We start from the raw sequence: 208,640 nt of genomic DNA on the forward strand, positions 1-208,640 counted from the left end.
TTATTGAAATTGGTACTATTAACGACTGAAAATAAACAATTGGTTCAAATTGTGTCAATCATGCAGAAAATATCTGTAGAAAGTTGCAGCATTCGTATATATAGAAAACAAGATTCACTGGGAAAAGGTATATTACACTTTCTCTACTTAGACAAATATTTCATGAACTTACAGGCGTACACGAAGTTACATCTACAAGGATTTCTACAAGACTGTGATATTAAGATTTATTCGGTTCACAAAATCTAGCCTCATCTATTTTTTCTATAGTTACATCGTCCACAATAGTCCTTAACGCTTCTTCACCATCTAAATCTTGAGTATCAGACGGTTGTATTGTAATACTGTTTTCATCATCATCATCATCTATTGGATCCACAGAAACAATTGTCAAGGTTTGTTCGGTACCATCTGCAGAAATAAGTTCTCCAAACTCTGGTGCTTCGACTTCAGTACTGGTATCTGTTGTTAAGAAGTGCCCATGTGACTGTAAAACCTACAAATAGGAAAATTAATTTATATCTGATCGGAAATTAGTAAAGAGGCTTAAAAATAAATAATATAAATAAAATTTTTAAAAAATATCCATTAACAGAGGCTCGAGATATACAGAAATAACATGCAGTACAACATTAGCCTCGCAAGTGGCAGATTACTATTCCATTTCTTGCAAGCTTTTAGGAATCTTGTGCTTTCCAAAATAACCAAAGTTCCTACAAACGGATAGGAGAAATAAATACAATATAACTTATCTGACGGAAGGCACAGTGGCTCAATATGAGATTTAGCGCTTACCTCTGGTGCGAGGAATCTCTTTTGGTCATGCGAGTTTGTAGTGAACAACACATTTTGTTTGTGGATTTTCTCAAAGTTCTCTCATTCTCTCCCATATTTTTGTTCCATCAATTCTTTCATTTGGCTTCTCTAGCCTACAAGCCATACCGTGACGCATAATTGGGCATAGGGACGTAAAACAAATTTCATTTCAACCTAGCTAATCAGAATATACTTTTGTTATAACCGCGGTTATATCAGATGACAGATTCGTATGAGTTCCTTAAATGGATTAATAATTATTTTCATATATTATCTTCTATCTTAAAACAACATTCCAACAACAAGTTACCTTCTTCCATCTTATATTGATTCACTCGAAACAAACACGTAAAAATTATAGAAAACATAGAAGTGTTTCAATAATACCTTCTGTCAATATACTGATACAAACTAAATGTCTTAGAAGTTATATATATGAACCTTCATTCCTTTTAATGGTATCATTTAAAATAAGCAGACAAAATGTATTACGTCACATCAACTTCAAAAGAGTTAGTGGAAAAAATAAACCACATCTCCAATGATTAGTATTTCTAAAAGTTATCTACAAAGGGATCTTACCGGAAGTAGATTTTCTTCGTTAAGAACTTTAATTTCATGCGTATCCTGGATGCAAACAACTTGATCAGGGGATGCTCGAAGAACTTTAAAAGTACCTTGTGTAGTATGAATTACCTGACAAGAAAATAGTGTAGAGTTAAATTTTCAGGAAATATTAACACTCAATAAAAGGTGCAAACTCATCAAGTTTAGGAAAACATTTAGTTTAACGTCCCACATTATTTCACTTAAGCTGGAAACTATGAATACGAGTGGTGTTCCATATTGATCTTCACTTTCTTCGTCCCAGGAATCTACGGTCCGCCATTTTTGGCATAACAGTCATTGAGAAGTAGTACATAGGTCTCTGTTGTCAGGCGTCAACACAGGGCGAAAGAGAATAATTTCTGAGGTCTATTTGTGCATTTCTCTAACGACTGCATTGCGTGAGCAGACAGTTTATTTAGCGATCAGCAGCAACAGAGAGCGACGATTTAGTTTTTTATTGAAGTAGGGTGTAAGAACTGCTACGATACAGAGGTGATTAGTGGAGTACGTGGGTAACATGCAGGGCCCTTAGAAACGTTCACAACTGAGTAGATAGTTAAAAACGAGCCCGTGATGAAAAAAAGGAAGCAGTTCCGGAAGGAAAGTGACACTGACAATTACAATTAATATCTTGCGAGTGAAGCAGCTTAAACAGAAAAGTGCGTTACGCTCTGGGAAGTACAGGAAGATCATCGTTCCTATTACCGTTCTAGTTACGATTTGGCCTTTGGATTACTATGTGTTCGGGGCTTTGAAGAAGTACTCTGATATTGAGAGAACATGACAAAACCAACTGTTAGTTTTGCATACTCATACCCTCTCTCCAACACACAGCGAAGACTAAAAACTAGAATGAATTGTTTTTATGGTGGCAAACACAATGACAGGATATGACAAGAATTTTTGTTTTAGCCGATATGTATTCAGTGCTGCAGTTGTGAAACTGAAACCCCAAAGCTGAGTACTGGCTCAATCTTATAGCATGAAGATGAAAGGAAAAATATTCAGGGTATATAAAAACGCGTCGAGCTGTGAAATGTTTTTTAAGTTTCATTTAACTTGACAAAAGAGGGAAGAAGAAGAAAAATGCATCCGTCAGAGAAGCAAGAAACCTTATTGCATTGTTATCAAATTTACTTGACTAACGATTATTACAAAACAAAACAGGATATCTGTAATTTCAATCAATTTCTTGAGTTAAATATTTAAAACATTTATTTTAAAGTTCAATACTACATTCAATAGTTCAAGCATTCAATCTAAGAAGGGGGGGGGGGGGGGGGAAGACTAAGACTGGTCTCAATGTTAGAGATGTCCTTAACTAGCCATCCAAGCGCTGTTCTACTCGCTTTGTGTTCGAATACCTACTAGCTTAAGTGAATTAACATTTCTTTCTAGGTAGAACACTGATTTTTTTCTCTCTATTTATGTATATCAAAATATTTGAAACATGTAACATATGTGAGGTGATAATACTGAGGATAAATGTGCAGTGTCTGTTCGTTGTTAGTGATGTGTTAGATAATCGCCATGCGGGGTAGAACGAAGGTATGGTGTTGAAGCGAGCACACGGTGTTGATGTAAAACGGAAGATTTCGTCGAGTTTCAAAGAGTGTACGGTTAATTGGTGCAAGCGTATGTATGCTGGCCAGTGTCTCAGATGTGTCGTGAGAAACAATGTCCAAAATGAATACGGCCAACTCAACTCATGATAAAATATCATTGACGAAAAGTAATTGACTGTGGAATTCAATCAATAGCATTTGTGGTCAGGCTACAATTTCCAAACCACTCATGACCGCTAATAATATTTTAAAGCGAAGAAAACAGTACAGAGAGCATGCAAAATGGACTGCCAATGATTGAAACAGCATAATAGAGTCCCTCTCTTATATTATTTCCAACAACACATCGTGTTCAGTATCGAGGATACCCAAAGAATTTCATGCTCCAAACTTTTTCCTTCCTAGTATTAAATATGGCGGAGCATGATGCTGTGGGTCGCAAATTTCTAGTATTCCGTGGATTTGTTATTAACTAAGACGACGCATTACTGCTAATGATTATGTGAATAACTTAGGTGACCACATACATCCTATGGTCCTGATGTTTTTCCGACCAATGACAACTTCTTAAGATAACAATGTGTCAATTCACGCTGCTGGAGCTGTTGAGGCGTAGTTTCATGAACATCAAGATGAACTAAATCTCCCCTGGCCCGCCCAATCGATAGAAGAATCACAGCTGTTCTTTCTTCTTCGCACTGTGCGTACAGTTAGAGCAAGGGATAGAATGCACATAATGCAGTGATATACTGTAAGGCATATGACCATATAAGAAAAACATAAGAAACTACTACAAAAATGCAACGATTCTATAATGCATATGAAAAAGATCTGCAGGATTTATTGATACCCTACACTGAAGTAAACTGCATAAATATTGATAACGTATTAGAATCATATACATTATTAAAACAAATGAAGAACACACATTAAATCAAAAAAGTGTTAACTCACCACTGAACAAGTAAAAATTTTGTTTGGTCTTACCGAAGTAATTTAATACAAAAGTAAAATTCGGAAATTGATTTTCAAAGTTCAAACTGATATTCAGAATACTTTTATATGTGAAACTAGGTATAATACTTGAGGAATATATGCTCATCAAATATTTAAAAAATATATATTTGGTCTAGGAATTAATTCGTGCGGTTGGTACGCACACATTGAAGCTGTAGTACAAACACAAAATACATAAATACCTTAAGAAAAATATTGTCCATCGCTAGCCACCACTTTTGCCCATCTGCCAGGCAATGTACGGATTCCGTGGCGAAAGAAGTCCTCATCCTTGGAAGCGATCCAGTCAGAGACCCATGTTTCGATATCTTCTGAAGAAGTAAACCGCTGTCCAATCAAATCGTTGTTCATGCAATCGAACAAGTAGCAGTCCGAAGGAGCAACGTCTGGTGAATACGGCGGGTGGGGTAAAACTTCCCATCCGACATTTTCTAAATAGGTTTTGACCGGTTTTGCGACATGTGGGCGAGCGTTATCATGTTGAACAATAAGTTTATCATGTCTGTTCTCCCATTCTGGTCGTGTTCTGGCCAGAGCTTGCTTCAAACGCATTAATTGTCGTCGATAACGTTCTCCATTCATAGTTTCACCCGGTTGCAGCAGCTCATAGTACACCACACCTTTCATATCCCACCATATGCACAGCATAACCTTTGCACAGTGAATATCTCGTTTTGGTTGTGATGGACCTGGTTCACCTGGTTTCACCCAGGCCTTTTTTCGTTTAGGGTTCTCGTAATGGATCCACTTCTCATCACCCGTAATAATTCGATGCAGAAACCCCTTTCTGCGCTGTCGTTGAAGCAGCAATTCGCAAATGGTTTTTCGTCTTTCAACGTCTCTGTCTTTCAATTAATGTGGAACCCAATGTGACATCTTTTGAATCATTCCTATGGCTTTCAAGCGTTTGGAGACTGTTGTTTGATCAACGCCTAATGCTGCTGCAAGTTGTTCCTGCGTTTGACACGAATCCTGCTCGAGCAATGCTGTCAATTCTTCGTCTTGAAATTTTTTTGGCTGTCCAGCTCGCTCTTGGTCTGCCAAGCCGAAATCACCACTTCTAAACCGTGCAAACCACTTCTGACACGTTCGCTCAGCTAGAGCATGGTCACCATACACTTCCACCAAAATACGATGACTTTCAGTCGCACTTTTCTGCATGTTAAAGTAATGCAGCAGGACACCCCGCAAAAACACTTTATCAGGCACAAATTGCGCCATGTTCACTTAACTACAAACTGGTGTTGTTGACGCTTTAATCCACTGCCCTATACTACGAACGATACGCGATGACAGGGGTTTGCAACACATGTGTGGATACACGGAACTGTGGGACGCTCCGTTCGTTGCGCCATCTCTTGTCCACCCGCACGAATTAATTCCTAGACCAAATATATCAAATGCAAACCCAACTAACTAGTTTAGTTATAAAAATACGAATACGAATAAATTATAAGTATGATTATAAATAGGAACTTTAAAAATACTTAAATATGTTCATTTTCAACAAAACTTATTAACCAACAAATGAAACATTTTATTAATGTCTATGAACCTTTCTTATTTTTGAAAAGTCTACTAATTTATCTACAAATTTTCAAGATCAGTTGGAGGGGGTTAAAATAAATAACGGAATACTCCTTTAAGCCTCTGTTTAATGAAAATTTGCAAACAGTTTCAATGGCTTTCTGCCTCCATCAACAGTGTCTTAGGAAATAACTTCTCTGATGAATTAATTACATTATAGGGCATCTTCCTACTAGTAGAAACAACATGACTGAGTACAAGGAACTAATTATCTTTCTTGGCCCCTCTTTGTAATGTACAAAACCTGTAACTTCATGTACCTTAAATCACTGGGAGACAAATTAATGAAACTATAATACGCATCTTCCCATTAAACGGAGACATATTATTCAATATTCTCCCTATGTATCACAAAGTGAGAGTTGAAATAATTTGGAAAGGGAAGTTTTATTTATCATATTATTATTATTTAGCTTTCTTTTACCTGAGCTTCTAAGGCAGCCATGGTTTCTTCTAGTAGTGAATCTGTTGTTCTCTTGTCAACAACGTGCACTGGATCTCCAGGGACTATCTCGCTTACACTAGTTGGTGGAGGCTGGGTCTCCGCTGACGATGACGTATGCTAGATGAATCAAAATCATAAAAAACTTATACATTAAATCGTGTTCTATATGCCTTATACATCTTATCAGAAAATAATGAAAATATTATCAAACACTAAATAAGGTACACTAAAAAACTTTCCGCTAAACGCTTCATCAGATAAGGAGAGTCCGGCCAGATTGAAATGGAAAGACTTGAGGAAGATAACACTAATATAGTGGACAGGCTGATGAAAGTACCGGAAGAAACAACCAGAACTGGAAAATATAAATTAATAAACAAGTTAGTTTCGTTTGACATTACAGAAATAGCAGACTTCTAGATTATGGAGATTCAATACTAAAACAGAAAGTGGAAGATCTATCACTTCCGGGTGCAACAGAAAAGACGATGAAACCACACGAACTACCAATGCCTCGCTGCATATTACCATTCTTGCTTCTGGCTTTTCTAGGAAGATGCCCGAGGAAGAAAAGCCTACTCTTGCAACAATAAATCCAGATCAAAAAATCACTCGCTTCTCGTTGTCTATTGTTGTTTTTGCTCTATGATGAACAGCATTGAAATCAGAAATCGAACAGCATAAATTTCTACAGTTCCGGTACGAATAGAGAGAAACGGGTGGAGATAAAATCTATTCTTGGAATGTTGAGTCAATTTAAAAAAAAAATAAAAAAAAGTTTCTCGTTATCTATTATCGCTTTGTTCTACAGAGATCAACGTTGAAACCGAAAATGGTTAATTTCAACCGCTTCCGGTTTGAATAAGAGGATACAGAAAGGGGTTTGTATCATTTTTTAAAAACCTGAATCCATATATCATTTCTTGCTCTAACTTGCCGTTTTTCCTCTGATACCTATCGACAGATAAACAGACTTTCCATACCTATAGATAGTATAATTCAAAGTCCAAAATGGAGTAAATTAACAAGAATAATAAAAAATTAATTACATAGGAATATTTAAAATGTAGTAACATTAATGAAGGAGAATAAAAAATAAATGTAGAAAACGTTATTAAAAAAAGAAAATGAAATAAAGTAAAGATAGGGGAGTGACTGCAGTAACCGCAAACGTTAAGACCTTGAGGGAGAGTGAAGGGAAGAGGGGTTGCAGATACGATAATGCTCAAGTGTCTTCCAATTTCTATCTAAGGATGATTTTTTGTAGGGATGGCCAATTCCGGAATTTTTACTTTCCGGAATCCGGAAAGTAAAATCGGAAAATTCCGGAATTCGGAAAAATTCCGGATTTCGGAAAAATTCCGGATTTCGGAAAAATTCCGGAATTTAGAAAAAATCCGGAATTCGGAAAAATTCCGGAATTTAGAAAAAATCCGGAATTCGGAAAAATTCCGGAATTTAGAAAAAATCCGGATTTCGGAAAAATTCCGGAATTCGGAAAAAATCCGGAAATCGGAAAAATTCCGGAATTCGGAAAAATTCCGGAATTTAGAAAAAATCCGGAATTCGGAAAAATTCCGGAATTCGGAAAAAATCCGGATTTCGGAAAAATTCCGGAATTCGGAAAAAATCCGGATTTCGGAAAAATTCCGGAATTCGGAAAAAAAATTTTTCTTTATGTAATCCTAAGAATTTTGTTCAAACGCAAACGAACAAATTTCCTTTTTGTAATCCTAAGAATGTATGATGCAAGTTAAGCTGAAACTTACATCCTAAAGTATACACTACTCAATCTTCCCATGGTTAATGAGATGTAGTCCAAAAGTACGATGTACTTCTAATATTTAATTTTTGTTTTACTGTGATATTGTCTAGAGGTAAGACATATATCACACTGAGATAAACAACTTGACATAATGAAGATGTTATACGTAGTTTTCCAGAAAATCGTGAGAAACTAATTTTTGTGAAGTTAAAATATCCGTCGCTTGTTGCCAGTGGGATGCAATTGATAACTTTTATGCTGGAATAGTATTATTATTATTATTATTATTATTATTATTATTATTATTATTATTAATCGTTTATGTACTGTAAAAGAAAAATGTGAACCGTTAAGTAGTAGATTTTATCTGTTGTTTTTTGATATCTTCTAACAGTAATAACAAACTGCTTGTAAATACGCAATGATTATCAAGTACAATGGCATATTAATGTAAGGACTACTCTGCAGACTAGCAATAAACAATAACAGATAAACAATAGTTGCAAAAAAAAAAAAGTAACTAACTTGGGCACGTCAGAATGTTCGCGAGAATATAGGGACGCATTGAGACTAGCAAAGAGCGTGCTATTATCATTACTCAAAGGGCCGTACGATGGAGGCATTAATGTTAATGGCACTAATGAGCACTTACTTGCTCTAACGGTTAACCTCATTTTTGAGATGATTCTTAGAAGTGGGCGTGTTGGCATGCAGTTAGAAGACCTATATCCATTATTTAAAAAGCACACGTTATCTGTGAAGTACTAACGATTTGCGTCACTATCGAACACTAACGTAGCACTAGCGACGTTTAAAGTCGAAATGGAGTCTGACATAAGTGGCTTGTCAACTTCACGGACATTATATTTTCCTTGAATGAGAGAATTTTGCGCCCAGGAAATTTGCGCCCTACCACAAAAATAGGAAAAAATGCGCTCGCAATATATTTGCACTGGGATGTTTGCGCCCTACCCCAAAAAGAGGGGAAAATGCGCCAGCTATATATTTGCACTGGGATGTTAGCGCCCTACAATTCAACTTATTTTTGTATTGTGTAAAGTAACTTCCACTCACACTTGAACTAGGCTTGCCTATCATCGTCTCAGTGAGTTACTCCATCCGTTATAATATTCCGAACAAATGAAAAAAATACAATTTTAGTTCACTAAAGGGCAATCCATACAAATACAATTTTTCATTATACTACAAAATTTACAAAAAAGTATAAATGACTGATATATAATTATTAATATAATCAAAGAGTATAATTTAATCTACAAAAGGCTGTTTGGCTCTACCCAGATATCTCTGTTCACAATCCTTGCGAGTTGTTTGGCTTTTCAGGACACAAAATATAGAAAAGAAAATGTAAAGTGAATGTAAAATCAGTTCAGTAATATTATCAAGAAAACTATGTACAGTGTGTTTACTTGCTGGAATTCAAACACACAATTGCGTTCAGTCATTCTTTCAGAAAAACATTTTCCGGGGGGCACACTTAGTATTCCGGAGGGGGGTCACTGCTGGTACTATTCTATTTATTATTATATTATAGACGTATTATTTTGGTCTCCTCCGAGGGGGCACTCTGAGAGCTCTGGGGAGGCCAGTGTTCCCCCAAAATCATCTCTGGAAGAAGCAGTGATTGCGTTGATTCGTTGTGTTCTTTTGGCTTATATTGAAGTTTATTCTCCCCTTATATAGCCACAATGAAAATAAATCACAAATGGCATGGTTGTGGGGGGAGGATTGTTTATGCTGTAATGTCAGCCCCTCCGAGCAAATGCGTAAGCTCCAATAGGTTCTTTTATTTCGCAGGGCTCAACTTCCCGGTGGAGGTACATCGCAGGCGCAATTTTCCCTGTTCTTGAGGTAGGGCGCAAATTTCCCAGACGCAAAATTCTCGACACCGTTCGAATGACCTCGGAAAACTATATCTTTTTCAATACTTTTTTTATATTCTTTTACTAGAGATTTCTTCATAGCTTCTTATTAAAATACTTACTAATATATCCTCATTTTATTGTCCTAACCAATCAATATGGGTATGTTGTCAGTAAAATATTTAGATTGATCGAGCCTCTGGTGTGTAACCACAGTATTTCATATCATCCCCCCATTAGAAATCTTGGCTAAACGAACCAATATATGTTGCCAATAGAATAGTTTAGAATGATTGAGCCCCTGGTAAATAACCACAGTATTTCGTGACAGACCCCCCCCCCCCTTCCTATTACCATATTCTAGCTACATGCCTGACTCAGCTAATTCTCTACATTCTTTACCAAGCACACATTTTCTAAAGTGGAAAATGCTCTCTAAATACCTAAGCTCATTATTTTCAGCACATGCACAAATTGGGTAACATTCTATCTACATGAATGTTATATATATGTCGATTACTGGAAACCGCTTCTCGCTATCTATTACCATATTTACTATATAATGATTAACGTTAAAACCGGAAATGGTTGATTTGTACCGCTTCCGGTTTGAATATTACATTTATCAGGGAACTCGATTCTTAACTATTGACTCTGTACATCATGGCCAAAATTGATTGGTAATCCATCAGATAGTTCTTGAGACTGTTTGCTTCACTGACGGACAGAATGAATATATGGCTATAGAGTTTTGATAAACTAAATTCGTTAATGAGTGATGATGGAACAAATATAAGAAAGGTAGGCCTTCCACCGGGAAAATTTTCGAACACAAAATTAGCCATCGAAAACCCACATGTCCTGGGTTAGAATACCATAGATGAAAACTCTACCACTGAGTCATCAATCACCCGCTTATTAGTTTTATTAATTATTATATTAATATAAATTAATGAATGCCTGCTTATGTTAATTATTGAACAATTACATTGTACACTTCGTAAAGTCAAAAATTATAAAAATGAAAAATGAAATCTTTGAGTTTTACGTCCCACGGTTATGCCGGTTAGGCTAAAGGAGACGGTGATTATGAGAGATGAGTGAAATGGTGGAATGAAGAAAGTGGGAGGAAACGGGAGAACCCCGAGAAAACCCACGAGCACGGTGTTTGTCCACCACAAAGTTCACTTGGCGGGGGCTGGGATCGAACCCGGGACCCCAAGCACCAGAGGTGAACGCTCTACCACTGAGCCACCGCGCCCCCCTCAAAAATTATAAATTTGTATTTACTGTACATACAGTGAGCGCAGAAAGTGTTCGTACACCTATGCTATTGAAACGAGAATGCCTGCGAAAAAGAAACAGAAAATTTAAGAAGTGTAATAACACACACAATATGAATAATGAAAACTAAGCTTTATGAATATATCAATAAAGAACCACAAAGACAAATTTAATGGTCAGAAAGTAAATAAATTCCGTAGAAAGTGTATAGAGTAGACGCAAAATGTGATCGTACACCTGACGTACGAATACGAAACAAAGATACCACAACTGGGGTTCACTAGTATTCACCTGGGTATACACCTCTGTATAGCATGACGAGTAACAGAATGAGTTTAGTTGTGAATAGAAGTGAAAAAACTGCACGGTGGGCTGTCAAAGTGGGAAGCAACCGAACAGAAACAAATGAGGAGACAAGAAAAGTAATTATTAAATTGCATAAGAAGGGTAAGTCTTTGAGAAAGATAGCAAACCTTGCAGACAGGCCTCGTTCAACAGTACAAACAATAATTGCGATGTATAATGTTTCTATCACTGTGTAAAAAAAAAAAAAAAAAAAAAAAAAAAAAAAAAAAAAAAAAAAAAAAAAAAAAAAAACTGGAAGACCAAGAGTGTTGAGTGAACAAGATAAACGTTACATTATTAGGGAAAGAAAAAAGGTTCCAAAAAATAGTGCTGTGCAATTGGCAACGGATCTGGAAACACGCGGTGTTAAAGTATCAGCCAGTACAGTGCGGAATATTTGCAAGGTATCATGGTCGGATAGCCAGGAAAATGTTCTGGGTGAACAAGACAAATCGTATAAAGAGACTAAAGTTTGAAAAAGAGTATAAAGATAAGGGATCAGGCTTCTTTCTGGAATAGGGTCATATTTTCGGACGAAAGTAAATTTAACTTTATCGAGTCCAATGGGAGGCGTATTGTATGGCGCAAGGTGAATACAGAGATGAATCCTCAAAATCTCGTCCCTAAAGTAAGACACGGAGGAGGGTCCGTGCTCGTCTGGGGTTGTATGAGTGCCTCAGGAGTGGGTCGTCTCCACCTTATCGATGGAGTGATGATCCACAAAGTGTATATCAACATATTAAAGGAAAATCTCCATACTAGTGCGCAGAAGATGGTTCTTGAAAACAATTTATTGTTCAGCAAGACAACGACTTCAAACATACAGCGGAAAATACTCGATTGTGGCTACTCTATAATACCTTGAAACAGCTTCGCACACCTTCCCAATCCCCAGATATGAACCCCATAGAACATCTATGGTCTGTTCTGGAGACAACAATCAGAAGGCACAGCTTCTCTACTCAGGGCCGGCGCTAGCAATTTTGCCGCCTTGGGCGGTGCTTTCACATGCCGCCCCTTTAATCCGCAAACCTTATTTTGACAGATAACGTTCAAGTGTCATTTAAAAACATGTATAAAATGGAAAAGTAAACAAACAAACAAACAAAAAAAAAAAAAAAAAAAGAACTACCTTTCTGGAATGTTCACGTAATATTTAAACGACTCTATACTGACACAATATTCAGTATGCTCGATTTCGCTGTATATCTGTAATATAGAGCAGCGCATACAGAAAATAAAATTTTAAAAATATACTTTAATCATGACTAAGAATTTTAATTTTTAGGCTTATTTTATATCAAAAGGCGTTTTCAACAAAGTATGGAGCAAGAAGATAATACAGTAAATCAGATAATTATGGTAAATGTAAGTGATTAGCTTAAGCCTTATAATGTACTAAAACACAATAGACATACATAAATTTAACATACCTTAATTGAAAGAAACTTTTCTTGCTTTGATATGAGCAAATTCCTTTATCACATCACGTAGTCCAATGTTTTAGCCAATTTGTGTTCTATTGATATCGTCGCTAGACCACTCAAGCGTGTTTCAGACATAGAAGAGTGTAGATAGTTTCTAATAAACTTAAGTTTCCAAAAACTTCTTTCTCCACTTGTCACTGTTACAGGCAAGATTAACAAAATTCTACGTGCAATACTAACATTGGGAGCAAAGTCATGTTCCTAAATTATTATTATTATTATTATTATTATTTGTGAACTTTCACAGGCTTAATTATAGTGGATAACACTTTCAGTTTGTCTTTCAAATCACTGGGGTTAATATCTTTCAATTCTTCGTGTGTTAAAATGATGGTAAGTTTAGTACACTTTTCAGACAAAAAGTTCAGGTGGTAGGCTATATCTTTACGATTACTTATATCGCAAAGAAAATTGAAATACTCGCTGTGATGTTTAAGTTGCTCAAATCTTTCTCTTAAAAGCTAACACAATCACTTCTAGAACTTTGTAATAAAAATCGATCTTGTATCTTGTTTGTGGATGTTTTCAGTAGCTTCATCCTCTGCCTCGTACTGAAACTGTCTTTTCTTTCGACTTCGAGCTTGCACTGTATTACGTATCAGTGGATCACCCGTATCTAATGCTGATGCCAAGTCCATCGTATCAACTAAGTAAGATTTAAACTTTGCATAATTTCTGCTCCTCTCAAAGTACCCAGATATATTTTCAAGAAATCCTACTGCATCCAACACATGATAATCAATGCTTTAAAGTCATATCAGACAACGAGTGAGTAAAGGAAAGAAAAGTAACTCAGCTGGTTTGCTATACACAGAGCATCGTGGACGACCATTCTATCGGTTCTATTGTCATTACTTATTTGAAGTAAGGCATCATAAACTTCCTATATTTGATAACTGCGTCAGAGCATCAATTCGGCTCTCCCACCTTGTGGTGGATTATGATTTTAAAGTGAGACTACTAATATGTTCCTTTAGTATGGCCTAACGTTGAACTGACGCAGAAAAAAAAGTCATAAACTTTTTTTAGCTATACAAAAAATGAGACATTTCTCAAGAAATAATACGCTGTACGATTTACTATATTCGGAATGAACAATTTGTAAATTGGTCAAAAACTCGCTATTAGAACCTAAATGTCTCTAGATGCTACCAGGGGCGGATCCAGGGGGGGCGATCGGGCGATTGCCCCCCCAGAAGAGGAAACTTTTTTATTTTATATATAAATAAATTATATAGTTTATTTTTTGAAGCTCTTAAAAGTAGCTCTAAGTAGCAGTATTACAACCCACCGCCCCCCCAGTAGTTCGTCCTGAATCCGCCCCTGGATGCTACAGGCTAGAACGGCCTGTCTCAAGTGGGAGTGTACCTTTTGCATACTTGGAGCGGAGCGTTAGAACATTATTGAATAGAAAAAAATATAAAAAGACACCGTGATAATCTTATGCACTCTAGCTCAAAATCCTATCTACACTGCTACAAGGGAAATATTGAACGAGATACCTGTGGCTAGTAGTTTGATAATTGAAAACGAGGAGGAATGCTCTGAATTTCCTGAGAGAGTATTTTCTTGAATGTGAGTAAAGTAAGTTCAATTACATTCTCAGGTTAACACAATCTTATTTTTCCATGTGAGCCTATTACGAAGCATTATATTTTGATAGTATTCTTTTCTTTTTCAAATTTTGCCGCCCATTAGACTTGCCGCTCTGGGCGGTGGCACGGCTCGACCCTCTCTCGCGCCGGCCCTGTCTCTACTAAAGAAGGCCTAAGAAAAGCTATTCAAGAAGAATGGGACATAATCAGTCCCGAAGCTACAGAACTACGAACTACTACAGGTGAAATCAATGCCACGAAGACTACAGACAATCATTAACGCACAGGGTAATCCCACAAAATATCAAATAACGTAATATACTTTATAAGCACTAATTCAAGCATAAGTGTACGGTGACATTTTGCGTTTACAAAAAAGGAAATCTCTCTTTTCTTCTGAACAAAACAGTGATTGTGTTTGTTTGGCCTTTCTCTTGTATATAGAAATAAAATGTATGAATGTGTAGTCTTAATTCTGGTTATATATATATTTTCCACCTCCCGTTCTCATGCTAGCTGTTTTCAATATAAAGTATGCACGGTGTACGAACACTTTCTGCGCTCACTGTAGGTATGTTGACAATAAGCGAATGTTATTAGAATATTTGTTGAGATTTCTTTTCCTCCACTGCCTTTCGTCTGGTTATAAAGTAGTTTGCAGTGCTTTGGAGCAGCTGCAGGTGGGAACGCGATAATGTTTGAGACATACCGGCGACTTTTTTGTGTGTGAAAATAAGCCCTTCCTTATAAAACAGTAAATAACTGCAGTAGCAATTGTCTACGTAAGTGATAAAGACATATCCAACTACAAGAAACTAATACAGTATATATATTCATTATTGTGTTTCTCTTTTAACAGCTACTAGCTAGGGATGGCCAATTCCAGAATTTTTACTTTCCGGAATCCAGAAAGTAAAATCGGAAAAATTCCGGATTTCGGAAAAATTCCGATTTTTTCTAAATTCCGATTTTTTCTAAATTCCGGATTTTTTCCGAATGTCGGAATTTTTCCGAAATCCGGAATTTTTCCGAATTCCGGATTTTTTCTGAATTCCGGAATTTTTCCGAATTCCGGAATTTTTCTGGATTCCGGAATTTTTCCGAATTCCGGAATTTTTCCGAAATCCGGAATTTTTCTGGATTCCGGAATTTTTCCGAAATCCGGATTTTTTCCGAAATCCGGAATTTTTCCGAATTCCGGATTTTTTCCGAAATCCGGAATTTTTCTGAATTCCGGAATTTTTCCGAATTCCGGAATTTTTCCGAAATCCGGAATTTTTCCGAATTCCGGAAAGTAAATTTTCCGATTCCGGAAAACAAAATTTCCGGAATCCGGATTCCGGAAAATTTTGGCCATCCCTAATTTTTTGTATAAATAAGTGTTGGGAATGATGCTGAACGAGGAAATTCGGGTCAGAAGATTTTTGTTTCCGATGGTGTTTTGCACGATTAAATTGCTTGATGTTAAGTTGATAATGATGGGACTGTACAGACAAGAGGATTAACATAGTTACTGAGAGATGATACTGTCCCCTGGAAGGCCAAGACATACAGTACACATCATAAGTAGAAAAAAAAATGCACACTGTTTGTACATTTGCTGTCTCAACATGTTCAAGTATGACCAAGCCCGTATTTAGGTAAGTACTATTCTGTGCCCAAGCACAGCGCTGCAGAATTTAGGGACGGCAAGAATTTTGGAATTCTTTTTTTTTAAGATTCACGTTAAAGTAATATTTAAAACTAACAACCCACAGAGTCCCGCGCAAGCGCGAGAAAATATGTTAACGTGTTTAATTCGCTCTAATTACCGTAGTTACTAAAATTAGCTAGCTTATCTGATTAATTTAAAAAGTCATTCTTTCCCACCCCAAGGGGGGGGGGGGGTGATGAACTTGATCATCATGGATACTGATACCATTAAACTCAGCGACCTCCAAAACTATGAATTCAACACTAATATCTGTCGTTTACGATTACTTTTAAATCTCGCCCCCTCCCTGGAGACTGAAGTATGACCTTGAAGCTGAATTTGGTTAAAACTGTCACTATTCATCTCAGCGACCCCAAAAACTATGAATTCAACTCTAATAATGGTCATGAATTCAACTTTAATGAGAAAAGAAAATGCATACAGGAGAAAAGTTCATTTGCACATACGTTGGAAAGAGTTTGTCTTATTCGTTCGAGTAACTTAAAAAACATATGAAAGAATCTACACTCATTATGTAAACTAGCATAATTTTTTACATATAAAGTTTTATGAAATGCTTTCTACTGAACTCACTATAATGGGTGATATCAATAAAACGGAGAAGTTACTCATTATTCCCAATTTTGTAGTAGTTACTCGCATTGGTATCAATAAAAAGAGAACTGAGCACTACTCGTCTCGGCTGACCTCGGAGAAGCCCCGCCCTTTTGAAATAACCACACCTCTATTCTCGAGTGAGTAACTACTCCGCGTTTGATATCAATAAAAACCAAAGACTCCTCTGTGATGCTAGTAACTTCTCCAAATTTGTGGAGCAAGCTAAATAGGTGACTCCGTGCGAAATATGGCAGAGTATATGATTGTTTTGCTACGCAGAAAACTTGTAAACTGCATAGAAATGTTGCAAATGAAGATTACAAAAAACATTATAGGTTCATGAAGGAAAATGTAGAATGATTAGCACAACATTTTTTTAGGAGAATCAACCGAAATTCGGGGTGGTGCACTACGTAATGAGGAAAAGATGTGGGTTTTCTTGCGTTACGTGAGTGATCCAGGATTCCAGGTCGGAATGTCAGGGGATTCTCGTGTGGCTCAAGGTACTCTTGTCTATGACTACTACAAGTGTAGTGGATGCGATTATTGCGAAATCTGAAAATCCAGAAGTGTGCGTAATATGCAAACAGCAAAGGCAGAGTGGCAAGAACAATATACATTTCCAGGTGCTATCGGAGCACTTGACTATACACACGTGGCAATAAAGAAACCTAGTATGTTGGAGACGAATACACTAATAGGAAGAGCTCATTCGTGGCTAAGCGGTTAGCGTACATGCCTTTGGCATGGGAGACCCGCGTTTGATTCCAAGCGGGAGTTCATGTGGTTCAAATTCCACGTTAATCAGTAGGTCCAGTCCCATATAGCCTCGCTACTGAAAAGGACGTTAAACTTAAAATCAACTCAACTCAACGTTGATAGGAAGGGTGTATACATGAGAATGTATTTTGTTTATGTCAAGGCGAAAGGAGACACGTGTGGTGTGGAAAACGCAATTAGATAGATGTGCTTTATGACGTGAGTGGCTTGACGTTTTTTTAAAAGGGGCCAAGTGTCTGATTTCGTTCTTAAAAGCCAAACAATCTACAAAGACCTTGAACAACACGTGATATGCACCTGTCATGTTAATCTTGATATTGCTGGATTCGATACATCAGCTCCAATTAATTTGTTCCCATGGTTTCAGTGTTACTTTCTTGTTTCCAGGTTTTTTTTTTTTTTTTTTTTTTTTTTAAATTCTTGCTCGAATATTAAAGATTCTCTTTTGAATTTGTGTCTCAGTCGTCGATGTATTTGATATTTCGTTGCATTTCACTGTAATTGCCTTCAAAGCTTTGGCTTTCCTTCGTTTACCTTCTGGTAACTGTGAGTTTGAAAGTACCACTGGAAACTCTTTTATAACATCCACAAATGCACTTTGATTGAAGCTGTTGTTGCTACTTGCCCGTTCCGTGGCGTTTAGGATACTACGCCATAGGTTAAAAACAGCGAAATGACCGCGCGACGGATGAGAGAAATGAGTAATCACTTCTTTGATTGATGCGACTCACTGCCACGCGCAGAGGAAACGCGAGTGACCGTTCATAAATCTGGAGCAGTCTAGACCTGAGTAGTGGGTTGTTTTATTGATATGAAATTGAGAGAGGAGATTACTCCAGGCGTAGTTACTCCGATTCTCGAGCAGGGCTTCTCAGGAGTAGTTACTTATTTTTATTGATATCACCCAATCTTTAATTATGTGATATGTTCGAAATAAAGTCAAAAACACTACCTAGTTTTTTTTTTTGTTTTTTTTAAATCCATGTTTCACTATTACAATGATAAGAGTAATATTTAAGAAATTCAATCATAATTCAAGTGAAATTATGAAATATAAAAATTACATAATGGTTGATTAAGAATTAACAGAATGCATTTTCTTCGGGTGGTAAATTAAAACCTACATGAATAAGCCAGTATTGAGAGAATGTGTCCCCAGTGAATGAGTGGTTAGCTCGTTGCCTTATAATCAAGGGGTCCCGGGTTCGATTCCCGGTGGAAACACAAGTGGTTTGGATCCCAAGTTTAGCTGTAGGTCTCGTCCTTAGTACATCATCATCATTCCATGGAAGGCAATGGCGAACTACCATGGGTTCACTTTGCCCAGGCACCTTCGGGCAGAACACCACATTATAATCATCACTGAGAGAATTAGGCAATTGATATTACGTTGTAACTTTTGTAACTTGTTATACCTAAACTTCTACCCAACAAGAGCTGGTATGTTTGCAAAATCACGGCTTGTTTCCTTGTTTGAGACACTGAGTTTGTGCGAGGGGGGAGGGAACTATTTAGAGTGCAGGGGCGCAAAATAAATATATAAATACGGGCCTGAGTATGACACTCACATCACGGAAGAAGTCATTATGGTTGGAGATGGGTTAATCGAATCTGACAGAACACTTGTTGTTTCGGACTCTTAGCACTGTAGAAACAGTTCCAGTGTTGTTTGGTTGCAGGCCCATAATTAGGAAAATATCGTCAACGAATCGTAGTCAGGAGATTGAAATAGTGATGACTGAAGGCGGTCATTCCAGGTGCACATCAGAGTTCCTTGGTCTGAAGGAGAGACACACGAAGCCTTGAAACAGTATTTTATTATAGAGATGAAAGTTTTTTTTTTTTTTCTCCCAGCATATATACGTACTTTTAAACATCATTACAACTCTCTATAATGTATACCTTACCATAAATCAATATAAAAAGACTAGCTGAAAACTCTGTTTCTTACACGAGAAAACAGATTTATGCAAAATATCTGAAAGGTATAATTGAATCCCTTTTCTCCTACTTAGGATACATATTTGAATTGAAATGAAATTACATATATATATATATATATATATATATATATATATATATATATATATATATATAAAAACAGCTTGGTTTAAATCTAACCACCTACTTTCCAAATTCACTTGAAACAGTTCAAACGCTTTACCGTAATAGTGAAGAGAGAGAACGTCGATATCGTTTTTATATATTGAGAAAAATATTATAGAAATCGCCTTCTTCGCTACCCCTTAGAAGCGGAATTTTTTGAAACGCTGGGTACGTCCATTTATTTAAGGGCTTCGTATTTCAAGTTTCAAATCTGTAACATGAAAGCTCGTGAGATACTCTATTTTGACGTACATTTTGATGCCCTTCCTTCCCCTTAGGATACCATTTTAATCGAAGTGACACGTCAAAAATCCCGGTTCTATGTATACCAAAGCCAAAAGCTTTTTAGCGTATCCTTATCAGTTCTACTCGTCACCAACCAATCGCATTACACGTAACTCCTAAAACCGTTCGACGCACCTTGTGAGTATTTAAAGTCCCGTCTCTTTAAAATACAAATAGACCAACGACTCCTTCATGCTTATTAGATCAATGGAGTAAATCTTAAGGAATTATTGTAAATGATCTAAAATAATAATAAGAAGAACCGCGATTCCTTTACATTGTCACGTTGGTAGCAGTAGACCATATCCTTCAAATAGCACAAAGGGAAAAATAATCGAATGGTGATAAATCAGGGTAACATGAAGACCATTCAACGACTCAGAAATGCGATGCTCTTCATTGAAAACAAGGAAATACTCTTTCAGTGTTTTCGAAATTTCGCTTCTAAGGAGGAAAGGGATACTGCTTGTCTAATATTCAAATTTCATTCCCTAAGTCGGAAGTGTGGAATTTGGCATTTAGGCTTTTAATTAAAAGTATGTTTCAGCATTTCAAACAGTTTCGCTCCTCAGGGAGTCATTTCTATATTCAAATTTCCCTTTATTTTCTTTATTTTCAAAGTACCGAATGTAAGGATTCGTTTAACATGGATATGCCAATTTTGGTAAATAAGTTTATAATTAAAAATTAAAGAAATATACGCTTCAATGTTAATAAAAAATTGTAAAGATTAACATTTCTATCATATCCAAATTTCTTTTTCTTTATTCAGAAAATAAGCAATCTAAAAATACTCCAGTTGGAGGTATAGAATTCGATATATAAACTCTTAATTAAAAGTAAGGGAATATTTTTCGGGAATTCCTCTGTAAGGAAGAAAACGGGGAGACATAAAATATCCAAATTGCTCTTCTTTTATTTTCTCTTTTATTTCTTTCTTTCTAGAAAGTGCTCAATATTGATGTTTACTTAAACTGGAGGTGTGCTCTGCGGTACACAATCTAACTAACTAACTAACTCTATGGTCTATGGAACCCAGAGGTTCAATGCCGCGTTCATAAAAGCTCTCCACTGACTTCTACCCTTAGCCAACTGGATCCAGTTACTACTTTGTATTCCTATTTCAGCGAGATACATCTTAATATTGTCTTCCCATCTGCGCCTAGGTCTTCCTAATGGTCTTTCTCCGATTGGTCTTCCAGTTAAGACTTTGAAAGTGTTCTTATTTCCGCAGAGTGCTATTTGTTACGAAACATAATTACTCATTGAGAAAAAAGCAGAAAGGCTATTACTCACCGCAAAAAATATGTAGCAGAATTTTCTTCTACATGCAACAGGTAGCGCTTTCGGAAGATGCAACTTTCCTCTTCAGCCTGTGGTAGACTTCAAAAAGGATTTAAAAAACATGAAGGAAGGTTAAGAAATGGTTAAAAGGTTAGAATATGTAAAAAAACAAATCTGTCAAACATTAAAACACACGGGAATAGAAACTTACTGACAGTGTACACTGCTGGAGTGGAAATGACTTTACTTAAACTAAAAGTGAACCCATACGAAATCCAATTAATCTCTTGACTAATACCCTTTTGTCTAAGAAACAATTTCTTCCAATTTGAAAACACCATTTTTCGACAGGACGATGGATTGGCTATGGGTCCCTTTCTCCAATACTTTCTAATTTGGTACTAGGCAAGTTTGAAACAAATATCCTTGTATTAGATATTTTCGATATGCTGATGATACTTTGATTTTGTACAAGGACCCTCAAGAACAAAATAACTGTTCGATGAGTTTAATCATATTCACCCAAGAATAAAATTTACGAAGGAATTTGAAGAAAATGGTGCTCTTAACTTTCTTGACAATACCATTAAAAGACATAACAATGAATTGTTACTTCGATATACCGCAAACCTTCTGCTGGTACAAAATATATTAACTTCAAATCATCACATTCATGGCTTCAGAAATTAAATATTTGGAAAAAGTTTTTTTAAGAAAGCTCTTTTACTTTCAGACCTCTCTGAGGATCTCAACAAGGAAATACAGTATTTATTACAAACTGGACACGAAAATGGTTTTCAAAAATCTTTATTGTTAAAATGGTACAAACGGGTACAACAGGAGATTGTCGGCACCCACCATTAACCAACAACAGACGCCGTAACTGACAGATGGATAGATGTCCCTTTGGTGCCACATTTTTCAGCAAAAATCAAGAAGATTCTCCAAAGACACATCAAAATTTCAGAAGTTTCTCCAAAATCTATAGATAAATACACAACAAATTTTAAAGCATTTTTTACTGACCCTTTACAAAGCAATAGCGTCTATCGGGTGAAATGTCAATGTGATAAAGTGTATATAGGTCAAACAAAAAGGAACATTTATACTAGAATAACTAAGCACGTTCGTATCTCGAAATCTCGTAATCCGCAACAGTTATCCGGTCTAGCAACGCATCTTAGAGATTATAACCATCATATCGTGGAATCATGTTTAAATGAAAAAGCAAAAACAGAACGGAACGAAACATTAAAGAATCATATAATATTCACAAAGAAAGACCATCACTTAACCTGGATACAGGAAAAATAAATATTATTTGGAGTAATCTTTTCACTACATACTTTCACCAATTAGAAAGCAAGAACAGAAAACAGTGAACACCAGTGTTCAATGTCAGTGAGTTTCTATTTCCGTGTGTTTTAATGTTTGACAGAAGATTTGTTTTTTACATATCCTAACCTTTCAACCATTTTTTAACCTCCCTTCATGCTTTTTATCCTTTTTGAAGTCTACCACAGGCTGAAGAAGGAAGTTGCATCTTCCGAAAGCGCTACCTGTTGCATGTACAAGAAAATTCTGCTACATATTTTTTTGCGGTGCGTAATAGCCTTTCTGCTTTTTTCTCATTGAATATAATCACCGCTCGCAATATTGTGATATAATTACTCATGTTTATATCTGACCAATCTATTACAAGTCTGAAGTAAATAACAAAGAACAAATTGTTTTTCTTACCTTTATACCTCCAAGTGGAAGCCCTTTCGCTTTTTTCCTGAAAGCTGTTCTACATTTAGAATCCATGTTCTGCTTTATTCTATACCAATCCTTTTCTGTAATATTAAATTTATGTAACAAATGACAGCGAATTCCATAAATCTGCGGAAGACAAAAAAGTTTCCGGTTAAGTACTTCAAAACTCGCTAAACACAAGTATATTCATAGTTCAATATATATCCTGTACATATCAATAATAATATTATGTTTCTTAAGAAATAAACGTGAGTGACAGTAGATATTACTGTTCTCCTCTTCAAAAGGTAGAAAAATGTAATTTCTTAAATATATATAATTCAATTTCCTTTTCTGTTTTCAATTCTGCTATGAGTATAAATACTGTATCAATATTGATATCCAGTATTGCAGATTGTGTGGTAAGTATAAAGCCATTTTAGCTCCCAATTTTTCCAAATTTCTATTTTAGAAAAAAATATTCATATTGAGTAAGTTCTATGAATCCTTTGTGGAAATTTCAAAAACGATTTCTAGCCACAAAGTATTATAACTTATTCTCGTGTTCGCAACAATTTGTAACTAACAAGTGTATAAATTGTATCCCTTATTAGTATCATGCGCTTGCAGCTATTAGTGAGTATTTGTTCTAAAGGGTGTCCAACAAGAACGCCGGATTTAATGTCCAAAAAGACGTCATACTTCTAGAAAACGGAAAATATTTTTACATGCTTACAACAGGTAGATATTCCAATTTAAGAATGTCGAGTTCGATTTGACCTGATAACACTTGAATTTTATCAATGTCAGTTCATTTTACAGCTTAGTCAACATCCAGCACAAAGGTACACCGAGTTTTGATTATGGAAACTTATTTCATGAATGGTGAGTGTTATGCACAGACTGTTAGAAAGCTTTGTGCGATCTTTGGACGTGAAAGTTCACCTAACGGAACAGTTCGCAGATTTGAGAACCCAGGCTCGGTAGCAGACATTAAATCACCACGTTCTCGATCCAGCCTGTCTGCTTTTAAATCATTATTGCCCGCAAGTCCCAAAAAATGTGCTCGGTGTCGTTCACAGCAGATAAACAGTTCAAAAGTTCACTACATCGTATTTTCACGGAGATCTGCACATGCATACGCATAAAATTCAGGTAGATCAAAAATTGAAATCAAATGTCATTTTTAGAGGAGAAACTTTGCCGAATAGGTTTAGGGGATGCAACAGGCGGATGAAGATACAAAGATAAATAATATTCAGTGACGAAGCAGTTTTATATGAACGGTGTTATCAACAAACAAAACTGTCACATTTGGGCGACAGAAAATCCTCGAGAAATCAGAGACACCCTGCATCCACGACGAGTTACTGAATCATGTGGATTTTGGATTGATGGAGTGATAGAGCCTTACTTCTTTCAAGACGAGGATGGAAATACCGTTACAGTTAGCGTGATCAAACATGGGCAGCAAAATGTCGCCCTAGCACGGTAGATTCAATCTGTCTTCACACGGAGTGGCTATTGAGCGGCCATGTGCCGCTTGGGCCGCGTTGACAAGCAGGTGCCACTTGTCGTTTACTGCTAAATTAACTATGACTTAGCACTGACGCTATTAATTTATCAAAGATGGAAAATAAAAAGACGAAGAAAACATTTCTAGATGCATCCAATTATCCCCGATTATATGATAAACATAGAGGTATATAAACTTCTAAACGTCGTATGAGACAAATTAACTAAAAGCACAAGAAGCAGCATATATATATATATATATATATATATATATATATATATATATATACAGGGTGATAACTAACTCCACCGAAAAAAATTGGGAGGTGGTTCATTATACGAGATGAAAGAAAAAAGTTTTAATAAACATGAGTCAAAAAAGTCTCCTTTTAGAGTTATGAACTACAGAAAATTCGAAATATCACGTTTTAAAACGCCCTGGCTTAGAAACTATAGGGCCTATCCCAAGCGGTTTAAGGAATTACACAGACACTGGTATACGCTCTATCTAAATATCCATGTTTCAGAATTTACCAGTACCAGCGAAACGAACGCACCAAAAGTACTTAAAGGAGCATCCCTATACTTCAACTTCCTTTCTACAGTTCCTTTCACCGATAACGGAGGATGGTAAAACATGGATATTTAACAAAAGAGGCACTGACCAAAGCTTAAAAACCACTTTATTTTAAATTATAATTTGTAACAGTTTCGGATATCTAGCATATCCTTCTTCAGACACTATCGAAATTAATGAAAATACAGACATATATATAAATGTTGTCAAAGTTTAAATTCTTTTCATTAATTTCGACAGTGTCTGAAGAAGGATATGCTAGATATCCGAAACAGTTACAAATTATAATTTAAAATAAAGTGGTTTTTAAGCTTTGGTCAGTGTCTCTTTTGTTAAAACAATCAATCCAAACCCATGAATAGTCTTACTATGGATGTTTGGATTGAGCACATATGAGTTTCTGTGTAATTCCTTAAACCACTTGGGATAGGTCCTACACTTTCTAAGTTAGGGAGTTTTTAAAAGTGATTTTTTGAATTTTCAATGGATCATAACTCTGAAAGGAGACTTTTCCGGCCCATGTTTATTATAACTTTTTTCTTTCATTTCATATAAGGAATCCTCTCCCAAGGTTTTTCGGTGGAGTTACCTACCACCCTGTGTATATATATTATATATATATGATTAAAAAATGATGGGAAATAAAACAGAATGAAAGTGTGTAGGAAAAATAATTATAAAAAAGGAAAAAAAATGAAAAGAAATGTATGGAAAACGGAGTGAGTTTAGTGTGGTATGATATTATAATCCGGTTCTCGGATAAGACTGTAAGTCTTCCCATCTGTTCTTGAGGATCTAGAAGTCTAGAATGAGAATTTTTTAAATTATGTGTAAATGTGGTCAGTTGTACTATTGTGAGGAGTTGTGTGTCCTGCATAAATGGAGAATTTGAGTGCGTGCTGCGGGTGAGGATTGCTGATTGTTCATGCAAATCGAAAGAGGCGTTAGAATTTCCTCAGTGTAGAAGGCTGGAACTAGATGCATTTAAGGATGTAAGAATTGCAACAACTATCATGATGTGATAGGGTGTTTGGAAGATTAAACTTTTATTAAAGATCGGGCAAGTTTAACATATTTGAGTTTCTGTTGGCCTTCAACATTGAAGAACTAAAAATAGTAGTCAAGTATCCACAGGAGCATTGATATATACATATTTGAATTGAGACAGTAATGATATTGAAGAGGATTGGTGTCAATTCCTTCCTTTTTTCATTCTGTGCAAGATGCATGTGTTCATCTTCATAATTTCATCTGTAAATGTGCATTATTTCATAATCTATGGTGGAACATTCCCATTGGTGTTTTCAAGGTATATGTTAGGTTGAATGTATTAAAAGAGAATTCCCATCAGTTACGTGCTAGAAGTTCACGTGATGGCGGAACTGCTTGTAGTATTCTTTGTCGTTTTCATCATCATCTCTGCTGCAGCTGGATATCGAAGGAATGGTTGGACGTAGATATTTGTTCTCTTACGGTATTGTAGTCTTTGTATTAGAAATATTTTCCCCCTTCATATGGAAACATGAAATATTAACTATCATATACGAGATACTAGAATTGTTTCACTGCATCCGTGGATACTTGCTCACATTATTGAGATAAAGGAAATTATGAAATAATACCTATCATAAGATACTAGATTTGTTTCATTATATTTGTGGGTACTTACTAGCCTAATTGAGATAAGCAAGATTTATACTTTGAATAAGATTCATTACAGATTAATATACAATGTGTTTAAATTAACCATTCACAGGTAAATACAGATTGTTTAAATACAAACTTCCTGACAAAAAAAAAAAAAAAAAAAAAAGTTTTGTTCAATTAATTGATGTAAAACTAAATAGTTTAAGTCAGAAGAACGGAAATTGAAATGACATTTTGTTCAAGTGTGTAGCTTCCAAGTAATTCGTTACGCATTATGCTGCGCAAAGATTCAGAAATTTATCTTATTTCCTTATTTGTTGACTATTTGACAAAGAAATAAGCAATAAACAAATAACTTAATCAGATGATAGTTTGCGTTAATTTATTAATTACTAATTTATTGAGTTCCATGAAGAGAACCCGTCGAACTCAAGAATCTGAATTTGGTACGTGGTTATGAAAACATAAATTAAGTTTATTTGCATTCTTTTGTTTTGGGTACACAATAGCTAATAAGTGAATTTATGTAAAAATAAATAAATAAAAAAAATCTACCTTTTTTTTCGTTAAAATTTGAACAGTTATTTTTTAAAATTAATTATAACATACACGCGGCGCGAGTAAAGTCAGATTGATGTTAAGCGCTGCGTGTTAACGTTACAACAGTGCCTTTGCTTCGAAGATATTGGTTATTTTCGAATGCGAAATTGTTAATGACAAGTTCAGTTATGAATTATATCGAGGGTTTTGAGGATCGGAGTATGTTTATAAATTCTACAAGGGCAGTGACACCATAGGTAATTGAGATATTAATGTGTAATTAAGTTGTATACGATGGTTAAGATGCTGTTAGGAGGTAGAAGTTCGGTAAGATGGAAGAGCCTGGGAAAAATCCACAAGAGATAGTAAATGAAATCTTTTAAGTTTTACGTCACACGATTATGCCGGTTAGGTAAAGGAGGCTGTGATGATGAGAAATGAGGAAATGATGGATTGAAGAAACGGGGAGAAAACGGGAGAACCCCGAGAAAACTCATGCAGACGGTGTTTCTCCACCACAAAGCTCACTTGGCGCGAGCTGGGATTGAACCAAGAACTCCATACACCAGAGGTGAACGCTCTACCACTGAACCACCGCGGCCTTTACCACAAGGGATAGTATATTCCTGGGGTTGAGTTTTTTTTGGGGGCGATTTTCTTCGTATTTTAAACATATAAATGTTTCATTAATAATCTGACAATGTGGCGTTGCTCATTTATCCTGAAAAATTTACAAGGTCAGGTTTCCCACTTATTTGGTGAGCACGAATTTTGTGTATTATCCACGATTTTGAAATTCCAAATATAGGTTTTCCAGGTGTATGTGGATTGCTTGGGTGCCAAGTGGTCCAACTCCAAAATTGAAAATTTCTAGGAGTGAAATTTGAAGTTCAAAATCTCATGAACAATTCATATTTCTGTTATGTTTGTTCTTGAAAGATTTTTTTCAAAATCAAATCAGTCGATTTCGATTATATTTCATTAGTAACCCTATATTGTTGCGTAAATTCCGTCACATGAAAATATTTACAACGGTAGCACACTTCCTTTTTTTTCATCTTCCTCAAATACAACTCATGCATTGTTCCATATAAAAAATATTTTACTAATAACCCTAATATAGGTATCTCATGAAAAATCCCACAAACATTAGTTTATTTTTAGGGTGGAGTTTTCTTTCAGCGAAGTTTCCTGGGAACGTAATTTTGTTCGAACTTAATAAAAATGCTTCAATAATAACTACAACATAATATCATTTACTTTAAGAAATGGGAGCGAAAAGGTTTAGTGCGCAGATCTGTATCTTTTATTTCCGAATAAATTGCTGATTTCTATTTCCCAAATACCCTCCACGCACACTATAATGTTACACTTGCGAAATGCAGGCAGTCTCGATTTTTGGTTGTAACTTGCAGATAAGTACTCCACCATAACGGTAATGGATTATTCGAACTACCGGTTCCAAGTTGTACATTAGTTATTAAATCACTTTTATTACAAAGCTCTGCAGAACTTAATCTGGTTTCCTCATTACAATCCAATTTCACTCAAGAACCTACCCCCACACCACCATCTTGCATGTTACTCCAATGACCAAAAAACTTCTGAAGTCTATCTTCATCCTAAAATCGACGAAGTAGACAACCTAGGAAAGAAAACTCATTGTTTACATTGGTGGTAGAACACCGAAAGAATTTCTGCTTTCCTTGACTCCAACTGTAGAAGAACGTCATCAAATTTTTTCCAACTCTACGCCCAGGCTCTTCCATCTTACCGAACTTCTACCTCCTAACACCATCTTAACCATCGTATACAACTTAATTACACATTAATATCTCAATTACCTATGGTGTCACTGCCCTTGTAGAATTTATAAACATACTCCGATCCTCAAAACCCTCGATATAATTCATAACTGAACTTGTCATTAACAATTTCGCATTCGAAAATAACCAATATCTTCGAAGCAACGGCACTGTTGTAACGTTAACACACAGTGCCTAACATCAATCTGACTTTACTCGCGCCGCGTGTATGTTATAATTAATTAAAAAAACTGTTCAAATTTTAACGAAAAAATAGGTAGATTTTTTTTATTTATTTATTTTTACATAAATTCACTTATTAGCTATTGTGTGCCCAAAACAAAAGAGAATGCAAATAAACTTAATTTATGTTTTCATAACCACGTACCAGATTCAGATTCTTGAGTTCGACGGCTTCTCTTCATGGAACTCAATAAATTAGTAATTAATAAATTAACGCAAACTATCATCTGATTAAGTTATTTGTTTATTGCTTATTTCTTTGTCAAATAGTCAACAAATAAGGAAATAAGATAAATTTCTGAATCTTTGTGCAGCATAATGCGTAACGAATTACTTGGAAGCTACACACTTGAACAAAATGTCATTTCAATTTCCATTCTTCTGACTTAAACTATTTAGTTTTACATCAATTAATTGCAATAGTTTTACATCAATTTTCTCCCCGTTTCTTCAATCCATCATTTCCTCATTTTTCATTATCACAGCCTCCTTTACCTAACCGGCATAAGCGTGGGACGTAAAACTTAAAAGATTTCATTTACTATCTCTTGTGGATTTTTCAGGACAAATAAGTCATGTCATATTGTCAGATTATTTATGAAATATGATTAAAATCACCTTAGTCGTTTTTGAGGAAGTACATGTTTTACATCAATTAACTGAACTTTTTTTTTTTTTTTTTTTTTTTTGTCAGGAAGTTTGTATTTAAACAATCTGTATTTACCTGTGAATGGTTAATTTAAACACATTGTATATTAATCTGTAATGAATCTTATTCAAAGTATAAATCTTGCTTATCTCAATTAGGCTAGTAAGTACCCACAAATATAATGAAACAAATCTAGTATCTTATGATAGCTATTATTTCATAATTTCCTTTATCTCAATAATGTGAGCAAGTATCCACGGATGCAGTGAAACAATTCTAGTATCTCGTATATGATAGTTAATATTTCATGTTTCCATATGAAGGGGGAAAATATTTCTAATACAAAGACTACAATACCGTAAGAGAACAAATATCTACGTCCAACCATTCCTTCGATATCCAGCTGCAGCAGAGATGATGATGAAAACGACAAAGAATACTACAAGCAGTTCCGCCATCACGTGAACTTCTAGCACGTAACTGATGGGAATTCTCTTTTAATACATTCAACCTAACATATACCTTGAAAACACCAATGGGAATGTTCCACCATAGATTATGAAATAATGCACATTTACAGATGAAATTATGAAGATGAACACATGCATCTTGCACAGAATGAAAAAAGGAAGGAATGGACACCAATCCTCTTCAATATCATTACTGTCTCAATTCAAATATGTATATATCAATGCTCCTGTGGATACTTGACTACTATTTTTAGTTCTTCATTTTTTTTTTTTTTTTTTTTTTTTAAACGAAATATTAATTTATTCTACATTTCACATATGTTGGTATTACACAAGAGAAACTATACTAGATATAAAGGGAAATTTGGCTACAGATATATAAAACCAGTTTTAACTTTATTTGTCACTGTTGATTTCCCGAATATTGCAAAACAACACTGACATATAGTTATTGATGCTGAGGCAATTTTCGTAACTGCTTGCTACATGGAACTTGAAATTTCTTCAATTAATAACACACAAACTTATTTATTTTGAACTAAGTATAATAACCTTTTGTGACGCGTATCGGATTTTTATTTATGCGAGAAAAGTGCATACTACTCTGGTCATTTTGCAGTTTGAATACTGCGATCATTGTTGATCAATAGATCGGGACGAAAGGCGGCACGAATTAATGATAAATACCATTAAATCATGAATTCTTACTAAATTACCGTAGATATGAAAACGAACTTCGAGAACAAATTTTAACTAAGTTTTGGAGCAACGAGAACACTACAACAGCATTTATGCTTCCTTCTACACACTGCAGGAAATGTTCTGATTATTTGTTACCTGGACGAACCAAAAGTTTTAGAGCAATCTGTGCTAATGACTCATGTTCCTTATGCTCCCACAAGCCAAAACTGAATGTTTTGACCACTAAATTTTATTTTCTGGTACATTTTCCAAAATTACAAGCACCACATTAATCTTCATTACTGCATTGTTTTGTTTTCTAAATAAGGCACGCTAAGCACGTTAATCCTAATCCGCTTAGGAACATAATTCGCGATAATTTTACATACCCGATGTTTCAATGGTCATTTTATGCAATAAGAAATTTAATATGGAACGTACCATTGTAGTAACGATTTACTTATATAGACAATGAAGTATAAAATCGCTAAAATTATATTTACAATTTTATAAAGCAGCACGCCACACACACTGTGTATCGTCCGCGTTTCCCCTTTTCTAACATCAACAACTTTTTCTTTCGTTGACAGAATCTACGAAACGTAGAGCTTGCCACACGGGTTTTAAAAAGCACGTACAGAATGAAAATAGCCACACTTATACAAAAAGTTAAGTAAACAAGTAACAGTAAAATTTTGAGGAATTCTTTTATAAATATTAAAGCATAGGGTATTTCTAAGGTTCTTGAAATTAATCATGAAATTGTAAAGTATACATAGGCGCAGATCAAGTAATTGTCCGCCGTTATGCAGTAGGTTAATTGTACATCGAAAACACAACGAAAACAGGAAAAGCAACAAAAACATACAGCAAAGTAACAAATTACAAATTCACAACATGTTTGTGCAGGTCTACTTTAATCACTTCAAATGAAAGGAGCTTCTACCACAAATATTATATCTAGATCCTTCCCCTTAGAATTATGCAATCTTTAATATAATTTATGAGGTCCGTTGCAAAGCAAATTATTCCGTTACACTGTCATGAGCATTGCGTAACTTTGCCTCATACTTCATTCTATTCATTGTGCACCTAGAACATCAAATTATCCACCCATTACCACTTAAAATTATTCTGGCTTCGATTCATAGACATTTTTCTAATATGGTCTCAAGCCCAAACAGTACGTGAATTATTCCTACAGTTTTCTAAATAGCAAGTGGATAGTCATCTTCCTTGATGTGGACGTCAGGCTGGAGAATGAATATTCTGAAACTGATGTACACATGAAACCTATCAACAATATTCAATACCTCTAATTCATGAGCTCCTACCGTCACAACAAACGCTCCCCACCCTATGCCTTAGCCATTTGGGGAAACTCATATCTGTTCCACCACACTCCCTCTCAACAACTACCTCAAGATCCATTTGTCAGTACTCAAATGGAATACCTCCTCAACCCTCCAGCAAACAATTCTGTCGTGCAAAAATCCTCACCAAAAAGAAAGGAAAAAAAAAAAAAAAAACCTGCAAACCATCCTATACTTCAACCTTCCTTAGACAATACAATCCTAGCCACTATTTCATACATAAACAAATGGATTTTGCTTACTGCATACTTACAATTCATCTGAAACCGTTAAGTTTTCCCGATCACCCTAAAATGGTTTACAAAAGAATCTCGAAACCTCCATGCCCAAGAAATGACAGAAACTCAAATATGTTAAACTTGCCCGATCTTTAATAAAAGTTTAATCTTCCAAACACCCTATCACATCATGATAGTTGTTGCAATTCTTACATCCTTAAATGCATCTAGTTCCAGCCTTCTACACTGAGGAAATTCTAACGCCTCTTTCGATTTGCATGAACAATCAGCAATCCTCACCCGCAGCACGCACTCAAATTCTCCATTTATGCAGGACACACAACTCCTCACAATAGTACAACTGACCACATTTACACATAATTTAAAAAATTCTCATCCTAGACTTCTAGATCCTCAAGAACAGATGGGAAGACTTACAGTCTTATCCGAGAACCGGATTATAATATCATACCACACTAAACTCACTCCGTTTTCCATACATTTCTTTTCATTTTTTTCCTTTTTATAATTATTTTTCCTACACACTTTCATTCTGTTTATTTCCCATCATTTTTTAATCATTATCATTCTTCATATTTAATATACCAATTTCTTTTGGGCAATTTCTTTATCCATTTATTTATTTTCATTATTTATCTTTCCTTATACACGTAAAGAAATTTTCTTCTTCACTTATTATTCCTTCTCCCTCCTCCATTTTTTCTAATCCACCCATCCCATTTAGACTGTACTTTCAACCTGGTAACATTATCACGCGACCCTGCATAACAAAGAATCCACCTGGACGCTTCACAGCTAGTTGCATGTTCTATAACCCTTCCTTCCTTTTCTACTTCTTGTCCCTATATGATAAAGCACTTAGTGAAAATACATATTATACGAGGTGTGATTGGAAAGTTTTAAGACTGGGCTTGTAATTTAAAAATAGCAGTACTTACAGGCTGTTGTCATGGATCTTCTTCAAAGTCCCCTACTGAATGAACACACCGATTCCAAGGGTGTTTCCACTTCTGGAAGCATTCCTGAAAATTATTTTCCGTGATGATGTGAAGCACTCTCTCCGTATTTGCTTGAATGTCCTCACTTAGTGAAATCTCTTCCCATTCAATGACAATTTTAATTTAGGTAAGAGGTCGAAGTCGGCCAGGGCCAAATCTGGGGAATGTTGAATTTGCCCTGGATCGAGAACGTACAATGCACTGGTGCATTGTCATGGTGAAGAATCTAATCTTTTTCTTTCCAGAGGCACATTTTCGCGCAGACGCTGAAGGACACTTTTGTAGTATTCCTGGTTGACTGTCTGCCTCTAGGGGCAAATTCATAATGCACGATAGCCTTTGAATCGAATAAAAACATCAACATTGTCTTCACATTCAACCGACTTTGTCGCGCTTTCTTTGGTCTTGGTGAATCTGAGCTCTTCCACTGAGAAGATTGTGCCTTTGTTTCTGGGTGATACACATAAATGCATGATTCATCACCTGTTATTATCCCTATTCAAGAAATCTGAGTCCATTTCTGCTCGATTAAAGAGTTCTTGGGATACTTCAAGTCTGTGTTGTTTTTGCTCGTGTGACAACACTTTTGGAATGAATTTCGCGGACATTCGACGCATGTTCAAATCATCAGTTAAAATTGACTGAACCACATAGAAACTTAAATTCAGGTCTTCAACCATTTCCCTAATTGTAAGTCTACGTTCGAGCGCATTAAATCGCCAACTTTCGCAATGTTTTCGTTAGTTATTGATGTTGAAGGCCGGCCAGACCGGGGGTCATCCTCTACTGACTCGCGGCCAGCTTTGAATCTGTGAAACCAGATCAACACGTTTGACCGGCTCCGACATTTGTCTCCAAAAGCTGCTTTTAAGAGTTCGTAAGTCTCCGAAGCAGATTTCCCACTTTTAAAACAAAATTTCACACAAACACGTTGTCCCAATTTTTCGTCCATTTTGCGCACTTAAAAAATCCGCCAAGACACACACACGCCCGCACTCAACTGATTGCTACGCCGTACTGAATAAAGATATCTCGGTGCATGTTTCAACATGTCTCTAGGACACACCAAGCCACCGCTTCCATGCTAACGGACGATTATATCTACTCCTCCTGAGCAGTGTTGCCAACTGTCTTAAAACTTTCCAATCACCACGTATATATATATATATATATATATATATATATATATATATCCGCTTCAGAATTCATTTAGCTACGCAACATGTAAATATGGATCGGTACAAAAATGAAAATGAAATCATCTTTCTGTTTTACTTTCCACAGTTATGCCCTGTAGGATAAAGGAGACGATAATGAAAAGAAGGACCGAAATAGTACAATGAAGAAAAGTCGGAGGTAACGGGAGAATCCCGAGAAAATCCACGCACATGGTGTTTGACCACAACAAAGTCCACTTGGTGCGAAATGGGATCGAATCATGGACTGCACGGCCAGAGGAGAATTCTCTACTATTCAGCCACTGCAGCCTCCTGGTAACAGTAAAATTACACATGTCGTACGAACCGGTGAACATATTTTTGTTCTGACTTATTTCGATCGATATTTAATCGAGTTAAATCATATTTCAAATCTGAATTTGATTTCAATCTAACATTCAATATTAGTAAATGCAATGCGCATGAAATCGTTTTCATTGTAAACATTTCATTGTTACTAACAGAAAATACCCAGGGAGCAGGCAGTATTTACGACAGTTTCTACAAAGTTAACTTTGAATTACATTTCCACCTTTTTTTTTTTTTTTTTTTTTTTTTTTTAAATACATTATCCTTCATGTCTACTAACTTCCGAATGTACCCAGAACTTTGTTGAGCTGATATGTAGTTGAAATCAACTCTTATTAAAATCTAAAGTGACAAAAAAGTTGCCATGAATTTCAGATGTACACCCTGCAACTATCCCTTATTAGTTATAAAAACTGAATTTAGTGAACTGAAAAAAATTGCCAAAAATATATTTTGAATTCATTCGGAAAAATTTCTGTAATGCTTACAAAATGACCTAAACATTATAATAATAATAATAAAATACGCATATATATAGTACGTTCAAACTAGAATGGTAACAACCACAAACTTACATCATGTACATTTTAGTAACACATAGCACCTTCAATGTAAATATTACGAAAAAATCCAGGGATTCACATATAAATGCGGTATAAAGTCCAGGAATAAGGATAGCATAGGCAGGTGAAAACTGCAAGGAAACAGAAAACAATGGTAGAAATATCTGAACGAAATAAATTTTAAAAAAATTAAATAAGAAATGAAATAAAGGTAAACTACTATGTAGTTAAATTATAACACAAACTAAGGATTAAGGGGTTCCGAATACTATAATCACACATAACGTCTGAAATATAGTCCAGACCAGCAGAATATATTTGAATGAAAACGCAAGACTGTGAGAAGAAAAAATATAAGAACATAAGACTGAGAAGAGAAAATATAATCGAGAACATAAGACTGTGAGAAAAGAAAATGTGAAAAGTCGAGATAAAGAAAATAAATTCAAGAAGGAAGAATCACAAGCATTATGGAATATAGAAACTAGAGCACAGAAGAGTTTATCTTATGAGTATTTTTCTCATTTCTTTGAATGTTTGACTTCTTTGAGGTTATCAGTCAAATATTATTTTGTCTACTAATACATATTAAAACATATTTCCTTTAACATGCATATAATACAATTAATGCATAATATTCGTAACATTAATGCCATTTACCATTAGAGGATCCAACTGTTTCTTTCCATGTCTTCCTTTTCCCGACAAGTTAGATACTGCAAGAACTTCACGTGGAAAAAGGTAGTCCAACAACGTCAAAGCCATTTTTTCAGGTGTGTGACAGAAAGTATTAATATGTAGAAGATCACTAGAAAATAAGATTTTTTAAAAGACAAACTTTTAACGAATATAAAACACTTTACATATATAACCATGTTAGTCAGTCTAAAAGGTAAGTGGCGCACATACATTTATTAAAGTGTGTAACACCATTTAAGATTTATTTACAAGTTAATATAATTAGTGAGGTCTTAAGAGTAACAGTTACACAAATTAATAAGGATAAGAGTTTAGAATTACGAGTGAAGAAGCCACTTTTCCTTTAACATATTGCATCTTCTAGTAGGCCAAGACAGTACACAATTATACAATTTTTTATGCGTAACAACAATTTCAATAGCCTGTATTTGTCGGCATATAAGACGCATCCTATTATCGTAATTCAATTTTAAGAAAATAAAATATTTTCACTACATTTGCATTTGTTTGAATAAAAAATGACATATTAGCAAGGAACATATGCGGAATCGTATGCGCATGTGCTTTCAGAGAAAAGCATACATACTAAGAAACGGTAAATACAGCAATCGTATCGAAACTACATTTACCGAGTCACTGAAATGTATGTAGCTGGAATGCTGTTATACTGTAAAGAAAACAAAGAAGACATCAAATAACACAGAACCGGGAATACATGTTGAATTGAAATAATTAAAATCTCCGAGTACGACGCATACTATTTTTGATCTTATTCTCTAAGGAAAGAAGTGTACTTTTTACATCGACAAATATAGTACTTGGATAAAATCTTTGTGACATACGAAGATAATAACATAATATAATAAAACATCTTAATAATTCTCAACGCGAAAGTATTTGACTTTCAAGTATATTATTTTCGTCCGTTTAGCTGCAGACATCTTCGGATAAGAAATATTTTAAGAATTGTACAAAATTAAATAACACTATGCAAGGAAAGCACGAACGAACAAAATAAATGTACTATCCGAGAAAAAAAAAAAAAAAAAAAAACACTAACATTTTGAAAATCTAGTTGCAGCATTCACTTCCTTTTCTTCCCGTTGTTTTCTAGAGTGAATCCTCCATTTCTTAAATGTCTTGAAGACAGAAAATTAATATCAATATTCTAACTTAATGGTGACTTTCTAGTTTTCAAACATCTATTTCTGCAGAATGTAAGGACTTTCTTCCTTCTCCGTTACCTTAAAAGAGTCTGTGATGATTACTTTGCCTCGATGACCGCGCCACCTCTTGTTTCAATATAATCTACACAATTGAGTGAGTTTAAGAAATCAACTTTGGAACAAACTGATTTCTTAATACGAATTTTTCTCAACAGTCAAACGATACTTTTCAAACAGAATAATAAAATGTAATAAACATTAGAAATAAAAATTATCAACATAAAATAAATCGTTGGATCAATTAAATAAAAAAGCTACATAAACAGAAATAAACTATTCACCAATCCCAAAATCTTGTAACTCTGTACTTCAGTCGCTTGAGTAGATAGTATGTTTAATATCAGATACGAAATTCGAAAGCAGATAATTTTATACAAAAAACTACAGAAAAATATTACAAACATTACTATTTGTATTCTAAAAATCATCATACTTACGATGGAGTTATAGGACATCTAACACGTAATTCAGGATTTAGCTCGTCTCCTAACCATGAACCATCTGGGTAATCTTGTTCATTATTCAGAGTGATTACTTGAAAGGATGAATCGAGACTTACTGAGGCTTCTACTTGTGGTGCTGGCTTATTTCGTATTATAAGAACACGTGATCTAAATAAGTCAGTAAGAGTTAAAAATATATAATTAGAATCAATAAATTAAGTTCTACTTATTTGAAACATAGTTCAGTAATATTAATTGTTTCTAATACTTCTCAATCATCGAATATGTATTTTCGATTACTGGATTATGCTATCCAACATCCATTTCAACTACAAAGTATTGCACTCTTCCATCTTTCTTTCTACTCAAAACAAACCTCTACTTACAACGGGGTGTGGAAACAACAATAACGTGAACAACTGTAAAATCAACATTAAAAAAAAGTTAAAAATCACTTATTTATGGTAGGCAGGCAAGATGAATTTGTATGATAAAATTCTGAATAGCTATAACTGCAAAATGGATCAACATACTAAACCCAAAGAGGGAAGCCATTCGTACCTCCAGTGAAAGTTGGAAAAGCGATTGATGAATTTTCTCTACTTCTTTCAGGAAATTGATTACGCAGTTTTCAGACGTCCTGTTTATATACATAAAAGTTTACACAGAAGTCAATCAATACAGGACAAAAAATATGTCAAGTAGAGTCAAACTTACTGAAAATACAAGACAAGTGACTGCACATTCTATAATTTAGGCCACCAATTCTCGAAAGTGTACACAGAATGACAGAAGCTGTCTACTTCACATTACAGGAAGTAAATAATATGGCAAGGAGCACAGAGATACCGACAAAATATATTCAGATTCCTGGATTTTCAAGTTTAGACCGCATAAAGTCTTATTTAAGCTGTTTCAAGCATCAAGAGCAGCGTGAGTTTCGTGCACGCTTTAGGAAAGACCCACACACAAGAATAACAGAAGTGGTACCGACAGTTCATGGAAACTAGATGCTTCTGTAATGGCAAGAGTTTTGGTCGACCTTGTGTCTGATGCAAACGTTGAAAGTGTGAGAGGTGATTCAGCGAAGTCCTCGCAGGTCACTTAGTAAAACAAGCAGGGAATTGGATATGCCAAAGAATACGATATGGAAGGTGTTGCGTAAGCGGCCATGTTTTAAACCGTACAAAGTGCGATTAGTGCAGGCCCTTACACCAGTAGACAAAGTGAAAAGGCGTGACTTTGTGAAGAGATGCAGTTGAAAATGGAGGAAAATGGTTTTGTAGAAAGACTCATCATCTGCGATGAAGCCCCTTTTCATTTAAGTGGAAAGGTGAATAAACATAATGTCCGTATCTGGGGAAGCGAGAAACGACACACATATAAGCATCAGCGTGACTCCAGAAGTGAACGTTTTCTGTGCGGTGTTCTTCACCACCACTGCATTAGACGTTCTGCAACAGAAGACTCGCCGTATTTAACACCATGTGATTTCTTACTTTGGGGGGTTGTTCAAGACGGAGTTTATGTACCGCCAATGCCCGTGCCCCTTAAGGAAGTTTGTGACCGGATAATGCATGTACTGCAGAACATCACGGCAGAGAGCCACATAGAGGATGGGAAGAATTTGATTACCGCGTAGATGTGTGTCGTGTTGATCATGTGTGCACATATTGAAAGATTGTGATTAATGCATCACAAATTTGGACAGTTGCCACTGTTTATGCTCTAAGGTTTGCCCATATAAAGTAATACATTTATTATTAATTTTTAAAACAGCACCATAACATTTATAAACACGGTGTACGTAGAATTACGCATGTCTAGAAGATTCTCAACCCATTACGATATTTCTACGCAACTCTGCGAAGCTCTAATTCAGTTCAAAATAAATCTAGGGATTGAGATGCAACCACTCGTTTTCAAGTTACAACTTTTGATATTTTGGATGTTATCTTTTCCTTCGCTTTCAAACAGATTTTGTTTATTAGGTTTAGCGTTTCTTTTCAGCACAAAGGCTATATAAGACATGGAAATACGGTTTGAGACAGAATCTGAACCACCGTAATGCATACAGCCCACAAAAACTAAATCAAAATCTATATTTTAAATACACCAAGTTGCGAACACTACTTAAAACTTTCTCACGCGAAGATCATGCATGAATAACTTTTTATCACACCTTCCTAAATAATTTTTTGATCTTATTTATAATCTGACTTTAAGTTGTTCTTTTATTTTCGTTTTTCATAACAATGTGATAAATATCACGTTTGATATAAAGAAAGTTTACATCTTCTTATACTCTTTTTCTTCTTCACAAATCTTGCTTTAATAAAAGTCAGCGCCTAATTAATTTTTTAAAAAGTTTTTATATGTTAGTTTGTCTAGTGTAACAATCCACGCATGCTCATCAAGATTTTAAGGGAATGGATATTCATAACGTACTGCGGATCAGAAAGTAGATAAAAATCTTTTTTTTTTTTTTTTAATCATCATCAAAGGTGAACATTGGTATATTACTTGATTTAAATTACCACTACTATTGACATAAGCTGCCACTATTGACTACTATTGACATGTCTTCTGTTTGCATTTTCCATCGTAGATTATTGTTATTAATTTCGTTGTGTATCAACAGAACATTGAGGTTAAATGTTTTCCATTAGCAACCCGTAACTTCGATACTCGATATCCAATATTGTGCTGAATTTATTTTCTCTATGCGAATGATGTGATAGTATATTCAAATTCATACTTACTAAACTTTTACTTTAAAATTTAAATAATAATAATAATAATAATAATAGAGTAATAATAATAATAAACAGGTCTAAAGTAAACGTCGCTCAAAATGGAAGTTTTTGATATGACATATAGTACCTTCAAAATCAAATCTCAAAATATTCTTGCTTCTCACCGTTTTTTTTTTTTTTTTTTTTAAACTGAATTTTTTACATTTATTATTCCTTTACATGTTATACCAATATGCGACATCATATATTACGAGGGTTATTTGGATTGACATGACAACACTGCTGTGATTCGATTATCGTTTGTCCGGGAGACAAATGACGAATGTAGTATATTTTGGGCAGTGTAGCGATGGTATCGACGTGTTTGTGTTCCCGTTTTATGGTGTGAATGGTCAGAAGACGCTGTTAAAGTGAGGTAGTGAGATGCGTGTAACATACTGGACTAACGTTTCAGATAGCACACGTCAGATCTAAAACGGATTACAGGGAGCGTGTTGTGCCAGCACTTTGATTATCGGGCGGTTGGAAGATGGGCTGAGACATTAGAGCGGGGCATAAGTTAATAGATCAAGAACATGGTTGAAGTCGTATTCGAACGTCTATGGATTAAAATCATGAGGAAGCATTGCGAACATTGATAGAAAATATTCGCGACGGACGTGGCTAATGAACTGAATATTTCATCTGCGTCAGTGTACAAACTACAAACAAGTAGATGTACACCTGTTTGTGAGTCTGGCATCCCTGCAGCAACTGGTGTGGAAAATATGAGAATTAAATCAGTCAAATCGGTAGTTTGGTGGGAGAGGCAATGAAAGTCTCAAACACACGCTTAAGAGGGACAGAAGTTGTAAATACAAATTATGCATAATATAGATAAGTGACAAGGCCATAAAAGAGAAACGAAAAATCTGTAGAACAAAGAAAAACGTCGCAAAAGATTAGAAACAGTGGCATAGATTGGAGATGCCTGTAAAGACATCAATGACAAAATCTTTGGGGCGAAGTGGTGATGGTCAATGGATAAGCCAACGGATAAAAACAAACTACCAATCCAGAGCAGCAGTTCGAATCTATAAAAGGAACTTTTTTATTTATAATTTTTGAAACGCTTAATACGCTTTGCCAAACTTAATATTTTACGCTAAAGTATAGACACAATATTGTCGTTGACGATAGACTTGTGTCGATGAAAATTACGTTTGTATGAGCACGAATACGGTAATGTTTAACTTAGTCTCTTCTCGTGTGGAAACTGTAATAACATTTTGAATCGATTGCTCCAAATTTTGGTATGATTGAATCTTTTTTTAATTTTATAATTTCTTTTCGTAAAGAGGCTATATAAAAACGGGACATATAGTTTAATGTGGATTCCGAACCATTCGGCCCCACCGAGAATCGAACTCGGGATCAGGGTATAACGGGCTTGGAAACAAGTCCCAAAATTGGATTCCCCTCCCCCCCCCCACAAATTTAAGGGGTCACTTTGTATAAACTATCTGGCAGATTGAAAAGTACTTTACGCACTTGAAAGTTCACACGGAATTGTGATAACTTCTCAAATTTCACATCGGTTGGGTATCATATTTCACAGAAAAATATATAGTTAGTTCAAAGTGAAATTCAAATTTCATGCAGACAAGGCAAATATACAATAGATTATTATCTGTTTCTCACTGATTCGCTCGGGTAATTTCCAGTTTTCCTGTATATTTTTAACCGATGCCCATAATACAACACCCATGAGGGTTATTTTAGCAAAAATACGAAAAGGTGTACACCTGAATCTTACGCATCCAAAACGTTAGTCTTTGTAGTGCGCTTAGCTGACACAAGAGGATATGTTCCGTGTATTTTAAGTGACTAAACTTCGGGACTTGTTCTCTGGTAACTGGCTGCATAGTGTACATATATAAGGCGTCATATATATTTAAATACTTCAGTTACATCACTTTCACATGATGGATCATTCTAAACCAAAATTCCACACCAGTTTCTCTCCTTATGACATTTTTTTCTTGAAACACAGAATGAAAACGGAAACAGTTACAATTTCTATTCACAACCAAGCAATGAACTATTCGTAAGAGCGCTCGTTTATCTGTCCTTGTAGATGTGGCAACGCAGCACAAAATCTGACTGAACAGGTTACTGCCTAAAACTACTGTAAACGGTTATTTGGATTAGGATGAAGAGGGAAATAGAAGTAAACTTCGGTTAAATTATATATAAGAAAAGGAAAGATAGCTTACAACAGAATCAAATGTTCAAGTTATAGGCCAATGTAGTAACCATTTACGCCACGAGACCGACAAGCTACTCCTTTCTAGTTGTGTTGGATTATACGTGATGAAAGAAATGTAATTGTTTTGATCTTCATTCCAAGAAAATCACTTTTACAAGGAGAAAATACGGTTTGAGAAATTTAGTTTTGAGCGAGTTGTAACTTTTCAATTATGGAAGAGAAACACACTTTGGTTAGATGCACGTGATAGCTAGTTACAAGCAAGCAAACGTCCAAGCTTCACAACATAAGACAAGAACATATATTATTAAATAATATATATATATATACACACATGCTTTAATTTACTATATCAAGAAACCGCGATTTTTTTTTTTTTTTTTTTTTGAAAAACGTTTACTGATAATTTTTTGTCAAGAAAACGCAGGTTCTTTACATTTACTTTTTTTTCCCGTGATGGGATTCAAACTCATGATTAAAAGAAAGAAAAGAAAAAGGAACGTATGAGTGTAAAGTTTCACACGCTCTCTATTATACCAGCTACAATTGCTTTTTGACTTGATGGTCTTCTAAAGGTCTGTACAATTTGCGTGCAATACTCAAGCTTTTAACTTTCACCTTTTTATATCATCCCTTATGTTTGTTTTCTACATGCCAATTATATTTTTGATATACAGGGAGTATCAAAAGTCCCGTGACATAGGGTAATTGTTATTATCAGAGTTACAACAAAATGTAAAAGGGGAAACAGTCTCCAAATATGACGTTTTCAATCTACAGTGAAGGATTTTTTTTAAATCGGACGAGCCGTTTGGGCTGTATTCTCTTTATGCGCCCAATGTTAAATGAAAATGCAACGTCATTTGCTTTGACCCACACCATAAGTAGATGAAGTTACTGTTTTTTACGCTAACATATCGATGGCCAGCCTCCATTTCAAGCAGTAACTTCACTCACTTATGTTGTAGGCCCAAGTAAATGGCAACGTTGCATTTTCATATAACATTGGGCGCATAAAGAGTATACAGCCCAAACGTCTCGTCTGATTTTAAAAAATCCTTCATTTTAGATTGAAAACATCACATCTGAAGGTGGTTTTTCCTCTTACATTTTGTTGAAACTTTGATAATACCAGAGTTACCCTATGTCAGGGGACTTTTGAGACGCCCTGTATGTAATATACATATTATTGTCGTTCATAAAAGAAAGTGAAGATACATTTCCTGTAGGGTGGCTTGAGGAAATTTGGAATGATACAAGCTCATTTCTGGGACTTATATTAGTCCCTAAAAACGTCTGCATCTCAGTGGCGGCCGGTGAATTGTAATTTCGGGTGTTGCAGTACGAATGATCAGACAGAAGATATAAACTGGACTCATTGACTAATCATCATAACTTTAGATGCAAATGCTATATGACATGTGAAATTAAATAAAATTCTGTTTTTAAAAAATAAAAAAATAATGCAGAACATTTTCTCCGATTAATCACCTTAGTTAATTAGTAAGTTCATTCTCCTTTCTTTGATTGGAACATATCTACTTAATACATGCTGGTTGAACTCTGGTTCTTATTGTCAGGTCTTTTTCGATGGAAAGCATAACCAGTGGTGATAACCTTTCTTGGGACATTCAATTCCTTGAAAATGTCAACTCTTTTCAATGTGGAAAAACGCTTTTCTCTTTTTGCTGACGTCATAGGTACAGATAATATTAGTTTTAGAAGCTTTGTAGATTCACTAAATATTTTTTCTATATTATTGCGAACAATTCATTCCAGCAAACCCAGTCCCTAACAGTGATCCAAATTCCTTTGCAGCGTATACTGAAGACAGTTCGTGGCAGAGATTAGTGATATGAAAAAGATATAAATTGAACACATTTTATTCATAGTTCATCTAGGAAAATTTAAACTTTAGAAATGTATCTAAGGCAAACAACATTGCTGCCATAAGATGTCCTGTGGATTTTGAACCGGATTTTTTTCGAACATTCTTCTGAATTTCCCTTTTCTTGTTGTCTAAGCCTTAATTGCAAGATTGTCCTCAATGGAGAGTTGGGCAAACTTTTTTTTTTTTTTTTTTTTTTTTTTTGTAAGTTATTTACAGAATTAGAGCACACACAATTCAAGTAAAACTAATAAATAAAAACCAAAACAGCTGATACAAAAGAGGTATATGAATCGCGAATGTCATATATACACCAATCCACACACGTGCGTAAAAGGAAAACTACATTCCAAATCATCCGTTTTGGTTGTAAGCAATGCACGGTGAACAGAAAATATACTTCCACACGAGGCGAATCAATGCTTATTAATGTTATACGTTCTGGAAAGCCAACTTTCAAACCCGCCAGATGCAGAAGCAGCATGTAACGGAAGCTATAAGTCAAAGAACGCCAAAACAAACAGCATTGCCAGTTCTACAACCATAAATGTTTGCTGGGAGGGTCCAAAGTATTTGACAGGGTTCAATATGTCCCTGTAATATCGAACCTGTCTTATTTTGCACCAGAAAAAATGATAATTCTTAATTACTGTCACCTATATTTTTAGAAGAAAATGATAGCACGATTATTTTTATAAAAAAAGAAAGAGTACATTTTGAGGTGTAAAATAAAATATTTAGCCTACATCAATCATTTCTGTTAAATAAGTATAGTTCGTTAAGAAAGTCTACAAATGTTAGTCGAGTTTCGAAATTTCGTGGCTGCGACCCTGAGCATTGCTAACTAGTCCCAAATGCAATGTGGCGTTTCCATCATACAGTTTTATGTGGAAAGTTATCAAGAGTATAAAATACATTTATTTTATAAAAGAAAATGTACATACTAAAATACTATCCACAGGAGGGGGATTCTATAGAGGTATTGACTTATTAATATTTGGTTCACAAATTATTGTACAAGAAGCCTTCATTACCTATATAGGCTAAGAATTAACTTGTAAATGTGTGTTTACCTTCATTTGTTTTCTACTCTATTACATATTTTCTTTCTTATTTTGTAATTTTGCGATCACTTTCTTTTTAATTGTCATTATATTGGTTTGTTTCAGTATAGTTCCGTAATTTAAAAATATGAATGTATAAATATAAATTCCATTTGTAATTGGTAGTGAAATAACATTCGGAAATCTTATTTAGCGCGAAAAACCTTCTCGTTCACTGGAAACTGTGCTGCGTTGTTGCAGAAACACTACAACGACCAAAGCTTTTAAGTTCTGAGATAGAGGAAAGGAAAGGAGACTTAACATTCGCTCCAATTGCCGCGCTTTAGAAATCTGGTCGTTGTATGTTCGCTGCAACACAATATAAATTAGACTCTATGATGGATTGTTTTTAGCTTTTTAAAACGGATTAATGGATTTTACAGTTATAGAAGTAAAAAAAAAAAAAAAAAAAAAAATTGTTATTTAAAGCATATATGGGAGTATTAGAAAGTACATTTTTCCTGTTCTTTACTACTAATGCTAATACTATTTTTTTTTTCTTGAAATATTTTGGTCGTTGCGCAACACTGCAACACTAACATTAGCCTCCACTGCTGCATCTAAGATGTCCTAAAGTGAACGTTTCAAATGAATATGAGTCAAATGACGCAAAGGACTGGTGGAGTCCACACAGAACAGAATCAAAAATAAATGATTCAGATATACTGATCTTTGGCTATTGGTAAAATATGAAACAAAATTTATCCTACAAAAGCTAATATAAGTTTCTGCCTGATCGTATTACGCAATACTTTAAATAATGAAACAATTAAAATGATACTGGTATGGTTACAAACCCTAGTTTAGAGGATTATGGTATTAAATTGATTAATATTCTGTTCATCATATTTTATGCGAATGAAGTGGTGAAATACAAAAATAATCGAAAACGACCGATATTAGTGTCCAATGCATAGATTTCAGGGTTGCACTCGATGCCTTTCCTTAGACTGATTTTTTTGTCAATAAGGATAGATTTATATATACACCTTTGTGACATACGCGTTAGAAAGGCTTATTATAAGTTAGTCATGATTGGTTAAATTCATATAATGTAGTGGGGAGGGGAGGGGAGGACTGAGGAACAGAACATATATCATTAGTATCTTAGAATTAAAAACAACAATAGTGTTTGTATTCTTTTTATGGGACGCATGTGTCCTGTTGGTAGTCTAAAGTCCAAATTCAGCCCCCATCAATATGGGGCGATAGGACATGGATGCAAAGAGGGTGATATCACGAATTGTTATCATATTTTCATTCTGATGCATATCATAAGAGGGCAAGGGATTCAAATACTTTATATATACGTACTCTTCCCGTTCCTAAAATCAGAATTGAAAAATCAGTCCAGTGAATTGCGCCATCCAGCATCTCCACGACTCAAAAAGGTCAAACAACAGCCAGCAAACATTAAGGTTATGATGCTAAGTTTTACGATCACAGGGCTCATAGTGGTCTGGTCTCTTCTAAATAGTTGAAAAGTGACCAAAAGCACATGAAAAAGTGACCAAAATCTCATCAAAAAGTAACTTTAAACCTCAATTATAAACTTGGGCATAAATTTAATTTTATATTTAAAAAAAAAAAAAAAAAAAAAAAAAGCCGGCTGGATCATAGCTGAAATACGTAATGTTTCAACAAGTTAAGATTAAAAATTATTTTACTTAAGTTTGTCAGTTAATAAAAATATTGGATTACTTGTGTTTAGAGGTTCATTATTAATTACATACTTTCCACGGTTTTGTATTTCAACCTTGATCTGGATGGGGTAAGGCCAAATTTCTATGTTTTCTAGATTACCATTAACTGGTAATAAAATTTTATCTTGTATAATTGGTTTCATACCCATAATTGGTAAACATTGGTATGGCTTCTACCAACATTCCGCACACAATGAAAGTAAACTGTAAACAGGTAATATAAGTCATTCTCCTTAACACAATAAGATCAAAGCAAATAATGTGGATTATGTTTATACCCTTATTATGAATTTTTAAAATAAATTACAAATGTTAACTGAAAATGCAGTTGTGTAGAAAATACTTACAGGGGCTCTCAAACCAACCTTGAGAGCTTAAGCATCTACCAACCATCCACTATGCTTCAGAAAAAACAAAGGCTGAAGTAAGAATAAAGCTGACTTGGTTCACATGTGGCAGCAAGTACCGAAGTTTTCAAAAGAGTAATAAGTAACAAGTTTCTGCCTTTTCCCATTTATTTTTATCATATTTTTTCTTAGAAAACGGCCATGCAAAACATAAATCACACGAAAAAATGACTTTACCAGCAAAAAAGTAAGTTTTCGTGAAAAATTTGAAAAAAAAATAGCTTTTAGTTGAAAAAAAGTGACTCGCTATGAGCTCTGAGATCACGAAGGCATTATCCACTCACATCTAATACCAGCGGGGGTTACCATTAATGCTGTATACTATGCCTCATACCTGAGTCACCATTTGCAGCCAGCATTGAGATGCGAACATCTCCTACAGTCTGGTTCAATTTTGTTTTACAACAACGCCAGATGTCATCCTCCACTCTCTTACGATGACAAGGTTAGGAGGTATTAAAACACCGGTCGTATGAGCCACTGTGATTTTGATTTGTTCCCGAAAATGAAAGAACCACTTCGGGGACAACATTTCCGCGATATTTCCACCATTGTCCGTACCTTAGGGCGCTCTCGAAACACCCTTACAAATGGAGGATCTCAACGGTATCCAACGTCTGCCAGATATCTGGAAATGTATTCACCAGACAGGTGGGAACTACATTGAAGGAATGTAATTATGTTCGCTTAAGTAACTTATTTCATTTTCATTTCCCAGATATGTCACCACTTTTTCTAAATTGCCCTCGTAATTGCAAAAAATTAGTTACTAATATTTACTAACGCACGCTATAGGATACATATAACATAAATAAGTGATAAACGAATCTCTGTATTCAGTGAATATTTTTTGTTATTGAATGATTTCGGTTCACTCTGGAACTTTCTTTTGTAACATTTCACTTTCCTTTAAAGTTTCCAGTAAAACAACTGTCGAAATTACATAAGGAAGTTAGTGAAACAAAGAAGAATGATGCAGAAGAAGCTTCTAGAGCGAAGAGAAATTATTCAATAACAAAAAATATTATTCATAGGATACAGAGGAGTTTATATAATTTATTTGATAGTAAATTGTTCATTTTCAACACATATAAACCAAACAATGTTAGAGTCTTTGTTTTTTATATTCTTTGTTGTTTATCAACAGTAATCAATGAGGTTAGGATTTACATGGTCGATGTAGTATATTTCTTTTGCTAAATTTGGAAATGGGTATCCATGTTATGAAAAACGTAGGAAAATTAAGAAACATTTTGTCAAAACATATTATACTAAATTTTAAAATCATATTCAGTTTATTTTTGCTATTTTACGTACTAAAGAACGTATACAGGACAGATTTTTAACTTGAGACAGCAAAATATCTGGAGAATTAAGAATCAGACGAAAAAAAAAAGTTCAAATAAAAAGTTATTACTTTGGAGGCAAAATTCAACTGTCATAAAATTAGCCTGCCTCCTTCGCCCCCTGAGAGCGTGTCAGGAGGCAACCTTGAAAATTTAAATTGGGACTTTCTTGTAGATTTGGACTCTACGGGAAAAAATAACTGAATTTTATTAGAAAATTTTCTTCGATTTGTGATAGGTGGGGCTGTGATCAGTGAAAAATAGTATTAGTAAGGCTTCTTTAATTGGGAGCTTCCACCTTTCACATCGGAATAAATCTGCGACAAAAAGTATCAATCTTTTGTCTTAAACGTTTTTTCGATTCGTATAAGGTGACGTGAAAGATGGTTCTGGATTCGGCGTGAATTCGGAAAATTCAAATGTGGCGGTGGAATTAGGTGCAACGTGCGGAGGTAACTGTAGTTGGGTACCAAGTATTTTATCGACAGCATCGTCCCGCAGTAATGCAAGTAGGGAAAATTACTTCAAAAATCAACAAATGAAGGAACTAAATAAATGTGGTAAAAAATATCCAATTGAATGTTATGTCTATAGTACTTAAAACGTGAAATTAAACACACTTCAAAAGTAATAGAAAGCGATTAATAAACGATTTTGAATTAATAGTTAGATCAACATCTTTCTCAATATTAAAGAAGTGAGCATCAAATAATAATTAAAAAATAAAAAGATAGACTTTAAGGTACCGTAAGCGTGGACTACGAAGAGATGCAGCTGATAAAATCCTTGATAGTCAATTACGATTACCTAGGCATGCTGCACTTAATTGCATTGCCACATTTAAATTACCTGAATTTAAACCGAGTGCAGAGTTATCTTTCACGCCGCCTATCACAAGTCGAGAAAGCATTTAGATAAAAGATTGCTATTGTTTATAGCAGATTTATTCTGGAATAAAATGTGCCGGCTCCTAATTGAAGAGATCTTTGAAACTAGTGTTTACTGATTACAGCGCCATCTATCACGAATCAAAAATCTAATAAAATTTACTATTTTTCCCGTAGAATCCAAATCTATAATAAACTGAGTGCTCACTGAATTGCGACTACCCCTCCGCACAAGAAAGTGTGGCAAGCAGCCGAGCTGATTACGTGACCACCTCGATTGGTAATATTGCAGAGAAAGAACACACTCGAGGCTACATGTTGACAGACAGCACACTGTTATAATCGGAGGTAGACAGGATTTATCCGCATTCCAATAGGGCATGATTGTGGATACCCGAGCAATAGGTGCGTCAATAACCCAGGCAGCGATACTTGTCAGATGCACACGTTCCTGGGACGAAAATAGGGTAACTGACTCGAAGAGACGGAATTGCAGGGGTGTCCGGAAGTTCAGAACGTGAGGCGGGTGTCGCGTCAAACAGCTCGTGACAGCCAAACGGACCATTAGTGTCTGGGAATTTCTTGACCAATACAATGGTGTATGCACAACACCCATACCACACAACTATACGGCGTACACGGGCACACATGAAGCTCCACAGCAGATGACCCACTCTTTACGACTCCATCGCGCTTGGGCACAGGAAGACACTAATTGGACCGTGGATGATTGAAAAAGGGTGTGTTAGTCCGATAAATCACGGTTTGTGCTACTCCTATCGGATGGATATGTGCATGTGTGGCGCCAACTGCACGAAGCTATGAACTTCTCGTGCATGGTGCGTATTGTACAGACAGGTGGGGCGGCTATATGGTTTGGGGATGCTTCTCTTGGTATGGAATGGGACTGTTGGTGTGCATAGATCACAGTGAGTCATCCATTGTGTACCTGCAGATATTACAGGATTACGTACACTCTACAATGCAACACTTCTATTCACATGAAGACGCATTTTCCAGAACGACAATGTACGGTGCCACCAAGCCAGGACTGTACTTGCTTGGCTTAGGAAACATTCCACGGAGCTGCAGCACATGAATTGGCCCTCTTAACTCACCGGATCTTAATTCTATAGAACATTTTGGGATATTGTGGAACGAGCTCTTCGCACCATGACTCCTGCATCGACATCTGTGGGCTCACTGTGGTATGCCATCAACAATATGTGGTGTCAGATTCCCGTGGAAACATATCAGTAACTACTAGAATCCATGCCACTCCGTATCCAGGCCGTCCTCTGAGTAAAAGGTTGACCAACAAAATATTAGGTAGGTGGACGCAATTCAGAAAGCACTCAGTGGAAAAAAAAGTATCAATTTAAGTTTTCGAAGTTGCTTCCACCCCGCTCTCAGGCTGCTATGAAGGCTATTTTTGTTGCATGTGAATATCCTCCTCCAAAATAATAACATTTTATATCGAACATTTTTTCATCCGATGTTTAATTGCTCCAGATATTTTGTAGTTTCAAATTTAAAAAAAAACCTATAGTTAAATATGCAGCCTGATAACAAGCAACTATTCTTATTTGGAACTTTGCATAAAATATTCATTATTCTTGCAATTCAGCATCCATTAACAAAACAAAAATATAAGAAACTATTTCAGGTTAAATCTTAAAAGACTGGCATTTGGAATAATTACAATAAATATTATAATACGTTTCACTTGCTTGTATTCATCATTCTTATATAAATAATTCACCATCAGAAAGTAGTTCGTCAATGACAAAAACACTGTTCTAGCATACTTTCTGTGATATAGCACATACTTTTTTTTTTTTTTTTTTTCATAAATCTTAGATCGTAGGTGCATTTTTCACTTTGTATATTTCAGTGATATTTTAGATAATGAAAATCTTCTAGGAATCAAACTTCTAATATATATTTATAAAGATCTTACCCATCGCTAGATGTAGAATCATCCTTTGGAATGCAATTATTGTTCATACTACTACCACTAACAACACTATTATTAATAAAATCCTCAACTTGTTGCATTTTATTCATCAGTTCTACACAGCAGGAATGCCGATGGGAATCACAATTATTTCTTTCTTTCGTTATTTCATCTATTATTTCTAATCGTTGTAAAAGAGTATTGCAACATTCACTTATTGCGGTCATTTTATCATCCAACGTTATAAGTTTCTGGGTAAAGAAGTCTTTTAAATCCTCTAACTGTCTGAAACAATGTTCCAAAGTATCGTAACTGCTGTCACTTCTCATCCTTTTCAATGCAGGCTCGTCCATACTTTTAAATTTATTGAAAATAATCTGAAAAAAAAAAAAAAAAAAAGATCAACGTACAATGAATTAGCTTTTACACATTAACATTATACGTAAAGAATAATAATAACAATCGAAACTATATCAGTACTTATTGTTGCTACGGGGTACAGTTCAATTTAAAAATCTACATCTACCTTGTACCCAATATCTCCTCGTTTCTTTATGGGATAACTCTCTTCGATGTTTCAACCCTCTCGGGGGCCTTGAACGCCAGCAATTCAAAGCTAGTCGAACTTAACTAATTTGGCATCTTGATTTTCTTCCTGTAGAAGAAAAAAACACCTAAAGTATTTAAAAAAAAAATACAGAGGATGAGTCATTTAAATTGAGAAAATCTGACTGGCAATTACAAAGGTTGTATTTAATCTGTAGGACATTTCTACTGACTATTGCCCGGCATCGGAGTGTCACCGGTTTCCGAAGCTCATTTATGATTTTTAATCAAAACAGAAAGAAAAAACAGTGCTTATTTCAAACTTATTAAACGAACCTCGTATATGAAAAGAAGTTCTCAGAACTGTTCTCTCACAAGTTTGGTATGCCTGCTTATGTGTTTGTGCGGTTAGCTCCAATCCTACGACCATATATGGTTAAAAAACAGGAAGGCTGTTTACGTGATGTCTACATTCTTTGTAACTGTCCTTTCAATCTGGACTCTTCGAGACTTTTACCTGCCACCCACGTTCTGTTATATGCTAAAGTGATTGGAGCAACGGAGTTAGTTGTGCGTTAGTTCATTTGGACGCTGCAACCTTGTCCATCGCCATAGGCCGCCCGTGAGCGTAGCTTGGGTCGCCGTTTAAGTTTTTGTGTGTCGTTATGCGAAGTGAGAGCCCCTACCTGGGTCGAGCATTAGAGGTCAAAGTATCATACGAAAAGATAAGTAACTACTCCCAAGTGTAAAAGGAACTCAGTATTCATGAGAGTACATTTTTCGTTTTGTTGACCGTATTGTGCTTAGCAGGGCACCACAGACAAGGCAAGGCAAGAACCTCTTGGGATTATTCGATTTGCGGCACTGAGACCACTACAACCTAAAAGAAAGTTGACCGGTCGAAGACTATAGTGAGTACTTTACACATATTTCAATCGATCCGCCAGCCACCTAATAATAATAATAATAATAATAATAATAATAATAATAATAATAATAATAATAATAATAATAATAATAATAGTTAAGTCTACAGAACGGCCGTATAAGTCACAAAACAGGAATTTCTCGTTTGTATAATTAATGTCATTTTGTTTGTAATTTGCTTGTGATTATTATTATACGTGTTATGCATTATGAAGTAAAATTTAATTTGTTTGCAAGGTTAGATTTTAGCTCACCATCCACACTTAATTAATCTGCACATTTATTAATACATCCTTCTTTTTATGGTCCCTATATTTTTGTCCGCCGTTGCCCACCTTCGGCTGTACAGAAATATGGGGATGGATAGTTTCATCTTCGTCGTGGCATAGCTGGGAAAGAGGGAGAGCGAACGAAAAAGAAAACATGAAGAGACACTAGAAAAGTAAATAGAATTTTTTTTTGCGTTTACAGGAAATTACGTCCACGACGAAAAGCCACGATCTTAGGAGCAGGGTTGGCTGGTTTAAACCAGCTGGTTTTCTCACAAAAACCTGGTTTAAATCAAAAAGAAAAAAGAATGAAAAATGCTTTAAATGGTGTGAACTTCATGGTGACGTTTCCACATATCAAACCATCTGTATTAGTTTTATCTCCTTTTCACCTTTTAATCAAAGTGTCTCATGTTCAATTCTCGGTCGAATCACAACCCTTCTCTCATGTGTAAACCAAATAGCGGTTTGGATGTCATTTTAAAGTGAGTCTTTTTAATAACCTCGGTATTACATAAAGATGTTAAGCGTAAACATACGAAACGAAGCCAAATTGTATATTTCTGCTTGCCTGAATGTCTGTTGCTTTACAAAGAGGCCAAGGTTGCTTAAATATATTGATAAGACATTGGCAAAATTTGTCGACAACCTACGTAGCTTCCAACATTAGTTTGGATTGGACTTAGTTTTAATTTTATTGAATGATATCTACATACTAAATTTGGAATTTAATACCTGTTTTAGCGTACTTATTATGATACGTTGACCTTAAAATTTTACATGCAAAGCAATAGCGGGATTTGTTTTGCATTTTAAGTAATAACAGGATTTTCTCAATGGCTAAAGGGGGAGTTTCCCGATTTATATTAATTCTGTATGATGGTTTCATTTGTGCAACTATTTATCTTTTTGTCCTGAAATGACTCTTGACATCTATATTACCAAGTATGTAAAGATCAGTACAACGTATTTTCATCAGGAGTCCTTCGTGAGTGAGTCGGCAGACCCATTGAATTTGTGGCCAATTAGTCCCGGTTTCGAGTCCAAATGTAGAACAATTTCTCTCGGATATAAGCCGGGAAGCCGTTTGGATTCCGCTTTAAGCTTATATGACCCCTTCCAGCATAACCTTGTTGTTGCATAATAACAGGAAGGCGAAAAAACTTACTTCTGTCTATATGTAGTATATATACATGGAGCAAATTATTTAAACAAAAACAACCAGTTTTTTTTTTCAATAAAAACATGGTTTTTGCCAACCCTGTTTAGGAGTTTCCATTGCAGGCCACTGCGTTGCAGCTGAACCATGGGTATTACATTCTATTCCTCTTTGAAGGCTCCCCACAGACCAGAGACGGCGTGGACTCGACGATGGGACAGGCAACGCTTGAGAAGCCTACTAATACAAGAAACGTTAACATCTGTTTCTGTTTCTTCGTCATTACTTTCCATCGTTTTGTGTATGCTGCAGTGATAATGGGGAGTAAGTAGAATGCTGTAGACTAGTCCTCCCGTATCGCTTTTATGAACCTATTATATATATATTTCATTTTTTCAAAATTATAGACCTATGTTGAGCTTACAAGTGTTGTTAAATATTGTTACCTGTTTTTAATGGTTTTATTTCAAGAAATGGCACTTACTGTGTTTTTACAGGCTGAAAACAACATATGTCAATGTGAGTGCAAAAACACAATAAGTGCAAAATTACTGAAATCTATATAATAACAGTTAAAAATCTGAATTTTTGACTGTATAACATACAATCGCAAACAGTATAATACCTGTCAAATCTGAAAACTCATTCCTAAGTCGTCAAACAGAAAATCACATTTCCTTTATTTAAAAAAAAACTTTTTTTGACTGTGCACGTCACGGGAGGTGTGCGAGGGCTTTGCCAGCATTGGCAGGGCTTAACTTTTGAATCAGTTTTACCTCTTTAATACGGTGACCATAATATGGTAATTGGTAAATCACAATAAGTTTATCAGGTTGAACAGTATTTGTCAGTTCCCAATCCCATATCAATGATAGCATTATGCGGAATTTACAGTGTTTATAGTGAAATACCTGGTTGTGCCAAACATCAGCTATGTCTAGTTTATTTTATCCAGAGTTTAAGATTGAATCAGCGATATTCAACACACACAAAAATATTTTTAATTTCCATGGTATTTAAGTCATAAAGTTAAGCATTTGAACTGGGAACAGTCTCCACAGGGTTTTGGCCTGGCTTGTTTAGTACGAGTTTTGTCTTTAGAAAAATACAATTAGGAATAATTTATGTTTGAAATACCAGTCAGCTGTTACTAATTGCCTTTGAAAATTGCCATACCATTTTCGCTATGCATTTTCGCGTTGTCACGGTGATCCTGAGAATTTGAAAGTACCATCACAAAAGGTTATTATACTGGTAGAAGGGGGAATGGAAACCAACATGGCTAAGTGAGTAATGTAATTTACAGATAAATAATGAAAGCTGCAAAATCCGATAGTGATAGTGGTACCAGTTGTTAAATTCATGTTCAGATTCGACACTGACGAACCTGTATGGCACATGTAGGGCAGTCGGGAGTACGCCTAGCACTGGTATACAACAGTTCAACCTTAACTAGACCGCCATATCAATCTCAATTTAAAATTATTAGTTATCTTAGTTTAGAATACAGATGCGAAGATTACTCATTTTGCTATATGTGAAGAACATAAAAGTTCATAATATCAGTCATTCCGGGTCCAAAACTCCTCTGAAAATAAATCCTTTAAATTCCGTTTATTTCATTGAGTTCATCCCAAAAACAAGAGCGATAATTTTGTGACAAACAAGAGCGATAATTTTGTGACAAACAAGAGCGATAATTTTGTGACATTAATACTCGATAAAGCTGGGGCTACATGCACTTTAAGCAGACGAAAATAACTTTTTATGTCACATATGAACATAAAGTAACTGCTAACAGATAATTTGCAATCCTGAGTATTTTGTCTGTCTGTGTGTGTGTGGGGGGGGGATGTGATTTTGGTGGATCCGAGACTTCTGCATTTTTTTTATTTTTTTATTTTTGCACATTTTTTTTTCTTTTTGCTGTAAGAAAACAGATAAACAGAATAAAACGTACTTTCAGAGATACATAACAAATGAAGTTTGCTATTAGTGCTCATTGTTAGAATTAATACTTAAGTAAAATTAAATATGTAATTAATTTTTTATTTAATTCTAACAATACCAGCCTATATAGTAAAATTGATTTGGTATACATGGATGAAGATAATTTTATTCTGTCCCCCTGTTTCCTTGGAAAAAAATACGTAACTTTGGCAAGAGCCTCGTAACATCACAAAAACACATTCTTTCGTAAATAATTCATAATTGCATATAATCTGTTAGCACTGACAGACAAACGCTTATTGTCTTAATATTGGATGTAAACTCAGTTTCTTCGCTAGCCCCAGCATTATTGAGTATTTACGTCGCAAAAATTGCGGTTCTATAATTTTTGGCACAACTTTACGCAGTGCAAATCGGGACTAGTAATTTAGAATACATTTCTCTTTCTAATTTAGGATACTGGCACTCAAAGGAGTCTTCTGTCCTGGCTCACAAAAGATGACAGACCCAAAAAAGAAAACAGAAGCTCCTCTGTTTCAAATGCCGTTGATGATGTTTCAACTAAACCTGAAGGTGCTAAAACAGGTCTACCAGCTACTGTTTCTAACCTTACGTTGTAGATGATGAAAGAGTGAAAAATGATGGATCTGTTGCTACTGCAGCAATCTTTCCATCAGTGCATAGTTCCCAGTCACCAAACTCTCAAAAACATAGTGAAAGTACCAGAATGTTTACAGAAATTCGGTGAAGGAAGAAAGCGAATTAGGTATATAGTCTGTATGGAGCATTTGCATAGTGTCAAGCGCTTTAGAACTAGCAAACAGATACCACCTATTTGTACAGAAACTGGAGCAGAATGCAGACAGGCAATCATCGACAATCATATGTCGTCTCAGCATCACGAAGAAGCTATCGATGACATTTGAAGAGAAATGTAAAGAACCCCAACTACTAAAGAAGTTTTCAGCTCAAAATGTAGAAAAAGCGAAGATTGGTGCATACATGAACACAGTGTTTAATGACGCTAAACGTGGAACATTAAGTGCATGGTCATGGCCTTCTAGACAGATGGCTTTCCTGAAAGGTCAGATGTACCAGATTAATGTAGCAGTGATGTTAATATACAACACACAGTGTTTGAACCCAAGTCCTCAGACTTCTTGTATCTTAATCCACCATCTCGCGCCGAACTGTTAGATTGCATTGTTGAGGCAAATATGGAAAATATACGAAAACCCCTAAAAACAAACTAGCTATATCACTGAGAAGCGATGGCAGTGTCGACAGAATGCAGTTGCACAATCATCACGTTATGGCCAATATTGATGACGAAAAGGGTAAGAACAAGTTATTGTTCCTGAGCTTTGAAGAACCAGAAGGAAGAGGCTCCGAAGCGCATGTTACAGCGTTACGAAAATCAGTAGAAAGAGTAATGCCATGGAAAGAACTGTTTCCCAGAGTGACTTCGATAGTTACTGATGGTGAAAACATGAATACAGGAGAACACAAAGAAAAAAATGAAATGAAGTTTTACGTCCCACGGATATGCCGGTTAGGCTAAAGCAGACGGTGATGATGAGATATAAATGAAAAGGTAGAATGAAGAAAGTGGTAGGAAACGGGAGAACCCCGTGAAAAACCACGAGCACGATGTTTGTCCACCACAAAGTCCACATGGCGCGAGCTGGGATCGAATCAGGGACCCCAAGCAGCGGAGGCGAACGCTCTACCACTGAGCCACCGTGCCCCCCGAGAACACAAAGGAATGTGGAAATTGTTAACTGATGAAAGAGTTGCTTCAGGTGAAACGTTGCCTCTGTTGAAAATTTGGTGTGCTGCCCATCGCCTTAATTTAGCATGAAAAGATATCACCAAGAATGTCCAATATGTTTCATCTCTCATACAAGCAGCATCTGGACTGTGTGCTTTCTATCACTCTTCAGGACAGCGAACGAAAGGTTTAACGATAGTAGCTTCAGAAAATAACTTAGAAGTTTTGCACTACCCAGAATATTTTGACGTCAGGTGGACAGAATTTTCATTCAGTATGCTCACTACTCTCCTAAAAAATTGGTATTCAAGCTGCCTTTACTTGCAAACGGAAAGCCATGGATGCAATGAAGCCAATGGTCATCTGCGTAAATGGATAGAAGTAGATCGCCTTCATCTTCTGTGTCTTGTGACAGACGCTCTATATGTTTTCAACAACTACCAGCAGGAGTATGAGAGTGATGAAATGTTTCTTTTGGACATAATAACATATAAAAATAGAACTGTAGCACAATTGGAGAGTATGAAAGAGAAACCTCTATTAGGCGGGTGGGAAGAAACGTTTTTAAACGAACGTGTGCAAGAGAACGTCAACGGAGAAATACAGTACTCATTACATGGTATTCAACTTCATCGTAACACACGTCACAATAAATCCCATAACAAATATGTCAGTGAGAAAAGAGATTTTACTGTAATACGCTACGAAGTCCTGGATTCCATAATTAACTTTGTTAGTCAGCGTTTGCGTATGAAGACAGTATTGTTGCTTTGGAGCCTTTGCGTGTTTTGCAAGAGGATGTAACTGATTACGCCCTAAGAGAATGCCACAAAGTTATTTGTCCTGATACAGATATTTTGTAGTCCTGATGCAGATGCAATATAGAGAGGCATCATCATACAGTATGTTGAAAGATCTGGACGCTAAAAGCCTCCTCATGAAAATCTATGGAAATCAGTCATTTCACACGTCTACCGCCGTGCTCTGTCAACACGTCTAGCCCGAGTTGTTGCTTCGAAACCATCTTCTTCCGATGTTGAAAGACTTATAAGTGGCTACAACATATTGAAAACAGATAACAAACTCTCTTTGGCTCCCACTACTGTGAAAAATTACCTTCACGTTAATATAAATACGGGTATGTAGGAAGATTTTAGCCAACCCCTGCTGTTATGAAATGGCTGGCCAGAAAGGAAAGGCGTTTTGAAGTTGGTAGGAAATCAAAGGAACAGCCCTGGTATGACGGTGTATTTGCCTCGGCAGAAAACGGTCTGAGACAGCGTGATTATCACGGGAAAATAACAGTGAAATTCTTAAGTAAGAAAAAGTGACTTTTTTTTTCTTCCAGTGTGACTATTTTTCTTATCGGTTTGTACCCTGTATTTTATTGTTTCATACAATACAATTAAATATGTATCCTAATGTGCCTTTAATTTTGTTTGTTCTGGATGCCAAAATTTTCCTACATAATAATAATAATAATATATATATATATATATATATATATATATATATTGGTCGCAGGTAAACATGATGTACTGGACAGAACACTGATTATATGTCAAAAGAAATGCTGACTAAACTAGTTTTTCTATACTATATAATTTTTTTTTACCAATGTGGAACTGTGATTTTACCTGGCAGCAATCCATGCTATTCAGTTCAAGAATATTCCATTGAAGTCCCAAGGATTACCGTAATGGCCTATACTGATGAATATTACATCGTGCATGATCATTGGTGGTGGGGTGTAGAATTTTAGCTAAGCAATAACTTGAACTTGTTCTCATGGAAACGTATCAGCTATGAACAGCCATTGTAAATTTGTGTAATTTTTATTGCTGAAATATCTTTGTCATTCCATATGAAAATTGCCCATGTGCACACTTAGTTCCTCTTTCTTAATCTTATTACATTTTTCTTTATCCTGCTGCCAATATGTCTTTTGGTTATACCAAAATAAGGATTTCATCTTACATATTATACTAAAGGAAATGAATTCTTTTAGTTTAACGTCCCATAATTATGCCTTTAAAGGAGACGGATGATTAAGTAAATGATAATGGAAGAATTGGTGGAATGAGAATGTGGGTAGAAAAAGTAGTTCACCGACAAAATCCACGGACATGACGTTGTCCACCACAAACTTATTTGGCCAGGGATCGAACCAGAGACCCCACATATCAGAGGTAAGCTACCGTGCCCTCATATACTAAATGAATCTATAAAACACAAGTTGAGAATTCGCGGATATTTTCAGTTTAACGTCTAACCCCAAGGCTAAGAAAGAAAACGATTATGTTAATGAATGAAAAAATGGGACGAAATGCGGGAACCTAAAAAAAACGGACTTCGTCAACCATAAATTACATTTGGTGTAAGCTGAGATGAAACCAGAGGCCCAATGCAACGCAACACAAGTGAGCGCTTTGCCACTAAGAATCGCGGCTCCGGTACTGCAATTACTTGTGTGTGTTCGGAACTAGCAACATTCCAGATGGGCGTATAGGCCGAACAAGATCTATATCAGATTCATGGATTTTTAAAATTCAAGGACACTGACACTGAGAATGAGATGTACGCGTGACAAAATCACTTTATGTCAAAACATACTTATTAATTATCAACTTGTAAGGTGCTATCCCAGTTTACAGAAATAAGTTTTTAATAATTACAGAAAAAATATCGAGTGTTATTTAACAGAAGAATATATAAGTACTCAAAATATGATCCTACCTACAACATTCCTAAGAATGTTAAAAAATGTAATGCAAAGCGTACGCTTGTAAGCACAACAGTCCATAAGGAAGGAGTTTATTTTGAGTTTAACGTCCCTTTGCAGCAGCGAGGCTATATGAGACGTGGACCTACTGATTAACGTGAAATCCCAAAATGAGCTCCCGCCGGGAATCGAACCCGGGCCTCCTACGTCAAAGGCGCGTACGCTAACCGCTTAGCCACGGAGGGCCATAAGGAAGGAATAACTAACTAAATTTGTATGTTAATGAAGTGTGTTATACTATAATGATATATGTATCAGAAAGCTTTTCGAAGATGCTGAAGAATACCTACCATCGCTGACGCGTGTATAGACGCATCGCAGCTCGGGCTCACTAGTTTTTACCTACCTATTAGTTGATTAGATACAATTCATGCCTTTCAGTGACCACATAGCTCAAGATGGTTGGAGTTTGTTAGGCCTATGTTTAGCAGAAGGGGTCCAGCTCTTTTCTCTAAAAAATGTTACAATTTTGGTTATTTCTGTTCACATTCTGTTAGTTTAGGGTAGGGTTGGTTTGTACTAAACATACCCCGTTTGTTATATTATCGTTTTTCTGACATGTAGCTATATCCAGATGTATTTACACCCAAACAATTTAAGTCCTCCTAAACTAAATCTGAACACAAGAATGCAACTCCACAAAAAAAAAAAAAAAAAAAAAAAAAAAAAAAAAAAAAAAAGAAAGAAAAGAAAAAGTAAGGTACCAGTAGTGCATTTTCTTAAGCATATATAACATACAGTCATGCTTGTTTTCGTAAAACCGGATAAAAAGACTTGTATACTTATCTCTACTGATGGTAATTAGTTTTTCCTACAATCGTTTTCGATATGCACTATTTATTTTAACCTTAGTACAGTCATTGTAAAAGTTTCACACTTGTAACAGGGAAGGTTCTAGAACACAGGCCTCCCCATATAGGTTAGTAGCTAACCAATATTGTTTCCTTTCTGCATTAAAGGAATAAATTTAATTCACATAATATTGCCGAGCGAGCGACAGCGAGTGTAGGCGGGTCAGAGCCCCGCAGGACACATTGTTTTCTGCCTTTATTACAGTTAAATTGAAAGGGGACCTGTGTTCTAGAACCTTGCCCTTGTAACATTACTTTTATGAACGTGAAATACTTTTTTTTTCCTATTTTGTGAAAAATTCCTCCGCCAGTGGAATATCCTACACAATTATCTTCTATATGCACTCGCTCATTTTAACCGTCAAATTACCATGTTTCTGACGGAGTAATAGAATTCTCGGTAATAGTATACATGAGAACCCCCTGTCTTCCGTGCGCGAGGATACTTTATATTATATATTTATACGTTACCAAATTAAATCACTGCGTTGTCTTCATTATATGTGCTTAACATTCTATTTTTACTTTCTAGAATAAATTTTGTTGATTTCGATTCGAAAAATGTTAAATATTTTTAAATTTATATCATGATGCAGACCAAAATCCTTGTTGCATATAATGTAATGCGCTATAGCATATAAAGTACAAGGGCAAATAGGTACGGTCTCTCTTATTTTCGTATCAGTGGATAAGTAAATGAAAGTGGGTTTGTTACCCCCTTTCTAAGTTCGTAGATACTCAATGAATAATCCCTAAAAGTATGAGCGTCCAGCTTCTTCTGGAACTCAGACGGTCTTACGTATACTATATCCGAATTCTCTAATTGCACTAATAGGATAGCTGGGTGCTCCTAGAGCAGATCAATTGGGTTAAATTCCAAAGTTGGGCGTCCGTTTCCAGCGAAATTTTTAAAATATACAGGAAATATATGGATAATTTGATCGTTTGTGTGCTTGATAATATATAAGAGTCTCGAAAAATATGTTTATTTGTTATATATAAGCGGTTATAAACATGGGACTATATGGCGAGCGGAGGGAACTACTTGGCGCAAGGTAACCGAACAGTTGCATTGTGGGAAAGAAACGAGCATTTATGTTACCAATATGGCGAATGTACAAGGGCAATGAACTAGCAGTTTTAACATTTGTGAAGGAATACATTGATAATGAGCAAAATCTTTTAAAAGTTTGTGAAGGGCACGGATTAATGAACCTAATAACAAATTTCAGAAAGTGTGGAAAGGAGATAACAGTGAAAAAACTTGACGAAAGCGGACGCCCAACTTCGGAATATATGCCGATCAATTTGCAGGCACAATATCAATCTGTACGCAATTATTGGGCATGTACCAGGGTAATAATAGTTTATAATGCCTTGGATAATCATTTAAAGCAAGTGAAGCGATGTTTTTTTTTTTTAATTTCACGGACTATTTTTAATCTGAGGTTTGCGGCGAAGTAATTGTTATTATAGTATTATCATATAATAAATATATTCGGTATTATTCTAAATAGACTAACAAAATTCCCATTTTTAGGCTCCCGTATTGTTAATGTGATCAAATATGGAAAATGTGAATTCTTACTCAGCACCAAAATTATCATTGATTTCTTTTTAAGAAAATACAGGGTATTTGCATAAGCTTAGAGGTCAATACGGTATGAAAATGGCTGTTTACGCAGATGCAAACACAAGCATTACAGTTTACTCCTATTGTAGCATAAACACATATACACAACATCTACGCACGATGTATGACTTACTAATATCACTGATCTCGGGGAAAAATCTTCAAATCACCCTCTTCTAACCTCGGTTCTCTATTTCACGTTATTTCACGTATTTGACGGTGCAAAATGGCGATTAGTGCTACAACTTACCACCCAACCAATAGGAAATGGCATTGCTTGAAACATGAGGACGCTGACAAATCATAGCATACGTCTCATTCGCAAACATTGTATCATAAGAAGAATTCGAAGGAGAAATGGCGACTGCGATTAAGGGAAGCGGGTGGCCGCGAAGAGCGTCACAAACAGCACCTTTTGTTGAAACAAAATATGTTCCAAATCAATCAATTACACTCAACAGGACCATAAATTTGTAAGTTTTTATAAACTTAGAATATAAGCTATTGTGTATATCGAGATGGTTAACTCAATGGAGTCGCCATATTTGCCGGTAAACATGCGCAGCTTTGCATTGTTTTGATTTAAAGTATCTCTGGAAGTAATCACAAAGATCGAAATATGAAGTTTAGTATGCAAATATTTTCTAATTAGTTATTGTTTTGTGGTTTAAAATGATGTAAGTCTTCCCGAAGAAAGCAAAATTACTGGAATTTTCTTTGTTCAACTAGTTGAAGATGTTTTTGTGAAATTGTGATCTGAATTATGCTGATTATTTGCGCATGTTTACAGTTGGGAAAACAATTTATTGTAGTGATTTTTCTCTAAGTACACAATTTCCTGTAATTCAAATCACTTAACGTATTTTTCCATGAAGATTAAGAACCGGGAATATTAGATAAAATATACGTGAACATCACCTTAATTGAAGGTATCCGAATGCGTTGTATACCCTTCCATCCCACCATTGTGTACCAAGATTTACAAAATGGGTGCAACTGATTTGTGAAAAAGGAATTTTTGCAACATGGGATATAATTGACAGCCTGCTACAGTAGATATTTTTGTACAGACATGAAAAATAGCACGATTTGGCTTTTATTCCGTTAATCCCCACCAGATTTTCAACATGGCAATAAGTACTTGAATAGGTTAGGTTATATTTAGGCTAGTTGTTTGGTTTCGTTCACTTAGTAAATAGGTTTGACACGGTAGGGCTTAACGGAACTACACATTGATCAACATGTTATCACAGGTGATACACGCGGTGTTTTCCGCTTACGCTTCGTGTATCATTTCTGATACACAGGGTGGTATATTTAACACATCTTATCTGTAGTCAGGGCGCTGGAAAGTCATATTGCAGCAGTAATTCTGGTGGTCCATGTTTCGTTAAGGGAGTCCAAATCTAACCTAATACAAGGTTATATTTTGTAATCAAACTAAAATCAATGGAAAGAAGTGCGAGAAATTTCAAATTTCGTGTGTACTGGACCCCCTTAACGGAACATTGACCATTCTTGCGACAGTTGAATACTTTAGGCAAGTACTCCACCTACGCTAAGTGTATCATCTCTGATACAGATAAACTTCACGCCAACAGTAAAATTAAAAAAAAAAATCTCTGGCGATCAATGTGCTAAACCACTTTTTCTTATCCTATTTTAGGCACACACTGAAACTAATTCCCTTCTTTCATCAGAAAATATAGCTACTTGCGAATACCATACTGCCTTAGAAAGGTTACATTCCTCAGTGCAGATTCACTTTAAGTGGGCTCTATCGTTTTACGTATAGATACAGCGTTTGGAGATTTGCGTAAAAACTAAGTAGCCTACAAATAAACCAGTTCTACTAACTGCATGAATACTATAGTAGCTGGGGAAACTGGAGGGCTTGCGCGAGGGTGCGTTCAAAAGGAGCATTCATGTCAGCTCTTTTGTTTGTTTTAGTGCCGCAGAATAGGTCCAGAATCTTCAAAATTTTGTTATCAGGAAATTCTTTGTAATTACCTGTAGCAAGTGTTCCTCTCTGCCGATTCAAGACTTCATTATTTTGCGTGTAAATGCTGGGTTCTGAAATATGTCATAAAAACTGCGTGTACAAATAAAGAACCAACATGTGTTAGGTGGTCACTAAAAAGTTGGAATGTTTGTCTAACCGAGTCAGAGGAGAAGCTTAGCAAGGGGTTCGATCCAGTGGCGAAGGGTTGCGTTGTAAAGGGGACAGGAGCGTCATAGGCGGTGCGTATGCGCGTAAATAAGTATGTGGCTCAAAACACTACTATATTGTAGGTAAGTTTAACGCTTTCACTGCGGTTACTTCACGATTTGTAACGTTCCGGCACTGTCTTCAGGAAACTATGTACTGACTCGTTTGTGGTAGAGGACTTGAATAAATACTCTGATAAAGAAAGTTTCCTGTGCTCATTTTCTTTTTCACGACTAACACTATGTTCACATTTGAATGTATAACTGGGTCGTTCGGGTCAACGGTGAATGTCGACAATATATTGGTTCAGGCTTAACATGTATTACTATGCAAAAGTAGGTGGATATTCCAGTGGGCTTCGGGGGTGCCTGATTTATTTATTTTTACCTATTTTTCAAATATGTGTCTCAAAAATGTAAAGAACGTTACTGATATCAGTTCACTTAAGACCGCAATTCTATACGCTTTATGGTTACCGAAATAATGGGGAAATAAAGATCAACCAAAGAGCGTTTCCAAAGAAAAATTAGTTGCTGACGCCTAACAACTTAAAAAAGTACTTTCAATCCAAAACACACATCACTCGTGAAGTTTGCGAATACCATGAAGCTCCAAAACTCATTTTTAAATATTTGCAAAATATGTCTTAAGAGGGTATTATTTAGTTTCTCCCCCAAATCATTTGGTAGTGATTCTGGCTCACTTGGTAGTCACTACGTTTCCTTCTTTGTGACTGTGATTTAGTCATGAGTATAAGTACAGTGTGGGCATATGACATAAAAACTACAGTGCATAAAACACTAATCAACTTGTGCTAGGTGGCGACTAAAGGCACTAGTGCCTAGTCAGAGCAGGAGCGCTACAGTGGGGTCCGAGCGATAGCAAGGGGATGCGCCCGCAGGGAGCAGGCGCGTCAGCGACGGTATGTGTAAACGTAGTTTACAACGCCTCACTATAAGTCACAGTACTGGCTCCGGAGCTGTCGATGGATTTGGGAGAGATACTAAAAGCCATCCTAAGAAGGTTTTGAAGAACGTTACAGGTATGTCTTTACTAAAGATCGCAGGTTAGTACGGTATGAAAGGAAAGCGTGTATTGGTATACTAGCTTTTCCGTCATATCTCTTCCGTCTGTTAATTTAAAACTTGGTACAGTCATTTCTTATCCCTATAGTATTTTTCAAGATACATTTGGATAGTGTGCTTTTATCCGGAGCCACTCCAGAAGGGCCCAAAGTTGATGGGAGGGTTTTCTGGAGCGAATTTTCCTAACATTCTCCCAATTTTCCCTGTTCAAGTACGTTATGGGCTCCAATACATAGCACTCCAGGAAAGCGTATTTCATGCTGAAGAGATTGAACTATCCAATGAACAGTGTACATGCAATAGCTATTTCACTGGGAGTCTACGATTTTCTTTATACTGACAGGGACTTACTGCGTTGTCCATGGCTCCTAATTTTTTGTACATGAACGTGTCTTTGTTATGTTTATGCATCGAATGCATTAGGTTTGATTCGGATGTCCGGATGACATGTTCATGTCCGTTCCTTTAAAAAACGGATCATAAATCACTACCAAACACTATAACCATCTGCTAGATATAGACGTGCTGTTAGTTTTCTACTAATACAAAAATCATCACACTTTTGCTATTATCAATTATGATCACTTTACTCTATGGGCTTTCCTACTACAAATATGACCACTATTTCAACCATGAATCTTGCCTTCCACCAGTTGATTTTCCTCATTTTACTGAGACTGGAAGTTGCTATTCATTATAAGATACTCAATTATCCGGTCGTGCAAAGACTTCCCTCATTCTCATGTTAAACCTACAACTATACCCTGGCCAGCGAACGATGATTTCTGACAGCTCAGCTCGCGAGGACGACTGAGGAGTGAGGTGTTGCCGTGTGCTTCTCGCGCAAGGAAAGAATCGTCTGCTTCCTCGTTGAGGGTGAGAGGAGATTAGTGAAAGTTTGGCAGTGTGTGGTGGTTATCATGGAGACGCGACAGGTTCTGAGCCTAAGGTTGGTTGACCTGCTGTCTTCTGCTCGCTCGCCAAAGCCTTGTACAAAGCTGTCAGAAATCGTTCATCGGCCAGGTTATAACGAGGTGCGTTCAACTCGTCAAAATAAATCGTAATCACCAACAATATGAGCTCTTCTGGTTCAGCGACGACACCGGAATGCACATCCTAGTCTCAAGAAGTTATCTTCAATTTGTTGTCTCTGTTGCAGAAAAAAAAAAAAAATGTAATTTTTATTTATTTATTTTTCTCGAGTAGCACACTCATGTCATAGTATCACATTTAAACTACCAAAGCATTTGTGGTTTATCATATAAAATTGGTAAGCATTTGTGGTTTATTGTATAAAATCGGTAACAAAGTAATAGTATAGTGGTCTAGCTATACCTAATTCTAAGAAGAGGAGGAGGATAATCTATAGACTCACGGTGTTAGAAATACAGCCTAATTACTCCTTTGGCCAGGTATCGTAAGCAATATACCTGAATGTAACGGATTTTTTTTTTTTAACAAAACAATTAAAATGCCAGAATGATGAAAAAAGTACAAGTCATGTCGACGATGGACTTGTGCAAAGAAAAATTGTTGTTGATGTTTGCAAAATAGCAATTTGTTTCTTAAGTGGCAATCTCGTGAAGTATATCAAGAGATAAATACAAATTTAAAAAATAACAGCTCCAAGATAAACATTAGGAGAACATAAAGAGAGAAATAAACATTCTAGCAATAGTGACCAAAATAACATCAATAATATGAGGTCTGAAAATTCCGAGAAAATTAAGCTAGTGGTTCGTAAACGCCGAGGTAGTTACATTATGCATAAATTAAATGTTTTGTGCATTTCTGATAGTGCAGATGAGTAATAATTGTGTAAATATTGTGCTAAATTGTTTTACGTACGACTTTTTTTACGTAATTTTACAATATAAAATGAAACAATTTTACTTCCAAATAAGTATCCCGTATAGGATCACCAACTTTATTCCAAAATAAAGCTATTTCAGACTAATTTGATTATTCACTGTTTCCTATCAGGAATATTTTTGTTTTAAAAAATGAAGAGATATGGGTACATCGTATATAGTGAACAAACAAATGAAGACAGCGAAGGAGAATCACAGTGCCAGTAACAAAAGTTTATTCCGAAGTTTTTCAGTGTTAAATTCTCAGCGTACGTCAGCATTAGCATAAGGAAAAAATAATTATGTAACATTCGTGAGTGTTATTCGTAAATGGCTACTTGTTTGTAAATAGGATTTTGTTTTATATTGAAAAAGAGTGATCAGACTTGTTTCGTAAATAAATGTACATATTTGACTTTTCGTTCTTGGTAGATATCCTCTCACTAATTACACGTTCGGAACCAAAGAACCACTGTTTGAAAAGGATCCTTCAGTTCCAGCAAGATTTCAGAGAATGCGAGAGGAATTTGAAAAAATCGGCATGCGACGAAGTGTCGAGGGTGTATTGCTTGTCCACGAACATGGTCTGCCTCATGTGCTTTTACTTCAGCTGGGAACCACTTTTTTCAAATTGTAAGTAGAACCAGTTTCAAAAGTAATTTTTGTAAGTGTTACTCGCGGATTGTAAAACTCCTATACATTTATTTTGCGTATTGGAAGTTGAGGTATTAAATTCTTAATTTATTTTTTTAATTAGTATTAAGTCTATATTTTGATCCGAGTATTTTGCATTGTTTTTTGGATGACATTTGAAAGTTTCATGTTCCGTAACAAACCATTTAGTGTCTCCATGTTATTTGTTAAATTCAGTATTTCTAATGCTACATACAGATACTCCTCTTAGGAGCAAACACAAGCTTAAGCATATAATTCACATGTACAATAAAGTCTTCACATGTTTAGTACAGTATTATCAACACAGTGGAACCATTCTTATAATTTCCACTATGTTGATACAATTGGAGATGTGAAGAGTTTATTGTGTGATATGACTGAAAAGTTTAGCTCACGCTTGGGCGCCTCCATTATGCTCCATGGTAGTTTCAAGATGAATTATTATAATAAGATTCTTCTTTTGTCGTAAAGATCCATTACCTTAGTCTATGAGTTTCTAAATGTTTGAAAACACTAATATTTTCATAATAATAATAATTAATTACTTCTAATTGTCCAACTTAACTCTTCTGTATTGAAGTTATTATTTCTATCGAAATGTTAAAAAAAGAAGACTGAGAGAAATCCTAGATGAAGAATGTGAAGAGAAATTTGGTATATTAATCCTCTGTTATACTTAATACTGGAAATCCCAGAAGAAAAAAAATATTGTTGCTCTCCCGAAAGGATTTGTAAGTTCTCTCTTCCGTTATATCCCGCCTCCATCACATGACGTCAGAGAAATCCTTACCCTCTCTCTTGACACATTGATAAACTACAAAAGAATTTTAACTACATGGTAAAACTGTTTCCAACATTTCTTTTAAAGGATGAGACACAATACACATAAACATCGCAAGCTTTATAGAACAGCAATGTCCGGCTATTATAGAAAAACTTTTTGTGGGATCGATTCAGCGTTCCAAGAACAGGTTCCATTCCCTCCGGCAACTCTATTATAATCGGAAGTGGTAGAATTCGACTATTTCGAGTTTCAACGTTTATTACCATAGAACAAAAAGGGTACCAAATAAGGACAAGCTGTTTTTTGCAGTCGTTTCAGCGTCACAAGTGAATGTATCGACACCACCAACAACACTCTTCCGAAACCAGAAGTGGTTGAAATTTGCTAGTGTTTCCGGTTTCAATACTGATTTTCATGGGACAAAGTCTAAAAGATACCGAGAAAAGGAATTGTTTGCAATTGATAGATCTGTGTTTATCGGCTTCTGAGAGTTTCTTACTATAAAACGCGATCGGTTGGATTTCCCCGTTGCTGTTTTCTTGTGAAATGCATCCCGCGATGCTCTTCCCAGACCCATCGATGTTAACAATAAAACGCTTATTCAAGTCTGGTATTTTCAAAACTACATTTTCAATAAGTGTATTTTTCAATTTCTCCAAAATACACTGATGTTCGGTTGTCCAAACAAATTTGTTATTTACAGATTTAAGAGAACTCAAGGGTCCCATAATCTCTTGCATCTCAGGAGCGAACTTCGAATAATAACTAAAAAGTCCTAGGATTTTCATCAGCCCTCTTCTATTTCTCGGAGGTGGAATATTACGAATAGCAGAAACCCTTGCAGGATCTATTTCCATTTGATCACCACTTATAACATATCCAAGGTAATTAATTTTGTTATAAAACAATAAGCATTTATCAGGAGATATCGTTATATTATATTTTCTAAATCTTTCAAAGACCTTTTCCAAGACCCTCCTATGTTCTTCAAGTGACCTTGAAGAAATTAGGACGTCATCAAAAAAAACTCTTACTCCTTCTGACTCTAGATCTCCCAATACTTTATTCATTGCCCTAGCCAGAATGTTACTACCAGTCTTTATTCCGACTGGAACTCGAGTATACTGGTAACACCCTTTGGGGGTAACGATGGTTGTTATTTCACGTGATTTTTCATCCAAATATATTTGGTTATAAGCTTTACGGAGGTCCAGTTTGCTGTGAATTGCTTTATCGGCAAGGCCTGCTAAACAAGATTCTAAATGTGGAGACGGATAACCATCATTCACAATTAACTCGTTGGCCCTTACATAATTCCCCACAATTCTAAACGTATTATTCTTTTTTTTTTACTAAAAAACAACTACTAGCATAATTGCTGTGGTCAACTTCCACCAATATGCCTTGTTGAATCAAAGTTTGAATTTGCTGATCAAATTCTTTTTCTTTATTTCGTGGGATGGGAAATGGTGTTTGCTTAAATGGCTTATTTTCACTTAAATATAGCCTACCTACAAAATCCTTAATACAGCCAATTCGATCCGATATTACATCGGAGTATTTCTCCTTTAACGAATCAATAAAAGCTAAGGTCTCCGAATCCCGACATCTCCAGGACTCATTAGGAATCACCGGTTTTTCCACCTGTGTGTTATCAAGGTTTTTCACCTGTATTGCCGATTTCAATTTTTTATTAAAACATGAGCTATCCGGAGGCAAATATTTCCTATTCTGGCTTATTAATTTTTTAAAGTTCTCTGACTGTTCCATATCCACATCTGATGCTTCTGAATCGGTAATCTGAAGTTTTCTATCCATTTCCCCTTTTGATGACAATACATGCATTTCAGCATCTGAAGAGTTTCCAACAGTCTTCATGGATCCATCTTTAACAGGAATTTCAACAGCTGGCTTGCAATTATCTTCATGTGTCATAGTTTCTACTCTGGAATCACTCTGTTTCTTCTTTCGCTTTCTTCTTCGTTGTCCTTTGGGAACACCAGGAAAACCAGAATCCGCTCGACACTCTTCCACCGATATTTCATTCTGCAAATAACCCGTTGCCACCAAAGAACTACTATTTCCTCCAACAGGACATTCCACATGACTTTCAGGAACTGCCATTTCATCCGAATTTAAAACAAAATTTTTAGTGTCAATTTTGTCTGTGATAAATGCCAAATCAACAGGAATCTTTCCAGAACCACTTTGTTCCCTATTTCTGTTTAAATTTTCTATCAAAGTCCAAGGTAGTTCTTGATGCGACGAAATATCTCCGAAACCAATATCCTTAAACCCAGTATCCACTGACCGAGGCAACAAATCAGGACCCTGAACACCTCTTCTACCAAGTTCACACTCAACCACTGTCCTCAAATTCAACAACTGAGAGGCTGAAGGATGATCAATTTTTAATAACTCAGTTTCTAGTTGTTCACATTCCAATTCACACTGTATTCCCTTGCTAGCAATTCCCAAATAATTTACATCCTCCTTAACAAATATCGAAGCCATACCGGAGTTTTGCCCAGAAAACCAGACTAAGTTCGAAGCACTATCGTTCCGAGTTTCGAACTGGTCACCTTGATCAACTGATCGCAACCACTTTCTTTTATCGTTTAACATACGCCGATAGTTCAAGCGAATTACCTTCTTTCCATTATTCAACATTATTCGATTGTTCACATAATCGATAACTGATTTGGTTTCACGCAGGAAAGGAGTGCCCAACAAACAGTCACATGGGAGTTGTTTCACTACACGAAAATTAACTCGCTCGAAATGACCGGACAGGTTGATATTAAGTAACACTTCCCTATTAGTTGAAAAAGTCAACCCAGACGGAGCATTCACCGTTCTTTCATCCGCTTCCTTCACAAAATGTTCAGCCCCACAACGACGCACAAGATCTTCAGTCACCAAATTGAAACTTGATCCGCCGTCTACGCAAATATCAGTCAATTGACTATTAACTTTCCCAACAACAAAGGATGCTATAGTGCCATTTAGTTCTGATGGAATATTTCCCCTGGGACTGGGTTTCTCTCCTGTGAAATAATTCGGCTTATTCGAATGAGTCTCTGAAGATATCGAATTTCGAGACCCGATCCCCATTTGATTCGATTTCGAATTATTTTTATTAGGATGTTCCTTAAAATTATCTTTCCCATTACCATACAATCGATTAGTTCTAGCATTACTACTAGAAAGAACAATATTTGATTTATTTTTGATATAACCCGATTGTTTATTATAATCAATTTGATTTTTATTAATCAGGACGAACTGGTCAGCTATTTCCAAAAGTTCTCTTCTATCAACAGGAATATACGCATTTAACATTCTATGTCTCTGATTCGGATTCATTCCGCTCAGGATTATATTAACTAATTCAATCTCAGGTGCCCTCATTCCTAACACATTCATAGCAACCATGACTGATCGAACATAATTATTCATTAATTCATTCAATTTCTGCCTCCTATAAACACGTTCAGATATTAGCGTATGAATACATACTGGTGTCACAAACTTTATCAACAAAGAATATCGTAACTCTACCCAACCAATGTTATCATGTAAGGCAGACAAAATTATTTTCAAAACTGTACCTTCACATCGCGAAATCAAAGCTGTCAGTATCATTCCCAAAGAATAACTAGTATCTAATAAGATTTCTTCGATGCTAACCATAACCTCAAACATCTGAATACTATCATTTCCATCTAATTTCTTAAAATTTCTAAATTTATTCTCTAAATATTCAGAGGTTTTACTAAAAGTATGTTTAATCATGAGCTTATTCTCTACCTGAGAAACAAAATTTGCTGATGCATTTCCTGAATTACGATTATAACATTCGGGGTAATTCAAATTAGCATAGTTGACATAAGGTTGTTGTTCATTCCTAGTATTAACTACCCTAGGGGTTGAGTTCCTGATCCTTGAAACTCTTTGATAGTATTGACCCAAATTCAAATACCTATTACTAGGTTCAGGATTCTGAGCCTCGATATTACTTTCTGGACACCCTATATGATTTCCTAAAGGTGGTCCATTCAAACTTTCCGAAAAGGTTACCTGCCGACAATCCCGTCCATCATTACTTAAACTGGGATTCACTTGCCTACTAAATCCAAAAGTCGAATCATTTGTACTAGGCATTCCCTCATTATTCTGAACTAGTGAAGGCCTATGACGAATATAAAAGCTTCCTTGAGTCGGAGGTGTAAAAGACATATTAGCATAACCAAGACTCGAATGCTGATCTAAATCTACCTGGCCAGTCCTATCCATGGTTACAAATCCTGAGATATCAATAGGCATATCAATACTAACGTATTCTCTTTCATAATTTCGATTATCCATCCTTGAGATACAATGCTGATAAGATAATATCAATACCAAAATAAACAAAATGATTTCACTTATAATTAACATACAACCAAGTTACCACTAAAATCTACAAGCTACCAGTGACCAAATGGAAACAACCCATACAAGAACTACTAATCCAATCGAAATTTCAAAATTTAATTCAAGAAACTTTTTTTTTTTTTAAATATAAATAATGATTAATACTGTTCAAATTTCCAATAATATTACTACAAAACACAACCATCAATTATTTAACCGGAGGTGGAGGTCACAAATATTTATGAAAACACAGTATATATATAATTAAGTGAAAATTTTCTAAATTTTAACGTAATCAGGAAAATAACAAATTAAAAATTATTTGGGATTTGCTGTTTTGTCATTGCAACGCCCCATTCCCCAGGAGTCAGAGGTTGAAAACTAAAAAAAAAAAAATCCTAAACCAACCCCGGACTCCACCGAAGAAGGGACTACGGCAGGTGGATTCGCGCTGCTCAAGCTCACCTGATTAACTTGTGGCTAGACTGTGATTATCCAGTATTCACTCTAGCATAAGGTTAAACAACAATAATAACAAAAAATAACCAACCAAAATTCAGTTTTCAAATAACAAATTTTATTTCAATAAGTATAGGTGAATATTTGCTCAAGCGTTTGAAGAACAGATATTCACCAACATGATTAAAAATATCCAAAAAAATTTAAACAATGTAATTAAATTCCGGAGCAATTAACCAATTTTTCTTTATACTAAAATCTAGAACCTTCAGATTGAACCCTGAATTTATAGATTTCTCTCAATATTTTTTAGCTAAGAGCAATTCGTATTACTAGCAAAGACTCTAGAAAAAAGAATATTCAATATTTCGCACCTGTTCAGAGAAAATATTTTTATTGAGCAAAATATCTTAATTGATCAATATTACTGATTAAAGAAATTCAAACCATTCAAAAGTTTTCAAATGCATGAAAATGCAAGAAAATATATTCAAAAAAAATATTTGTTCTTTACTGATTTTTTTTTTTCGGCAGTATTCGGAACTCTACCTCTTAATTTTTTTCCGCGAGACAATTTTTTTTTAAATACAATTTCTTATTGTGCAAAACGAGGTCCTTATCACAGATTATACTAATATAACCACAAATTAAAGAAATCAATTCCAGCTTAGTATGATTTAGGACCCAAAATTTCAATCCAATTCAATCAATCTGTCCCATTCAATTTCTTGAATTCAAATATACGAATTTACAATTTCAACCCTCTTAATAGCCTCTTCAATTCTGTCTATTCAAACTTTGCAAACAGCATTTCTGAAAACCCGTTTCATTATACCCAAAACAACTGTGACTCCGAGTCTAATAATGACGAGAGAATAATGACGTGAGAGAGAGTTTGCATTAAACGCTAAGCTCTGATCAAACAAATTAACATTAGAAAAGGTAATTCAATGAATACTGGACAATCATACCAAGAATTTCCACTCAAAACAGCATTTAAGCATTACTAGTGAGGTGAGTCTAAAAATTGGGGGGGGGGGAATTTTCAATTTTTCGCAAAAAATCTGAAAATATCACTCTTATTCTCTGGAAAATACCCGAATACATGTCAGCGATTGAATGCAAGTTATTTTAACCCATTTCCAGCTCATTAATGATACTACGTAACCAACTAAACCCATATGTAAACTACTAGTTAACTGCGAACTTACCAGGATTAAACGAAACGCAATTTAGCTCCAGCAATATTTTACCTTTGTAGATAATTTTACTTCCCTCTGGTTGGAACAGCTTATGTCCTATGGTCTAGTACTGACTTTCTGTTAACTTGGGCCCGAGACGAAGTGAGTATAATTGATTTTTTCTTTTTGAGAAAAAGGCGGAAAAATAGCTTTAAGAAATTACAACACATTGAAATCCAAACAATATAATCAAAAACTTGAGCAGATAGGAGTCACTTTAATGGGCACTTTTGTCTGACCACCAAGGCTCACTCAAGCACCGTCTCCTCGATGCCGGTTTAACTCCATTAAATTTCAAGAAAAATACTTTCCACAAGGGAACAAAATTCTCCGAGATCGCAATTACTAACAAAACACTCAGCTATGTTCACTGAAAGCATTTCAATACACTCACTTCACCTTTGGCCACTTTTTTCTTTTCACTTTTAACTCTGCATTCAACTACAACACGCGCCATGCAAGCTATGAGACAACACACGGTGAACAAGCATACGCGAGCCCAACTCCACCAGCGGAGGGCAAAACAGCAAATCAGCCTCAGGAGGCAGCTGCTTCGAAAGCAAGACTCGCCATACAGGATTGGAAATTCTCTCTCACGTTATTATCGCTCGTTACATTTTTTTTCTCTCTCTCATTTTTTTTAAAAAAAGAAACATTTTCTTTCAAAACGTCTGATACCACATAAACGTTAAATAGACGTTACTGTAGGCCCACATATAATACAAATACATCATAATTAGATATAATTATCTTAAATATCAATAATATTTGACTAGATATTATTAATACAATTTTTGCATTTAATCAGGATTTACATTTTTTTTTTATTTCAATCAATACAAATCTATTTTCATGTAGCTGGAATGCTACATTCAGCATCTCAAGAACAAGTTCCATCTCCTCCGCTAACCATCTACTCAAACTATAAGTAGTAGAAATGAACCCTTACCTATTTCAACATCGATTGTCGTAGAAAAAAACTAATACCTAGTCTTACCATAAGTACTGTCCCAGCTTTCGAGGGTGGCTATACTTCCGCCCGTTCAAGCGAGCGACGTCAAGAGCGGTATCTTGAAACGTGAGCCATTGCTGGATGAGCTGAAGAAGTGTAAAGGTGTCAGTTGTAAATTTCAAAATCCTCCAGAAGCTGCAAAGTAATGAAAAATTCATTTACCGCACTATTATTCAGCGCTTTGTTGAGACTGGAACTGTGAAAGGTCGCCCGCGGCAAGGAAGATTACGCACAGTACGAACACTCGAAGTTGTGAAAGCTGTGGCGGAATATGTCCAATGAAATCCAGTTAGAAAACAGTCAGTTATGGCTCATAAGCACGAGTTGTAAATGTATTATTTCAAGTTTGAGTACTAAATTCGCAAATTTTGGAAATCTGCTGTAGTTTCATACAGAAATGAAACGTATTATTACTAATGGGAGGACGAATATATTTCTTACATTCAAAATATGATTCTTTGATGAAGAAATCTCACACCGGAAATCAAACAAATAAATGTTCGAGCTGGAGTAGTGACATCATTAATCCATTATGAAATTCTACAGTGCAGAGCTAATATTTAGGTTGCTTCCGGGTCGCCAGCTCTGTCTGGGTCTAGATGACCCGGACAAAAATCGTGACCCAATTGACCTTTTCATCACTGATAACTTCGTGTTTTTCTCTTACATATACTCACCTCATGTAGTAATCCCATGAGAAGGTATACGTAAATTTGCTGTAGATTAACAGGTGTATTACTTGCTGTTTTCATCCTTTGTATGTACATGTTTATTTCAATCTAGAATCATAGTGCATATGCGAGGATAGTAGAAAGTTAGAGGAATAATTCGAGGTTCGATTACTAATAGGGATACTTAGTCGAGAAGACCATCACCATTCTTGCTGTGTGCTCGATTTAGTTCTTCTAATTTGATGTTCTCGGCGGCCACATAACATGAAAAATTTATAGGGACAAAAAGTGGCTTGGCTGTAGAAATTAATGCATCATTCTCCCATTTGCCTGTTATGACTAAGACAAAACATCAAGACAGGGTATCTGGTCTAAGAAGATTTAAGGTATGAAAATTATAAAAAGATCACATCGCCTTTTTTATTTCTTTCTTTTTCAGACACCTCCCTGTCACACCTAGCTAATGGCAGGATTTTACCTTGCTACAGAAGCACAAGACCTTTTCTTCCAATTTCTTTTAAACAAACAAAAAACTGTTCTCTTACAGTGGGTCTCCAACTGCGCAAATTACTTGTAAACAATGTGTTGCGTTTGAATTTATTTTTTAAATGGATACATTTCTTAAGAATCATTTAAATAGTAGTATAATAATAGGTGTGGCAATGCAGCAACAATTTGAGCGGTAGGTTTTACAGTTACGTAATTTGCATATTTGACCTTTCTGGCATCTATGGTCTAAGCCCGTCACGACTGAGGGATGATGTTCCACCATACCATTTCTTGTTCAATACCGCGTCTCAAATACGAGATAGATAACAATAGCCCTACGCAGGGCTATATGCAGACACCTAGTTCATTCCTTCGTTACATCATCTATTAATGTTGAGGCATGTTTTGGTCATAACTGGTAATGAAATATGTAAATAAATGAAGATTATAAATGCTCTAATATACTACGGTATGTATCTGGATCTTCTGTCGATGTGTCAGTTTCCATTTATCTCGAATGACAAAGATAAATTCTGACGAAAGTTGAAATAATACGCAATAATGTATATTTAGCTACTATCTAAAACTCGGAGAAAAATGTTATGAAGAACTTAAAAACGTGTATTTTACTGTAGGGGAGGCTCCAGAACTTCCTAAAGCAGAAACGGCAGGCCTGGAGATTAACCATTTCTGGTTTGAACCTTTAACGTTATAAAAAAAAAGAAAATGGTAATAGCAACAAGCAGTTTTCAGAATCAGTGCTCTAACTGATTCAAACTACTCGTTCAAACTACATTCAAATAGGGTTTAGGTTAAGCGTTAATCTGAAGAGGAACTATTGTACTTAAGAAAAACAACGTGAAAAAATTACAGTTTTTTATTTAAAAAAAAAAAAAAAAAAAGCTTCGTAGATTTTACAATGCTATGGGTGATGAAACTTTGATTTCTCAGGAACACAATAAGAGTTTTGTCAAACCATCGTTTCCTTAAATGATGTGCAGATTTTTAGGTTACAACCCTTAATCAATAATTGAATTCTATGTAATACATTAAACTCTTTACGTCATGTTGTGTGGTCTTCAGGTGTTTCAATAATCCTGACATGCTTCTGCTAACTTCATTGGAGTTTTCTATTGTACTCTTTGGTTCTGGGTCAGTGTTCCGTTTAATAATGCCTATGTAGGAATTGTAGCATTAGCATTTTATTTCACATATTCTATAATCCAAATTATTTTCCACAAAAAATTCCTGTAAGAAGAATATAAGGTCCTTTCTGTGGTAATAGTTGGTTCACAGTAAATTTTGGATTGTATTTGATAGTTATTTTTGATAGTCTGTATGAGTCATCATAGTAATGTTTTTTGTATTTTATTTTATTTATTTATTTATTTTATATTAGCATGAATAATTGTTCAGTTTGAATCCCATTTAAGCAGTAAATAACATGACTTCAATGCTGAAAAGGGTGTTACACAGTAATCAATCAATTCGCTTACACGTATTAATGTTTATGAGAAATACGAACACCTGTCCTGTATTTATTTTTAATTTTGCATATAAAGGAATGTTTATATTTTTATTTTAATATGAGACAATGAATAATTATTTTCTAATGTTGACACTGTAGAAAAAGACTACACCGTGTCTCAAAAGTCCGGTAACACTTTTCTTATTTTATTACACAAATACTACAAGTGATATAGCTGTCGTGTGTGTCATATAAAAGAGTATCTCAAATGTTTTTTAATATATGAGTTCACAATGCCTCGATATGGGAACCATGTGTAACATGGCATATGTCTAGACGCTTATCAAATTCTTGCCATACTGGTGGAAGTATATCCTGAGAGACAGTGATAACAACAGCTTCAATCCTGCGCTTGAGTGTTTCTACGTTTTCTGGTAACGGTGGCACATACACACTAGCTTTTATGTATCCCCTTAAGAAGAAATCATAGGGAGTTAGATCCGGGATCTTGGAGGTCACGTGTCGAAACTGATCATTTTTCCCTCCTCGTTCTATCCAGCGTTGAGGTAATTCATTGTTCAGGAATTCCCGAACGTCGTGATGGGGTGGGGCCCCGTCCTACTGGAACAGGAAATTGTCAGCATCATCTTGCATGTGTGGGAACAACTAATGCTGTAACATATCGAGGTACGTATGGCCAGTTACAGTGTGTTCTGCGAAGAAGAATGGTCCATAAAGTTTCTGCGACAACACTGCACAGAAAACCTTTACTTTGGGCGAATCACGCTCATTTTCGACGAATTCGCGAGGATTCTGGGTACCCCATATTCGACAATTATGTCTGTTCACTCTGCCATTTGTGTGGAAAGTTGTCTCATCACTAAAGATTATGCGATCCACGAAGTGCTCATCCTCTTCCATGAATCGTTGCACTCTGCTACAAAACTCGTAGCGCTGTTGTTTATCGTTTTGTTTTTTTAATTGGTGCAAGAGCTTCAATTTATAGGATTTCATACACAGTCCCTTACGTAGTGTTCTTCATACTACCGTCCGTGGTATTTGTAGCTCGCGGGATGCTCTACGAACAGACTTTTTCGGACTTCTTACAAAGGACTCTCTCAAACGGTCCGTCTCCTTTAGCCTAGCCGGCATAACCGTTATACGTAAAACTCAAATTTCTCTTACACGGTCAACGATCTCCTCACTCACTGTAGGACGGCCACTTCTGTTAGAACACATGTAACTAGTTGTCGCAAATTTATCACGCCAGGCATAAATAGACTTCCTGCTTGGTGCTTCTTTCGTGTACCTTGTCCTAAACCTCCGTTGCAAATCTGTAGCACTTTTGTTTTTATCGACCTCCAATACACAGAAAGCACGCTCTGCACCAGAAGTCGCCATGTTTACAACACGCCAACGCCAACTGCGGTGAATGTGGGAACTACGAGCATTGCCCGAATATATATATTTGACGGTGTCTACCGGTCACGAAATCAGAAAATGGTCATGAAAGTCACGAAATTTAGCTTTTGGGTCACGATTTTTTTAACTGTAGAAATGTAAGTACAGATTGGAAAATTTTGTTCTATAAAACGTCAAAGTTCACCACCAGAAATGTCTATGGTCGGATTTAGACGCTACCAAATCGCAAGCAAAGTAAGTTTCTATCACATGGATGAAAATTCGGCCTAATTCGCACCCAAATTCACTCTTCAAAATGTTAGACAATTATATGATTTGGTAAAGAAAAGGTCACGAAATTTCATTTTGGAATTTTTTTAGACACCCTGTTTGAGATCCTCTTCCATATGACATACACGACAGCTATATCACTTGTCATTTTTGTGTAATAAATTAAGAAAAGTGTTACCGAACTTTAGGACACGGCGTATATAGCTGCATACAGATGCTATTCCGCATATATGTGACCGAATTGTACTTACCAAATAGTTTAGAAATTCCATGGCGCCAGTTGCAGTGCTCAACTTGTTTCCTCTCATGCCAGACGATGGACCACCAACATAGTTTTTATTGCTGAAGGTTCCGTTGGAGAATTACGAGGGATCTTGTTACATTCCTCTGTCACAGCTTTTCAGAATCCAGTCCAGTTGTCACACGTCTCGTGCCCAAAGCTCTTTTATTATAGCAGTCCAAATCCACAAAATTCATTGGACTTGGGTCTGGAGACATCATATTATCTCGTGAAAAGATATGGCCTATATTTCAGTAGCCTTCTTCATTTCCTGGTACAATAGAAGGAACAATAGAGCTCTATATGTCTGGAGGTTTATGTGGAAGCTTTGTCTTGATGGATACAGACCATGTTTATCTCATTTTCACATGTATCTGGTAGTTGCGTTTGTAGATCGGCCTCAGAACCTCCTCCTGGTAGTACTGCGAGTTGAACGTTCGATGACAGTAGCTGGCAATCACTATATGAATCATTTCGAGAAAGCCGCTTTACATTTTCGGACATACTTGTAAAAAGCTTTTCCCTTTTGTTTCTGTACATGATGGCTCTTGGTTTACCGTAGCCGAAGAGTTACACCCACGCCTCATCCAATCTGGCGACATACCTCCACCTTTGCTTTGCTATTTGCCGCTCGTATAGCGTCTGAGCGTTATACTTTCGTTCCCGTCAGTAGGCATCGATAAGGTGATGACGGCTAACCTTGAACACCTTTTAGAGATTAAGGTGTTGGCACAAGATGCGGTTGACAGTTCCCGAAAACACACGTAGACGATTCACCATCCATCTTTGGGTCAGAGAATTCTTTTGCATGGCTGTTCTGCGAAGTTTCGTCTGCATGCTGGTGCTGGCTTATGTACACGACCGTGTTCTTCTCCCCTTTGTTGGAGAACCAAATGCTGGAGCCACGGAATCCTTATACTTGCCGATCACACCCTTTATTAAAGTCAAACTAATGTCACAACTCTTGCTCTTAAACACTGATTCCTGATCATTGAAACACCAAACATGCATCGTAAAAGGTACGAGATAACTCTCTCAAAAGCGATTCAGTTTTAGTGGCACTTTTGGCCCAGCAAGAAAACACGCATACACACAACTAGCCACTGACAAACACTCCTGACCAAGAAATTGCACGCGAGGGAAGGAATTGCGTTCGGTCTTCTTTGCACTCGATTCATGTATTTTCTTAGTACTATTAGTGAGAATATCCAGTTGATAACTTTTTGTTCTAACGAGTTATTCATTTTAGTTAGTATGGCTTGTACTGTTAAAAAACCGCATGGTCAGTGAGGTAACATGATGCGAGATGCTATAGGATACATTATTTAAATATAAGGTTTTACTTGTATCTTAAGTTAGGTGATTTACTTGTACAGGTTCAGTGTGCTCTGACACTTCCTTTAGGAGCTTCTTAAAATTGATAAAATTGACAGAGGGAGGAGGATTCCTAGTCTAGTTTAGCAATTTTAAGAAGCTACTGAAGAACGTAGCAGAGCACACTACTACAACTGTCCAAGTAAATCATTAAACTTGAGATAAAAGGTAAATTCGTAATGTAATGGGGTGCACTCAAGAATTCACTGTGAATCGGCTAAGCAGAGTAAGGAGAACTGAAAGTTTAAAAAGCGCAGTATAATAGGATTCTCCGTAAGAGATCTGAGTGCTGTTATCAGCAAGTAGGCATTAGGAACTCACTTCGGAAACAGCAGGGACCGGAGACTGCTGTATAAGTTGTTGCTCAAAAACGAGCTTTACGTGCTAATTGGAGGAATTTCACCAATATACGAGCTTCAAATAAGCCACTTCCTAGAAACGATAATTTGTTTCCCTGTCATGATCCATAAATGTAATCATAAAGAATACAGTACTGCTCTAGAGAACGTTATTAGCCATTGTAGCCATTGTGAAGCGTAGGGCTGCTGACAATTCGTACGTAATTGTTTTACCTGGTACGGTATGGCATCTGTCGATTGATTAATCTGAAATGTAGAATAAGCTGAAAAATGTATAGAGAGTCTAGGTAGCTTGGTACTTGCCACCTTCTGTGGCTACAGCAAATATTTCTGCCAGGACAATAATTTTATCATGTTTTCGAGGATCCATTCGAATAGGGTGCAGAAAATGTCGTATCAATGATAGAACTTTTTTGTTCAGAGCCTAATCTTTATTTAGTTCCACCTCGTAAGCATGCTGAGTTCCACATTTCACGCCGAATGTAGAGTCATCATATCCACTCGTTTATGGATACTTTACTTGGAAGAATGTGTGCAGTTATGTTTCTGTTCAGCGACCAACAATGTTAGTCCAATTGGAATTTCGCACCTATGCGTATCTTTCGGGACCTTCCACTCTTTCATAGCGATTTCATTATGCTAGTTCGTTTACTTTCATATAAATTTTAATCAACAGCAAGTCTTCTCCATTCATTTTTCTTTTCCTAACATTATTAAACAATAAATTGTATGAATGCAGGTGGAACCCACTTTATATAAAATTATCTACTTAATCTCATGGTAAATTATATAACATATTGCACTCCCCGCTGATCTGGTGCCGAGCGCGCCTGTAGTGTACGTTGTTCCGGGTTGATTCCCAGTATTATTTTGATTGGATGCAAACTAAGGCAACCCTGCTTAAATTCGGATAGATTCCTTTCACATGTGATACAGTTTTTGAAAATATGCAAGAATCATCGGATTTTTGCAAAATTCCCGCAAAAATAACCAATTACAAACGGTTCCTAAAGTTAGTGCACTTTTATTCAATGGTAACACGTAACTTTTTTGAAAAACACTAAAATTATTTGCTAGTTTTATTTGATACTCGAAACGCCGTAAATTCTCCAGAAAGTTCGCTTCCTGACGTGATAGTAAAAAAAAATTGCCTTTTTGTTTCTGAAGAACACAGTAACTGTATGTGTATCGTACCTGAAAAAGATTTTGGATCATACAATTAGTTTGTTGAGCACCTTCTGTTTACTTCTACAGCCTGGATTTCCGATTCACTTCTATGGACGCAACGATGCACGCAAGGAACTAAATGACAAAGTTTGAGTATATGTTTGTCACATGTTGTTACAGTAAGAAAAAGTGTCAAAATGATTGAGTGTCTAATGGTATTGAGTCAAAATGGTTTCTGAGTGCGTTGTCATTTGCTCGGTTGGCAAGTCTTTATGCAAAATGCGTTTCAAATCCCTAATTTGTACGGTTTCTTCATTTCAGTTTGGGATTATGGTCACTAACCTGCTGAAATTGCAATTACTTATCCGTCCGAGTTTAAGTTGAACTTTGTTTTCTTCTTTTCAATACAGTAACACTATACAACTCGGATGAGCTAAAAGTATAATTACGACGTGTTTTTAAATGTGATTTTAGTTACCAAATTTTGCATGTACATGGTTTAATCTGGATATTATGACGCATAATGCTCATTATCACTAGTCTGCGGTTATTCTATAGATAGATTTATTTTAAATTGTTTTCCTTTGTTTTTCGCAATGCTTTCGATAAAGTACTTGAGTTGAAGCCTCATGTAGTTACATTCTCAATACAAGCAAGGTATCCACGGTTAATGAGTTGGAAGGAAATAACAACAGACTCAAGTTGATCTCAGGTGCACAAGATTTTTGCACTATAAACAGGCTAGTAACATAATCGGCAGTTGAAATGAAGGAATCGTCATACCAATTAGGAATGTAAGAAGCTTTCTTTTTCTTCTTTTCTTCAAGACTCACCAGTTGAAGAAGGTGGAAGTGTTCACTGAAATCGTTTTGGCTCTCAATAGATACGTTGCACTAAGCGAACATCTTTTTTCTTAATTTCAAGTACAGCAATAATCTTGCACTGAAGTTCAGATTTTGTTTTAAAATTTTAAGGACTTGTAATACATTGTTAAGATGTTCATGTTTTATTTTGTAGGCCCGGTGGTGAGTTGAACCCAGGCGAGGATGAAGTAGAGGGGCTAAAAAGACTTTTGACAGAGGTATACTGTCTTTTATATTTTTCTTTTTCTAATTAAGTTTTGTATAGTGCGTGTATATAAATTAGTTAAGTTTCGTTAAACAATTGTGTGTGTTGATTGTTGTTATCATTCAGTTGTCAACAGCACATATATGCGTGCCTAAGTATGCGTTGTACAGTGCAATTTTACGTGTGGGCGTAAAGGACGGCATGAGAGCATAAAGAAGACTCAAATGTGTCCTGTCGTGTGGAATTTTTTTTTCTTAATTTAGTTAAAATGTTCAATTATTACAAATTGGTGTTGTAAATAATGTGCTTGTTTTGCTGTGAAAATACTAGAATTTTGGTCAGTCATTGTCAGCAATGTCAATCGCATTATTTTAATCGTCAGTTTTAAATATTTTATTCGATTGGATCAACAGATTCTGTAAATATGAGCCGATAGTTGTGACTGTTTTATTTCATGTCGGTTCCGAGTCTGTAGTTTAAAACAAAAGCTGTACAGTGTTAGTACATTTGTGGTAGTAGATATCCTGTTTATATAAATTTCCGATGTCCTTGGTAACTTTCAGCAATATTTCTTTGCAGGAAGACTAAGACGATCTAAATTGACTTTTCGCAAGTAGTAAAATTATGTGTACTGCATATGTGAGACGAATTATTGATCATAGTTTTTTAATGAATGTTAAATCTTCAGATACATTTTTAAAAATAACTCCCGTACAAGATTCAATAATACTTTCATTTTTATGGATAGTACACAAAGTTCGCATGTTCGGCTTATTACTGGGACGAAGGTAAGAAAAATTTTAAGGGGCCACGATGGCTCAATGGTAGAGCACTTACCTCTCTGACCCCCTGAGGTCCTTAGTTCGATTCCAACTCCCGCCAAGTGGACTTTGTGGTGGACAAAAACTGTGTTCATAGGTTTTTTCGGGTTCCCGTTTTCTTCTCTCGTTATTTTCATGCTTCTTATCGTCGTCTCCCTTAGCCTCATTGCATAATCGTGGAAAGTTAAAAGAAAGAAAAAATAAAGATATTTCGTGTCTACAATAAGTAGCAAAAAGTGTTGGACGGAATAGATAGATAGATAGATTGGTAGATATATATATAAATATAAATAGATAATTTATTAATTTTGCACAGGATAAGATTCAGTGACAGGCCTTGTGTATGCGTCGATGATTTTTTAAGTTGCTAATTATCTCTCGTCTCTACCAAAGAAAAGCATACATAGTTGCCCATTTTTCCATCGTGTAAAAGAAAATCCACTTTAGACTTGCTTTCGAAATGACAATAATGTGTGTCGTCGCCTTTGCTTGTGTCTTCGTACGGATCTTTCAAATTAGAAGTAATGATTTGAGTTTAGGGAAGATATAGGCATATAATAAAGGAAAAGCCAGGAATTGGTATGATTCAATGTAGCAAAAAAATTAAAATTCTCTTGTTCATTCTGAAACCTTATTGTGCGGAAAGTGCCAATAAATTCAAGTCCTTTTCTTTAACAAAATAATGAGATATTCAAACTGCCTAAGTTTCTTTGTAAAATAATCGTTGTAAATGATATCCAAATTTCAAACTTAGTTATATGGAATAATATTTTTACATGTCTATTAATTGTATTGAATCCAGACAGTTGATACTTGCCTCAAGTGATGTAGTTGACCATAAGGCGATCTGTGTTGTGTTCTTTCCTCGTTTTATTTACCGACAACTGTACTTGCATAGAATGAAAGGCGATATATATATTGACATTTGTAAGTAAATTGATGTTATTATTCACACGTTTTATGTTCGTTTTTATTGTTTTATGAAATTAATTTAAAAGTTCAGATATTTTTTCAGAGTATGGTATGCTTCTTAAAGTAAAGAAAGATAGTGTATTCTGTAAGTATATCAAGTGTGTGAGAATCATTGTTATGCTTTGAGCAAGAAATATTAATAATTCTGTAGAGGTTATTTCATAATATTTCTCAGTTGTATGGAAATAAAGCAATCACATTCTTTTTTTTAAAACACTGTAGTTGTGTCTGGACATTGTGTGAAGAACAGTGTCCGCTTTAACATATATTATATAGATTTTCAAAGAGAAATAGGAGCCTCTTTTTTCAACAAGAAAATACATGTGAAGTTTACACCATTGTATTAATAATTCTTGCAGCTTTGTTTTAAAATCTGAAAACAAATTTTAATGTAAAAATCGTGTAGTGGATTATTTATTTATTTATTACACATATCGCTGTGTCTTGCAGAAAATATCATTGTATCTTTATTTTTGTGTACAAACATAATGTAGCATGTATTTAATATCTGTGCAGTAATATCATTTTTTGTCGAAAAATTACGAAAATACTTTTTAGAAACATTATTTCGATGTGCAGAATTGGGAAGAAGGAATGAGTGAGATATTAGGTAATAAATGCAGCAAACATTACGTACAAATGTGAACATGTAATCAAGGAGCCGCGGTGGCTCAGAGACTGTGTGTGCCATGCTGCCAGCTGTCTCTCAATATAAATAAACCATGCCGCGCCAGATGGTGACCGGGTACCTTAGAATTGTGTGTGTAATGAATCAAATGCAGATCTCACGTTTATTGACTCATACTCATAGCTTAACCATAATAACTCCACATTTTTAGATCCTACATATATAGAGTACACTGGAACGAAACCTCATATTGCATTAATACTCAAACACCAAATTGCTGACAATAGCATTCTTAATTTTCAAAATTGCAACCGTCGCTTTTTGAGTAATTGTTCTTTACTCAAAGCACATTGTGCCTATGTTGAATGAGCATTGCCCAATTTTGCAACAAAGAAACACTTAACATTGATCTGTGGGAATCTATGCATGATTTCTGGGTTCCGACGACTATCTTTCCTTTGTTTGCCAAGTGCTCCCTCAGGCTATAACTGGCTTAGAAAGTTCCTGATAATTGATGAAGGCAATGTACTAGTCTTCGAATGTTTTGAGTGAAATTACTCAACGGTACATACATATGTTGAAGTACTTCTTTTAACATACGTTATTTCCATGCATGTACAGTACACACACACACACACACATTAGAAATGCGCGTTTTTTTAAGTTAGCAAGAATATTTTGTTAAGTGGCATTTGGACGTTTGCGAAAAATCTTCTGTTAATCATTGATCTATTACTATTGAACTAATCTATTAACAATGTTTTTTTCTTTCTTTCTTTCTTGTACAATCCGCGGCAAAAAACCTGCAACATGAGGATGTAAGTTTATTGTGAAACTACGCCTAACAGCACTGGGAATGAACATAACGTCTAAGTGGAATGAATCACGCCAGGATAAACCTCGGCCTCCTCCCGTGCACACTTATTTTGGAGCAAAAGACTTCTTCATTTCACAATAAACTTATATGTTCATGTTGCAGGTTTTTTGCCGCGGATTGTACCACACCATATACTACTTTACTTAAGTTGTAGTAGTACATGGTTCTGTCTGTATCATGGCAACCCAGACTAGACATTAACATAATAGTTTTAAAGTTCAAATAGAGAGTCAGCACTACTAAATACCTTCAATTATATCTGCTGAAAAGTAAACTAAATTTTCCTTCGTAAGATAGAAATTGACTTCAGTTCTGTAGACATAATAATTTCGATCCATGTAAATGTAGGGTATTCATTTATTTTTAAATTTGTTACATATCTTCAAATTGTTGAGAATTAGTAGCATCAGGTTTTAAAGATTCTATATAGCCACTATTCAGTCTATTCTCATTAAAAAAAAAAATCAATCCCGTAATCTTGTAATAATCGTTCTATTAGGTACTTGCTTGTGTCACCTTTTCTTTTTTATCATGTTATTTTAGTCTTTCCTTGAAAAAGAAGACAATTGAAATACATCACGAATTAATTATAGGTACTCGTATAGTGTGTACAGGACAAAGATGAAATTAGAAGACAGAATCACTGGAAGAATTCATGGAAAAATTGTATACCGTTAGTTGGTTGACATATTTTCCAGATGCTGGATTGTAAGAAAGGGCTCTAAGAAATAGGCATCACAGTCACCTAACGGCAACCCCATGATCTGCAAAATTACGAAAGCAGTTGTGAGATGTATGCTGCAAAGAGTCGGAATTTGTATTATCTCCGGTAGAGGATATTTGCAACAACAGTTGTTCTGGATCGTTAAATTTCGAAGGAGTGAGGTATAACATTAGAGAAAATGAGCTTTTCAGAGAGACTTTTTGCCATATGCGCTATATAAGACATGGACCTAGATATTAACATGTGATTTCTGGTGGGGACGCTCGATCGATAAAATGTAATAGTTTTTTCGGGCCTATCACCCTGAGTTTTCAGGCAAATACCGGCATGGTTCGTACCATAATAGTCCAAGGCCGCTTCCTTTCTTCCTCTCTAATTCCCCGAGCAGTGTGATCGCCGAGGGACGTCATCCCTCATACGTGATGCTAGTATGGCCATAGCTGCCGTAAACCCAGATATCTACTTCCTAATCGAACTACATGCGTGGGTTATTCGGAAAATAAGTTTTCCTTGGCAGCTGTCTGCAGAAATGTTTGTGCAGGACAAATAATATAATCCGAAAATAGAGCAAAGCTTTCTTGATTTTTCTATATAAGAACCTAGGACGTAGATGCACTTCTCATACAACTTTACAAGATTTAAAAATTCCTCTTGGAAAAAAAAATATTGTCCTGCATACAGAAAATCTCTTGTACGGCTGTCTTTACTTCGTTGTTGGTTCAAAAGTGCGTTCTTTAATGCGGGAACGAGGTAGAAGTCACAGGACGAGAAGTTGGACTGTAGATAAGCAAGGCGGTCCCAACTGAACATGCCAAGATGGTTTTTCTTGCAGCTGCCGAATGTGGTCTCACATTGTTGTCCAAAAGAACGCCAAGCCCACGGGCCTTATTCATATCGCACAACCCCTCGCACTTTTTGATCACGAGTGCAAAACACGTCTTCTCTCAATACTTTACGAGCACAGAAAGAGCCGCTCATTCAAATTTTTTGCTAGCACTACGATCTGAGAAATCCCAAGATCTGGATCTGTCACCAAATAACATGGACCATTCTTGCATTAGTCCAGTGTCCTGTTTGTCACATAAATTTACGGTTTCCTGGGGGAGTAAAGGAGGGCAAATTATTTTTCAACTTAGGAATTGAAACCGAATCTTCGACACTAGAGGTGGTCGAACCATGAGGGAGCCTGAGCAAGTGTTCCTGCCAGTTTTAGAGTTTGCAAACAAGCAAGAAAGGGGAAGAAAAAAGTAAGAAACAAACCTTAGTAGGATACAAAAGCATACTGGAAACTAGTGATGATTGCAATTGAAAATTAAATACACATGCTACATGATAACCAAGATTTATAATTACACAGAGTTTATAATACTTAAATAAGAATGTAAAAATTCATTGTTTTCAAACTTCCGTGCCAGATTGAGCAAGGAAGATAAGCGAAAGCTGAACAAGCAGTAGAACATGTGTGTTCAAGACAGTCCTACTGTAATATTATTTATTTTAATTTTGCTTAAATAAAATGAACTTACCCTATTTAAAATATCCTAGAACCATGTTTCCACTATATGAAATTTTCTTCCAATGCAGATTTTACTAAATATTCGAATTAACTCTGACTCTTGGAATGTTTACTACAAACTAATAATAGGATTAAATCGTATACCAGATAATAATAATAATTGGAATGCTAACTGGATGCGTAAGATATTACTGCACCTCAGTTCAATTGTGTAATTACACTGATTGTATTATTTTCTTAAATACAGCAAAGGATTCAATGAAACGTTTCACCGTAAAATTGTGAATTTTATAAATGTGTTTTAATGTAAAGTTTCAAATCTTAGTTAATAATTCGTTAAATCTAATTCAGATATTAATATATGTCATCTTCTTTAAGAAAACTTGTATCTATTTGCTTTTTAAAGATTAATTTGTTTTTATCAGTGTTATTAATTGCTTATTGTAAGTTCGATTATTGTTGTTATAGACATTTGTCTGTGAAGTGACTCAACTTGATGAATTATTTTTTTTTTTAAAGTGTAAATATTTGTGGACAATTAGCAGACTTGAGAAATTAAACGAGGACATTTTTATTCGTGTGCCAATGTTGTCAGTGGATGCTTCAATTTAGTTTTTTTTTTCTTTTTTTAATTATTTTTATTTATTTATTTTTAATAAATAACTTGCACGTTCATACTCTTAAACAGACTGTAGTAGTAGAGTGCAGTGTCACACGCACACACACGCAAGTACTTTTGATCTAGAGCAAAAGAATTTAAAGCAGAGACGATTTCTCTACTAACGTCAGGCCCAGTGCGATGGTCATATACTAGTATTGCCAGATCGAAAGTAGGTAACAGTTATAGCATTATTTGCTTCCGGTGGGTTGTAAAATACGTAACATGCAGAAATTACAGTTTGTGGTTTTGTGCTGACGTAACAGTGAGAATAGTTATTTTATTTTTTTAAGGGTATGGTTTCCTGAAACTCCTTTATATATGACAAAAAGAAATCTCAAGAACTATTTGATAGATCATCATCAAACTTAGTAAGGATGTAGGTCAAGAATTAGCAGTCGAGCTCGTTGATGGAGGAGATATTCAAATCAGAACTGGTAGAAAATAATTTCCTGTTTTTTCATTGATCCGTATAGAGTAAAAACGGTAATAGCCAGAAGTGATTTTGTACAACCGATTAAAAGTTCATCTTAACTTTACTAAAACCGGATGTGGTAGAAATCTACTACAACTTCCAGTTTTAATATTGATCTATATGGAGCCGACGATTTTTTTTGGAATCGATTTAGCGTTCTAAGAAAAGATACCATCTTCTCCCCTATCCCTTTATTCAAAATATAGGTTTTAGCACGTTGGTTGCTGTAGAATAAAAACCGTAACAGATAGTGAGAAGTACTTTTCTGTAATTAATTGATAGACCTAAGAATATGTTGTATATTTAATCCAAGTAAAATCTGAAATGGCAGAAATCAGTCACTTTCTATTTTAATATTGATCGTCATAGAATAAATGCGTAATTAGTAACGAGAAGCTATTTTCTGCAATCAAGCAAGCGTCAAAGAAAATGTTCTACTTCACTTCCAATATCTTTACTAAATCTGGAAGTGGCAAAAATCAGTCACTTCGGGATTTAATGTTGATCGTTATAAAGTGAAAATGGTAGCAGCGAGAAGTGGAATCAATTAAGCTTCCCAAGAATATATTCCATCTACACTATAATCTCTTCTAAAACGGGAAGCGACAGAAAATCAATCACTTCCGGTTCTAACTGATCACCATAAAATTAATTCGTAATAAATAGAGAGAAGCAGTTTTCTGTAATCAGTTAAACGTCCAAGAATCCATCTCCAGTTTCTCTACTAAAACCGAAAGTGATGGAAATATACCAGCACTACTGGCTTTTAATATTAATTGAGAAAGTAACACGTACAAAGGAAACTCCTTCACGTGGTGTACACGTGACGCAGCTACCTAGTTTAAATTTCTGAAATGTGAGACTTTACAAACAAGAAATTGATCGAAGATTGTACAGCATGTAAATTATATTTTCAAGAAAATAAATGTGAAACATGTGCTGGCTCATTCTTTATATCGATAGTTGGATCTGCCATCATCTGAATTTCTTTCAACTTGAATGGATTAAAGATTTTGTACATTTTAGGAAACCTGTGATAAATAGCGGAATGAAAATATTAATAATTGATAATCTGTTCAGATTTTTGTCTTCCTCCTCCTCTTCAATTTAATATCGTAAATTAATGTATATCATGATATTGATTGATGATACGGTATTTACTTCGTATGGAGATTAGGCCTTGTCTTCCTATTACCTACCTAAAATTTACTCGTAATTCATTGCTTGCTAAGAGCTCGGAAAAAGATAGCAATGTCGCTACCGAACATTTATTAATAGCATGTGAAAATTTGGTTACTGAAAAGCGTAATTATTGTGCCAATACTTCGTTTACTTAGCATCCACATTAGAAGCGTAAATGAACTTCTGAAGCTATGCAAGTTTCGTTGACACCGGAAGTAACAAAATCCACCCATTCCACTTGATCCACCCATTTCAGTTGCATGCGATAAAAACTTCACTGCCAGGTTTGTCAGTTAGGAATAGAGGAATAGTATTTAATTGCAAGATAGGTATATGCAATATCTATCCAGAACTAAAAATAACAGTAAATACAAACAAAATTAATAAAAATAAATATATAGTTATAAAATATATAAAATGTAATTATTTAAAATGAGATTTAAAAGTACTAAACCAAGAAAATGTCAAAGTAAAAAGAAAGAAAAAACGGTTAAAACTAAAAGGTATATTAAGTAATAGTAATAATACATATAATCCCTGACTACAACACATTTCTTCCAAGTTCTCGTAACTTCGAACAGCCCCACTAATGTTATTAATTAAAAAAAAAAAAAATGGCCGTGTGAAACTTTCTGATTGAAGTTTCATTTTATAAATGCCCCATACTATTAAGTTTTTAAATTGTCAAATTCTAGTTCCCCTTTCCATGCATCAACAATCATGGGTACTTCTGCAATATCCATTTTTAAGCTTGGTCTATGCGGCTCATCTCAACAGTTCGTCCAGCATCAAACTTTGGCGCGTAAATATTCTCGAACTCCATGTCCTGCACAAAGAATGGGAAGATATCCGCTAACCACATCCGTAATTTTTATGACTGGCTGCGTCTTGCAACTTAACTTCCACTTTCGACCTGATAGCAGCATACCAGGGCAGATCAGTAAGTAAGTAAGTAACACATCTATTTTTGAAGAAGAAAGCAATAGATAACACGTAAAGAATATATACAAAGTAAAGGCTTAATAAAGCTACTTTTCAACATAGCCATCAAGTCTCAACACATTCCCCCCCACCGTGATACAAGTTTCAAAACTTCTGTTGTGAAGGTATACGATTGTTCCCTCAGTCTACTTCATTTTCGACATTGAGTTCTTAAGAACTTTGGGAAGATTTATTCATTCAAATTAAAACGACCATCTAGTTCATTGAACTTTTTATCAACATTTTAATGAAGACAGCTAAGTATTTATATAATCACCTTCCTTATTTCATCAGCTTGTAAATTATTAGAAATAAAATTTCAGGCTCAGCCCTTATTCCATTGCCGTATTCGATTGGGACATGTGTTTCCCCAGACACGTGCCTCTAAAATTTAATTGAACGTTTGACATCTCATTAATTGGCCCGAACAAAACTAACCAACCAGAGCAGTCGTGGCTGATTATGGGAAAAACATTAATGAAGTACACAGGTCGACACTTCCACCTTGGAGACTAGAGGTTGTCTCCAGATTAAGGAACTGTTGCTAGTCTTTGACAAGATTCGACTATGGATCTAAATTAGCGCTTCCCACTGCTCTTGATTCGTGGTAGTCACCCCTTGGTTGTAGACAGAATGAACCGTTTATGTACCATGGATTACGTTTACAGTTATATCGCCTATGTTTGAAAGCCGTTTGTCCAGCCGCAGCTACGCCGCCATCTTCCATGTCACCAAGGAAGAACCAAGAATCGATGTACATCAGAGGTTCTGCTCTGTTAATCGTTTTCTTAATCCTGTAGCTCATCCTTCTCATTCTTTCACCTCCTTTATACCCTTCACTATTTTAGTCTTTTCATATTTTTTAAATGCTGAGTTTCATTTATATATTCCCAAGCATAATTTGGCAGAATTAGATGCAAGGGAGATTTATCAGCTTTCATCCCCTATCATCGCTTTTGTTAATTAGTATCATTTCGTTACAAACGCTGACAATCATTCCTCTGCATACTATTTATAGAAATCCGTCTTTTGGGAGTGTAGGCAGATGCGTATACGCCGATTTGACGTGGTCTTCGAAGTTGAAACGTTTACCGGCCAGTAATTTTTTCCACTGGGCCAAAAAGGTGATCTGAAGGTACGAATATACAAATCACCGGTCATTACGAATTGCCTCTTCAATGGCAACGACATTCTCTTCACATGATACTGTTAATGGAGACCCGGCATGTAACAAACCTGCAGTGTTCACATGAGCCTCTTCAATGAATTTGCACCAACTGGAGATGTTCCAACAGTCCATACAGTCTTCCCCATACACACACATCATTTCCTGTGAATTTCACATGGATTTCATTCATTTGTCTACAAAGGCAAATTACACCTCTCTGCTTCTCACAAGTAGACGACTGTAACATCCCATATTTGCTTACTAGTTCATGCTTGTCCCACTAAAAGTGCACTTGATCGAAAATTGCCGACTACAGTATAATATCGTAAAAGAAAGAAAAAAAAGTGCGTTACTTATTACGCTGCTTTTGTACTGAAGCGGAAAACATATCTTTTTTTCCCATGCATTCGATAAAGCTTCAACGATAGTGCCAATCAGGTTTCTCTTTTCAAATCTTAACTTGGTTGGTACACTCCGTTGGTGTCTTGAGGTTATTAAATTGTACCTCAAATCTTTTTGACTAGTAAACTGTTCATTAAGGGTCACTCTTACCGAATTTTTGCTACTTTACGCAAAATATTGCATTATTAATTCGTAAAAAATTGAAGTATAACCGATTTCATTGTAATTTGAAGAGTTTAAAATGTAGGAATCGAACTCGAATCTTCAGCTTACGATTGCGCTGCTCAGTCAGTTATCGAGCATCCACATACTTTCACTCGTGAGATTGGTTCTCAGTCATTCATTACATGGCTTATGCTCTGCAGTTTTTCACAGTTCGAATTTCGTTTAATTCGCACCTATGGAGAATACAATTTGAAAAACTCATTCATTTCTTCTATTCATAGTTTACATAATCTGCTTCGTAGATTTGAATAGCAGTGATTAACAGTGATACAATATTCAGTTCTAAGCTCTTCTGTTTATTTAAAATATTCAATATGAGATTTGATCCTCTGCAGAATATATATATCAAACTTCTTACTGTATTGTGAAGAACAAATTGGCTTTCGAGGAAATCTGATGATACTGATTTCGATAATCCTTTAAGAGGAGAAATTAAATTTTCGTCTAACTCGTTTTATTACCTATTTTAATCCTTTGATTTCATGAAAGTGACAATTAAAATTTGCGAAAAATGGCCCCTTCAATTATTAGATGTTTAATGATTGAAATCATCTAAGGGCATTGGAAATATGCGAGATGCGGCGGTGAATTCAATAATGTGACCACAGAGAGGGAAGAAAATTTTTCTGAATCACTGGATGTACAAATACTAAATTTGATATCTCTTGTCCTTTTTGGTACACCAAATACGAACGTATCTTAAAACATGACATCTTACACGAAAACTGGTCAGTAGGCTTTCTTTTTACAGTCTGTTTTGTCCTAGACATCGATAAATTATAAGGGTGTATAGTATGGAAGAGATTTACAAGAAATTGTAATGGAGCATTACGGTAGTTGATAAAATATTCTCAAGTTTGATAATGAAGCTAATTGTGTTTTTCTGTATGAGTTTGAATTTGTCAACTCTATTGTTATATCTGTAAATGTTAGAATTAGCGTGGTAAGCGTTATGGGTGTAATATGCTTGTTTGCAGACTCTTGGAAGACAGGACGGAGTGAAACAAGAGTGGATTATTGAGGATACGATAGGAAATTGGTGGAGGCCAAATTTCGAACCACCGCAGTACCCTTATGTCCCACCTCATATCACTAAACCTAAAGAACATAAGAAGCTTTTTCTCGTGCAGCTGGCTGAAAAGGGTAGGCTAATGACTTTTTAAGTGCTTTATTTTTTATTCGTATGAATATAAAAGACTAAACTTATTGTTCTAGAGTTGTCGATTATTTCATTGCGTGTGCATTTCATTTTGGGAGCAAATAACCAGGAGCTATCGGAAAATATTTAATCTCTTAGGAAGAGAAGGAATTTTTAATATGGTAATTTTCAGATAGCACTGATTCATTCATTGTTATGCAAGAAACAAAAGGGAAAGTTTTAAATGAAACTCGAATTTGTCTCATAGTGAAGTGCACAAATATATAAATATAAAATATTATAACAAATTTCAATGTTAATATTTATTTTTGTATTTTCGTTTCTGTTAACTAAATGAGAACTCTACTGCTTCTACTCGACCCCTAATGAGATTGTTTCACAGTTTCGCTACAAATCTTACACATTTTAGCCCATAAGGTGAGCGATCTTTAGAAACAGTTGTGGTACTAGGAAGTGTTAACGGTAAAATAGGCAACCATAATAGTATCTAACGGTATACCAAAGTCAGCTGAGTTTTCATTTAGTTCTTTTTTTCTTTCTGTGTGGCGCTTCCTATTAGTATGTTCTATCTTTTTTTCCGTTCTATATGTACATTCATATTATGTGTCATAGTCAATGCTTGTACAACTACAATTGTAAAGTGAGCATGTAGTAAATTGTTTCTATTGAACTGACAAAACGAAAAGACTAAATTCACAAGCAAACAAGGAAAAAATAATGTTACGGCTTGTACTTAAGATTAAATAAGTTCAGATAATGTGAAATCGTAGTAATGTTAAGTTATAGTGTCATTTGTGCAAATAATCTGTCATTTGGAAAATAATTCTGTAAAACATTAAAAAAGAAATTCAAGTAAAAAGTTTTCATTTGTGAGTTTTTACTTTAGAATTTTGTTTACACGTAATATACTCAGTTTGCAAGAAATATATTACATTAACGAGATATGGGGAGGAAGGTGCACTGAACGGATGCTAATGACAGTTTAATAATTTGTAATCATCTAGAAATGAGTAGCCAAGTAAGATTATTATTATATTTTGCAAAATAATTTACTTCCCTTACATATCAGCGTTGTTTTTTTACATTTTGCTATTTGCATAATAAACTGCAAAACAAATTTAAATTTGTATAACAATTGTTAGTTTTGTACAGTATTTTCGGCAGCGAAAGAAATTAATGTTATGTACTGTACTGTTTTCTTTGGACATACATAATAAAAGTAAATTTTTAATGTAATACAAACAAATATGATAGTGAAGGCAAAATAAGGAAGAATTAATGACAATTATATATGTTTAAAAAAGTACTAACTTTGTTATTCTACAGATCACCTAAACTGGTAGCTTGTTCTAGGTGTGTACATGTTAACTACCAAATCGTAATGCCGTAAAGAAACGAAGATTGCACAATCTGTTTTTTTTTACCCATGTTACCATTGGTTATTCTTTACAGCCTCCGAAAGATTATTTTGCTCAAAGATTTTGTGAACAGTGCTGTGAAAGAACGAAGGACGTTTAACTCGAATTAATTAGTACAATGCTAAGAGAAAAAAGCTTTGAAATTAACCGGGTGGGAATGTGGAAAACGAATGGATTTGTTCTGTGAAATATAAGTGGTGATAATCGATTCGGAAAATGTATATAACTTTATTTATTTTTGTCAAACCGTAAGACATTGCTGTAGATACAGTTTGAAAAATACACAATTTTCTATTAGAGGGTTAAAAGAAAAGAAAAAGAACATTGGTTATTTACTTCAGCAATCTATAGATAGTTTAATGTATTTATTACTTAAAATATATTTAAAAAAAAAAAACGTTGTATTTTGTTTAACTATTTGCTTGAAAAATCAAGTAAAAGTATTGATACTTGCGGTAGTTTAGTCTGAAAAGGCCATTTTCATTGACAGGTTGTCGGTTCAAATATCATTGATTCCCACACTGTCCTTTTCGTTGATTCAGATGACCCAAACGCCAAGGAGATCCCTTATTATAGCATATCGACTAGTAATGGACACAAAAACTGGATTTCCAGTTGTTACTTTTTTAGAAAACCAAAACTATTATTAAAATTTTCGGAAACTGGTGTTTCAGTTTATTTTTGAAACTAGAGACTGCTAGTATACTACAGGAATCACTTGCACAGCGGACATGATATTAGCATGTAACATTAAAACACTGAAGCGAATCCAAGACGAAAGTAATTGTAGTTACTAAACAAAAGCAATCTTCAAATTTCAGTTCTTCTGAATCTGGGTTTGACCATCACTAATATCGACTGATGTTGCAGAAAGTGTGAGAAAGGAGAGCGTGAAAATAAGGTTAATGCAGAAGAGTGCAGAATAATTAATAGGAAGTTAAACAACTTGTTACCAAGGGAATCAGACAGAGCAAGGGAAGACTTTACAAATGAAAATGTGGGGATATAGAAGGATTAGAAAGAGTTGGAAAATATGAATAAATGTACAAGGAAATAAAATCTATAGAAGTAAGGAAGAAACAAGAGGGCCAGTAGCAAATAAGAATGCTAAGTAAGCGAGAGGAGTGAAGTCTTAGGAAGATGGAAGAAATATGTTGAGGGCTTGTATAAAAATGGGGATAGACTACGTGGCCTAGATATTCAAGCAGAAAATGAAGTACGCAAGGATGTTAAAAGGTTTATTTAATATTCTTCGGGATGGGTTGGAAAAGCATTATCCGAGATTAGGCATGAAAAGGCAACCGGAATAGGTAATATACCAATCTGATTCATTAAGAATATGGGAAACAAGAAAGAATTATTCCGACTTCGCAATGAAATATATATATATATATATATGAAACAGGAGAGTGGCCAAAATACTTCGTGAAGACGATCATGATATAGCGGGCTAAGAAATCAAACCCAGAGAAATGTGCGGACTCAAAACTATAGGTGTCATATCGCATGCAGCAAAAAATGTGCTTCGAACGCTGTATGAAAGAACAGATGAAGTTGAGAAGGAACGGTTCGGGTTAGGAGAGTTCAAGGGCACGAGAGATGTGATTGGCTTATTGAGAATAATCGATGAAAGGTGTATAGGAAAAGGAAAATCATGTGTTAATAATTATTGATCTAGGAAAGGTTTTCGACCGGGTGAACTGGGAATTTTTTATGGTAGTTCTTAAGAAGGTTGGGTAACAATAGAAAGACCGAAGAATCGTAATTAAGGAGGCGGAAGTTCATGTCCTAAAAGATACATTACCAAATCTCCTTAAAAACATGGAAAAATGACTATTAAATTTGTAACTGTAACTTTAGAAGAATACAACAAACATACCAAATGATGGGTATCGTCCCCGCGATACCAGAGGAAATGAAGTACCTTCTTCAGTTGAAATATGTTAGTTTGATTTTAAATAAAATATAAATTCAAACAGTATAATGATTAAGACAAATATAGCAGATTATTCAGCGTAAAATATACTTAATTTCGCATCTTGCCTACTATGTAGCATGGTGTGTTTCCATGTCGTGCGCATTACTGCAAAGATAAAGAAATAATGCCTCCACGTAAATCGTGTAATTATTGTTTAGAATTAACAAATTGTAAATGAAAAATCTTGGTACAAAGTCTTGAGCATGTTGCCAAAATCAAAAGAATAACAAAAAAACTACCGAAACATACCTAAAATGACGAACTTTGAAAAATGACAAAAAGTATCTATATTTGCAGAAATTACTTAAACACTGGAAAATTGACAAAATATGTACTTTAAAATTACCATTTATTGTTTCAGAGTGAAGTTAATATGATATAGATTTGGTGCGAATTGTGTCCGCCATACCAGGAAAAAGATGGCATTTCATACTCATAAGAAACTTACATATGAACTAACACTTAAGTGTTAGAATAGGGGAAGAAATGACAGAGGCAGCAGAATTCGACATGAATGTTGTCTCTCCGATTCTATTTCAATATCTATCTAGAAGAGATAGTGAAGAATTTCCTACATTATGTAGGTCGTATTTCAATAGGAGTAGGATGATTAGGTGTATACGGTTTTAATTGAAACGAAGCGCTTGGTGTCATCTGTACAAGTAGGAGGGGGAGAAATATAACAGGTGACTAGTTTTCGATACCGGGATAGTATTATAAGTGATGACATGACGTGCAAACGTCAAATACAAACAAGGGTAGGAAGGGAGAAAGAAGCCTTTAGAAGGAAGAAGTATTTTATGGGTCTTTTTGTGGGAGTTTTGAAAAAGAGGTTGGTTGAAAACCGTGGTGCCTCGAAGCTTCTCAGTTGCGACGAGTGACCTGTCAGTAATGGCAGAATACCTATGATGATGAATATCGTGCGTTTTTACCCACATTTCAAGCTCTTGTGCTTACATATTTCATATAAAGCAGTTGAACGATTGGATCTTCGCTTAAAAATGAATATAGTAAAGATCTGAGCAATGTGGGTTTAGACGTGAGTAAACGCATCCTTTTCCCTCTCCATGTGTTTGCTAACTTCCCCTCGACCCCATTATCGTACTCCTTGAGCCCGAAGTATTTATTATAACTCACCTCCCTGACCCTGCGCGCTTTGGTTTTCTGCTATCTCGGAAACTTGTCAAGCAGGTTGTGAGCTGGACATTGCGTAAAGAAGTAACACAGAATGTCATTTGACAGGATATAGAAGTAAAAATAATAATAATAATAATAAAAGTGATCCCACAAGTCGATTCGTCTATGTTCATACACCATATATATACAGTAATTTGAGAACAAATTTCAAAAGTGCTGTAATACTTTAACACTACGAGAAGACTAAGTGATACACGCTACATTATGCAAAGGAGTTCCAGGAGGATAGGGAGGTTTAGTGCGTGACCAAAAAATGGTTTAATTTGCTTTAAGCTTTTACATGATGTAACAGAAGCTTACAATGATTATGCAAGTGGTTTTGTGCCACTGACCTGAAAAGAAGTGAAACCTCCAAGCGTGAACGATCCCGTCCTGAAGAAGGAATATTTGAATTTAATCATTGTGAATGTAGGAATAAAACCGAACTCCGTATCAGCATTTTCATAGGTAAATTCTGCCAAACGAAAAGTAAACAACCGAGTTAGGGTTAAAATGCAATCAGAAACTGCACTCGTATTGAAATTTTGGTATGGAAACTTGAGAAGATTTGTGATTCCTCAGAATAATGTGCAAGTTAACTGCAGAATAACGCCAAAGATTTTTATTGTCTAGTTGACAGAATGAAGAATAAATTGAGTTTATATTAGAGAAGAAAGAAAAAAAAACGCCAATATTAATACAGGATTTCCACAGAACTGGAAAATCAGGAAATTTGATTTTCGTTAGAGAAATTATTGATAAGTTCTTTTGTCAGGAAAAAAAAAAGGAGTCTTTCTGGATAATGAAGGCAACTTCGATGTAATAAGGTTATTTAAGATCATGCAACACAACAATATAGAACAATAGGTTACAGATGCATTAAGGTATACCAGGGTATGTTGTGCTATGATTTGTAATGAGGTTTTTAACTCTATAATTAGTTGAGCTACAGCTCTGGAATTCTTTAATATAGACAGAATGTGGTCATTGTAAAATCTGAGCTACGTCTTTTTAATCAACTTCAGTAAGGAGGAGGTTCTCAATTCGACCCGTTTATATATATATATATATGATACTGTTTGTATGTTCACGCGTAACTTTAACATAGATCCACCGATTTTAATGATTCTTTTTTGTTGCAAAGAGCATAGCATCCCGGTGGTCCCTTATGTTTTGTTACGGTGAAATGATAGTCTTGCTCGGCGTCTCTTTCAGCAGAGTTGAATTAATTTTGAGTTTACCCTCCCTTTCAACACCGAGGCTATATGAGACGGGAACCTTGCTGATTAACGTGAAATCCGAACCTCATGAAGTGGCGCTGGAAATCGATCCCGGTCTCCCACGCCAAAAGCATGTACGCTATCCGCTAAGCCATAAGGAGCTATCATACATAATGACGGTTATGGGCGAATCAATGCTAACCTTTATTTTAATAACGATTGAGTTGGTTGCAGGAAAACAATGATAACACTCATGTAAGCTGAATTGTGGAAGCAATTCAAGTTACAAACAACAGCATGCTGAATATGCTGATTGAAACTTGAACTCTTTCCACAACTCAAGATCACATAAGTATTATTACCGTTTTTCTGTAACCAACTCACTCGGTTTTAAAATGGGAGTTGCCATTGTTTTCCCCCCCATGCCCTTCACTGTGTGTATGATCTCGGACACAATTTCGACATAGGTGCATCAACTTTGTTGATTTACTTTTTGTTTGAAAAGTATATTCTCGCGGTGGTTTCATATAAATTTCATTAGAACCCTGCGATAGTCATAGATCATGAAACTTCTCAGCAGTTAAAAGTGTTATTATCGTAATTAATCAGCTTCATTGTGTGCATTCTTCGTTAGTTTCAAAGAGTATACTTTCTTACAGATTCCACGTAATTTGTATCAGAATCTAATGAGTCTTTGTAGTTAGACCAGAAAGCTCCTTAACTATGTGTATGTTCACGTATAACTTCGTGTCGCGTAGACTATTAAATCTATATATCGTCGCTGCGCCTCTAAGAACCGCTGTGTTAAAACCAAAACTTTCAAGAAAAAAAAAAAAAATTCCAAACTCTTAAAATTTTGCCGAATACACGGAAACACTTGAAAAATATAATAAAATTGCTTCTGCAAGCTAGACATGGTTGTAGCTTGCTTCAACAATATTACTATTTTTGTTTACGTAGCATGTGTCAATTTACCTTTTGCGCCTTGATAAGCACATAGAGAATTTGTATACATTAATCAATATGTACTTGATAAGAGCTTGAAGCCTTTAATTTCAATCTATTATTTTTCGTTGTTGTGGCGAAATAATTGAATATTCACTTATCAAATTATAAGGGACGCTGCCTGACAGCTTTTAGGTTTATTTGCACAGCATAACTCATTTTCGACGAAAATGTCACATGGCGGTTCTTCGAGGCGCAGCAACGATATAGTATATATTTAGGTTGGTGCATAAAATCGTAGTCTTTTTCTTTTGTTGATACTCCGGTTGTTATGGGTTTATTTATCGATTGTCTTCTTGGTTTTTAAATTCAATAGTTGTGTTTGATTTTACATATTGAATTTTAAATTTTGCAGATACATTGGCATTGTATTAGAAATTGAAGATGATAGGGATCGTGTATGGCCATGCCTCCTTGGTGACCTTTACGTATCTCTTACTGGGCGGGGAACATAAACTATGGTATAGAAGCAAGTACTAGGCCGCACCCGCGAATATTTTGTGAGGGAATGTTTCAGAAGTTATTAAACAGTCCGACCAACTATAGTAGTATAAACTCCCCCATGGAGTATTAAAAGGACACGGATGCAAAATGGCCTAAAAAGGATCAAACTTTCTGTCTTATGATCTAATCATAGCTAATGTACAGTACGGTTTATTTATTGTTTGTGTTCATATTATACTAAGATGTGCACAAATTTGTTTAGATCGTATTGCAGATATATTTCAGTCAGTATGTTTACCTCGTACATGTACGTATGTATATGAGAGATCTTACCATTTTACATGTGAGATATTTGTCTCAGGCAGTATGATTTAGAAAGCAAAATATATATATATATATTACAGAGCCTTTATTCTAAATTTTCAAGCAATATAGTTTTGAAATGAAAAAAAAAAAAATCTTAATGTAATTAATGTATTATACCCTCTGTAGGTTGCTAACAGTAGATACCGAATGATATTTTGTAATTCCCTAATAAGAACTTCTGTGCTCTTCCAAATTACATCATCATCAGTGGCCTACGCCTTGAGAGACATGTAACGACTTTGAATTACGTACGTTTTCAAAATCTACTATCGGCACTTTTAGACAGGAAGCATTCGTGAATTTTAATCCATGAAACCTATTAATGTAGTTTACGAAATCCTCATCGAATTTTCAATAATTAAGATTAATTGCAATACTTTCGTTTCAATCACGGCCCGTTATTGATTAATTACAGTGATACATGTTTCGTTCTTTCACAGCATCGTTCACATCGTTCTAGTACTTGAAAATTAATTTTGATTATAGTTCATGAAATGTAAAATACGTGTATTCACTTGTTTTAACAAGTCTGGAGTACATAGAACATTTTCATATTCTGCATACTCAAACTACAATAATAGTACTTAAAACTTAAGTTTTGTACCGTCACGTAAAATACATACTAAATATGTTTAAAAGACTTCTTAAACATTGGACCTCAACAAGAATCCAGTTATTGAAAACTTTAAAGGGAAAGAGGTTTGTCGGATAAGTTTATATTATGTAAAGAAAAAAAAAATGTTATTTGCTAATATTTGTGTAGTAATGACATATCAATTTACTACTAATTGATACCGTAATTCCTTTTTGTATGCTTTCTAATGTAGATATGTCTTACATGTTAGAATCTATAGAAAATTATGAATACACGATTTAAGGAGTTAATGCGGAAAAATTTAAGCATGTAAAAATGTCTTAACTACATAGATTGCAGAAAATCAGTGTGCTTTCAACACTAATATTTTAATAGTGTATTCTGTTCCTTTTTCCCTTCTTCCAACTGTAGAAGATACCATTTAAATTTTACTCGAATAATAAACGCATATTCTGCATTCATTTCGCGAACCTGGCTAGATAATTAAAAATATCAGTATTTGCATGTTTTGTAATTATTCCTTTGCATTTAAAAAAAAATGGTTAATAGGTAATTTTTTTTATTCACTTTATTCTTCACGTTCATTTTATTCTTCACGTGATTATTGAGTTACTGCATTTATATGTTGAAAACTACTGGGGGTACAATATTGAACAAACACTCGAGTAGTAGTTCGAATTTCACTTTAATAGTACATTTCTTCCTTCATATCCTAGGTATTGCGTAAACCATAAACAGCTGAAATCAGTTACAAAGGAATCTGTTCTCACTTAACGCGATTGATACACATATCACTTAGTTATTATGTATTCAGTTATATTGGAGTGGTCCTCTAAATGAAACTTCAGAATAATAGCAGGTATTTTTTTTTTCTTCAAGTTCGAATTAGGACACTCCATTTGCACTGAAAAAAAAAAAAAAACGTTAGCCTTGCTTTTTGTTCCAGGTAAGCTAATAAGTGCATTATTCATCTCTAGTTGATGAAATTTCGCGTAGCGATTCAAGTGGTGACTTGAACACTCACTGCAATTTATACTAATTGTCTACTGGTCGAGTCATGTTTCTAATCACTACAGTTGTTTAAATACTCGGTACCCAACCAGAAAAATGGCTTTAACCAAGGGACTGTACCGGTTTCACTGTGGTTCGAGTGGCGCATAGCAAGTTGATAAATTTAAGTATGTTCTGCGTAATGACTTTGCTTTTATGGACAGGCTAAGTTATTTTGGGTTATTTATCTTTTTTATGCCAAGAAGTAATTGGAAAGTATTTTGCTGTTTGTTAAGAATTATGAAAAGTTGATCTGATAAGACAGTTGTTCATGGTCATTATATTTAACATATTCAGTTGAACATAAGAGTGCACTGTCCAAATTATACTGCTATTTTTGAAAGGGATTTTTCTTTGATGATTTGCAGATGGTATTGTTCATCAGACTGCAAGAAATTAATTAATTGTTTGGGGCTCCCAATGGTGGCAAGTAGGCAAAATGTGTGTGTTTTATCATGTAAACTGCTCATACCTACGTGTCAGAATAGGACCAAGTTAACAATACGTGAATTAGAATATAAAAAGTTGTGCTTACATATTTACAAGAGGTCCGGAACTATTCATCGTCGTCCGGAGTTACCAAATGCATGATCTCAAGAAAATTTCAAATTTTATCATGTATTTGTTCGTATTCAGACAGATATCTTTGTAGCTGGGAATTTTAATTTAAAAAAAAAAGATTGTGAAAAAAATACACGGTGAATAAAAAATATGTAATAAACATGAGATTTTTGTAATGACATTATTGCATTTCATTTCTTTTATTATGAATGAAGCGTGTAAATGTAATTGCTGTCCGTAAAAGTTTATTATTTGTGGCACATCCTCTCCAACTCGGAGCGGAATATTGTTTCTTATGAATTTGTTTCTCAAAGTAATTTACTTTTACTGTTCATTTTTATTATTTTGTATTCAGCTGTAGAAGTCATGAGATAGCAGAAACCTGGTTTAGCGAACATAACATTTCTCTTTATAGTTTTCAGTTAATACGTGGAGAATTTTTAATTCTCAACCGACGGTCATTTCGCTGGTCTCACTGTCAGCCTCTTCAGGATCAGTACATTATTGCCAGTTAGAGAAGGCTGGGAATAAAACCAGCGAAACATCGTCGGTTTAGAATTAAAATTAATCGACTATTGCGTGAAAACCACGGAGAAAAATGTTTGTTGAACTTCCATCGTGAAAATTTAAAACTGTGAATAATGATAGAACTTTGTGCCTGACAGTAGATTGGTTGTTAGCGATATTCTAGAATAAAATATTTTTGAAGAGAACACGATTCTACCAGATTAGCGAAAATACGTAACGTAGGACAACTCTTCTAGTGTTTCAGAAACTAGCTGTACGTGTTTATAATTAAAAGTATAGTTAGTTCTTTGAATTTTAAAATTTATTGTTAGTATTTCTTCAGAAATTCATTATTTTCAGTAATTAAAGTATAATCTATATTGCTATTTAGAGCTTTGTTTCTTTTTTTAACGTAAGCAACCGCGAAGCTTGGAAATATTTGAAATTCTAAAAGTTTTTGATAGTGTAAGAGAATATAACACAATTTCTGTTTTAACGGGAAAAATAATATTCTGGAAACTAACATAGGAGCGCTAGTAATTGTGACTAAGGAATTTGATTATTCGATTTATGTTGCGTAATATATGCAAGAGGAGTTATACAGAAATTCATTTAATAACCTTTTGATTTGTTACAGCATTATTTGCGGTTCCCAAGAACTACAAGTTAGTGGCTGCCCCGCTGTTTGAATTGTACGACAATGCTCAAGGTTATGGACCAATCATTTCGTCACTGCCCCAAGCACTGTGCAGGTAAAACTACATTATTATTATTATTATTAATTGTATCATTAATACTTGATATTGTAATTATCACATATTTACATGCGAAGTTTATGAAAGTAATGCTAGTTTATTTATGTTACTGTAAAATTATAAGTAAGCTGGCTGTGCATATTTACATTTATCTACTGCTTAGGTGCCAGTGTTGTGTTTTCTTCGTTGAATATTTCACTTGCAAACTTGTTTCCTCTTATAAGAGGTCTTATCTTCATTTTACCATTCTGAATTGAGTTTGCATAATAGTTTTCCTTAAGTTTCACAGAACTTCTGATTGATCATAATTGTTGAAATTTTTTTTTTCTCAATTGGAACTGACGCAGAGTTGTGAAAGAAATTGTGATTTTTTTTTTTATATATAGTTTTATCCGTCCTTACAGCAAATTTCAATCAATTACCTTTATTAAAAAGCCTTACATGCGCAATCCTTGTTCGGTAGTTCCGAGACTATTAGAATATCTCGGCATAAGTAATGGCTGTACATTTTCTGTCTCTGTGTGGGAGTGCTTGGACATTCGAAGGTTTGCCTGTGTTAATGATGGTAGTTCCTACAACTGTGATTAGGCGGCAAGGCATCGTCATCGTAAAAACTCGTCATCGTCAGTGGCTAGCGAACTGAGAAGAATTGGTGTCCAATTTATACAGCGGATAAACTCAATTTTTGTGTGTAACTGGGCAAGGCAGCCGCAGAGACATTGCAGCTGTATCTGGAGCACATATGATTGAATGGCATAGACAGTTCGTAGCGGTAGTCGATGGACCGCTACAGTCAACCGTGATTTCTCAAAATGAAGACAACGCGATTTTCGTCAGACACTGTAATTGTAGACTACTGTTACTTAGGGCATTAGCTAACATGCGTTTGATACCTTCAGAAAAAATATTAATTTAAAAAAAAAAAGTTATAAAGTGTACATGGATACTGCTGTTCAGTTTACATAATAAAAATAAGATATTAGAAACATTAAATAGCGAATCGCCAATTTCATTAAACAGTGCTTAATTTTATTTCAGTAGATTTTAAAATTTTTTATTGCCTACTTCAAATCTTTGAAAAATAATATCGTGAAATCATGGTTAACAGTTTTCAGCCGAAATAATGAACAATTCATACTTGCTTAAATCCAGAGGACATGGATGTAAGCAGGTAACTCCAGTACTATACGCTACAAAAGCAAGGAAAACTTTCTAAAGAAAGTATTGGTATGGTTGGCCATTTCCCTCTAGGGTGTCACACCCAATCATTCGTCAATATAGTTAATGGTCGAGCAATCACAGTTGTACATCAAGAGTTGTGTGCCGAAATTGATTCAGTTCATTTACACACATCATCATGGTGATAACTACATATTTTGGCCAGACCTCGCAACCAGCCATTATCCCAGGAATAGAACTGACTGGTTGACGGCGCACCACGAAATACCAGTCCACCAAATGTTTCATAGACACGCCCGATAAAGCACTTCTGGTCTATGATGGGGAAGGGAGGGAGGGAAACTGCACCACAACTCGTCCATTGCATCAAGACTAAGCTACGAAACTTGGACTTCAGATCCGTCCAAAGAGGGCACGCTACAATTTGTGACAAATTAAAGACCATGGACCTTATGCAGCATTGTAACAAGTAGTCAACAGTGTCTCCATCATTGCGTTTGGTATTTGCAATGAATAAACACATTTGCTTGCTTGGTAGTAGTGCTTTGTGTGTTTTTTTAGTTGAGCCCGGGCAGTGTGAGATGTGATTGCGACCAATGTGTTGTGATCCATTAGAAAGACGTACGAAACATTGCAAGTAGCATTCGATGATGCATCAGTGAGTCGTAATGGCTTTTCAGTGGTTTGCACGTTTTCGTGCTGGAAGTGTCCGTGAAGGATGATTCCCGTCCGTAAGTTGGAATGACAGGGTGTGTATCTGTCACGAATGTCACAAAATCAGAAAACGATCATGAAAGTCAAGAAATTTGGCTTTTGGGTCACGATTTTCTGTATCTGAACAAATGTAAGTACAAATTGGAAAATTTTGTTCTATAAAATGTCAAAATTCACCACCAAAAATGTCTATGGTTGGCCTTTGACGCTATCAAATCGCAAGCAAACCATGCTTCTATCGCATGGATGAAAATTCGGCCATTCGCACTTGAGAGTGTTACGAAATTTTAAAATTTGGTCAAGAAAAGAATACGAAAAAGTCACGACATTTCATTTTGGAATTTTAGTAGACACCCTGAATGAAGAGAAAATTGCCCATTTGTAAGATCATCGATTGACTGTCGTGGAGTTCCGGGGAGTAAACGTAAACGTTTCCATTGGCTCCTATCACCAAATCGTGAAACCTAGAGTTTAAAAGTGTATCGGCAAAATTTGTGCCGAGGATTCTCACACAGAACAGGACACTCGTGTCACTAGTACCTGGGAACCGGAGGAAACAGCCTCCAACAACCTCGACATTCCTGGCTAGTATCATCTCAGAGAATGAATCGTGGGTTTACTGGTACGACTCCGAAATCAAAGTGAAGTCCCAATTGAAATAACATTGATCCCCAAGACCCAAATAGGCCAATCATTTCTGGTCCCGGATGCTATTATTGCGTTTTTTGATATTTAAGGAACCGTGCATCACGAATTTGTTTCTGGCAATAGGAGGATGTTACAACTTCGCGCGACTTCTTGTTCGTAGATAGCGGACAAGTGCCGTTGTACAATCCGCGGCAAAAAACTTGCAACATGAGCATATAAGTTTATTGTGAAATGACGAAGTCTTTTGCTCAAAAATAAGTATGCACGGGAGGAGACCGAGGTTTATCCTGGCGTGATTCGTTCCACTTAGACGTTACATTCATTCCCTGTGCTGTTAGGCGTAGTTTCACAATAAACTTACATCCTCATGTTGCAGGTTTTTTGCCGCGGATTGTACCATGACAATGCTTCGTATTACACTTCAGTAGTAATGCCCTACTTCTTGGCCAAAACATTATCCCGTAATGCTCCATACCCCTACTCGTTGAATCTGGCTCTTTGTGACTTTTCGCGTTCCATACATTGAAGTGCACTGTAAAAAGAGTATTGTTCGATGCTATTCGCAAAATCCAGAATAACACGATGAAGGAACTCCGGCGCACATAATCAGTTCAGTCACTTCACACACACACACACATATATATATATATAAAATCCATACGAATAAATGCATTCCGTGCCCGACTTTCTAGAGTGTTTTTGATGATTCCGGTTACCAGGTCCTCCTTAACTGTAGTTTTCTTAACGTTTTTACGTATCTGCCTGCTGGACGAACGTTTTCAACACTACGAATGTTGTTTTCAGCTAAATACGAAGGTTAGAGAACAACTTATTTGGAAAAACTTTCCAGGATGACTATATGAATACATCCAATAATGTGAATGGATATTCGTCGAAGAAAGCTTCCTTTTGTGTCTTTTTCGTTACTTTTCTACCGTGTGAGCCGGTGTTGTTAATGTGTGCTTTTTATTCTGTGATCAGTATTGTCTTCGATTACTGATTAGTTATTCTCCCCGAGTAAAGATTGTGGATTCTTAACATTCGTATGTTTGTAGTTATGGTAAGCCAATTTACTCTTTTGATTCCTTGATGTGCTTCTTAATTTTAGGTTGTGTATTTCTCCATGTCATTCCTATATAACTTGCGTGCATTGACAGATTGCTTCGTATCTCCTGATTCATATCCTTCTCTACATGATAACTTCTATAATTTGTGAGTGGCTTTTAGTTTAGGGGCAACGAAGGTAAATGTAATAAAATTACTTATTTTCGAAGTGTTAGTTGTGATTGGAAAAATCGGAATACCAGTTCTCTGTTTCTTTTTCTAGTAGCACAGTTTCCTTTCTTTTGAAACTTGTTTTGACGTGCTTTTTTCTAACATTCAGAAGCTTTTTCTTATTTTTAATGGAATATCATATGCGTTTTCTGATTCCATCCTACACCAAATATTGGTATAAAACTAAATAAAATACATAATGTAAATCCAGAAATTTGGATATATATATCTAATACAAACATGTGTCCCTTGGATCTTCGCAACGGAATTTGTGTAATTGATGATCCAGTCATTTTTCCTTCCTTGCATTGCTGATTAAAAAAAAAAAAAAAACTAAAGTTGAAATGTAAATATGCCTTACGATTCCAAGAATGCTCTTGAATCTCATGCCAGCTAGCATACTTAAATATTAAAACTGAATTGCCAGCATGCTCCTTATTTTAGTGAAAGCATAATTTCAAACTAAAATAAATGTAATAAATTTCAGTGTACTCATCTCGCTGCAGAGCAAAATCATTTCGTCAGTTACATGCAATACACACGAGTGCCTTCTGTCAGTGTAAAACGGTAAGGACAGAAATATTTCATTTTGGGGAATTAATTATACCACTGAAATTGACACTTCCTGCACGACTTTATTGACAAAGCATCACGATTAGTTATACAAAAGAAAGTGATTAAATATAAAATTCTGCAGACTTATATTTGAAGCAGTTATCCTTACTTCAGGCCGCCAGTCACTAATTAGGAATTAAATTAATCAGAGGAAGAGAATACACTAACAAAAGACACATTCAATTGTGTCGCAATAAGTCGTCTCAGTAAGCCGTTTTTCTGTACCTGCATAGCTGACTGAAGAAAATGTAGTCTTGAACGTATTGGAAACTTCTAAGGAATTGCAATTACCGCAAGAAGTTAAGCAGAAAGCAGTTAATTTTAAATCAAGAACGTGTCTCGATAATGCGTGACTGATATTCAGTCAATTTAAGATTTTCTTGGTCGAAATTTAAAGTCTGTTAGAAAACGTGATTAGCTTTCAAAACTATTCTTTCTATCGATTTTGAATTGTATGAAATATATACGGCTTTAGTTACGTACAGGATGTTTAATAAATTTTTTGACATTGCGGAAATTGCTGTCAGGAGTTTTTGGATTTCTACTGTGTTCTTTATCCTATCTTATCATATTTGCTATTCAGATAAAATATTCTCATATGATTTGACTTGCCCTTAAACTAGAGATGCAAAAAAGCCGGCTTTTTTAAATCGATGTTTTTTTGCACATAAAAAGCCGGCTTTTTCAGGGAGAAAAAACGAGAACTTTACCGATTTTGCAGATCCGAAGCAACAATGTATATGAAAGTTAAAACTTACAAGTTTCAAGAATGTGCAGAACCACCCTAAACCAAGCTCTTGATGTGCATCCTTTAAGATTATCATATAAATGTATTTCTGTCGTGTTTTATTTTATTTTGTTTCAAAAAGAGGGTGTGTGATATTTTGAAGTAAAAATACTACACACAATTTTGCTAGTTATTTGTCTTTTTTTTTAAAAAAAATAAAATACTTACTTTTGTGAATAAGAGATTAAAAAATTATTACATCTGTTGGTTAATCCTTAGGAATTCAAAATGTAAATATGTTAAGAATTTTTAAAAAGTCTTTTCGAAATTCATGGTTTATTTTAGGTTTTATATTATTATCTACATCAACCACTAATTAAATGAGTTTTTGTGCTGTAGAGAAGCGAAACAAAGTCTTGTTTATCAATTTAAAGCAAAATTTTAAAAAAACTCAAAATTTCCCAAGCAAAAAAGCGAAGCAGAAAAAACTTTTTTTTTTTTTTTTTTCAAAAAAGCTTTTTTTTTAAGCCCTTACATCTCTACCTTAAACCCATAATTGAGCATTTAGCTACATACAATTGAAAAAATATGGATCAAACCCAATTCAAAAATAATAATTTTTATAGCTTTAAACATTCTCATGAAGAAACTTTCGAACTAAGGAAACCGTAATTGAATAGCATATATAGGTATCCTACGTTTAGGATTTAATTTTGCAAACTCGAAAAAATCAATATATATATATAAAAGGTAACCATCCTCATTTGTGGTCTACTCGACCTAATTATGATTTCGAAAGACAAGTATGACCACAACATATAAAATGTATACTGGCAACTTCAGAATAGTTTAGAAAATTGGAAAAGGATGTATACACTTTAGTAGTGAACAGTGGAGGAAGTGTTACTTACTAAAATAGACTTTCCCTTTTCTGTTTTACATCAATATAAGAAGGCACTCGTAAGTGTTGAATGCAGTCGATAAAATTGATTTTTCTGTGCAGGAAGGTGAGTGAAAAGAGATGTTCTCCGTGCGCCAATTACATTGTGTAAGTTGAAGATAACTGAATTGTCCCTTAATGAAAGTATTCAGTCTTGCATATGTCCCACAAACACAGTTGACCATATTTGTAAGTTGTGTTTGAGTGTTACAGTGAAAAACAGGAGAATATTTTGGTCGTAGATAATGTGAGAAAACTTCATTCGTTTCAGGCTTATTGGAAGCTTCAGATACGTTTCATCAGAGGGCGTTGTATCTAAATGAAATCCAATTATTGTATTTGAAGTGAAGATTGTATGTTGAAAGAAAAATGTATGGATATATTTTTGTATTGTGAATTAGTGTGATAATCTCTGGTCTACGATGTATATTTTCTTCCATATTGAAATATCAAACTTTCTATAATGTTCAGCGGTACCGATTCATTTCTTGCACAGAATTTTCTTAGTTCAGTCGTTCGTTTGCAGGTTATACGTCCGTAAACGTAATAAATAATATCAAACAGCTTGTTAAATCAGTGAAAGAGAATCACATAATAAAAAAGATCATCACATGGTTTGGTTACGAGTTTCCTCGTTGAAATATTTCAGACCATGATTCAAGTAGAAGAAACTTTATTTTTTTTATCGACAGTATGTAAGAATATACATACAGTGTTTACTTTACTTTTACATATACTTCTTTTTGTTAACTTTTGAAAAAGGCTTCTTGAATAATTGTCAGATGAATTCTCTTGTGACCGTCGTATCATAGTAAGGTTTCCTTGCCAATTGTATAATTCTTGCAAAGTTAACTTCACTTCAAATTTCAGACGGTAAACTGAGTATTATTAGCTTATTGACATTTGAATCACATTGCTAAAATGTTAGGAGCGGTATAAAGATGAAGTCAAGTCACGTGTTTTTTTTTTTTTTGTTGTTGAAGGATCAGTATTGAACACACATTTCGTAGAATAAGACATCGAGTGTATGTTCCGCTTTGCATTCGTATACATATCGAGTTAAAAACTCACGCAGTGTATAGATACGGAGAGCTGTTATCCTAAAATGTTCTTAATGGTTGAAAATAATGTTAAGTTTTTACAGTCTTTAACTGTGATAGTGAATCTGTTTTGAAGATGATTTTTAGGTAGTGAAAATGTGCATTTAATGTATATTAATAGATCTGTGTAACGAATGTATATTTTTATACTTCTGTTCTGCGTGAACTACTGAAAGTTCATTTTTTACATTTTTGAGATAACGTGTTAATCATTATAGTGTGTTACAAGTAAAGGGTTTTAATAATTGTCTAGAGTGATAATGCTGTGTGCTTATTTTACACATCCAATTTTCGTGTTGTATAGTAATATTTATTATAGTACCTGAACATGTATACGCTTAAAACACCATTGTGGAAATATGTTAAAAGTCTTTAGAGCAAAATGTGTTCAGTCATGAAGAAAAAAAACGATTCCTAGAAAAAATAACGTTTAAAAAATGTAGCGCTATTATGTCTTCATTTGCATTCGTCTTTTAAACCCCTCGAAATATGTTATATTCGATATTTCCAAGAATGTTGTTTCCCTTCAGAGTCTGGATTGTTTTTCCTAAAACAAAGGCTGACTAATAGTGTATGAATTACACCAGACAATGTGGTTTACGGTACCCCGATTTGTAAAATGTCAAGTTGTTACGATTTTCTGTTATGAGTGAGATAATAATTTGTAATATGCAATTTAATGTAAACTGCTTCTTGAACGATATGGTAAAGTAATTGAAAAAAATAAATGCATTAACATATGCACGTGTAGCAATCTTGTTTTGGGCTAGTGATTCAAGTTAATAATGATAATAGCTAACAAGAATAACTTTCCAGTGTTTCTTTTGCTCTGAATAAAAAAAAAAAAAATGTAAAGTGAAATTGTCTTGAATTCGATCCTATACGCAGTATCAGTCTCTAGATTGGATGGATGTCTAAAAAGTTTGGTCTTTTTTGAAGTTGAAATAAAGTTAATATATTGTAGGAAGCTTTGCACAATTTGTAACTTTGAAGGAAATACAGGTTTATCATGTAAGTATTTGTTTCTTCTCAAAAGTAAAAATTATCGGAGAATTAAAATGCTGGCGGAGAAGTTTCGTTAAAAATATGTTGTATGACCATCGACGTAATGGAAGATTATTCTAACGAGTGTTTTTCAACCCTCAATATCGGTCTGCAATATTACTTTACCCATCCAATCAGTTAAAAATCTGATGCGTGCTTATTCGAGAAAAATGAACCTTGGATGTGGTTGCTTAGATACAAGGCAATTCAAAACTTTCAATTACGATTTTCACAGTCCATTATAAAATTTAATGACCTTTTTTGGCGATTCCCAAATACAACAAGGTCAATCCTGTAAAAAACGGTTGTTCCCGTTTTTGTGTTATTTTTGGTAGTCTAAAAGTTTGAAAGCCTTTCTGCGAGGCAAACCTCACATCCAGTTGTTTCACAGTAAACCTAGTTGTTTTAGTGGATTTCCAGGTAAGTCCTTAAATAAAAGATTTCATTCGAGAGAAGTTTTTCTTTCGTTGGTTTCAAAATCGATTCAGTTGAAATACGCGCCCTGTAAATAGCTGTAATTCTCATTTGTTTATACTTGAATTTATGATCAATTTGGGAATGGATAAAAAAGAACAAAAAATACTATTAAATACTCGCTTCCTAAATTTGTGTTTGCAATTTTGTACACGTAACGTTGAAAGATGGGAGATTTTTCAGAACCATAAAATTATTTGTTCGTAACCACCATTGCGAACTCTCGGTTCGCTGAGTCACTTGTAACATCAAACACGTCAGTTGTAACATTTCTGGATATTCTTTGGAAATTTTCAGTAAAGTTTATTTTCGCACTATCAATACTTACCGGTGAATACTCAAGGTCTTTAACATGTTTCTTCGTTTAAAAAGCCGTCAGTCTTCTAGTACATCTATTTTATTGTCCATATCTTGTAAAAACTGTTGCATGTGATAAGTTTAGACTAATTTCGATATACTGTAAGACTTTGTCATTTCACACACAGCAGTCTATCTCTTCCAGTGTTTTACCTGCAACCGTCTCCATGTTTTTTAATACAGCCCTTCAAATGTTCAATACCAATATTGTTAAATCGTACGTAACGTCTCATAGTAACACTAAAATTGGTAATTTTCACCAGTATACTAAAAGGACACATTTAGCCAGTTCTAATTTGTGGTAGCTTATGCATATACTTAAATATAACTAAGTTTTTTTTTCTTTCTTTCTTTTTATTAGGATTGCTTCCAGCTATTGCAACTACTGATTGTTCACTGTTGTCAATACAACATGTTTTTAAGAAAAGAATTACAAACGAGAAATATCTCGACTAACGCAGTAGTTTTTGAATAAATGTTCAAAGTTATCCATACCCAGATGGATCAGTACATTAGTACGAAAGTGTATCAAAAAGTTCCGAGAGTGAACTTAGAGATAAGAATCTACTTTCTTGATTTAAGTTTTAGGCAGTGTAGTGATATATTGATCGGGTCGTTTTCGCATATTTTCTTTCAGACAGTAAAGAATACTCCAGTAAAATACCCTTCAGGAGTAAATTCATGGTGCACTTTGGCGGTTGGGGGAGGGATTGAACATGTTAGTAGCGCAATGGTTGTCCATTGTTATGTGTGGTCTTTGATCTTGGACTCTTTAACTTGGAAGATTGTTTAATCTAGACCAAACTCGTAGATTCAAGTGATAACATGTAGGATGGTCATTCAAGGCTCTTGACAGACTGCATGGTGCACTTTCTTTTCGGAGGTCAGAAATTTTGAGTTCGAATTTTGCTGCAACGCATTGCATACTTCAGTTACACATGAGAACTGCCGGTATTGTTTCCTATGACTCATGATTACAGCGGTATCTTAATGATTTTCCGACGATCCTTATGCACAATTTTCCACATATATATTCCACGTTTCCAGATGTTGAGCTGTGACAGTTCCTCCTGATACCTCATCGTCTTCAAGGAATGATCTGCTCCTCTCAACGTGCGCGTTCCGTTCGAATCTCTTCGCCTAACTCTCAGCTCCTCGTTTCTAAGCTCATTGTATCATTTCAAATGTTTCTGCTATACATTTGCTAGATTTCAAGTAGAAATATAACAGCCCTTTTTCATTTGGCGGCGGCGTAGAAAGACATTGCAAGCAATGGAACTTTTCATATATGCGCGGCGGTCGCCGCAAATTTACGCGGCGAGGAAAAAGAGCCGCCTCTCCCTGCTAGAAAGCGGCCGCCTCCCCCTGCAAATTGCCGCGTACAACCAAACGGGATATTACAAGCAATGGAGCTCTTTACATATAGGCGGTGATCCGCCGCTTGGGTATTGGGGGAGGGAGCAAGTGTTGCCAGGAAAGAGTAGAGAGTGGTTGCGATAATTTGTATGTGTGGGGGAGGGGAGAGTGTGTTTGTGTATGTTTTTATGTTCTAGTCTAGGACACCTCGAGTGCTTTTAACCAAACTTGTTATATAGCAATATATGGGAAAAGATGACATGTAAAAATAATCGAAAACGACGATACTACCGAAGTGTCGAATCCAAAGGTCGTTGATTAAAAAGAGTCCAAATCAATACAAATTATTTATTTCTATGTAATAGAAGATTGGGATAAACGTGCGGGCAGCGCTGGGCAAACGAGCTTGTAATTCTATAAATTTCTGGTACCACAAAATTGAAATATATATATATACTATCAAATATTTCAACTATATTACATATTTTACAGTCTTTTGCTATATATTTATGTACTATTTTGCTATATATATATTATTACATAAAAATTCGTAACCCAGATTTTAGTAATTATATTGTAATGTACTTTAGCAAAGCAAGAGAGAATTCATTACGTGATATTTGATAAATAGAATATACCGTATTTTATATATTTTATAACTATCTTAACGCTTCTATAGGTGTAATTTCTTGAATAGTCCTTTGAATTCAGGGACTAGAGCAATGTTTTTAACGAGACTTGAGTTAATAGTCGAAACGCTTGAAAGAAACGAATAAAACCGAAATACTATAATAATAATAATACCAACAGACCAGTCTTGGACTCAGTGGTTGAGTGTTGACTTGGGATTCTGAGATAGATCTCAACCACCGACTATTCCGAAAGGACTTTATCCTGGTCTTCCCACTCACAACAGGTGAATATCGGGATGGTATTTTAAATATCCAGAACCTGGCCGCTATTTTGCTCAAGTCTATCAATTGTGGAAACAGTATAGAAAAATATTTTCAAGATACCACTTCTCAGTTTAAAATAATAATAATCGATGTCTCTCTTACTTTTTTAAAAAAAAATTATTTATTTTCTTTATTTCTCTATCTTAACAAGGTGAGTAGAGGACACTTTTTGCGTTTGTCCATTGCAACCACCACGATACGACAAGAGTCACAAGGTTTTGTTTCTTCAGTTGCACAGCAACCCTGTTCGCATAATTTTCATTCGCGGCGAAACGCTGCGTAATATGAAAGGGTACACTTCTCACGCAGCATACTGCCGCGAGCGGCGACGGCAAATCGCCGCCTCAATGTGAAAGAAGCCTAAAAGCGTATGTGCTCACAAACGCTCGTATTGTGCAACTCTCAGTGTTCACTCAGCAAAGTCAATCGGCATATAGAGTGACCATGATCTCTAGCCTCATCAACAGCATATATATTAATCTCAGAACTTTTTGATACACTACTTTATATATGATATAAAGATTATTCGATAAATAAGTGGAGTCGACTTATGGTGATCTCAGAAGTGATTTTTGACTTTCTCAATGATTACACAAATGCTTCCTTTCCAGTAGAACTCTTCAAGCTGGCTGTGAACCATGAAGAAAATATATTTTGCTTCGACGCCGGATGTATATAATTTCATCTTGTAAACCCTATAGGCCCGACACGTGAAAATCACTGTATTTTTCTCAGGGTGTCAGCTGCAGTGATAGCCTTGCACTGTCCTGCAGAGGAAAGATAACGTCAAACCTGCATTCTTAAGTCAATTAATCCTCCTCCTAAAACATTCTCGTGCTTTAGACAAGAGCGTTCACTCTGGCGCCTTTCGGGAATGAATCGATGAGGATAGGTCTACGACGAACAAAGGAAAGGATGAACATATCATTTCCAACAGAGAGAAAGGAAAGGATGGGCAAACTGCGATTTCTTCTTTTCCAAATCCCTTGCACCAAGTGAACACCGCCATATACTGCAAAAGTACGTCCCCATTCGCCGCATTTTAACCATTCAACGGGCAAACCGTCTCTGCTGACTGCATGCGTTCAGCGTAGGAAAGTGATCACATATAGTTGCGTATCTGGAGGAATCTGTCTCTGCCCTAATTCACGTCTGAAGGTCGAACGTTCACCTGCAAATAAAGTAGATGATTAACCTTGTGTGCGTAACATGTGTAATAAACATGTATTAATAAGCATAATCTTTTTTCTTATTTGTATACACACTGAAACCACAGGTTCAGTCCACTTATTTGTCAAATAACTCTTAAATAAAATAAGAAAGGCGTTATAACACACAGTCCAACAATATCTTTATGTAATATAATATCAAAATTCAGATAGTCACAAAAATTATGCAAATAATAATAGTGTGAGAATACATATTTGTAATTCTGTTATCGTTAAGTGAACGTACAAGAATAGTTTCAGCTTGTCGTCGAATTTTGTTGATAAGATGTGAAAAGTAACTGCTAGTACAGTCAACTATTAAATCCCAAGATAAATACATACACTCTTAGGAAATCTGTGCAGAATGAATAAGTTATTCCTACCATGCCCGTTTTATTTTTGCAGTACAGAGAACCAATAACTCACAGATGTGAGGATGGCATGCTTTCAACAGTGAACAATAGTGGGAGAATCCTAGTCGGTATTGTACTGTGCTGTTATAAAGCTGAATAACGTTTCCTTATTTACATTATTTGTTTCTGGTAATTTTTCAAAAGAGAATATCGTTATACTCATTTAATCCATTTAAACTGTAAAGTTCAATTAGAATAGGCGTGAAGGAATCATAAAATTGTTCAATTTGCATTATGAATAGGGTTATTTAGTTAATAAATAATCAAATGAAGAATACAATATTAGTTGCAGTGTTTTTATTAATTTAAAGAATTTACGAAAACAAATAGACAATGTCCTTATGATATGTTACAGGTTTAACTTCATCTACATGTGATTGAAGGTAGAAGAGGACCATAATGCGACAGAATTTCGACAACTGTGACCCTGATCTTCGCAGCAGATGAATGACGTAACTTACAGAAAGAATTTTGAGTGAGAAAACTTCTCCAAAAGAATACATTGTAAAGTGAATTGAGAAATATTACGTCGTTTAGTTTCGTCTGTATATGAAACATATACAATATGATGGATTATTTTCGTTCCTACTTTTCTTTCTTACGATTGAAAAATCTTTGTTAATACTTTTCTCTCAGTTGTATGTGGTTTGATGAAAATATAGTGCTCTGAGTGTTTTTTTTCGGATTGTATGAGTGTTGTGTGTGAGGATTCGTGTGTCTATTAATTTAGTTGAGAATTAGAAGAAAGGAAGGAAAGAATAAGAACATTCTTCAACCGTGATAAAATAATTTCTGACATTGCAAATAGAAGTTTTAAATGTCACCTTTAATTAAGTTTCATGTCGAAAACTGTCATTTTATATATATGCATATATAAATCGTACATGTTCTATGTATTGTTTTTTATTAAACGGCAGTAAATTTATGTTAGTTCAGTAATCTGAGTATTATGATAAACTGTCATTCATTCAGTGTTACGAAACTATTTTTCCATTACATTATAATTCGCTTCTCGTTTTTCGTCATTAAGTAATGATTACTCATTCTAACTGAAAGATTTGGTATTTCAGTGGAGTATACTTATGTACTTCCGTAAGTCTGGAGATATATTTCGGTATACAGAAGAACATTTGCCGGACTCCTCATATGTAACTCTAATTCATTATTTAGTGCTAGTTAAACTCTTCGTTATTGCCTGCTAAATGCAATTTTATTGAGCCGAGGTTAATTTTACCCGGAAGCATACGGGAAATCCTGTAAAAAAAAAAAAAAAAAAAAAAAAAAAAAAAAAAAAAAAAAAAGCCACATCCCAACGGCTGAGATTTTTTTTATAGTAGTATGGTCATGTTTCCTAATTTTAGTATGTGGTTCAGTATCTCACTGTGTAAGACTTTCGGTTGAAATAAATTAGTAAAAAAAATGTGTACGTTTAATGAGAGGAGAATTTGTGAACAGTTTGATAATACACACAACAAACAGATTTATCAGTCCTTTTACTCAAAATCTTCCTTTCACTGTCATAACTTATTCAGTTTTCATCCTATCATAACTTCTATTTCTTTCTTTCTTTCAATCAAAATACATTACACCAAATTATCCTTTTTCTCAAGATATTTCCCCTCAGTATATTTTTGTATAGATGGACAGGGTATTTTATTACTGTAAATACTAAGTACTCGTAAAATGCATTTCTTTGTGAGGAATATGACCTATAACTATAAAGGTAGAGTTTGTGGGAGTCATGGAATACTGTTAAGTAAAATATATGTTTTCAATTAACCTATATTTAGCAATACAATTTCCCTGCACGACACAGAGCATCAAAATAGTTTCATGCAGTGCATAGTAGACTTCTGTCTTGAAGGAATACCATGAAGGTATTTTACTCTTTCGCTTTGAAACATAGCTTTTATTGTGTAGGCTACGTTTGATTATTTTTCGTGTACGATAATAAATGGTTTGCTTATGAGTGAAAAGATTTATGTAATATACTTTTTAATGTCACCTTGAAAGTACGTTAACTTTGGCTTGGGAAACCCGGGCTCGATTCCCGGTGACATCTTATATGGTTCGGATCCTACGTTAAGTTGTAGGTCCTCGTCTTGTAGCCTGGCTGCTGAAAGGATCACTAAACTCAGAAATCAAATCAAACTCAAAATATGAAAAATATTGAAGGAAATAGATTTAAAATTACGAGGGCAAGTCAAAAAGTATCCGAAATGTAGCTACTTACTTCTCTTACATTGTTCATACTGATCTCTGTCATCATTTATTATGCTGATTTGGTCATGCTATGGAAAGTTTGATCCCAATTCCTCCATTTGTCTTTTGTTACAGATGGATCATGGCCGCTCCGTTCGAAGTTTGCACCAAAGAGGAACAACGAGCAGTGATCCGGTGTTTGTGGTCGGAAGGTATATCAGGAGCCACAATCCAGCAAAGACTTTCGGCACAACATGGGAATAGTGTCTAGCCACAACAGTGTGTCAACGAATGGATTGAAAAATTCAAAAATGGTCTTGTCTTGATTTAATCCTCATTTGAGGCCGTAGATGGTCGTCCGGCTCCTTCCTCATGCGTAACACTTGTGCGAACATTTTTGAATATTACAATTCATTCGTAGACACTTCGTTGCGGCAAGAAACTGTTCCCGTATTGTGCCGAAAGTCTTTGATGGATTACTGCCACTGATATACCTTCCGACCACAAAAACTGGATCACTGCTCGTTGTTCCTCTTTGGTGCAAACGTGTAATGGAGCGGCATGATCTATTTGCAACAAAAAGAAGATAAATGGAGGAATTAGCATCAAACTTTCATAGCATGACCACAACAGAATAACAATAAAATAAACAAGGACAGAGGTCAAAAGTTATAACTACATTGCGGATAATTTTTGACTTACCCTCATAATTTTATATGCACTTCTGGTACTTCCATTAAATTACACAGCACGAAGTAGGTTTTTCTCATGTCACACAGTGAAAATGTAAGGTTTAGAAATATAATAGTCCCCAAGTAGCTCCTCTAAACTCTACTTCCATGATTAGTCCTAAAGATGTTCAGCAAAGATGATGATATCTCCCGTTTGTGGGTACTGGCCAGCTTTGATTTAAATACGTTACATGATTTTACTCCTTTCCAGTGTTGTTGCAACATATAAAAGATAGTTCCGAACAATGAAAATGCGTATTTGCAAAATAATAATAATAATAAATAAATAAATAAATAAAGACAGAATTTATTGAAAGATCTGCATACAGCAGGATTTAAAGAATTGTTTCTCGACTTCGTGAGGAAGGTAGTTGTCGTTAATTAGTTGGAATTTAATATATAGTAATTACGTTATCCTGTGTTTGATTTCGAAAGAAATTTTACTTTGTTTTCCAATTTATTACAAACCAATTTCTGTGTAATATTAATCAAATTTTATAAAATAAACATTCCGTAAACTTTTTGAGAATAATTAAGATGTTTCCTAGGTTTAATTTGTATTTGGTTTCAAGTGATGTATTGTCTACTATGACAATATATGTAATCCTTTCCTGATGCTAAATAACAAATGTTTGAAGGTGTTCGTGATGATTTATAGCATTAAAATGGTACAAATTAAATTTAAGACTCCGCAGATGAATAGTTTGCTCTTAGGACAAATGAAAACATTTAAGTACTTGTATGATGGTCATGTTAATTCACAATTGCGAAAGATGTATAATATAAAACATGAAAGTAATAAAATATTGAGGTCATACTTCCAGAGTTTTTATTAAAATTGACATAACGTTGTAAATTGCATAATTAAAAATTTTCCGCTTCTTAGAAATATTTTCAGTTCAAATTTAAATTGCCCAAACAGAATCGAATGATTTTTCCTTTTATTATAAACCATGCGTTCATCTGCACATTCTAAAACCATTCGATTGTGTTTGGTTAGTCGAATGTTACAAAGAAAAATACTTTCGTACAGTGAGTGGACAGCTTTTAGTGACGTCTTTATGTATTCACGTAAAGATAAAATTGCTGACGTCTTTTTCTATTTAAAATATTTTGAATTTTCTTTAAAGCTTTTATTTATTAATTTTTCCTTATTACTTTTTATTCTGGATTCATTGTAGTGATTGTGTTTGAAGAGATGAATCCTCTAATCTCACACATTACATTTTTTTAAATTGAACTTTTTGTATACTTCGGTATTTTCTGATTTTTCTATTCAAAATAAACTTCAATAAATAAACCGATTAATAAATTTGTGCATATTATTTAAAAAAAAAATTAGCGAAATCAGAAACTGCACGGTACTTGTTAAAGAATGAACAACGATACTGATAATATGTAGGAAGATTAGAAGTTTGGTCTGTTTGTCAAAGAAAAAAGTGTGATTCCATTGAATTAGCCTTAATTCTTCCCCAAAGTTTTGTCATTCTTACCTGAAAAATTAAAGCTTTATGGCTGATGTTTGCATAGACAATATTGCACCTATGTATTGTCTTAATACCATAAATAGCGGATCTTTACGAAATACGCAAGTTCCCTTAAATTTGTGTATTATGTCAAATATTCGTTATACAACCTATAAATAATTCGGAGGAACATGTAATACGGTAAGGTTTTCTAGTAAATAGTAAAATATATATACAAAAAATCTTTCAGGTGAGTTTCAAAATTATTTTTTGTATACGATATGTAAGAACTGAACTTTTCCTGAGCTCAATATTTGCAGTTTCCTACATAATTGCTTATGAGGTTTTTTAAAGAATGGTCAAACAGCACTCCCCTTTGATCTAATATTTTTAGGAGTATAGTGTGACATCAATGTAGTTCAGTATGACGAAGTTAAATTATATCGATCTCTTTCAGTTATTGTTAGCAATTATTATTAGTTGTTTATTTATTTTGGAATAATAATTTATATCCAAAAGTAAAATGACGAATGATTCATGTTATTACAATACAAATCGTAATAATACAAGTATAATAAAATAGTTTTAGGACAGACTTTGTTAGTACAAGATGTCTTCACGAAGTAAAAGACTGCAGTAAGTGGTGTACAAAGACAGTTTATCATGATATTTGTTTTTAATGCAACACAGTATTCCCATTCTAATATGTTTTCCTTAGTACCTGTGCATTTTTTAAACTTAAAGTTGTCTGTTAGTCATCGAAATACATATGATTATACAAAGCAAAGTTGTATATAGTGTTCTATTGCAATGAATTGTATACGCGGAATATTTACTTTGAAATGTATTAGTGGTCACACTTATTAAAGTAAATAAAAAAACAATACTGTTGAAGAATTTCGTCCAGAATAAAAAAAAAAAAAAAAAAGAAAATACGGGCTTATTTTCTTTTTAAAGCTTAAAATCCTGTAGAAATTTGCTTATGGATGGTTGTGTGTGTTTTCATTATTCCTAACATATGTATATCTATTAGAAATATGTACCTAGGTATTTACTGATTGAAAGTTTGCGCTACATATTACATAATTATCAATAGATTTAGCGTTGTTCTGCAACGACTATCCTGTTCATGATTCGATTAACTCGATGATCTTGATTATCACCAAATCTGTTTGTATAAATTGTAATGTCAGTCACTAACTGAATGTACATCGTTCTAATATGAGTTAATCTCCGTACCATTTCTTCACCAAATGGGTACATAAACCTTTACAGACACAAAAGAAAAACAGGAGGGCTCACAAAAGGAGTGAATTGCTATTTTGGAGTTGGAGTGAAGTTGTGGCAAACTTGGGGAAGTGAAAGATGATGTCAGTTGGAAATATTTTCTCTTGTAAATCCATATCCTAGTACACCTCATTGCGGCTCTGCAGACTTTAAAGTTACCAGCATCCAGTAGATTTTCCCATTCAGATGTTTGTTAATCCGTAGCTTTTCTGGTTTAACAAGGATACCAATTTAGGGACGTCCTAGCAACAGTGTTAATCTTATAACTCAAAATTATCCCAAAAACATTGAATAGAAAAATAACAGCGCATTCTGTGAAAATTTCAATGAGAAGTGGCGAATCTACACCAGAACCAATAGAGGAGAAAGTCTGAGCTCTCCTCGTAGTTTGAATGGACTATAGCACTGAAATACTGTCCACCTACGCTAGGCGGCAGCATTGTCGCTAAAGATGCAATTCTCGGGAGCGCGCATTGTGAAGAAAGCGCGTTGTGATGTAATGTTTTTTTTTTTTTTTTTTTTTTTTTTTTAAACATTTTAATTTTTGTGTTGTGGAGACTTTTGTAAATGAATCTGTTGTACAGCCACGAACATTAATAAATGGAGGCTGAAGCTATTATTTCTTATGGCTCTAACCTCCATTTATTATTGTTCGTGACAGTACAAGTTTCTTAGTGTGTGTGTGTGTACATTTCTTTGCTTTTCGTGCGACGTGACGGACAGGCGAAGTTAAAATGCCTACATGCTTTGTTCCTGGCTGTAAGTCAGGATATCACGGTTTGGGTTGCAGACATTTTTTTGCGCCTCTAAAAACGAAGAATTTTCGAAGTGGGTAAGAGATATTCCTCGAAGTAATAGAAATCTTACAGGAAAGTGTTTCGTGTGTGATATTCATTTTGCAGACGAATTTATTATAAAATTAGATTCTTTTATAATAAAGGGAGAAACTGTTGAAATACCGAGACAGAGATGGAAATTAAAACCTGGCGCGGTCCCCCACATAGTTCCCAATCTGCCAAAATACCTCTCAAAACCCATGAAAAGACGTCGTTCTCCTTCAAAACGTGATCTAAAACGCTCAAGAAGAGATTCATTTGGTGCTGACAGAAATAGCAGGCAACAAAACGAACTTTCGGAAAGTAATGAAAGTGACTTATCCCCTCCGGCTCATAAAAATTTGTGCACATGTGGAAATGACTGCAATGCTCGCAAAGAGAATGTTGCTTTGAAGACAAAAATTTAAATCGCATGGTCATTAGAACAAAAAGTAATCTTCGTAGGGCAAAAACAGAAATTGTTCAACTGAAGAAAGAAATTGCTCAATTAAATCTAACGAACAACATTCGGTTTCACAGAAACTCGAACGTCTTTCTACATAACAGAAAATTGTAGTTGATACAATCTTGAAGAAATGTAACCTTCAAAACACCAAAGGTATGCGCTACAGTAGTGAATTTCTTTTAGATAATTTGTTATTGAAAATTAAATCTCCCAAAGGCTATCGTCATTGTTTAAAACACGAACTACTTCCACTTCCTTCTGAAGCACATTTGCGAAAGCTTGTGAAGGGGCTTAAATGCCCTTACGGAATCAATGAATACGCTTTGAAAGCTATTGAAAATTATTTTCGCGGGGAAGAAGACGAAAGCAAACGATTTGGTATCGTTATATTTGATGAAGTTAAACTGCGAGAAGAAGTGCGCTTCAACTCGAACTCTTTGAAAGTGAATGGCTTCGTAGATTTCGGTGATTACACTCCAGAAGAAAACAGAGGTGATATCGCAAACCACGCACTAGTGTTCATGTTTGTGCCTCATATGCATAGTTGGGTTCAGCCGGTTGCTGTTTACGCAAGCAAAAATGCTTCTTCTCAAGATATTATTTTGTAAAATATTAATTCAGGTTGTTCTACAACTTGAACGGGCTGGTGCAAGAATTATTGGCTTTACCGCAGATGGTAGTCAGTCAAACAAGAAAGTTTGGAGAAGTTTAGGGATTTCTGGACAGAAAGGAAACTTAAAGTGCTGCATTCCTAATCCTGCTGACGAAACCAGAAAACTTTGGGCCCTTTCGGATGCTGTGCATATAATAAGATGTATGAGAAATTATTTTCACGACAAAAGAGAAGCTCTTTACTGCAACCAGACCGTGAATTACGACTTTTATAGGCGAGTGTATGAAACTGACATTACACCCGCATATGCAGGAATGAGGGTTTGTCCCAAACTGACTTCCTCTCATATAAATCCTTCTTCATTTCAAGGGCTGAATGTACGAATGGCTTTTCAGTTGTTCAGTGCTTCTATGGCAAACGGAATGAAGTTTTACAGAGATGTCGTTAAGGTAGAAGAACTAACAGGAAGTGAACCAACAGAAGGATTTACAAGAGATTTAAATAGTTTGATTGACACCCTGAACGCAACAACACCAGAAAATGTACTCTATAAAGGTTGCACATCTTATTCCGTCTTGCAAAAATGAAATACCATTCTTAGCAGTAACGAGAACACGTTTGCCTCTCAAAGGATACAAGAGTCGCTTAGAGTAACACTTCAAAGCACTTTGGAAGTGTCAGAATATCTGTGGGAGAAAGGGTTTAAATTTGTTTTGACAGCTAAGTTTACACAAGATCCCCTGGAATGGCATTTTGGAATATTACGATCCATGAGCTGCGACGACCATCCATCAACAATAGATTTTTTACAATTGCATATGCTACAATGTGTTTACGTCCCTACAAAACTGGCTCTGGAATCTAGACAAGATTGTGAACAAATGACAGACGCACCATTAACATCATTCGTGCACCAAATGCGAACTCTGGCTAAAGACACAGGACTGCGTAACAAGAAAATAAAGGAAGATGCGGAATCTACCGTAAAAAGCAAAATAGTGTTGAAGAAGAGCGATAGTGAAATAGCTGATTGGGAAATCACGATGCCAGTTTTGACCGGGGTAAATCTTAGTAGGGAGTGCTTGGTGTTCTATTTGGCTGGGTACGTCAAATTTCGTATGTTGTACGTCATATTTCTAAAGTGACAAACTGTACAAAATGTGTGATTTTGTTGCGTAGAGATCCAATAGACCTTCCAAATGCAGCATTTTTAACATTGATTAAGGACTATGGCTCCAAAACTAAAAGGAACTATTTAACGTATCCAACCAAAAGTGTATATAGAATTTTGTCACATGTGGAAAATACCATTGCAGAAAAACTTAAGTCTACACGTAGCATGTGGGGTGATGTATTTTTTGATTGTTTAGATAATATTTCAGATATTGATGTTCGAACTTCGGAAGTCGGTTGTTCTGTACAACATACAATTAATAGTATTACAGAACTTGTTATACATTTTTTTTTTTCGGCAAGGAATGTTAGAAGAGAGCTCCAATCATCAAAGACTGCGAAATTCCATCGCAAACTTTACAAACTGGCTGCCAGCTGATTCCCGAGTGGTAAGTAGATTCCTTTCTTTCGCCTATAGCGATAAGCGCGCCGCGTAGCGGCCGACCATTGGTACTGCCTGAAAGCTCAGACTTTCTCCTCTATTGGTTCTGTCTACACGATATTTGGTATCGACAAGCGAAACCAGCACATTTCTAGAACTTGAGGTTTCCGACATTTCATTGTTATATAAAGGTAGCATTTTAATTTACAAGATTGATGATGTTCCCATGTAAAATAAATATGGCAACACAGAACTTTTTGAATATATATATATAGGGTATCTCAAAAGTCCTTTGACCGCGTTACTCTCATATTATCAGTTACAACAAAATGTAAGTATAAAAACCATCTCCAAATATGATGTTTTCAATCTAAAGTGAAGAATTTTTTTAAATCGGACGAGCTGTTTGGGCTGTACACTCTTTACGCGCCCAATGCTAAATGAAAATGCAACGTTGCCATTTACCTGGACCCACAACATAAGTAAATGAACTTAATGTTTGAAATGGAGGCTGGTCATTGACATGTTAGCGTAGTAAATTCATTTACTTATGTTGTGGATCCATTTAAATGCCAACGTTGCATTTTCATTTAACATTGGGCGCATACATAAAGAGTGTACTGCACAAACGGCTCGTCCGATTTTTAAAAATTCCTTCACTTTAGATTGAAAACATCATATTTGGAGACGATTTCCCTCTCTTACATTTTGTTGTAACTGATAATAACAGAGTTACCATGTCAGGGGACTTTTGAAGCACCCTCTCTCTCTCTCTCTCTATATATATATATATATATATATATATATATATATATATATATATATATATATATATATATATATATATATATATATATATAGGATGGAAGGGAACAAGACCGAAAAACTTCGGTAAGTGATTCTACAGCTATAAACAAGGAAAAAGTTCAAATAAACAGGTCCAACGCGGCGGCGTTTTCGAGCAGCAACCGTGCGACGTTTCGCCGGCCTCCTCCTAAGTCCTTATAAATGGGCTTCGGATCGATATGCACTAAAAGAACGACAAAATATACGCTGAAAATAACGAAAATATACACTGAAAATATGTGAATATGCACTAAAAAGAGTAAATATGCACCAATCAAAAGTTAAATGAGACATTTTTATCTTTTTAGAAAAAAGTTGTATTACTTGCACTACATATACTTGGTGAATTACTGTAATACATTAATGATACAATACACAACTATCTAGTTTCCGGTATTTTCTGGTAAAACCCTACATTTGTTAGTCAAAACATTTCTGTTCACCGAAAATGTTCCTTCCGTGTCACAGGTCGTTAAGGGACAATATTTCAAAGAAGCATTGTTAGTTGCCGATCAATCTGGAAATTCGTGCGTCGTTTCATTTCATTTCATTTATTTGCCGTCTTCATTAGCTTACAAAGCATGAGAAATTCTCATGTAAGCATTACAGTTATCAGAAAAAAAAAAAAAAAAACAATATTGTCAAGTATCAGGGGTATACATCATGCAGCTTTCTAAAATACAAAACCACATAATTGAATATATTAAGTATAAAAACATGACAATTTACATCGTAATTAGTAACTGTTTGTACCACACCAGGCATGTACTCATGAGTAACTGTTACCAACTCTTCACTTAATGAGTCATTTAAATCTTCTTTAATTGTATAATAGCACTTTTCAGCGAGTAGATTATATAACGTCTTACCAAGAATAGAAACATTGGTCATATTTTTCAAGTACAGAGGAAGTTTGTTATACAATCTGACACAATTCATGTACACGGTTTTGCTTATATTAGCATATTTTTGATGCATTACAAATATGTCACTACCTTGCATTGTATTATGGCAATGAACATTTTTGTTAAAGATAAAAAGATGCTTGTTTTTCACAGTAAAAAGAATAGATTTATAGATGTATAAGTTGGAGAGTGTCAAAATTTTTGCTTCTATGCAGGAGCGTCATTTCAGATCTTGCTTGGGGGGGGGGGGCAAGACCCCTTGATAAAAGTAAAATTTCACGTTTTTCACTCATTTACTACTATTCTATTGATAAAATCTATATAAATCTCAAACCTCGGGGGGGCAATTACCCCTCCCTGCCCCCCCTAAATGACGCCCCTGCTTCTATGAAAACCTTTTTACATGTCGATTTTGTGGGTAATCCAAAAATTATTCTAATCGCTTTCTTTTGCAATCGGAAAGTGCTTAAACTATTTTCAGCAGATCCCCAGTGTATTATGCCGAAGTTAATTAATGAATTAAACTTGGCGTAGTAAAAGCTAAGAAGTGCTTCTCGCGACACACTACCTTGAAGTTTGTATAAGGCAAAACACAGGCTACTTAGTTTCTTGTTTAAAGTGGAGATATGAGCAGACTTATGATTACACCTAAAAGCTTTGTCATGCAAGAATATTGGAGTAAGTTAGAAGATATTTTTATTCTAGGTGATATACGCGGTTTTCCTGGAAAATGAAAATGTAAGAGAATTGATTTATCATGATTTATAATTAATCTAGTCGCTGTAAACCATTTTACTAATTCCGTAAAAATGTCAGATTTCCTCTCAACTTCTTCTATTGATTTTCCTGATATTATCATACTGATGTCATCAGCATATAGAATACATTTTGCTGGATACATATATTCTAACAAGTCATTTATATATATCAGGAAGAGAATAGGACCCAAAATGGAACCTTGAGGAACACCTCGGATTACAGTTGATAAAGACGAACAAGTTGTTTGAAACCCATCTGCAGCTAATTTAGATATTTGTACCGCTTGTTGTATACTGGATAAATAAGAGAGAAACCAGTTATGAGCTACTCCTCTAATACCATAAGCATACAACTTGCTTAAAAGAATAGCATGATCAATTGTATCAAAAGCTTTGGATAAGTCGATGAATAGGCCAACAACATGCTTACTGTTTTTTTTTTAATTCAAGAGCTATATTGGACATGTAATCAATCAAGGCTGTTTCTTATTTTGGAAGCCATGTTGTGATGGTGATAGTAAGTTACATGACTTCAAAAAATTGCAGAGTCGTGACTTAATCACATATTCAAAAATTTTTGAAAACTTGGAAAGAATAGAGACTGGGCGATAATTTCTTACATCATGCATACCGCCTTTTTTATGGAGTGGAATTACTTTTGCCACTTTTAACACTGATGGAAAGTATCATTTCTCAAGAGATAGGTTTACTAAATAACAGAGATGATTTACAATAAAAGGAAAACAAAATTTAATAACAGTCACTGGAACTTCATCAAAACCTGAAGATCCCGAATTAGACATCCTACTCAATATTTTCCATAACTCCTCTACTGTCGCTGGAATTAAAAAGAAAGTATGTGAATGCATTGGAATTTTCATCGAGTCATCAGAACTCGCTTGTATGGGGTTAGGTAATGGTACACTATCTAGAAAATACTCATTGAAGACATCTGCAATCTGCTTAGGTTCTTTAATAACTTCGTCCCCAACTTTAACATACTCAAAGACGCTCTTTTTCTTGTCCGTTCCAACATTTAAGATTTTCCACGTAGTTTTAGCTTTATTAGTAGAATTAAGTATAACGGAGTCTGTTTCGTTATAGACTTAAACAGCTCAAATGCACTACAAAGTCCTGATCATCACTCTTCTAATGTTATCAGCTCCGCAAACCTCTAAGGCTTTTGAATATTTGGTTTCTTCGGGTTCAAACAGCTCAGTATGTGAAATGAAAATACATCTATATTTATCTATATGTATACAGAGTTGTTCATAAGTCTTAGTACAGGGGATTATTTTGGAAACAAACATGATTAAAGCAAATCTGACTAGCGGAGGGCGGATTTGGGTAAAGGAGCTACCGATTGATGCATGCGTGGTGAATGGCGGCCGCCATCTTGAATCCAGGTTATTTTTTTTCGAATAGGAAGGTAGGCATATGACACATCAATTAACACTGTTTTTTGCAGGAGAAAGCAGTCCTGCAAGAAGAAATGCGTTATGTCCCTTTCCAAAGTTGACGGTTTTCTGTTTCCTTGCAGGGAGAGCGACATGTCACTAACGCTGCAAGAAAGACGTGACGCCCCAAATTTGACAGGTTTTCTTTTCGTTACAGGTAGAGCGCGAGTTGCCACTGACGAAGCAGGAAAGAATTGAGGTCATCCTAATGTCTGGGGAAAGAAACAGTCGTGTGATTGTCCAGGACTTCAACGCGGTGCACCACCCCGAAAAATTTGCAATAAGTCACAACACCGTTAGTTACCTCATTAGGAAATCTAGTGTAACTGGTAATGTTGCCGACAGACAACGATCAGGTCACCCACGAACCGCGACAGATGAGGAGACATCCACAGTGGTGCTTGCTGCGAGTGTGAAAAGTCTGGAGCGCAGCACAACTATCAGCGATAACAGGCGTACCACTTGCTTCCGTGATGAGGATTCTCCATACGAACAAGTGGCATCCCTTCAAGCTGCAGCTTGTCCACAACCTTTCAGATGATGATCCAGACCGGTACATGGAATTCGCCAATTGGGCTTTGTCACAATATGACCGAGATCTGCATTTCCCAACCAGCGTTCTCTTCACAGACGAGGCAAACTTTTATTTGGATGGGGAAGTGAATCGCGATATTGGTCGGATGCAAACCCACATGGGATCAATCCCTGCAAGAGGGTTACCCCTGCTCATATATTAGTGTGGTGTGGCATATGGAACACGTCGATCACAGGACCCTTATTCATTCGTACCGTAAATGGTGTCTGATATCTGGATATGTTACATGAGTTAGTGTTTCCGTTGCTTCCCCGCCCTAATGCCACCTTGCCGCGATATTTTCAGCAAGATGGTGCCCCACCGCACTATGCGCTGCCTGTGCGAGAATGCTTGGATCTGTATTTTCCTAGACGTTGGATCGGTCGCCGAGGCCCTGTGTAGTGACCAGCCCGGTCGCCGAACTTCACTCCCTTGGATTTTTTTATAGGGATACTTAAAACATCTGGTGTATCAGAAGAAGATTCGGGATGTTGCACACCTACAGGGACGTATTCAGGACGCCTGTGATAGCATCACCCCCACAGTGTTGTTACGGGTTTAGGAGGACTGGATTAAGAGACTCCGGTTGTGAATTGCAATGGACGGTCAATATGCGGAACACATTTTGTAGGTGGGAGTTTGGGGCGTCATAACTTTGGAACGGGACATGATAACGCATTTCTGTTTGCGGGACTGCTTTCCCCTGCAAAAAGCAGTGTTAATTGATGTATCATATGCCTACCTTCCCATTTGAAAAAATAACCTGGATCCAAGATGGCCGCCGTTCAATACGCATATATTAATCGGTAACTCCTTTACCCAAGTCCGCCATTCGCAGTCAGTTTCATTTAATCATGTTTGTTTCCAAAATAATCCACTGTACTAAGACTTATGGACCATCCTATATATATATATATATATATATATATATATATATATATATATATATATATATACAAATAAAAATTATAAGAATAAAGAATAAATATACTCAGAGAAGTAAATAAATATTTCTTTCATAAGCATATAGTAAAACCTGCCTAGCCGAATTGGACAGGACCCTCAAAAATTGCCGTTAAAGGTTTTAAGGTTAACAAAGATAGATATATGCTTTTAAAAAAAAGTATTTTGCATACCTATAATGGCTATCAGGGTTGGCTTGTTTAAACCAGCTGTTCTTTTTATTTTTAAAAAATTGGTTTAACTGCACCCTCCCCAAAAAACTGAAAATGCTTTAAATCGTATAAACTGCATGGTGACATTTCCACATATCAAACCATTTGCATTAGTTTAATCTCCTTTTCACCTTTTAATCAAGGCGTCCCATGTTCAATTTTCGGCCGAACCACAACCCTTCTTTGAAGTGTAAATCAAGTAGCATTCGGATGACACTTAAAGCGAAAGTCTTCTCCATGATAGCCTCGGTATTACATATGGAAGTTAAGCCTAAACATACGAAACAAAACCAAATTGTATATTTCTGCTCGCCTGTATGTCTGTTGTTCATAAAGCAGCCAATGTTGTTTAAATATATTGATAGAAATTGGCATAACTTATCGACTGCCTACGTAGCTTCCAACATTAGCTTGGATTGGACTTTCGGTTTTAATTTTATTTAATGATAAGTACAGCCACTTACAAAAGAATCTTCCCCTAAGTGCTTTAATTCCATTACCTGGGGTATAGGTCATTTGCAGTTGTGAGGACGCCTAGACAGATGCAACCCAACTTACACGTAACTTTTCTCGGCACTGACAGGAGTTGGTAGCACTTAGTCAAGTCTTTATGCAATTAAAATTGTGAGTAGATGACGCACGAAACATTTCTCCATTCTGAGATCAATCTCTCTGATTCAGAGCGTGTTGTACAATGGACATCATATGTTAATCTCAATATTGCTGCGTATGTAATGCATTATTTCATTATATATTGTATATTCAAAGAAAATAAAACACTGATCACACATGAGTCAGAAAATGCTTGAAAGTAGACGAAAATATCAAATCTAGAACAAGTTTGTAAATGACCGTCTCCATTGACAGACCTCCAATTGTCCTTATTCCAACATCTTTTGCTTTCCAGGGAAGAGAAAATCTTGCTCGTCACACTGAGTATGCATTGAAATAGAAATTGAAACAAACACTTGAAAGAGTTTCAGCCTGGCCGGGATTCGAACCCGGATCTACCGAATAGAAGCTTAATGCGCTAACCATTCACCTACCGCGCCACTTAACCCTCCACCCAAACTAATACCTAGTTAAAATCGTTTCATAGAAATACAAACAAAGTAATCAAATATATCAAAAACAAACAAATATAAACAAGAAAATATAAGCAACTAGTGCAAGTGTCTTAACGACTTACTCGAGATTTCCTTGTTTAACTCAAAAACAAGTTATATAGACGATCCTCAATGAGGAAAATATCACGAAACGTTCAAGGTTGAGGCTACGTCATCGGCAGAGCCATAACTTCTGAGGGGGGGCAACTGCCTCCCCAGAGAAGCTCCCCGCTGTTCGAACGAGCCCATTTTCAAACAAAATTTTCTTACTCCATATACGATACAAACATGAAATTAGAAATGAAGCATCAAATAGGGTCGCTACATTACATAAACAAAACAGCATACAAAAAGTAAATAGAACAAAAATGAGTCTTGGACCCATTTCAGTAAAAAATGTCTATTATTGGGGGCTCTAGAAATACTATTTATTCGTATGGTATGACAGTATTAGGGTTCGATCCTTGTATGTCCCTCTTCGGGATAAGCCATTTTATGACTATGTGGTTCGTGTCCTACAGATCCCTAGGTGGGCTTGGGCATTTACAATGTTCCGGGATTCGATCCTCTACGATTTATACGTCTCCTTTAGACTTTAATAACGGTTCGGATCGTCCACCAAAGCCGACCATATAGCCACTGGACAACACGGTTCAGTTCGGGTCAGAACGTTCTGGGAAATCGACATAAAAGTTGATTCTAATTGTATTCTCAATGCTGATACAATTTAATAATGTGAAAATTTTACGTTGCATAGGCATTGTTTATTTGTGCTGAAAAGAAAAGTAAATTAATTTATTTCTTAAAACTAGAGAAAGTAAATTTATACCATGATAATTATTTTGGTAAAGGATACGCAAGATTTCGCTTTAATTAATAACACTAAAACAGGACAAACACATATTACTTTACATTTAGCACTTTAATTTGAATGATTGAATATGATAACGAAATTTAGCATCAGGCCCAATTATTCGTATTGCAAACGCGGTTGTCGCGGGTTACCGATTGTATTTCACTACATCGTTATTTCCTACAATCTCATTGTCACTGTTTACTCGTTTTGATGCTGAAGAAAGATCGTTTTTGGTGGTTCCAGGGGGGAAGTCCTGAAGGTTACGGGTTGCATTCCCTCTTCATCCATTTCATCTTTTGTTGATAGACCAGAAACTTCACGCTGCTCTGCTGCTCCTCCTCGTTAAGGCGATTTAAAAGTAACTATTACGAACGAACATTTTAAGGTTTCAATCTTTACTTTGAGACAACACTTTCATTATTATTAACCCACTTTTAATATGTATCGTAGCATTGCACTTAACAACGTAAAAAGATGTATAATACCATACGCAGTGTTATGTGTTTACTCGTCCAGAACAGTCTTCATGATAACAAGCTGTCACACCAGGAACAATTGTCAGACTAACTTTTCTCCCCGTCTCCTCGCGTTTCTATGCAGTGGATCGGCTCACGATGCAGTCTGGTGATATCAAAGTTAAAAATAGCTATGACAATCCATAGGCAGGAATTTTTAGAGACGAAGTTTGCTTCCTGCGCTGAATTTTAGCACCTTATTTGGGGAGACGAGAGGATCACCAAGATCTCCGTCGCAGACGCAACGCACACACACATGCATATTCGTCTGTTTGCTGGAGAAAAATTCTTGAGAGCGCTTTTATACGAGGTTCAATTAAAAAATTTAAAATTTTCTTCATTAATAATCGATCAACTAGACCGTATAGTTTCAATTGCTTTGAGATTTATCAATATTGTCTCCTTTTTATTTTGTCATGTATGGAATGGGCCCAGGTAGTAACTAACGGAACCACAGACCTTGCCGTATGGGAGGGCCTACAGGCTCCCGGGAGCCCATAAAGATTAAGGCCAGTTTTAGATGAAAGCATTTATCGTAGCATTTCTCGTCGCAGATGTGCTGCCAAAAATCTCGTATAATATTCTATGGCATCAAAAGTATATTGTGCTTTTATACGGTAGCATTTTGATAAGCATTTTGTCGTGACGTAGCAAACAAATCACTGAAGCAGAGGGCAATTATGGCTCCTAAACTAAAAACAGATATTTCAGTCACTATTTCTTCTAAAGCCATTTTTCGCATATGGTTATTATGATACAAAGGACTTTTAACGGTGCAGTTATACTATCCAAGATTTTAAAATTTACAGAAGAAATTTCTAATGTTTTAATAGTGTAGTGTATAAGTAATGGAAATATGGTGTGCACTTACATCTGAGATGCGTATTTACGTGGAAATATAGAAATTAAAGTCGAATCTGAAATGCACGTAATCTTCAATAAGCTGCCATAAAATTTTGCCAAGTCTGTAATTTCCCCATTTTGTATCGAGATCAGAACCCAACCAACCACTTCGGGGCTTCTAACCCGTTCCCACTACTACTACTATTACCCGTTCCTACTCCTACTACTGCTACTACTACTACTCTTACTATTACTACCCCTACTGCTACTGTTACTATTACTAAGTACTCCTACTTCTACTCTTACTACTACTTACTCCTGCTCCTGCTCCTCCTCCTACTACTACTACTAATACACCTGTTACTACTTCCTCCTCCTCCTCCTACTACTACTACTTATAATATGGATCCGTATAGTAAAACTACACGTTGCCACCTGTTAAAGTGAACCCGCACCGGAGAATGCAAGAGCACACCTCAGAAATGATTGCTGAAGGTACAATAAATGAAACGAAAAGTATTTTTTTAAATGAATTTCTGTGTGGATTTGTATTAGTGAAACTGTACGCTTTTAACTTTGTACAAACAAGGATGTTCCTCATATAGTATCCCTACTCCAAGTCGATTTTCTTTACTACAATTCAATTTCCCACACAAAACAAAGAGCATGGATATTTGACACAAAATCTTTCGCTTCCTTTTAACACACCACGGCGCTGCAATCGGACCAGAAATGCTGGGGAAAATGCTACGAAATAAAGCAGGTTCTATCGACAAGAAATGCCATAGGATATGCCATGGCACGGGAAATATTATAGCATTTGCTACTTTACACGGTAGGATATCGATGATACGATTTTTGCTACGAGAAATGCTACGATAAATGCTTCCGTCTAAAACTAGCCTAATAGAAAGTTGGAAAGAGGGGGCCCAAGAATTAGAAAAACTTTCTAGGGGGCCCAAAAGAGCTTATTAATGCTTGCCCCCCAGAAAAGAATCTAACCTACGGCGCTGGTCATCGGTTGCAGGGATTGTCCCGATTTACATTACATTTCGTCTTTTACATAACTTCTAATTTCCAAAGAAGAAAAGACGACATAAATTATTTTCAAATTTTTTAAATTGTATCAACACGTGTAGAAATAGACAGTTCTATATTTATGTTCCATTACTAGTTAATATTCTTATATTCATATAAGGATTTTGTGGCAAATTGAGCTGGTCGCACTAGCCAAGTGATCACGGGCGTTCGGCTTCTGATCATGAGGCGCAATCCACTAGGGGTTCGAATTCCTCTGAAGGACAAGGTCGGAATGTTAATTGTCCTTAGTATTTCTGTGTTCGTGTCCCTGTAGTGTTTGGAATACCTCGAAAGGACATGAGGTGCCACTGGCGAACAATACTCCGGTTGGGACGATTTGTTTTTTTAAAAAATGTGAAAGCAGGAAACTCTCATTGCAGCTACCTGAGTTCAAATCCCGTCGTGGTAATTATTAATTTTCCTGAATGAGAAGACAATGTTTATGTAATTGGTATTGTAATTATGTTATTACTTTATTATTATTATTATTATTATCACAGAAGGAAAGAAAAATAACATAGTCGAAGGTATTCAGAGGAACAAATGATATACAGTATGTCAGATGTTTCTTAGGTTTACACATGAACGCAATAATATTATTATGTTTATGGACTTACAAATAGAATTATCATTTTATGACAAGAAATAGAATATAAATACTTGTTAACTGATAACAGTAATGCATTTTGTTTCGCCCTTCTGGCATAATGTATTTTCCTATAATACGCATTGACTGGCATATGCTTCTACTGGCCCTGTGTACTTCCTTCGTTCTTCGCAATGAAAAAGAGTTCAAATTATATTTTTCTACTTTCTCATTAGCTTCTTGCATTATTTTGTCAAAATATTCTTTGTTGTGTAGGTTCTGAATATTTCCTGAAACAATTTCAACACCTTTAATCAAGCCTGTTAGTTTGTTTCCGACTTATTCAGAACTTCCAACGAGCCAGTTATCTTTGTCGAAGTAATAGACCCAACAGCCTTTTGGCAGTTTCGAAATGGGCTAGAAGACCTGGAGCTCTTGTAAGTTGTTTGTCGGTTTCAGAAATATTATGCAGAGTTTCTAGTATAACAACATACTTAACTAGAATTTCTCGAATCTGGTCCTCTCTGCATAACCATCTTGTAGGACAAAGTAGCTTCATTGTTGTGGCATTGCCTATTGGACCCTCAGATTAGATTCAAGGACAGCAACAAAATTTCCTTGTGCCATAACATTGAGAAAACAAGACAACTAACTCATGAGCTCATTGCATTGCATTGCATTACATTCATGAGCTTCAAATTATTACCCTGAAGGTCTATTACATGACTAATGAAGGAGAATAAAAATATTAGGCCTATATTAACATTGTTATAATCCAATGACATAACCTTCCTTTAGTGACAGTCCGCTTTGAGATTATGATTGGAGCTTTGAACCTCATTCCAAGAAATATTGACTTAAATATAAGTTTTCGTATACTTTATTTTTACAGAACTTGAGGAACGATACATGATGAATTACTACTTTGCCATCTAACACTAATAATATTCAACCAACACTCTAACCTAGCCTAACCTCTGTGTGTTATCTTGGATTCAATTTGTTACCTTTCATCTTATCTTCACGGACCCCGTGAGGCATATCAAGAAGTCTGTTATAATAGTTTCACAGCCTGAATATTATATTCCAAATAAATATAATAATTATTATTTATATGTTATTCTGTCGTTAGTAAATAAATTAGATTAGAATAAAATATTGAATATTTCGTACTTCAAAATATTGAGGGGACGCGTCCCCCCGCCAGAGTCGCCTGTGACTACTACTACTATTTATACTGCGGATTCGTATATGAAAGCTGCACACGTAACGTAATCATTTCTTGAGTATTATTTTCGCCTTATTTTAATGAAAACAGTGTTTTGAAAATTTTAATAATAAAATATAAAAATAAAAAATACCTTGGCCCGTGTTTGAACCCATACAAAAAGCAATTATAATTACTAGCCTATTGCCCCAGTACTTTCGGCCACGAAGACCGCCGTGAACTGATAAGATTATCTTTCGTCCTTAAATCCAATGATGCCGATGATTATAAGATTGTTAATGTAGATAATATTGTAAAGTCCTTCTTTAATAAACACTCAAACTCAAGAGAAACTTGTACAATTTCTTTTCACTAGTACATATTAGGCTAAAAAATACTCGCTTTCAAATTATTTTTGCAGCACATGATAATTCAATTCTAGAAATTTCTATTTCATAATAGTAAAAATCCAGATGCATATACACATCCAATTAAATTTCATACAGAAGGTTCTACTATAATGCTCTCATAACGGTAAACTAATTATATTCTCTCTAAGATTTCTTTCGTCAGCGCCAACCAGATGTTATTCAAAACTCAATTTCACGCTACTCATCCCTAATTTAAAAAATATAAAAAAAAATAGTTAAAATTATTTATATATTTTTTTTAAATTAACTATTTGCAGTTTCATTATACAAGAACACAATTTATCATAATCCTTTTCTTTAATAAAGTGTTAAATTTTTAAAATTAAATCTTACTTTATTTTCAAAATGTATTTTTTCTTATCCACAAACAAATAAATTAATTTCATTCATATTGTTATTCGTATACCAATTAATTTTAACTGTCAAGTTTTCAATTAAATCTACAAACGCTATCATATATTGAATTAAGACATGACTACTCATTAGCATAAAAATATGTATAAGTTGCCTTTACACTATTTATGTTGAGCACGAGGATTTACGCATATTGAGTCGCAACCACACCACCCGGAAATTAATTGAATTGAACATGTGTGGGACGCCCTTGGGCATCGGAGTGCAAACCGAAATCCACTACCATGAACTTTGGATGCCCTCCAATGTGTGTTTGAGCAAGAATAGAATACATTATAATAGGAGCTGCTGGATTGCTTCATCTACAGTATTGTAAAAACGTTGTGCAAACTATATAGCCGTTCGAGGATATCACATCCCACATACTGACCATTGCTAGCGATGTCGAGCGGGACCACTGAGCAATCGGCTGCATGAACCCAGACTCGGATTTAGAGGTTTGCGGGAGCTCCGAGCCACCACTAAGAATGAGAAAATGTTTGAACAGATGTTTACGTTACTGATATTTCTCTTCAAATAATATGTGATTTGAAAACACACACACACAAAGAAAAAACTTATATTATCCATCATGTGAAGCTACTGGAAGAGAAGGAAAGCCTGGGCGAGTGAGAAAAAGATACAGCTTATTACAATATACCATTTCAAATGGTTTACGATAATCTTTACTTTTGCTCTTCTTTCCGTTACTTTTGTTTCTCAGCCACACAAATTTAATATGACACGAGACAAAATGAAGAACAGAGGATAATATTTCCCTATTACTTGCACTTAATACTTTCAGCCAAGAGGAATAGATTTTATGAGGGAGTGAGAAGGAAGAAACACAAATTTTGCCACTTCTATCACTCTCTCGGTATCGATAAATTTTGCATATCATTTATTCCAACTGTTATATACAGAATTGTGGAAACAGCAATGAAAATTGTGAAGTAATTAAATTGTTCGAAATTTTATCTTGAAAAACTCCTAGCACAGCATCGGAACTTCGTGACAAATATCGCAGTGATCTCTGATTCATTTCAGTATATATTTGAAATCTTAAAAGACGACGATTGAAGCTGTTCACCCTATGAAATATACAAATAAATGGTTAAAAATGACATTGAAGATATTTTGCCGAACACAGCGATGCGTAACGGATCTTCTTGCTAATGCCAATCAGTAATTGCAAAACTAAGAGACGATCTTTAAATCTAAACCGTATTAGAAAGAAAATTAGTGGTATAATGAAACAAGAGAGAATTTTCAACCTCACGTTGAGATCCATTAAGACTGAGATGACCAATTTTCTTGATTTCCAGGATTTGATCAATAACTTTGCTAAGATGAAAGCGAAGAAAAACACTTTTGAGGTATACCTATTTTATTTATTTGATTTTCACTTCCCTTTAATGTATGCGACTTTTTGTTGCACAATTGCACATTGAAAAACCTCGTAATGTTAAGTTCTTTCTCAGGAGCTCCATGCACTCGTTCTAGAATTACATAATCCAAGCATATTTCTTCTCTCTCTCCCTCTCTCTCTAGCGATTTTTGTGCTGCGAACAACTCGTCCTTTCCTAATCAAGCACTATTAGTTCGAAGCAGTTTTGTCGTTTCTTTTAATCAGCGCAAGCGACTACCGGTTGGCAAGTATAGAAATGAGCTCATCCACTACCTCACTTTGTTTTCCTTGTAACATAGAAGAATTCAACTTAATTTCAATTTGCAGTACTTGCGCTGGAAGGCTCAAGTAATGTATGTAGGTTACCTGTAGACGTGAAAAGTGAAGTGAGAGATTTCTTCCTTTGTGATATTTTGGCATTTTAAATTTTCATTTTTGAGAGAAGCAGCTCAATCATTCTTTCTTTCTTCCCATATATTCAGGTAAGCAATATATATATATATATATATATATATATATATATATATATATATATATATATATATATATATATATATATATATATATATATATATATATATATATATATATATATATATATATATACCGAAAAAGTTTTATATTACTTGCCCTACATTACAGCATACTTGGGGGCAGGTATATTGCTTTCCCCTTCTCTGGCGTCGTAATTGGTGTGCACCCGTTTTTTGGTTGGCTTACCTATATTGCCTACATGATGGTAAGTCATGTTGTTTGCCTTATTATTTATTCCAGTTGAGTGCAGAAACACAAATTCCCAACGCTCAATACAGTAAAAATAATTTGAATATATTTATTACAGAGTTGCTGCTTCTCTTATACGTCCCATATATATATGTTTGAACCAAGATCCTTGGTTTGAACCCTTCAATAAATCCAACGCAAAAGTTGCGCTTTTAGATGCTCATTTGTATACCAACGCAGATGGTAGAACATTTTACAAGTTGAGGAGGGGATGGAAACATATCTTTCAACGTGGAAAACTTGTCTACGTGGTAAACCAGAGTAAACAAGTAATATAATGTGATAAAGATTGTCGCTTATCACTTAGTTTGTGTAATATCAACATATTTGCATATGTTCATCATAGTTGCAAGTGATGGCGTGTACCGGTAATACGTGTGGCGATGGCAATGACAGAAAGATTGCTCTTATAACCGGCATCAATGGCCAGGTTTGTTGATCTATCTATTTAATTATTTGGAATTACGAGAAATAATATGTAAAGATTAAGCAGCAAGTTGCATATGTTCACAAAATAATTGCTAAACCTTTCATATAAAGTTAAATTCTTTTTTTAAAAAAGGATATTGACACCATCTCCGGTTTGAAATTTAACGGTGCAGGTGAAGAACAGGGCATATATTTTCTATTTCTGCAGATTTACAATAGGTTGTCAGATTTTTTTAAAAAAAAGACATATTGGCAGTACTCGAGCAGACGGTTCTACCAAATTTTCACACATTTACTGCATTTTAAGGTTTCTGTATGCAGAACATGCACAAAATGAGGAGCTAGTGCATAAACCACGAACTAATTTATGCAAGGTGGGCATTATAAAGCACGAATGCTGTCTAACCGAGTCTGCCAGGAGTGCAGCAGGGGAGACCCGAGCTGAGCGAGGGGTTACGCCGGTAGGGAGCAGGCGCGTCCGCGACGGGAGGCATACGCATAAACGAGGATAGTGAAAAATAGGTTAAGTATTCACAATGATGTTCACCTTCAAAAGCACTTAAATAATCGTAATAATTCTTGTCTTTAAAATATCTTCACTGGTTTCCCGGGTACAAATGGCCCGCTACGAGGAGAAATTGGTCTGTTTTGATTTTTTACTTCTTTTCCACACTTCACACAGTTGATTATAGGTTTCAACATACCATGACGCTGCAAAAACTTTAAATATGACGCTGTTTATCACACAATTCTTTGTAATAAAATCGTATGTCTGCATTATATCCGTTGTTAACACGAACAGAACATTCCCGCCGTTTATTTCCACCTTCGCATTCTTGTATTCTTCCGCTTCAGTAAATAGTTACACTTAGAATACGTTCGCTACCATTCAAAATGTATTTCAATATGATATCTAGTGACAGAAATTACTTATATTCACACTCTACTTCTTTTACGAAAACTGTTTCGTAAAACGTTCCCTTCGTTGCTGCCTTACTACAGTAACATTTTTTATCTCGTAACTTACCATTACATAGAAAATTATAGCTTTCTCCACGTTTCTTTGTGGAGTGTTACTGCTGTATCGCCGGATCTCACGAAAAAAAAAAGTGAATATTATTTAGCTGCTCCTCCAGGGCCCACTTGGGCAAACCCTGACACTAATGGATTCCGAACCTTCTAAAACCGAGAATCTATTCAACAATTCAATCTGGTATTCCCCTTTGGCTTGGCTGTGCTGTAATTTCTTTACATTAAACCTCTCTGTTTTCAGATGTTGAATCTTTTCTTTATTCAACGATAATCTATCTCTTGTTCTCGGTGTTACCAGGTAGTGATCAATGTTACAGTCAGCTCCGCGAAACAACTACACATGAATTACCTTAGACTGTCTTCTTGTATCTACTAAAATGTGATCAATTTAATTATGTTTTTCCATCTCGTATGCTGTAAGTATATTTACGAACGTCGCGATGTGGGAATACTCTTCACGATAAGGTTTTTGGGTGTTGCAGAATTCACGAGTCTAACGCTGTTGTCATTATTTTCTTTATGCAGACCTTCATTTCCTATAATCGGTTTGAAAATATCATCTCGTTCTACCTTCGCATTGAATTCCCTTAATAGTATTTTCATATGGTATTGCGGTAGTTGCTCGAATGCCTGTTCTGCTTTTATATCGTCATCTTTATCTTCTGTTGAGACATGTACATTTAAAACAGTAATATCACATCATTGTTCCGTAAGAGTAATAGAAGAAAAAGTTTCTAGTTGGTGATTTTTATTTTCTTCTCTATAAAAGAATGTAAAATTTGCAAACTGCACTATCCCTTTCCTTCCCACCTAGCTTCCTGAACGCCTACTAGGTTCATTGTATAGCTGGAGGATCACCCCTTGTCGTCTGTCCGCGACTGATTATTCTATATATTCACAGCTAACTTCTATGTGTAGAGCCCTTCTCGTCGATCCGCAACCTGAGGACGCGCTAAGCCTTGGTGACAGAAACCCATGTTACATGGTATCTTTTGCTTTAAAATTGTAAAATTATTAAAGATTAATTTTCATGTCTGCATAAAACATGAATGTGTGAGTTCAAGTTATGTATGGCACTCAGTACGGTATGACAAAGATAATAGCGCAAAATGTAAAATATTTTAGTAGAAAGGTGTTTCTAATCAAGATTAAAAAAAAAAAAATAAATCATATTTCTTTCTATTTATAAACAATTAGCTGAAGTGTCAGTTCCTAGCACGGGAAGTATTGACAAATATTTGAAAGGTATATTTAAACTTTCTTTCCCGGCGGTGGAATGCATAGTTGAAATAGTACAATAATAAAATCTCAGTTCGACCCTTCAAATAGTGCATCGTTATTACTTGCGAAAAGTTTACTGTCACAACCGCATTCAGACAAAGTATAGAACTAGTGATTAACATTGAGATCTACGTAAGTGCTACCTATGTTTAAAAAAAAAAATGATGGTCCAGTTTTTGTAGTTGTCAACTTTTTCTCAATGAGGAGTTTATATTACCGAGTTCTATTTTCCTAATATGAGAGGATTGTGAGATACTCAATTTTCAGCGTGTCTTGTTTAACTCCCCTTCCTACCGTACGATACACGTTTTAATGAAAGTGACGTGATAGAAATCCGGCTTGGGTCAGGTGCTAACCATGTTCAAAAATTCATTTCAAACTGTTCAGCTGTTTTTCCGTGATGATAAGAGAGAACGATCTTGTTATTTTAATGTAATGAAAAAAGTATAGAAATCCCCCATCCCTACCTAAGAAAAGCGGAATTTTCTAAAATGCTGGGGGACGTGTGTACTTATTTCTCATAAAGAGTTTATATACGAAGTTTCGTCTGAAGGGTTCGTAAGATACTTTTTTTTTTCCTTTTTTTTTTTTTTTTTTGTGCATACATTTTAAACACTCCTAGCCCCCTGTGAATACGTATTTTTGAAAGTAGAGTCAAGTAGTATTTTCAGAAATTCATTTCAAAACAGTTAAGCCATGTTCTCATGATGACGGGACAGACAACGTCAATTTGGACGTGGAAGAAGAGAGAAAAAGTAGAAATTTCTCCCTCATCCCTTTAGAAGCATACTTTCGAGAACGCCGGGATACGTCCCGAATTATACCTTAATATTGTGCTTATATGGTGAGTTTCATCTTCCTAAATTGAGAAGCTTCTGAGATTATTTTTGGCATAAATTTAAATCTTCCTCCCTTAGGATAAGCATTTTAATCAAAGTGGCACTATAAAAACTCAGCTAAAAGTACCTACTGTGTTCAGAAACTCACTTCAAACCGTTCAGGCCATTATGTGTAACGTAGTGGTTTCAGTTGCAATAAAAAAGCTCTGATATGTATTACTACAATATTTAAAATTTTGAACTAAAAATTGTTGAGTGGATTAAGCTGTTTCTTCAAGTCTCCTCTGTGATATGAAATATTTAAGCTAAAGACATTGTCAAAATTTTATGAACCATAAACTGTAATCTAAAAGAATAGATATTTTGTTAAAAGTTCCATTATTAAGATTCTACCGTCATATAAAATGCTAGTTTCATACTGACATTCGGTCAGTGTCAAAGAATGGTTAGAAATACTTCATTTTATTTCTTTTTAAGCCAAATAAATTTGATTTAAATTGTAGATAAAAAAAATAATTTTATGTAAATAATGGTTTATATCGCCTTGTTTCTAGGCCTGAAGAGAAAATTTATTCATTCCAGTTACTGATCTTGCTTGTTTAAGCATACATATCTTTTTGCTTTCTTTCTTGATTAATTAATTGTTAAACGCTTTCTTTCTTGGTTAATTAATTGTTAAACACTTCTCTATGTTGTCTAGGTTTCCTTACATACTTCAATTTGGTTTGACGAGGTTTTGTTCTAAATGAGCTGCTAGCTACCCTAAATAATATAACATGGGTATAAAATTTCCAATTTTGCTGTCCTTAGTATGCATTAATGTTCCTTTTTCTTTGAGTATGCATGAAAAAATAAAATTAACTGATGTTGAAGTCTTAACCTCATACAGAGGAAAAATGACGGAGGGTCGTCGTGTAGAACCGATTCCTCAGCTAGAATGTGTTGGTGGAACAGCTGGTTGCAATGCTTTTAGACCTTATGCTGTGCAATGCATAAACCAAGGATCAGACAGAAATGACGTTCAATGGGAGTGTAAAACGAAGATTGATGCTAAATACCGCCTGGGAAAGGTAACGATTAACTGTGAAGGATATGACTATCCAAATGACTCATATATTTTGAAAGGATCGTGTGGAATGCAGTATACAGTTGATTACGTCAGAAATGATTTCAAGTGTGTTGATAAACAAAATGAATGTCTTTATTCTGAAGCACCGAAAATCTTTTTGGGTTGTGTAACAATTGTTTTAATAATATTTGTTCTTCGTCCATTTATCGAAAGCATTGATCCATCCACAACATACCACACTACTCCCATCGCCCCTTGCAAATATGGATCTTTAACTTCCAACTCGAAAAAGAAAACTACGTTTATATATGAAGGAACAAGATAGGACAGTGATTTTTCTTTTAAAGTCACATTAATAGGAAGAAATATCAACAAAACTGTTTGATTTGTAAAATAAAATCCTTCAAGGTTTTGTATGAATTTAATAAACTATAATTTAATTTTTATAGCAAGTCCAATTTAATATACAATCCAAATATCGTAATCATGTATAATAGCCCTACATTGCAGTACTGTCTGTGAATTCGGAAGTGGGGAATTCGAGTCCAGAAAGCTACAATTCATGGCGTTATACACTGGCTGTGTCATTTAGTTGAACATGCATCATCTGTGGGTTGGTATTTTTAGTGGACTTTATATATACATGTATATATGCAGGGTGTTAATGAACTATACCAACAAACTGTAGGAGGTGATTTCTTACATCAAAATAAGAGAAAAAGTTCATATCGACCTTTGGGGAAAAGTGCATAGTTTCAGAGCTAGGGCTATCCAAAATCGCGAAAAAGCCAAATTTCTAGAAGACCTAGTTCGAATTCCAGAAACTATAGATGGTAGTCCTTATCAGCGTAAAGGAAGTCACGCATGCCGAATCCAAAAATGCATAATTCATTAATGTTCAACGAGTGTGCAGAGTACTCTTTGCAGAGTGAAATTCCCAGATATGCCATCAACCGAATTTTGAGATATGCTCTGACTTTATGATTGGTAAAAGTAGGCAAATAATAAGCCTTAACAGCAATGAACACGAAATCCTTTGGGGGAAGGGGGGGGGGGAGATGTCGGAAGTGTTAAGGATCGTCAGCAGCATGGTACCTCGTACTCGGGAAAATGCATGCTACGATGTTTTCTTTCACATTTATTAGTGAAGAAAATGTAAAATATACTGTGACGAAATGCATGCCAGCACACAATATTCCAAACACGAAAATACATGGAGCTGCCGGTTCCTAACACTTCCGGCTTCCCTACGAACTGGATATCCATTGTTCTTAAGGCTTACTTACTGCCTACTTTGGACCCTCCTTGAAATCAGGCTATATCTGGAAGCTCTATTGAAAGCATATCTGAGAATTACATTATGTGGGGAATATAATTTATACCTATTGAAAATGAATTAAATATACACTTTTGGATTGTGTATGTGTGAGTTCCTTTACGCTGATAAGGACCACCATCTATAGCTTCTGAAATTCGAAATAGGGCCTCTGAAAATTTGGCTTTTTCACTATTTTGGACAGGCCTAGCTCTGAAACTATGCACTTTTCGCCATAGGTTTATATGAACTTTTTCTCTTATTTTGATGTGAAGAATTACCTCCTACAGTTTGTCGGTATAGTTCATTAACATCCTATATATATATATATATATATATATATATGTACTCCTTTAAAATTGTTAAATAAGATAAATAAGAATTTTGCGCCAGATAGTTTTACAGAAGTTCATTTTAAGTTTATGTTAACGAATTTGATATCCTTACCGGCTTAGGAAATACCGCGACGCCACCGCAGTTGGTTTATGTACAAGCCCTGTCTGTTAGCTATCGTTCTGCGTCTCTGATCCATTGAAGAAAATTGTGTTGAAGCACAGTTTAATTAGATCTGTTCTATTCCTTTTGATAAACTCTTCAGAGACCGACGAGTGTGCGCAGCAGTTGATGACCCAACATTCATCCAGAAAAATCCACGGAGGACGTATCGGAGAATTTTACGTGAATGTCTGAACAAGATATTGCATAAATTCCCATTTCACGTGCCTTGCACTCCGTGTTGACTTGACTTGACTTGTAAGTCACTGTTGAATTCACCGTATGACTTGACGCACTATTCTGGTGACTGATCGTGCAAGATATGTCGTTGTCATATAGGGATGGGTTATCATTGCGGTATAATGGGTTTAAATTTTTCATGTGATAATAATTCGCATTGAGTTAAGACCTTTTGTCTACTCTGCGTAGCGTAAGTTTGCCATTTAGCGGTAACCACCAACAACTATATAGTTGCGTGGAAAACTTTCCACACATTAATATTAACTTTCCACATATTTTATAATAGCTGCTTAAATGGATTAGAACTAAACTTCACAAACGCATGAAGTTCAACCTCCGCTAACAGGTTATACTTACACACGAAAAATTGTGCCGTCAAGTTATAAAATGTAATTATGACTAAATAATATAATTAAGTGTTCAGTCTTGAATTTGGTATACATGAAGGATAGCAAGGCAAAATTTTGGAAAATTTACGGGTGAAAGATGTTACTTCACAAAAGAAACAAAATCTTTCAGTTTTCCGTAATGATTGGAATGAATGAAATGGTGGAATGAAGAAAGTGGAATGAAACGGGAGAATCCTGAGAAAACCCATGCACAGTGTCTGTCCACCAAAAAGCCCACTTGGCGCGAGCTGGAATCGTACCAGGGACCCCACACACCAAAAGTGAACGCTGTACCATTGAATTACCGCAGCCCAGTTTCACAAAAGAGAATTTTAATATCTGTTAAATTCAATAAAATTTGAAATTATAAAAACATGTTTTCTTCGTATGCGTGAATTGATCTGAACTACACTCTAATGAAATTTGTTTGCAGCATAATCCACATCCACAGTTGCCATCCAAATTGACAAATTTGCAGTGTTCGATAGCGTATCACCCGAAGAAGGAATGTAATTTCAAGCTTAGTTGTTTGAGGGTGTGTAGCTACCTAAATATATTATATAAAGAAAATAAACATTAAGAGTAACTTCCTTTACAAGTTATAATGTTTCAAAAACGGATAATTTCAGTAAACTTAAAATTTGCATATTCTGTATCTTTGTTGGGACAAAGTTTAAAAATCTGAAATTTTGGCAGATAAACTCTCTGTCGTGTATTATGCTACTGTGTGAATATCATGTTTGAAATTTATCTGCAAATCAAGTTACAGGACGTTAAAAATCACAATAGAACGTATTGTTAGCTGAGGATAGCAAGATGGAAGATGGAAAAATAAGTGTTCGAATTGAACTGGTCCATAGTTTAATTATCGATTGTTGTTAAGTTAAAAAGGAGTTTGCTGTTTAAAATATATACATTAATGTGCAATGTCTCAACTATGGTAGTATTTTAATGTTGTGACCAATATGGGTAGAATAATAACGTCTTGTTTATTTCTAAGTGTTTACTAAGAGTATGATAAACAGGTTTTAATGGTATAAGTGATTTCTTTCATATCCGAACGTGGCACATTCGGTAGGAAACTCAGTTGTATTGATCAGGTCGATATATAAAGGTACAACTTTAGAAAACAACCAAAGGATTGAGTATAGCCCGCTCCCCCCAGTGATTTTTAACGAATCATAGTGATTCTAACGATTCATACTAGTTCATAATGAATCGGAATCGCATGTTATAAAGATTTAAGATGTAAATCTTGCGGTGAGGAAGCTTTAGTATAAGTAGTAGTAGTAGCTTTAGTAGCGGTAGTAGTAATAGTAGCAGTAGTAGTAGTAGTTAGTAGCAATAGTAGTAGTGGTGGTGGTAGTTAGTAGCAATAGTAGTAGGAACGGGTTAGAAGCCCCGCAGGGGTTGGTTTGGTTCTGTTCTCGATATAAGTAGTAGTAGTACTGACTCTTCCAGTTCCGGTGACAAAGAACTGGGGGGAGCGGGCTATACACAAGCCCAACCAAATTCGTAGTGAGAATCTAATACCTGTATTTAAACTCGATAACAGTACAAGGTTAATCAATTAATATTTTAGTACACTCTACGAGAATGTCAGATTTCTTCCCTGTTCTTAAAACCCACTATTTTGCTACAACACATGACAATCAATTTCCTAATATATGTTATAAAATGGAGCTTGTAGTCAGTTAAAAAAAATGTAGTCAGTCAAAACTAAAAAAAAAAAAAAAAACTTAGGTCACCGTAAAACAGATTTTGATTTGGAAACTGGGTTACCTTTTTTTTCTGTTAATACCTTTAACCAAAGTCTGTCTGCAGCAGCCTTATTCTAACCAAATATTGATCCGAGCAAAAATGTTTGAATTTTGTTCAGTCCATTTAAAAGGAATGACTGATATAAGAGATGAAGAAATCATTCAGCATCACAACAGTAAAGTGCTTGACCAATTATCAAATTGTGTGATAATTACCGACACGAGAAGTTTTTATTGTTTTGTCCCTGTGACAGAGAGAAACCTTCATTACATTATAAAGTATACAATACAGTATATTTACATCATTATAATTATTTTTTATGGAACAATTCCCAAATCTGTTGCATAACAGTTCTCAGAATTAGCACAATTTGTCTAGGTGATTTTGATTATCCTCCATCTTCAATCGGCTATATTACATAAAGTGGCTCGGTTCAAATCTTGTAACCAACTTTTTTTCGTACGACTTGTACCAAAGGTAGCTGTGAAGTCAAACTGAGGGTACTTGTGCACACAGGATTGGAGCCTCATGACTAGTACAGAGGTTGATTAATTTATATTGAGTAGAATTTTAATAATCCACTTACCAAGGAAATGCTGTGTTTCCACCATCAGTTGCGTTCGATCTGCAGACCACGTCTACTGGCTATTGTCCGATATTGGAGTTTCCATTGCAGGAGAGTGTGTTGCAGCTGAACCATGAGCATTGCATCCCCTCTTCTTTACAGGCCGAAAACAATGCGAACTTGACGATGGGACACACGCCGCTTAAGGAGTCTGAAAGCACAATAATCCATTGGGCTGGTATCTGAACTCTTGACAGGGATATCAGAGAAGGGAATTGCTGAAATTCCAGTTTCTGTTCCATACGGCGATAGAATTCGAGTTATATTTCCGCTCTGAGGCTTGATGCCTTTTCTTAGTGTAGTTCAACCTAGTTCACGCCTTGCCCGTACAATACTGGGATTTCATGTTTGTACATTTCAGTCTGGTTATGAGTGGTTTTATGCAGCATTAAATTTTACATTTCACTTCACCTTTCGGTTTGTTTCTATACGATTAACAAAATACAATCACGAATACTTTTGGGAAATTCTCTGCTCACTGGCGAAAGAACGTCCTTCGGCCCTTGGCGCCAACAGGTCTGTATGTAATTTCACGAATTTTACTACAGTCTGTGAGGAAATCCACGTTTCGTCAAGGGTAACGAAAAATTTTCATCGATCACTCACGAGATGATGATTATAGAGCCTCTTGCAGTTCCCTTTTCGCTCAAGCACATGACACTGCTTTTTCGAACGACCGCGAGGCGTAAGTCCCGATGAATGGCGTGCTTGATTGTCGCCTTCAATGTGCGGCATTTGCTGGACATCCCACATTGTGTGTGGGGATTTTCGGAAGTCGCCATACGCCGAATCACGTGCAATAGCGGCGGAATCTTCTTCACGGAAGGCCGGTTTCTAACTACTCGCGTCGGTGTGGTTGTCCAGGACTCTGCGCTGCATATTTCCATTTCACTTTGGCACGACCTACTCGAAAATTACGCACTTGACACATTTTTACAATGTGGGGGACACCGTGAGCTTAGCGTCAGAAAGGACCACAATGCACCTCTCCCAGAATGTGTTCAGTTTCGTCATCATCAGACTACGCTTGGTCACACTGCTTTACTGCGTGACTAAAGAGATACTGTTGCTCACTCGTGGAAATCTCATGGCAACAGGTTGCGGATGCGCAATACAGTTGCACACTAACTTCAGCTCAATATAAACGAACCAGCCTCCATATATCCGCTTGTATATTTGTAGCCTACTTCTGGTACCTGAACCTAAGGTTCCAAACTATGGGTTGATCCATGCGGAATAAATATTTGATTTGATTTTGAGTTTAACATCCCTTTTCAGGAGCGAGGCTATATGAATCGTGAACCTACAGCTAAATGTGGGATCCGAACCACATGAAGTGCCGCCGGAAATGGAACCCGGATCTCACATGTCACAGGTGCTAACATCTAATCGCTTCACACGAGGAAACTCGGAACAAATATTTGACGATAGGACTGTAGGATTTTCAGTATAAAGAAGAAAAGGAACTCCATGAATATACACGAGAAAAGACAAGAACACCAATTCTTCTTACTTACAACCATTGCTGCTGAGATCAGTTGTCACGTCAGCTGATTTTTTAAAATCTGCATTTTCTCTGAGGCGTGTTATTGCAATAATTGCAAATTTGCACTTTATTTATGTTTGTAACCAAGATAACGACTATTATTCATTATTCAAGAGTCGGGTGATTGAATTCGGGATTTTAACCGTCCTTGAAAAAAAAATCGTAGAATTCCTGGTTAATCATATCCAAACAAGGACAGCTGGGATCCCTATCTGATCCACATCCAAACATTGCGAATTTGTCGATAATAATCTAGCATTTCCTTTTCCTAAATATTTTACAAGTCATAAAGTATTTTATTGAATCTGTTCTATATTTCCATTTGAATAATGCAATTATTTTCTTATTTCCACGGAAATTATGTAACTGTGCTCTTAAGTCAGCTCTTGAAGGCTATATACCTTAGTGAGAAAGGGACTGCCGTGTATAATGTGATTCTTGATTTATTTATTGACTTTATGATTAATGGGCACATCATTATCGATGCATTTGCCCCTGTCATGAGAAATGTGGTTTTGTATAATGACTTGTGTACCCACCAGTTCTACCGGATTTATAATTACAGAAAAATGTTAACCACGTCAATACAAACCAGAGGTTCCGTCTCACATATAGCGCCGGTGCTGAAAAGAAGGTTAAACTTTCAATCAGACTAACGAAATAGAACGTACAGGCTTGAATTGAACGGTCTTACATTTATACACTTCTTCCAAAGACTTGTACACCGTTACATTTGTACACGGCTTTCCAATGATCAGTAAAGGGTATTTATTTCATACATATGTTAGACGTCTGAACAGGAATAGCAGTTTGAGCTTCTGTTGTTGCGTCTTTTTAAGAAAGAATAAAAAAACAAACGAATTTTGTATCAGTTTTAATGCGCAACTATAGATAGATATAGTTGTGTGTGTATATGTTCAGGCCTTGATATACCGCTTCACGTGAAATGGAATCGGTACTTTCAAATGAACTTGTTAGTAATTTTTTGTTATTTTTAATGCGTGATAAAGAATCACTTCCTTGAAGAATGGTTCTAGTGATCTTAGAAGAGAAATGCTGATCGAAAGATAACGAGAGGTGCTAAGTCCATAGCTGAGTGGCATCTGCAAAATTTCATGTGTGATTACTTCCAATGACATTTCTCAATTGCCTGAGCACAGGTAAGATTTCTTGCTCTCTTATTGAGGATATGATAAAATGTGACTCACTATGTTTAACCTTTTTTTTAGTGCGGTGTAACTTTAGAGATGCATTTCACAAACGTATGGTGTTTTTATTAGAAATTTATTTTGACTCTTATTGCTGACCCTCAAGTCCGTCTACGAGTCCTGCTTCCCGTATCGTTGACTTACATCTGTTTTGTCTATTTACAGGTTTTTATTTATGAGTCTTATGGAAAGACAGTTGTATATTTTCGAATCGGCCATGTTTACGTACCACTGTTTGTTTAATAATTAAAAACTGTCTTCTGTATATAAAAAAAAAATGTATGTTTGTCTATGTTCCTTCGTTAGCAAAGGCTTGTGTAGTTAAGCTGCAACACCAGTAAACAACAGCGATTTATTAATAAAGCTTAAAATTAAAAGATTTTACTACTTACTTTCAACACAAAAGTGAATAAATATTAACGCATCTTTTATTTTTTAACATGCTACAATATTAAGTTATAATATGGTATTACATGTAAATTTGTGTTCTTATAAGACGTAATAATAAACTGAGAGCGAGCTAATTACATTTGCGAATATGCTCGATTTCGCTCAAAATTATGTGGAAAACTGGATTAGAAAACTATTATTTTTCATAATTAGAATAGATTTGTAGGTAATTATTTAGTAGGAACAGAATATAGGAACCATATAATTATAACAGATTTTTGATATAATAAATTTTCGTGATGTGTTACATGACATTGTGGGATTAAAATACACAAAACTTCTGATTTTGAAAATAAAGAAAATTAACGAGATCAATCTAAGAAAAAAAAAAATCCCACGTGAAAGACCACAGAAGTAAAAGAGAGAGAGAGACTAAAGTATTGGAAGAGATGGCAACTAAGGCAGGGAAGGAGAGCTCAGATGTTAATACGAACATCATAACGAAGTCTTCTAAGAGGTTCTTGCGATTTTCAGAAGTAATGGGCCATACCCTACTTCCTCCACCCGAGCAAAACATCCTAGTTACGCCAGTGATTAGTAAAGAAAAAACTCCTACCAAAATATAAAAATCGCTGTCCTACATAGACTTCCTTGAATTGACATGGAATTACCCATTATTAACTTCTTAATGTTTCCGAAGTGTGCATTGTAGCTGACTGTGAGATTAATGACTGAATATGAAACCGTTCAAACATTGTATAATTTAGATATTGCTCAAGTAAAGCTCACAACATTTTTTTTCTTCCTTCTGATAACTGGAGAGAAAAATTGTTTTAAAAAGTACTGGTCACTTCGTAGAACTTACAAAAAAAGCTATCCAACTCCTCGATGAGTATCACATTGAAATTTGCACAAGTGGAAGAACATATTGAAAGATGAAAATATGCTTACTCTTACGATTCGCAATCTCGTCGAAGCGGAAGTAGAATGATCGTTCTCCCATAGCCCCTGAAAGTTATGTACTCTGGTCATACATGCCAGAATGTGATACACTGGAACCTGTTTTCTCACGAAGACAAATATTGCAAACTCAAGATGATAACAGACAGTGGTGATTGGGGTCTGTAGTACCTCATTGATGCGAACTTATGTGAAATAGAGCACGATACGATACACCGATCGTAAGTTCCAAACAAGCACTACCCAATGGAGAAGAGGGACAGATTGAAACCACAACGCAAAAATGGCTGCTGCTGCTGCTGCTGGTGATGATGATGATGATGAGGAGGAGGAGGAGGAGGAGTAGCATGATGATGATTAGTATTAGTAATATAAGCAGTGTGATGAGTAAAGATAATAATAATGAGAAGAAAAAGACAACAAATGTATTGTTTGGCCCGTTCAGTAACAAAGGGCTTCGGCCCGTCTTGAGTATCCTCTAGCACTGCTATAAAAGTTTCAGAATCCAGAAACAACCATACCCCAGCCGAGATTCTAAGTCAGGACCCTTGAGTCGCTGGCTTGATGCCTCAATCCTCACGAACACAGAGGTCTGCAAGAAGAAGAAATAGCATAGGACAGAATTTATCAACCTGGAGTCGCGAAGGTAAGCGAAAGAGATAAATGTAATTAGAGTCTAATACCGGAAAATATTTTTAAATAATTATTATTTTGAATTTTGTTCTGATAGACAATTTTTATTTGTATACATACTATCAGGAACAACAAAAAATTGATCTACTAAACATTTTCAACAGGTGCAGAGTTGGTTAAAAATCAAGTTAAATGAAAGAGATACGATATGAAACTAATGAGAACAGCATATTGAAATACCAGAATTTATTATTATTATTATTATTTCTTTGTCTTATTATTATTATTATTGCCGACCTCATGTTCGTGTTGGTTGAGAAGTCAAGGCAGCGTTCAAGGGTCCCGACTTCGAATTACGGCTGGGTTATGATTGCTTGTGTTTTTTAAAACCTTTATAGCAATGGTAGAGGACACTCAAGAAGGGCTGAAGTCCTTCATTACTGAACGTGCCAAACAATACATTTGTCTTCTTCTCCTTCTCATTATTATTATCTTTACTCATCATACTGCTCATATTACTAATACTAATAATAATAATATAATACTACTGCTAATACTAATAATCATACTACTACTACTACTACTACTACTACTAATAATAATAATAATAATAATAATAATAATAATAATAAAGTAATCATAGAAAGACACTTTTGCGTTGCGGTTTCGGCCTGTCCCTTTTCTCCAGTGGGTAAACGTGTTCGTTTGGAACTTACGATTGGTGTATCGTATCGTGCTCCATTTGCCATAGGTTCGCATCAATGAGGTACTACAGACCCCAATCATCACCGACTGTTATCTTGAGTTTGCAATATTTGTCTTCGTGAGAAAACAGGTTCCAGTGTATCACATTCTGACATGTATGACCAGAGTACATAACTTTCAGGGGCTATGGGAGAACAATCATTCTACTTCCGCTTCGACGAGATTGCGAATCGTAAGAGTAAGCATATTTCCATCTTTCAATATGTTCTTCCACTTGTGCAAGTTTCAATGCGATACGCGTCGAGGAGTTGGATAGCTTTCCTTGTTAGAAAGTACTAAGTATAGTGATAAAATTTTCTAACATATTATTTCTAGCTGAAAAGCATGTCATTACTCCATAGTATAAATGGTGTATTCTTTAACTTGTCAACTTCTTTAAAATAATGTTCTAAGCGTACGTACTTTTGACGTGGGAGACCCTGGTTCGATTCCCGGTGGGACCTCATCTGATTCGGATCACACGTTAAGCTCTCGATCCACGCCTTATATAGCCTCGCTTCTGAAAGGATCGCTAAACTCCAAATAAAATTTAAAATAATGTTACTTTGTTATTTTTTTCGAAATGGTAAGGCACTTTGTTCTCGTCTGTTTAATTACTTTGAAACGTAAAATGACATGAATTTTACTTGTATAGACTCCAGTGGTATAATATATGAGATGAACATTTAGCTTTTCTCTTCTCCCCTATAATAATATCCAGAGCCACAATAGCGTTGTCGGTAAAGCACCTGCCTACCAAGTAGATGGCCCAGATTCGATTTCCGGTGCAAAGCGGAATTTATTGTGTTACTCTCCCCTCGTCAAAATGCAGCTCAAGCGTTCGCCTAACCTTTCCCAGTACTGGTTGAAGTGTAAAGACATCAGAGCATGGTGTTGGCTATGTTACTTCCTATCTGTGTCAAAATTTCGAAAGCTTGAAGCGTTACCTTTACACATTAACCGCAAAGTGAGTCATAATCAAATCGAAACCGAATAATAATAATAACAATATGCAAGTATAAATCAGTATCTGGTTCTTACATTAAATAAAATAAATCCATGTAAGTTACCAATCCTTCGTGTAGAAATAAATACAGTATCATTTCCATTAGCTCCTATCAAAGAGCAGGGTAACGCCCTCCCATTTAGCTTATGCCTTCTATATAGTGGACTGGGTAGAGGATATTATTTAACTTCCCCATTACTGATTTTTAACAACTCACCACCAACTTTTCGTCGCGGAAGACAAGTATATTTTCCAGTTTCTGTTTTCTACTCTTTTGTGAACCTAGTTTTAGTACCACATTAGTAACGCAAGATTTTGTATATGCCTTTCCAGTCAAATTATGGAGTTGTAATATTAAAAAATGATATATAAGGATTTCCGAAATTTCGAGTTATTCAGATATAGTTTTTCTTTCCAGGAACGAGATTTAACGTGAAACCACATATATTAAATCTCTGACTGCGAAAAAGAAAAATATCAATTCAAGTGGAATTTATTGCTCTGTACTTTTTGTATCCATCATACTGTACTTCGGTCACAGAACGATGACAGTGAAGGTAAAATTTGTAAGTTACTAACAGGGTTGGGTACATTAATTTAAAGATGAAAATGATTTTTGAATAGTTGGAAAATAATATGGTGTGCATTTTAATCCTGAATACATATTTTCTTGTGTGAATTGTTTGTGAAGTATGAGTAATTACTTTTAATTGTTGCATGAATACTATATTTACAGGATGGGTCGTACTTAGCAGAATTCCTAATATCTAAAAACTATGAGGTTCATGGAATTATTAGACGGGCCAGTACATTCAATACTGGTCGAATACAGCATTTATATGCAGATCCCAAATCTCACAAACAAGGCTCAATGAAATTGCATTATGGTGACATGACTGATAGTAGCTGTTTGGTAAAAATCATAGCATCAGTGAGACCTCATGAAATCTATAACCTTGCTGCTCAAAGCCATGTTAAAGTAAGTAAATTGATTTAATTGTTTTCGTGTGACAACTTTTGTGCTAGTACAGAGATAAGGAAAGATGGCACTAGCTTGTGTTAGTAGTTCTACTAATGCAACGAATTAATTTAGTGAGTCTTTCTAAAATACATATTCTACATGGATAATTGTTTAATTTAAAACTTGAATTAAGTTGTTTACCTGATTTCGAAAAATTTGTATTTACATTGCCTTGCTATTGTTGAAGAACATGAGAGAATTTGTGCTTTAATGAATTTGTTTCCTTATTCTTTGTAATGGTCTCTTTCTAAAGGTGTCATTTGACTTAAGTGAGTACACAGCAGAAGTGGATGCATTGGGAACATTAAGATTGCTGGACGCTATCAGAACATGCGGATTAGAAAAGACTGTTAAATTTTATCAAGCTTCAACATCTGAGTTGTACGGAAAAGTGTGTGAGATCCCACAAAAAGAAACTACTCCATTTTATCCACGATCTCCGTATGGTAATTTGTTCTTTTGTCACTGTAGAGTAATGCTTAATTTTATACAGGTAAACTTAGAAAATAGATCCTCAGTTTATAATAGACTATATTTAACCTTACATAGTTGATCGAATATAGAATTACCCGTGCCCATACTAATTGTATATTTCTCCCAAAACAACTTTTCGAATCTACGCGTAACTCATCTTCGCGTGTTTGAAGGAATAATAGATAAACAGGAATTAAAACCAGGTTTGAAAGGAAGACCTGTATGGATTCGTCCCACGTGTAGATAAAACTTCATTGTTGGAAATTCCACGGACATTTGATCGAAACATGGGACCGCGGTGGCAGGACATGAAGATGAACAGCCTTCCAGGTCGAATTAGAGATTTTCGAAAGTCCTTTAATTATACGTAGATGGCGCCGAGCGAGATTCTGTTTCACTAGCCCAAAGCCACGTGCAGTCAAGGGATGTGGGTCGCATAGAGGAGATCCATAAAGTGTTCCTGGAAGTACGTTGCATTGATCTTCACATTGACTGGGAACTGCAGAAGAGGAAGTACATTTCGACCACAGAACCTGGCCACCACCATGAAACCGCGTGGAAAGTTCTCCCTTGTTTGGCAGACCCACTGTGATGTTGCTTCATTGCCCTTGGTTCGGTAGAAAATTGCTTGTGTCTTATTGATATTGTCCAAGTACAGCCATTTTTCATCCAGGGTGATGACTTATTGCTAGTTGTTATCTGCGACGTACTATTCATACAGTTTCCTGGCGTTTGTCGACATTTTCTAGATGTGCCGATCTTGCAAAAACTGCATGGTTCATGTCACATCTCCAGTTCCACGTTACGGTCAATGATGATGTGGACAGTACCGATGAAGATGCCATGTCACACGGCCAAATTTCGTTGTATTGGGTTGTCCTACACCACCTCACAGCGAATGACACGCACTGTTCCAGCTGGGCGAGCCGGTTGAGATCGATTTCTCGTCTTCTTTTTGGGACACAACCTTTCTTCTTGCGGTAGTGCGACACATCGGTTAATCACACGTCGCATGGTGGCTTTATTGATGTCGAAACCAAGCTCCTTACAATCTTTAACTCTCGCTTACATTTTCCAGTGCGCCTTTAAAAGTCCAGTGCCCTTCCAGTAATCAGTGAGATGCACAGCTATACCTGCACCGATCGCACTCTCCTGCTTACTGTATATTTACTAGGCTCATTATCATACACAGATCAAGTGGCTCAGCCCTGCATACATTTGACAAACCTGTTTCACCCTATTTTGAACAACCTTTTGTACATTCCGAAAACACATCCAGAATTGTAGTTCATCACTGGTTCAATTGCACCCTATTCAAATTTTGCGAATACCTTATTTGAATTAAAAAAATATTCCATAGCCAACTTCTCTGTGTTGTTATTGGATTTATAAAAAATTAAATTATTGTATTTTATTTATTTTTTATTATTGTATTTTAAATATTACGATAATCTAGAAGTCAGATATCTCCTCTTCTGTATTCTTTACATTTTTTAAAATTTTAGTTATTGATTTGTTTCTTTTTATTTTTGTCCCTATATGTCTTCTCACAGTGCATGATAACTTAATTAACACCATTGGTTTGCTAACTGTCCGTAAAGTAACTCCTATATTCCGTTGAATGTTCCCTAAATTTTTGGCAGGCTTAAGACTCATATTTAAATCAAATGTTTAAAGGTTTATTGTACTTTATAACTTACAGGTTGAAAGTTGGGTATTTCATTCTATTTTTCAGTTTTATCTCGTTTATTATTTTGTGGGGGTTACGGTTCATAATCTTCCATCACAATTTCTTAAGTAACTTCATGGAACACCGTCAAATAATATATTAACATACTAAGAAATTTTACAACCATTTTACGTACAGGTAACTCTAAATTCTTGAAAGCACCTTGTGCTTAAGTAGCTTTCGACTCCCCTCTGAAGCCGTGATCACGGAGGTTAAAAACAGGAGAAGCAATAATTAAAACGTTGCAACCTGCTATTCCACTATTATATAAGTGGCGAGGCCGCGGTGGCTCAGTGTTAGTGTGTTCATCAATGGTGCATGGGGTCCTTGGTTCGATTCCAGCTCGCGCCAAATGAACTTCGTAATGGACAAACACCGTGTGCGTGAGTTTTCTCGAGGCTCTCCCGTTTCCTCCCACTTTATTCATTCCATTTCATTCATTTTTCATTATCACCGTCTTCTTTAGCCTAGCGTGCATAAGCGTGGGACGTAAAAGTGCAAGTTTTCATTTCATTTTTATTAATATAAGTGACCAGAAGTTTAGAAAGGTGGTTTTTCACACTACTCGACCCTGATGAGTCCGTTCCTGTACTTTCTTGTTGTTTTTGTTATTCTTTCTCTTAGTTGTTTTAACTTCCGTGATTAAGTCACCACGGGAAAACCGAAAGTTAGGTAATACAAGGTGCTTTCAGGAATCATAGTCACTGGTAAGTATAATGATTAATTGGGTAATCATTTCTTCTCGATTTCAAAATATATTTCGTCTCCTCATTTTGCATTTCTTTTTCAGAACACAAGTAAAAATCTCTTCGAGTGAAATTTCTCCAAATATTGTCTTTGATACTTAAGGGACGCGATTGAAAATGCATAACGCGCCAATAGTTTTCTTTGGATTTTGAGGCGGAATTCATTTTTTCTGAATATTATCAAATAATAATAAAATTACATGTGCTGTTTTCTTTTTCTGCTGTAACCTTAATTTTGTGATGAATATTGTCGCAAGTTTCGAGGTTCATTTTTATAAATAAAGTGAACTATAGTGCCTGGTAAATTACAAAATTGGATTATCTTTCAAAATTTTCGATTCAAACTGAAGAAGGATTTTATTGGCTAAAAGCTGAGACATATTGTTGCCCATGACCAAACTGAGCCGTCTTGATGGAAGTAAATTCTATTTTCAAGTTCAAAATAGTTTAATGACACTTCCAGTAGAGTAATGATTTGCTCGGTTTCATATACAGAATTTTATGTACACTTAAAAAGTTCTTGCCCCACTGAATTACCAAATCCAAGGAAATAAAAGGATATATATTAAATGACGCATTATACAGGTGGTATTATTATTATTATTATTATTATTATTATTATTATTATCAATTTTTACCCTAAGTATTTAAAATAATCTTCGAAGTTTGTAAATTATCTTAAAAGCCTATTATTTCTGGAAAATAACATCCTGCCCACCTCCCATCAAGTGGCATGTACAACGCAAACATTTTATATAAGTCCAGTAATAATAAAAAGAGAGTTGCTATGAAATCAAATTTGTATTAAAAAAATATAATTCGTTTTTGAATTTGACCAGATTCCAATTGGAGCAGAGCTGGATTAGAGTGGTGTATGTTTCTCTGAATTCAGAAGGTGCCACCGTAGTAAAATATTTAGGCGAAGTCTTCGTCGAAATTTGTTTTCAGTGAAATTGTCTACACATGGATGAGCATGCAGATTTTCCTTTCAAATTGGATTTTAGTTTTAGTTTGTTTTTGTCCTTTGTTCCTTCAAAAACTGGAAAATTATTCCCGTGTAGGTTCAAGATGATGATGTTTGCAAAATATACTATTGGTAAGTGCTTGGATAATTCTCTATTTGATTACCTGCGGTACAAAATATAATAACGTGCATAATCAGTTCATCAATTTTACTAATAGTCCTAATAACCACTTCAAGACTGTTTACCTCAAACTTTGTATTTTTATTTTCTGCAAATACTTTCCTAGTTTTATTCACATTTCATATTATTTTACTGTAGTTACTTAGTGCAATATTTACTTGTTTTTTGTTCTCTAAATTGTAGTTTACACATCTGAATTGCACTTAAATAGAGAATAAAAAGTTAATATAATATACCAGTTTACTTCTTAATAAAGCGATGATATTTCACTGTTTGTAACATTGATATAAATTATGTGTCTGAAAATAAAAATTAATTGCGTTTTTCTTTGTAACAAATCATCCTCACTGAACTCCCTCAATACTCGTGCACTGTTATTTTAAACATGGATTTACATTCCTTGTTTAGTATTGTGTATTTTATGTGTGTAGAGTTTTCCTGTATTACTCTGAGGTTTTGATAACTTAATTGATTTTAAGAGTATTTTGTTTCATCTAGATAGAATTATATTGTACAACCAACCGGTTGGACTATTCATTTTTCTTTTATAGTAGGTGAGTGATCAAAGCATTTGTTGAGAATGATTTGTTTAAAGGGAAAGTGACTAATTTTTATCTTCACACACCGAACTCATTTTTGCACCGAGTTGAGACTTCAATAAGTTTATTGTGTTTTTATTAGTATTGGTGCATTTTCTAATGTTATACATTGTTAGTTTGAAGTGTGAGTGAAAATGTCTGTCATTATCTGGATCTAAATCTCCTGTTAGGCACTTTTCCTTTATAATTTCCAAACACATGGAAAGTGTTCATTTTAGGAAAGAAATAGCTTCATATATGTATATATTTTTACTGCGCATTAGCACACACATGTATACACTTTTACAATGTGTTTAGGCTTATTCATAATTTAGAAAATTTTCTACTCTAAATATACATAAAATCTAATCTGTTCTCTCCTTTCTTAACCTCCAGCTCTCATTTTATTACTACTATTTTTAGGAAGTCTATTATAGTGGTAGTATTGTATCTAGTGATACGTAGTCACAATGTTGTATAGTCTATTCATGTGAAGTTTTAAAAACCTTCCCGCTAATCTAGTGGCTAACACGACTGCCTTTGTGCGCAGGATCCCAAATTCGATTCTCGGTAGGAAAGCCGTGAAATTTGAACGCATTACGGTGTTCCGAATTCTACTTTAACATGTAAGTTCACGTCTCATATAGTCTTGGCGCTGAAAACAGACTAAACTCCAACCAACCATTAAAATTGTAGAGATATTTAATTGTTTATGATTTTCCTACTATTCTGATTAATGTTTCCTAAGCTTTCTTTAATATGTATTAGTTTACTTCCCAGCACTGCTTCTTTAAGTAAATCATAATCTGGTAAGCAGTGTTCTTTTGATTTTCTTTATTTCCTAACGATTCATCTTGAACTCAGTTGTTCTCTTCGTCCTGTCGTATATAGTCTTCCATTCTTTTGTACGGACTAAGCAGCATTCTTCTGTCTTCCGTCTTATATAAAAGTTCTTAAGCGTTAAATCTTCCGTACTTTATTGTGGATTGATTGTATAATTTTTGTTAGCTATTATAATTATTGCTATTGCTATATAATTCTTGTAATTGTTCTTCATTTTTTAACATCGGAGCATTGATCTTTCTTAACACTCTCCTGTTAAACTTCTCTAAATTATCTTTTGTCTTAGTAGTTAGTCACTCAGCTGTCTGCTCTATAAATTTCCTAAATGTCCAAAACTGTTTATATTATTCTCAAAATGTATTTTTGCAATGCTTAAACAACTTGTAACTCTTTCATTTCCTGGTGTTACTTTCATGATATAGTCGCGATTCAATATATATACCGGTTCAGTTTCAGTACACTTTTATATCATCAGCGTAATCCTAAATGTATCTATTGTATAATTTTGTTTGTTCGAAATCCATATTGTGATGATTTCTAGATTTGAGTCAATATTTTATTTAAAATATATTTTGTGCTGTGAATAATTTGCATTTTATTTTATATTTTTATTTATTATTATTATTATTATTATTATTATTATTATTATTATTATTTTTTTTTTTTTTTTTTTTTTTTGGAAGAGCTCACTTTTAAACATGTAACTCTTCTTTGAGTTCACTTTTGTTGATTTAATGCTGCTGTGTTGAGATAAGATAGTTGTCATTCTACCTAATAAGGAAAACTTGTTACTATATCAACTATCACGCGATTTAACGCATATGACTCACAACTTAATCATACATGCAGAGGGAAAGAGAGAAAGAAACAGTAGTATATATTGGTAACTTCTGGACCAAAATTCCAGGCCAACCCATTTCGGACATATCTTTGACCAGCACAGAAGGATAACGTAAAGCATTTACAGAAGGCCCATAAAACCTTACAACTAACTATACTAAGTTACATAGTGCAAGAGCATAGGCTTTATGATATCCATAAAAAACTTATATTTAAGAACTATAACTACATTACATCTACAAGCTTATATCTACACTGAAAAAACAAGACAAAAACAAATTTTCCGTAAAAACTTAAGTGCTTTTATAGTTTGGTTTTATTATAAGCTTCTCAAATTTTTCTCATCACTTATTAGTTTAATATTAACTCTCTTTCTAATATTTTCCATAGTTTTTCCAAAAACTGAATTATTCATTAACTTATAAAATTCTTTCTCAAAATCATTTGTTGCTCTAGTTCTCATACGTGTGTTTAAATCTATGTAATTCTTTAACCAATCTGTTTGTTTAAATTCTATTATTCGATGAATTTTCTTAAGTTTTAACCCAAATGATAAACATTGTTTTAAGTTTCGATAGTGAATTACATATTTTTCTTTATCGTATAAAGTTGTTAAAAGTTTTGATTATTTTGAACCAGGTGGGCACATGTTTTGAGGAGCTAATGGATATTCTTTCTGATAGTCATGCATTTCTTTTGGATATTCAAGATCAACTTCTAAAATGTAACCTTTTTCACAAATATCAGGAACATTTGAAAAATCTGTTTCTTTTATTTCTTGGGGGGCGCGGTGGCTCAGTGGTAGAGCGTTCACCTCTGGTGCTTGGGGTCCCGGGTTCGATCCCAGCCCCCGCCAAGTGAACTTTGTGGTGGACAAACACCGCGCTCGTGGGTTTTCTCGGGGTTCTCCCGTTTCCTCCCACTTTCTTCATTCCACCATTTCACTCATCTCTCATGATCACCGTCTCCTTTAGCCTAACCGGCATAACCGTGGGACGTAAAACTTAAAGATTTTCTTTTATTTCTTCTTCAGTTAACCAATTAAATCCTTTAAATGGTAAGTATTGGCTCATTGCCCATCCAGACAAGTTGTTAGCATCTAAGTACAATAAGTAAGAATCTTCTTCATTTTCATTATAATCTTCCATAAATTTGTTGTTTGCCAATAGATGTCGTTGCTTGTAGAAGTATTTGTTCATATATAAGAACTGATTTTCACTCGATTTCTTTGAATACATGTTAGCCGAGCGTGCTTGCTCATGGTCTGGCCAGCTGTGAGTAGTTATCGGCGTGGTCAACGTCGCAGGTTCGAATCGCCTGCAAGGAAGAAGAAGGATTTTCACTCTCTCCTCTACAAGCCAACAAATCAGAGGGAGTTGATGTGAATGGAGACTAGCGCTAGTCGGGAAAGCAAAACAGAGGCACAACAGAGCGACAATAGCAGCAAAAGCAACAGAAACAGAAACAAGCGGAAAAAAGAGCCTGAGAGGCAGCCAAAAAGCAAAATCTAACAAACAAATAAGAAAAAGGCGTAAGTTCTCTCAGGTCCACCTGTTCACAGGTTTTGCTGCTTTTTACTTTGAAAAATGCAGTTTTAGTTACAAGTTCTTTATGATTGTTATGCCATCAAGTTTTAATAATGTGTGATCTTGTGCAAGGGCAGTGGATGGGGTGAAAATTGTCTGCAAAACATACATATGCACAGGAATTTTGGTCCAGAAGTTTTATAGGCCCTTCTATAAATGCTTTGTGCTATTCTTCTATGCTGGTCAAAGATATGTCCGAAATGGGTTGGCCTGGAGTTTTGGCCCAGAAGTTACCAATATATACTACTAGAAACGTTTGTTACTATGTAAAATCACGCGTTTATCGCCAGACGTAATGTAGCATAATAGATTGTTGTGTATTGCATGAGCAGTTCTTTGCATGATACAGCAAATAAAGTAAGCGAAGCTCTTAGACTCGTGAACTAACAAGCTTGTTGTTAAGTCTTGTCGAATATGGGAAAATTGAAATTATAAATCGTGAATACCTACAAAATGCTTTGGTAAACGAACTAATAAACGTGTAAATGATCTGTAGAACGTTAAACAATTAAATTATTCATTACACTAATACAGTAATGTTATGTAGTTCTTTTGCTGTTCTGTAGCATTTAAATTTATATCCAGTGACACAAAAGTAGTGGAAATTTAAGTGTTATTCATGTAAACCTTAGTGTCGTGTATTTTATTAATGTAATTTCTATTGCGCGTGATATTATTAGTGTTAGAATTCATGACATAATTTTTTATTGTGTGTAGTTAGTTTTGCGGAGATCTTGTAAAGTGAAATTTGAAATTGTGAAGAACAAGCATTGAATTTAAAAGGCGGAAAGAAATTAAAAGTAGTGCGTAACATTTTCGTACTAATGAATGATTTTATACTGTCTTGTGTCAGTATTTGTTATTATAGCAAGTTTCATTTATAAGGTTTTGAACTGATGTTCTGGCGATATCATTGCACAGAAGCAATATTTGAACAATCGTTTCCAGATATGCAGCAGCTTATAGATGCAAACAAGAGGTGTGTAGTGATAGTGATAGAGCAAGAGTCATTAGACGAAAAGTTAGCTATATTCCTAGATAGGAATAATGAAAATTACTAAATGAAAGAAATATTGTGCTTATTGAAGGTACACATAACTCAGTAACAAGCAAGAAAGCAGAATTTAAATAAGCACATACGGAGAAACGAATAGGCAGTTTGTAGGCAAGGATACGTTAATACTGAGAACTATGTAATCAAGTAAGTAAGCAATTCGACAAAAATAGCTTTCAAAACAAAGTAGATCACATAAAAATAATAGGCACCTGCAGTAAAATAGGTCCATTAACATAATATACAGGATGTTAATGAACTATACCGACAAACTTTTAGAGATGATTCCTCACATCGAAATAAGAGAAAAAGTTCATATGGACCTATGGCGAAAAGTACATAGTATCAGAGCTAGGGCTGTCCAAAATTTCGATAAAGCTAAATTTTAATAGGCCCTATTTCGAATTTCAGAAACTGTGGATGGTGGGTCTTACCAGCGTAAAGGAAGCCACTCATACACAATCCAAAAGTGCATATTTCATCAATTGTCAATAGGTGTAGAGGATATTCCCTACAGGGTGTAACTCTCAGATGTGTATTCAATAGAGTTTTCAGATATACTCTGATTTCAAGAATTGTTCAAAGTAGGTAGGAGGTAAACCTTGACAACAATGGACATCCAATGCTTCGGAGGGAAGGGCGAAGTGTTAGGAACCGGCAGCTTCATGTTTCTTGGTGTTCGAAATAACGTATGATGATATGTATTTTGTCACAGTATATTTCACGTTTTCTTCACTTATAAGCGTGAAAGAAAACATCACACAATACGTTTTCCCGAGTACGAGAGACCGTGCTGCTGACGATCCTTAACACGTCCGATATCTCGCCAAAGGATTCCGTGTTCACGGCTATCAAGGCTTATCGTTTGCCTACTTTGGACCAATCATAAAGTCAGAGTATATCTCAAAATTCGATTGATGGCATGTCTGGGAATTTCACCCTGCAGGGAATAATCTGTACACGCACTGAACATTAATGAAATATGCATTTTGGATTGTGTATGTGTGAATTATTGTTTAATGCGTAATAAGGACCAGCATGCACAGTCTCTCGAATTCGAAATATGGCCCCCTGAAATTTGGCTTCTTCGCGATTTTGCGCTGCCCTAGCTCTGAAACTATGCACTTTTCGTCATAGGTCCATATGAACTTTTTTTCTTATTTTGATGTGAGGAATTACCTCTTAAAATTTGTCGGTATAGTTCATTAACACCCTGTATATCAGTGAATGTATTGTAATGCATAACTGGTAATTACATATGGAAGCACAGTATGCCAGAGAGCATAAAGAAATGATTAGGAAACCTCAGACGCCGATAGATTATATGTATACAAATATATATAGCTACGCAACACCATAGGTACCTAGAAACACACAAAATATACTTACAGAAGCATGAACACTGAAAATTGAAACACAAATAAGACGGTATATATGTAGAATTCCATGCATAAAGGAAAATGTAAGAATTGGACGTATATTGCGATTCGGATTTATGAGAGGTGCTCCTCCGTGGCTAAGCGGTTAGCGTACACGCCTTTGGCGTGGGAGACCCGGGTTCGATTCCCGGCGGGAGCTCATGTGTTTCGGATTCCACGTTAATCAGTAGGTCCACGTCTCATATAGCCTCGCTGCTGAACGGGACGTAAAACTCAAAATCAATCAATCAAATCGGATTTATGAGATTGATACGTAAAATATATAATCATTTCTTTCATCAAACATTATTATATATTTTCCAACTATTTTATTCGTTGAATTATACATTACGTAATTAATTATGTTGTTACTTTTAAAGCATAGTATCAGTTCTTCCATATTATTTCATTTATGTCATTCACTTATTATTTTGTCGTTATATTTCATATAAAAATATTCCATTCATCTACATACTTCATTCACAGATAACACCAGTTAGCATGATACTGTATTTTTATGTTCTCCATTATTCCTTTAGCATACCCTGTATGCACATTAAAAAATATTCGTAACGTGTACAAATGATTGCCATTGTAGTTTATTATGACGATTGTTGCATTTAAGTTGAAATGTATCAAATAGATACATGTCTGCTGAAGTCTTAGTTTCAATGTATCATGTATCAACAATTTTGAATAAAATTGACCGAAAGAAAATAATAATGTAATGCTGTGCAATGTATATTTTATTATGTAGCTGAATTATATAACTTTACGCCAGAACGTGTCGAATAACTCGAGGGTTACTCCTCATGGGTGTCTCTGATTTTAGTACTCATATTGTATTAATATGCATGACAGATAATTACATGAGAAGACAGATTGATAAAATAGACTAGTTATTCAGCTCAGCCTGGATTTCTTCTGTATCAAAATTGTATTTGATTCTACTTACGAATACAGCTCGAAGATTTACAACTTGCGGATAATAATTTTCTCTCTTCAAAATTATTCAGAATCGTTGGTTGTTAGGTATGATATAGATGCAGTGTGGAACGAGTTTTGTTCATTCTAAAAGTTCTTAATTTGTATTTAGAATAAGGAAATTTCTTTTTCTTCTATCGGTTGATTTTTTTTTAGGATTTTATCAGAAGAACTAAATTACGAAGTGTAATTACCTATTAATATTCGGAACAGATTATAAATATAGACAGTGTTATAACAGAACATAACAAATAATGAATTGGTAAACACATGATTATGACAGATGAAGATTAGTTTCAATCAAAACATAAACTCAACTATAAATAAGTAAGTGAATGAACTGCAGTAACCAAATTTACAATAGAACAGCATTCTCTGTAAAGCGGAGAATTAGAAGCGTTAATACAACAATTTTTCGTAGTAGAAATCACAAAATAATATCGGTATAGGAGTTGAAATGAGTAGAAATATCCAGTCACTGTACTTAGTAAGAAGGAAAATGTTAATACTGGGCATTCTAACTAAGATTCTTACGAAGTTAGATGTTTCAACAATTTTGCTGGAGGAGGAGGGCTCAGTGGTGATGCACTGGCTCACCTTTAGTGCATGCGGTCTCTTATTCGATCGTAGCTTCCGACAAGTGGGCTCTGCGGTGGACAGATACCATATGTGTGGTTTTCTGGGGTTTTCTAGTTTCCTCCCACTTAGTTTTCATTCTACCATTTCATTCATTATCACCATCATCTCCGTTTCCCTTTGTAGCGTAATCGCTAACGCTCTCGTCTTTAGTGCGAGCGGTCCTGGGTTCGATTTCCAGTGGGGACACTCGGTCGAAAAAGTGTAAAAGCTTTTTCAGGTCAGCCATCCTGAGGGAGATTTTCCTGGGTTTTCATCATTCATACCAGGCAAATGCCAGGATAGTACCTGACATACAGGTTCCATTCCGCTTCTTTCCTTTCCTCGGATAGTGTGGTCACCGAGGGATGTCATCCCTCATACGTGACGAGCTAACATAGCCGAAAGCCCAGAAATCTAATTCCTAATCCCCCACCATTATCTCCTCGGAGCATAATCGATGAACGTTAAACTAAAAAGAAAACAAAATGACATTTTCCTGGAGGAGGAGAAAGGAGAAAGTTACTTTATATTTGTATATTGTAGCATGTCTGTTCCACTTCTTTCTCTTTTGTCTGTAGCCGTAATTTGTTATACGGTATTACCCAGCAAAATCATATGTTTGTTAATTTCGTATTGCAGCATGTGCAAAACTTTATGGTTATTGGATAGTTACGAACTACAGAGAAGCATATGGGATGTTTGCTTGCAATGGCATTTTGTTCAATCATGAGAGTCCTAGAAGAGGTGAGAATTTCGTAACACGAAAGATTACACGTTCAGTTGCTAAGATAGCTCTTAATCAGTTGGATTGTATGGAGTTAGGAAACTTGGATTCGAAGCGAGACTGGGGCCACGCTAAGGATTATGTCGAGGTAAGAAGTGTTGTTAATTGGTAATTTGTTACTGATTAGATTGTGGCAATATTTTGTACAACTAGTAAGCAAGTTTATTATTCAACGACAATGCTACACAAAACTCTCTATCCATTCAACAATCCCATCAAAATTAAAACAAAAATATTAATCGTATTATGTCACATTTCAGTAAAATCACTTCGAAAATTAATTTTAAACGTTGTTGGCTCTAGAGTCTGTTATTTCTAAAGCTTGCGTTTCTTTGAGGCTCTATATGACGTCTGTGTATCCAACTAATTTAGTATCAAAACATAACAGACGCATATCCTAAGAGAAGAGTCCGTGACTAACACAAAATGTTGCATACCATATGCACTTCATATCAGACATCATTCGAAAAGTTTTTATTTTGACATTTACAGGACGGAAAAATGAAAGAAGTCGGAAAAGTGGCGGCACTTCTTAAAAAGTCGAACAAATGCCGTTGGTTTAAATCGTGAGCTGTATTTTCTTATTCAAGATAGTATATACATTTATTTTTGTACCTATTGTACCATTTGTAACTACACATACACACATGCTAAAAGTCTTGACATAAATATGGGGTATTATGTAGGACACCCTGACATCAGTCTAACGGTGTTGAAGTGCATCAATCTAACATAGTAAACACACGAAATATTATTTAACAAATGTTGGATATGTCCACAGCTCCTTGCCTTTTTTTAGACCGTGATGTTGGATGGAGAGATTGTATCTTTTATAATACATACTGTATTGAATGCTTATTGAGCAATTCAGAGGCTACATCATTCATCGAAATTGTCCAGAATGTTTGTGCAATTTATTCTAGTTAATTTGAAGCTAATGGAAAACAGTAATATCCTGAATAAACGCCAAAACAGTGCAAACAAAACATGATTTTAGCAAACAAAACAATACTGTAGAATTATTTTTTAGTTTTACAATGCAAATATTAAATAAAAAGAATGTAGTAAAATACAACAGAGATTTCATTATTTGGAAGCCTAAAAAATATAACTGTAATTGATATTATATTTTTTAAAAAATGTATATTATTTGTTGCAGGCAATGTGGATGATGCTGCAACAGGAAAAACCTGAAGATTTTGTAATAGCCACAGGAGAAACACATAGCGTACGAGAGTTCGTGGAAACAGCATTTGCTGAGATAGGTAGAGAAATTGTGTGGGAAGGGAGTGGACTCGAGGAAGTAGGCAAAGAAAAGGATACAGGCATTGTGCGTGTGAAAGTGAATCCAAAGTATTTTCGACCAACGGAAGTGGTAAGTTTTTATTTTCCATTTAATGATGCAATGATAATTACGTGAAAATACTGCAGGAAATAAGGAAAGTGATGTAATTAATATTAATAAGTGATGTAAATAAAAATTCTCGTACTTGGGAACATCCCAGCGACACAAAATCTACTTACAGTTTCAACGCACTCCTCACCTTTTCCTCAGTGAATCTAAAGAGAAACTTGTAGTTACATAAATTAAATCATGTATGAAATTCTCTGCTTGTCGATCTTTTAACAAAAGAAACACTGACCAAAGCTTAAAACCCGCTTTATTTTAAATTATAATTTGTAACGGTTTCGGATATCTAACATATCCTTCTTCAGACACTATCGACATTATCGACGTTACAAATTATAATTTAAAATAAAATGGGTTTTAAGCTTTGGTCAGTGTTTCTTTTGTTAAAATAATCAATCCAAAGCCATGTCCATCCAAAGCCTTATTGTCGATCCTGTAGGATAAAAGTGATGGGATAAGTTCGATAGCAAAATTTCCTTCTCTTCCTCCTAATTTATGGATAATGGGGGGGGAAAAAAATGGTATATACTTAAACGTAAGATCACAAATAAACAAACAGTCAGTTGCTGATCTTGAACTGACAGTTAACAATCTTGAACTGCGAGTCAGTTAGCAAACTGGTAATATTGTAATATACATTGGCAAACTTTTTTTTTTTTTTTTTAATTTAAATAAACACGCTTTTTCAATCCAATATTAATTCCTTGCATTTAAGTACAGACTCAATCAACATAACAAGAAAGTAAGTTAGATACGTATAATAATCATATTTAGAGCCTTCAATTGCCAGATTTTGGTCATAAAAATTTGTACAAATTGTGAGTGTTTTAGTTACATTGATTTCGAGATATCAAAATTGTGTAGATTCAGAATGTCTCAAAGATCTCAAAGAGTCACGTGGATTCAGGGATAAAAGTGGATCTGAAAAGGTAGGGGACACATGACGTCACGCCGGCCCCCTTGCCTATCTTTGCCCATTGTAATTTTTTTAGGAAGTAGGGGACATCATAGATATTTTTTGGAAGTGGGGTAACGGCGTCCACCCGCGTTCCCCCTCACTTTTACCCCTGCGTGGAGTGATATCTCAAACGAATATGAAAGAATGACAAATGTAGAGCGGTTGCGTACAAAATAAATTTAATATACTTATCAGTGACATCATTTATAATGTTAATTTATTTTCTATTGCATAAAATTTTGGTTAAACGTATTCTGAAACTGTAGATTACTCTCAATTGTGAAAATTGTGTTCAGAATTCATAAAGATATTATTATAAACATTACTGTTGCTTTGACTGCTGCAGCTCATATCAATTTGAAAATGATCTGTCACTGTTCTTGCTGTAAGTAAGAACGCCTTTAGTACAGTTTTTGCAATACACCGTGGAGTACCTCTACAATTGAAATTTTGTTTAATTTATTTGTTTTATTTATTTATTTATTTAGTTGCATTATTATTATTATTATTTCAGGATATACTACTAGGAGATGCCAGTAAAGCTAGGAAGCAATTTGGATGGACTCCAAAAGTGGGATTCAAGGTATGATTACATGCTTTAAATAAGAATAATACCGTGTAGCTGTGTTGAAGTGTAAGTGAGCATATTGTCAAATTTCAGTATTAGACAATACTGACAGTTATCCATCTTCCATAAAATTGCATATCAGCATATAAGAAAATTTATAATGTGTAGGTGACTTATGAAACGGTGAATAAAATCAGAGATTGCTAAACCACACACACACACACACACACACACACATATATATATATATATATATATAATCAGTGCATTCATTGAAATAATAACCTTAAACTTTAAAATGTGATTGTCAATACTTATTTATGTTAATTTAGTGAAAATTCAAAGAATTCAGGTCTGGCTCACCGTAACTAGTATGCTACTCAGTCCGCTTTCTGATCAATTACATTCCATTCAATCTTGAGGTCGGTGCTCATCGATTCAGAATACAGAATCTGTACCACATCTCTTGTTGTACTCGAAGAACCCAGTGCCTATATTAGTGAATACATATGACGGTTGAAGCACCGATCTCAGTAGGAGGTTCGGTCGATTCATTCTATTTTTTTCATCTAAAGCATTTATATTTTTTTATTTTGTATTTTTTTAAACTTCTATGTTACATCTTTGGTATCTATCGCATTAAAAACAATTATTGTATTATTCATTTATAATTTTTAACACATTGACAGTGCTCGTAGCAGAGATTAATGGAACGTTAGGTCTCTACCGTATTTGCGCGAATATAGGCCGCACTTTCTTTCCTAAATTTTGCCTTGAAAAATCATGGTGCGGCCTATAACCGAGATTTTCTCCCTCAGATCATAAATCGTCAATTTCAAAATGACACGTATACATATCTTGTGGGTTGAAATGAATACCATTACAAATTACTTTTGTAAAGCATTAAAAGAGTTAATAAAAGGTAGCAGAGAAACATATCTTGTTCGCAAAATTGTCATCGTCATCGGGTACCGGCAACACCTTACACTGGCATAGAAAACACTTGTACACTTTATACTTTTATTAACAGGAATATGTATCTTTCTTACACAGCATATAATATATACTGAATATTTATATACAGTAACTGTTCTTGAAAAAAAAAAAGTAAATTTGTTTCGCAAAACTGTCAGCTTGTTGTATCCACCCAAATCACTTCCCACGATTTCAGATGGTTTTGAGGTACAGTGACTTAGAAATGAACCAAAATATGTGTTATGTGCTGAATTTAAAATTCTTTTAGTGACCCCATCCAGAAATCTTTCAGATGTGGTGTAAATAATGTTAAATATCGGGTACGCGATTTACAACATGATCGTGTCGTGATCCAACGATGATTTTTCCTGTTTATCTTGTGTAGAGTTACGTTTAGGCTACCTTAAAATAAAAATAGGTTGAAATATAACTTACTATATTCATATTTCAGCAGATGCCTCCTTCATCTCCCTGCATCCCTAATTTTGAATTAGTGAATTGACTATTTGTATTTCCTGAAGCGAAAAAAGTACATTAAACTTAATTCTGTGCCATTGCCTTTGTGTCCAACGGTTTAAAAAATTGTTATAATAGTAAAATTTCTCACTTTTCAAGTGTAGGGGCCGCGGTGGCTCAGTGGTAGAACGCTCGCCTCTGGTGCATGGGGTCCCGGGTTCAAACCTTGCTCCTGCCAAGTGAACTTTGTGGTGGACAAACACCGTGGGCGTGGGTTTCCTCGGGGTTCTCCCGTTTCTTCCCACTTTCTTCATTCCACCATTTCATTCATTTCTCATCATGACCGTCTCCTTTAGCCTAGCCGGCATAATCGTGGGACGTAAAACTCAAAAATTTCATTTCATTTCATTTTTCCCTTTTCAAGTGGAATTTCCATAATTCGTGCAAGTTAATCAAGTGTTCGTATTTGATCTTTATATTCAGAGTTTGTGTGTATACGCTTAGCTCTTCAATACAAACACGTAAGAATATTGATTTTTCCTCTCATTCGTTTCTGAGGTTGGATTTTGAAAAATCTTGGATCATGAAAATCTGGACAGGATGAAATCTGTCATCTTACGAAAAATCGCCATAAAAATGTATTTCCTACGCTGCTAGAGTTTAGAAAAAATATATTTTCATTTATGTAATAAGATTTTATACTCCACCATCTGCTTTAGAGGTTGAATGTTCGAAAATTTAATATAATATAAACCAACCCCAATTGATAACCTGTCGTGATCCTTAAAAATTGTCGCGACTCACAAAGTAATTTTTGTATGAAAGTGGAACATACGAAGGTACTGAAAATATCCCCCCCCCCCCTTCCCTCGTATAACTTCCATATCCAATTCACAGATCTGAGTGTTATACTGGTAATCTGTCTTTGAAAAACTACCCACATATACTAATATTAATACTTACTACGGATAGGTATTATACAATAAATTTTCCCCTCACTCAGATTCAGAATTCCAAATAATCGAGACCGTAAAATCCGATGTTTAAGTGATAATCTACTATTTCCAGACAACAAAGTTAATTTCGTGTTATGCTGTTTTGAGAACTTCCATATCAAAAAAATTCATTTGTAAGAAATAGATTATTCCTTGTGATGATTTATGATCTCAAAGTTTTGTCTGCTCGGTCAGTTCATTTCAATGAACAGGCTTAACGATTCTTGTTTTTCTTTTTTTTTTTCTTTTTTTTTTTAATGCTTTAAGATAGAAGTTGAAAACCGCAATTTGTTATCAGTGGCGTCTATCCTAAATGATGTAGGAATCATATTTATTATCATAGGCGTCAGCATTTTCGGCATTTGTAAGTATTCATGCGAAATAAAGTAGCTCAGCTTCTAATCAAGTTGTACAGCTGAGACAGTGTCCAATTTTTTCAGCATTTTTCAGGCTATATTATAATGTTGATCTTAATTTTGGTTTCATTATGGCTAACTAAGCCTGAAGAAAGCTTCCAAAATATGAAGCAAGTTCCGTCTTTTTTTTTTTTTTTTTTTTTTTTCTCCATAGTAAAGGAAGCTATATAAGAGCTATAACTGCTATCAGAAGAACGAGTTTTGTTTTAGTCGTCATACAAAATTCAAATGTTGAGATTGAGAATAGGTTTTCTTATCACTTTTAGTTTATTGTTGTTTTGTTGATATTTAGTAGCTGATTAGCCCTTATATCTTTCCCCTTTCCTTCCTACCATATAAAGTAGCGAAGATACTGAAATTCCGATTTACACTTAATTTTAATGATGAAAATCTTCCTTAGGAGGTCGTAAACAATTAACACGCATTCGCTTTAAGCTCTTTACGATAGATAATTCTAAGAAAATTTGTATGTTTGCAAGTACATAAGAGTTCTGCCTTCTTAAAGTAAATGAAAATTGTGTATAATTTACTATCAGGTGATTTAATTTACAAAGGAATTTTCCATTGTTGGATTTTATTTTTATTTGGAAACATCTTTAAAAAATGTATTTTAGTAAATTAGCTACATTTTATAGATGTCAACTGAAGAGTTAGTTTTGATTACCATATAGTTAGTTTTTGTAAGTTAAACATGGGTAGATTATTATATTTTCTTTATACTTGTCGTGAATCACTTATTATGAAAGTGTACATTGCAAACTCCGTGGGATAACTGTGAAGGACTCTAGTATCATAACTAAGATGGCTTTTCAGGGTTGGAGCACGTGATCAGCACGTCGCTTTTCTACAGCGGTATTCTAGTTTTCGTATATGAAGTTGCTTCCTCTTATTGAGAAAGTAACCCGTTGGCTTTCATTATTTGATGACTATTTGACATGTGATCAACAGAAGGTATTTCTGCACTACTCTACATCTAGGAGTTCGTTCCCTTATATCTCTTTTATGCTTTTATCTGTTTTACTCCTGTTTTCATTCTCCGTGACCAAGGCTCCAGGAAAGAGCCGAATGTTTAGTGACCGAAATGAAAATTTTTTTTTCAGAAATCAAAATTTAATGTAAGTAAAATGAGTGTTAAAATTCATTAGTATGTTAGAATATTATGCCTTTCAGTTTAAAAGCGGAAAAAAGAAAAAATCACTCCAATCATCACGAGATATTCATTTTATACTCTTAGCCTAATGATGACTTACTTACATTTTGTGGTAATTTTAGGTACACCCAAGTGTGTATAATTCTGATATCCTTGGAACATACACATTGATTTTGGTTTACAGTTATATGAGGGGAAATCGGGAAATAAATTACCCTTCATTTTCTCCTCGAGAAATCGCATAGCAATGGGGCAAACAAGACATTGGTTGAATTTGAGTCCATCTATGTTTTATTTAGAAACGTAAACGAAGATCCTACAGATGGCGCTGTCGCTGTGCTATCAGAAAGTTTGGATGACCAGCCTATTCTGTACCCTGCAAATATGGAGGTTGGAAAATCAATGCGTAGAGGTATTGTCAGACATTGATAAGGAAGCATACTATTCGCAGGAAGCGACCTGTTCTTCTGACATCCGGCATTCTCCTTCTGAACGACAATTCGAGACTATACTCGGCGACGGCTATGCAAAAGTAATTTTCGATCTTCAGTCGGAAACGTTTTGCTCATCCGCTGTATAATCCCAACCGTGTGCCCAGCAACTTCCATCTCTTTCTGATATTGAAGAAATCTCTCAGCGAAAGACATTTTGAAATCAATGATGTAATGAAGACAACTATAAATGAGCTTTTACTTATGTAGGACCGCATTTTTTCCATGATGGATTTTAAATCTTATAATTCGGTATAACAAATGCATCAACGTTCTTGGTTCTTGTGTGAAAAGGTCAATTAAGCCGAGTTGTTTTACTTGTCGTTTGCAAACACCTCTGCTGCCAGGGAAACCTTATTTTCAGACTTACCATGTATAATTTTAAGTTGATAAAACTGTAACCATTAAAAAGTTTTAAATGGTTACACCCTTTCCCTCCGTAGATATCCAACATTAAATTAGCGAAAAAATAGATTTTTTAAAAATAATTTTCTAGACCAAAATTGGTATCAGGGGTGATTATGTTTCGTGACGAATGCACCTTGGCTCCTTTTAACAAAAAATTGAACTTTGAAATTATTCTCTTTTATTATGAAAAATATTAAAAAGTTATTATTTTCAGAAACATATTTCAGGTTACAGTTTGAACCATATGGAGGACGTTATTAAGGTCTGCTTAAATAATTGATCTGCCTCAGGTTTCCAGCTGAGCTATGATCAGAGCTTCTCTATATTTCACATAAATACAAATGCCAAAAATATTGACGCTCATGACAAACAGGCTGCCATTTTTGAAATCTTAATTACTTTTTATAACTCGTATTTATTAGAGAAGTAGACGTATTTACTAGAGAAGGAACGTTAGATTACATTTTTGACCCTGTAGACAATTTGCATGAAATTTCCTGTTCGTACAGCATTAACAGTGATACGGAAACATTTAAATGTAAGCTATGATGTTAAGATGATATGATAATTAGAATTTTGAAAGATATAGATACGATTTGTACTATGCTAGTTAAAATATATAAGGGGATGAATTTTCACATTAAAATGAAAATGAATAAAGATCAACAGGATTTTCGATGATTGAGGGTCACCACAACAAGGTAAGTCGAATAAGTGGGTATTGATCACGAAATCACACGTATATAATATACAGTGCCAAAGTAAATGTGATTACTCCATATGTAAAAAGAAAAGTAATTTCGTTTGTGCAATAGAAGCGAAAGTGAACTTCTGTTGATTTTATTTAGGCGTGCTCATACTCATGGTAAATTGGTTTGCCTTATCAATTTAGAGAGCTCTTGGATGACCTTTCTCGTGAACTATTTATACATCTTTTTTCCTTCAAATTTTAATGAATTTCATAAAGTTTTGAATTATCAGTATTTTTACAAATGTTTCGTTTTCTTTTAGGAGTTAGTTAAGGACATGGTGCAATCAGATTTGACGTTAATGAAGCAAAATCCTGGAGCATAGGTAGTTGTAGTCCAAGCAAGTCCAGTGTGGCCTTATATTTATAAAATTGTTCAGTATTTTTTTTTTAATAGATAACATGATGTAATACAAACAAAACATCACATATTAGTATTTTACTCTGAAAAAAAGAAACAATTCATAATTTTGTTTAATATATAGTGATAATGGAGATTTTATATATATGCTACATTCATGTATAAGCAAGAATGTGATTTGTGTTGTGATGAGTTGTAGTGAGACTGTGAGAATTGTTAACAGCCATATTTCTATTCAGTGATGAATATTTTAGCGGTTAAAAATCAGTCGAATTGGTTAATAATGTATTATTTGTTCTGAGTGTGGGATCTAAGGAAACAGTGCTAAGAAATTAATTATGTGTTCTGTGTTCAAGTGATTCTGTACAGTGCTAGAGAATGCAATTCTACACAATTCTTTTTTAAATGTAACAATGTGTTAGTAATTTTTAAATATCATCTTCAAAAAGAGTACAAGTGTAAGAGAACAAAAGTAATTGACACCTAACAGAACATAATATTCTGTTGATTGATGTTCAAAAGAAATTTGAAGTATAATTATTATGTTTCAGAGATAAAATATGTGAAGTATAAGCTATAATCGAATTAAGAAAACTATATTCAAATCTCTTAAATCAACTGAATGTAATTGTTTGAATTTTAAACACTTCTAAAACTCAGAAAATGTAGTGATCTTATTACTTTATATAACTGATTTGATCAGAATATTTTATTTTTGTAAAGAGATAAAAGCTGTTTTACAGTTCACTTGAGCATGAATTTTGTATGTAAATGTGTTATTGTGTGTATTATTTCAATAATATTTTCAAACAAAGAAATCCCAAAGTGGAAATAGAAAATGAATTATGATATATTTTCATCTTTCAAAATGATAAGAAATGCTAATAGCATATCATATAAACTGGTTTATCTTCCCTGAATTCAGCAAATCCAATAAAGCCAAATATAGGTAAAAAATATTTAATTAAGACGTTCTTGTTTTCATCAGAGCACCAAACGATTAAAATGAAAATAGTTCTGAAATAGGTAGAATATTTTAAGTAAGATCGCGTAGAGCTATATTTCTTTCTAATATTATTTTGATATAATAATTTTATACAAAACATCTTTTGTCATACCATGCTAGTTGAGGATAAATTCAAGACTAAAAACGTTTTTGACTCACGTATTATTTTACTGTTTTAAAAAATGCACAGAAGACTAAAGTTCAAAATTCTTTTGTCTTTTCCGTGCGTAATTCTTACAGAAACGTGCTCAATGGTCGAAGGGTTGATTAATAATAATATAAATATAATATTTAAGTTAGTTTCAATGTGAGAAACTAATACGAATTACAGACATGAATTGTGATACGCATCATTCCTTCTTTAAATTAGTTTTTTTTTCTTTGTTTTGTTTTGTTACATACGTACATTTTGTAATATATGTTGTTGAAAGTGAAGGTACTGTAGTGTATTTGTATAGTGTATTTTACATCTACTGAACATTAAAAATATTTACAATATATAAAGAAAACTTGACTTCATTGCAAGATATTTATCACCTTTGCCTGAAAACTTCAATTGTTGTTGTAATGAATTAAAGCATTCATAAGAAAAATTAGGAAAAAAAAAAAAATCATCAGTCAAATAATTTTAGTTAGTAAATTTACGGTGCGATTACGTTTTCTAAAGCGAATGAAACATACATTAAAAATGAACATAGAACGTTGGTGCATAACATATGGTAATTCTCTTTGGGTTATAGAGATTCTTTAAATAGAAAATAGTTTCGTCGATATAGATTTCAAAATGACGACAAGAAATTAGTAAAATTCAAAGTATAACCACGTTCAAAACTTTTTACATTTATTGTAATTAATACTTTTTTCGCTATCACTGTTGCTTGTATACATGATTATTTCTTTAAAAGGTCATGACAAAAGAAGACACTGATTAATAGGTTCGCTTCGATCATTTGCTTCTTTTCTCTTAATGTTTATGCATTCGGTAAAATTAAAGAACTTGAAGAAATTACTTTAAAAGAAACGCTTCTAAATTGCTGTTAGTTTCATTTCCCATCTTTTATGTTGTTATTTATAAGAAATCAGGATTACAAATGCGTGCGCTTGGTTTTCGTGAGTTCTGTCATGAGTTAGTTCTTTGCCTAAAAGATAAGCGTGAGTTGAATTTACCTCGAAATATAATTGACATCAAACGCAAAACCACGCCCAGCCTTACGCTCAGAGTTTCTTCATGACAGCGGTTAGCGTATCCGCCTTTGGCATGGGGAAACCCAAGGAGAGAAGGGATTCCCGACGGGAGCTCATGTGTTAATTTGATAGATAATTATTAAAACCTATTAATATGTAATAATAACAATTTCACACTTTGAACTTTAGTCATAACTTACGGTCTAATATCATTCTTTGTTACTCTTGATGGAATCTGATTGATAGGGGCAGGAGTTTTTCGCAATTTGAAGTTAAACGTTTCGCATTTGAAATTAAAAATTTCGTATTTTGTAGTATTTTGAAATCTAAAATTTCTCATTTTGTCGCTAAATAAAATAAATTACACAAACTCTAATATAGGCCCAATATAAGTAATAAACAATAATACTACTTAGGATAATGAACTTATTCGTTATGCGGTTATAACGTATTACTTCTTTCTTCTTTTACATGTCCAAAAACTTAAAATACACTGGCACAGTATCTTTACGATTGCGATTACAAAACACCATACATTGTATTAGCTATACAATAGTGATGGTCAAAATTTTCCGGAATCCGGATTTCGGGAAAATTCCGGAATTTTTCCGAAATCGTAATTTTTTCGATTTTACTTTCCGGATTCCGGAAAGTAAAAGTTCTGGAATTGGACATCCTTACTATACAGCAAAAACACATATGCATGCAAAATGGGGAAAAACATACATACAATAAATTAGCGAAGTATCTTCCTGTATATCTCGTCTGCAAATTATTATTCTGATGGGGCCGCGGTGGCTCAGTGGTAGAGCGTTCACCTCTGGTGCTTGGGGTCTCGGGTTCGATCCCAGCCCCCGCCAAGTGAACTTTGTGGTGGACAAACACCGTGTGCGTGGGTTTTCTCGGGGTTCTCCCGTTTCCTCCCACTTTCTTCATTCCACCATTTCATTCATCACTCATCATCACCGTCTCCTTTAGCCTAACCGGCATAACCGTGGGACGTAAAACTTAAAGATGTCATGTTATTATTCTGATGAAAAGTGCAGCACATTGCACTGCATTTTAACAACTGAAACTGACGTTTTAAAGAAATTGTAATTTGTCGCGTTTTGTGGCATATTTCGCTCAAAATATCAGTTATCGAATTTTGTCGCGACTTCAAAATACCTGTTTCCATACTCAATCTTATGTAGTTCGTTGAAAAACCAACTCTCGGCTTTGTCGCAAAACTTTCGTGATTTCGCAACTTGCGAAAAACTCCTGCCCCTATTGATTGATCACTTCGAAATATCTGCTTATTTTTCAAAAGTCTTTCTGAAACTTTTTAGCTAAAACATTTTTTATCATGATTTTAAAATTTGTCTGAAAATGTTTAGTTTGAACATTTTTATGTGAAAAATGTTTTGTTTGAAAATTTTACACTCATCAAAAAAAGTACAACAAAGAAACCTGTTTCTAAAGAGTTAGAGTAGTTTAGGTAAAAATAATATGGCAACACATTACAGGAAATATGTAAGTTTTCTGTAAACTAAGCGCTTGTTGGACTAAACTAAGCAATTATTTGATACAACTCAACGCTGAGGGTTAAAAATGGCTCAAATCTTTCAGGATCTTTTTAAATCCTTGCTGATAACAACTCGTTGTTGTCTCGTTCAGTGGACATGGTTCGTGGATAATTAACTAATCAGAATTAAGCAACAATAATCAGAATTCATCAAATACAAGAGGAATATGAGTCATAGTAAAGAATCCATACGATCTCATAATGACTGAGAATCAGGGCCACCTTCTAAAACCTGGTTGCAAGGTACATTGACTTTATCATACCATTTTCTCATCTTAAAATAATGATCTAAGAGTACAAATGGATTATATTAAATTTACTAAATTAATTTAAGGAGACACCCCTACTGATCTTGATCTATGAATCATCAAAATTTGTTACATTTATACACCTTACTAAATTCATTTATAATATCATAATTTATTACTTTACGTAATAAAAACCTACTAAATTTTAATTTTTGTTTTTGATAATTTTATACTCATTGAAGGAACTGAATGGTTTCAAACCAAAATTAAGGAGGAGTTAGTCCTGGATCATGTAACCTTTCAAGGCAGTTGCCCGATTTTGACCATATTCATTACACGAGAGGGGCCGCGGTGGCTCAGTGGTAGAGCGTTCACCTCTGGTGCTTGGGGTCCTGGGTTCGATCCCAGTCCCCGCCAAGTGAACTTTGTGGTGGACAAACACCGTGTGCGTGGGTTTTCTCGGGGTTCTCCCGTTTCCTCCCACTTTCTTCACTCCACCATTTCATTCATTACTCATCATCACCGTCTCCTTTCGTGGATCGTAGTATAATCGTGGAACGTAAAACTCAAAAATTTCATTTTTTTTTTCAAATTTACTGCCAAAATTTAAAATTCCCATCAAATATAACGTGCTATTTTTGACAAAATATTCTTGATAATTTTGTGTCTATGAAAATGGACAAGCAGAACCAACCGAATTTACAAAAGTGTATATTCAAGTTCTAGAAAACATTTATCAATATATATTTTTAATAATTACCAAAATCAATAGGTTTGCCGATGTACTTCCCAAAATTTTAAGACCAAAGCATCAATTTAGTCTTATCATATTAAAGAGAATTAATCCCTATACCAGTAGTTATCCATATAAGCATATAATAATAGAAACCCTCTTCAAAGAGGATATACTAGGTCAAAAACTCAAAATTTTGAATTTTAGGCAATTTTTATCCATAATAGGGAACAAGATGGACCAACCAAATTTACAGGAATATATGTTCGAGCTCTAGGGAACATTTATGAAATCTTGTTTTATGAAATTTCCCAAATTTAAGGGATGGGCCAATTGTGTCTTAATGTACCTACGGCTAATGAAAGACAATAGGCCCTGTACTCAATTATGTAATCATATAAGGTAATAAATCACTTCAAAGAGAATAAAGTAAGTCAAAATCCCTCGAAATTTAAAATTTTGACAATTTTTTACCCATAAAAGGTAACGAAATGGACAAACCATAAACATATAAGATAATAAAATCTTTTCAAAAAGAATAAAGTGTCAAAAACCTCCGAAATTTAAAATTTTGACAATTTTTTACCCATAAAAGGGAACGAAATGGACAAACAAAATTTACAGACGTATTGTCTGTCTTATAAGTAAATGCATGTTTTCCGTGGGATAGTATCTTTTACCCCTTACTATGAGAATGAAATCGGTAACCATTTCTTGCTACCACTTCGCGATTTAATTAAATGTTTTAAGGGTTTTATAAGCTCAATCCCTAACCAAATCGATAACTGCATAATCTTTCTCTTTGCAGTTAACACAAGAATACAGAAATATCGTAAAACTTAATAAAAAGGAAAAAAAAAAAAACGTTCTTTCACAGTGTGAAGCTTACGGTTATTGCCATATATTTACAGAGTGGATGGCTTGTATATCTTGTTCCATAGCTCGTTGGATCCGTGTAAAATTCTCATTCCCGCGACCTGTGTTCGAATCTTCGTTCTATTACTCTTTTATTTTGTCATTGATCAGGTAGGACTCCAGTAAAAAGGAAATATATGATTACAGTTTAAGGTGTGATTCGATATTCTGCAAGTATTTATTTATATATTTATTGTCAAACGAACAAGATGAAGTAGAATTTTATAAGGATAAAACCGATCTAGATTTTATTATTAATAAAATCTATGACTAAATTTACAGCTCAAAAATAAATTGAATTCTCTTCAAGTGTAGTCAATAACTAGTTATGGTCGAGGAGATAGATTTAAGTTATTTCGTGTGTGGTCAGTACATTGGCTTCCATCATCTTTATTTCTGGAACTAAATATAACTAATTTTATTTTTCGTTTAGATATAAAATACTCACCTCTAGTTCTTAACGAAACAGAGAGCATAATGCAAAATGTCACTATGGCATTGCATTTCGGTATATAAACAAATGAAAAAATAATATATTTATACTTGAAAATGTCGAAGATAACATGATAAATATTATAAACAATTCTATAATAGAATTAAGGAATGGTTTATAATAAAATAAGCTGCAATGAAATGGAGGGTATTTGATGTTAGCAAAAATACTTGCCCTTATATGCTGAAATAAAGTTTCTTGAATAGATAGAGAAACTTCACCGTGAAATATACACCATGAATTTGACTCTTGATAGAATCTGAAATATGTTAAGAACTTTAAACCTTGAAGAACAAGTTTGACGTCCCATGGTTATAATATTCTCGTTACAAACTGAATAAACTAGCGATAAAAACAGGGAGCAGGTCACTAAATTAGCTCCTGTTTTCGGTTTTATATATATATATATATATATATATATATATATATATATATATATATACAAATTAACTTATGCCGGGTTTTTGGTCAAAAGATATTTTTTTTTTCCTTTGCATATATTTCAGGGAGAACATGTAACGTCAACATTTCATGAGCAAACGTAGCAACTGATCAAATTGAATAATGCCAAAAATAGCCTATTTTGCTTGCTAGAACTTATTTTTGGTGGAGGTTCCTACTTTTTTAAATATATATATATATATATATATATATATATATATATATATATATACAGTTGTTCGGAAGGTTTTACAGAATGCTTGTTATTATACATATATGTTTGTTCTGTTTGGTACGAAAAAAAGTTTATTATGAAGAAAATGGTATGCAGAGCTCTTCCTAGAATGTTTATTATTAGTTGTAGTAGTTGATTTGATTTTAGCGTTCCATTCAACAGCGAGGCTTTATGAGATCTGGACTTACAGCTTAACGTGGGATGCAAAACACATGAGCTCCCGCCGAGAATCGAACTCCGTTCTTAGAAAAAAGTATCTGACCACAGTTAGTTCTTACCTGTTGGGGTTAGAACAGACCCTATTATTATACAAGCATTGGGAAGGAATGATGAAACTGGTTAAGCATTTCGTAACCTGGAAGCAGTCACATTCGTGTCCCGGTATGACCGGAACAGACCTGGAGACAACCAAACGTCGTCATACACACGGAGAATTTGTATGATACTGTTAGTAAAACTTATATGTTTTCTGCTGGTCTGGTGGCTAGCGCAGGCGTTTTTTGGTTCTTGTAGTCTCGTGTTCGATTCCCGTTAAGGGTCAATTAAAATTTTACTTTAACTACAATTTATTTTCATTAATCATTCGTCTCCTTTAGCCTAAAGGACTTAAACGTTGAGAAAAGTATATGGGAAAAAATGTTAAAGATTATACATGCAAAAGTCAGGTCCCAGTGTTTTGTAAGCTATTGACAAGATAATAGAAAGACAGGAAAGAAAATCTCTTGAGCACTGAAACTGAACAATGTTTTAGCATTCATGCTTAATTTGCTACTAGCGTTACATTAAATTCAATGTAATATAAAAATTACACACAAAATTCGCTACTTGACTTGATAACATGGAAAATGCAAGGTATTGTTAAGCATTAAACATAACACCTCATTTTTATAACAATAAATAACTTAAATAAATAAATAACAAGACAGTAACAGTACTCTTAATCTATATCTACATAGTATATAAATCAAAAATACATTATCTGTCATAACGAAAAATGGCTGAACCGTTTAAAATGAACTTTATTAATATAATTAACACCTACCTCCGACTGGGTTGTTGTCACGCCATTTTTATCAAATTGCTTATCTTAACAGAGGAGAGGGGGTTAAAAATTTATGCCAAAAATAGAATATCTGACGTTTGTGAGATTAAATTTCATATATTAAAACCTTATTTTAAAACGAGTGTGCACGTGTTCGACCGTGTTTAGAAATGTCAATATTAAGTGGAGAATAGGGGAAATTTATATCATTTTTGCTCAATATTTAAGAATGAAAACATTGAGGTTGTGTCTTGTAATGTACCATTACAGTTGAAAGTAATGGCCACTTTTTTTACTCACCCTGTACCTAGTAAATTTTTTTAAAAATCCGATTTCGGTTTAATTACACGATTTAATTTATCCTCTTTACTTCAAATTAATGTAATGAATTGAAAGGTCTCTTTAGGAATCATATTTTCACGGAATAAAATATTTATTTATATTTTGATTAATTGTAAATTCCATTTTTGCATATACAAGTTGAATAGTTACAAGGTTTACCATTCTGACGTCATATCAAAATATAGTTCCGCCATTGGATATAAAATTTCTTAATTTCAGACCAATGTAGAATTTGGCCAGGTAACTAAATCTTCCCTCACCCCCTCTCACTAGTCCATAGTCACTTTCAGTCCGGTTATATGTGGATTTCACCAATTTCTATTTGCTTTGTAATTTCCGCGGCTGAAAGATTTCGCCCTGATTGGTGGAATCCTCCTATCTCTGTCGTTTTCGGTGCAATGTTATCATTATCATCGTGGACACATTAAGAGGAGCAACCTGCAACATCTTACGGCCACATATCTGCCTAAAAGACTAGGATTTCCAGGAAAATTAAGGTAAAATCTAATCGAATGTCATAGTAAACACCGTGTGATCATTTAGGAGCCTACAAACCTATACTTTGTTGAAAGAACTGTAAAACCAAGGGGAAATGTCAGATTCCAGTTGACAGTACCCCATGTTGCTGCAAGCTAGAATAGACAAAATGAAATAGTGATTTTACTTTCTTTTTCTTTCAAATTCAGTTAGGGATTAGGGACAATACGACCTATTTTGTGTTTCGTTCGTGTATTTGGTAGATGTGATTTTTTTTATTATTCAGTAAGTGCATGTACGTAGTAGGTTTCATAGTTGTAATGTTAACTATCAGAATGGCAGCTTAATCTAACAGAAAGGGTTCCTATTCCTTTTCCGAATTGAACCAGTTCTAGCGGGGGATGGGTTAGTTATTATTTGTTTTAGGGCCTTTTCCCCTCTCAGGGGAAAGGTCCCTCAATAAACTTCGTAAGGTGCCCCCAGGGCATCAAACTTTAGTAAACATGTTTTAAACAATAGGCCAGGTCAATTGGACCTAGGGTTTACTCTTCTCATTTTGTCCCCCTAAAGTTCAATAGAGCCAGCTTTATATACCGACAAGGGTGTAATGTGTTTTAAATCTAATATATCAGGTACTTGCCTTTAATATGCATATAATAAAGGGTCTTGTTTAGTTAGTCGTCTTTATGTGTAGTACTAATAGTATTGTATGTGGTTAGTAGTTTTGTGTGAGTGCGTGAATTTTCGGTTAGGACAGTGTATATATATGCGTTAATTTAGTACCATTTGTCTAATTCGAAGTATACTGAACCAGAATAAATATTATAGATTTGATTATCAAGTGTAAGGGGTATATTTTAGTACACAGATTATTCTTTACTACAGCGCCATCGTGTCCGTTTTCCGTAATCAATCGTTTGTTGACATTACGTCAGTGCATGAGTTAGCGATTTAGGTTGTTTGATTTTGGCCCCTTATTTCTAAATTACATCCAGTAGACATGGTTTTCGGTTCATATGAGTATACATTCATATTAAATAGCATGAGATCTTACTGTTCTGAAAATTACAGCTTGCCATGTCAATTAGAAACCGAAATATCCACTGAAATCAAGAATGCCTATTTTCTTAATAGAAGTACAGCCCACGTGATGTTACTGTTTGTTTCAAAATGTAATATTAAATTCTCTTTTCCCGTGGCTGTAGAAAATTTCCATTGTTGCTTTAGTTTTATCAGCAAATCAGAAATAAAATCATCGTTGACAATTTAACTTTCAGTGAATGTACGTATGACTTATTTTTTTTACAAAACTGTGAAGTAAATATAATTGGGTGCTTCGGAACAAAGAGTCCGTGGTTCGATGAATGTTATCGTGTAGTAGTTTAAGCGTGACGGGTTGTGATAATTATAGATTTATTAGTGCATAATGTAATATGTATATGGCCTGCGTGTAAATGTATGTAATAGGGTGTCCGTAAAAGATTACTTCGCGTGAAAATGGGTAAATAATGAATAAATGTAATGATATAATAATAATACAATTGTGATATAAAATATGAGTGAGATGATAGGACACCTGTACTTAAGTGAATAGGCCCAGTGTATATTATATATTGAGAATATGAATATGTTTATTGAAAATCTCTCGCGTTTGGACTTCTACATCGATATATTCATCCAACCGAGTTTGCTATTGGATAGTAATGTGTAGTTGGGAATTATATGTTACTTCACATTTAAGAACCTCATATTAACAGCCCCGGATCTTAAGCCTTTCATCAGATAGGGTAGCATCATGTGGGAATTACTTTTGAAGGTTTACAGAAAATGATAATTAAGAAGAATAACTGCTATATCCTGTGATCATCGGAAGGTACGGGTTTGGTCATTTGTACCTTTAACATTCATTGACTCTCCGAGATTTTTTTCTTCGTTGCTTACCTTATTTACTGTGCAGTGTTCATATAGCTAACAGCTCAGATCGGGCTATCCGATTAAGTCAACCGCTACTAAATTAATATTTATGTCCATTGCGTACCCGGATGTCGACCCCTAGTCCTCTTCATTATTTTCGTTTCTTTCCTTAGTTAAATTAGATGATGATGGAAATTAACGACATCCCAGACCTTGGCATGTCTGCGCAGGGTAGCCATCGGTGATGTTTGGCCACTGAAATCACCGATTCAAAATTCAGTTTATTTATTTTTTTATTTTGGCAAACTACAAGTTAGGAATATCTCAAGTATTATTTACTCTAGTTTCATTACTATTCTGGACTTTCTTAGTTTCTGAGAGGTCGGATGATTTTTTTCTTTTCTGAAATTCCAAATTAAGATTCTGCACCATCTTGCGGCATGGCCGGGGTCTCCAAGGACTCAACCGGATACAGCGAGGAGGGAAATTTCCTTAAAGCTTTTACCTTTCTGAAAATTCCCTTGCGGCCACGGACTCGTTGTGTTTTTGTAGAAAACTTTTGAGTTTACGTATTTAAGTAAACCACCCTCTTTCGGTAGATGTGAATATTTTTGGCTGTGAATTGTTATATATTTAAATTCGATCACTCGTCTGTGTAGTGAGTAGTACCTCAATCTACCTTCTTTCGTTGGCGCCGCTTTCTCTATCATGTCTCTTTCTTTCTTCTTACTTCAAGATTTTTTTTGAACCTTCCCCCCCGGGTTCTGAAACTCATGAAAACATACAATGTTCATATCACTTATTTCGATCGTATGTACTAACTGAGACATCGAGGGACACAATTCGTGTAGGTATTTCCCGGTATTTCAGAACAACTCAGGACCATTTTTCATGATAACCCACCATGAGAGAGACTGACGAGAAGGAACACTACGATTTCAGATTCCCAGAAACTTGATTATTGCTCATTGATCGTACAAACTATACCCATTGATTACTGACTTCTGGTTTTCTTTCTATTGATTGGTTATAAGGTGTGTATGTATTAGTAGTTTGGACCCAGTAATTTCAAATAATCTTGATTCTTTTTCTTTCTTTCTCTGTATATACATTTATATATGTGTGCTTACCTAATTTGGAAACTTACGTGCCTGCTATATTTGCTGTATTTCCACTTTTGTGTCGACTTATTAAATAATATCAACTATTTCTCTATACGCGAATCTTAAACAAAAAAACCCTGACTAACAAAATTCTTTTCTTTTAATAAGGTTGCAACATTGAAATATATATATAAACCCGATAATCAATAATAATTCAATTTTATTTGTTTTGAGCCAAGAAAGTGTGAATACTTATTGAATATGAAAAGATAATGTAGAAAGTGTCGACGAAATACTAAGATTGATATTAGAATAAAATTTATTATATTGAATAATGTATATATATATATATATATATATATATATATATATATATATATATATATATATATATATAAGCGAATATGTATGTAAGGGCTCGGTATTTACCCTGGTTGTTTTAGGTTGCCATAGATTTTTGACACCCGATACTGACCAAATAGTTGTGATTGTAAAGTATTACCGCGTAACTTGTAATAAATGACACCTTACTGATTTGTTAGTAATTTTCGTAACTATTAAAGTTTAATACTATGGTAAATATTGCATGTAAATAGAACAAGTAGCAGGTCGAAAGAAAAAAACCCTAATCCGTATCTAAAGTTATTTTGTAAAACAATGGTGAAATCAGTAAACTATGAAACAGTGCGCCCCAAATCCTTCCCCTAGGATCGGAAACCTAACTATTTGTCGTTCGTCAGTTCAGTGACTAGAATCTTTTGTCTACCCGATCTAGACCAAGAAAAAATTCGATGAACTGATTTTAGTTAATAATTTAGTAATGTGAATACAGGACCTAGATAGGTCCAGAGAACTAGCTCCATTGAGATATCGTATAGTATTATGGAAATATGTTCCCAATGTCTGGGACTGGATTCGATATTTTTTTAAGAATCTTAATAAATTTTGAATTTTTATACCAAGTGCGTCAAGTGACGAACTGAAAAATATATATATATAATATGAAGAAACTATTTTTTTCGTCTGTAGTTAAGACAAACGATAAAATACTCTCATGGACACCAATCCTAGTGCATAAAGAGAGTTGATAAAGGAGTTATTATCGATGTGAGAAAAGGACTCATAAAATTGTCGAAATTTCTCCTCTAGGGACAGAGGCTCAATAAAAATGCTACCAAAGTGTTTTTTTTTAAATGATTAACCAATTATATTTTTTTCTTTCCTCTTTCACATTGGTATGTATTCTTTGCACTGAATCTTAAATATGTTCAATGTTGACCTTTGATTTTTTTTCTCTTCGTCTTGTCGATTTTTAACGTAATCCAACTTTTAATATATCTACAAAGAGAAATGTGTTATTAGATATTGAAAAGTAACAAATTTCTATGCATGTCTATAAACCATATTGTTATTACTAGTATTATTTTCTTTTCATGTATCGAAATTTCTCCTGTGCTGTCAAATTAAGTTTTCTTGAAATGTAATAGATGTCTATAGAAATGTAGTTAGGTTAGTTTAATTCAACTAAATGCAACCTGAAGTATACATTGTCCTGTATGAATGTGAGTGTGAGTGAAATGTAGGTTTAGTATTAAGTGCACCAATTCTTTAACATATATGTGTGACTTACTATAATTAATGGTAGTTGGCAATTAAAGTCGTTGAAAGTCAATACTAACTCAATTTAAGTTGGCTCTATAAAGGAAGCAAAAAGGACGGAAATAGCCTGAACGAATGATCATCATGGGAGAGCTTTGAAAGTCAAAATCTTCGACAAATATGTGTGTTGTTGTTTCGATTTTTTTTTCTCTGTGGTCAATTCTAACATGCCGTCGACTTCATCACTTATCCTTCAAGTATTGGATACTAGTCGAGAACTTTCTGAAATATTGAATAAACTGTTAAACTTTCTCATCTCTCAGAGCTAGATTGGGATAATTCGGTAGTTGGGATTAAATTGATCTAGGTACGGGAGGTATGGGTTAACATGTGTCTACCTTTGATCACCTTAATACCAAATATTCACCCAATAGCTATTGGAAATGATCCCAATTCGATAATTATTCACTATCCTTTACCATATTTCTCGAAAATATCCAGTAACAGTTTCCCTCTTTTCTCATCTTCTTACTTTCCCTCTTTTTCCTCTCTTCCTATCCCAACTTTCTCTTCTCTTCTTTACTTCTTCTTCTATTTTAATAAAACTGAAAAGGGGGTCGTGACTGGGAATTCCATATATAATAAACACGGTTATGTATTTATTTTATTTTATTTTTCTTCGGAAGTCCGATATAAAAGTTTTTCAGTTTGGTTGAACCTTGTAGGTTCGAAAGTAAGAAATGAATTTTATATATATATATATATATGGGTGACCGCGTGACTATGTTACAAAATTTAAGGGATGATTCCTGACACGGAAACAAGAAAAAAAGTTCAAATAAACTTTTGTCCAACTACATAATTTGGGAGCTACAAGGTGCCGAAAGCGTGGGAAAATGACATTCAAAGCTCTATAGCTCGACTATGGTGAATGATAGAGCTAATGCGGCATGGTCACGTCAAAGACACCGAAGCTGCTGTATTCAAAAATGCTTAGGTCGAGATCGTGCAATTCGTGCACAAGGGATTCCCGGATAATCTGTCAAGAAAGATGGGTCGGAAAGGATACGGATGAATAGCTGTCCCAACTGCTAGCAATAATGCGTCTGTACTAAGTCGATATCTCGCACAAGCACAAAATGGCGAAAAGTTTTATACGTGCCATGTGTGGTTGCATAACGCGCACTAAATAAGAGTGGGAAACATGAAAGGAAAATGTGAATAATTTGGTTCAAATGGTAAATACATGATATTACGCTGTCCTATCATTGAACAGACGCTTTTAATAAAAGGTAATAGTCATGAAACGTACTAAAATGTTGTAAAAGGATCACACTATTATAGTCTTTCTTCCATGTATTGTTGTCATTGAAAACAAATAAAACTGAGCGAAACAACCATAATGCAAAAGAGATTGTTTCCTATAAACACAAGTCACAAGAATGGGAATAATGTCTTCAATCAACATTTTACAGCAGGATTGAATGCAGCCAAGAACATCATCAATTACCTGTAAACGAGACAAATCTCCCAATTATCTTACAATAGGTGATGGACATGGCATCCCTCTACTTCAACACAGGCGTTACAGCGTCGCAGTAAGTTCTGACGCATCCGCTGTAACAACCCAGGAGCTGTTCTTATAGTATCACAGGCAGCGAGTATTTGTGCTAATAGTTCTACTGCGTTGTCTATAGGCGTTTCATAGACAAGTGTTTTGACATGACCTGACAAGAAAAAATCAAGTAGAGTCAAATCTGGGAAACGTGCAGGCCAATTACAAGGACCGTCTCTTCCAATCCATCTGTCACGAAATGTTTGATTCAAATACTCTCGAACACTAGCTGAAAAGTGGGCTGGGGCGCCATCATGTTGAAACCACATCCGTTGACGAACACCGAGAGGGATATCATCTAATAACTCTGGAAGTATGTCTCGTAGGAATCTCGAATACACTCGTACAGTTAATCGTGGTGGTAGTCAATATGGACCTATTATCTGATCACTCATAATACCCGCCCACATATTTATGACGAATCGGTCGTGGTGGCCCCTTTCCACAATTGCATAAGGATTTTAGTCTGCCCATACATGACTATTGTGACTATTAAATATCCCGTCTTTCGTAAAACAAACTTCGTCGGTGAAAAGCACGTAGGAAGGAAACTGCGGATCAATTACAGAGCGTTGGAGAAACCATTCACAAAACCGAACGCTAGGTTGAAAGTCAGTTGGACGTAAGGCCTGAACACTCTGCGGATGATAGGGGAGTAACTGTTGCTCGTGTACTACTTTCCAAACAGTATCTTGTGCTACTCCCCTTTCACGTGCTACTTTCCGGGTACTTAGATACTGTTTTGTCCTGGGCAAAACGATCAAGCACTTGTTCTTCAAAGTCCGGAGTCCTTGTAGTTCTTCGTCTTCCTTGGTCGTAGTATTGAGGTTGTAAATTCCCGGTGTCTCGTAAGCGTTGAAAAAGTCTGGCAAACATAGTATGGGCTGGATGTCTTCTTTGTGGATACTTCAGTCGATATAACCTATCAGCTTCTCGACTGTTGCCATTTGCTTGACCGTATAAAAATATCATGTCCGCAAGTTCCGCTATCAAATACTCCATTTGATCTCACATTCGAACAAGCAAAGCACAAACTGCACTAAGGAACTCGTACGCTACGAACAAACCACATGAAGAATGACCTTCCACCTTCCAAAACGCCTTCTAGTAGGGTTGTCTTATACTTTCCTTGCCTTTGATTATTTTCTACGACAGAAGGAAGAACAAATGCTTGTGATCGAACCTGCAAACTGTGGAGTACTTCAGGTGATAACACCATCTGTGAAAACAAAATATCTTCTAAACGATAACAATATGACGACATGTTAAGCATTCTAGACAAAATCTTGGAATCAGTCCTGCAAAACATCGGAAGCAGCGACTAAAACAAACGTCCTGATAAATTGTTTTTCCTTGTTCGTTTTCAATGTTCGGGTAACGCATTACGGCTAATGACAAGAAATCGGATATTTTACTGTTGTTCTCTGGCAGTGGTCACATTAATAAGGGATGAAGGAAAAATCCCCCTCTCGTAAAAAGTATCCTCGGCTCGTATCATCAAATAAAATAAGATTTCTGCCTGGAAGAAAGCACCCATATCCCCCGGTTTTTCCCCTTAGTTTTACTTGCTTTCAATGACAAAACTACATGGAAGAAAACAATGTTAGTGTGATGTTTGTACAACATTTTAGTACGTTTCATGATTATTCCCTTTATTAAACGCGTCTCTACGTACAATGAACAGGACAGTGTACTATTATGTATTTACCATTTGTACCAATTTATTCACATTTTCCTTTCATATTTTCCCACTATTATTTAGTGCACGTTATGCAACCACACATGGCACGTATAAAACTGTTCGCCATTTTGTGCTCGTGTGAGATATCGACTTAGTACAGACGCATTATTGCTAGCAGTTGGGACAGCTATCCATCCGTATCCTTTCCGACCCATCTTTCTTGACAGATTATCCGGGAATCCCTACGCTCCTTTGGGGAATCCCTTGTGCACGAATGGCACGATCTCGACCTAAGCATTTTTGAATACAGCAGCTTCGGTGTCTTTGACGTTACCATGCCGCATTAGCTCTATCATTCACCATAGTCGAGCTATAGAGCATTGAATGTCATTTTCTCACGCTTTCGGCACCTTGTAGCTCCGAAATTATGTACGTTGGACAAAAGTTTATTTGAACTTTTTTTCTTGTTTCCGTGTCAGGAATCATCCCTTAAATTTTGTAACATAGTCACGCGGTCACCCTGTATATATATATATATATATATATATATATATATATATATATATATATATATATATATATATATATATATATAATTAGACATAAGCTGATAGCTTCATGAATATTCCCCCACCAGGGGTGAAGGGTTCCCACTCACGACTTACTCCATGCCTCTCATTTGCACGATACAGGGTTTCCCACCCTTCTTTTGTTACGGAGCTTTCTTTCTTTTTCTTTCCCTTTTCAGTCTTGTCATCACATCAAAACGAATGAAGCACTTGAAATTATCTTTTTAATATACTGTATTTTGTATTTGGTCCAGTCGGGTTTCTGTAATTCATTAACACACATAAAAGGAAGAGATGAACATAAACACCTGATTTTAAAATATGTGCGCCCATCTTCCGTTATCCTTAAAAATCCGCTTTTATGGAGAAAAAGGGACTAGCTCTAAATGCGCGGTCAATATGTAAAAGTGACATCATGATTATCTGTGCGATCATCGCGGGAAATCGAATGAACCGTTTGAAATGAATATTTGAATACATTTAGTACTTGGAAGAAAGTGGTTAGTTGACGTCCACTGAAAACTTGACGGGCCATATGCAGAGTCCTTCTGAAGTGTGATTAGTGCCATACTAAAGCGTTCGACTTACATATGCTTCCTGCAGAAGTCGAGCGTTTAGCATGAAGCTAATCATATGTCAAAACGACTCTGCATAAGGCGGGACAAAACTTCGATACAATTTAGAGAATGGTCAGTTATGCTTAATGTAACATTTTAGGTGGAAGTGAACACGAAGAAAGAAGTAATAGCGGATTTAAGTTTAGCATTGGAAGTCATTGAAAGCAATGTGATGTGCGCAAACGAAAAAAAAAAAAAACGTAATTTTTAATAAGATTTGAAAACATGATTAACAGATTATTTATCCCATTCGAATCGACTATTTCTTACGCGTGTCTGAAGTGCTTAGTTGCACTTTCAATTGGTGGTGACTGATTGCGGCTACATTCTTATTGAGTTTCATTACTAAACTGCAATCCTCAATCCTCATATTTCCACCTGATTTTTTTCATTCAGACATAGTTGATCATTCTCTAAATAGTGTCCAAATTCCCCAGCGGACGCGAGGTGACCATTTCTTACAAGGAGAAAGCAGACTTTGGTAAATGAACTTCGGGTCTATCCTTAGCGAGGTAGTAGTGCACATTCAAAGTGTTAATATTACAAACTGGTAAACCACAATAGCAAGAAATAGTGTAGAAAAAGCGTCTTAAAGATTCCAACTCCCGCATATGATACGACGCGTAAAGTTATTAAGTGACGGCACGGCAGAGTTAGGAGCCTCTACGACCCCTGTGCAAAAGGTCCCGGTTTGGATTCCCGCTCGAATCAACTTTGTTTATTACTTTAATCAATAAAGTAGCCATAAAATATTAATTCGATCGGAATCCATATGCTTATAACGCATAAAACAATGGAATGTTCAAATCAGTTGTAAAATCTTTCAATGTTCCATGTTAGCTAGCAACAAAATGTAACTTATTCCCTAAATATATTGATATCACGAGCTATATTATGGTTTGCGCAGTCGTTGTGTAAAAATGTTCTTGATGTTTCGTGTCTATACCTGTGGACAATGTTCAAATTACAAGGAGGATAAAGGGGAAATTTCCTTTGGTAGTACTGGAAGTATGCTATAACCAGCGGCGTCATTTCAGACTTCGCTTGAGGGGGGGCAGGAGTACCACTGACCTAAGACTTTCACGTTTTGTGCTAGTATATTAGTAGACAATCGATTAAAGTATATCTATTCCTCAAACTCTTAAAGGGGCAATTGTCCCTCCTGCTCTCCTTAAATAACGCCTCTGGCTACATCTGTCATAGTTTGAAATGCTATTTTCGTCTGAAACGTAATCCATACCCCCTTGCAAAAGTCGGGTCAATTCGCACACTGTTCACAGATATAGACACGAAGCACCAAGAACATTTTTACACGACTGTGGGAACCATAACATAACCCATGGCATCAATATGTAACGCGGAAGAGGTTACATTTTTTTGCTCGTTAACATGAAATATTCAGTTTTTACAACTGATTTGAACATTTCTATTGTTTTTTGTATTATAAACATGATGAATTAATATTTTCCTTGTAGTTACAAATGGCTACTTTATTGGTTAAAGCAATAACAAAAAATGACTCGAGCGGGAATCGCACCCAGGACCTTTCCCACACGAGTCGAGGATCCTCCTAACTCTGCCACGCCGTCACTTGATAACTTTTCGAGTCGTGGCATACATGCAGCGAGTTGGAATCTTTAAAACCATTTTCCCCACTATTCCTGGCTATTGCGCTCCTCCAGTTTGTAATATTAACACTTTAAATGTGCACTACTGCCTCGCGAAGGATGGCCTCGAAGTTCTTTTATCAAAGTCTGATCTCCGTTGATAGTTAACTCTCGCCGGGTTTTTCTCACGTTATTTTCATACAATACATGTTCTAAGAGAAGAAAGGAGTATTAAAAATATACACAAAGAATGAAAGCTTCTGAGGAATCACTCATCATAGGAAGATGAAACTCGGCATTTAAGCTCCTCCTTACAAATCTGTGACCACGTGGTTCATTGTTTTTGGAAATTCCAACTCTAGGAAAGGAAGCAAGGCAACTGTTACAATACCGTAAGACGGGGTTACTTCGCACATCAGGAGTTACTTTGCACAAAATATGAAAAGAGTTTTACAGTCCTCTGTCGGTAAAACCATGAATAGTAAAGAGGAAGTTTCAACTGCTATTATAAGATAGAACATCTAACTGTATTTTGGCTATAATGTTGGCGGTTAACATCAGTTCTAATGACCGGGAGGGTTCATTGTTGTAGAGGTATGGAAACCGATCACTCTAAAGGCCGCAAAAATTTGAAAGATTTCACGTACAAGAATTTCCGTTAAAGTTAAATCAGTTTCGTAGAATACTACTGTGTATAGTGGGACTTTGACGCAATGATTGAAATTGAAATGTGAAACGTTTTAAAGTAAAAAGTAAAACTAGGAGAAGGCGGTTTCAGCCTCTGCTCGGGGATACTTTGCACCGGTCCAAAATAGCGCTTAGATAGGAAATTACTACTGGAACCTCCTGCATTCTAAATTTAGGTAAATTTCCTGTTTAGATAGATGCCGGAATGAATTTATTGTTGGAAAATAAATTATGAACAGTGGCGGATCCAGAAAAGGAGTTTGAGAGTAGGGATGGCCTTTTTCGAAAAATCTGTTTTTCGATTTTCGGAAATTTCATTTTTCGTTTTTTCGTTTTTCGCTTTTTCGAAAAATTTTTCGTTTTTCGAAAAATTTTTCGTTTTTCGTTTTTCGTTTACCGAAAAATTTTTCGTTTTTCGTTTACCGAAAAATTTTTCGTTTTTCGTTTTTCGAAAAATTTTTTGTTTTTCGAAAAATTTTTCGTTTTTCGAAAAAATTTTCGTTTTTCGTTTTTCGAATAAAATTTCGTTTTTCGTTTTTAGTTTTCGAAAAAGTATTTTTCGAAAAAATGTGGCCATCCCTAATCTCAAGATTAAAGAGATTCGCAGTCACGTCCGGATGTGTGCAACACTGGCACTAGTACCCGTAGAGTATATTTCTGATGGTTTGTTGATCAACATGGAGGCTGTCCGATTAGACGAAGAGTCGAAGTCTTCAATGATTAGGAGCAATGGCTGGAAAATCGAAATTTTTCTCCGGAAAGTTGGAATTGTAGCAGTCACAGGAATCGAACAAATAAAGCAGTAGAAGACTGACAGAAATGCTTAAACAAAATATTATCCAGAACCCCTGCACATTTCCAGTCTTGTGAAGACTATTGAGGGAAGATTCTATATGTAATCATGTTTTCAGAAGAATGGAAATGCTGAGCATTACTCAAAAGAACGGAAAAGCCATGTATATGAAAGTTGACGATAGGATACAGTCAATACTTCATAATTTGAGAGAACATGTTGACCTGAGAAAATGTCTCAGTCGCTTGAGCTTTGTATGTACATAACCTTGAACAATTTCCTATGGGGGCGCGGTGGCTCAGTGGTAGAGCGTTCACCTCCGGTGCTTGGGGTTCCTGGTTCGATCCCGGCTCGCACCGTGTGGACCTTGTGGTGGACAAACACCGTGCTCGTGGGTTTTCTCGGGGTTCTCCCGTTTCCTCATTTCATAGCGTTACACCATTTCATCCATTATTTTGCTCATCAGCTTCTCCCTTAGTTACGCAGCCCCATTCGAGGTCCCTCGTGACTATATGTTTAGCGTATGCGTTTTCGGTTCGGGAGACCGGGTTCGATTCCAGCCTGGAGCTTAAGTGGGTTGTATCTCATGTTATGCTGAGTTCACGTCTCTGTAGCTGAGTAGGACGCTAAACTAAAACCAATATCCTCATCATCATCGGAACACATTTGCAAGGTGTTGAGCTTAAAATAAAAACTAGATTGCGAATCTTCTATTTATATGTTTTCTTTTGACTTGAAAAATATTTTGAGTCTCTTTAAAAGAAGAAAACACAACAATCATTTGAGATTTTACATTTAAAGAAAGAAAAAAAATGATTAATTAGGCTTATATTATATGGAACTTCTCCACTTTATAGTATAAAAATTTGAGATGGGCCATTTATCTTGATACGCCCATGTAATTTTGAAACTAACTGACAAAAATGGCTGGAATTTTGTAAGATGCAAATAACGACAAGGGAACTCTGTCTAATAAACTCTGCAGTACCAACAAATTAATAGTGTTGCCAACATAATATAAAGTTATATTTTTAACGCCACTATGCCATGTTATTACATATCTCAAATCTAAATATTAAACGAAACCTTACAACACAAATTTTTATTCAGTGTTGCAAATTAAGGACGCTGCAATATGACAAGCATCTAAACTTTAGAAACCTGATAATAGTATTAATAAAAGCAGAGGCGGATTCAGGACGAATTCAACGGTGAGGAAAGAAGGTAGTGAAAGATTCTGTTTTCTCTCTCACCGACTTTTGCAGCACTGGTGATTGTGAAACTCAGGGAGGTGAATAACCTTTCCCCCCCTGGATCTGTCTATGAATAGAAGTGAGACGGACAGTGAAATGCAAACCCGAAATACCTTAGTGTCGAATACTATGACCATGGCTTATTTCGAATGAATACAAGAAATTAAAAATTAGACTTTTTTCGAAAAATTTCTTACATAAACAGAACGTCTAATCACGTAGGTGATTCTCAAAAGACGTAAACTTCTCGGAGCCGTTACAGCAATTTGATATCTCAAATCGTTCAGGAGATATGAAAAACGTGAATACTGATAGTGATACTCCTAAAAATGACGTATTTGGGGATTGTTCGTAATGTATCTTGATTCTCTTTGCTTTTATAACATTACAGAAACAGATTTTGGTACTTGTAATTACAATAAATTCTTGCAATTACATAATTTTAACCAGTGTTGCAAACTTTACCAATGTGTATCACATCTCCAGATCAGTTTGAGATATCAAATTGCTGTAAACTGCATTATGATCTCTACGTCCGTTGAAAACCTTCTATGTTGTTGGATATGATACTCATCCAAGCAGTTATCGAAATAAAATCTTTCTGGAAAAAAAGTCAAATTTTCAATGCCTTACGTGAAGACTAAGGAGCATGGAAGCTTCTCAGTTGCGGCAAGTGACTTGCCAATAATGGCAGAATACCTATGATGACAACTTTGTACCTATTTATTTGAAATAAATCATATCATGATCATAGTATGTAATGTGCTAATGTGCTGTGGATGTGCATGCCCCGTCCAAGTTATTATTTATTACTATTATAGAAGCCTAAAACATTTGGATCTTTGAAGGCCCGTGCTGGCCCACCGGGACATGTCCCGGTGCGCCCTCCGAAACATCTCATTATAAATAAAGGTACAACTTTTTTATATATATAGATCTAATAAATTCTTACATTTATTATTGCTAAAGAACTGGTGGTGAATACAGCGCGTTCTTTACATAAGACGCCCTCGCGAACTACATCAAAAATAAACAGTTTTATTTATTCTTCTGTATGGCACAATTTTGTACAATGAATACATACTGTTACTGTTGGTAAAAAACCCATCAAGATTACAGTGCGCCCTCTATATAAGGCGCCCTTGCGGAACCTCACCAAAGATAAACGGTTTTATTTATTCTTCTGTATGGCATAGTTCTGTACAATGAATGCATACTATTACTGTTGGTAAAGAACCCGTGAAAGGTACAATGCGCCCTTTATGTAAGGCGCCCTTGTGAAACCAAGTCAAAGATAAACG

At 35.1% G+C, this 208,640-nt stretch overlaps 3 protein-coding genes across 10 annotated transcripts; 2 read left to right on the top strand and 1 right to left on the bottom strand.

Moving 5' to 3' along the window:
* Positions 1 to 213: 213 nt before the first annotated feature.
* LOC145694945 (protein BANP-like) lies at positions 214 to 64,640 on the bottom strand. 3 transcript variants are annotated; one of them, XM_081771731.1, is made up of 8 exons: positions 64,526 to 64,640; positions 52,391 to 52,764; positions 38,087 to 38,260; positions 36,385 to 36,532; positions 22,905 to 23,045; positions 6,019 to 6,156; positions 1,399 to 1,512; positions 214 to 496 (listed from the first exon to the last, which is right to left on the bottom strand). In XM_081771731.1, the coding sequence occupies exons 1-8, from the start codon at positions 64,559 to 64,561 to the stop codon at positions 221 to 223; spliced, it is 1,401 nt and encodes a 466-aa protein (XP_081627857.1). In that variant the 5' UTR covers positions 64,562 to 64,640; the 3' UTR covers positions 214 to 220. The 3 variants fall into 3 exon arrangements, with proteins under 3 accessions (XP_081627857.1, XP_081627858.1, XP_081627859.1); XM_081771732.1 differs by having other exon boundaries at positions 64,409 to 64,542; XM_081771733.1 differs by lacking the exon at positions 64,526 to 64,640 and adding an exon at positions 64,231 to 64,383.
* Cpsf5 (cleavage and polyadenylation specificity factor subunit 5) lies at positions 64,577 to 126,662 on the top strand. 4 transcript variants are annotated; one of them, XM_081771735.1, is made up of 7 exons: positions 64,577 to 64,748; positions 69,852 to 70,052; positions 86,524 to 86,587; positions 98,181 to 98,346; positions 109,320 to 109,434; positions 115,807 to 115,906; positions 122,799 to 126,662. In XM_081771735.1, the coding sequence occupies exons 1-6, from the start codon at positions 64,633 to 64,635 to the stop codon at positions 115,856 to 115,858; spliced, it is 714 nt and encodes a 237-aa protein (XP_081627861.1). In that variant the 5' UTR covers positions 64,577 to 64,632; the 3' UTR covers positions 115,859 to 115,906; positions 122,799 to 126,662. The 4 variants fall into 4 exon arrangements, with proteins under 4 accessions (XP_081627861.1, XP_081627860.1, XP_081627862.1 ...); XM_081771734.1 differs by lacking the exon at positions 122,799 to 126,662 and having other exon boundaries at positions 115,807 to 117,379; XM_081771736.1 differs by lacking the exon at positions 115,807 to 115,906 and having other exon boundaries at positions 64,581 to 64,748.
* A 19,774-nt stretch (positions 126,663 to 146,436) lies between these two features.
* Gmd (GDP-mannose 4,6 dehydratase) lies at positions 146,437 to 186,735 on the top strand. Of its 3 annotated transcripts, XM_081771739.1 has the most exons (8): positions 146,666 to 146,931; positions 162,882 to 163,020; positions 163,200 to 163,442; positions 163,738 to 163,930; positions 176,139 to 176,371; positions 177,443 to 177,658; positions 179,167 to 179,235; positions 185,123 to 186,735. In XM_081771739.1, the coding sequence occupies exons 2-8, from the start codon at positions 163,009 to 163,011 to the stop codon at positions 185,183 to 185,185; spliced, it is 1,029 nt and encodes a 342-aa protein (XP_081627865.1). In that variant the 5' UTR covers positions 146,666 to 146,931; positions 162,882 to 163,008; the 3' UTR covers positions 185,186 to 186,735. The 3 variants fall into 3 exon arrangements, with proteins under 3 accessions (XP_081627867.1, XP_081627865.1, XP_081627864.1); XM_081771741.1 differs by lacking the exons at positions 146,666 to 146,931; positions 162,882 to 163,020 and adding an exon at positions 146,437 to 146,457; XM_081771738.1 differs by lacking the exon at positions 162,882 to 163,020 and having other exon boundaries at positions 146,667 to 146,931.
* Positions 186,736 to 208,640: the final 21,905 nt, after the last annotated feature.

The sequence above is a fragment of the Thermobia domestica genome, chromosome 9 (assembly GCF_964235325.1).
Source record: "Thermobia domestica chromosome 9, izTheDome1.hap1.1, whole genome shotgun sequence".
Lineage (NCBI taxonomy): Eukaryota > Metazoa > Arthropoda > Insecta > Zygentoma > Lepismatidae > Thermobia > Thermobia domestica.

Bases quoted from the DNA above. Each gene is read 5' to 3' on its own strand.
- LOC145694945 (XM_081771731.1), bottom strand. From the start codon at position 64,561: ATGTTTCAAGCAATGCCATTTCCTATTGGTTGGGTG. The intron at 52,765-64,525 runs GTAAGTTGTAGC...TTTTTTTTTCAG, and splicing joins CATTTCCTATTGGTTGGGTG to ATTATTTTCAATAAATTTAA. The intron at 23,046-36,384 runs GTAAATGGCATT...TGTCTTCCGCAG, and splicing joins AACAGTTGGATCCTCTAATG to ATTTATGGAATTCGCTGTCA.
- Cpsf5 (XM_081771735.1), top strand. From the start codon at position 64,633: ATGGCGACTGCGATTAAGGGAAGCGGGTGGCCGCGAAGAGCGTCACAA. The intron at 86,588-98,180 runs GTATACTGTCTT...GCTTGTTTGCAG, and splicing joins TAAAAAGACTTTTGACAGAG to ACTCTTGGAAGACAGGACGG. The intron at 109,435-115,806 runs GTAAAACTACAT...CATTCGTTTCAG, and splicing joins CTGCCCCAAGCACTGTGCAG to GCTTATTGGAAGCTTCAGAT.
- Gmd (XM_081771738.1), top strand. From the start codon at position 146,857: ATGGCGTGTACCGGTAATACGTGTGGCGATGGCAATGACAGAAAGATT. The intron at 176,372-177,442 runs GTAAGAAGTGTT...TATTTGTTGCAG, and splicing joins ACGCTAAGGATTATGTCGAG to GCAATGTGGATGATGCTGCA. The intron at 177,659-179,166 runs GTAAGTTTTTAT...TTATTATTTCAG, and splicing joins ATTTTCGACCAACGGAAGTG to GATATACTACTAGGAGATGC.